Source organism: Culex pipiens, chromosome 3 (genome assembly GCF_016801865.2).
Source record: "Culex pipiens pallens isolate TS chromosome 3, TS_CPP_V2, whole genome shotgun sequence".
Lineage (NCBI taxonomy): Eukaryota > Metazoa > Arthropoda > Insecta > Diptera > Culicidae > Culex > Culex pipiens.
Genome location: NC_068939.1, coordinates 64,103,136 through 64,391,493, shown reverse-complemented (window position 1 = coordinate 64,391,493; position 288,358 = coordinate 64,103,136). Strand labels below are relative to the sequence as shown.

The 288,358-nt window shown below is 35.5% G+C and overlaps 4 protein-coding genes across 8 annotated transcripts; 3 read left to right on the top strand and 1 right to left on the bottom strand.

The window, feature by feature from the left end:
• Positions 1-4,023: 4,023 nt before the first annotated feature.
• LOC120418527 (GTPase-GDP dissociation stimulator vimar) lies at positions 4,024-13,446 on the top strand. Of its 3 annotated transcripts, none has more exons than XM_052709276.1 (5): positions 4,024-4,333; positions 9,718-10,632; positions 10,811-10,984; positions 11,043-11,255; positions 11,323-13,446. In XM_052709276.1, exons 1-5 carry the CDS (start codon positions 4,327-4,329, stop codon positions 11,853-11,855), a joined length of 1,842 nt encoding a protein of 613 aa, XP_052565236.1. In that variant the 5' UTR covers positions 4,024-4,326; the 3' UTR covers positions 11,856-13,446. The 3 variants fall into 3 exon arrangements, with proteins under 3 accessions (XP_052565236.1, XP_039436898.1, XP_039436897.1); XM_039580964.2 differs by having other exon boundaries at positions 4,025-4,333; positions 9,724-10,632; XM_039580963.2 differs by having other exon boundaries at positions 4,029-4,333; positions 9,721-10,632.
• Positions 13,447-19,096: 5,650 nt separating this feature from the next.
• On the top strand, positions 19,097-53,214 carry LOC120418522 (protein transport protein Sec24A). Its single transcript, XM_039580958.2, has 15 exons — positions 19,097-19,425; positions 37,851-39,203; positions 39,266-39,368; positions 39,428-39,554; positions 40,109-40,218; positions 40,280-40,511; positions 40,576-40,733; positions 40,801-40,874; positions 43,243-43,394; positions 43,455-43,708; positions 43,770-44,135; positions 44,197-44,408; positions 44,477-44,574; positions 51,686-51,824; positions 51,907-53,214. Exons 2-15 carry the CDS (start codon positions 37,867-37,869, stop codon positions 52,016-52,018), a joined length of 3,474 nt encoding a protein of 1,157 aa, XP_039436892.1. The 5' UTR covers positions 19,097-19,425; positions 37,851-37,866; the 3' UTR covers positions 52,019-53,214.
• Positions 53,215-107,503: 54,289 nt separating this feature from the next.
• Positions 107,504-285,917, top strand: LOC120418538 (protein qui-1). Of its 3 annotated transcripts, none has more exons than XR_008212356.1 (23): positions 107,504-108,470; positions 166,226-166,525; positions 166,812-167,101; positions 169,886-169,965; positions 170,126-170,260; positions 177,019-177,191; positions 183,416-183,627; positions 187,958-188,096; positions 192,838-192,997; positions 215,577-216,477; positions 216,830-217,030; positions 233,428-233,597; positions 233,745-233,891; positions 237,857-238,154; positions 250,859-250,976; positions 253,840-253,951; positions 266,056-266,238; positions 266,294-266,389; positions 275,948-277,022; positions 277,087-277,646; positions 277,701-277,779; positions 283,727-283,788; positions 283,979-285,917. XR_008212356.1 is itself a non-coding variant. In XM_052709388.1 (23 exons), the coding sequence occupies exons 3-23, from the start codon at positions 166,987-166,989 to the stop codon at positions 283,993-283,995; spliced, it is 5,028 nt and encodes a 1,675-aa protein (XP_052565348.1). In that variant the 5' UTR covers positions 107,504-108,470; positions 166,226-166,525; positions 166,812-166,986; the 3' UTR covers positions 283,996-285,917. The 3 variants fall into 3 exon arrangements, 2 of the variants coding, with proteins under 2 accessions (XP_052565348.1, XP_039436908.2); XM_052709388.1 differs by having other exon boundaries at positions 283,732-283,788; XM_039580974.2 differs by lacking the exon at positions 283,727-283,788.
• Positions 144,784-145,697, bottom strand: LOC120418562 (uncharacterized). Its single transcript, XM_039580993.2, has 2 exons — positions 145,554-145,697; positions 144,784-145,467 (listed from the first exon to the last, which is right to left on the bottom strand). The coding sequence occupies exons 1-2, from the start codon at positions 145,571-145,573 to the stop codon at positions 145,080-145,082; spliced, it is 408 nt and encodes a 135-aa protein (XP_039436927.1). The 5' UTR covers positions 145,574-145,697; the 3' UTR covers positions 144,784-145,079.
• Positions 285,918-288,358: the final 2,441 nt, after the last annotated feature.

Genomic DNA, 288,358 nt, shown 5'->3' with positions numbered 1-288,358 from the left:
GTTGCATTTTTTAAGCCCTTTCAGATGCATTTTGAATTTTGAAATTAAATTGAATTTTGCCAAAGTTATAGCCTTTTTAAGATTTTTGACGTTTTTGAACCTTCAAACTTTGTGTCCCGATTTGCCCCACTTCCCGTTGACCTAGAATGCTCATATTTTGGCCAGATGCTAGTTTTATATGTACAAACAACCGCTGAAAGTTTCAGGCAGATTGGTGAGGTCGATGCGGGATGGGTATGCTTTGCTCGTGGACTCGCTCTTAAATTTTCAATGCATTCACAAAGATTTTTTTTTGATAATGTAGTAAGTTTCAAATCATAAATATCATAATCACAAAATACCGTATTATTTCGAAAGTACTAAAGTTTTCATAATTAGCAACATAGGTTTCAATTTCGTTTGATACCCATATTGCAAATTATGAAAAATTTAGTACTTTAAAAAAATACGGTATTTTAGGAAATTTTTGTATTTCATTCAAAAAACCCTAAAACAGTGAAAATGCATGCACAATTTCAAATTGTTTGATACCCTTATTGACAATTATGAAAATTTTAGTACTTAAAAAAACGGTATTTTATGAAAATTTGAGTACAGTAGTGTTAACCGGGAGGGACATAAGGGGCGAATAGGGACCCACGGGACAATTATGCGTAGAAACACAAAAATCGATCAAAAAATTTCAATCGCGTTTTTCTCAGTTGCCCTTTTTTGAACATGGGACAATTATGCGTAGAACGGCAGTATAGTTGCCAAAATGCTTGGTATGAAATATCGAAAAAATGCATTTTACAGGGAGATTTTTGAGTGGCCACTCAAGTCGGGAAATCGGAAAAGTTGGGAATTCCACCAAATTCACAAAAAAACGGGAAAAAGTCGGGAATTTGTATTTCTTTGTCAAAATGTCGTGAAATTTCGGGAATCCCAGGCAAACTTGTTCGAAAATTGTTTTCTAAATCTTGAATAATTTGGTACAATTTTGAAATTAAATTAACCGAATTCTTCTATAGCAATTTACTATAAATTTAAGGTTCCTTTCAAAGGCTTTTAAGACATTAGAAATCCTAATAATTGTGGGATACATTTGACTTAGATTTTCATAATATTTTTTTGTGAATCAAAAGCTTTTTATTAAACAACAACAAAGTTAATGACAAAGTAATAACAAAACTAAATCCTAATTTCAATGATTTTGGCCAGCGTAAAGTTATGATTCTGTTTAATTTTGACACTTTGATATAATATTTGAAAAAAAAAAAAGATTCCAACTTGAATATGGCAATGTTTTTGTGGTATTTTTTTTTATTGTTTGAATAAATTCATTGAGTCATTTCATTTTTTTTCCCTTAAACTTTTTTTTGAGTATGGGTAAATTACTATTTATATTTAGCCTTGATTTTCAGTTATCGGAAAACTAAACATCGAACAAAATCCAATCGTTGTTCGTTCTTAGTGAAAAATTGTAAAACTTTTTACGTTTTGAAAACATGAAAAAAATCTTGAAGATAAAAACCCAATACATTTTGATTTAAGTTAGTGCAAATATGTTTAAAAAATTTGTCTCTTAAAGCATTTTGCTTAACAGAAGTGGTTAAACATGTTTTATTCATAAATATTTTTTATCAATGAAAAATTCAGTTTGTTGATTCCATCAAACTGAATTTTTTTAATGAAAAAATATTGCTGTTATGTTTCTGAAAATTTCAATAGTTTTTTTTTTAATTCATTTAGATTTTTTTTCGATGGTTTTGAACTATTTTGAAAATTGATGGTATTGACTTTTTTATAAAGATTTTTTTGTTTAAAATCGTTTTTTAGATAAAAAAAATGCCTATTATTTGAGTTTCTGGGCTAGTCGGGCAAAAGTCTGGAATTTCAAAATGGAATGGAATGGTGAAGTGGTGATTTTATTTTAATTTTGAGCAATCAACCATTCAAATTTGACTAAAATGGGGTCGCAGAATTCGATTTTGATGTTAAAAGAAAGAAATAAAAAAAACGTTTTTTTTCGAAAAATCGAATTTTGGATGATCGAAACTGGACTGTATTTAATTCAAAACACTCTTAATTAGTGAAAATGCAGGCAAAATTTTAAATCGTTTAATACCCGTGTTGCAAATTATAATAAATTAGATACTTTCACAAAAATAAGGTATTTTGCGATTTTTTAGGTAATTAAACTTTGAAACATCCCTGGGCCTTGTAAAGTCAAGGGGCATGATTTGATCCTAGTGCATTAGTTAAAACTTGGGTATACATTCTTTTTTATAAGCACTATGGACACCACTTCATGCTACGAGAACTCGCTTTGCCGCAGCCCCAGGGCTTAAGCGATGACCGATAAGCTGTCTCGTGAACTAGGTAGTTCTCCGATAGTTAAAAAATATCACAATTGCACAAGACACCGCTGCTTCTGTGACTTTTTCACTATCACAATGTGGGATTTAGGTGGGACTTCAGGATAGTACAATTGATTTGTTGCTTAGCATTAGCATTTAAAATAAATCTGTATCCTTTCCAAATCTATTTGATGATAAAGTTAGTTGCAATTGTTAAGTTAGAGTAATGCTGTCAATAAACTTTGATTGATGTAGAATACTAGGCATTCTTTTATGTCAAATTGTCCATAGAGTCTCGATCAATCAATAATGTAATGATATCGGACAAAATTCGTTGATCTGTTGAACTAACGGTTTTCGGATTATGGTTGTATCGACCATTGTTGCGAATCGAGAAACTACGGATCTTTTGACGTAAATGGTCATTTCTTTGTAAAATCGCGATTCTATCCTATTTGTATATCAGTTCATAAATTTTTATTGTTTTTGATAGAAGTAGTACTACAACAGTTAAAGGTATGTTTAGTTTTGAACATTAAGTTTAGAGAATTTTAGAAAGATTAAGCAAATGAATATTTGGACTTAAATGAATAATTGAATAAGTTGGACTTATGAATAACACACAACTGTGCATTTATTCTAGAGTCAGATCCATACAGCGTCAGTGTTTATTTGGTCGAAGTGTACTAATTCATTGGCAGATCTGATTCCAGTTGTAATGTACGACAAGACTACTGACGGACGTGACAGGACGAGGGCCCAGTTTAGAGGTTTCAACATCAACGATGTGCGGCTGGATCACCCTCCCAAAAAAAAATAATAAAATAAATAAACTTTGAAACATATCACGCATTAAAAAAAATCTGAGGGAAGCTTTGAAAATTCAACATATTTTAGTTGGATCTTTGCCTTCCTCACCTTACTGAGGAAAGGCTATCGAGAAATTAAAAAGAGATATGTGAGCTGGCATGGAAAACTTTACAAAAGCTTGACAGAAAGTTTAACTTCATGTTGCACTTTTAATTTTACTTCCAAAGTTATGCTAAACAAACGATTATGACTTCATTTCAGAAGAATTGTAAAAAAGGTAGTTTTTGTAATAAAAGTATTTAAAAGACCTTTCCAACGAGCCTAAAACATTGAGGATCCGACAACCCTAGCAAAAGGTATTAGCTCTCAACAAGTGTTATTTATGCACTTTTTGGAGGCCAGATCTCAGATATTTCAATGAAAATGATGTCCGGGTCCATCATGCGACCCGTCGTTGAATAGATAATTGAAAGACCTTTCAAGTGAGCCTAAAACATCGTGGATCTGACGAGCGCTGCGTTAACTTAAAATCGAAATCAAAGAGTGTTTTTTGCAAAAAAAAAAAAAAATGCAGTTCGTTGCAATTTTTTTCAACACCTGTCGTGTTTACCAAGCTCATTGGACTCGTGAAATAATCATCACTTATTGCTATTATTGCATAAACTCTTCCTAAAAATGTAAGCTTTTCTAAAAAGATTTTCATGATTTAACCTGTGAAAAAAACAAATTACTAAATCTTCATTCCAAGGCACCGCTCTCCCTAGATGTCACCGGTGCTGAATTCAGCCCACGACGATCCATTCTCCCAACCCGGCCTCTAGGTCGGCCCACCAGTTTGATGGGTGCGCAATGACATAAATAAAAACCAAAATAAATATGGCAGCGCGGCGGCGGCGGCATCGATTCCTTGGTGGTGTATGTGCGCGAGTGAACGAGAAGGAACCAGTCATCCAGTGGATACTCGACGACCGACCACGGAGAAAGGCGGACCAGCGGTGGACTCCGGAAGCGCAGCGAAAAGGAAGGATTTTGGCGAAAAAAGTTTGCACATTCGCGACAAGTGACCATCAGCAGCAGAAGGACTGAGGTAGTGTTTGAGCCAGTGGGATATTGACGTCCCATGAAGTCAACGGCAGCCGTCGTCGCACAAAGTTAAGCTAGAATATCCCGCAGTACGATGGAGGGTAAGTATCTCATTTTTTCGCGATAGCATCCAATCCACTGGGGGATTGTTTGGAATTTGGAAATGATGTCATGGTATTGTTCCGGCGGCAGAAAAGAAGCACCACATTATTCATTCATAACTTCGGGATAGAATAAATCATTGCGGGATAGGAAGGTAGCCCAAACAAATTCTACAGAGATCATTCACTTCTCGCGAATAGAGACGGATCGATACGATACCCATCAGAGAAGGATAGACCAAGCGTGTTTTGCGGTGTGGGGGTGGACGTTGGTGTAGGAAGGTAGTGCTGTAGGGTTGGGGGTGGTGCCAAGCATGTTCTATGGTTCGGACTTCATACTTCATACAATGTTGGTGTTGGGGCCCAAGTCGTCAGGTTAGGCTGCTGCTAGCTCGATGAACGATTTACTGTAGTAGTGTTGTGTTTACCTTTGGAGTCATGTTTAAAATAAATCTTCGGTTAGTGTGTTCTAAATTTAAGCCAAAGCAAAGTGAGGGTGCACGTTTTTATCACACGGCATCGCCAGCAGTTGGAGGAAAATGCGCCGGAGGATGGTCTGGTTTAGATGTTTGGCTAAGATGGGATAGCATCTGGTTCGGTTGGTTGGTAACTCATGCCGGTCGACCCGTGATGTAACTGTTACATGGTGAGAGAAATCGTTTCAATACCTTGAAAATTGAGATTTTAAATCGCTAATAACTCGTCAGGAATAACTCGGATCGTGTTTGAGGTCTTGGACAAAGTTGTTTGACATAAAATTTTACATAAGAATCTCACATTTGACAATAATCCGACACATTTAACGGCAACTTTTGGCAGAATATTGGAATTTTTGGCATACACCAAACATTTTTGCATTTTTTTCTATACAAGCTTCAACGATAAAAAGCGTTTCTTTACCCTTAACCGATTTGGCTCAAAATTGGCACCGTTTCTTATTTTTACATAAACCCTAGTGGGTCTGCTTCAGATTCGAAATTACGTGAATTCCATGTCAATAAATAAAAATCGGGCATGAAGCTCAAATTCAATGCTGTCGATTGTGGCGTGTTCAAGGAGCCCAAATCTATCATACCTTGACGAAACTGGTGCGTTTAATGACATCAACTTAAAAAGTTTCGAGTTGTGAAGAACTCGGTCTGCTACCGGATCACCTCGAGGAGGAGTAATGGAAGACGACGAAGATCTGATCATAGTAGACAAAACACAAAAAAAAACAAAGACAAAGTTTGCCGATATCGATCAGAAGTTCCGTTCCCAAGTTACAGTTTTTTTTTATTTATTTAGACAGCGTTGTTCTATTACTTTACCAAATTTCCAAACAAATTTAAAAATTGTGAATAAACCGTAACACGGCCTTCGACAATATTTATAAAGGTTAAAATTGGGTCCCTCCCCATTATTTTTCGTTTGCCGTGAAGCAATGCACAATTTAATATTCGCAATTCGCAATTTTCAGTGTAAGAACGGGCCTTGACCGATCTTATGCACCAGGTTCCCGACGAACACGCACTGCCCTTACACCTACATCTCACCCTTGCTCTGAGTCAGTACGAGCAACACGCTAGAACACGCTTTGAGTGTTCGTGCCAGGCATGCACACCTTCTTTTCCGGTTACGCATTTTAACTCGGCCGGGGGTGGTACATTACGTAGGGTTTGATGTAAGTATAAGCGCCTAACCATCTATAGTGTGCCTATCAACTTTCATTAAAGCAAAAACTGTTATATTTTTAGTTTGAATTCAAAAACTAATTGTTATTTACTGTGTATTGTTTTCTCCTGAAATCTTCCCTATTGTTGAGTCGTGTTTATCTGTTGCTATTTCTTTTGTCGCGGTGTTTTGTTACAATTTTTGGTCCTAAGCATGTTATAAAAGTTTACTAAAAGTACAATAGTAATATCTGTGTTAATCCATTAACCATTCCATAAATTGAGTAAGGGCTCAAACCTCACTTGTTTGAAAAAAAGGGTGAAGATTGAAAACAATAGACAGTTAAAGAGAATATATTTTATAAAAATCAAGAATCAATAGTAAGAGAATGTTGATTTTATTTTAAAGAATAAAAATGAGAAGCTGTATGTAGTAGATATAAAATTAGACAATAGTTAATATTTAAATAGAGATAAAAAACAATCGTAGATTATAGTAATGATAACTTATAGGACAGATAAAGAATTATTCAAATAAATAAATTCGCAATAAAATCAAAAGAGAAAAGACTAATGATAAATAGACTTGATATTACTAGTACATTGAGGAAAAGCATTTTTATTAAGGAAAAACACAAAGTTTGTTAAAGCAGTATCAATTGGTAAAAAAGAGTGGAAAAGCTGTGAGAGACAAGAGAATCAAAAGTAAGAAAAATCAAAATCAAATGATGGATATTAAATAGAAGAATCAATGAAGAAGTAAGAATCAGTAGAGCAAAATAAAAATAGGAGATAGGTGGTAGCTGAGAATGAAGAGAAGAGAAACCCCGTTCTGTGATGTTTCAGGTACATCCACAGCAGTTGACTCAACATACTGCGAATCGAAACAATACCGTCTACAATCACAAATTACTTCCCTTTCCCACATTGTCGCGCCCCTTTCTTTCAGCCGTCTCGACTCTGACCCGCGGTGGTCAAAGGTTTACAATCCGTTTCCACAGGCCACCAGCTAGGTTACACTTTGTCATCATGATGACTAAACCAAGCCAACGTGGAGGTAAGAAAATAAGACACTCGCAAGGAACCAGAGCTATACTGTTCTGATCAAGATAATTCGGATGATCTAACAGAACTACGGATGTAGTTAGTTACGCTCCTTCCAGGATGTTCCTTACGTGGACGTCAACCGAAGAGCACGCAACAAGGTCAGTGCCATTGCATGCTCTTAGGTATCAATCCTTGGCCTGCAATGCACAATTTAATATTATTCAAAAATTAATTCATGCAAATAACTTTGTTTAGCAACTTTGGAATTATGGGATAGTGAAAGTGATACAGTCCATACTCGATTATCCGCAGCCTCGATTATCCGAAGGTTTCGGATAACAAAACATGACAAAACATCTTTTTTTTTTGTATTTTTGTATTTTCTTACTTTTTACATCAAATTTGAGTTCTCGACCCCCTTTTTATCAAATTTAATTATTTAATTGCCTTTAAATTGAAAATTTATTTTTTTCAATATGTTATCACCGCCATCTAGGATTCAGGGTGGCCACTCTAGTCGGGAAATCGGAAAAGTCGGGATCGCCAAAATCCGCAAAAAATCGAGAAAATTCGGGAATTTATGATTTATGAACAGTCGGGAATCCCGAGCATGTTTGTTTGAAAATTATTTTCTGCCTTTCAAATATTTTGTGCAATTTAAAATTGATTTCACTCAATTCGTCTTTAGCACATGAATTTAAATGAAAGGTTTTTTTCATTTAAGTCTTTTTGAAAATGAAAAAGCTGTTTAAGAAATTAATAATCCTAATAAATATTTGATGATTTTGATGGCATGCATTTCACAACGATTTTTACAATATTTTTTTAAATCAAATGATTTTTAATTATTTTTTGACTAAGGTTATCAAATAAAAGTCAACAACCGGCTCCGTGGCTTAATGGTTACGGCTTCTGTCTCACAAGCAGAAGGTTCAGGGATCAAATCCCGGTCGGTACCTTTGAAATTTGGATTCAGGAATTTGAACTTTGAATATGAACAAAAACGAAAATGAATCAGGTGGGATTTGAACTCACACCTTCGGATTGGTTGTCTGGGACGCTAAGCAGTCGGCCATCACAAGGTCTACACTCTAGCAGTGAATTGATCCGTAGTGTTGAAACATGTTATCTTCTCATATTAAATACGCGCTGATCCCTGATTCGCCTGAGGGGATTGGAAGTCTAAATATAGATCGAGTTTCCTTCAGGTGCTTGCTTCTATGTTTAGGCGGGGCCGAACAATGCCCAGCGACCTCGGAATTGGACCGCAAGGAGCTCTGTCATTCTGAAACGGGTCGTTGGAAGCAGCGCGAGGGCTATCACCACCTAATACCCGGGACTGAGATAAGTTGTATCAGCATTTGGCATATACAAAGTCTGATACAAATTATACTTTCCCATAATTTCGCTACCGGTTAGCGGGTATTGGATTGGACCACACACACACACACACACACACACACACACACACAAGGTTATCAAATAAAAGTCAACATCTTACTTTAAATAACAACAAAGCTCATAAAAACACGATCTGAAAATAGAACCTTAATTCAACGTTTATGACCAGTGTGAAATTGCTTGAATATAACTAAAAAATTAATAAAAACCAGTACAAAACGATTTCAACATGTTGGCAGTTTATTTATTGGGTAAATATATTTTAATGTTAAACTAAATTTATAAGGTCATTTCAAATATGTTTTCCAAGTGCTTGATTTCTATTGTTATGTTTTTATTTTTACTTAGATTGTCAATATTTTGATTTTTTGAATTTAATTCGATTTTTTTTTCGGTAGTTGAAAAAAAAATGCCTTTTATATGAGGTTCACCCTGTCGGATTAAAAAATTAAAAATCAACTCAACCCCCGGTGGTTGGTCACTTTTTTAGTTTGTAGTTTATTGTTCATACTTAAGCTCGACAATCAAAAATCGATTATCCGAATTGAAATATTTCTGAGGCCGTCGGATAATCGAGTCTGGACTGTATTAAACTTCGTATATTTTCATTCTATTTAGTAAGTATTTTAGTCCTCCCCAAACGTGACTAATATTACAGCTTAGGTAATGTAGAAAAACCATTGATTTTTTTTTAAATTGTCTTAAATTTATTTAATCGTGCTTAAACTTTTTTTTTCATGTTTGGGTTCGTAAAATTGTTTGAAATAAATAAATATTACAGTTTGAATGAATGGAATGGAAATACTGCGGTTGGCCACATTTACTGAAAAAGAATGTAATTTCTGATGTTGAACTTATGCTTTATCGTTTTGACGTTCGATATTATTTGCTTCCGTAAGTTAACTGTTACACTTTAAAAAAGTGAAATCGAGTTTGTATTGCTTTTAACTAAAGTAAAAAGTATACGTTACATTGCATGACATGACATGACTGTACAGAATCTCTATAGATGACCTAATTAGTCACGTTCAAAAACTATAGATAGGTCAGAATTAGATCATTCACAACGTAGTAAAAGCTTAAGGCGGCCACAAGGTTGTGTCCGCCTTATCCCTGGATAGCGTACAGTTCTAGTTGACCGTTATCCACTCCGCCACCACTCAGAAAGAATTTTATTTTAAACGCTTCCCTGCTTCATTGGCGACCGTCCAAAATTCTCCGTTATAAATTGCTTCCACCCGTGCTGGTACTGATCCAATATTTTGCTATCCTCCCACCCCACAGCAGCAGCAGTAGCAGCTGAAATGGATGAGATCATCGCCGGGCTGAAGAACGCCACGCTGGAGAAGAGCCCGGAGCGGGCGCTGCCCCTGCTGAAGCAAATCTCCGACGCGGAAAACAACCTCTGTGATAAGTACGACATCAAGGGTGATTTGCTGGAGCTGCTCGGACTGGACGATCGAGCCGTGCAGGTGCAGGTCGCGCGATGTATTGCCGAGGTGGCCAAAACGGAAGCTCAGCGGGACAAGTTCACGAAGGAGGACGTCATTGGGAAGTTGGTGTCGTTGCTGTCGGTTGACGCGGGGAGCTTGGAGTTGACGATTCAGGTGTGCCGAGCGTTGGGCAACATTTGCTACGCGAATGACGACGCGCGGAGTATCATCAAGACGACGAAGGGGGATGAGCGGATCTTTGCGTTGCTTGATCTGGACGTGGACACCGACGAGGACGATCGGGACCAGTTTGTGCGGGTGCGGTGTGGACTGGTGTCGAACTATCTGCTTGGGAGCGATGACATTGCGGAACGGGCGGTTGAGCTGAAGATTGTCGGGAAGATCGAGAAGATTTTGGCGCGGTGCGTCTCGGACGTGGACAAGTACGAGGACCTGCTGCTGAACATCCTGCCTCCGTTGAGCATTTTGACCGAACAGATCAGCGAGCTGTACTTTGAGCCGTCGCTGAACAAGCTGATCGCACAAATTCTGGCCAAATGCACGAACCCGGACCTGGCCGAGTCTTGTCTGGCGTTGTTGCACTTTTCCGCGCAGAACGACGACGTGAAGCTGCTGCTGGCGGAGGAAGGACTCTGCGAGACGATCTACAAACTGCTCGAGAAGTACAAAACGTTCGCCAACACGGACGAAGCGCGCGTGCTGATGAAGCTTGCCTGTGATCTGATTGTACTTATTCTTACCGGAGGTAATTATGACGATCTGTTTGAGGAGTATTTGCGCTCGCTGGTGAGCAGCGAGTGGAGTTTGATTTGCTACGACTAGTCTATTGTGTACGCTTTTTAGTTCAGAATAAATGCTCAAGTATTGCGCGCTCTTTTTGGTTTGCCTTTCTCCTAACTCTCGATTTCCGCTTGGGTTTTTAGACAAATCGATGCATTACCTGTACACGACGCCCCTCCTCAAGTACATGGAGGATTGGCTCGACTCGTCGGACGTGGAGCTGCTCACGACGGGCGTACTCGCCCTAGGAAACTTTGCCCGTACCGATCGGCACTGCATTTACATGGTCGAGAACCGAATCATGCACAAGTTGCTCTGTAAGTGCTGCGTCTGTTGACCACCCTCTTGATCCTAACCGTCCTCCTCTGATTGCAGCAATTCTCGCCAAGAACAACGGCGTCGACCATCAGATGACGCTGCAGCACGCGTTGCTGAGCACGCTGAAGAACCTGGTGATACCGAAGCCGAACAAGGCGGCCGTCGTGGAGGCTGGGCTGGTGGACATTATACTGCCCATGCTGGAGATTCACCAGCCGCCGGTTGTGTTCAAGCTGCTCGGAACGCTGCGGATGACCGTGGACGGGCAGGGTGAGTTGGTTCAGAGTCGATGTTTTTTTTTTGGGTAAACCGCATTGCAATTTGTCCTTTTTTGCAGAGAAACTTGCCCAACAGCTGCTGCAGAACGAGAAGCTCATCAAGCAATTGGTTCACTGGAGTAAAACTTCCGAGTTTACCGGCGTGCTAGGGGAATCGCTGCGGCTGATGGCGTGGCTAATCAAGCACGCCTACCACGCTAGCAAGGACCTGGCCGCGGCCGACGACACGGGACTGCGAAAGTTCGTAGCCGTCGAGGGATCCGTCGAAAGTATGGTCGGCATGCTGACCTCGACCCACCTGGTGATGCAGAACGAAGCGTTGATTGCGTTGAGCATTTTGAGCACAACCTTCCAGAATAAAAACGCCGACGTAAAGCTGGACGAGTTGGTGATCAAGGCCGAGATTGGCGCCAAGTTGGCCGAACAGATTACGCTCAACGGCGAAACGATGACGAAGGAGATCGTGGACAACCTGCAAACGTTTATCAAGCTGCTGAAGACGTCCGAGGCGTGCGAGGAACACTTGAAGAAGCATAATATTGATGAACTGCTGAAGAGTATTCCCAGCCTTGTTGAGTATTGCACACTGTAAGGAGAAAGAGGTCACACCAGATTCTATTCTGAACTTCTAGCGATCCTCCCCCCAATTCTCTTGACATAACTCATTTCTAATCCTGTTCGGTTTGCTTCCTTAGCGCGCAGATATTCGTGTCACTTTGAAACGCGATGCATTTGCCAAAGTAGTACTGAAAAAACGTAGTGATTTTATTTTCCAAAATTTTAAAAAACTACAACAAACGCAATTATTAGTCATTAGCTATTCAAGGTACTTTTATTAAACACAAGAGCAAAACTCTTTACCAGCATTTTAGGGAATGTCCGTAGGAGTAACATTACGATATAATACTACCAACAACTTAAAACAATCATTGCATTTATTCAATATATGTGCTAAACGGTATTTCAAACAGTAGTTAAACAAAAGCAAAAACTTGTAGTGTCAGCATATCTTTTGATATCTACGAAATAAAAGTACTGTTTTTTTTAAATACGATATCTACGCAAAACCAAAATTTAAGACTTTAAAACCAACTCTCTCAACACCACAAACACACTCTTTCTACTCTAAGATGTGAAAACTCTGTTCGACAACACTTCTACTACTCTGGTTGCACAGAAGAGTCCCCATCCCCTTTTCTATCTAGAACAAAAAAAAACACAAAGATGATACTGTGAATCTTAAAAAATACCATGTTGAAAACATTTAAAAAACCAAATATAAGCAATGTTTTTTTCATATTTATTGAAAGCGAAAAAATGTTACACAGAAAAATCTATTGAAACATTCATCGTCTCGATCGAGGGCAAACGATCAAAGTCAAGATTGTTATTTACAAAAAATAAAAAATAAAACAAGAAAAAATCACGAATAAAAATTTGCTTTTAGTCGGATTATATAGTGAGCGCGCGCAATCTCTACGGTAAAACAAAAATGTAACACGATTAAATTAACCTGAAAAAAGACAAACAAAAAAACATTGAAGGATCGTTAATATTGGTGCAAGTTTCGATAGTCCTTGTGTTGAGAAAGCAAATGAATCAGATTATAAATTATACACAAACACACAAAAAAAAAAAACCAAAAGCACACCGACACACATGGTACGTTCGTTTGAACAGCCAGTGTGGCACTGAGTGCCGCACTCGTCGGTGCCAGTTTTGGTTCAAACGAACATTCTTTTTCAGTGTGCATGGAACTCGCATGAAACTGAAAAAATATCGAGTGCGGCACTAGAGTTTCAGTTCCAAGATGGCGGCAAAACTCGTGCGGAACTAGCGCGAGTTTCTTCAAAGAAACACTTTGACAGCTCTGAGTGCGGCACTCAGTGTGGAACTAGCCATCAAACGAACGTACCAACAGTCGCAGCAGCAAATCATCTCTAGAGAGCAAATGGCACATCGAAACCTTTTTAGCCACACCCGGATGTTAAAAGGCAGAATGCAGAATGAAGCAGTAAAGAAGCAGTTTAGATGTCGTATTCACTTACACCATAATTTCAAACAAACAAGCAAACTTAAACTCGTTCATGCATGCATTGAAAAAAAAAGAAGAAACAGAACGTATTACAATATTGATATAGGACAATTTTGCGATGAAATGAAATGCTCTTATTGATAGAATACCTCGGGCGGTTTGCTCATTTTTTTGTAGAACTGAAAAGAAATTGTTACAGTAGGGTGGAATCGAAATTGATTTTTTCAGCAACATATTTTTGGGTCCCTTTTAGGGTCCGAAACAGGGTTACCAGGTCTGAAGTAAAAGAAAATCTGGCAAAAACCTGCCAAGTTTTTGAGAAAAATTGTGTTCAAAAATGGTGTATTTTCACTTTTTATACATTATAGCTTCACAAAATAAACAACATACATCAATTTAACAAATTATGGAAGAATTATGGAATAAACCATATTTTCAGTTTTTGATTTTTGGGTGTTTTTTAATACCCCTGGATCAAGCCGGTTTCAAAAACACCCAAAAATCAAAAACTGGAAATTTGGTTTATTGGACCTATTTAAAAAAAATAAACTCCAGAAATTATTTTTTTCAAATTGTCACTCAAAAAGTCTGGCAATCCCAGATTTATCTGGCAACCTGGCATCCCTGGTCCGAATCCAAATTACTATGGAACAAGTTGCATTTTCACATTTTTATATTTACAAAAATCATGTTTTATTATTTAATGAAACTAACACCGTGGATATCCTCAACAAATCTCTCGAAGACAGTATGGTGCCAAATTAACTGGGTGCACGATAGCCTAGTTAAAATGCAGACAAACGTCAAAAAACAATAATAAAGTTAAATGAACGATGGAACAGTCTATGCAAAAATATTTATCAACAAATAAAATATTATTTTTATGTTTTCAATGTCATGTCATATTCAATGGATCTTGCCAGGTTATGCCTTGGATTTTTTTTGAGTCCCCCACGTCATTTTTCGATCATTCCAGTTAGCAAGCAGCATTCGGTAACTGGGCTACGTTTTCAGCCCAGTTACCGAACAAGTACTGTATTAACCCTCTACTGCCCAAATTTTTTTTTCGAAAGTTTTTATTTTTCCCGTTTTCAGGAGGTCATTTTGAGCAACTTTTGTTCTGCGAAAAATTTTACTTCTCTTGTTTTATGTTTTTGTTATTTCATTTTTAGTATTTTAATCTGCTTTTATCTTGCTTAGTTTATGTTTGTTTTTGGTAGTATCTGGCCTACTCTACCACCTCCTATATTTTTGTTATCTATTTTTTTCATGTTTTACAGTAACTTTTCCAATTTTTTGCATGTTTTTCACATTTTCTGCTATAAAATGGCACCATTATCATTTAAATTGTAAATAAATGTGTAGAGGCATAGTCTGGAGCACTAGAAAAACTGGATTTTTGGCGATTTTTTAAATCAAAGCCCGTATCTGGATTTATTTTTTGAAAAGGTCCAGTAAACCAAATTTCCAGTTTTTGCTTTTTGGGTGATTTTTTAATACCCCTGACTCAAGGCGGTTTCTAAAACACCCAAAAGGCAAAAACGGAAAATTTGGTTTATTGGACCTTTTCAAAAAAAAAAAAAAAAAAACTCCAGATATTTAAAAAAATGTCGAAAATGGGAATAGGGTTTTAAAGCCTTACGTACATTTTTATGTACAACGATAAAAACACGACTAAAAATTTTCTGATCACTTTTTTTTTCATTTTTATTCAAAAAAATAAATGTACAAGACAACATTTTTTCGATGGGTCAACTATGGTCTCTTGGAACGAGCTGTCAAGTAGGACCATTTCTGTCAAGAAGGGCCGCGAAGCTAATTTTTCAAAATTGATTTAAAAATCCATTGTAAACTCTTTGTGGTCGAACGAATGGTCATTTTGGTTTGAAAAATAATCTTTTTGCAATTCCGTCGTGAAACTACTTACTTTTCCTGTCATTCTTGAACGACGAAATAGCCTACTTTTCTGTACCAAAAATAACAGAATCGAATCCAGGTTTTTAAGCGAAGATGGCGTTCGAATGTTGAACGTCCGAAATGTCAAAATCGCGCAGTAGCACCAACATCAGAAAAAAAAATGCGGTTGTCATGCCATGGCACACTTTTTTCGTAATGTTGGTACCACTGCGTGATTTGACATTTGGGGCGTTCACCATTCGAACGCCATTTTCGCTTAAAAAGCTGGATAGCAAAACTTTTCAAAATAAATGCTGAAAAGTTCTACTTTTCAGCACTGAAATGGGTGCTGAAAAGATGAACTTTTCAGCACTTGTTTCAAAAAGTAACACTTTTCAATTTTTTTTTGATTTAAACGTTTTATTGACCAAATACATGAAAATTCGACTTTAAATTTCACTCAATGGGTGTTTTTCGAAATTGCAAAAAATGTTGTATGGAACTCGTTGCAAAACTTGATTTTTTCAGCACTCGTCGTATTTATCCAACTCGGTGAACCTCGTTGGATAAATGTACGACTCGTGCTGAAAAATCCTCTTTTTGCAACTTGTTGCATAAACTACTATTATCGTTGTGAACAATAATATCATAAAGTTAAACTGGAAGTAGCTACATCTTGAAAACGGTGCACTTTAACAAAACATCTGTAAAATGCTTTGGGACCATCCAGAAATCACGTGGAAAACATTTTACAAAATTACATATTTTTTCCAAAAATAAATTTAAAAAATCCATACTTCTTTATGGCTCAAAAGTTGCGTGTGTCCCCTAAATAATCAAAAAATTGCAACAACTTTATCTGTTTTATTAAAAAAAAGTTAATTTTAAAACCTGTAAAAAAATGCGTGCACAGTCCCCAGCCTCGATTATCCAAACCCAAAGCCTCGATTATTCAGGTTTGTATTGGACTTCGAATTATGGTATCCCGAACAAATTTTTTTTTTCGTTTTTCTTTGTCTTGTTTTGCGACCTTATTTTAGTCACATTTGAATAGTTAATTGCCTATTAAATAACAAAATACATTTTTTCAATATTTCGTCACCGCCATATTGGCCGCCGTACTGGATTTTTTTTAAAACTTTAGCGTAGTTTAGGGGTCATACTTTAGCTCGACAACCAAAAATTAAACAACGCAAAAAAAATTCGTGATTCGATTATCCGAAAAGAAATTTTTCCGAAGCCTTCGGATAATCTAGTCTAGGCTGTACCTATTTTTCAGAATAGTCTTCATCAATACCTAAAACTTTGCCGAAGATATCAAATCGATCAGAAAATTCCCTCAAAAGTTCAAAAACTTTTGTGAGTGAACTAATCAAAAGAGCTTCTTTTGGCAAAGTTTGAGCAAAATAAAAAAAAAAGGTCAATGTCGCACGATTTCGTGAAGAATTGCTCAAATGTTTTTAAATTCAAAAAATATCTGAAATAAAAAAAAAATAAAAGATAAAACTCATAAGTTTTTTACTTTATGATGTCAGAAATTCTTTATTTATTTTTTTAATTATTAAATTCTTAAATGTTAAATGTGAAAATTTGTTTAGCTCTTAAATTTTTATAAATTCAAAAATAATATCATTCTAATATTCTTATCTTAAATTATTGAATGCTTAAATTATTATATTATGAATTTCCTTAATTCTTAAATTCCACTTGTCCTAAATGCCTAAATTATAAAATTCCCTAAATTCCTAAAATCTAAATTTTTTGATTTACAGTTTTTTAAATCCCTAAAAAATCAACTAAAAACTTATACACTCAAACCCCGATGGTTTGACACCAACTGTTGTCAAACGAACGGGGCCACTTTTTAGTTTGACACCTCTTTTACGCGGAGTTCACACACACTACCAAACGTTTGTTTTGATAGTGTGCGTGAGCGCTGTGTAAAAAGTGACAGTTCGTCACTTTTTGGTTTGACTTTTTTTAAATCCCTAAAAAATCAACTAAAAACTTATACACTCAAACCCCGATGGTTTGACACCAACTGTTGTCAAACGAACGGGGCCACTTTTTAGTTTGACACCTCTTTTACGCGGAGTTCACACACACTACCAAACGTTTGTTTTGATAGTGTGCGTGAGCGCTGTGTAAAAAGTGACAGTTCGTCACTTTTTGGTTTGACTTTGACCAACCAACGGGGTACAAACTAAAAAAGTGCAAACGAAAAAGTGACCAACCACCGGGGGTTGAGTGTAAAAAGAAAAATATTAAAAATATCAAAACTCAAAACTGATGGATCCTCGATCCCAGTCACGACGTTCTAGCAGAGTTCTCATAGAGCTGGATATTCTTACAGCATTCCAGCAGAAATCTAGAGTTTTTTTGAAAAGGTTCTATAAACAAAATTTTCAATTTTTGCTTTTTGGGTGTTTTTTAGAACCGCCTTGAGTCAGGGGTATTCAAAAACACCCAAAAAGCAAAAAGTAAAAATTTTGTTTAAAGGGCCTTTTCAAAAAAAAAAACTCGAGAAATCGACGCCAACATTTCAAAAAGCATCATGTACAAACCATGCGTTTTGAGAAAAACGCATTTGAATGTTGAGCATCCTTTTTCAATTCCCATTTTAATATAAAAGCAAAATAAGATTTTAATATAAAAGCAAAATAAGATGTTCTAATAATAACAAACGATGAAAAACGTTGCTTTCATTGATACTTGATCATCCAAATTCAATAAAACATTATTTCCGTTGTTTTATTTAAGAAAAACAAACATAACTCCTTTTGAAATAACCAACGTCTATATCACCCTGCTGTCATTGAGGGGTACGCTTTGTTATGATTCATTTTTCTTCGCCGAATGTACATGGCGCTTTGTTCATGATGCTTTTTTTCGTCACGAGGTTTATGTAGTCTTTTGTTTGACAGGTTACTATCACAGATTGTCAAGGGAGACAGATTGGCCGATGCAAAATCAATTGGCACTGGCAACGTATGTTTTGCGCTTGCAACACAGAAAGTTTTGCAGGGCGTAAAGGGCGGTTGGTGTCCAGCGCGTTTGGATCTGTCAAACATTGGCCAATCTGTTTGCCTTGACAATCTGTAGTTGATAGGGCTATATAAACAGGGACTGCTGATGGCAGAGATTTTGTTTATGTTACTTTATTTAAATCATGATTAAATAGACTTTACTGAAGTAACTTTTGCTCATTTTTGGTGGAGAGGTAGCTTATTAGGAGAACTTTTAGAATATGCAATAACCCAGAAAGTGTCAAAATGTACATGATGCCTTTTGAAATGTTACCGTCGAAATGTTCTACAGTTCTAGCAGGATTTTGGCAGAACCAGCTCTCCTAGAATATTTCGTGACTGGGATAGGATCATTTTGGAGTATTTTTGGAGTCATTCGTTTCTGTTGGATTTTAAGCTTGGTTAAAGATAGACTTGCAAAATACGAGAAATACAAAAAAATCGTGATAGATTAACTGAGGTACCACTCCCACTTATACAAAATCTTTGAGTGACCTTTTTTTGCCATTTTACCCCGGGGCACCCATTGCCCGTGCGCATCAACTGCTCGTCTGCAGGGAAAAAAGGTAAAATATTCAAATGTCTGCCAAATTTGTTTGAGATTGTCTGTAAATCCTTTCGAGATGCTTGGTCCGACAACTCCTTTGAACCGGATAAACGCGGCAGTGAACCTTTCATCCAAAATCCCTAGCAAAATTCACGCAAATTGATGTTTAAAGATATCTGCAATGCAAAATTGTCTGCAACCACCGTTGAATATCTGTAAATTTGCAGGAAAAACCTGCGCAACTGGCCACCCGGGCCCGTCAGCACCAGCCAGCTGTCAGAGCGCGCGTACGGTGCTACCGTTGGCCACGTAATGCTAGCTGTCAGAAAGTTTGAGTCAGTTCGAGTTTTTCATCGGTCGTCGTCGTCGCGAGTTGGCGAGTTTCTGCGGATTTCCACGGGAAAATAGGCCTCCAGCAATCCTGGAAAATCGGTTCTGCGGTCCTCCGGAAGTGTGCGCGTGATTCGTCGGTCCGGAAAATGTCTCACAGTTGACTAGCCGTCTAGAAAGGAAAATTTCGAATTAAAAGTAAAGTGGTACCCCGTGCGTGTGATTGAGAGGAAAAGATCGAGCGTCGAAGGTTTTTTCTTTCGTTTTTGGTTTTTTTCGCTGGTGGAAAGTGGAATTTTCATTGAGTTGTGAAGAATTAATCGTAAAGGTGAGCCCGTGAGTTCTGGGGGGAATCAGTTTTCGTTTTGGAAAATCAGTATCAAGGGGAAATCCCGCAATCTCCGGAAGAATTTGGCTTACGTCAAAGAAGAGGCAATAATTCTCAAAGTAAACGTCATTGAAAGGAGAAGGAGAACCAGCAGCTTCCCCACAACCTCCCCTACCTTCCAGGACACCCGTCCTCCTCGGAACAACCCCCTGATGATACTGACGAGTTCGGGGGCAATAATTTGCCTTGAGTGTTGGTGGACAAAGAGCAAAGTGTTTTCGCCTTGAGACAAGGAAAGAAAAAAAAAGGTTCCGCGGAAGCAGGATCAGGGACCAGCCTGGTGTGGGTGTGTGTGCGTGGGGTTGGACCCAGTAGCGGGCTCATTGATTGCCAAAACTGGGTCACTATCAGTTGCGAAGGCCACCCTCCAAGTGGCGCAAAAGGTACAACGTATTTCGATGTTAAATGGCCAGGTCAGCAGCAGCAGCAGTGAAGAGAAGTGAGCTGGCAGATTGGGTAAAATCAAGCGGAATGCACTCCTCGTACCATTTTACACTGAACGGGGCTGCTAGTGGAACGTTGCGTGGCCACAGCAGTGGTGGTGGATCGAAGTGAGGAAGGTCGAATTACGTTCACCCAGAGACCTCGTTCGCTGTTAGCTGGCTGGTGGCGATGTTTAGCAAGTTTACCAGTAAGCCACTTGAATGGACTCTTCACTGCAAGGAGGAAGAAGGGAAAGAAGGAGAGAGGTGCTTGCCTCGCGATGGGTGCAATCACAAGCATGAATGGGTGGTAATTTGGAGGAATTCGAGGTAATCGTATTTTGAAGAGCGAAGCAGGACCAGATTAGTATGTATAAAATTCATATTTATCTCCATAGTCTCAATGCAAAATCTGGGTTGTCTTCATATCAAAGATAAATAAGTGTATCTTTCCCAGTTTCTGAGGGAAACACCTTTGAAAAATATCGGGCCCAGCGGATAAAATGACAGTTTATTACTTAACTAACGTTCACATGTTAATGTTGATGTTAACATTTCATAGGTCGCCTTACCAAAGGTTGCCAGCTAAGGTTCATCCTTTGATAGAACTCTGTCTTCCTTTTACTAAGCATCGAATCCAAAAGGGAAGTTATCAAAAGTTGTGTTGGTCCTACATTATAAACCACTGAATTGCTAAAGCTAGTTAAAATTTGGACTTTTTTTTATAAAGTCCTATAAAAAATGTTGACATTGAGTGTATGCCGCACAATTGGATGGACACTGACATAAGGTGTCAGGGAGATACAATTAATGATATTTTCAAATTAGAAAAGTCTAATAAACTAATTCGAAAAAAATATGTGCTATGGCTAGAAAAAAATCTTGAACTCAAGGTATTAAATTTTTTCTGTTCTGTTCCATTTTTGTCAAGTTCTAAAATTCGAAGAAGTTTCAAGTTGAGTTTTATTGATGAGCACTTCTTTTTCAAAAGTTTTAAATCTTTTTGCAATCTGTGCTCCCAAAATTTAGAATAAAAATAAAAAGTTCCAGATTGCTCGAAAATCAAAAATTAAATATGTTGAGCCCACTGAAACAAACACGTTTGTCAAACTCCTTCAAATATTTTCTTCATAAAATTTTAGACACTTCAATTGAAAATTTGTTAAGTTTTTTTATTTAAAAAAAGCAAAGCAATCCACTTTAACGACCCCCGGGTCTTTTGTGGGCTCTGTTGCAAGTTTCTGCTCATTTCTAGGCGTCCGAAGGTTATGTGTGGTGAGTCACTCAAAACCTCTTTTACGCTAATGGACCGACGTTTTACTTCCCCATCCGATAGAAGGCGTGATCAGGCAAATCTCGTCTCGAAAAATGCCACCGGTTCCGTCTGGGACTGAACCCAGGCCATACTGGGGTGAGAGGCTACCACGCTAACCACTGCGCCACCGGACCCGGTTTTTATTAATATGGTTTGATTATTTATTTAATTTTGAGTAAACAATCTCCAAACTATTTTTCAAAAATCAATTGAATTTAAGTGTTTTGAAAACTTCAAAATGTCTTAAATATTTATGAAACAGCTGTTCAAGTATCTTGCTACAGTAAAGGAGGTATTAGACTATGACAAACAAACTGGCACTTTTTTACAGTTTGGCAGTTTACCTTAATTTGTTTGCAGAAATGTCAGCCTGCATACATTTTTCTTTGTTTGCGAGTTTTGCAAACTGCCAAACACGCAAAAATGCGATTTTATTTGTTTGTTTGTTATAATGATACCTCTTTAAGATACTATAATCGTGTTATAGTATGAAGTAACGCAAATTTTTTTGGACTCCTACCCCCTCGTAACAAATTGTAACAATTTTTGCAATTTTTTATGAGTGCTTGTATAGAAATTTTGTATTACGTAACAGAATTTTTCATCACTCCCCCCCCCCTCCAGAAAAATGAATTTTTTGATCTTTTACATTAAAAAACTCGAAAATAAATTTATTTTAAATTGTAAATATTTACCGAGATAAAATAAAATTGAAAAAAATCTTCAAAATTTGGTATGCATCTTACAAAAATGATATTGTTAGTTGATGAACTATAGAGATAAATTGAGTTGAATTAAAAACAAATTGGGCTTTTTGAATTAACCCTCTACTGCCCAAATTGTTTTTTGATTTTTTATTTTTCCTGTGTTCAGGAGGTCATTTTGAGACAACTTCTTTAATACGAAAAACTTTACTTCTCATGTTTAATGTTTTTCTTGTTTCATTTAATATTTTAATTTACGTTAATCTTGTTTAGTTTGTGTTTGTTTCTGATAGCATTTGGCTTACTCTATCACCACCTATTATTACCTTTTGCCTATCTAGTTTTTTCATGTTTTTTAAACACTTTTTCAATTTTTTGCTTGTTTTAACATTTTCTGCTATAGAATGGCATCATTATCATTTAAATTGTAAAAAAAATCGAAGAGGCTTAGTCTGGGACACTACAAAAATTGCTGCATACTTATTTTCAAATAATACATAGGAAATGTCAGTAAGAAACACAGCCAAAGTTGGCCGCTGAAAAAATTACACTTTTAAAAACATTGGCAAAGCGACATAAAACAAGTCAAACTTCCAAACGTAAAATTTTCTTTAATTTTAAGAGTTCTTCTTTCCAATGCTTTTTATGGTTCAAAAATTGGTTGAAAAATTGATTTTTGGCGAATTTTTAGATCGAAGTTCGTTTAGAGGCAAGGTTGGGTTGTAGAGGGTTAATTGAATTAAAAATTATAAAGATTATCTAATCCAATCTTACACACGCGTAGCCAATCCAAAGAAAGCATACTGGTGGTTAGATTACGCCCCTAGTCCTTTATTATCAATTTTAAGATTGCAGTACATCCGAGTAACCCCGCACATGTATTGCGAAAATGAAAGTGGCTAGGCCTGGACTGCGTTGCCTGAACCGCAAAGACAGATTCTGTGAACGGAGCACATTTCACAGAATCAACAAGAGAGGAAGGATGCGTGGACATACCGTACCGAACCATCACCAAATGCCACTTGAATCATATACTTTATCTTAGACTTCTGGGCTTGATCAGCTGAACATTCGGCAGCAAACCGGATTATTGGATTGTTTTGATGAAATAACTTTGTGAATTTCTGTACTTTGATGGACAGGTATTTCATGGTGTCGATTTCTGGAAAAGTCAGGGAAAACCTGGAATTGTCAGGGAATTTTATTTGACCTGGAAAAGTCAGGGAAAGTCAGGGAATTTTAAGCTGGGTCAGGGAATTTCGATGATCTTAAAAATATTACTACAAAATTTTATTTCTTTTTGAAAATTCACCCTCGATGATGTATTTGAATGTCTTCCAGGCCAAACTTTGCAACATTAATACCTAATATTTAATTTTTTATATCGGTCAGTCCGAAAGGAACGCAAAACTCCATATCAAAAATGCTTAAGAAAAGGGTCACTAAGAAAAGGAACAGCAACGTAAAGTTGCATTTGGCATTTCTTCGCGCGTTGCTTGTTTACAATTAGAGGGTGACGAGAGGGAATTCCCGGGAAAAAATGTCCAAGGAAGTCGACTATTTTTGGACCTCTCGATTTCCGGGAAATTTCTAACTTATTATTATCGAAGCAAAATTATATAAACTAATCAGGAAAACATTTGAAAAATTCATAATTGTTTTGAACATTGAATGTTCAATGTTCAAGTTCGAATAAACTTATCTTCTTATTCAGAAAGTGTAAATTTTTGCATGCTAGAAATTCCAAAAACTATAATTGAGAGAAGCCAAAAAAAATTTGGACTTAAAAATTTACTTTAAACAATATTTAGCAGTTACATCCCAGAAATGAAATCAAATGTTTATTTTCAAATGATATTTTATTTATCATTTCTAAGAGAGAAATTTTTCAAGTTAAGTTCAATTCCCAAATCTTCTCTCGAGCATAGCAATTCTCATAATCAATTTTTTTTTTGGTGAACGTATGGATTTTCCTGATAACTGTACATATTGCTTCAATGAATATTTACAGTTGACCTTAGAATGGATTTAGACCAATTGTAAGGCAAGGGTCATATAGAGGACGTCAAATAACTTCACCATACCGAAAACGACGTTTGAATTCATTATATTTTTGGAATTATAAGCAAAAATGTAAATAATTTACAAAACCACGCAAATGTTGTTTATTTCGAGGTTTTTAAATAAGCTTTCTGAAAAGTTGGAACGTTACTAGATGTTACTACCAAGGTATACAAACAACAACGGAACCTTAAAATCATTTAGAGACTTGGTGGTGGAAGTGTTAAATTAAAATCCACTTGGGGGCAGAATGGACCACCCTTATCCTGCCTTATAAAAACAATCAAAAGTTATGAAATTTGGATTAAATGGATAATTTCACTCCTGGTAGCTTCACAAATCACGTTTAATGCAACATTAGTTGATTTTTTAGTTGTTTTGATGATTATTTGTAAAAATAGTGTCCTTTTTCAACATATTAACACTATTTTCGAAAATCTTTGTTTTGGTAAGTGACTATTTTTATTAAAGTGGTCTAACTTCATGGAAACTGTGTTAGAAAGGTTCCTTAAGTCATTTCTTATCTCCCTTCAACATTGTATTAGACAAAATGGCTTGTTTTCTAAGGTGGCCCATTCTGCCCCGCAGGGTGGTCTATTCTGCCCCGAACCCTGGAAAAAAGTCGAAAAAACTTTTTTTTTAAAGTGGCTCAAAAACAGTTTTAAACTAAAAAATTTCATCAACCAAGTATATAACATTGAAGGGAACATCCCAAAGCATCCCAGTCACGACGTTCTAGCAGGATTCTAGCAGAGTTCTCACAGAGCTGGATATTCTTACAGCATTCTAGCAACAATGTTCCACCGTTCTAGCAGGATTCTGGCAGAACCACCTGCTAGAATATTTCGTGACTGGGATAAGCCTACTACACTGAATTCATAAGTTTTCATGTTTTTCTATGGTTTTTGGCGCATTTTACTTAGGCGGGCCATTCTGCCCCCCCTGCCCCTATTGAAAAATTCCCGATACTGGAAAATTATATATTAGCTATATAAGTATTTTTTTTTTACAAAAATCTAATGACAAGTTTGTGCAACTTTTGAAAAACCACTCAGTGCGAATTAAGATTCGTAAATATTTTAAACTGCAATTTTGAGTCTTAAAAAGCTAAAGAAACAATTTTGTGTTTGCAGATTCAGAAAAAAATTAAAAGGTTTTATAAATATAGATTCTCAAAATAATGAGGCTACCTAAACAACGTTTCATAGAATTAGTATGAATTAATTGTAACTGAATTTATTAAAAAGAAACAAATGTATAACTTTTCATTTTTAAATTTTGTTAAGAAAAACTCCCGGTTCCCGGGAATTCCCTGGAAATGAAGAATCGTCACCCTTTATTTGCAATATGTTTAGGTTTAAAAATCAAATAATTTGGATTTGCTTTGGATTTGCGTTCATCTGAAAATAACAAATTACTGGCGAGATTAACAAATTTTGTTCTAAAATTGGTCTTGCTCAGCATATAGGGACCATAGAGAAAATCATACACTTTGTCAGAAAAATTGAATGATTAAAAAATTCAAAAATTCGAACATTTGAAAATTAAAAAAAAATCAAAATTTTGAAAATTCTGAAATTTTGATATTTTGGGATTGATGATTTCTTAATTTTTTAAATTCTTATTCTAAAATTCTAAAATAACTGTAAAGTTAGAAAATTTTCCAAAATTTCACTTCACTTCGTTATCTAAATTTTTATTTTTCTTAAAATTAAACTGAACTATGATTTAAAAATGATCCAAAGTAATCTAATTTTGTGTAATCTAAAATGGAAGCAAAAAGGTGATGGTGAAATGGAATTAAAAATAAAAGAATTAAATTCAAGAATTAAAGAAGTAAAACAAAAAAATATGGAATAAGCAGGATTGTTACGGACGGCGCAAATTTGGCGCGGTAGCAATTTTGATTAAAAAAATTATTGAGAGAGATAAAATTACTTTCAAATTATAAAGAAAAATATGATCAAGAATTAGGATAATTTGTTTTTTTTTCCGTTGAGTGCAAAAACTTCGATTTCTTATTAATTGATTTTTTTTTTGTATTTTCTCAATAAGAAACGTCGAAAGATGAAGATAAAGATTATGAAGAGATATTGTTTTTAAATGTGTGGTAGAGGATTTCTGAAATAAATTTATCACTACAATCAACTCATTTTTAAACATACTGATTCTGAATATTTAATTTCTTTTAAGTTTTGAGTAATGTTTTTACCCTTATTTAGTGTTCTTTTATACTGGATACATTCAATTTTAATCTTGTGAATCTAAATCATATTTTTAACTTTTCCTGAAGATACAGTCATTAGGATGTAACAAAAAATATTATTGGAGCATGTTCCAGCGGGTGTACTGTGCTTATATACCAAATATGAGCTTGATTGGACGTAACAGAAGCTGGCCTCCGCCTTTGAATTTTAGATGGGATTCAACCAGTAGAAGTATTTTTTTTAAATTTAAACATTCTTGAAGAAAAATAAAAAATAAATAAAACATTAAAAATTACAGCTCCAACTTTCATAGCTGAATTATTCAGAAATTAGAAAATAAAATTAGGAAAAATAGTATTAAAAAAATCGAAAAAAATAAATAAATTCATATTAAAAAAATATAAGATCGGAGATTGGATGTAGATAATGGAAGACCAGAACTACGTCACAAGGGGGAAATAGTTTATTAATTGTACAATTCTTAAGGATTGTCCAATTACTACATCTATTGAACTCTGTCAATTTCCAGCTGTCTGCCGCGCCCTTTTAGGCCCCCAACAGGGTGCGAGCCCTGTTTTTCAGCTTTGTCAGACTTTTTTCGGAGTTATTGGAGGTGACTGTCGGAAGGAGATTCTCTTCCCCTGAGGAGACCGTGAGTGATTTTGCTTGTTCGCGTCCAACCATCCCCTTTTGGCCCTTCATACGGCAGTAATTTGAAGATGCTTCTTTTAAGTCTGAGCCACTGTAATTCTAGGCAACCGCTACATAGGTCATCCTTGTGGTCCTGTTGGTTATCACATCAAATCAAATCAAATCAATCAAAAAAATATAATATCCGAAATTTTTAAATTAACAACCAAAAAAATCTAAAAAAAAAACTAAAATATCAAAATAAAAAAAAAATAAAAAAAACAATCAAGAGAACAAAAAATTTATTTTTTTAAATTCTTAAATTCTCTTTCTTCGGTTAGAGAAATTTTGAGAAGAAGATGTAGGAAAATTTGCTTCGATTTTTCTAAGTGACGCTTTCGTAAGATCATCGAGTATGAACTGTATCTTAAATTTAAAATCTCAAGATTGACGATTTATTACAACCTTTAAATTTTATTATTTTTCTTTATTTAGATTTAATTCAATTTTTAGATCTAAATTTCTAAATGTTGAAATTTTTGGTTTTTTGACTTTTAGAATCCTAGTAAAAATAAATTTTGAGCGTTTCAAGATTCTGCGTTCTAGGTTGACAAAATTGAATTTATTATGAAACTATTTTGTATGTTTGTCGCAAAATTATTTTTCTTAAAATGACGCGGATTTTGCGCGGATTGGGTTTTGGGAGGGCGCGGATTTTTTTTTTCGATTTCTCCGTAACAGCCCTGAATAAAGGAATTTGAGAGTTCAAGAATTTATAAAATATGGTCTCTCCGGAAAAGTTGTTTCAACTTTAATTAAGATCCAGCATCCGAGATCCCTATAGGGATTGTACAACTACATTTTACACATTTTCCCAAACAACATTCAAGGAGGAGTTCCCGTGGTCAGATCGAGCTTAAATTTGGAATCTATTCCAAAACAACCAAATATCTAAGTTTGATAAATAATGACTTTTTGAAAAGCTAGAGCAGGTTATATTTGTTTTTATTATTATAAAATGTATTGATCGTGTGATTGATCGTCTGTAGGCTCTGGTCAAGGTAGAAAACTTTTTTTTTAATTTTATAGCTAAATTATTAAAGAAGATTTTTGTCTTCAAATATCCAGAAAACCGTTTACTTTAAATACAAACATTGTTGAAAAAGACCTAGATCTTTTTTAAACCCGTATATATGTACTTGAAAAAATCACATTTAATTGTATATTTTTCTTAGTTTTTCAGTTTTTTAATCTTTCTTAAGGTTCTGCAAAAATACATATTTTTTCAAGTTTAGGTCTCCAAACCCGTAACATTTATAATGATATCACCAGATAAAAAAACATACGACATTTTTATGGTTGCTCATTTTGGATGTTCGATAAGAAAAAAATGATTGACAAAATAAAAAAAAAGTTTTTAAGTTTTTCCAGAATCCATCGTTAAAAAAATAAAATAAAAAAGTCATTGAAGTTTTCAATATCTTAAATTTCCAATATTCAAAAAGGAAAATGCATGAAACCATAAAAACGCTCCAAACAATATGTTAGTAAAAAATAGAAAATAAAAAAAAAATTGGTGGTCTGGAGAGGTCAGGGAAAAGTCAGGGAATTTTATTTTGGGATTTGGATCGACACCATGTATTTGAAAGATATGGCAAAACATTAAAAATAAAATAAAACCTCAAATTCCAAGGGTAAAAAATCAAAAATAGTCACGTTATCTGTAACGCGCCTACGAGATACACGGTTCATAAACCGAGAGCGGGCTGATTATGTTTACATGAGTATTTGTTCACCCACAAATAAATAAAAACTAACAGAAATTAAAAGTGGAGTTAAACTCATACATTTTAAGCTTGCTCAAACCAGACACATAAAAGTGCAATCCAACAAACGCACAGGTACATTATACTTCACACATCATAAACCCAGTATACAAGAGCTAAACCCCGTTCTAACGAGTGCTAACCAGATAAATTAATGTAAATATAGCTGTACGTGAGTCTGAGTATAAAGTGCCACGGGCAAGGCCGCCTCACCCAAAAAATTCTTATCTCTATTTTTAGACTTTGACTGCCACACTTTATTAAAAATGTTTAATTTGTTCGCCAGCATAAGGTTCGCCGTGGTGTAAATTGGGTGTGTAAAGACGCTGTATTCTTGATGTTGTTATATTTACGTTTGTGAAAGTGTTCTGTTGCGTTGCCAAAAACGCTAAACACAACACATGCATTTGATGTTTTTTGCTTCAACTTGACACTGAAAACGATCAGAAATAAAGAAAAGCGAACGAAGAGTTCACTTTCATTGTCTAGCTGCTGCTGCTGTATGATTTATGAGTCCGACTGAATGATTGAATGAACAAACATATAAACACGAGACTGAATGAAGGATGGGAAATTGAGGTGACTGGAGCGCACTTGCATTGGAACCGAGTGTCGAATGTTGTTGTGTACTTTAATATTTGTCTAGGTAAAGTAATGGTATTTGCATTCGGGGTTGAATGAAGCCCTGGAGGGGTTTTGCAATTTTATTTATTTAATCAGATTTATTTGCACTGGGTTTGCGTGGTAACTGGTAGATATACAATATTGCATTATCTGGCATTAAAGGTGTTATTTGTATGTGTTGCACGTGTCGTTCAGGTGTTGATGGTTCATGTGATAAGCTGTGATAAGAATTTTGATCTTGGCAATATGTGATCTTTGTTGTACAGTAGCGTGGTTCACGTTTCTATGAAAAAGACAAAAGTTGTTATTTTGTCTTGCATCAACCGGAATTTCGTTCTTTTATGTCCCCAGAAGCACTCCTGAAAATTTGAGCCCGTTTGGTAAGGTCTAGGAGCTCCAGTTTTAATTTGAAATTTATATGGGATTTTGATTTATTTTCCATGGTAAACTATCTTTTTTTACATTGTATTAGGATTTTTTTTTTATAAATCGATGAAATGACTTGATTCTTATAGTAGGAGATAGGTTTTGAACTGGGGAACAACTTTGTAGAACATACCAACATGCTAGGAAGTGACCCTTTAAAGATACAGATACTTTTAGATGGTGGCTGGCCCCTTCAAAAGCCACCATCTAAAAGTATCTGTATCTTTAAAGGGTCACTTCCTAGCATGTTCTACAAAGTTGTTCCCCAGTTCAAAACCTATCTCCTACTATAAGAATCAAGTCATTTCATCGATTTATAAAAAAAAATCCTAATACAATGTAAAAAAAGATAGTTTCCCATGGAAAATAAATCAAAATCCCATATAAATTTCAAATTAAAACTGGAGCTCCTAGACCTTACCAAATGGGCTCAAATTTTCAGGAGTGCTTCTGGGGACATAAAAGAACGAAATTCCGGTTGATGCAAGACAAAATAACAACTTTTGTCTTTTTCATAGAAACGTGAACCACGCTATTGTACAGTTTTAACCCACATTTGAAGCCAACACGTTTTAGGCATTGTATTATTGTAAGTATTTTTATTGGCGAAATTCACGGCAGATTCATGTATTCATGAATTTGTGCTCAGTGAAAAAGTTAATGTTCAAACGAACATTTCAATAAGTCATAAAGTTTCATGGTCTGAGAATCTTGAGAATTTCTAGAGTTTTTAGAAAAGGTCCAATAAGCTATTGTGTTTCATATGTTTTTAGGACCTAATCAAAAAAGTCTAGATTTTGCCCCTTAACCCTTTCAGACCTGAATTTTGTAAAAAAAATCGCAGCTTCCGAAAAGGGGTTATAATAAATTTCAAGCAATAAATAGCTTAATTAGACCAGCAAGTTTCTTAGTTTATTTCGAAACAATTTATTTAAATAGTGATAATTTGCAAATTTGACGTAATTATGACCGAGTCCTAAACCTGCCAAACATACGATTGCTGACTAATTAAAATTAGCATAGCATAGCATTGGTGTCTACCCGTAGTTGCTACTCTGTTATTGACCAGGACCTCCAAGAATTGCTCCGTGGACCACAGATGAAGAGTAGGAACCAATCATCACCACTTCGCAACTTTCAAATGTCCCTATCATGCTAGTCAATCACAGCGCCGGCCACGACCAGTGGTAAGACACGGGGGAAGTGGATAGGAATTTTAGTCCGATACTTGAGTGATGAAGACCGCTAAATCGGCTGCGTCTTCGACAAAGTATCACGTGAGGTTTGAGGGTGTTAGTAAGATGGGTATGAAGCCAGGATTCACCGTGGTAAGTGATGCGGCCGGTCAAATCTATTTATAGTCCTTAATTCTTCGTATGTTCTTGGATTCATTTTGGAAGCTTTCCAATTCGGTTCACCAAGCTTTTTGTGGTGAATTCTGTTCGTGTTGAAAGTTCAATATTCGCCTAACAATTATGCAACCAGTGTTCTTGAATTCAACTTGCATTCAATATTGCATTTTTTTCCTGTTCTTAGGTTCACACAGATTCCAATCAAGTTTCTTGGATTCTTATAGCATTCTTAATACTTCTAGACAACTAAGCCTCGATGGTCTGATGGTTAGCATTTTTGTCTGCTGACCCAAAGGACGGGGGATCGAACCCCGCCGCGATCTAATGAATTTTTCGTTCATATTCAAGTGTTCAGAATTCCTTCTTTCCATAATTTCTCGATAGGAGCAGATGGGAATCGAACCCAGAACCTTCCGCTTACAAAGCGAACAGCGTAACCATTCAGCCACGCCTACCCCTATACGATTGCTGACTAATTAAAATTTAAGTAAAAATTGCACTAAGACCTTTTTAAAAATAATGAGTATTTGAAAGATATAGCGAGCAATTCCAGCCCAAAACAGGAATTTTTTGGTACTTTTTTCTCGACCCTCTCCGATTTCAATGAAACTTTGTAGACATGTTATCCTAGACATATATAAGCCATTTTTGTGTATATGGATCCAGTAACACTCGATAATGACATTTGAGAAGGGCGTACGTGTTTTCAATATTTTTGTATTTCGTAATTTAAATATTGCTGTATCTCGAAGCCGTTGCATCGTATCAAAAAGTGGTCAAAGACAAACTTGTAGGAAATTTGACGGGCTTTCCGAAAAAAATACACTGAAAGAAAAAAACACTCCACTTTTATGAGATTTTTTGATTTTTAAGTTTAAAAGTTAAATTTGAAGGTGAGCCCACGATTTTTTTTCGCTCAAAATTTTTGTGAAAATAGCCTAAGATGTTACAAAAAGACTTACGAAAAATGCAGAATGGAGCAACTCACCTAAAAAAATACAAAAAATCATTTACTGAAACTGTTTTTTTTTAAAAGTGCTCTAAACGTCAAAATTTTCAAAAGCCGAATACGGGAACCGATTCTCCAGACAATTTTACATAAAAGTCTCCATATTGACCTTTGTCCTAAGTCCAATCCTTGTGAAGTTACAGCGGTTTTAAAAATAAAAAAGTTTGAAAAATAGGGTTTTTGATGGTTTTTGGCAATTTCTATATGACGGACTTGATTTTTCAGTTTCGAAAATATTTTTACCGAAAAGCTCGTCCAATTTCCCATAAGTTTGTCTTTGACCACATTTCAATTGGATGTATGGGCTTACAGATATAAGCTAATTTATTATCCAGGTTACTTTACTACACTGAAAAAATGTTATGTTTGAATTATGAGCAATGTAATTAGCTTATATCTGTAAGCCCATACATCCAATTGAAATGTGGTCAAAGACAAACTTATGGGAAATTGGACGAGCTTTTCGGTAAAAATATTTTCGAAACTGAAAAATCAAGTCCGTCATATAGAAATTGCCAAAAACCATCAAAAAAACAATTTTTTCAACATTTTTATTTTTAAAACCGCTGTAACTTAACAAGGATTGGACTTAGGACAATGGTCAATATGGAGACTTTTATGTAAAATTGTCTGGAGTATCGATGCCCGTATTCGGCTTTGGAAAATTTTGACGTTTAGAGCACTTTTAAAAAAAAAAGTTTCAGTAAATGATTTTTGTATTTTTTTAGGTGAGTTGCTCCAACCTGCATTTTTCGTGAGTCTTTTTGTAACATCTTAGGCTATTTTCACACAAAAAATTGAGTGAAAAAAAATCGTGGGCTCACCTTCAAATTTAACTTTTAAACTTAAAAATCAAAAAATCTCATAAAAGTGGAGTGTTTTTTTCTTTCAGTGTATTTTTTTTGGAAAGCCCGTCAAATTTCCTACAAGTTCGTCTTTGACCACTTTTTGATACGATGAAACGGCTTCGAGATACAGCAATATTTAAATTACGAAATACAAAAATATTGAAAACACGTACGCCCTTCTCAAATGTCATTATCGAGTGTTACTGGCTCCATATACACAAAAATGGTTTATATATGTCTAGGATAACATGTCTACAAAGTTCCATTGAAATCGGAGAGGGTCGGGTACAACCGATTCCCTATTTGACATGGAATTGCTCCAATATGAACAGTAGATCGAAATGAACAAAATCAAATCAGGTTCTCTAATTATTATTATTTGTATAATTTCAAAACACTGGTGCCAAAAAAGGTAGGAAAATGTATACTTCCGCTTATATTTCGGGAAATTCACAAATTTCCCGGGAAACGGGAAATATTTTTTTCCGGGAAATCCCGGGAATTCCCGGGACGGAAAATTGGACGCTCTAAATTCTACCGATGGATCAAGAAACCTTTTTAAAACATTTTGATAGTTTCAACTGCGGATAAAATTAGACAGTACATTTTGGCATAAAAAGTTTTTTTTCTTCCAAACGTGAGTTTGCAACATCCGGCCTTAAACCTGTTGTAGGATGTTGTATGTTTATTGCTGACCTTTCGATTCGGCCCGACTACGAATGCAACAGACATCCAATTTGGCTAATCTGGCAAACATCGACAACTTCTTCGTTGAAGACTATGTCATCGTTACATGTTGGATTTTATCATCTTGGGAAAGCTTTTTTTTGCAATTGTGACACTGCAAAATTGCTCATCTTTATTACGTGTTGAGATGCTGCCATCAGGCCAACCCAATTTCGACGCAAATCGTTTTCGTATAAAGCTGCTCTGGTCTGGGAAAAAAACTGAATTCGTTGCAGCCACCAACAATGATTGCCACTTTGTATTAAACGAGTGGAACAAGTGTCGATGATGGGGCAGCCTCGACAAAGAATGAGTTTGCTGATAAAACCATTTTTCGAGGGTATTGATTACGAGCCTGCGTTTCTACTTGAATTTCACGTGTACGTGTCTAAACTGCAAAGTACCAATCAAAGCGTTACGATGCGCTTACTTCCGAGTTGAATTCCACTACTATTCTCCGGCGCTCGAAGGCTAACTAAGTTCGTTGCCGTTCGGAAGTTTAGTGTTTTTTTTTGCTCCAAGCGGCGCAGTCTGCTGAACTGTTATTTCCCGACACTACACTCTACTAAAAGCTCATTGCGACGGTATTGGTACATTACACGTTGAGTCCGCTGAAATAAGCGCGATTCGACTTCACGGCCAAGTTCATTGAGAGTGTTGTACACAACAACACAGTCTGGTTCAGCGTGTGATGAATATGTGTGCTCGCGGGCACGTTTTTTCTCGATACTATTTGAGTGAGAAAATGTGTTCACCACACACAGGCATGACACGACGACGTATTGTGTGTGGCAGCGTGACGTGGTGGATTCTAGAGATATGCGTCAAATGGTGTAAACAATGATTGATGAAAGACGGCGATTGCAGGGATTCTCAGCTTGATTTTGTTGAGTTTGAGTTTCGTTTATTTGTAATAAAAAACATAAATAAATGGGATCCCGAGGTATCAATCATCACTAACTAAGATTTTGAAAAAAAATGTACTTTTTATATGAAATAAGTTTCATACTTGTCGTGCTATCTTTACACACCTTGGAAATTGCTGTAAGTGCGACTACTGACCAAAGGGATTTCAGGTCAGAACGCGTTTGACACACGTACATGCCCGATTACCGTAAACATTTGCAATCATAACTCGGAACTGCGGCAACCAAATTCAACAAAACTTCGGGACAATGCACAACAATGGTCAGCCAAATAAAACTTGTTTGTTATTGTTTACATTGCGAGTTTTTGTTTTTGTTTATTCAAGGTCAAACATTGAAAAGCTTTTTTCTTAGAACGTCAAAAAGCGACATGCGACAAGTTAGCACAACCACGTCGAATTGATACTTAAAAGTTATAAGCGATGCAAAAACAGTATAGCTGCAAAAATATTTGGTAAGTTGCTAAATGATGATTTTCGGCAGATTTTTACAGCGAGTTGCCTACAATCTTTTTTGCAATTACGAAAAATAGTTTAATAGTAGTTTATGCAACAAGTTGCAAAAAGAAGATTTTTTCAGCACGAGTCGTACATTTATCCAACGAGGTTCACCGAGTTGGATAAATACGAAGAGTGCTGAATAAATCAAGTTTTGCAACGAGTTCCACACAACATTTTTTGCAATTCCTAAAAACACCCATTGAGTGAAATTTTAAGTAAAATTTTCGTGTATTTTGTCAATAAATCGTTTAAATCAAAAAAGTGCTGAAAAGTGTTACTTTTCGAAACAAGTGCTGAAAAGTTCAACTTTTCAGCACCCATTTCAGTGCTGAAAAGTAGAACTTTTCAGCATTTATTTTGAAAAGTGTTGCTATTCGATTCTGTTATTTTTGGTACAGAAAAGTAGGCTATTTCGTCGTTCAAGAATGACAGGAAAAGTAAGTAGTTTCACGACGGAATTGCAAAAAATATGATTTTTCAGTTTAACTTTATTTTCCCCCCTTGAGTTTGGCGTTCGTTTATTTGGTCAACTCAAAATACAAAACAGTGTCAAAAAATACAACTTTTCGTATCGGGGTTGCCGGAAAGTTAAACTTTTCAGCACTCAAATGAGTGCTGTAATGAACTATTCAGCACTGTTATTTTTTGTGATGATAAGTAGAGATTAGTAGGATATAATATCGATATCGATATCGTCACCATAGAATGACAGGCAAAGTAAGTATTTTGAAAACGAAACTAAAAAAAAAATGCATGAAAATCATTTTAATCAGACTTGAAGTTTTTTTCTTAAAGTTCTTTCTGAAAGTTGTAAGATTTGGTACTGTACTTTAAACGTAATGCCCAAAAAACAATTTTTGTTTTTTTAAGAAGAAAATGTTTCAAAATCTGCCGACCCATTCAAAATTATGAGTACTGAAGTGAAATGTATAGAACATTTTGTATCTTTTGCTTACAAATTGCGAAAAACAAGCTTAAAATTTTAAACATAGTTTTTTTTTGTAACCAGAGCTGAGAAATAATAAAATTGAATAAAATTGATACAAGCCCAAGTACAAGCCTGATTAAAAGAGGCTTTCTGAAAAAAAAACTCACTAGAAGAAAAATATATGCTATTGCAATGATTTTTTTTAGTTTGAAATTTTGGTGTAGAAAAAAACTCATGAAAAATTAGTATGGTATGATGGTAAAAATCGTGCGATTTCGATCGAGACGATTTTTTCAAGTGAACGTAATTTTTACAAAGTTGAAATGATTGTCCAGATTTTTAAGGATGTAGCGGATTAAAAAATACTTATATTTAAAAAATACCACGTTACATGGTATTGATAAAAATTTTCGAGGTTCGATAGAGATTCGAATCCTGAGAGGCGCAATGCTAACATTTTCACAAAATACCATATTTCTCACTTACTTTTTCAAAAAGTTCTACACAGTAAAAAAAATCATGATTATATTACATCTGGGAATGGGCACATCATTTATGTCAGAAAAAATGTGTTATTTTACCTTTGAAAATGTGTAATTTTACAATATTTCTGGTGTAATGGCGTAATGGCACATTTTTCAGACTAAATTGAGGTAAAATTACATTATAAAAGCGGTAATATTCAACCTAACAAAATCACACCTTTAAAATTTACACAATTTTTTACTGTGTATGTACATAGGAAGTCCATTGCGCATTGAAGGTTTTGAAATTATCTCGGCCTCGGGAAAATTTCACTTCGGATAATCGAATCGTTTTTAAATCCAAGATGGCGGCCAAAATGGCGGGGTTGGAATACTGAATAAATGAATTTGGTATGCTAAAAGGCAATCAACAACTCAAATTTGACTAAATTGGGGTCACAGAACTCGAATTGAATGTTTAAAATTAAAAAAAAATACGTTTTTTTTGTTCATGATTCGATTCGCATACAAACCTTCGGATAATCGAACTTCGAACAAACGGTGCGGAATTATGTATGCACATTGCACTTTATATTAGTTGTGTTTGTGTATATTTTTGTATTGTACTATATAATATGGGTCTAGTTATTTTGGCCAAGGATCCTGGTTGCTCCAAAAAAACTCATTCACACGCGATCATAAATCGAACCCGACAAAAAACTGCTCTGATCGTTTCCTACCGTTTGTCACTTCCACAACAATCGCTACTGAGTACTCTCTCTTTGTTCTCGCTCTCCACTCGCTCCGCAGAGAGACCGATTGCGTTATGTCGCTCCAAAGCTGAGTCGAAATAGTTTGCGATCTGCTTTGTTTTGATCATTTATTAAACTGCTTAAAATCGAGGTTATTAAAAATGGTTGCAAGGTAGATAGACGATTTTTACTTTATTTAAAAGATAAAAATAATGTTTTTTTTATTCGTAATTATATAAATAAGTGCCGCTGGAACCACTGCCAATCGACAATAACATCAAACCGTAGGTACTCATCCCTGCTCAAGCCTCAAGTGTTGAAGCTAAAATTAGTTGAACGCACGGTGCATCTTGATTGGGCGCACATCCAACTAAATTGTCGTGATGAATGTGCCGTGTGCTGGAATGTGAAAATTTAAATATCACAGGTTAAAATGGGTGACCGAGCTATCTTATCACGGAACCTGTGTGTGTGTGTTTGTTCCAAGTGGGGTTGATAACGATATCCCAAGGCTGCCGGGTTTTTTTTAAAGCTCCAATAATTGTTTAATGATTGTGGCATTACCTTGATATTGATTTTCCCGGATACAAATGAGTTTAAGGGGGGTTTTGCATTGCATTCAACTAATTACTTGTTTGCTTTTAGATATATCGAATAGCGCATGATGTCGAATCCATCACAATATTATGGAATGGCGAACGGATACCCTCCGGTAGCGAACGGTCCAGCAATGCACCAGCCACAACAATATCCGCCCCCACAGCAGCAGCAGCAGCAACAGCAACAGCAACAATATCCAGTGAAGACCGCCCTAATGAATGGACCATCGTCACAGCAGCAATACGGTGCACCGCCAGTGGCCACCGTTGCTCCCCTCCAGAACGGACCACCACCGCAGATGTTGATGGGTCAGAAGGTGCCACCTCCGTTCAACAATACTCAGCAGCAAAACAACCGAGTGGCGAATCTGGTTTCGAATGGTAACAGTGCCACCTCGTCGAGGACATCGTCCCCAGCGCTAGTTAACAATAACATCCCGGCGTCGCAGTTGCCACCGCGCTCCGTTCCCCCGGGTGTTACGTATCAACCGCCTTCTAGTCAAAGTCAGACGACACCCGTTGTTAGCAGTAATTACCAGCTGAGCCCAAACAACAACTGGGCGAGTGGGATCAACACGAGTAACCAGGTCAACACACCGCCCCGAACCGCGTCCGGCCTCTCGACTCCACTGAATGCGTCCACGCCAACGGTGAATGGACCGAGCGCCGTCAACAACCTCACGGCCAGCATGCAAAATCTGGCCGTGAATCGACCCCACTCGGCGCAGCAGGTTAATCATCTCAACGGTTCCGGAACTCCACAACCTCCGCCGACGGTGCCCACCAGCAGTTACCAGAACCAACTGCCGCCGTCACAGCCGACGTCCATGAAGCCAAATGTCCAGCAAGTTCCCCAAATGCCACCCACGACTTACGGCCAGCCGCAGCCTCAACTAAACCAACAGGGACGACCCATCAACGGCAACTATGCGCAACCATCGCAACAACCTCCCGCAGGCCAACACTACCAGCCGGGAATGCCTCCAGTTTCTTCCGCTGCCCAAACTTCAACTCCACTCAACAAAAGGCCGCTCTATCCATCGCAACCAATGGCACCTACTCAGCAGCAGCAGCAGCAGACCAACAACTACTACCCGCAACAGCAGCAGCAGCAGCAGCAGCCGATGCCCAACAACAACAACAACCTAGCCCAGCAACAGCATCAGCAGCAACAACTTCATCAACACCAGCACCACCAGCAGCATCAGCAGCAGCAGCAGCAACAGTACCAGCAGCAAGACCCGCAGTACAACGTGGTCAAGAGTGGGTTCAACCGGCTCTGGGGCAACAATACGATGGATCTGCTCCAGAACCGGCACGTTCTGCCGCCGGGTAAGGTGCGGCCACCCGTCATCCACCTGAACCATCCGTTCCAGGAGGCGGTCAACTGCAATCCGGAGTGAGTTTCGGCTTCTATCTCTCAATGTTGAAGTCATTGACGAAACCCCTTTTTCTTCGTAGCATTTTCCGGTGCACGCTGACCAAGATTCCGGAAACGAATCAGCTGCTGCAAAAGTCGCGACTTCCGCTGGGCGTGCTGATACATCCGTTCCGGGATTTGAACGTAAGGGTCTGCCAAACTTGTGTATTGACTTGTTAATTACTGATTACGACTCGTTATAGAACCTGCCGGTGATCTCCTGCAACACGATCGTGCGCTGCCGGACCTGCCGGACGTACATCAACCCGTTCGTGTTCTTCGTGGACAGCAAAAAGTGGAAGTGCAATCTGTGCTACAGGGTTAACGAACGTGAGTATTGCCTTTGGGACAAGAGTTCAACTCAAGACTGCAAGACAAGACAGACAAGACAGACAAGACAGACAAGACAGACAAGACAGACAAGACAGACAAGACAGACAAGACAGACAAGACAGACAAGACAGACAAGACAGACAAGACAGACAAGACAGACAAGACAGACAAGACAGACAAGACAGACAAGACAGACAAGACAGACAAGACAGACAAGACAGACAAGACAGACAAGACAGACAAGACAGACAAGACAGACAAGACAGACAAGACAGACAAGACAGACAAGACAGACAAGACAGACAAGACAGACAAGACAGACAAGACAGACAAGACAGACAAGACAGACAAGACAGACAAGACAGACAAGACAGACAAGACAGACAAGACAGACAAGACAGACAAGACAGACAAGACAGACAAGACAGACAAGACAGACAAGACAGACAAGACAGACAAGACAGACAAGACAGACAAGACATCAAGTCAAAACAACAGCTTAAGATAAGGATGAGTCCGACTTTAAACTTACCTCTCTCTCCCTTTTCCAGTGCCGGAAGAGTTCCAGTACGATCCGGTGACGAAAACGTACGGTGACCCAACGAGGCGACCCGAGGTCAAATCCAGCACGATCGAGTTCATCGCTCCGTCGGAGTACATGGTGAGAGCTGATCTCCAACCGTCGTATAACTACAGATGCTCATTGAAATTTTTGCTTTCAGCTACGACCACCACAGCCAGCGATCTACCTGTTCCTGCTGGACGTTTCCTCGCTGGCCCAGCAGACCGGCTATCTGCACACGGTGTGCCGGACGCTGATCGAGCACCTGGACAGTCTGCCGGGCGATGCGCGCACCCAGGTGGGCTTCATCGCGTACAACAGTGCGATCCACTTTTACAACATCGCCGAGGGGTACAACCAGCCGCACGAGGTCACGGTGCTGGACGTCGACGGTGAGTTCCGCAATCTAGCCAAAATAGACTTCTTACTAACAGAGTTTTCTTCCGACCCGCGCAGACGTCTTTCTTCCCTACCCGGACAATCTGCTGATCAATCTGAAGGAGTGCAAGGAGCTGGTTAAGGATCTGCTGACGCAGCTGCCGAAGCGGTTCGAGCACGCCCACGATACGCACAGTGCGCTCGGGGCGGCACTGCAGGTGGCCTACAAGATGATGGTATGGTTTACAGTGGTTTTGTTTGGTTGTTGAATTGAACTGATCACAAGTGTCGTTCTACTTGCAGTGTCACACCGGAGGACGCGTTACGGTGTTCCAGACTTGTTTACCAAACCACGGACCAGGTGCTTTGCTATCAAGGTAAGTTCAAGACTTTTGTCATATTATCTATATGGAACACTTTTTGGAAAACAAAGCAACAAAAGACTAATTCATATGAGCAACTCTCTACGAAATCGGCCGATTTCGACCATTTTTATTTTTTGTATTTTTTGATTAGGCTCAAACTTTGTGGAAGCCTTCCCTATGACCAAATAAGCTATTTTGCGTCATTGGTTCACCCATACAAGTCTCCATACAATTTTGGCTGCTGTCCATACAAAAAATGGTATGTAAATATTCAATCAGCTGTAACTTTTGAGTGAATTTTCTGATCAATTTGGTGTCTTCGGCAAAGTTGTAGGTATTGTTGAGGACAATTGAGAAAAAAATATGTACACGGAAAAAAAAATTTGCAGATTTTTTTATCAACTTTTTTTTCACTTAAACTCAATTTCCCAAAATACGTATTTTTTGATTTTCGAGATTTTTTGATATGTTTTAGGGGACAAAAATCCGCAACTTTTGAGCTATAGAGAAACATGGTCAAAAAATCTGCCGCCAAGTTATGAATTTTTGAAAAAAGAGTGATTTTTGGAAAAAATCCAAATTTCATTCCAAAACAAATTTGAAATCAATTTTTAATGCAAAATTGAATTTGCAATCGAAAACTACTTTACAATTTTTTTGATAAAGGGCTTCGTTTTCAAGATATAGGCACCGAAAGTTTGATTTTAGCAAAATATTTGCAGTTTTTCGATTTTTAAAAATAGTGACCATGAGCGACCATTTCTAAAAATATTTTTTTGAAAAGTTCAGAAAATTTGCTATAAAATTGTCTAAGAGACATTGAAGATTGGACCTCGGGTTGCTGAGATACAGCCGCTTTAAGAAAAAGAAACACGAAAATTGAAGTTTTCTTAATCTCACCAAAACAACCCACCATTTTCTAATGTCGATATCTCAGCAACTAATGGTCCGATTTTCAATGTTAATGCATGAAACTTTCGTGAAATTTTCCGATCTTTTCGAAAAAAATATTTTGAAAAAAATTAAATCATGACTAACATTTTAAAAGGGCCAAACATTGAATATATTTTTAGAAATGGTCGCTCATGGTCACTATTTTTAAAAATCGAAAAACTGCAAATATTTTGCTAAAATCAAACTTTCGGTGCCTATATCTTGAAAACGAAGCCCTTTATCAAAAAAATTGTAAAGTAGCTTTCGATTGCAAATTCAATTTTGCATTAAAAAATAACTTCAAATTTGTTTTTGCATGAAATTTGGATTTTTTTCCAAAAATCACTATTTTTCAAAAAATCATAACTTGGCGGCAGATTTTTTGACCATGTTTCTCTATAGCTCAAAAGTTGCGGATTTTTGTCCCCTAAAACATATCAAAAAATCTCGAAAATCAAAAAATACGTATTTTGGGAAATTGAGTTTAAGTGAAAAAAAAGTTGATAAAAAAATCTGCAAATTTTTTTTTCCATGTACATATTTTTTTCTCAATTTTCCTCAACAATACCTACAACTTTGCCGAAGACACCAAATTGATCAGAAAATTCACTCAAAAGTTACAGCTGATTGAATATTTACATACCATTTTTTGTATGGACAGCAGCCAAAATTAAATGGAGACTTGTTTGGGTGAACCAATGACACAAAATAGCTTATTTGGTCATAGGGAAGGCCCCCACAAAGTTTGAGTCAAATAAAAAAATACAAAAAATAAAAATGGTCGAAATCGGCCGATTTCGTAGAGAGTTGCTCATTTAAAGAATTTAAAGAATTTAAAGAATTTAAAGAATTTAAAGAATTTAAAGAATTTAAAGAATTTAAAGAATTTAAAGAATTTAAAGAATTTAAAGAATTTAAAGAATTTAAAGAATTTAAAGAATTTAAAGAATTTAAAGAATTTAAAGAATTTAAAGAATTTAAAGAATTTAAAGAATTTAAAGAATTTAAAGAATTTAAAGAATTTAAAGAATTTAAAGAATTTAAAGAATTTAAAGAATTTAAAGAATTTAAAGAATTTAAAGAATTTAAAGAATTAAAGAATTTGAAGAATTTAAAGAATTTAAAGAATTTAAAGAATTTAAAGAATTTAAAGAATTTAAAGAATTGAAGGAATTCAAAGAGTTTTTAGAATTTTTTGCATTTTGAAAATTTTAAATTTTTGTAGAATTTTTAGAATTTAAAGAATTAAATAAAAAGATTAAAAAACATTTTGAAGTTGAAGATTTTTGCAGATTTCTAAGAATTTTAAAATGCTAACATTCTAAAAAAAATTAAGAATTTGAGGAATTAAGTCAAATTATTTTTAGAAAGATGAAGAAATGTCAATAATTAACAAGACGTCGATTTTCTATGAATTTGCCAAAAATTCTGCAACTTCTATTTCCAGGGAGGACCCAAACAACCGCTCCTCGAAGGACGTGGCCCACCTCGGTCCGGCGACAGATTTCTACAAGCGCCTTGCGCTCGACTGTTCTGCCCAGCAGATTGCGGTCGATTTGTTCTTGTTAAATAGTCAGTACTGTGATCTATCCACTATGTGTGAGTATTTTTTTCTACTGTGTTCATTAGCAAGTCGCTGAATATCTTCGTCTCTTCCAGCTGGAATCAGCAAGTTCAGCGGCGGCTGCATGCACCACATCCCGCTGTACTGCGAGTCCAAGCCGCAGCTGGTCAAGACGCTGCAAAAGTGCTTCGAGCGGTACCTCACGCGCAAGGTGGGCTTCGAGGCGGTCATGCGGGTTCGGTGCACGCGCGGACTCGCGATCCACACATTCCACGGCAACTTTTTCGTCCGGTCGACCGATCTGCTGTCGCTGCCCAACGTTAACCCGGACGCGGGCTTCGGAATGCAGGTGGGTTTCGGGGGAAGGGAAGATCTTTGTTTCTTGAAGACTAATGTCTTTTTTTGTACAGATCACGTACGAGGAAAGTTTAGCCGAGTGCAAAACGGTGTGCTTCCAGGCGGCCCTACTCTACACGAGCAGCAAAGCCGAGCGGCGGATCCGCGTACACACGCTGTGCATCCCCGTTACGGCCAGCCTGTCCGAGGTGATGTACTCCGCGGACTCGCAGTGCATCGTCGGGCTGCTCTCCAAAATGGCCGTCGATCGCTCGCTCACGTCCAGTCTGTCCGATGCCAGAGATGCCTTTATCAACGCGACCGTCGACATCTTCAGCGCGTTCAAGATCGCGCAGAACCTGCCCCAGAATTCCGGCTCGATCGTGGCCCCGGAGAATCTCTCGCTGCTGCCGCTGTACATACTGGCGCTGCTGAAGCACGTAAGTCACCCAAAAATCAACCTTATCTCAACCCCATAAACTAATCAAATCCAATTTTCAGACCGCCTTCCGGGTGGGAACGAGCACCCGGCTCGACGATCGCGTCTTTGCGATGAGCGAGATGAAGACGATGCCGCTGGACCAGCTCATCCGGTACATCTATCCGGACTTTTACGTGCTCGACAGTCTGTTCCACTCTGCGACGCAGGAGCACAGCGGCAACGGGGAGGCGCACCTGGTGGAACCGCCCCGGTTGCAGCTGTCGGCGGAAAAGTGAGTCGATCGAGCGAAATGTGTGGGAAGTGTAACTAATCTGAATTTTGGGGGTATCTTTGTTTCAGGTTCGACTCACGCTCCATGTTTCTGCTGGACTGCGGTCCCACAATGTACATCTACGTTGGATCGAATGTGGCGCCCGATATTTTAAACCAGGTCTTAGGTAAGTTGAGCAAAACTGAGTTAAACTCGTGGATCTATCGATTTTTAAAGTATTGATCTTTCCCTCTTCATTGATGAATAAGACCATTTTTTCTAAAAGCACAATCAATCCCACAATCCTAAATTAGGTAATTCTTCGTTTCACCTTACATGATGTAGAGAGAAACTACATAATTTACTTTAAATTTTATGAAAATTAATATGGGACTAGCTTGCTTTGGGCGAGCGGAGTTGTCGTGCAAACATCAGTTTTCATAAATCTATTCTGTAAAGATTTGTTTGTAAATAAACAACTTTTGATGGTACATAAAAATTAGATAAACTTTTAGAACCTTCTAAACAAGACAAACATGACAATCAACAAAGCAGTTTTTTTTGTATTTGAGCAATTCTCCACCAAAACCGAATATGGATTTTATTTACATTTTTTGAATTGGTTCAACCTTTTTTGGGGCCTTCTTTTTTTTATTGTAAACTTCACAAATTTTTTGATGAAGTAAAATTTTAGCTGAAAAATTTAGCTTTGCCCATTACTTATTTCAAAATGTTGAGAAAATTTTCAATAAAGTTACCTAAGAGACATTTACGATTGGTTTAATACAGAGAATAAAAAAAAGAAACAGAATAATTAAAGTTTTACAATTCTCACCCAGACAGCCTTTTTTCTATTGCCAATATTAAATGTTAATTAATGGAACATTTTTGAAATTTTCTGACCTTTTCAAAAAAACTATTTATAATTTTGGAACCAAGACTAACATTTCGAAAATTTTAAAAATATTTTATTCGAAAAGATCAGAAAATTTTACAAATGTTTAATTTTTTGAGAATACGACCATTACTTTCTGAAATATTGGTATGCAAAAGAAAATAAAAGACTGGTTGGATAAGACATAAAAAAAATCTATTTCCTTTTTACTTTTTACAGTTATCAATGGCTCTTATTGGAAATTTTGTCAAAAGTTCGAAAAAGAATATTCAGGAATGAATTTATTGTCCATGAACATTATTTCAAAAAATCGAAAAACTTAAATTTTTCAGCTAAAATTATTATAAAGTTGGCTAATCGGTTAATTTAATTTTACAGTAAAGACACAAGTAAAAAAACGGCTAAAATTTCTGATTTTCCAAAAAAAAACATTTTTTTTTTTCATAAAACCATAACACTGCAGTAAAATTACAGATTAACCCAGAGAGAACAGTTCGAAGGAAAATCATTTCAATGTTTGGCTCCATAAGATGTAGGTTCCTATCAAAAACCAAAAACCAAAAATCGAATGACAGTGGTGACTCTGGGTTATTCTGTGGCAAAATTGTTGTTCATACTTCCTTATAGCTCAAAAGTTGCTGTTTTTTGTCACCTAAAACCAGGGTTGCGAATGAGCGAGCGCTCACGGAAAGTGTGCTCGCTCCAGCTGGAGCGTGAGTTTTTATCAGGTAGCTCGTGCTCGCTCACGCTCTCCGGAGCGTTTTGCGCTCACGTGAGCTGGTGAGCCAAAGTAGGTAGTTGTTTTTCCCTGTTGAAGCATCTGCCTGTCTGAAAAGAAGTTTCTAGAACTATCTCAGCACAGGCAGCAAAAACAAACAAGAAAGTAGTCAAACAAACAAAAGTAAGCAATGAAATGGATTTATTCGGCGAACCGAAATATACGTTCTATTTTAAATTCAGAATAATCTAAGGATGTTCTAACAAAGAGCTAACTCATTCTTAATGTAAAAATTCATTGACGTGAAGAGATGCACTGATATGTACAAAAAAATGAATTAATTGACAAATGTTTATTTTAAGTTTTTAGAATCCAGAGTTTTGACTCAAGGCGGTTTTAAAAACATCAAAAAAATAAAATTTGTTTTATTGGACCATTAAAAAACCCAGCAGTAAGCTATATAAAAGTTATAATCATCCCTCATATTCGGAACATTTTATAGAATGTCCATATTCAAAAAATCATTTATTGAATTTGTAATTGAATATTTTCAGAGGCTTGGTAGCGGAAGTGCTAAATATAATTTACTTGACGGAAGATGAGCCACCCTTTATGTGCTAAAACATAACAATGACAATTTATATTATTTCATTCAAATGGGTTATTTCAAACACTAGCAATTTTGAGGCTTTTTTGTAAAGAGATAACTGTTTAAACAATTAAACCTTATTTTCTAGAAAAAGAATGAGAAAGATTAACTTTATAGAAATGATCAGCCATTTCCAAGCAATGAACAATGTATTAAACCAGGGTGGCCACCTCGGGAAAAAACCGGGAAAACCGGGAAAAAACCGGGATTTTTATCCACCGGGAGAAAACCGGAAAAAACTCGGGAATTCGACTGACAAACCGGGAAAATATTTTAAGTTTAGTTAAATTTGAGAAAAACCTCTTTAATGTATTAAATATGTTCTTTTCTCAATTAGAGTATTATTCCTGTTATTCTAAATGAAGAATTCGCGAAAACTATGTTTGAATTTGTGTAATAGACTCATGTTTCTTGGTTATGGATGTTTTTTTTTTCTGTTGTATCCTATTATGTTTTTATTTGTCGAATTTTTTTTTCACCTCGCTCCGCAAAAAAAAAAAAAAAAATAAGGCAAAATGTTTCCTCTACCAGCGATTTTTAACCTGGGGTACATGTAACCCTAGGGGTACCTCGAGCGGTCTCAGGGGGCCCGGATGACAAACCCCGCAATGGCGGACATTTGTCCCAAACAAAATATTTGAGAGAAAAAAAAGTAACAAATTGCTTTGAAGCAAAAAAATAACAACCATGCTTAAGTAAAAGTAAATCTTTCCCAGTTCCTGAGGGGAACACCCTTGAAGAGTATCGGGGCCGGCATTTACAAAGCGGATTCAGTGGCAGTTTCATTCTCAACTTAATGTTAACATGTTAAGGTTAATGTTAACATTCCATAGGTCGCCTCCCTAAGGTGTCGTGATAAGGTCCAGTTTGTGACGATACACTACCTTCCCTTTACTAAGCAATCGATTCCAGAAGGGAAAAGATCACCAGTTGTGTTGGTCCGAGCCGGGATTTGAACCCCGATCTACCGCTTACGAGGCATTTCCTTCAAATTGTCACACAAAATACACTATTTTAAAATATTTTACTTGGCCTGTATCTCAGCAACAAAAGAATGGATCAAAAATGTTCAAAAAAGAAAGCAGAAAAGAATTTTCTCAACCATTTAATAGAATCATTTTTCAATTGAAAATAGCTATAATTTCAAAAAAAGCATGAGCATCATGAGAGACCACCCATGGTTGTCCTTCTCCGTTGCTGAACAGGACCGTAATATCCTATCAATTCAACGATCATACGCTTCAACGATCTAATGGTGTTTCCCTTATCAACAGCATGTATGAATGCGCTGAAAAGATAAAACATCAAGATCATCAAAACTAGATCTGGAACAAATAGGTAACAGACATCGGCCACCAACGGCGCCCGCCATGTCAGTTTGTAGATCTCGGGGGGATTGGGACGGGAATGTTAGTTAGCACAGGCTGCTACCAAGGGTGGGTTCTATACGATATCCACACCCCCGCGTGTGCCGGAAAACTACTTCTACTTGGGATTTTGTTAGTGGGAAAGGGTAATGGCCAGGATTCATCATAGAAGATGATGATGTGACCAATAATCAATAAATTTCGTTTAATAGGGTGGTGTATTATTCTCAAGGCAAACAATCGGATGCTGCGGATGAGACTATTCCCGTTTATTTGCTGTTGAGTTTAGCATAAATGATTCAATCTTAGACAGCCGGCTGTGGAAAGATAGAATCAAAATTATGTGTAATTAAAAGGTGAAATATTATACTCAGCGTAACATATTTACGTAGAGTTGACCTGAGACTATTTATACTTTTAAATTATTATAAGATGAGCGACCAATTAGTTACTGATGAGTTATGAGTTATCTGAAGGACTTGAACAATCTCGTTGAAACAATATTTGTCACCGTGCTTTACGAGCTATAATGCTAAAAGGTATTTTCGCTGAAAACGAATGGTCGAATATAATTTATATTTTGCTAACGCAATTAAGAACGAATCTTCCCATGAAACAATCGCGAATCATAGAACAAAGAGCTACAATTTCAAAAAAAAATACTATTTACAAAATTTAAATTTACATAAAAATAAAATTTTAAAAAATATGGGAGATGTTTGTAGAAATGAAAAAGACAACGAAAATTTAATTTACAAAAGGAATTTCTCCAAATTTAAAGGCATTTTCAGTAGACAGTTTTAAAGAAAAACAGGGCACATCATTTTATTTTGAAGCTTTATTAAGAAAACTGATTTGAAGAAATGTACATGGACGTTGTTTGGCCAATCCAGTACATGTATTAAACAACACTAGAAACAAGATCTACGACATTTTTAATACTTCAAAATTCAGGTATCTTTCTTCGTGAAATCTCATGCAAACGAAAAATTTTATGTATGAACGCTAGGGGGTACCAGCAGCTTAAGTAACACGAAAAAGGGCATAGAAAAGGTTGAGAACCGTTGAATTATAATATATTTCAACCTAAAAATAATATTATCATGGAGTTTCTGTTTGTAAATATTATTTCATTTGATAATATTTGAGATTCTCAACAACAACTTGCAATGATTTTTTTTTTTGCAAAGTTTTTTTTAAATGCTACAAAAAAGTCACTTGGAATACAGGCAATCACTTTTAGTTGGTTACTACATCAACACAAAAATTGAGATCATGTTGAAAATAAGGCCGATGCTAATATTTTCTAAAGTTTTTGTCCCTCGGCTCTGGCCGGGGTCAAGTGAGGGAACAATCCATAGTCTCAACATTTGAATGCAAAAAGTGTTCAAAAATGCATTTTACACTAGTTTATTTGTTTTGCAGCCATTAGTCTTCAAAAAATGTAAGATTTGACGGTAACAAAAAATTAAAAAAAAACTAAAGGCGTAAAATTTTAAAAAAGTAAACAACCCAAACATGCTTAAAAATGATTCCAAACGCAAGGGAATGCATTTTATATTGATTTCAGCTGATTGCACTTAAATTTCAATTGAAATTTTGATGTTTTTTGAAAAATATTTTTTTGCCCCCTGATTTTTCGGGGCAACTAACGAATTAACGAGTTTTTACATAAATGTTGATAACAATTTATATTTGCAAATCTTTTCTGCAAAATTAATAAATTGTAGTAATAATTAATCTCATTCTAAAAAATAAAACGATTTTTTTATTTTGAGTTTATAAAATCTACATGTATGATGATGTAAAATCCCAATCATTATGGAAATTAGATGTTTGGATTGGAAACAAATAAAAACGGCTTCGTTTACAACTGACTTACTTTTTACTCAAGATTTGAAAGCTTTCTTGAGGAATTCAAACTTTGAACCAAATGTATGCGTTTAAAAAGTATGTTGGTACTAACGTTAGCCTAAAAAAACATTGTAATTTGGTTTAAAAACATTTCGGAAAATTCCTTCTGGGCTCGGGAGAAAACCGGGAAAAAACCGGGAAATTGTAAATTGAAATCTGGTGGCCACCCTGTATTAAACGGAATGACTTTTGTTTAATGGTTGCTCATTCTGATCCGCACGCTGGATCAGAATGTTGGTAGCCAACAAACTGTTTAGGTACATAAAACAGTTTAATGTTATATTTTAATTAACCAAGCACATAACACTGAATCGAACTTACCCCAGCATAAATCTTCTTTAATTATTTCATTGTTTTGTAAGTTTTCCCAAGGTGAAAACCTTGGGGAGTCCTTTTTGTTTACGCGCTTATACCCTTCCCCCAGCAATTGTCTCTACTTACCTTAACTATTATTAAGGTAAGGCCGATTAATTCGAAAATATTTATATTTTCAACTCTGACTGTAGGTCCCCAATATGATTTGACCCTTGTGAATCCAATTTATTATTCAAAAATATGGTTAATGAAAATAAGCTTTTCAATTATTATATAAAAAAATGTTCCTAAGTGATGTTTCCACTGACATGCTGCGCCTTAAGTAAAAAATCTAACTAGGATTGAAAAACAAAAAAACTGTCTCAAAAACGTAAAACGATTCGCGATACTTCCAAAGTGAGCGCTCCGTGAGCGAAAAATGAGCGCGAGCGCGAGCGTGGGGCAAACGCGAGCTGAAAAAATCGGAGCAAACGTGAGCGCGGGCAAACGTGAGCTAGCTCGCGCAGCGCTCCTCCTCACGAATGAGCGAAAAATGAGCGCTCACGAGCGCGTGAGCGCGTGAGGAACGCAACACTGCCTAAAACATATCAAAAAATTCAAAAAATATTTAAATAATAAGGATTTTGGGAAATTAAAGAATTAAATAATAAAATAATTAATGATAAATAATTAAATAATTAAATAATTAAATAATTAAATAATTAAATAATTAAATAATTAAATAATTAAATAATTAAATAATTAAATAATTAAATAATTAAATAATTAAATAATTAAATAATTAAATAATTAAATAATTAAATAATTAAATAATTAAATAATTAAATAATTAAATAATTAAATAATTAAATAATTAAATAATTAAATAATTAAATAATTAAATAATTAAATAATTAAATAATTAAATAATTAAATAATTAAATAATTAAATAATTAAATAATTAAATAATTAATTAATTAAATAATTAAATAATTAAATAATTAAATAATTAAATAATTAATTAATTAAATAATTAAATAATTAAATTATTAAATAATTAAATAATTAAATAATTAAATAATTAAATAATTAAATAATTAAATAATTAAATAATTAAATAATTAAATAATTAAATAATTAAATAATTAAATAATTAAATAATTAAATAATTAAATAATTAAATAATTAAATAATTAAATAATTAAATTATTAAATTATTAAATTATTAAATAATTAAATAATTAAATAATTAAATAATTAAATAATTAAATAATTAAATAATTAAATAATTAAATAATTAAATAATTAAATAATTCAATTATTAAATTATTAAATAATTAAATAATTGGCTGACCATTTTTCAAGATTTTTTTCATAAGCTAATAAATAATATATATAATTTGCATAAATATTGCTTTTCTAACATTTCAAAATTTGTTTTCTTTTCTAATTTTTCGCAGGAGTTAACACCACGGCGGAGATTCCGGACTTTTGCATCGAGCTGCCGTCGCGGGAAACGCCGGCGAGCGAGGCGCTATTTGCATTTATCGACACCCTCAACGAGGACAAACCGTACCCGGCGTACATACAGGTCATTAGGTATGCAGACGCACCTTCAACTTGTTTATCTCTGTAATAAACAATGTTTTCCTCTTTTTCTTGACTTCTTTGCAATTCACAGAGACACAAGCCAATTCCGGTCGCTGTTTGTGGAAAAGTTCGTCGACGATCGGAACCAGAGTTCACTGTCCTACTACGAGTTCCTGCAACATCTGAGGACGCAGGTGAAGTAAATGCTGCGCGCACGATGCGTTTAGCAGAGGTATAAAGTAACAACGTGAAGGGAACGCAATTGGGGGGACGCAAAGTTTATGGGTAAACAACAATTTATACAGTAGAGATGCATTATCAATGGGTCGAGAAGCGAGGGGGCGCCAGTTTTTATCCACATCTGCGGAAACAGGACATAACGCTGTAGTTAATTGTGTATATTTAATAAAGCGAGAGTAAATATAATCTAGCTAATCAACGGTTGAAAGTGTAAAGAGAAACAACAAAGATATATATTAAAGATAATAAAAGAAACTGAAACTGTCGTAGATAAATGCAAAAAGGCTAACACAACACAACACACACACACACTCATTCATTTCTTTGACGACGACTGCGAACATTTTCTTTCTATCGACAAATAAAATAATGCAAATAATGTTTGGAAAAAATAAATAGGGAAACAGATCCTAAGCCACGGGATGGTGGGCGAAAGAAAATGTAATCAATTATAAAATTGTAAGATTAACCCTTTATACCCCATGAAAGAAAGCATAGATTTAGAGTAGCAATTATCCCAATTATTTAATCTTACTACGATGTTGAGCGAGCGAGCGAGAGAGAGAATGAGAGAGTTGTGTTTTTCAAACCAAACCGTTGCGATCGATTTTTTAAATTATACGATATTCCTGATCAAGTTCCAAAAATTCTACAAGCAGCAAAGCTTAAACTCTAAAGTTGTCCTTAGAAGTTTAATAACATTGCATCTAAATTATTTAATTCTATCGCTTAAAAGCGATTCCAAAAGCATCCTAAAGGCAGACCATTTTGGGCAGAAGGAAGGGTTTGGTGGAGAGTGATTGGTATTAGTGTATGTTTTTTTTTGTTTTACGTAAGTTTTGTATAGTTACATGTTACACAGCTCATTTACAGTTCTTGGAACCGTGGTCGTAACTAGCTAAGAAAATGCTATTGTTTCCTTTTTTGTGCGTTGGTTTAGTCTAAGCCGGTATGTTTCACATAGCAAACAACAAATTTATAGATTGCAGGTTAGATAAGGGAAGAAGAGGAAGAATATGGATAAGTAGGAAGGAAAACCAGCAGTCAAAGAGTGGGAAGGTGTGAAAACGTGAAGTATTTGGTGTATGCATGATGTTAATTATAATCAAATCTTATGAAGATATAAGTTATCGAAAGTAATAAATGAATTATGACCTCACACTTGTTTTTTTTCGAAATTCTTTCAGCGATGATGACCTTTCCCAAAATATGCATTTTATCTCCCGAGAAAGAAATTGAAATTTTTCGACCGTTTTCTGAACCAGTCGGAACCTTTCACATGATGGGCACTGATGGGCATATCTCTGCTTATATTGAACCAAAACTGATACTTCTTTATGGAACTGGTTCAGGAAATTGTTTTCTACAATGTGATTGATTCTAAAATGTTTCAAAATGTAATGGTGTAACGTGGCAGAGGATTGAAAAAATAATTTTCGGAGCCTATTGGGTAATAAACAGCTTATTAAATAAATAATCTATGTTTTGCATTGTTTAATGCTCAAATTTGTATCCGGACAATGTGTTACTGTAATTTCATGACAATTTGTACAAAGAAAAGATTTACTTTCGGTCGTATCGGGGTTTCCAGCTTGGATTTTGGGGTAATTTCAAAGAATGCTAGAAATCTGATAAATTTGTTTAGAATTTTTTTTTTAGTGGAGGTCAAATACTGGTCAAATATAGTTGGTTATAGTCCCCAAGGCATATTCATAAGAAATTTGAGTGATGTCAACATGAATGCACCGATTTTCTGTATTTTTTTTTAACAAATATCCCATAAAATCGAAAAAAATAATCTTCAAAAAAAAAGTTGCTCTTATCCCCACGACGAAATATTTCGGTATACCCCGCAAAATGTCGGGAAAGAGCCCTTCTTTCACGGTGCCAAATATCAGACAAACCGAATTTGTTATCTTTGAGGTCTCGAAAAAAATACACCGTGGGCAAAGAAACTCCCATTTCAAATCGTTTATTTTTGCATTTTGAGAAACATTGGTGTACTATTCTAATATTAAGCATAGATTAATACAAGTAACATTTTAGGCTTTATCAAAGCTGTCACAACCGCTATAAAACCTATCAGCCAAAACCAACATTAAAACCATTTAGTCGTAACAGCCTCCCCAGAACCCCGATAAACCTCTGTTAAAACCCAAAAGGACCTCCGGGTGTCCCGGCCTATTTATAAAACCTACGTAGGAGTTTAAGGCTTTAAATTTGAATTTTAACAACCTCCTCAAAGCCTTAATAAAACCTTTGTTAAAACCTTGTTAGGAGTTAGAGAAAAATGACACTTCATACGTCTTCAAACGTCTTATGCTAGACAAATTTATTCTGGCAAAAAAAAAATAGTCTTTGTCTTGCCAAATGATATAATGGAGATGGTTTGCAAAAATGGCGATGATGAAATAATATATATTGGAGGTAATTATACTAATTTGTAAGATTATTTCTCGCAGTTGGTGACTTAATTTCAGCTGCGGTTGAAATTTTATCGATAAATGTGCGGATGATAGAGCCAAAAAAATCAACACGCGTCATCAAAAACAATTTGTAATTACAATTTTTAATTAAAAAAATATTGTTTGCACTTTTTAAAAAAATAGTTCAACACATTTTTGAACGTCGATGGTTATACTAGTTATTTCAGAAATTCATCATAAATGTGTGTTTTCATCAAATCCTAATCAAATTTATTGGTTTTTCAACTTTTTCTACCAAGATGGTGGTCAGTCACAATCAATCAAACCATGCGTTTAGCGCCATATTTATGCATTGCTTTTTGGCCGCGTTAAATGCTTTTTTAGGAACTTATGGTTTCAAGTAAGCTTTTGGCATGCCTAAAGGCAATTGACAGCTACAACACCCTTGGTTTTAAAGAATCATGAGATAGAACCATTAGGCATGACATTGCCAACGGGTTTTCAAAACTCTCTTAAAACTTTCATAAAACCATATTGAAAGCCATTTGGCTTTTGTTGCCATCAGGTTTTATGTCCGAGGCATAAAACCTTATAAGAACCTTTAAATCAGCTCATGCTTTTTGGTTGCTGTGAAAGCCAACATAAAACTTACAAGCAATCAAGATGCTAACATAAAACTTCAATAAAACTAGGTGGTGGCTAGTTGGTTTACAAATGTTACCTGGGATTCTTCAGTTCACGTATCGGAAAGAATTTTTCTACGTTCATTTGACAGCAAACATACATCCTCATCCTATTAATTTAAAGAAGAAATTTTGCATGATAAGTTCTTCCATACAATTTTTGCAGTGTCCATACAAAAAGGCTATTAAAATATTCAAAAAACTGTATCTTGAAAACGGATTTTTCTGATCGTTTTGGTGTCTTCGACATAGTTGGAGGTATTTAAGACTTCTCAAAAAATAGTTATACACTAGGGTGACAATAAAAAATGACATCAGGAATACCCCCTGGCTCGATTCTTTAGTCAAAAATAAGTAACTGTGCCAATGTTGAGTCAAATCGGTTAAGGTGGGGAAAATCGCAAAAATGTATGGGGGAAAACATTGTTACAGTATTTTTATGCCAGGTGGCGCAGGTCTCACCCATTCTTGTAGGAAATTCAATTTCCTACAACTTTGTCGAAGGGTGCAAGAGGATCAGAGTTGATCCTGATTTTTGGTGATTTTTTTTTAGTAAAAAGTATTTTCTGATATACTTTTTAATTTTCAAGTATATAAGCCGATTTCTGTTCATCACATTGCTAATAACTCATCAGGATCAAACCAGATCTTCTTGCACCCTTCGTCAAAGTTGTAGGAAATTAAATGTTCTAGAACAGCGATTCTCAACGGGGGTACCGGGCCTACTTGATTTACATGGTAGGGGGTACCAGCCTAGAAGAAGGTTGAGAATCGCTGTTCTAGAAGAATCCCACACTTGGGCAATTTTGGGCGAGACAAGCGCCACCTGCTGCCAAAATCCTAAAGCGATGTTTCTTTCCATACATTTTCGCGATTTTCCCCATATCTCGGATTAGTTTTCAAAAAGACGTAAGAGCCAATGGTAAACAAAGCCTTTTTTGCATCGGTATTCGACCTACTTGCGAAAAACCAATTTCAAAAATGCTTAAGATTGTTCATCTACACGTCCTTAAGTGCCCCAAACTAAAAATAAATTAAATTTTGTTACAATTTGGAGAAAAACGAATATTAGTGTCGGAGGTCACGGTGGCTCTTTCGGCTTTTTGAAAACTCACCCGTTAAACTTCAACGATAAAAAGTGACCCCTAAACCTTACCGATTTGGCTCAAAATTGGCACAGTTCCTTATTATTGCTAAAAGAATCGAGCCAAGGGGTATCTCTTGAGATTTTCCAAAATTTTCAATTTTTCTTGTCACACAATTGCAGATAGACCATTAATGTGCCATGCGCTCCCTTAAATAAATACGCGGTTTTCCCGCGCAATGATTTGTTTACATTCTTCGTGAAAGCTTCGTTCAGTTCAAACTTCCCCTCAAAAGCTCTCTCCGCAATGAGAGCCATTTTCTAGCGAGCGCCCATAGAGAACATAAAATCACTTTAGTGCGAGCGAATCGTGCGAGCTTTTCCTTACGTTGAATTTCGCATGCTGACGAGGTGAACAACACTCACAATTTGGGGTTTTCCCTCTGTGGAAAAGCTTTCGACACACGCACCCAACACCAACAGGCTGGCTAACCGACCAACAGGTGCTTTAAGCTACGACCAGCCACCCCCCAATTCGATAGGACCGACCGTTTGCGGTTTTGCTGTCCTGTTCTGGTTCTGCTGGTGCTTTTGCGGTGGAGGCAAATTTCGCTCCATCAGGCAGAGTCACACCGAATTGGTCATTAGGAGGACGACTTTCGGGCCCGTTGAGTTGGTATGCAAATATGGTGGTTTGTGGCCAAGGTTTTTCTTCCTATTTTTTCATTCAAAATTGAGCGCAAAAGCGAGCACGAAGAACTGGGTTTTTCACTTTGTCCAACGGAAATTGCGTGCGAGAGTCAGGTGAACAACCTGTGTGCGTGTGTGTGTGTGTTTGTTTATTTTGGGAGTGAATATTGAGGGTGGGAGAGGGAGTGTTTATGGCATTGAGGAGGTGGCAGTGGCCCGGATTTTGGGAAGACAGCAGCAGCAGCACCAGCCACACCGAGTCCTTTTGAGCTAGATCCAGGGCTCGCCGGGTCGGAAAGGTTGGTTCTGTTTGTGTGGTGGAAGGTTAGATAAGGGCTCGCAGGATTTATTCGTAATCAGGGAGTTGAGTAGATTTTTTGTATCAATTTGGTTGTAGAATTTTGTTTTACAATAATTATATTTAAATTATTATTTTTTGTGTTAAGGGTCCACAGCAACCAAGGAAGTTGTTGTCTTCTTATTTTAAAATTGTCAAACTTATGGACCCAATCCTGCAACAACTAAATTATTTTGTAGTCCATACTTTAGGGGATGAATTAAAAATCATATCTAGAGATCTGTAACAAAAATCATGGTTCAAAAGCTCTGGTTGATGTGTACCGTTAAATCACAGATTACTATTCAGAAATGTGAAACTGGTTCGATTCTTTAGGCAAAAATAAGTCAAAATCAAAATCAAATTATTCGCTCTACAACATTGCCTCGGTCCCGCCCGTGTGGATCAATCGGACCGCGCACTGGACTCACAATCCAGAGGTCGCCGGTTCGAATCCCGCGGCGGGCGCTCTAAAATTCTTTGTGTAAATATGGGTATTCGGCGCCGTCGCTCCGTGCCATACTTTCATACACTTAGGAGCCCAGGGCGGCGAAGTCCTTGTAGATAAAAAGGAAGACACTAGTGGTTGGTACTAGCAATGGTGGCCGATAGCTATAAAGTTAACTTCGTTTCGCATTGCCTTGGCGTTCTCGATTGCGAGATTCCTACTCGAAACTAGGTGTCCGAAGGCTTAATTGTTGAGGCAATTGCAAACCTCTTTTCACACCTTAGCTTCCATCCAACCCGGGATTCGAACTTTGGCCTTTGGATTGTTAGTCCAACTGCCTACCAGCGACTCTACCGAGACAGGACCCAGGGAGACGACTCCTACACCTGGACTGAGCTAACGACCTAACCTCTAGGTTAGACCGGGGCCAACATTTACTTCCCCATCCGACGGAAGGCGTGATCAGACAAATCTCGTCTCGAAAAATGCCACCGGGACCTTCTGGGATCGAACCCAGACCGACTGGATGAGAGGCACTACGCTTACCCCTACACCACGGTTCCCGGCAAAAATAAGAAACTGTGCCAATTTTGTGCCAAACCGGTTAAAGTTCACTTTTTATCGTTGAAGTTTATATATAGTTTATATATGCACTTAAAAAAAACAGATGGCAGCACGATGTAACGCCACGTCCATATGGGGAAAATCGCGAAAATATATGGGGAAAAACAACGCTTCAGAATTTTGGCAGCAGGTGGTGCAGGTCTCGCCCAACTTTGTTCAAGTGTGAGATTCTTGTAGGAAATTCAATTTCCAAAAAAAATCACCAAAAATCAGGATCAACTCGGATCGTTTTGCACCCTTCGACAAAGTTGTAGGGAATTGAATATCCTACAAAAATCTCACACTTGGACCTGCGCCACCCGGCAGAAATACTGAAACGATGTTTTTCTGCATACATTTTTGAGATTTTCCCCATATAAACTTCAACGATAAAAAGCGACCCCTTAACCTTAACCGATTTGCCTCAAAATTGGCAAAGTTACTTATTTTTGCCTATAGAATCAAGCCAGTAGGTATCTCTGATGTCGATTTTTTATTATTGTCACCCTAGTAAGCACTCATGTATTGGATTATACCTGTTTGGAAAACTGTTAAGGCAATTTAAGTGATTTCCCTTCCTCTTCAAAATGTCTCCAAAAAATCAAAATGCAAATGAAACAGTTGCTGAAAATTTAAATATTTATTGATTTTTTTTAAATCGATTGTAAACTATTTAATTGAAAATTATTTGCTTATTTTCATCCATTCACATTTATTGAAACTCAGGTTCGTTTCAAGATTTCTGAGCTTATTAGGCATTCAAACTTTGTGTTTCAATTTTCCCCACTTGTTATTGAGATAAATTAGTGATTTCCAAACAACGTACCTAACAAAGGGTTTGCCCAGTTCGTGGACTCGCTCTTAACTAAACTAAACAATGTTAAAAGGTGACTGAATCAAAATTTAACATCACAACATGCCAAAAATAAAAATTTAGACAGCATATGTATATCTGTGAACGTCTTTATCACAGAATTTAGTGACGATAGTTTAGCTTAAATGTATTTACTTAGCTTGAATATTTGTTTTCTATGTTAAGACTTAACTATGCTTTTTTTAAGATAACATTAAAAAAAATATATCTTAGTTAAAAAATAAGTATAGAAGATCAGTTTTGAAAAAAGTCAAAAATTATATGAAACAGAAAAAAATAACAAAAAAGTACAGTCATCCCACATATTCGGAACAACCACAAATTCGGTTTGCCCACAAATGCAGTTTTTCTGTCGACCCTACTTTTTTTAGGACCTCCATTTGAACATTCTCTTGCTATTTCACTAAGAATAGTAGCACTTTTTGAACAACAAACCTCAAGACTATTTTATCCTGAGCAGCAAAACATTGCCTCTAAATTGCCTGTTCCATGATTGTGGGATGTTATTGTGCCTCCCACAATTGCGGAACACCTGAATTTAACTGATATTTTCACAAAAAAAGTTAGCAGACCATGTATAAAACATCACTAAGCTTGAGTTTCATTGGTTTCAGTTTGTGAAGTCATTATTTTGTTAAAAATGTGTACTTTTGGAGAGAACCAAAGTTTGTTTACATCCGTAAGAAAAAAGTGTTCCGAATTTGTGGATTTCAAGGGTCAATGTTTTTCTTTAAAAACATGATATAAAACGTAAAAATTTACAATCGGTCGATACATCAATCGAAAGATCACAAGAAAAGCTTTCACATGAAGGTAAAAGCAAATCATTATGTGGGTAATTCTCCGCCAACTCACACAGCAGTTGCCCCGACCCCTCTTCGATTTGCGTGAAACTTTGTCCTAAGGGGTAACTTTTGTCCCTGATCACGAATCCGAGGTCCGTTTTTTGATATCTCGTGACGGAGGGGCGGTACGACCCCTTCCATTTTTGAACATGCGAAAAAAGAGGTGTTTTTCAATAATTTGCAGCCTGAAACGGTGATGAGATAGAAATTTGGTGTCAAAGGGACTTTTATGTAAAATTAGACGCCCGATTTGATGGTGTACTCAGAATTCCGAAAAAACGTATTTTTCATCGAAAAAAACACTAAAAAAGTTTTAAAAATTCTCTCATTTTCCGTTACTCGACTGTAAAAAATTTTGGAACATGTCATTTAATGGGAAATTTAATGTACTTTTCGAATCTACATTGACCCAGAAGGGTCATTTTTTCATTTAGAACAAAATTTTTCATTTTAAAATTTCGTGTTTTTTCTAACTTTGCAGGGTTATTTTTTAGAGTGTAACAATAATCTACAAAGTTGTAGAGCAGACAATTACAAAAATTTTGATATATAGACATAAGGGGTTTGAGCATGAGCATGAGCATGAGCATGGTTGACTGCCAATGAGCTGCTACTCCGTTATTGACGGATCAGCTGAAGTTACACAATGAACCAACAGATGATTAGTGGGAGCTAATCATCCTCACTGTATAACCCCTGAAGATCTCTGCTTCAAGTCAATACCGGCGCCCCCCCAAGGAGATGCAGTTCAACAAAGGTAGGAATGTTAGTCCGATAGTTGAAGTTGCAGACTCATCAGACACAGAGTTTGTCACTCTATACCTGTTGACACCGCATGAGACCGTTGAATCCACAGCATCTCCTTCAAGCATCACGGGAAGTGGGGGAATTGTGTTAGTAGGGGAAGGAAAGGGAAGGTCAGGATTCATCTTGGTAGATGATATGACCAGAAAGTGAAACATAATCGTTGCCTTCCGAGCTACGACGCTATAAGAAGGACTTTTCACATCTTACCGCCGGCGTGCCATCCGAGCAACGATGCTATGGGAAGGACTTTCAAAATTAAATGTTATTGCATTTATCGATTTATTCGGCGACGTGCAATTTTAAATAGATCAGGGAAACATAATCGTTGCCTTCCGAGCTACGACGCTATGAGAAGGACTTATCAATTCCTCAATCGCGATTTTTCACTTCTACCGCCGGCTTGCCATCTGAGCAACGATGCTATGGGAAGGACTTTCAAAATTAAATGTTATTGTATTTATCGATTTATTCGGCGACGTGCAATTTTAAATAGATCAGGGAAACATAATCGTTGCCTTCCGAGCTACGACGCTATGAGAAGGACTTATCAATTCCTCAATCGCGATTTTTCACTTCTACCGCCGGCGTGCCATCCGATCAACGATGCTATGGGAAGGACTTTCAAAATTAAATGTTATTGTATTTATCGATTTATTCGGCGACGTGCAATTTTAAATAGATCAGGGAAACATAATCGTTGCCTTCCGAGCTACGACGCTATGAGAAGGACTTATCAATTCCTCAATCGCGATTTTTCACTTCTACCGCCGTCGTGCCATCCGAGCAACGATGCTATGGGAAGGGCTTCCAAAACTAAATGAAAGTGAATATACACACGACGACGTGAATCCCTTTTTCAGTTAAATCCAGAAATCTCCACCACTTTCTCGTGGATTCTCGCGCGCGACGTCACACACCGATCCCCCCGACGAACACCACACGACTAATGGCCCAACTTCCAAGGCCTTGACCCGAACTTCTTTTCAATGATTCCAGAATCTTCCACAACTTTCTCGCGGATTCTCGCGCGCGACGTCACACACCGATCCCCCCGACGAACACCACACGACTGATGGCCCAACTTCCAAGGCCTCGACGCGAACTTCTTTTCAATGAATTCCAGAAATCTTCACAACTTTCTCGCGGATTCTCGCGCGTCGGGTCACACACTGATCCCCCCGACGAACACCACACGACTAATGGCCCAACTTCCAAGGCCTTGACCCGAACTTCTTTTCAATGATTCCAGAATCTTCCACAACTTTCTCGCGGATTCTCGCGCGCGACGTCACACACCGATCCCCCGACGAACACCACACGACTGATGGCCCAACTTCCAAGGCCTCGACGCGAACTTCTTTTCAATGAATTCCAGAAATCTTCACAACTTTCTCGCGGATTCTCGCGCGTCGGGTCACACACTGATCCCCCCGACGAACACCACACGACTAATGGCCCAACTTCCAAGGCCTTGACCCGAACTTCTTTTCAATGATTCCAGAATCTTCCACAACTTTCTCGCGGATTCTCGCGCGCGACGTCACACACCGATCCCCCCGACGAACACCACACGACTAATGGCCCAACTTCCAAGGCCTTGACCCGAACTTCTTTTCAATGATTCCAGAATCTTCCACAACTTTCTCGCGGATTCTCGCGCGCGACGTCACACACCGATCCCCCCGACGAACACCACACGACTAATGGCCCAACTTCCAATGCCTTGACCCGAACTTCTTTTCAATGATTCCAGAATCTTCCACAACTTTCTCGCGGATTCTCGCGCGCGACGTCACACACCGATCCCCCGACGAACACCACACGACTGATGGCCCAACTTCCAAGGCCTCGACGCGAACTTCTTTTCAATGAATTCCAGAAATCTTCACAACTTTCTCGCGGATTCTCGCGCGTCGGGTCACACACTGATCCCCCCGACGAACACCACACGACTAATGGCCCAACTTCCAAGGCCTTGACCCGAACTTCTTTTCAATGATTCCAGAATCTTCCACAACTTTCTCGCGGATTCTCGCGCGCGACGTCACACACCGATCCCCCGACGAACACCACACGACTGATGGCCCAACTTCCAAGGCCTCGACGCGAACTTCTTTTCAATGAATTCCAGAAATCTTCACAACTTTCTCGCGGATTCTCGCGCGTCGGGTCACACACTGATCCCCCCGACGAACACCACACGACTCTGATATATAGACATAAGGGGTTTGCTTATAAACATCACGAGTTATCGCGATTTTACGAAAAAAAGTTTTGAAAAAGTTACTTTTTGCGTTTCTCTTTGTTTCGTCGTCCGTGTCTGTCGCGGGTGACCAGGAACGGCCATGATCGATGACAAACAACTTTTTCAAAACTTTTTTTCGTAAAATCGCGATAACTCGTGATGTTTATAAGCAAACCCCTTATGTCTATATATAAAATTTTTTGTAATTGTCTGCTCTACAACTTTGTTGAACATTGTTACACTCTAAAAAATAACCCTGCAAAGTTAGAAAAAACACGAAATTTTAAAATGAAAAATTTTGTTCTAAATGAAAAAATGACCCTTCTGGGTCAATGTAGATTCGAAAAGTACATTAAATTTCCCATTAAATGAAATGTTCCAAAAATTTTTACAGTCGAGTAACGGAAAATGGGACAATTTTTAAAACTTTTTTAGTGTTTTTTTCGATGAAAAATACGTTTTTTCGGAATTCTGAGTACGCCATCAAATCGGGCGTCTAATTTTACATAAAAGTCCCTTTGACACCAAATTTCTATCTCATCACCGTTTCAGGCTGCAAATTATTGAAAAACACCTCTTTTTTCGCATGTTCAAAAATGGAAGGGGTCGTACCGCCCCTCCGTCACGATATATCAAAAAACGGACCTCGGATTCGTGATCAGGGACAAAAGTTACCCCTTAGGACAAAGTTTCACGCAAATCGAAGAGGGGTCGGGGCAACTTTTCCCGATTTCGTGTGAGTTGGTAGAGAATTACCCATGTTCAACTATTGATTTTCTATGAATTTTTGAACATTGGCTGATCTGGAATCCGTTCCGAATATGTGGGATGACTGTACATTCAACAAAACAAGTTTCCACTGTTTCCAAGAAGCACTCACCGTGTTCAATCAATTGCCGTCATTCGTTTGTTGTCACTCACGCGTACATTCCAACCGTTGCGTTTTTGGAGATGAAATAATTTAGAGGAAGCGCCACCACACACGCCAAACAGACGAAATGATGGATGTTGTTTCGTCAGGCAGCAACATTTCGCCACGCGCAGCGAGTTTAGTGTTTTGGTGTAGGTACGTTATATGAAATGGATGCTTTCTCTCGACATGTACGATATTTGTTGGTTTTCTACGGTTGAAAATGTTTACTAACATCACAGAACAAAAAGATCACCTTTAGATTTATTTTTGTTTTACAGTTATTTTATTATTTTTTAAATTTTAGTATTTTGTTAATTTCAAATGAAACTTTTCACAATCATATAATTATAGGTTCGCATTATTTAACGTTCTATTTTTGTAAAAATATATATTTTTAATATTGTTAAGTATTGAGTTAGCTTTTTATGGAAAAACTAAACAATTAAATACAGTTCATTTCCACAGATAATTTTTTTATATAAAGTAACAGACATGGAAAACTTGCATAAAAGTATAAAACTATTTTTAAACTAATCGATTAAACTCTTTATATATATTTATTTTACTGTGTAGCAAAACCATGTAACAGGTAACATACCGCAGTCATCGTCACTCGTCAGTGCCTCCAATATTGAATGTTGCTCAAAGCAAGCGTTCGTTGGCAGCGAATATTTCAAGCATATCTCACCATGTAGAAGCGCGAAAATGAAATGAAAAATGCGAGTTCATATTTTCTATGAAAGCAAACATCGCAGCGGCATGACAGGGAGGATTTAATGCGGATTATTGGGAGCTTCCTCTCTTTTTTTTTTGCATTTCACTTTTCGGTATCTTCTTGTGGGAAAGGAAGAGGGGGAGGGTGGCCCCGGAATTTTGGCCGGAGATATTTCCCGGGTAGGGCTTTAAGCTTGCTTAAGAGTCGTTGAGCGGCGTTAAGGTGACGGATAAAGTTGTGCATTTTCAGGTGAGTTTCGTGGTGTTGAATTATAAAATCATTCGTCAACAAATTTAAAATCGTTGAGCAAACTAAGTTGCAAGAAACATCAAACATAATTTTCTTGTTTTAAAATAAAGGGTAGTTAGTTTCGACTATTCGGAAAGAAATATATAAAAAAATAATTGTAGCAATACCATTTACTATAATGCAAATTTATTATATTTTTATGATAAAAGTATAACATTTTGTTACTTTAATATATTTCGCTGAGGAATAATTCACAACCGAGTCAATTATAACAATCATTTTTTAAAGTTTTAGCGTATCACATTTAGGTAGGTTATCAATTTCGTTCTTATTTTGAAATCACCAACAAATAAACTATATTAATATAATATTTTTAGTTGTCTAGCAGGTTAGAAAAATCATTTGCACGGATTTAAAATTATTACGAAATCGAAATTTTCTTTACATTTATGATATTTAATCATATTCACAAGCAAATGGATTGAACTTGGGGTATTACATTGACTTTTTTCATAGTTCCTTGAAGAGACCATCCGTAAACCACATGGACACATTTTTTTAGAAATCTCAGACTCTCTCTCCCCCCTCCTCCCCCTTGTGGACCATACAAAAAAAAATAAAAAAAACACTTGTTTGTTAGGAGCGTGGACAATTCTGATTTAGATTTTTTGGATTATAATTCTTTTCTGGAAAATTTCAAGTAGGTAGTAAAGTTTTGTGATCTGCCAAGTCTGTCATAAAATTTCAAGATGCCAGTGAAATTTATAAAAATAACGAGTAATCACTTATTACAATTCAGCGGGCCAAAATTCATAAATAAAAATAAACTTAATTAGACAAATATTTTTTGATTTATTTTGAAGTTGTATGCGCATGAGCTTTTCCCTTCAAAAATGAAAAAATGCTAAATTGATTTGAGTGTAAAGGAGTACATACTCATGAATTTCCTGCTCCATAAAAATATGTTTTGTGAAATACAGTCCAGACTCGATTATTCGAAGCCTCGATTATCCAAAGTTTCAATTATCGGAAGTTCAATTATCCGGATAATCAAATCGTGATAAATTTTTTTTTGTGTTTTTTTATTTTCTTGCTTTTCACATCAAATTTGAGTTTCGACCCAAATAGTTATTTGCCTATTAAATTACAATTTTTTTTGCAATTCCTTCGTGAAACTACTTACTTTTCCTGTCATTCTTGAACGACGAAATAGCCTACTTTTCTGTACCAAAAATAACAGAATCGAATAGCAACACTTTTCAAATTAAATGCTGAAAAGTTACACTTTTCAACTTTTTTTTTTATTTAAACGATTTATTGACAAAATACATGAAAATTTGACTTAAAATTTCACTCAATGGGTGTTTTTTCGGAATTACAAAAATGTTGTATGGAACTCGTTGCAAAACTTGATTTTTTCAGCACCCTTCGGTGAACCTCGTTGGATAAATGTACGACTCGTGCTGAAATCCTCTTTTTGCAACTAGTTGCATAAACTATTTTAAATTTCATAACCGCCATTTTGGGCGCCATCTTGGAAATTAAAATTCTATACCGCTTTAGCGTAGTTAAGGGGTCATACTTAAGCTCGACAATCACAAATCAGACAACGAATAAAAAAATGGCGATTTGATTATCCGAGGTGAAATTTTCCAAGGCCCTCGATAATCCCACATATTCGGAACACCCTTTTGCTATTTCACTTGTAAAAGAAGTACTTTTAAAACAAAAAACTGCATTTCAAGACTATTTTATTCAGAGCAGCAAAACACTGCATCCAAATTGCCTATTCCATAATTGTGGGATGTTATTGTGGAAAACCTGAATTTAACTGATATTTTCACAAAAAATGTTATCAGACCATTCATAAAACATAACTAAGCTTGAGTTTCGTTGGTTTCAGTGCGTGAAGTCATTATTTTGTAAAAATTATGTACTCATGGAGAGAACCAAAGTTTGTTTACATCCGTAAGAAAAAAGTGTTCCGAATTTGTAGATTTCAAGGGTCAAAGATTTTCTTCAAAAACTCGATATAAAAGTTAAAATTTGCAGTTGTTCGATACAGCATTCGAAAGATCGCAAGAAAAACTTTAAATTGAAGGTAAAAGCGAATCATTAAGTTCAATTATCGATTTGCTATGATTTTTTTTAACATTGGTAGATCTGTAAACTGTTCCGAATATGAGGGACGACTGTATTTAAATTTACAAAAAAAAAAAGAAATGGCAATCAATCGTGAAACCAAAAAAAGCAATTTTTGCTGAATTTGGACGCCAACTTAGACAACTTTTGTGCATCTTAATCAATCAATTTGGGAAAGAAAAATGCCTGAATTCTAAGATGTTTTCCATGTTGTTGACATTAGTATAACTGTAATCATTCCTTGATCATTTACTTTTTGATTATTTTTTTTAATTGTGATGAAAATCTAGTTTTTAATGTATTTAAAAAATACTCTATTTTATTTGTCTTAATCATTTGAACTTGTAAATATAAATTTCTATTTCAAACAAATTGTTTCTAAAATTGCATTCAACTCAAAACAGTGACTTTACTCAGCTCGAACGGTGCATCAGCTTCGAGGGAACACACAAATTGATTCTCATTAGTTATTCGAAGCAGCAGAATGTGGTGCATGAATCAGAATAATCTTGAGCGAAAAACACACATCTGGTGCAACGTTTTCTACCAGTCTGGGGTCTGGTATCTAGCAGAAGAGATTAGTTTTGTGCTCAATTTGAACAGAAATGTTATACCAATTAGGGAGAGAAATTCCATTTCTCACATGTTGTACCCCTCATGCATATTTAATTTCAACATAGGGCGAAAACAAACATTGATTTCAGCAAAAAAAGTTGTTGAATGAATTTAAATTTAAGAAGTTTTGCATTGAATAAATTTAACAAAACCAAATTGTCAAAATTTGTAGAATATTTCAATCCCCTATAGATCAACAAGACGTGAATTCCCAAAAGATTCTTCTAGGAAATTAGTGCTGTCAGCTTCAAAGAATGAAATGCACAAAAAGTAGGAAACTGCTATTCGATTGTTTCGTTTGGATTCCAGTGAAATGAAACGAACGAATGGGGAAAATTTCCACCAAATTAAAACTGATTTGCATGCAAAAAAGTGTTTACCTGGAAAAGAAGCACAAAAGATTGTTCGTGCTGCTGATGAATTATTACCTTCCTCGAATTTCCAACTGGTGAGTTTCATCGAATTCGCAATGTTTCCAGCCTCAGCATTGAACGATACAAATGCTCGTCATATTGACTGTAGCAAAAAAATGATTTTAATAATTAAGAGCTTCCGATAATTATGATGGTGCAGTAGAATTGATCAATTTGCATTTGTTTAAAAAGCTTATTAAAAGAAAAAGTTTATTTTTTTATTTGAAGATATTTCTATTGAATAAAAATTATACTAAAAAAAATAACAAATTTTCTCCACAAAATGCATCACCCTAACGGAGATGAAAATTAAGGACGAGCAGGAATCAATCGGCACGTGGATTCGGCGTGATGTGTGTTATGACGATTGTCAGCCCGTACAGTGAGCTCGGTGCTCGCAAAATGACCAGTAAATTATTCATGCCAGACGAGACAGACTAGCGACACACGATCGGGAAAATCCATTAACCTCGGAATGGAAATGAATTGATTTTTTTTGGTTCTGATTCAGCAAATGGTTTCATGTTGTTGGCAGTGAAAAAAAGTTTGATTTTTTCTGGGTACAATTTAACTGAAATGTGATGCTTTTTATTGAGATATTATGAAACTACCTTTCCGATTGTAACATGTGTGATTTCCATACGTACAAAATTGATAGTGTTAGCTGAAATAGATTACAGTTTTCCAACTACTTTCTAAAAACCTAACCAAAACGAAATGTTTTGAATATTCCGTTCAACCATATAGAGCACCCGTTGAGCCCTGGAAGCTGAGCTAAATTAGAGCTTTGTTTCCGCGTTTCAGGCGGCAACAGCAACCATGCAGTCAGTGTTACACGGTTTTGAAGGACCGTACGGAAGGTGGATTATATTTCCATCGCCGGACAGGGACAAAAACAAGGGGTTCGTGCATCCTCCCAGCGACTCCCATTAGAACGTGCCCAGCCCTTGTGTCCGTGTGTTCGAACGTGGCGAGGCTAGAAGCTAAGCCTTCATCTCGTGATGATGGGGAAATAGGGTGACACTGTTTTTGGGTAATTGATTTTATTAGTTATGAACTTTTGAAAAAAGGTAATTCATAAACAGTTAAGCATGATTTTTACACTTAAACCAAGATTAACCATAATTAGTTGATCACCCTAAGGTCACACGTGTTGCACGAGACCGTCTATCGTGAACCCGGGATCTAAGCCATTTGAGCTGGGGCCTTTTTTTCGGGGTGTTCCTGCCATTTGCAGCGTAGCATCAACAAATAGTAGTGGCAGTGGACGGGGTTCCCTGTTTTGGTCGGTGCAGGATACAGGATACCCATCCATGGGAATCGTGTACGCCGGAGGTAACTTTTTATGGCCGCTCCTAAATACCGGGTGGAAGGGCTGGATTACTTTTTACAGGACTTGTTCCGGGTGGAAAATTTATTTTTTGACTAGTGTTTGGTGGTGGAAGTGAACCGAGTGTTTTCCAGAATTTACAAACATATTTCAGTTAATGGTTGGTGGAACTTGTGAGCTACAGAATTCAAGAGCAGCATTTTTTGTCATGTTGGATTACTTAGTCCATTTAAAGTATAACTTCATGTTCTGCTAGTTCTAGTTGGTTCCCGTGGTCAGAATGAGCTCAAATTTGGAATTTAGCCTAATGATGGGTTAATCTTTAATTCAGGTCAATCAGATTTGGACCACCCTAATGTGCCCTCCCTTCTGTCAGAGCCTGGTCAAGCAACTGATTTAGATTTACATAGAAGTTGTTTACGTAACCTTCAAGTATCAAGGTTACGTTGTGTCATGTGAAATTACATATTTTTCGGTGTAGATTTTGCTTTTGGGTCAACTTTGAATCTCATGTTACATGAGCAATTATCTGTGATTTCAGCCTTCGGTTATTTTCTGCATTTTTTATCTGCGTGATACTTTGTAGGTACCATCCTTGTGACCAAAGAAGACATTGTTTTGTCTTCGGTTCGTCCATACAGTTTTCCATACAAGTTTGACAGCTGTCCATGACACCAATTTTTTTTCACTGAAATTCAATAAAGTTTTACTGAATTTTAATCTGCTGAAATTATAGTAAATTTTGTGTTGCCATTTCAGTAAAATAAATAACTGAATGTGATTCAGTAATCATCACATTTGCTGAAATTCGGTAATAAACAAAAACATTACTTAAAAATCAGTAACTACATATCTGTCAAACTGAAATGTCACTTCTGACTTATTGTTTGGATGCTGCCGAGAGAGAATCCTTTTTCAAATGAGTTGTTTTTACAATTTTGTATTGTGATCTTTTGAAATAAAGGTAAGCAAAATGTTAATAAAAATTGCCTCGATGCTAACCACATGTGTTTTAGGTTTGGACGATTGATGAAATAAATTAATTAATAACAGTATTTTTAATGACAAGCAAAATCAAAATTGGATAACTGAAATACCAGCAATGATTGCTGAATCATCTGCCACAAGAAAATAACTGAATTTTCAGCAAAATAATTTGACGTTTCTTTTGCTGAAATTTCAGTAGTTTTGACAACCATTTCACTGGAATGTCAATAAATCATCTGTCAAATTGACAAATATCAGTTAACTGAGAATTCAGTAAAATCCAAATTACTGAATCGTTTACTGAAATTTTTGTAGATGAAAATTCAGTTAAACTTTACTGAATTTCAGCAAAAAAAAATTTGGTGTGAACGATTCAGTAATTTAGATTTTACTGAATTCTCAGTTAACTGATATTTGTCACTTAGACAGATAGTTTACTGAAATTTCAGTAAAATGGTTGTAAAAAAACTGAAATTTCAGCAAAAGACGCGTCAAATTATTTTGCTGGAAATTCAGTAATTTTCTTGTGTCAGTTTGAAAGATCATTTGCTGAAGATTCAGCAAATGTTGCTGGCATTTCAGTTATCAAAATTTGATGTTGCATGCCATCAAGAATGTTTCCAGGACTGTTATTTATACGTTTATCTCATCAATCCTCTAATCCTAATAAAAATAGGTGGTTAGCATCGAGGCATTTGTTATTTACATTTTTTTTTACCTTTGTTTCTAAAGATCACAATACAAAATTTAAAAAACACAACACTTTTCAAAGAGGATTTTCTCTCGGCAGCATCCAATAAGTCAAAAGTGACATTTCAGTTTGACAGATATGCAGTCACTGATTTTTCAGCAATGTTTTTGTTTATTGCCGAATTTCAGCAAAAGTGATGATTACAGTATCGCATTCAGTTACTTATTTTACTGAAATGTTAATCCAAAATTTGCCGTGCATACAAAAATGGAATGTAATATTCAGAAATCTGTACCTTGCAAAGAAATTTTTACAATTGGTTTGGTGTCTTCGGTAAAATTGTATGTATTAGAAAGGACTTTGTAAAAATAGATACACGACAAAAAAAATCTGAATTTTAATTAACTTTTTGTTACGAAAAAGTGAAATTAAAAAAATTGGGTATGGCTCAGCAATAAAAAATCGACATTGTTACACTATTTTTTTATGACTATAATTTTAAATGTTAAAACGAATTTGCAATCGATTTTTTTTTTTAGAAAGAGCACCGTTTATGAGTTACAGCCGCTTTAAAGTTTTTTTTTAGGAAAGACTTAAATTTTCGGTCTCAAAAATAGAGGTTGCCATGTTTGCCAAGCAATTTTTTTTTTGAAAAAATAAAAAAAAATCATATAAAATTAGTTTTTGGGCAAGCTTAGGCCAACCCCAGTTTTTCACTGAAATTTGTTTAGTTAAAAATTAAAGAGACAAATCTATCTTTTTCAAAACGGAGCAACATATTTTAGTGTCAGGTTATAAGAAATTTATTTATTTTAGACAGAATTTATTTTATTGAATTTCCTGACAATAGCATAATTTTAAATGTCGGGTATAAATGGTATGGAATCATCTTGAGCAACCATGCGCACCCACGTTTATCTGTGGGGGTAGCAACTAAAAGGGTTGTGCATGGTTGTTTAAAATGAATCCATAGATTTATACCCGAAATTTGCAATTTTAATTATTGGCAGGCAATTATTTCTATTTGAATTCTGTCGATTGTAGCATGTTCAGGAAGCCCAAATCTATCATACCTTGAAACTGAAGCGTGTAATTTTTTCAAACAACCTAATTTTTCAAGAAATTGCTGAAAATTTGGTGTAACACTAAACAAGTGAATAAACCCACCAAGGTGTCCATTTAATTGGATCAGTAAAACTCAGAACTTTGCCCCTAATCAATTACATCAAACTCATAAACGTCAACCGGTTGTCCTTGTCAACTTTGGGGACCTTCGAGGAAGTCCGAAAACTTTTCCGAATTGTTTCTACTCTGCTCATCGATGAAGGACGTACTTTTGCAGAAATTATCTGAGGAGTTCAAAAAGAAAAACAGCTCCATACAGAGATATAAGAGAACGACGACGCAAAACTCGATTGACCTTTCCTCAGTCGGTTTCAGTTAGCCCCGTGAAGACAGAGTTCTCCTGACCGTGGTTCCTGTCTGCTGAACGTCGTGAAAATCTAGAAGAAAAAACAATCGGTAAGGAAAAAAACCCAAAGCAATAAAGCATAAGTGACCGTGCCCAGGCTGAGAGTGTTTGTCGTGCAGTTCGGGGGAAAAAAAGTTTTTTTCTTTTCTTCCGTTGAAACTTACTCAATTGCTGGCGAAACTTCTGGGAAGGGTTTATTTATTTTTGCTTGTAGGTAAGGGACGAAAGCCTTTTTTCGTAATACTATAGCTTAACGATGTGGGTGGGAAGGGTTAATGAGGGAAAACAATTTCGTAGAAGAGGTATAGGCAGCGGTGAAAACAAACAAAATTAACACCATATTAAAGTAAGGAGCTCGACCAGCACGCAATCTGATGTCTAGACCGGTTAGATTATTTTTTTGCTGGTTATTAAAAGGCGATTCAATCAATCAACCACCTTTTTCTGACTTGTTGGTTTGCTGCCGTAATAAAAAAAGATGATAAGAAATTATTCTCACATTTTGAAGAAATATTCACTGTTAATTTTATATTTATTTCAAAATAATGCATAACTTTTCAAAGTTAAAATCATATAAAGTAGTTTTAAATACATTTTGAAAAGTTTTAAATTATTTTCAATAAATTGCAACAATTTCCATGAATTTTTACTCGCTTATTCACTCACTTTCTATCTCATTGCACAGTGGTCCAGATTGCAATGTTAAGTGGAAAATGGATTTTCCGAAAAAATGTGAAGTTTTGGAGCTTTAGTGTTTCAGAAGAGTTGTTACAAATGGAAGAGGGCAACTTTTGGTTTGCGATTAGGGTTATTTTGAAAACCTAACTTTTCAGGAATATTTTAGGGATTTTTTCGTCTTCTAAAAAGATGTTGAGCTTGCCAATCCAAGCAACTTTGTCGAAGACACCATCATTTTATCTCGCAATCTACGCCTTCTACGACCAAATTTAGGGAAAGTATCTGAGCAAATCTTCAAAAATCTTCAAAAATGAGCTTTTTGAACGTAGCAATTCAGGGTTAAGTTTTAGAGAAGTGTTGCTCGGAGCACTTTTAGAACTCTTTAACGGTGCACATCAGTCAGAGCTTATGCACCCAGATTTTTGTTACAGACATTTAAGTATCTTCAAAACTACTGGTACTATCGACATATTTTTTTATTCATCCCCTAAAGTACTGTCCACAAAGTTATTTACAAAAAAGTTTGACTAATTTTGCAATCCCGTTGTTGCAGGATTGGGTCCGTAAGTTTGACAATTTTGGAATAAGAAGACAACAACTTCCTTCGTTGCTGTGCACCCTTAAAGCGAACATTTTTATTTTCTGACACGTCAATTTAGACCTAAGGGTCAAAAGCTACAGCCATTTTAAGGTAAAAAAAGATGCAAATTCAAAACTCAAATATCTCGAAAAGGCGCAGCCCAAATTTTAAGCACCACGTTGCATTCGAAAGAGGAAAATTATCATAAAAAAAACTCAAAATATGACCAACAAACGAATTTGGCCTAATTCTGAGAGCAGATTCAGATCTAGCTGGTAAAATTATACGAATAAACATATAGTTGGACAATTTTCGAATTTTGTACACTTTTCAAATGAAGATATCTCAATTTTAAAGAAAATTACCCCTGGGATTTTTTCAGCGTTTAAAGTGCGAACTCTCCTCTTTCAAATGCAACTTGGCGCTTAAAATTTGGCTTGCGCCTTTTCGAGATATTTGAGTTTTGTATTGCATCTTTTTTACCTTAAAATGGCTGTAACTTTTGACCCTTAAGTCCAAATTGACGTGTCAGAAAATAAAAATGTTCGTTTTTAAGAGCCCTAAATGTGCTCTGGACAACACTTTTCTCTAAAACTTATCCCTGAATTGCTGCATTCAAAAAACTGTCTTTAGAAGGTTTGCTCAGATGCTTTCTATAAATTTGGTCATAGAAGGCGTAGATTGTGAGATAAAATGTTGGTGTCTTTGCCAAAGTTGCTTTTTATAGAAGACGAAAAAAATCCAAAAAATATTCATTTAGATTTAGATATTTTTAGATTTTCAAAATCACCCTGATCGTGAACCACCCCAATTTCGAACCAAACCAAAAGTTGCCCTTTTTTATTTGCAAAAACTCTTCTGAAGACACTATTGCTCCAAAACTTCTCAATTTTTCGGAAAATCCATTTTCCACTTAACATTGCGATCTGGACCACTGTGCACTGACTTACTAAATCTCTGACTCATTTATTCGCTCACCCAATCACTCACTTTTGCTTGATAACTAACTGATTTAATCACTTATAACGATTCATTTTCATTCACTGATCTTGGTGCTCGGTCCAGCCCATAATGTCTATGAATATAAATGAACTTACTTAGATTTCTTTGTTTAGTAACAAATATAGAATTTTTACCTTAAAAGAGCAAATTATCTCGATGACTATTGGTTCGATTTTCAATGCCTAAACAATTTTTTTAAAATGGTATGCCTGTTTCTATAAAAATAATTATTTTTTTAACTTTCGAAAAGGGTCTAAAGGGTAAACACTTATTCTGTACGATTTCAATTTCGGGGATATTTTTTAAATTTTATGAATTTAAATTATAGAAAAGAACAGAAAATTTGAAAAAAAAAATCTTTTCTTACATTAAATAAGGGCTTATTAGATAACACTTAGAAAAACTTATTTTCAACACAATTTTAATCTTCTAGACGCTGTAGAATAAGAAAATTGTTGGTAGCTTTCCAAGTTCTTAAAAATTGTTTTTGTAGGGGTACTTTTCCTTCATAACGTGTTTTCAAAATAAAAAAGAAACTGATCATTTTTGTTTGGTAATATTTTAGATTTATACCGAAAATATTTTTTTTTCATAAATTCATATCTCCATATTTTGTACTATCCTAGCGCAAAAGATGCTATTATTAGTCTTCTTAAATGTATGAAAAAAAAACATCAAAAATTAAACAAGTTCGTATTTTAGATTTCAAGTTTTAGTGATAAAAGTAGAATTCAAAAATTAGGATTTTCCGAAGGGTCATACAACTTTACCAAAGATACCAAATCGATTCGAAAATCACTTCTAATGATTTAATTTTTGAACATTCACATGTCCATTTTGTATGGCTATCCTGCAAAATTCTTTGAAAAATTCTATAAACTTTGTGGGGGCCTTCCCTATGACCAAAGAAACCATTTTGTGCTATAGGTTAACCCATACAAGTTTGGCAGCTGTCCATTCAAAAAATGGTACGTGAATATTCGAAAATCTGTAACTTTTGAAGAAATTTTCTGAGCAATTTGGTGTTTTCGACAAAGTTAGAAAAAATCCTGCCGATTTTTCATTCAACTTTGTTTCTCCCAAAAACTCAATTTTCCAAAATTGGAGTCGTGGGTCGTTCGTTGGATCGATCGGAGTGTGAATCGGCGCGCGAGAATCCCCGAGAAAGTGGTAGAAAGTTCTCGAAATCATTGAAAAATGGGTCGCGGAGTAGCCAGAGAAGTTGGCCATCAGTCGTGTGGTGTTCGTTGGATCAATCGGAGTGTGAATCGGCGCGCGAGAATCCCCGAGAAAGTGGCAGAAAGTTCTCGAAATAATTGATAAAGGGGTCGCGGTGTGGCCAGAGAAGTTGGCCATCAGTCGTGTGGTGTTCGTTGGATCGATCGGAGTGTGAATCGGCGCGCGAGAGCCCGCGAGAAGTAGTGGAAGCTTTGGGAAATCATTGATAAAGAGATTTGCGTCGCCGCGTATTATATTTACATTTCATTCTGAAAGCCCATCCCATAGCATCGGTGCTCGGATGGCACGCCGGCGGTAAGAAGTAAAAAATACGCGATTGATAAGTCCTTCTCATAGCGTCGTAGCTCGGAAGGCAACGATTGTTTCACTTTCTGGTCATATCATCTACCAAGATGAATCCTGACCTTCCCTTTCCTTCCCCTACTAACACAATTCCCCCAATTCACGTGATGCCTGAAGGAGACGCTGTGGATTCAACGGTCTCATGCGGTGTCAACAGGTATAGAGTGACAAACTCTGTGTCTGATGAGTCTGCAACTTCAAATATCGGACTAACATTCCTACCTTTGTTGAACTGCATCTCCTTGGGGGGCGCCGAGATCTTCAGGGGTTATACAGTGAGGATGATTAGCTCCCACTATTCATCTGTTGGATCATTGTGTAACTTCAGCTGATCCGTCAATAACGGAGTAGCAGCTCATTGGCAGTCAACCATGCTCATGCTCATGCTCATAACTAACTGATTTAATCACTAATTGGATGACTGACTAACTAACTCACTAACTCACTCACTAACACACACACTCCCTCACTAACCCACACGCTTACTCATTCACGCGCTTACTCGCAGATTCACTCACTTTCTCGCTCACTGGCATTCTCACTCACTCATTCACCATCATTCATTACATGCTCACTAATTTTCACACTGACACTGACACACTCACTGAATAACTCACTTACTTACTTACTTACTAACTGTCTGATTCACAGAATCTCTCACTGACTCCACTTATTATTTCGCTCACTAACTCATTACTCGTTCAATCATTGCCTCTTTTTTTTTTAATTCAGCTTGTTCAGTTTCAAAACAATAATTTGACCTTCATTGGATTGCATTTTTTTTTTAAATCTTTTTCTCCTGCAGACGAAAATATCAACTGCTTATTTTCAAAGCAATTAATAACAATCCAAATTAAACCAGGATTTTTGCTTTTCCTCGCAAAATTTAGTTAGTCTTCCAATTCAAAATTCAGCTAAATTCAACTAACAAAAACATCATCCTTGCTCTCCCGAAACACTCACAATGTAAGCCAATTTGCTGAAATATTTGCCCTCCGAAAAAAAAACCTTAAATAAAATTCCTACACGAAAGCGGTGCCATAATTGAGTAACTTTGTTCGTCCCTCCCCATCGGATAGACATGTCTGAAGTGTGGCGGCCATCACTCTCCAGTACCAACCCAGGCAATCATCATCATTTTTGCACAGAGCGCACTGTTAAAAATAATGATTTTGGTGGTTAGATAAGAAAAATCCATTTTGATTCAAACAAATTGTTTTAGATTAATTCCAAGGTGCCTTTTTGTTGGTGTTGTGTAATTTAAAAATTTGAGTTAATAATTGATATTTATCTTGATTTTCACTTTAATTTAACTTAACAATTCAAAAAAATAACTAAGAATTAAAATAGTACCACTCACTCACTCCTTATCTCACTCACTCACCTACTTACATACTCACCTACTCACTCAATCACCTCCATACTCACTCACCGAATCAATGACTCACTTATTCACTCAGTGATTAATTGACTCACTGATATCTACTAACTTAACATAGTGTGAGTGTACACTCAATTTCCCACTCACTCACTGCGTTTTTTAAGTGTCGAAAATCCCGGACTAAGTTTAGTCATCACCCAAAATTCACAACATTTTTTTTCGCTGTGCATCCCAAGCTGAAGACAAGGCTCGTGACTTTGCACGATCCTGCCAACAATCAACTAGAGCTGGCTTTCCCCGAAAAAAAAAAAAATACAAGAAACTTTGAGGATTCAGCATACAGCTTGGCGTAATTGCATAATTTAATTTAAGGCTCCCATTTTTTTTATCTCGCCGAGCAATCCAAGTTGAGTGAAAGAAGTCGACAACAAATGATAATGATGATACTGCACATTAAATATTCTCGTTTTCCTCGTCGCTTCTTTTTTCTTGTTCTGTTGTTTGCTTTCGTTAAGTTAAAGCAGAAGTTCATTTGATATGGGTATCTAGAGCTTTGCCCAGGTAAGCATTCGAGTTTTATCAAGTGCTACGCATTTGCTTTGGTTGGCGAGGGCCTTTCAAAGAGTTTTATAAAACTTTCCACCAGGGAATCCTGAATCACGACAAATATGCCAAGAGACAAACAGATTTTTATCCACGCAATGGAACACTTGATGCTTCTCTTGGTGTTCTGGGAAGGCCTAGAATGTAAAGCAAACTGGTTCAAGTATTGTTTTCTTTTGTTGAATTAGTTGAAATGTTGAAATTGTAATTCAAAATAAATTTTTCAAATCATTTTTTCGAGGAACTTAATACATTTTTTTTACCTTATGGTTGAACCAACCTAACACATACCAAAACCAACTCAGTGTGTTGAATTTTGTCCAAAATTTCCAGAAGGAAGGCGTTCGCGTGTACCCAACTTTAAATTCTGTTTATTGCCGTACTTTTTGTCCTGTGAGCTTTGTCCCAGCGACGAGTCGATGGCTATATATTTCACTTGAACAACACGTCGGATGATGCATTTCAAGTAGATTCGCTTTCCTCTTCACATTTAGGGAGGACTGTACCGAAAAAACCGTACATCGCGTACACTCCAGGTCGTGTAATTCATGTGTATGAGGACCACGTACGGTGGGGGTGGAAAATTGTGGGAAAGCTTTTCCACCACAAGGTCATTTATCTCTAAAATGTATGATTTTATGTGTGTGTTTGTGAGAAGCGACGTGACCATTCGTTGGTTTTGGCTTAGGCAACGGCCATTTGGATGACGACAAAGCTTAAGAATTTAAAGATTTTTGTTAGTTAATTTATTTATGACAGTTTTAACCTTCTTGGTTATTCGCTGCCCTATTTAAAAAAAATAGTATTCTGATTTTTTGTTTTGAACTTTATGTCTGAAAAATAATTTATCTGTGGTATTTTGTCACTTTGGGCTGAAAATCCGAACTTTTTTTCAGCTCCCAGAGGGTTATTCATCATACGAAATATGAACAATGGATTTAACTTATATTTTTTTATTAGTCTCAAACTTTATCACCAAAGAAAGCCATTTTGTGTACACGCAAATTCCAGATAACACAGATCTGTGTAAAAAATTACACAGATTGTAGAACATGTTCTAGCTGTCAAAACTGTGTAGTTTTATAACACAGATCTGTGTAAAAAGTTACACAGATTTCCGATCAGCTTTCCTTTCAAATCTGGGTAAAAAAGGAAAAGCTAAGATGGCGTCGCTCTTGCAGCAAATTTTTGTAAGTTTTTCCTCGTGATTAAAATATTGGAAAATTATTAAAATACTTCAATGTTTTTAGACTTATCAACAAACTGATCATCATATGCACCGTAAACCCATGGGGAGCAGTGCTCGTATTTGGATTCAAGGTAATGTATCTCATAAATATTTGCTTGGTAATCCTAACCTAACTCAATTTTTATTCAAGTTGTCTCATACACACTGAATTCCTCCGACGTGGCGCTTTTGCGGAACCTCGGAAGTCCAGAGCCCCGGAACTCGAGCCCGCGCTAACCATTTTCCCAGTTCCGGTTCCGAGCGGAGAGTTCCATAGACAGCACTAGTAAACGGACACTGTCAGCTTTTCCGGGCCGGGGTAGTACGCTGAGTGGTCAAATATTTAGGTTATGTTGTCTTATGTATAAAACCCAAAACAAAGATTAATAAATGATATTATAATTTTTACTTGTATTGGCCTGAAAAATCAAAATTAGATTCTGAATTTTTTTTAAATTTTTACCCGGATTCTGTGCAAAATTTTACCCAGAATCTGTGTAATATTTTACCCCGAATCTGTGTAAAATTTTACACAGATTTGACAGACAACGGTTGTATACAGTTCTGTGTACAAGGCTTTTACACAGATTCTGTGTATTCCAGGTTTTGAGCGATCTGTGTCAAATTTTACACAGATCTGTGTTATTTGGATTTTCGGTGTAATTGGTTCACCCATACAAATCTCCATACAATTTTGGCAGCTGTTCATACAAAAATGGTACGTGAATATTCGAAAATCTGTATCTTTGCAAGGATTTTTTATTGATTTGGTGTCTTGGGCAAAATTGTAGGTACACTGAAAAAAAATGGTGATTTTTGAATTCACTTTTTTTCACAAAAATTCAATTTCCCAAAATCCGTATTTTTTAATTGTATAAGTTTACAAAATCCCGCATCTTTTAAGCCATTCATAAGTATGGACCAGAAGTAATGAATCTTTTTAAAAATATTGATTTGTACCCATTTTCGCTAACTAGAAATGGGTTGACACCCTGCAGATGTACCACCCTGTCTTCCAACTATGTCGTTTTTTCTTGAAATAAGTAGCTCAACAACTTTTCCTAAGACACCAACGCTTTAAAAGGTCACCAGTAGAAGCTAGGGCTTGGTTGACACCCTGTAGGTGTGTCACCCTGCATGTCAATAATTTTAAACAAAAGCCACATTTATATAGAACAACTTTTCCTATTTTACTAGTTTGCTTCCTTATTACGTTAAAAATTAAGATTTCGAAATATCTACCAAAATACTGCCAGTGTTGGCAAGAAATATAATCAGCACTTATTTTAAAATACCTCTATTAAAAATTCTTTATCTTTTTCCAGAAGCATGATAGGACCATACTTTCTTCGGAAAAGTTTTAGAGGACATTCAGAACTATACTTCTATGGTGTTAGTTTTTAAATTGAGTGAAAAATGAAAATTATAAAAATCAAAAAGTTAAAAAGAGGGTTTTCCCATACAAAAATGCCTGTTCTGATTGAATTGGTCCATTTTAAAATTTTCCCATCCAACTTCAAGCCACACTAACCTACATCTCACCCTTGCTCTAAGTCAGTGAGAGCATAACGCTAGAACACGCTTTGAGTGTTCGTGCCAATTAAATTATTAAAATAGATAAATAAATAAAGAAATCAACAAAGATTCGGCAAATGATAAACAGAATTGACATTGCTACCAAATTAAGAGAACTATATTTGTTAAGGTAACACATGGTTGCAACAGTATTAATTGGCCAAATAGAGTGGAAAAAAGAGTGAGGTGAAAGAGTTAAGTTAACCAAAGGTTAATAAAATCAAAATAAAATAAAATGGGATAATAAACATAAGCCATTTAATAAAAACAGTAAAATAAAATTAACAAAATAGAAGATAGAGGTAGATCAAAATGGAAAGAAGAGAAACCACGTTCTGTGAAGTTTCAGTTACATCCACAGCAGTTGACTCAACATACTACGAATCAAAACAATACCGTCTATAATGACAAATTACTTCCCTTTCCCACATTGAAGCGCCCCTTTCTTTCAGCTCGACTCTGACTCGCGGTGGTCAAAGAAGTGAGAGCCGTTTCCACAGGCCACCAGCTAGGTTACACCTTGTCATCGTGATGACTAAACCAAGCCAACGTGGAGGTAAGAAAATAAGACACTTGAGCAATTCTCTACGAAATCGGTCTTTTTTCTTCAATTTTAATTTTTGTATTTTTTAATCCGACTGAAACTTTTTTGGTGCCTTCGGTATGCCCAAAGAAGCCATTTTGCATCATTAGTTTGTCCATATAATTTTCCATACAAATTTGGCAGCTGTCCATACAAAAATGATATGTGAAAATTCAAAAATCTGTATCTTTTGAAGGAATTTTTTGATCGATTTGGTGTCTTGGGCAAAGTTGTAGGTATGGATTTGGACTACACTGGAAAAAAATAATACACGGTAAAAAAAATTTGGTGATTTTTTTATTTAACTTTTTATCACTAAAACTTGATTTACAAAAAAACACTATTTTTATTTTTTTTTATTTTTTGATATGTTTTAGAGGACATAAAATGCCAACTTTTCAGAAATTTCCAGGTTGTGCAAAAAATCATTGACCGAGTTATGAATTTTTTAATCAATACTGATTTTTTCAAGAAATAGAAATTTTGGTCGTAAAAAATTTTCAACTTCATTTTTCGATGTAAAATGAAATTTGCAATCAAAAAGTACTTTAGTGAAATTTTGATAAAGTGCACCGTTTTCAAGTTATAGTTATATTTAAGTGACTTTTTTGAAAAAAGTCGCAGTTTTTCATTTTTCAAAATTATAGCACATGTTTGCCCAGTTTTGAAAAAAATATTTTTGAAAAGCTGAGAAAATTCTCTATATTTTGCTTCTTCGGACTTTGTTGATACGACCTTTAGTTGCTGAGATATTGCAATGCAAAGGTTTAAAAACAGGAAAATTGATGTTTTCTAAGTCTCACTCAAACAACCCACCATTTTCTATCGTCAATATCTCAGCAACTAATGGTCTGATTTTCAATGTTAATATATGAAACATTTGTGAAATTTTTCGATCTTTTCGAAAAAAATATTTTCAAAATTTTCAAATCAAGACTTACATTTTAAAAGGGCGTAATATTAAATATTTGGCCTTTTTGAAATGTTAGTCTTGATTTGAAAATTTTGAAAATATTTTTTTTGAAAAGATCGGAAAATTTCACAAATGTTTTTTATTTTAACATTGAAAATCGGACCATTAGTTGCTGAGATATTGACGATAGAAAATGGTGGGTTATTTGAGTGAGACTTAGAAAACATCAATTTTCCTGTTTTTAAACCTTTGCATTGCAATATCTCAGCAACTAAAGGTCGTATCAACAAAGTCCGAAGAAGCAAAATATAGAGAATTTTCTCAGCTTTTCAAAAATATTTTTTTCAAAACTGGGCAAACATGTGCACTAATTTAAAAAAATGAAAAACTGCGACTATTTTCAAAAAAGTCACTTAAATATGGCTATAACTTGAAAACGGTGCACTTTATCGAAATTTCACTAAAGTACTTTTTGATTGCAAATTTCATTTTACATCGAAAAATGAAGTTGAAAAATTTTTACGACCAAAATTTCGATTTTTTGAAAAAATCAGTAATGATTAAAAAATTCATAACTCGGTCAATGATTTTTTGCACAACCTGGAAATTTCTGAAAAGTTGGCATTTTATGTCCTCTAAAACATATCAAAAAATAAAAATATTAAAAATAGTGTTTTTTTGTAAATCAAGTTTTAGTGATAAAAAGTTAAATCTAGATTAAATTTTCAAAACAACCTATCCCTCATGGGTTTCCTATGCAGATAGGACCTTTTGAAAATTTAATCGAGAAATAAAAAAATCACCAATTTTTTTTTACCGTGTATTATTTTTTTCCAGTGTAGTCCATATCCATACCTACAACTTTGCCCAAGACACCAAATCGATCAAAAAATTCCTTCAAAAGATACAGATTTTTGAATTTTCACATATCATTTTTGTATGGACAGCTGCCAAATTTGTATGGAAAATTATATGAACAAACTAATGATGCAAAATGGCTTCTTTGGGCATACCGAAGGCACCAAAAAAGTTTCAGTCGGATTAAAAAATACAAAAAAAAACGAATGACCGAAATCCTAGAGACCTGCTCACTTGCAAGGAACCAGAGCTGTACTGTTCTGTTCAAGATGATTCGAATGATCTAACAGAACTACGGATGTAGTTGGATGCGCTCCTTCCAGGATGTTTCTTACCTGGATGTCAACCGAAGAGCACGCAACAAGGCCAGTGCCATTGCCTGCTCTTAGGTATCAATCCTTGGCCTGCGAATTTTGTGAAAAAAAGTTGATTAAAAAATCACAAATTGTTTTTTCCGTGTACCTATTTTTTCTGAACAGTCCTCCAAGCAGAATCGATTGACGCAGTCTAATGTTTTATTTTTTTTTAGCGAGCTCATATTTTAAGGTTAATTTAAGAGTTGACCTTGTAATTGTGTTGCTGACAAAATTTTACCATGGTTTTCTAAATTAGCTAAATGTATTCCTTTTGGTTTACAAGATATTGTTTTTTTTAGGTTTTTAACAAACTACTACGTCCTTTTGGTCGAGAATTTCCAGCAGAACAAAAAAAAAAAAAAGTAAAATAAATCTCTCTTGAACGATCTACATAGGAATCCTAGCAAGCATTAAATAATCGCTGTCAACGTGCTCCCTAATTGCCGCCTTTTAAAGTATCCTACCATACATACTTCACTCCAACTTCAAAGCCATTTTAACTAAGTATTTCCCTAGCACACACACACACACCCACGTCGGAAAAGCAGTCACTTCACTCATCCGTAAGGCTTAATTTTGTGCGCGCCTTCCAAATATATATCGGCCTGCTGAGATGGGGTAGGTACATCAACGTCAGACATGCTACTTCCACCACCCAACCACCCACACCCTGAGAGAGCTGGGCTGGGAGCTCGAAAAAGCAGGAAGGAGTGCAAATCACTTTTCAGCGCCAATCTGCTTATCAAGTTTCCTGCAGTATAGGTAGTAGCAGAAGCAGACTTCCACCCCCCGATTGACTATAAAACATATGCGTGTGAGGGAAAAGCACCGGGATAGAAGGTTGAATTAGAAGATTTCTTTGTGAAATTACTTGACTTATTATTGTAAATGTATCTTTTTAATTCAATTTAAAATAAAAGAAAATGTTTAAATTTGTTGTAAAATGATCAAAAGTGAGTTAAACGTTGAAAAAAAATCTATTTTCTGGAGAACCGTTCAACTGATGCTTAGTGAAGGTTCAAACTTTCCTTCTCCCGTCACCGTAGCAGACACATGGTTGTTTATGAGTGGTGAACAGTCGACGTTTGGCTATATCGTCGCTGTCGTGCTAACTTGTCGTACGTGCATTTTGGGCCAAATTGAGTTAAGAACGCCATTTTGTGCAGCTCACAATGCCTCACCTTTTGACCTTCACAGATTCTCAAAATTCGATTTCAATCCTGAGATATTCAAGCAAATCCGAAAAAACTCCGTGCATTTTTGTCACTTTACATATGAAAGTAGTTTCAATCTTGTCGTGCTATCTTGTCACTCCCTGAAAATTTATGTAACTGTGACAATTGGCCAAAGGGATTTCAGGTCAGGACGCGTTTGACGCACGTACAAGTTAGACTACCGTAAACATTTGTAATTATAACTCGGGTCTCCAGCAACCAACTTCAACCAAACTTCGGGACATTGCACATAATGGTCAACCAAACAAAATGTGCTTGTTATTGTTTACATTGCATGCTCTTGTTTTTGTTTATTCAAGGTCAAACCTTAAAACGCGTTTTTCTCGGAACGTCGAAATGGCGGGTGCGACAAGATAGCACGACGACGTCGATATGGAACATGCTCCGACGACAGGACGAAAATGGTTAGTTCGAAAAGAGGACGAGTTCAAAAAACGTCCCCCGCTTGACGATGCGATGAAGATGATGACGATGATGAAAGTAAATGCCAGCCGACAATGTCAGCAGGCTGGAAAGTATAAAGCTTTGTGTCATGCAGCTCTTTTGGGGTTGACGTTGTGTGCTTTGTTGTGCAAGTTTGCTGTAGAGATTGAAACTGAACTTTGTGGCTCGAACAGGCTTTTAAAACACTGACGGATGTTTATAATTGCTAAACGACAGTCAATATTTGTCCGAAAAATAACAGGACGGGATTGCGTAGGAAAAGACATTAAATTTTCTCCGACCGGCTAAATAATGACATTATAAATGAGTATTTCTCTGCCAACTCACACGAAATCGGGAAAAGTTGCCCCGACCCCTCATCGATTTGCGTGAAACTTTGTTCTTAGGGGTAACTTTTGTTTCTGATCACGAATCCGAGGTCCGTTTTTTGATATCTCGTGACGGAGGGGCGGTACGACCCCTTCCATTTTTGATCTTGCGAAAAAAAGTGGTGTTTTTCAATAATTTGCAGCCTGAAACGGTGATGAGGTAGAAATTTGGTGTCAAAGGGACTTTTATGTAAAATTAGACGCCCGATTTGATGGCGTGCTCAGAATTTCGAAAAAACGTATTTTTCATCGAAAAAAAAAACACAAAAAATGTTTTAAAAATTGTCCCATTTTCCGTTACTCGACTGTAAAAAATGTTGGAACATGTCATTTTATGGGAAATTTAATGTACTTTTGGAATCTACATTGACTACATTGGGTCATTTTTTCATTTAGAACAATTTTTTTCATTTAAAAATTTCGTGTTCTTTCTAACTTTGCAGGGTTATTTTTTTAGAGTATCATAATGTTCTGCTTTTGACACGAATGCCAAATTATGGTAAAGTGTCAATAATAAACTATAATAATAATAATAATAATAATGTTCTACAAAGTCCAAAAAAATGTTCAGTCGAGTAACGGAAAATGGGAGAGCTTTTAAAACTTTTTTAGTGTTTTTTCGATGAAAAGTACGTTTTTTCGGAATTCTGAGTACGCCATCAAATCGGGCGTCTAATTACATAAAAGTCCCTTTGACACCAAATTTCTATCTCATCACCGTTTCAGGCTGCAAATTATTAAAAAAACGCCTCTTTTTTTATGTTCAAAAATGGAAGGGGTCGTACCACCCCTCCGTCACGAGATATCAAAAAACGGACTTCGGATTCGTTATCAGGGACAAAAGTTACCCCTTAGGACAAAGTTTCACGCGAATCGAAGAGGAGTCGGGGAACAGCTGTGTGAGTTGGCGGAGAATTGGGTCCTAAAATGAAGCTTAGATTGCTGATATTATTGTTTACAGCGATAAAGCTTATTTTTCTGAGTACAATGACCCTTTGTACGACCACAAAGAGTTTAAAATGGATTTTTAAATCAATTTGGAAAAATTAACTTCGCGGTCCTTCTTGACAGAAAAGTTCCTACTTGACAGCTCGTTCCAAGGGGACTATAGTTGATCCATCGAAAAAATGTTGTCTTGTCAAAGAAAAAAATTGCATTAAAATGAAAAAAGTGATAAGAAATGGTTTTTAATCATGTTTTTACCGTTGTACATAAAAATTGAAATAGGGCTTTAGTACCCAATTACCCCCTTTTTTTTATTTCTGTATGCTAATCTTTTTCATATTTTTGGTATTAATGAAAAACTTTATATTGATTCATATTTTGGTCTCCAATATACGGCACAAATATTTTGTCCAAAAAATGTCAAATTAAAATATTCATATGTATTTCTATGTGAGTTAGAATATAAAATTTCGTAAAAATTTACATCAAACATTTTGCTCTTTGTTGCGTTGGGTTCGTATAAGCCCAAGGAAGGTTTATACGCTAACTAATTGACACTTTGGCCACTCTGGAACCGATTCCTGAGCATCGGCAAATTGTATGGAGAAAGTTTCGTAAAATCATGTTTTGATCACAGAAGGCTGAATAAGCAAAAAAATAAATCAAAAAAACGTCAACAAACGAAAAAAAGGCAGAACGAAGTTTGTCAGGTAAGGCTTGTAATTTATAGAACATTCAAATTTGACTCAAGTTGGAAACTTTAATAATGGCAAGAATATAAGTATTGTTTATAAGTTTAAAAGTTGTAATGACTCTTTTATATGAACTGAGTCTAAAACTCACTCTGCACTTAGAAACCTTCTACCTCGGGAATTGAACTCAGGACAGTTGAATAACGAATCTTATTGACTACCATCTGGTTCAGGCAGATCATAATTTATTGAATTCGGAAGAATAATTGTTGGAAAATAATTTCGCAGCGTTTATCAGTTACACTTAATGATAAAATTACGCCAATCATAAACATTTCAGCGTTTATGTCACCTTTTTCAAAAATAAAAAAAACACTTTTAAATTTAAATGAAAACAAAAGTGCATTCAAGTAAGTACATGTTCTTTCAATAAACAATAAAATCAACAAAACTGTTGGAAAACTTTAGTTATTTGTTTTCTTTAATTTTTAAATTAGGTTGGTTTTATTTTAAAATGGTGCTATTAAAAACAGCTGAAATTTAATAAAACTTGAACTGATAGATGTATTTTTTAGTCTTATAAATTAAAACGACTTGATTTCATTTTTTTAATTACATTAAAACGGCTTGATTTCATTTTCTTGAATAAACAATTTTCTACATTTGGCCCTTCAGACTCATTTGAGCTTAAAATTTGGCCCTCCATCTAAAAACTTTGGGCACCCCTGATTAGAAGTCCATTTAAATTGAAAAAGGGACAAAACACTGGAATAGTGGTAAATTTACAAATTTTTCGATGTAAAATAACACGTTTGTGCAATAGGAAGGAGTCATTCAAATTTGTATTCAAAAACACGGTTCCAGGCATAGAAATGTGGGCAATTCTGCTGTAACGATCTTTTAGGAAATGGTTGTCAGATTCTCTATCCTCTCTTTTTAAGTTTTAAGTTCTGGTGTGTTTCAGAATTGAAAAAAAGAGATTTCCTCGTCCTTTTTTGGATATTTTTTTTTTAAATATATTTTATGATGGTGGCTTAGAATGATTTTGATGTTGACAAAATGTGATTCAATATCGATGAAGTTTTAGTTAAAAACAGTTTTTGAACGCTTCATCATCAAAAGCTGAAAATTGTCTTTCATATTCAAGATTTCTGCTGATAGAACAAAAACTGTAATAAAAATGCACAAACTCCTTAAAACAAAGAGACATCTCCATTATGCGGATTCATATTTTCCAAATGAAAACCCATTTTCTCATATTGCCACCGCCGTTGAGTTGACAGAACGGACAGTCAAGAGGGCGCCATTCCTGCGCAGCGCCACCCCGCCGTGGCAAAAACAAACAACCCGCGACGGTGTATCTGTTCTCGATATTGCATAACGTGCCGCCATCCGGGAGTTCTGTTTGGAATGGCCAGCTGCGATACGGGCACCGGTTGTTGACTCTGGAGGAGGAGGAGGGGATGGGGGAACTTGTATGTAAATTCATTCACTTTCAATTTGATTGCATTTAAATAAAATATTTGCTCGTGTCTATTCTGCAGTTGTTGTCATTCAGCGGAATTAATAAAGTGCTTTTTTGTTCGAAAGAAATTATTGGAGTGTTGAAAAAAATCAAACTGCTGTTAAAATGATTCACACTGGAACTCATATTTATAACTATCCTATTCAACCCTCTGATAAAGCTAATAGGATTAGCTATCATTAATGCCAATAGTTGAATGCGCGGGCTGTTGTTTCATTGAAAGGCTAACTAGCTTCAGTACAGTTGGCTGTAGTCTCTAGCCTATCGGACCGATATTATTCAATTTACTGATTTGATCAGTGAATAGAGCGGTTGTTGGTTAAGTAATTGGTTTATAGTTTGCAGTAAAAAGTGCAGTTGCAATTTGCGTATGTGGATCGATATAATTGGCAAAAAGCATGATAATGGCTCGTTACATTTTCATTTGTGTCATGATAAAAAATATAAATTTACTCTCGTTGGTTTTTCAATTCATGAGCATATACATTATGTTATATGGCGAGTATTTTGATTTTTTATCTTGTAAATATGTTTTGATGCTGATTTTTGTAATTTTATAACATTTAATTAACTTCTGGTCAAGTAAGAAAAATGTTAAAAGTTCCACATATTAAAGTAGACGAAATATTTCTTTTTAACTCTTTTGAAGACATAGAGAGTAAAAAAATAACTTGCAAAAACACACTTTATGTTCACAAAATGACTCAAAATCAATAAATGAACACAAGTCTGTGTGTCAGTATATTGCATTTCAAAGTCAGAGTAATTTTCAAAAGAACCAATCAATATTTAATTAAGCGCGGTATTTTAAAATTAATTTCAATGAGTAACAAATTAGACCACATCAGTGGAAAACTTTTAATCAATTTAAATCAGGAGTGCCCAACATTTTTGGATGGTGGGCCAAATTTGATGGTCAAATGAGTTTGAAGAACAAAATAGGGAAAATTGTTTATTTAAAAAATGAAATTAAGTCGTTTTAATTTAAAAGGCTAAAAAATTCATCTATCAGTTCAAGTTTTATTAAATTTCAGCTATTTTCAAAAAGATTTTCATTATTCCAAAATAAAACCAACCTAATTAAAAAATTTAAGAAAACAGATAACGACAGTTTTCCAACAGTTTTGTTGATTTTATTGTTTATTGAAAAAAAAACACATGTAATTAGTTGAATGTACTTTTGTTTTCATTAAAATTTAAAAGTGTTTTTTTTATATTTTGAAAAAGGTGACATAAACGCTAAAATTTTGATGTTTGGCGTAATTTTATCTTTAAATGAAGTGTAACTAATGATCGTTGCCGAATTATTTTCCAACAATTATTCTTCTGAATTCAATGAATTTTGGTCTGCCTGAATCAGATGGTAGTCAACAGTGTTGCAAATGAGTGATATAAAAGCTATCAATTGATTATCTCTGCACCAAAAACATCCGAGAGTATAGCGGCCGTCACTATAGCTTCTGAGATCTCTTTTTGTGTCTCGTGATTCCCAGCAATGTCATTCTCTCTCTATCATTTTCCCCTTTTCCTCGACTATGCGCTCTCACCGCTGAGTCTCTCAATCTCTCAGAAAACTGTAATGAGAGAACGCGAGATGGCGATTAGGAGCCGACCACGCAAGACGTCCCGTTAAACTGCCTGTTGTGAAATTGGTTTTGTGGCGGCTTTTGTGGTTAAACGCTGTTGCGGTAGGATGATCGTGGAAGCGGGAATGAGAGAGAAAAGAAAAATGTCAATCGCGAGTGTGTAAACACGGAAACGTGTTCGGCTGTGTTCGGCGCTGAGAGTTTCAATAAGGAGAGAAAAGCAGTTGTATTTGAGTCATGAATATTCAGGCGGGATAATTGTAGTTGCTGAGAGCTGATATTTTGATATTTTAACAACCCTGGTAGTCAATAAGATTCGTTATTCAACTGTCATGAGTTCGAATCCCGAGGAAGAAGGTTTCTGAATGCAAAGTAAGTTTTAGACTCAGTTCATAAAAAGAGTCATTACGACTTTTAAACTAATAAACAATACTTATATTTTTGCCATTATTAAAGTTTTCATTTTTAGTCAAATTTGAATGTTTTATAAATTATTACTGGAAATGTTTGATGAAAATTTTGACAAAAATATTATTTTAACTCACATATAAACACATGGAATAATTTTAATTGACAATTTTTTGGACAAAATATTTGTGCCGTATAACGAAGATCAAAATATGGAACAATATTTAGTTTATATATATAAAAAAAATCGATGGTTTTGTTCGAACGCGCATCAGTTGAACACGGAGCGTCGGATCGAGGTGCTCTTTGTTGCGTTGGATTCGTATAAGCCCAAGGAAGGTTTATACGCTAATTAATTGACACTTTGGCCACTCTGGAACTGATTCCGGAGCATCGGGAAATTGTATGGGGAAAGTTACGTAAAATCAAATTTTGATCACAGGAGGCTGAATAAGCAAAAAAGCAAAAAAACGTCAACAAACGAAGAAATGGCAGAACGAAGTTTGTCGGGTAAGGCTTGTTTTATATAAATATCAAAAAAATTAAAAAGATTAGCATACAAAAGTAAAAAAAAACTTTATTAAAAAAGAGCCATTTTACAAGATTATTCAAAATTGGTCCGCGAGCCATACTTTGGTCACCTTTGATTTTAATAGATGTCGATGCTATCAACTTTTGAGGTGTAGATGTGTTGTCTTTTTTCAATCAGCTTTTCATTTAAATTACCATAAATTTGTCCTAATTAGTTTATAGGAACTCGTTGATTAAAAAATTTAATATTTTGGATGTGCTCCGAAATGAATTTATTAAAATTAGAAATACATTCCAGACTCGATTATCCGAAGCCCCGATTATCCGAAGTTTCGATTATCTGAAGTTCGATTATCTGAAGGTTTGTATGGGACTTCGGATAATCGATCACGAACAAAAATTATTTGTTTTCGTTTAATCACCAAATTCGAACTCTGCGACCTAATTTTAGTCAAATTTGAATGGTCGATTGCCTATTACATAATAAAATTCATTTTTTCAATATTACCACCATATTGGCCGCCATCTTGAAATTAAAAATTCTAAATCACTTTAGCGTATACCCCTTAACTATAGTTAAGGGGCCATACTTAAACTCAGCAATCAAATAGAAGACAACAAAAAAAATATTTTTTCGTGATTCGATTGTCCGAAGTTTCGATTATCCGAAGTGAAATTTTTTCGAGGCCTTCGGATAATCGAGTCTGGACTGTATATATATTTTTTAGAAAACATCAAACTCATTAAAATCAATAAAACAAAATTATCAAGGAACAAAAAAAGTGCAATGCTTAAAACAATTTGAAATTGAAAGAATTGTTTTTCTAAGTAAATAAATGGTTCTGAAAATTTAATCTAGAAATATTTTATTCGGCGGGTTACAACTCAACTACTGCAAACATCATAATCAACTTATAAAGAACTATTACATTGATGGGTGACACTCCCAAAACAGTACATACAATTTAATGCACAACAGGACCTCCTCCGTCCTCTGGCTGACTGCGTGCCGCCAGACGATTAAGCGATTTTTTACGTTCCAGTTAACCGTAATTAAGCTTGATGAACGGGAAAATTGAGCATCAATTAGTGGCGCGTTCGCTGCATGAAAAGCCGATCTGCGCCTGCGGAGGCAGGACGATCCGCTTTGTCCGCGTGTTTGGATCAATTAGCTTCGTTAACGGGATTGATAGAGAGTGCTTTTTTCGGCGTTTTGTGAACTAACTTCTGTGGAATGAGGAAGTGCTTTCAATAACGTCATTTGAATTTCACAGGTTAAAGTCCCTAGTAATCAAAATTATTTTACCAATTTACGTGAACTAACTTTCTCAATATTTGATTCAGTCACGACTTCACTTCCGATAATGTAAAACTTGCTCATATTCAACGATAGTCAAGGACGAAAGTTCGCCGACGGTGCGAAGGTGTCTCTGCTTTTGGCGTTTTCTTCATCAAAGGTTCCATTACCAGACTAGAGCAGCAGCAGCCCAGGCCAGGTGTGGGACTGTGTGTGTGTGTGTCGGGAGGGAACGGAAATTGGACGGGAAATTGTATCATATTGAATCAATTAATTCTGACATCACCAAAATGGAACCGGTGCTGAAATGAAGGCGAACGGTTCCATTGAGTCGACGGTGAATCGCTTTGCCAAGTGAGAGCGATGTCTGATATCTGATACGTTGAATCGAAAAGGACAAGCTATTTGAGGGGGCGTAATCATTTTGTGCATTTTTGTGGAAGCCACATTAAAGTTAAGCTGTTAAAGCTTTAATGGTTGAAAAACAATACAATCTAAATATTTTAAAGATGAACAAAAAATTACATCTATACAGCAATTCCATTTGAAAAGAGCCTAAACCGAAAAAAAAGTTCTCCGATCGGGCTCAAAATTTTTCTGGGGGTTCCTTGGCCAAAATAATTAGACCCATATTTTTTTGTTTGACCATTAGGGTGACCTACGCCGTGTTAGGGTGGTCTGAAAAATTTCCATTTTCGTCATTTTTCGCAAAAACCTCTTTTTTTGAAAAATCATATCTCCGCGCCATTTAATCCGATTTTAGCTGTCTTAGACGCAAAAGAAAGGTGATGGTATCAAAATTTTTGTAATTGAAAGACGCAACTTTTGGTACCATAACATCTATAGGTCATCGCTGAAATTTTAAAGTTATCGCAGTTTTTGTGGAAAAAGTGGATTATTTGCAGATTTCGTCATTTTCCCGTTTTGCGCGTGGCGCGTCGAAAAAGTCAGTTTTTATTTTCAAAAAATCATATCTCCGAAACTTACGGTTCGACATCGCCAATTTTTTGATATGTTATGTGAAATTTTCCGAGGAATCCGATAAAAATATTTTCAGACATAGGCTCTTTTGTCCTGACACGGTCAAAACGCCATTTTAAGTTTTCATGCGACTTTTTCAAATGGTAAGCTAGATTCTTGAAACTTCTTACTATTTTTCCCAAATAGCCAAACTCATCACCTTTCTTTTGCGTCTAAGACAGCTAAAATCGGATGAAATGGCGCGGAGATATGATTTTTCGAAAAAAGAGGTTTTTGCGAAAAATTACGAAAATGGCAATTTTTCAGACCACCCTAACAAAGCGTAGGTCACCTTAATGGCCAAACAAAAAAATACGGGTCTAATTATTTTGGCCAAGGAACCCCCAGAAAAAATTTGAGCCCGATCGGAGAACTTTTTTTTCGGTTTAGACTCTTTTCAAATGGAATTGCTGTATAGTTGTTTTAAAAATACTTAATATTTGTAACAAAAACCTTGGCTCATCAGAACCTTGTTGATGACGAAAGATGAAAACAAATCTGAATTTTTTACTTTTTTTCGGACGTATAGACTATTCGCTTCTGGCAATGGATATCCTTATCAATCAATATCAAAACAATATCTAGAAAGGTGACTGATTCAAGGCCCCAAGCATTTCCAGAACACAATATTGGTTTTGATTTCTCGAAACAAGGTTTAAGCTCTGAAACCTTGTTTCGTGTTCCTAAAAATAATATTCCTAGTTTAACTAGGATTCATTGATTGCGTCACAATTCTGTTACCAGAAAATCACCTCAGGATCTCTCCAACATTTCCTTTTGTAATCATTTCTGACGAAAGGAGGGTAAAGGTTCCGAAAGTCTCAAAGTTGCAAAAAAAAGTGGACTGTTTCAACTGATTCAATTTTTAGCACCCTTACCCTCAAAAGAACAGAGATTCAACGCGTGTGCCAACAAAATTTCGTGCGACATTTTGCTTCACCAAACGAAGCGATGGTTCCGATAGAATTTCCTTCGCTGACAAGAATAATGGCGGGCGCTTGCTTCCGGGCGTTCACAGTCCGGATTTCCGATGGTGCGGTGTAACGTTTCAGAATGAAAATAGGAAGATTATAAATGTTTCATTATTTGTTATAGATTGTATGATCAATTGAATAAAATTTTAATAAAAAAAAATTGTTTCTGTCCAAATTTATTCTATCTTTCATGAAAAATTTAAATTTCAAATTTATTTTTTTTGTATTTTTCGAACGCTTACACAAAATACAAAAAGATTTCAGTGTTGTAGTGGTGTTTAATTTAAGTTTTTTTTTTAAATACTATACAGACTTAAATTTAACTATTTAACTTCTTTGCTAAATGCTCTTGCTGGCAGCATCTTTCACTAAACTGTCTGTTGAATTTCCACGTGAAACCAAGATGACATCACGTTCGTTACCCGAGGAAATAGTCAATCCAAAGTGCTCTCATCCTGTACCTCTACCCTGTGGATGTGGGCTGCAAATTGGCAATCAATGCTCGAGCACTGCTGCGGAACTTGTTTAAATTGGTTATGTGGATAGTTCATCCAGATGGTTCAACTTCAATCAAAAGTCCATCGTTGTGTTGAAGGATATTGGTTGCGCTCGAGTTAGCATTGTTGACTGAAAAGTTTCTTCCAGTGAGAAACGCCTAAGCCTTCCGAAACATGCCTCGTGGATGTGAAAATGCATCAATAAATGATCTCAGTAAAAATAGTTTTTCTCGCTTCTCTGCAGTGCTGCTGCTACACGTATGAAAGTTTATAAATAAACTCCTTGCGCCTTGAAGCTGGCCTACCCGAAGCGAAGATATTGCTGACGTAGAGTCAATCAATCCATTATTCACGGGAACGTTAGCCTTTCTTCGGTGAAGCCCTTTGAAAAAAGGCTCACAATTCCTTCGTATCGAAGGAGAAGCCGTCCGGGCAATGCAATATGCATGCTCCCTTGACTCAATATAGACTCAAAGTGTACTCCATTTAAACTGTTTCAATTTCCCAGAAACCTTGCCACGTTTCCCGCCTGTCCTTCGCTCAACAGCTGATGGCATCATCTGTGCAAGTCTGAGGAAATTTATCGGATTGAGGGGTTTATTCTTCTTCTTCTTCTTACAGCTCGTTATGAAAACCAATCCGATGATTGAGGCGTGCAAATCTCTGCCAAAGGGTTTCTTCTACGAATGAACAACGAGTTGAGATTCCTGCAAAGCACTAAATTGATTAACGAGTAAAATATCAGCTATCAGGGGAATTTGAACTTGATTGCTTTCTTTTGAATATAGAAACAAATGAAATGGCAAAGTTTGACTCGCTGCAGAGTTGATTGACCCTCAGCATTTGGAACGCGCAGAATATTCGAATGTTTTTCAAAAACTATTCATAGCAAAAAATCCGATGTTAAAATCGCATGCAAAAGCGTCAAAAAAGACACTTAATATTACACAATGCATGTACAATTTTTATAAACACATAAAAAATATGCAACCGACGGGATTCAAACCCAGCTCCAACAGTAAGGACTGGCGTCTTAGCCCGTTCGGCCATCAGACCGATGATAACTGAAAAGGATAAATGCATATATGAGTTTGCCATTTCGGTCAAGTAGGTTTCGCATACTGATTGGCTACATATTTCAGGGTGTAATATTACATAGAATTTCATAAAATAATGCAAAATTTATTTTACACCCAGGCCATTTACACGCAGCCGGATTACTACTGAGCAATTCTCTACGAAATCGGTCTTTTTTCTTCAATTTTATTTTTTGTATTTTTTAATCCGACTGAAACTTTTTTGGTGCCTTCGGTATGCCCAAAGAAGCCATTTTGCATCATTAGTTTGTCCATTTAATTTTACATACAAATTTGGCAGCTGTCCATACAAAAATGATGTATGAAAATTAAAAAATCTGTATCTTTTGAAGGAATATTTTAATCGATTTGGTGTCTTCGGCAAAGTTGTAGGTATGGATACGGACCACGGACACTGGAAAAAAATGATACACGGTAAAAAAAATTGGTGATTTTTTTATTTAACTATTTATCACTAAAACTTGATTTGCAAAAAAACACTATTTTAATTTTTTTTTAGTTTTTGATATGTTTTAGAGGACATAAAATGCCAACTTTTCAGAAATTTCCAGGTTGTGCAAAAAATCATTAAGCGAGTTATGAATTTTTGAATCAATACTGATGTTTTCAAAAAATCGAAACTTTGGTCGCAAAAATTTTTCAATTTCATTTTTCAATCAATCAAAAAGTACTTTACTGAAATTTAGATAAAGTGCACCGTTTTTAAGCTAAATCCATATTTAGGTGACTTTTTTGAAAAAAGTCGCAGTTTTTCATTTTTTTAAATTAGTGCACATGTTTGCCCACTTCTGAAAAAAATATTTTTGAAAAGCTGAGAAAATTCTCTGCTTCTTCGGACTTTGTTGATACGAACTTTGGTTGCTGAGATATTGCAATGCCAAGGTTTAAAAACAGGAAAATTGATGTTTTCTAAGTCTCACCCAAACAGCCCACCATTTTTCAATGTCGATATCTCAACAACTAATGATCCGATTTTCAATGTTAAAATATGAAACATTTGTAAAATTTTCCGATCTCTTCGAAAACAATAATTTCAAAATTTTCAAATCAAGACTAACATTTCAAAAGGGCCAAACATTCAATATAACGTCCTTTTAAAATGTTAGTCTTGATTTGAAAATTTTGAAAATATTGTTTTCGAAAAGATCGTAAAATTTCACAAATGTTTCATATATTAACATTGAAAATCGGACCATTAGTTGCTGAGATATCGACATTGAAAAATGGTGGGCTGTTTGGGTGAGACTTAGAAAACATCAATTTTCCTGTTTTTAAACTTTTGCATTGCAATATCTCAGCAAATAAAGGTCGTATCAACAAAGTCCGAAGAAGCAAAATATAAAGAATTTTCTCAGCTTTTCAAAAATATTTTTTTCAAAGTTGGGCAAACGTGTGCACTAATTTAAAAAAATGAAAAACTGTGACTATTTTCAAAAAAGTCACCTAAATATGGATTTAGCTTAAAAACGGTGCACTTTATCAAAATTTCAGTAAAGTACTTTTTGATTGCAAATTTGATTTAACATCGAAAAATAAAGTTGACAAATTTTTGCGACCAAAATTTCGATTTTTTGAAAAAATCAGTAATGATTTAAAAATTTATAACTCGCTCAATGATTTTTTGCACAACCTGGAAATTTCTGAAAAGTTGGCGTTTTATGTCCTCTAAAACATATCAAAAAATAAAAAAAATTAAAAATAGTGTTTTTTTGCAAATCATGTTTTAGTGATAAAAAGTTAAATAAAAAAATCAACAAATTTGTTTAACCGTGTATCATTTTTTTTCAGTGTAGTCCGTATCCATCCATACCTACAACTTTGCCGAAGACACCAAATCGATCAAAAAATTCCTTCAAAAGATACAGATTTTTTAATTTTCATACATCATTTTTGTATGGAAAGCTGCCAAATTTGTATAGAAAATTAAATGGACAAACTAATGATGCAAAATGGCTTCTTTGGGCATACCGAAGGCACCAAAAAAGTTTCAGTCGGATTTAAAAAATACAAAAAAAAAAAACGAATGACCGAAATCCTAGAGAACTGCTCTATTATTTTTGCTGTGTATACCTTTTGTTGAATGCTGTTTAGCCTAAGAACTTTTTTTCATCAAAACTTTTTGTTGAAAATGCTGAAAAAATCCAAAATTTTGTAAGTGAAAGACGCAACTTGTGGTACCCAAAAAAGTCATCGCTCAAATTTTAAAGTTAAAGTCTTAGTGAAAAAAGTGTTTTTTCCCCATTTTCGTCATTTTCCCTTTTTGGAAATGGTGACAGATATTGTGTCAAAAAATTGTAATATTACGTCAGAAATTTGTGAATTTTCATTAGTTTCTGATAAATATTCATCAGGTTCACATTTTTACACATTTTTTAGGTAAAATTACTTGAAAAAGAGGTAATATTCAACTAACCAAATTTTCAAGATTCCAAAATTCAACTTTTTTTTTGCTTTGTATCTAACATTTGCATTTAAGACAGCTAAAATTGGTTGAAAAGGCGCGGAGTTATGATTTTTTTTAAATATTCACAGAAAAAAATGATGGTAATATTTATCAGGAAATGGTGACAGATTTTGTGTAAAAAAAAGAAGTGTAATATTATATCAGAAAATGATGAATTTTCATCAGTTTCTGGTGAATATTCATCAGGTTCACATTTTTACACATTTTTTAGGTAATATTACTCAAAAAAGAGGTAATATTCAACCTACCAAATTTTCAACATTCCAAAATTCAACTTTTTTGCTGTGTTGTTTTTGCGAAAATCGACGAAAATGGCCATTTTGTGGAAAACCCTAACACGGCATAGGTCACCTTAATTGCCAAACAAAAAATACTAGAATTATGATTTCGGTCAAGAAACCCCCAAAAAAATTTAGCCCGATCGGAAAAGTTCTTTTTATGCAGATTAAATTTGACAAGGGACAGATTGTGGTTTTAGCACAGATTTCAGGCAAGAAAAATGCAGCTATATTTATCTTTTTCTCAATGTTCGGTCCTGCTGCAAGAATAAAAAATATAAAAGAAAAAAAAAACTGATGAGGATTAAATGACGAACTGGACAGGTGAGTCGAGAGATTGATGTCTGCCAAGATGACATCGCATTAAGCGAAATTTATTTGTCCGTGTCCGTTTTTCTCTCTCTCTCTGTCTCTTGGTTTTCCAGCCGTCAGTCAGTGGCTGGGAAATAAGTCACACGTTCAACAAGGTGAACTTGAGCGTGAAAGCGGCAAGGCTGTGGAAAACAGAGATGAAGTAAAAAAAAGCTCTGAAGAAAATCTCTGTGTCAGGATCATTGAGGATTGTCACGTCTCCTTGGAATGGACACACACACACACAATACAAGGGTGGGGAGGAAATTGAGTGTACGACGATAAGATAAAGATTTGTTTGAAAAGAAACAGACGAGTTTGGGTTTGGGACGTGTGTGGGTGGGTGTGGGAAAAAAAGTGTTTGTGTAAGTTTGTTCGAACAACTTGGCGGGACAGTTTAGTTTGTTTTGATTGCAAAGTTAGTGTAATTGAACGATTTTATTTTTCCTTGTCAAGTGCGGAAGTGGCTTGGATTGATGGTATCAATCAGTATCAGTAGTTAAAACATTTTCAACTTCTGTTCAAGCTTCAGCATCAACCTTTGAATTGCAAGTCCATGCGTAGATCATCTGAGCCATTGAGCTAGGCTTGTTATCTTCCTCCGATAATAAAATATGCTCTTGAGCTTTGTTGAAAATTGTTACTCTCTTAAACTTGTATCACAAAGATACAAAATAATAAAATTAAAAAAAACGCAAAAAGCTGAAAAATTGTAGAGATTGTTATGAAGGACTTAAGTAAAAAAGTCGGAAAATTCTTAATTAAAAAACAAAGAGAGATCGGGAAAAAAACAGTGTCTTATAACAGAGGTTTACCGAATTTTATTTTGAGTAAATTTGGTTAATATTCTTCGAGAAAAATAATTACAAAAAAATTACAGAGTAATGTCGGTAATGACATTATTTTTGCCTTCCTCACCTCACTGAGGCAAGGCTATAATATCACTCGAAAAATGAACTTCTTAAATACGACGCCTAGATATACCTTCACGTATACCTATCGACTCAGAATCAAATTCTGAACAAATGTCTGTGGGGATGTGTGTAGACATGATTTATTTTCCACGCGATTATCTCAGAACTGGCTGAACCGATTTTGGCCGGATCCGCCTTATTCTGTTCGTTTTGGGGTCCCCTAAGACCCTATTAAATTTTATTCTGTTTAGTGAAGTACTTTTAAAGTTATGCCAAGAAAAAGTATTTTTGTAGCTACAAAAGGGTGATTTTTGCATAACCTCAAAGGCCGGGTCTTTTTGCTTACGCGCGAGAGTCGCGCAGCATGCGTCGGGATTTTGGTCTGACCACGCGGGGGATTGGCAGCCACACCCCCTTGCATGCGTATCGCCCAGTTGCCACATTGCTTAAGCAGTGTCTGCGTCTCTTCTGGAAAAAATCTGTATTAATTATGTTGCTGAATACATCATTTTGTCTCGACAAAGATTTACACGAACTTTTTACTGAAATATATAACTCATGAGACTTTTCTCCTTTATTTTGGAGAGTTGGCTAAGAAAATGAATTGAAAATTGCTGTTCAAGTAAAATCAATAATTATAAAAAATAAATGAAAAAAAAAAATTAAAAAAAATAAAAATAACTCTTAAATTAATTTGTAAATACAACCTAAAATACAACATGAATGCGAGGAAGGCACCAACCACCTTAAGGTGGATTTAGTAACGTTTTTCTGCCTATAATTAAAAAACGTCTATTAGGCACTTTTTGAAAAAATATGAGATTTTAACTTCAGTTGGTAGAGAATGTCTATTGCATCTTTAGAAACTTTAATTTCGATGATGAATGTCGACTCAAAATACCAAAGGTAAAAATCCCAATATTACATTCTATATTGATTTTTTTTTTTCAAATAGACGAATTCCAATTTCAGTTAAGAACTGTCAGAACTGATTTTCTTGAATTTAACATGTGAAATTTACGATATGGATATAAACTAATTTGATCAATTTATGTTTAGAGATTTTGTCCTTAAAATTTTAATTGAAATTATTTTTTATAGCGGAAGTTTTAACTTGTTTACATCAATTTAAAAAAAGAAGCCTTGTTCCTTATTCGAGCAAATGTCTCAATATGAAAGCAAAGAACAGACCATCTAAAATTGAAAATCATTCCAGGAAAGTACTTGATGCTCTGTGATGCTTTCCAGAAGATAACCATAAATGGACCTGTCTTATATCATTTGATTTATTTTGTGAGCTAAAATACATGCAAAAATGTGTTTTATGGGTTAACATGAAGGGTTTTGTGGAGTTTTATTTAACTTTCAAAATACCAAACCTAGGACTATCATGGTTACAAATAATTGAGAATATTCAGGACAATATTTTCATTGTGTTTTGAACATTACAAAGCTTTTTTGTAATTTTAAAAGACAATGAATTATGCATAAGTTTGTTTTTATCTATTTTTTTATTTTAGACTCCAAAAAAATATGCTTATGCTTATCCCTTGACTTGTCCAAGTAGAGTAAGTACTTTCTGCCTAATGCAGCCTTTGTTATCGTTCCATCTTTTCCCCATTTTCGCGGTAATACGATTCCACGGAATATAATACTAACAATGCCGTCAGATCCAGGAACCTTGACGTCTTATCATCATCGTTCGGAAGTGTAGCCAAAGACGTTTTAAAAGAACATCCTGTTGGATGACCGAGCAAATTGAGTTTCCTTCAACGGCGCAAAGATGCACCACCGAACGTCAACCTTCTTCAGCTTGCGATAGAAAAGTGAGCCATTTTTACAAGCATTTTTATGACCTGTAGCACCGTAAAGTTGTACCTGGCGGAGGGAGTCGGAATTACCCACTTTTCCTAGACTTCGCGCCGTTTCAGCTTTATATCTACGGTTGAACACAAAAGGAAAGCCAGCAGACAAGAATATCGTGAAGCCATTAGACACCAGCCGCCAGTCGCTATCATTTATTCACGACGTTCCGAATGGAAAAGTAAACTTTTGCGGGGTGGAAAAGCACCGACAACATCCGGAACCGCGCTGGCCGCAGATTTCGCCCCGTGTAACGGAGGCTCTCGGTGGAATAGAGGGGAGCACGTTTCTGCGGGAATAGTTGATCGTTCTCGCTTAGAGCGTCCAATTTCCCGGGGTTACAAATTTCCCGGGAAACGGGAAATTTTCAGCCAATTTCCCGGGAAATCCCGGGAATTCCCGGGAAATTTTAAATTTATTGAAAATTGTTATGATCTTGGTTTTAATTAATATTATGCAACAAAATTTTATAGGACATCAACATTAATGGTTTAAATAAGTGTGAAGATCAATTAATAGCTTGACTGCATGTAAAAAATCATTCAACTACAAGAAAATGTATTTTGGTATTTTTTATGAGAAATTTTGAACTTGCCTCTGTGACCAGTATATTGAAATGAAAAAAAAAAAAAAAAACATGTAGAAATTATGTTTTTCATGACAAATACTGGTTTCAGCTCTTGAACAAATGGTAAATCTTTTTAGTGTTGGTTTACTCCAAACAACACAATGTTTACAAATATTTGAAGCAAGCTTTAAATATATTTTTTGCATTTTTTTAGAACAAACAATAGAAAGTAATTTTTCAATGATTTTTTTTCTATTATTATGCAACATGATTTAAATTATACGATAAATTAACATAATTCCACAAAAAGACTTCTATTTTTCCAAATTTAACCCTCTAACACCTGTAGTTGCACCAGTTCTCCATAATTCTTTTACTTCAAATTGTTATTTCTTAAGTACTAGGTATTCAACCAATTGAATTAATTCTTTTTGCACAAATTCGATTTTCATCTCATTTGATCATGGTAAACAAAAACGTAAAAAAATCTCAATTTCAATTTGGAGGTAAGGTTAATATTGTTTTGATGAAATAACATCAATCTGTTAATAACTTACCTAATTGTAATAATTCAATACTCATTAAGCAAGGTCTATTCCCAGTTGCTTCAAAAATTAATATTATCAGAAATAATTCTGATATCAGAATTTCTGATAATCTGATTAATTATATATAAACCAAACAATACATTTAATTGAACAAAATCATGTTGAGTTTGTTCATTTATTATTTTTCAGAGCATTTTCAAAAAAAAGGTTCCAAAAATTTAAGAAAATGTATACTTCTGCTTGAATTTCGGGAATTCCCGGGAAATTTACAAATTTCCCGGGAAACGGGAAATATTTTTTTTCGGGAAATCCCGGGAATTCCCGGGAATTTTTTTCCCGGGACGGGAAATTGGACGCTCTATTCTCGCTAGAAGCAATTTCCATTCCAGTTCTCAATGGGAAGCCTTTGGAAAGTTATTTCTGATACAGTTCTTCCCTTGAGTTAATGGATAAATTAGTTCAGAGCAGCAAATAAACGGATCATTTACTTACAGAGTGATTAGAAGATTTGAACCATTTTTGCCAATCAATTATTTTTGTTTCGTTTTGTCTATTACTTAAAAGTATTTTTTTTAGGTTTACACTCAACTGTAAATGCAATGAAATTGATGCAAATTTTCAAGCATTTGTTGGCTTTGCTGCGTGACACTTGTGTTCATTAGGGTGCCCTGCTCCTCAAGCGGAAAACGGTTTTTTGGATTATTAAAAGCATCTGTGCCAATTTTGAGCGAAATTGGATGAGATTAACCCATCGATACCCGAGCCTAAAGTTGGCGAAAAAAATATTTTTCATACAAAAATGACTTTTTTAAATCGCTAATAACTTTTCAGGATCGAGTTTTACAGCTTTGGTATGTTCTACAAAGTTGTTGGGCATTAAATTTTCAATACGAATCTCACTTTTGGGAATATTTGTATGGAAGTATCGCACCGTGTAGACCAAACTGTAAGAAACTTGGGTTTTCCATACATTTTTTCGATTTTTCTCATACAAACTTCACCTCCGAGTATCATTGGGTGAATGATGGCCGATTTTGCTCATATTTGGCCCAGAGCCCTAAAATAGGTCAAGTAACAATATTCAGCTTGTGGAGCGAGGTTTTGAAAAAAAGTTCCATATTCTGGGCACTCATGCATTGATGCATTGTAACCTATTTTCAGATTTTTCTGTTTTCCGAGGTTAGCGCCCTTGGATATTAGGTTAAAATTGGAAATTAAGTTATAATACTACTACAATGGACAATAAATCTGTAAATCAACCCAAAATTCATAAATGCATAAAATCCAAAATTTAATCTTCGAAAATTATCTAAATTCGTAGATTCGATGATTTGAAAATATGAAGGTTCGAAGATTTGAAATTCAAAGATTCAAAGATTTGAAGGTTTGAAGAAGTTTTTAGTTTTGAAGATTCGAAGTTTCGATGATTCATGATTCGAAGTTTTAAAATTATTCGAAGACATTTAAAGTTTCGAAGTTTTGAAGTTTCAATGATTGAAAGTTTTGTAGTTTCGAAAATGCGATGATTCGAAGTTTTGAAGTAGGGCGACCAAGTTTCCCGGATTTAGAATTTCCCATATTTTTTTTTTATCCCTGGAATTCTGGGGATCCCGGGGAATTTTTGAAACAGTATATTTTTTATTATATTTGTTATGTCTTTCAAGCTTAACCCTCTACTGCCCAAATTTTTTTTTCGGAAATTTTTATTTTTTCCGTTTTCAGGAGGTCATTTTGAGCAAATTTTGTTCTAAGAAAAACTTTACTTCTCATGTATTATGTTTTTTTTTTATTAGTATACTAATTTTCATTATCTTGTTTAGTTTATGTTTGTTTTTGGTATTATTTAGCCTATTCTACCACCTCCTTTCAATACATTTTGCCTATCTAATTTGTTCATGTCAAAACAGTGACTTTTTCAATTTTTTGCTTGTTTTCACATTTTCTGCTATAGAATGGCATCATTGTCATTTGAATTGTAAAAAAATGCTTAGAGGCATAGTCTGGGACACTAGAAAAATTACTGCATACTTCTTTTTGCTTAAAATAAAGGAAATGTTAGTAAAAAACACAGCCAAAGTTAACACCAGAAAAAATACATTTTTAAAACAATGGCAAAGTCAGATAAAACAACACTAAAAATTTCTAAAATTTTTAGAGTTCTTCTTTCCAATGCTTTTTAAAGATCAAAAATTTGTTGAAAAATGGATGTTTGGCGAATTTTTAGATCGAAGCCCGTCTAAAGGCGGGGTTGAGCTGTAGAGGGTTAAAGTCATAGAATTACTCAATAATCTATACTTCTACACTTCAATTGAAACAAGGACAGCAGTTTTGAAATAGCTTAAACGAAATTAAAAATAGAATTTTTTGTTCTTTGGTTTGACAACATATAAAATGATACTAGTCAATGTTAAATTTTAGATTAGTTTAGAATTTCATGTTTTACATAAAACATGTTTTACATATGTTTAAGTCACTACCGCCAACTGGTATGAATCGGGACCACAGTCTGAATAGGTACAGGTGATTTTAAAGCAATAAACTTGAAAAAAAATCGGGGTACTAATTTTGTTGTTCCTGTTTTAACCGAAATCAATGAAAAATAAATCAAAACATTATGCAAACAAGTTGGCTTGATTTGCCCAAGATGCTGGTGTTTGATTAAAAAATAATTATATATGAAATTTTTCAAATGTAATATCATACATTTACATAGATATACGTCTTTTTAAAAATATATAAAATTAAATAGAAAATATTTACAGCGCTAGGTATTTTGCGGACCTGTAAAATAAAATTTTAACAATTTTCCCTAATAGGCAAAATTAATACTGATATATACTGAATACATTTACATAATTCTTATCGATTGCTAAGGGACTTAAGGGGAGGGGGGGTTGAGATTTCCAAAAAAGTGTCCACGTGGTTTGTGAATGGTCCCTAAGTATTTAACTGTTTATTTACAATCAAAGCTGAATTCCCAGACCAAAATTTGATATTTTTTTTCAATTTCGTGAAGTACCGGGACAAAATATAAAAAATTTCCCTGATTTGGGAATTCCCGGTTATGGGAAAATCCCGGGAATTCGCACTATTTCGATGTTTGGAATATTCGACGATTCGAAGATTTTAATTTTCGATGACTCGACGATTCGAATTTCGAAGATTAACAGTTTCGATCATTTGAAATTTAAAAATTCGAAGTTTCGAAGAGAAGAAGATTCGCAGATTCGATGATTCGAAGATTTTTTTTTAAGATCCAAAGATTTATTTTACCGGGGTGAAATTTAGTAAACAATTTATCGATTTATAACGAGAAGATTACAAGTGCAGAAATCGGGTGCCATGATACATCTTTAGAGTCCATTCATGAACCACGTTGATACTTTTTTTTTCCAAAATCTACACTTTCGTAACGTCCCTTCATTACTAGATATCGAAAAATGGACCTCGGATTCTTGATCAGCGACCAAAAGCATTCACGGTAATTATTTGTCCACAAAATCTTTCCAAATTTATTACCTAATTGAAGTTTTGTAACAAAGTTCTGAGTAAACCAAATAAATATGACCGTTCTCCGCATTGCTAGGCTTTTTCCAAAAATATCATATCCTTTTCCCCTGAAATTCACTCATGTGTTTGGCCCTGATTCTAAAGAAAAACCACCTGTAAGCGGCCGTTTGCGTTCGTCAAGTTTGCCCTCTTATCAGCCAAACAGAGAGCGAGAAAAACTCAACGAAACTCTCTCACACTCCTCTCATTTTCCCGCAGAGCTTTCCTATCAGCAGTGTACCACCAGATTCCACAGCCGGATTCTTTCGGCGAGAGAGAAAATGATTACCAGGGAAAGCTCACTCCCTCGTGGTGCGAGCTTTTCTCGGGGGGTAATCTTGGTCCACGAATTTTGAGTTTCCCTCAATTCAGTCTGAGATGTACTTTGGTCGCGTTCGGTCGGAAAATCCTCGTCGCTCCGCGTTCCGTGGACCACCTGGCGCTAAGAGTTGGTAGAAGGGTGGTGGTTTGGGGGTGTTAGTAGACACACACATAAACATAGAGTCACCATCGCTGGAAGTGGGTCTTCAGGTTACCCCTGGGTTCTGGGATCGCAGCAGGACGCGCGGAAAACTCGGATGGAAATGCATCCCCCGATGGTCTGAGTGGATTGTGGCGGTCGGTGTGTGTATTACTCTCGTAGTGGATGTTGGGGTTCAACAGTTGTGTGTTGATGGAGATTTATAGGTTATGTATAACTGAGGAAGTACATAATCAAGTGAAGAACGGAGAAATGAAAAATTGTGGCAACTTTTCTCGGGCTTGTCGACTTTGAAGCTGCTGGTTTTGTGTGTGGCTGTATTTGCTCTTACAATAGAGCGGCGTGGAAAAAAGCGGGCAAAAAATAGAGTGCTAGTGAGACCGACTAAAGGCAGATTTAGTTACATAGTGTGGTGCACAACCGGAGGCTGAATGTCAGCGTGGGGGTACAAACAGAGAAACTAAAAGGAAAAACCAACGGGCGGAGAGTGAAAATTGAGGATAATTTCTTTGCATTACGGTTGGTAGTGGAAGCTGAAAAGAAATTTCCCAGCGTGGTACGATTTGTGTGGAGCAGCAGGTCGAATCGTGAATAGCGGAAGAAAGAGTTGTTTGTGAAGAATTCTAATTACGGTCCAGGTTACGGCGAGTGGCTGAGTGATACTTGGAGAAAACATATTGAGTTTGGAATTTGTTATTAGTGACACGTGCGGCGCGTAGCAGCCAACGAGTGGATGGAACAAGGGCGCGTGTTGGCGAAAAATAATCAAATTAGCTAAGCGAGCTAGCACCACGCTTGACCAAGTTTTGCCCGTTTTATGGTGGTTCGGATTCTTCATTAAAGCGCGGGCGAGCAGAACGTTAATACGGAATAGGTAAATAGTTTTATTTTATTGGTTTTTGGGGGGCGAGTAATTAGCTATGGAGGTGAAATGTGGGTTTAGCATTACACAGTAAAAACATCATGGTAATGTTCAATATGGGGAAAAATGTTAAATTTTATCTCAGGTAGTTTTAATATCCCCTCTTTTTAATCTAATTTGACACCTTTCATGTTTACAATATATCTCAAAGTATGTATTATGAGTGGTTAATGAAAATTTCGCTGATTTTTTTGTATTAAGGATTTAATTAAGATTAAATAAACTGGAGGTAAAATATCTTTAACCTTTCGTGTTTTTTTCGCATGATAATTATTTTGTTTATTTAGTTTAGTTTTGGATAAAAATTACAATTTAGAAAAAAAAAGATGTTTTCTCCATTTCCTAAGGGGAACACCTTTGATGATAATCGAGTTTGAGATACATTGAAAATATTTTACTTAACTTTCCATAGGTCGTCTCCTCAAAGGATTTCTCATAAGAAGATTTGTGATGGTAGACCTCCTTCTCTTATTATGTGAATTTTAATCAAACGAGAATCAATCACCTACATGGTTAAGATATTTAAATTCTCAATGTTTTTTTTTATAATCTAATTAATCTGTTTTTTTAAATGCTATTTGACTTAACGTGATTATATTGTTCATATAAATTATAAATGTTTTGAAAGTATTGGTACGAAGAATTGAAGATTTTTGTCAATTGACACAAAACTCCCTTTAATGCAAAATTTCTATCAAATTGCCATTTGGAATTGCTTGCCTTGTCTTTTTTTGAATGTTGATTAAGTTGAACAAACGTTGAAGAGGAGATTAGGCAACCGTGTGAGTTGGCGGTTTTCATTAGGACTGTAAACTTAATCAACAAATCACAAAAAAGTAAATAAGATTTTACGTCGACCAGGGACCTAACACAAATATTTTCACAAATTTTTTGTTCAAAAATTGTCTGTTTGAAAAAAATATTATGTACTCTTACTCTTGCGTTATAGAGTATGCAATCAACACAAAAAAAAGTTCGATTTAATTTATAAAAAAAGCTATTTTTAAAGTTTAAGTAATTGTCTCTTTTTTAATTTGTTCGGTGTGCAAAAATAATTCAAAAAAATATAGGGGATTTTTTGGTTTGTTTGGCATAGTCTAATACGTCCTTAACATAACATTGCATCGTCCATCTCATTCAACTACAAGGTATTTTTTGATGAGAAATTTTAAACTTGCCTCTGTGACCAGTTTATTGAAATGAAGAAAAAACATGCAGAAATTATGTTTTTCATGACAAATACTGGTTTCAGCTTTTGAACAAATGGTAAAGCTTTTTTAGAGTTGGTTTGGCGTTTTTTTAGTTGTTTTCAAATATTTGAAGCAAGCTTTGAATATATTTTTGATATTTTTTAGAACAAACAATAGAAATTAATTTTTCAATGTTTTTTTTTGTATTATTATGCAACATGATTTAAAATATACGATAAATTAACATCATTCCACAAAAAGTCTTCTATTTGTTCACATTAAACCCTCTAACGCCTGTAGTTGCACCAGTGCTCCTTAATTCTTTTACTTCAAATTGTAATTTCTTTAGTTCTAGGTATTCAACCAATTGAATTAATTCTTTTTGCACAAAATCCGATTTTCATCTCATTTGATCATGGTAAACAAACACGTAAACAAATCTCAATTTCAATTTGGAGGTAAAGCTTACCTAATTGTAATATTTTTTTACTCATTAAGTAAGATCCATTCCCAGTTGCTTCAAAAATTAATAGTATCAGAAATAATTCTGATATCATAATTTCTGATAATCTGATTAATTATATATAAACCAAACAATAACAAAATCGGCCCCGGCAAAATCAAATGGCGTCTTGGGCGTCGCGAGGTGCGACGCATATCTTTTTTGCCGGGGACGATTTTTCGAAAAAATGCCAAACTTTGAAGGTCTGTACCGAGCTCCAGGATGCTCCAAACTTTAATGTTATATATACCAAAAGATGCGCAAGGATCAGGCCTACACGCCAATGATGTTTTTGGTAAACGCATTGGTGGCCTAAGTGCCTCAAAAATAGACATCTTTGAAAAAAAAATTTTTTACGGGTTAAATCCCATTTATAATTGAAGGGCGGAGCGCCAGCTCCTGTTACGTCCAATCAAGCTCAATATTTGGGATTTGGGCTCAGTATGCCCACCGAAACAAACCCCTGAATGCCCACCAAAAAGTCATTTTTGTTACATTCTAATGCAGGGGTGCCCAACCTTTTGGCCCTGCGGGCCAGATCTGATTTTTCTGAAGCATTGGCGGGCTGGGACTAATATTTGATAAAAGTTGAAAAAGTAAACACATTTTTTTTTGTGATTGAATTCTAAAGTAAATAAATAATAGAACTAGTGTTGCAAATAAGATTTATAAATCTTGATTTTAAGAATTAACAAAAAATAACATTCAAAAATGTTTTTAATTGAATTATTTTAACTTGTATTTGTTTAAAATTGTATAGTTTTTGTTTTTGACGATTGCAAATTTTTATTAAAAAAAAAAACATTCAAATTTCAATAGTCGTTGCATTTTTTTAAGTTTATATTCTCAACGCTACGATATAAAAAATCAATAAGACATGATAAAATTTATTCAGACGAAATTTGGATACTAATATCCTTTACAAATAAAAAAAAAACTTTTTGCGTTGTTGTGCACCTTTATTCAAATATTTTAAAAAATATTTTAAAATGATTTTGAACACACCTAATTTGAAAGGTGCAAAAAAAATCATTTTCAATTCGTTATTCTTCGAAATTCAAAGTTTATTCAAAAATATATTATTGCTTCCTAATTTCTTGACTCATTTTGAGACATTTTTTAATATTTTTAAAATATTTCCAGCGTTCTATTCTCAGTATGAATAATTTGCCTTTTTAAGCTTTATTTAAAAAAAACTCTATCACTGAAAAGTTGTTCTGGCATAATACATTAGTTTTTGCTTACTTATTTATTTAAAAAATAGAAAATAGAAAAAAAAACTTCAATTTGAAGTAAACACAGTTAAAACTGAAAGAAATTTAAATTTAGTTTTTTCATAAATTTAACAATTTTACAAAATGGATAATTTTGTTTTCTTGCACCATTTTTCAGTTTAGAAGTATAGAAATTTAGGGTTTTTTTCACAAAATTTAATTTCCCTAAAAGAGCACTCAGCTAGCAAAATCTAAACTTAGAAACATGTACCCTCCCTATAAAGGCTTTTGAATTGATCTCAGTTGAAAGTTCTCCAAATCTCTGAATTGCAAATGTAACATCCTGGAGCAGAACTATTAAATTCTAATAAACACTAATTGAATTGAAAAAAATGATCCCACGATTATTTTTACAATAAATTTATTTATTTAATATTTCATGAACAGCCTTAAGGGCCGGTCATAGAACTATTTTTAAAAGCCGTCGCGGGTCGGATGAAACGGCTTCACGGGCCGGACGTTGGGCAGGCCTGTTCTAATGTATACTTCCGCTTGAATTTCGGGAATTCTCGGGAAATTTACAAATTTCCCGGGAAACGGGAAATATTTTTTTTCGGGAAATCCGGGAAATCGGGATTTTTTTCCCGGGACGGGAAATTGGACGCTCTACTTTCAATTACAGCTAATAAAAAGTGGTTTAATCTGAAATCAAGTGATAAATAGCTCAACCGGAAATGAGCATGCAAGTTTCTATCAAAAGTTTTACAAATTGGAGTTAGGAGCGAGTACTTAACCTGCCAAACATATGAGAATTTCCAAAAAATATATTTATTTATTTTAATTTGCATTCTTGTAGTAGTTCAATGCCTCCACAAACATTTTAATTTGGAATACAAAATGTTCTTGGAAATGCATTTTCAATCTTACAGAATTTGTGAAATTAATTTGAATAACTTTTGTTTTATTTTTTGAAAAAAACATTTTTGTTCAATTTGTAATATGAATTAGACTATGGCAAACAAACAAACAAACTTGCACTTATTTTTTTGTGTTCGACAGTTTGCCAAACTTGCAGACTTGTTTGCGGCAAATTCGCAAACAAAGACAAATGTGTGCAGGCTGACGTTTCTGCAAACGAATGCAGGAAAAAAAGCAGGCAAACTGTCAAAAAGTTGGTTTGTTTGCGAGTTTATTTGTTTGTTTGTCATAGTCTAATACGTCCTTAACATTACATCTGGGAATGTGGACATTGAAAAGGTAAACAGCCAGAAAAAATGTGTGATATTACCATTCAAAATGTGTAAATTTACATTGTGTCATTTTTGAATTGAGGCCAAATTTAAATTGAACATGATTACCATATTTATAAACAAATTTCTTCGTGGTTCTTAAATTCATGAGCACAATTCACGATTTAGAGATTTTTTTTTCTTTGCATAACTAAATTTATTTTTTTCCTCACATTATTGATAAAAACATAAATATTAGCTAATGTTTTGTAGAACATTCCAGTACCGTCGTCAGGGGTGACAGTAAGTCTGGGGGGTTGAGATTCGGTCATACAAAAATGCTAAAATTTGTATGACCAAATCTCACCCTCCTGACTCAATGTTATCCCTGACGACGGTACACTGTTATTTTTGAATAGGAGTAGTATGCTTCAATATGTATATATAATATATAATTTTCAATATGTTGGGAGTGCCAAACAGCTTTAGACTAAAAAAAGTGTGATCCAAAGCATGATGGCAAAAAGCTGATAACCCTACACCATAACGAGCAAATAAAGATGTATATTTCTGGTTTACGGTTTCATTTCTCTCGGTTGGTTTTCCTTTGAGAGCGATATTGGCAAGCAATTCGATTCGTAAACAATCATGCAGCCGCACCACAGCCAGGTCGGCAATGTTTAAATAATTACACAAAATGTATCTCTCTCTCTCAAATGTTTGCTTATTTTCCTTCACTGAGGCTGGGTCTCGACAGAATTGTGCTATACTCTTGCTTGGGTGGGGGAAAATACTACGTGTTTACTCAGTGATTGGTGTCTCAACTCAACATTGCGTCGTCGTTCAAGTGGATTGTTTGTTTGGATATTGTTAAACACGAAATTACGGGTAATGACATTGACACAAAGTCTCTGAAATGTATACGATTTATTTTGAAATGAATTTTAGAAATTTCAATTAGATTTTTTTAATTAAATACAGATATCATCAAATCTAATGTTTTCGCAGACTTTTAGGATTTCACGATGGAAATTCTTGCGGATCACCAACACATTTTCCTTAATTTCACTACGAGAAAGTTTCCCTTGATTGTCGTCATCTGTATGCAAAGTGCGGGCTGCTGTTCCGGTTTTCCACACCAGCAAAACAAATTTCTAATTGCTGTTTATTTTGCCTCTCCAAATACGAGCTGTGCTGCTGTTTCCCGGCTAACAAATGTTCGATGTGAAAATCTGTTCGTTCGGTTTTATTTGTCCTCATTCACCACTAACATGCAGACCCACACACACCTACATACAAAATCCTGGTACTTTTCATCATCGTTAAGCGAATGGCACCTCCCTGAAAATTCCACGAAAACCACCGACCGACTTTTCCAGTACATCTCATCGCCATTTCTAACCGCCTCAGGGATTATCGGAACAGATTTCAGCTCGGGGATCATTCATAAGGAGTGGAATTGGATTTTTTTTTTGTAAATTAGAGATATCAACATATTTTTTGCCAAAGTCACTAATTCATCTGTCAAATTAACTACTTATTTCTCTCTAAAAAAGAAAGTATCAGAAAAGGTTGCAATTATCTCACGATTACTGAATTTTGTTTGCCTTATCACTCTGTATAAAAATTCTTCATTTTATTTTGATTACTTTTTATGTTACGTCATTTGTGTATGCTCCCTTTCGGGTGCTCTTGCTTGTATTCACAACTTTGGATTTCCATACTGAACATGTTTGCTTGGTCACTTTGCGGCTAACGCTTTCCTCTCCAGTCGTGTTTCAGCTTTTCTTGTTTATCCGGATGAATGAAAGTTCTGTTTTTCGCATTGAATTCTGAAACAACATTGATTTCAGGTTGTTTCGTTTTGTTTTGATCGAATAGAACCGTTTGGTAGAATGAATCTGTTGCATAACATCTCTTTGGAGAAAAAGGCTTGATTAAATTTCGATTCATTGCTATCGAATGTTTACTCCAATTTCGTGTAAAGTTCTTTCCACAAATGACGTTACTTTTTTTTTTTTTTTTTTTTTTTTCAATTCAATTCAATTCGTTTATTTTTTGTTCTTATCAGTTTAGAAAAGTATAATTTGTTTACAATATGTAGTGATATGGGATTTCCTTGCATCTACGACTTTGTTCCTATTAATCAGTGGATGACATTATTTTCAGGGATAATAAACGGGAGGAGGAAAATCTTGCAAAAAACCTTCTGCTTTTACTAAGGAAAGGGGACAGGAAAAGGAAAGCTTAAAACTAAATCACAGCATACAGCATGTTAAAAGCTTACGGGGTACCGTAGCCAACATATTTCATCATCAGCTCTCCCAGAGCCAAAAATTGCTGCTCCTTGCTGCGGCAAGCTCGGAAACGGGTAAACATCTCCCTCGCCAACGCCAGAAACTCGGTGAGCGTGAAGAGATCACCTTCAGCGAAGTTGTTGTGTTCCGGTGTGGGCGAATCATCGCCGGTCGTAGCAGTAACGCTGGCATAAGTGCGCCTCCACCCAGGGGGGCGCGAGCCTGCAGGATTAGATCTTGGAGACGGCTGGGCTGTAGATTTTTGTTTCTGCTTCTCCAGTGTCTCGATGTATACCTTTCTTACACTGCATCCTCGAAAGTTCGCAGTGTGATTGCCTTGGCAGTTGGCACATTTAACTCGTGGTTTCGTCAGCTCGGCATTGTTGTCCATCTGCAGGGTTTCCTTCCGAGGCAGCGTACAGGCTTCAGTCAGATGCGCTTCTCCACATTTCACGCATTTGACTGGTAAATTACAATTTCGGGATCCGTGACCAAAGCGTTGGCAACGGTGGCATTGAGCTGCGTCGGTCGGCCGTTTAGTGAAAAATCTCCAGCTAACAACGAATCCGTCCAAGGATTTGATCCAGCGTAGGTCCTGGATTTTCACCGAACCACGGTCGAAATAGAGCAGGTAAAGCACGTGCACACCTGTTATTGTTTCCGTTTTCGACAACAGTTTGATGTCGCGTGGTTTGACGTCGTGTGCTGCAAGAGTCTCCTTTACTCCCTCGATGGTTTCCGGGATGAATCCGGTCAGCACAATCTTCACCGGCGCTTGTTCCGGCGAGTCGTAAGAGTAAAAGTTAATATTACCCTTTTTCAGGGTACTTTTAACTTTTTCAAACATCGGACGGTTAAGTGTGAAGACCTGTACCGATTTCTTCATTATCTTCACCACACGGAAAGAAGGTTTATCGTGAATCTTACTAATTTTCGGTTAAAAACCCTAAAAAAATTGGTTGTTTTTCCAACCACGATTTTTTTTAGCTGGAAATCCTAAAAAAAATTCCTGGATTTGACAGCTGGATCCAGGTCCTAAAAATGATAAATCTAGCTAAATTTTTAGTAAATTTTACTAATTTGCAAGCTGGAAAAATGCTGTCAGTCTCAAAAGCTGTATGTTTTGAGAAGGTCTGTTAGCTATTTTAGCTAGATTTTATGGTATTCTAGGAAGTTTTATAGTTAGCCCAGCAAGTTTTTAGGCTGTTTCAACTAGTTTTTTTGGAATCATTCTCAAAATTTTCCATTGATGGCTGCGAAGCCAGGTATTTTCACACATCTTTTTAGCTAGTTTAGCTAACTTTGCCACTATTCTTGGTAGGTGTTTTGGTTGGAATAGCTAATTTTTCCACTATTTCTACAAGTTTTCTTTCAAAAGCCTCCGTTGCTGCCTGCAAAGCACGCATTCTTCACCCAGCCTTTTGGCTGATTTAGCTCGTTTCTTTTTTGTTCTTGCTTCGTTTTTCGGTAGGTCCAGCTAATTTTTCGACTGTTTTAACTGGAAATTTCGAAATCATTTTAAAAATCCCTTGCTGCCTGTAAAGTTGTTTTTTATTTTCAAAAAGACTTTTTGCTGGTGTAGCATGATTTTCCGCTATTCTTGGTACGTTTTTTGGTAGTCCAGCAAAGTTTTTTGGATGTTTCAATAGTTTCCAGGCTTTTTAAACTATGTTCTAGTTGATCATCCTTATAGTACGGCTTTGTTATTCTATTGACAAATTAAAAAATAAAAATACAAAAATACAAAAATACAAAAATACAAAAATACAAAAATACAAAAATACAAAAATACAAAAATACAAAAATACAAAAATACAAAAATACAAAAATACAAAAATACAAAAATACAAAAATACAAAAATACAAAAATACAAAAATACAAAAATACAAAAATACAAAAATACAAAAATACAAAAATACAAAAATACAAAAATACAAAAATACAAAAATACAAAAAAAAATACAAAAATACAAAAATACAGAAATACAAAAATACAAAAATACAAAAATACAAAAATACAAAAATACAAAAATACAAAAATACAAAAATACAAAAATACAAAAATACAAAAATACAAAAATACAAAAATACAAAAATACAAAAATACAAAAATACAAAAATACAAAAATACAAAAATACAAAAATACAAAAATACAAAAATACAAAAATACAAAAATACAAAATACAAAAATACAAAAATACAAAAATACAAAAATACAAAAATACAAAAATACAAAAATACAAAAATACAAAAATACAAAAATACAAAAATACAAAAATACAAAAATACAAAAATACAAAAATACAAAAATACAAAAATACAAAAATACAAAAATACAAAAATACAAAAATACAAAAATACAAAAATACAAAAATACAAAAATACAAAAATACAAAAATACAAAAATACAAAATACAAAAATACAAAAATACAAAAATACAAAAATACAAAAATACAAAAATACAAAAATACAAAAATACAAAAATACAAAAATACAAAAATACAAAAATACAAAAATACAAAAATACAAAAATACAAAAATACAAAAATACAAAAATACAAAAATACAAAAATACAAAAATACAAAAATACAAAAATACAAAAATACAAAAATACAAAAATACAAAAATACAAAAATACAAAAATACAAAAATACAAAAATACAAAAATACAAAAATACAAAAATACAAAAATACAAAAATACAAAAATACAAAAATACAAAAATACAAAAATACAAAAATACAAAAATACAAATTAATTTTACTTAATTTAACTTAATTTTACTAAATTTTACTTAATTTTACTTAATTTTACTTAATTTTACCTAATTTTACTTAATTTCACTTAATTTTACTTAATTTTACTTAATTTTACTTAATTTTACTTAATTTTACTTAATTTTACTTAATTTTACTTAATTTTACTTAATTTTACTTAATTTTACTTAATTTTACTTAATTTTACTTAATTTTACTTAATTTTACCTAATTTTACTTAATTTTACTAAATTTCACTTAATTTTACTTAATTTTGCTTAATTAAAATTTAATTTATTAATTTTACTTAATTTTTTTTAATTTTACAAAATTTAACTTATCACAACTTAATTTTACTTAATTTTACTTAATTTTACTTAATTTTACTTAATTTTACTTAATTTTACTTAATTTTACTTGATTTTACTTAGTTTTACTTAATTTTACTTAATCTTACTTAATTTTACTTAAATTTACTTAATTTTACTTAATTTTACTTAATTTTACTTAATTTGACTTAATTTAATTAATTTTAGTTAATTTTACTTAATTTTACATAATTTTGCTTAAATTTACTTAATTTTGCTTAATTTTTCTTAATTTTGCTTAATTTTATTAATTTTACTAAATTTAACTTAACACAACTTAATTTAACTAAATTTTGGCAAATTCAACTAAATTACACTAAAAATAACTTTTTTCAACTGAATTTATCTGAATTAAACTAAATTTTGGCTTAATTCAACTTATTTTTATAAACTCTTCTTAATTTAACTAAAATTAACTAATTTAATAAAACTTAAATTGATTAAACTTAATTTCACTAAATTTAACTTAATTGAACTTCATTTAACTTCGTTTCTAACAATATTTAACACTATTTTTTGATGTGCTTTAAAGGCGTTAGGTGCCCTATTTGTTCGGATTTGTCAAACATCGGCCAATCTATGTCTAGACATTCTGTACCAGCCGCCCCTCCAAGTGGACAGATGTCCATACAAAAAAGTAGAGTGTGGACAATTGCCAGTCTCCCCTTTCCCCTGCCAATGTTTTCACGTGGTTTAGGGATGCCCCCACTTTATGTTAAGTACATTTTTTTACCTACGCATCGTCCAAACAGTAACGAGAGGCTCAACTTCTAACCACTTTCCCTCAACACAAAAAACTTCTCACCTTATCAACTGAAACATTCCTTCAGGTGCCGATCCGCAGAAAATCTTCCTGGCTTTTAATTTATTCACTCACACAACACATTCTATCACCTTTTGCACTTGCACTCAAACAACACACATAATCATCAAAAAAAAACTTCACGAACTGAGCGGCTCAAACAGGATCGAACACGACACAAGACGTTGCTTTGTTTTGTTCTCGAACTGATGATCTGTCAAAAATCCATGCTGCCGGTTCCAGCTAGTTTTTTTGGTAATTTTACGCAAAATTGTGCTGAAACACCATTATTTTTGGTAAAATCTCTCCTGTCATTTTGGTTTGGGCTGTCAGTTTTGGAAAGCAAATCAGCAATCAGGGTTAGCTATTTCACCAATCCCAGATTGGTAAATTTAGCTGAAATTTTAGCTGATTCAACCAAAAAAATCACTGTTTCACCAATTTGAAGCCAGCTAATTTGAATTGTTAAATTTTAGATGGAACTCCTTTCCGTGCATGTACTCACACTTCGCACGGAATAGCAGATTGTCAATCTCGGCTCCAGCACTATCGAGACAAACAATTTTTGGCTGTCTTTTGTTTTGGCATTTCTCCTTCTTCTCCTCACTTGTGGCTGACCCAAGGCCTTTGCCTTGCTGTTGCTCGTCATCGTCGTCATCATCATCATCGTCATCATCGCTGTCGTGGTCTTCCAAAACACCAAACGGATTGGAAATTGGAATTGCTGGCACCTTACCGGAGGACGATCCAGGTGCTCCTGCAGCTTGCTGGCTGGCCTTGGCGGACATTCCACGTGTACGGATGGGACTACGAGGTTGGTAGTGTGGATGTAGCATCGAGGAATCGACAACATCCGATGGAGTAGCCATTGCTGATGGCTTGGTTAGCACGATGGTCGAATTGGTTTTGGAAACCCGACCCGGAGACCGGCTCCGTGATGGATCCGGCGTCGGACTCAATTTACCTCGAACCGAAGTAGCCTTCGGCATTGCCGGGCGGCAAATTGGGACTAAGTTTAACTTTACGCGGCGAAAAAAATCGTTAAATTTGATAGAGCACCGAACTTTGAACTTGCTAGCTCCCGTGTTAGCAGGGGTGTTGACGTTACTTTTTATTTCAAAGAAATCGATTTTATGAAATTGTATGATATTGTAAGTATTGTTGTAAACGACAGAATAAAAATGAGAAACGACGATTCTGTATGCAAAAAACACTACGTCATTCAAGGACGGCTCCTTCAACATGTATCTAGTATCGATTATTTCCCACTTATCTATTACTCTAAGTAATCATTTTCCTTCCTCTATCCCCCCCCCTCCAACCATCGCGATTGATGCGTGACGAGAGGACGGAACGATATGGTGTGTGCCTTGGTGAGTCTCAAGTGGCATCAACCCAATTCCCAAATTGCCCGAAGATATTCTTCCACGCCATCGCGCCCGCTCATTCCAAGCTTTCAATAATTGTCGCCATCCCGTGGTTAGCGCTGGTGATGGCACACTTTCTGTTGGATAGGTGGGGCTGAGGAATGATAAAATGATTATCTTCAAATTGATTTAATTGATAAGACGATTGGGCAGCTCAGTGGGATGATGATAGGGCTTGAATTGAGGAGTGTAGTAAATTGGAAAGGTTGAAGTTGTAAGTTTCAATATATTTATTAGCTTACTTCAAAAATAATACATAGGTAATTCTTAAGATCCGTTTTGTAAAATATTAACGGAACTTTCTGAACATTTGGTGGTCGATTCTACATGCAAAAAAAGGCCGATTGTTGAAATTTGAGCCAAATCCAAACAGAAGAATCCATTGACCAAGAGCTTTTAAGTTTTGGACCTTGTATTTATGAAAATTGATAATTTTATGGGTATTCAATTTTCAATCAAAATAGGCGTCTTTGAGGGTAAAAACCAGGGGGCGACATCTAAATCTCACTACAGGCAGCTCGACTGTAGCCATCACCAGCTGTCAATTACGGCACCAGAACAAAACGGAACTGTCATTTACGGCACCAAAACAAAGCCAGAACAAAAGAACAGCTGTTAACCACGGAACCAAAACAAATCAACTGCGCACTGTAAAAAAGTACAAAAACTTCTGGCATAAAATGGAAAGAAACTGATTGGAAACTGATTTTTTATTTCATGTAAAATTATACCGCAATTCAAGTTTAAAAGGTAGTGTATGTTTTTGAGGTGATTTTTTCTCAATTTATGTGAAAAATAAACTACAAAAGTTGGGATCCTTAAGCACACATCTGGCCGATAACTTCATTTAAAGTTGTACTTTTATCACATGAAACATTTAATTGATGTACTGTGTATTTTGACTTTTACTACAGTAAATCAGAATTTATTATATGAAAAAATATATAAATAAAAAAATATTTTTGTTTTTACTGTGCGCAGTTTGCGCGTGATATTAATCTCAACCCCCAAGATGGCTGCCTTTAGCATCCCCCTAGTAAAAACATAGCCCTGTTGATAATTTCAGTAAAATCGATGCAGATTTGGCGATTTTTTTGAGAGTGCAAAATGGCACTCTCTTAATTCAAATAGTAATTTTATGCCGAAAACCATGTCAAATCGTCATTGTATTCTACGCAGTCTAAGCAATCTGATTATAAAGCAAGTACCTACCTACATTTCAAAAAACAGATGAAAAAATGTCAAAATCATCACTTTTCCAAATATCTTTCTCGTAAAATTTTGATAACTAGTATAGAAAACATTAAACCCCATATGTTTTAAACATCAAAAATGTTGCATTGTCTGCTCTACAAATGTGTGTGTAGTGTACTTGTATTCTTAAATGCAAACCTTCAAAGTTACAAAAATCATTTTATTTTAAATGAAAAAAAATGTTCTTCGATGAAAAATTACCTTTCTTGATTATTGTAGATTCGAAAAGTACATTAAATTTACTATAAAATTACATGTCTCTTAATTTTTGTCAGTTCATCAAATCAGGCGTCCAATTTTACACAACATTCCATTTTAGAAAAAAATATATTGAAAAACGTGTCTTAGTCAAAATTCAAAAAAAATTAAAGGAGTCGTAACGCCTTACCGTCACGAGATATAGAAAAATTGACCTTGGATTCGTGATCAGAGACCAAAATTATCCTTTGGTAGAAAAGTTTCATGGAAATCGAAGAGGGGTCGGGAATTGCTGTGTGAGTTGGTATGCTGATAAGCCGATAATAGAAATAGGTTGAGATATACCCTTTCTCAAGTTACTTACAAGTTACTTTTTGCGTTTCTCTTTGTTTCGTCGTCCGTGTCTGTCGCGGGTGACGATGAACGGCCATGATCGACGACGACCAACATTTTCAAATTTTTTTTTCGTAAAATCGCGATAACTCGTGATGTTTATAAGCAAACCCCTTATGTCTGTATATCAAATTTTTTGTAATTGTCTGCTCTACAACTTTGTAGAACATTGTTACACTCTAAAAAATAACCCTGCAAAGTTAGGAAAAACACAAAATCTTAAAATGAAAATGTTTGTTCTAAATGAAAAAATGACCCTTCTGGGTCAATGTAGATTCGAAAAGTACATTAAATTTCCCTTATAATGACATGTTACAAATTTTTTTACAGTCGAGTAACGGAAAATGGAAGAGTTTTGAAAACTTTTTAAGTGTTTTTTTCGATTAAAAATACGTTTTTTCGGAATTCTGAGTACGCCATCAAATCGGGCGTCTAATTTTACATAAAAGTCCCTTTGACACCAAATTTCTATCTCATCACTGTTTCAGGCTGCAAATTATTGAAAACACCTCTTTTTTCGCATGTTCAAATATGGAAGGGGTCGTACCGCCCCTCCGTCACGAGATATCAAAAAACGGACCTCGGATTCGTGATCAGGGACAAAAGTTACCCCTTAGGTCAAAGTTTCACGCAAATCGAAGAGGGGTCGGGGCAACTTTTCCCGATTTCGTGTGAGTTGGTAGGGAATTACCCTATAACAAAATTGAAACAAAAAATTAATTAATTAAATTTTTTTTAGAAAGAAAAACATAAGTTTTCAATTCACCCAAAATTTAAAAAAAAATTGTATTGCTGCCACAAATCAACACAACACACATTAGGAAAAAGCAAAGTTCAGTACAATCAAAAGTTTCTTTTACCTATATTTGAATGTTTTTAAACTTTGAAAACAAAAGGCCACAACGAATACAGGGCAATTTCTTCTTTCAGACAAAAAAAAAACTTTATCATTAAAAAACTCCCAACCACACAAAGTCGAACGGAAAGTTGAAATCCGGTATCCCCACGAGGGAACCGAGCGACCGTGCGAGTCTGTGTGGATCGGAGTGAATGTTTTCCCATTCTTGGAAAAACAATCCTGCGGCGAGGGGGTGAGGGGTCGACAGCATCCCAGTGCTGACAGAACGGCGCGTCAAAGTTTAACCACAATCGTACATTTACTTTCCCCGAACTCAAAAGTTGTGTGTGTGTATTTGCATTTCAACAACGTGAACCAACTTTTTCTTTTATTTCTTTTTCAAAAGCTCGCTATAGAGATCGACTGTTTGTCTTCACCTTTTGGCTAACTTTCGGCAAAGCCGTTTGAAACGTGATGTCTTCGATAAATATGTGCTTTTTGAGTGCAACGTTGTGAGAGCTTTTTCATCGGAAAGCAAACATACTCCAAATTTGCTGGAAAATAAATCACTCAGCGGATTTCCTTTTCGATTTTTCTCCGCCGGGGATAAGACATTTGGTTCGGTTCGTTGTTTTCACCAAGTTCCATGTTCCGGGAAAGCTACAAAGTGAAGCTTTTCATTGCGCTTATTCGATCTTTTTAGGGGGCTGCTTCCTTACTCTAGCAGAAATTTATGGCTGACTGATAATCTGTTCATCATTGAGATATATTTCTTGAAAAAATTTTTTATTCAAATTTTGATAATTAATAAACATAGCGATCAATTTGTTTTCATAATATATCGTAAATAAATCAAAACCCAAACATAATCTGATGAAAATAGGCGACTTTCCCCTTATACGTTCGGGCCGTCATTGAACGTTGAACAAACAAAAAGAACAGTTCTACATTCTCTCCAGCAAACCATGGTGCAAATAGTCATAAAATATGAATCTGCAATGGCGCATGGTGGAACCAAAAGAAGATATTTGCTCACGTTCAAACGGAAATCGCACGGACTCCAACGTTGTTGCCGGAAAGTCTCCTCCCTCGAGAGAAAGCACGTTAGTTAGGGATCATTTGCATGATTTAGTTTTGATAACTTTAAACACAGAGACGCAAAAGTTTTGCGAAAACTATGACCGAATGAATGGTTGAGTGTGTGTGTGTGTGTGTGTGTGTGTGTGTGTGTGTGTGTTTGTCCACTTTAAACTGACTTTCTACTGTTTAACGTGGCACTGTGGACATAGAACAAGCTTCAGATGCTAAATATAGAGTTTTAAGAGACTTTTTCCTACAAATTTGGCAATCTCTGGAAAAACATTCCAACATTTTAAAGAAATTTGATATTACAAATGCCAACAAATTTTAAGGGAAATGACATCGGAATAAACTAACATTATTCCTTCATAATAATATCTTGTCGTACTTCTGAACCATCCATAAACCACGTGGACACTTTTTTGGAAATCTCGACCCCCCCCCTCCCCCTCGTGAACAATTGTCCATACAAACCCCCCCCCCCCCTAAGTGTCCACCTGGTTTATGGATGGTCCCTTCCCTTTTTGACGTTCCGACGTAGTGAATATCTGGAGTTTTTTTGAAAAGGTCCAATAAACTAAATTTTCAGTTTTTTCTTTTTTGGTGTTTTTTAACACTTCTGACTCAAGGTAAAAAAAAACACTCAAAAAGCAAAACTGGAAATTTGGTTTATTGGATCTTTTTAAATAAAACTCCACATTTACAAAAAAAGAGCAAACAATGTAAACAATAACAAACACGTTTTGTTTGGCTGACCGTTCTGTGCAATGTACCGAAGTTTGGTTGAATTTGGTTGCCGCAGTCCCGAGTTATGATTACAAATCGTCGCCGTCGTGCTAACTTGTATACGTGCATTTTGGGCCAAATTGAGTTAAGAACGCCATTTTGTGCAGCTCACAATGCCTCACCTTTTGACCTTCACAGATCCCCAAAATTCGATTTCAATCCTGAGATATTCAATAAAAACCAAAAAAGCTCCGCGGATTTTTGTCACTTTCATATGAAAGAAGTTTCAATCTTGTCGTGCTATCTTGTCACTCCCTGAAAATTTAGGTAAGTGCGACAATTTGCCAAAGGGATTTCAGGTCAGGATGCGTTTGACGCACGTACAAGTGAGACTACCGTAAACATTTGTAATTATAACTCGGGACTCCGGCAACCAAATACAACCAAACTTCGGGGCAATGCACAGAATGGTCAACCAAACAAAACGTGTTTTTTATTGTTTACATTGCGTGCTCTCGTTTTTGTTTATTCAAGGTCAAACATTAAAACGCGTTTTTCTCGGAACGTCGAAATGGCGGGTGCGACATGATAGCACGACAGCGTCGAATTGTTTACGGTAATCGGGCATGTACGAGTGTCAAACGCGTTCTGAACTGAAATACCTTTGGTCAGTTGTCGCAATTACAGCTATTTTAAGGGTGTGTCAAGATAGCACGAAAAGATTGAAAATTCTTTCATATGAAAAGTGACAACAATGTGGGGAGCAGTGTTGCAAATGATTGATAGAAAAGCTATCAATTGATTATCTCTGCACCAAAAACATCCGAGAGTATAGATGCCGTCACTGTAGTTTGTGAGATCTCTTCTTGTGTCTCGTGATTCCCAGCGATGTCATTCTCTCTCTATCACTCTTCCCCTTTTCCTCGACTATGCTCTCTCACCGCTGAGTATCCCAATCTCTCCGAAAACTGCAATGAGAGAACGTGAGATGGCGATTAGCACCCGACCACGCATGACGTCCCGTTAACACTGGAACGCCCAACGCATGTCCAACTTACACGGACGCCCAAGCCTCCCAAAAAAGTTGGAACGGTAACTTCAACTCGCTGGTTCTCGGGCATAACTCAACCAATCGGGACGATTCTTGTTTCCAGTGATTTGTAAGAATGTCTAGATGATCCTAAATTTTTGCAGAACTTGATTTGAACAAATCTGTAATTTCTGTGACCGAAAACTTCGTTCCACCTTTTTTAAAACGACTGCCCCGCGGAATTTTTGGCGAATTATTTTTTACACTCGAAAAAAAAAGTTGGAACGATGTTTTTGATCGCAAAAATTACAAGTTTGATCAAATTAAGTTCTGCAAAGTTCTAGAATCATCTAGACATCCTAACAAATCACTGGAAAGAAGAATCATCTTGATTGGTTGAGTTATGCCCGAGAGCCATTGAGTTGAAGTTACCGTTCCAACTTTTTTGGAGCCTTGGGCGTTGGAGAGTTAAACTGCGTTAGCGAAATTGGGTTTGTGGCGGCTTTTGTGGTTAAACGCTGTTGCGGTAGTATGATCGTGGAAGCGAGAATGAGAGAGAAAAGGAAAATGACAATCGCGAGTGTGTAAACACGAAAGCGTGTTCGGCTATGTTCGGCGCTGAGGGTTTCAATAAGGAAAGAAGAGCAGGTGTATTTGAGGCATGAATATTCAGGCGGGATAATTGAAGTTGCTGAGACCTGATATTTTGATATTTTAACAACCCTGGTGGGGAGTTTTTTCGGTTTTAATTGAATTGAATAATATTGTGATAAAATTTCGGGGATCTGTGAAGATCAATAGGTGAGGCATCGTGAGCTGCACAAAATGGCATTCTTGACTCAATTTGGTTCAAAATGCACGTGCGACAAGATAACACGACAGCGACGAAATGCTTAATAATCAACCTGCCTTTTCTGCATTCGGTTTCATTCCATTTGTTCTGAAAGTACTATAGAATTTATAAATCGATTGTAAATTGAAAATATTAAAATTGTATTACATGTTCTTGATTTATGTTCTAAAGTTCTTAATTGTAGTGAGCTGATACACTTGTGCCTCTGTAATTCAGTTTCTCCCTGCTCTTCAAACTTCCAGCAGAACGATCATTACTACAAGACCATCAATTACGATTCAATTACAGCATGCTCCGTTCGACACAACATGCTCCAATCACCTCCACCCTTGAGCGAAAGCATTTTCGATCACCGGAAAGGTTCCCATTATTTCGAAAGTTATAACGAACCGCCCTTCGATGGCTCCCTCCTTCGGAACTTCCCTCTGGAGAGGGGAGCCACTACAGCAAAAGAGGAATACTAATTCCATTTCCGTGCTTCGAGCACACAGCTGGCGAACTTTGCCCCGGCAAAAAGTCACAAATTTTGGGTGTGCAACTGCCACTGCACACAGCTTTTTTGGGGGAAAGAAGTGCCTGCAGGTTCTTGTAGTATCTTTAGAGTGGCATTACAAGGGGTTTTGACTGTGGGAACATGCGGGCTGGTGCAAAACTTACGTTTAAAGAGTACGACACACGGTCGATCATATTTGAAATAGTTTTATGACTCTTCAAATTGCACAGATGAAAACATTTAGAAGCATCTATAATTTTCAATAATTTTGTTTGATCATTTGGATTGCTCAATTTGGTCAAAACATAATCATGTTGAAATTTCAATTTCAATTATTCATCAAGAGTCCAATTTTTAGGTCTGATGAGCACCGCTCACTTATTTGTTTCTGATCAAATCATCGAAATCGTTGCCCTGAAGCAGATCGTGAGTGATTGTGATCAAAAATTCAAAATTCAAACAGAATATCAATCAAAACCCGTAATCACAAAAAATAACGGTGATCGAAAATAATCACAAATTCAAACAGATTAAAAAGATTTAAAAAGGCTGAATTTGATCAGGGCTGTTTATTGGTATTTGCCTTCAATTTAATTTTTGAGACAACAAAGCAGTGTTTGTCACTCCTTCACTAATTTCATCGAGCCTGAATAATAAGTCCGTGAAAATTTGCCCTTTTCCGTCGAAACTTGAATTGCTTTGATATTTCTTTGACGAGCTCTGAAGATTTCTTCAAGGTCCTTGCTACCAAATACCGGAACTTCATTAGGTGGTCGACAAGATCCAATTTTGGAACGGCTGCTGCTGCTGGAAAACTTTTCCCTCCATCACTCTCGCAGAGACTTTTTTCAGACTGAGAAGCTTCGAGGATTGCGCAAAACTTTGGCTGGCAATTTGTCTTGTGATTATTTTAATCATTACTTCAGACTTTTTCGAAATTTCCATACCACTTGCACGCCATTAGGTCGAGAGTGAGACAGAGCTGCCATCATCTTCATTATACGCAAACGACCATCTTGGCAGTGTGACCAAAGAGGGTGAGATCGTAAAACTTTGGCTGCTCCACCTGGTGGCCACTCCCCTTGCCACGTGAGGGGTTGGGAGGGAGATGTATTCCCTTCGGATTTTCACTCACTTTGTTTACCGTAAGGTCCTTTATTTTTTGTTGACTTCAGCGAAATTGAAATCTTGGCACCACTGTTGAAAGATCGTTAATTGTTTTTGGGAGCTTTCAATGCCTGTCCGTTAGTACACATTGATTCCAATCTATTTTTAACTTTAAACATGAAAAACCTTTCTTTTTGCCTTTGAGCTGGCCATCATAACCGAAGCGTTTTAAAGTAATTACATTAATGTCATTATTTAAAACGTTCACTTCGTCGACAGGCTTGTCACTTTTGCTCTTTTCAACAGTTTTTTTTTCCAATACAAACATCGCACCATCGGCAACAGAAGAGGAGAAAATCTCATTTGGGTAATGACGCTAGAAAGCTGCACTTAAAAGCATTAAAAGGTGGCAATATTGAAGCACGTCATTTTATGCTGACGGGTGCGGGAAATTTGCCGAAGCACTTTGATCAGCACAAAATTTACACCTGGTAAATCTGAGTAGGCGACTCTCAAAGAGTTTATATTTTCAATATTAATTTAGTATATCTCAATCAAGTAATTCAGTTCTAAACATAAGTTTTCCCCTAATTCACGATGCCTGGCGAAATAAAACCGTTGTTTACAAACGCCACGCATCCCGACTCCGAACAATATAGCTACGTCAACCGTATGGTTTTGACAAGGCCTCGAAACCCCGACCGCAAAACGAGGTCATTATTATAATTTCAGCATGACTTTTCCCTCGCTCGATCTCTGAACGGGGGTCCCGGAAAACGCAGGAAAAACAGCTTTCGCAAGACCCCCCCCTTCCCACTTGAGTAGTATAGCGGAACCCCAAAGGTCTTGCGGTGCTTTCACCAACTCGTCAAGCCTGGCCGCCGAGAGAGTTCTTCATTGTAAGGAAAATTAATTGCTCCAACAGCCCCTTGGTGGGTGATATTTCGCACGGTTCATGACTTTTCCCGCCTCTTCAAACCCTCTCTGCCCTGTTGAATAAAAGGCTTCTGGTTTCTTTTTTTTTGTGAGGGCGTATATATTTCTGCACGCAAACAAACACTTATACGCAAAACATAAGAAACATAAAACATTGGAGGAAAAATAAATATTAATGACACTTGAACCTTTTCACTCGGCTTAGTTAGTAGCAATCGTCATTGTAGGCAAAAAGTGCCGAGGGTTGCGGAGTTGCGAAATAAAACATGAGTCGACGGTGAAGGATTCGAGGAAATCCGAGACTTCCCCGTAAGTCCAGGGATGTATGGTACCAACACAACTTTGAGTTTTTATGGAATCAGATTTGGACAAGGTCGACAAGTTCGCCAACATTATATTTAATCAGAGGCTCTGCTTGTGAATGTAAGAAAACAATGTTAATACCTCCCATGTGACCTTGGTCCCACCAAATTTGAGGTCCATCTATTTGTTAAGTAAATTTTACCCACGACCCATGAAGAGTATCGAGGCCGCATTTACAAAGCGGATTTATATTTTCATTTTTGATTTGGATGAAAATTTGTCCATTAGGGTGCCCAGAAAAAATGACCCCCTGCCCCACAAGCGGAAAACGGTTTTTTGGGTTATTTTAAGCATCTGTGCAAATTTTGAGCGAAATTGATTGAGATTAACCCATTGATACCCGAGCCTGAATTTGGTGAAACAAATGTTTTTCATACAAAAATGACATTTTTAAATCGCTAATAACTTTTTAGGATCGAATATTACAGCTTTGGTATGTTCTACAAAGTTGCAGAGCATTAAATTTCCAATGAATATCTCACTTTTGAGAATATTTGAATGGAAATAGCATGGAAACCAAACCGTAAGAAAAATGAGTTTTCCATAATTTTTTTCGATTTTTCCGATACAAACTTCACCTTCGAGTTTCAATGGGTAAATGTTGACCGATTTTGCTCATATTTGGCTAGTCCTAAAATAGCTCAAGGAACAATATTCAGCTTGTGGAGCGAGGTTTTGAAAAAAGTCCCATATTCTGAGTACCCTATTGTCCATGCATTCCCTATGTAAAAAAAGTCATTTTGCATCATTAGTTTTTCCATACAAGCCTCCATACAATTTTGGGGGCTGGTCATAAAAAATGGGTATGTAAATGTATGAAATTCTGTATCAGTAGAAGGGATTTTCTGATCTTAGGTATGCTTAGGACTTTTTGGGAATAAATAGGTACACGCAAAAATAAATTTTATATTGAACTTTTTATCACTAAAAGTTTAATTACCAAAATACGTATTTTTTTATTATAGAACTTTTTTTTATATGTTGAGGAGACTAAAAAAGACATCTTCTGAACCATAGTGCAAAATGGTGCAAAATCTGGTTTAGGAAATATAAATTTAAAAAAAATCATGATTTTTTTTAATTACCAAAAACCTGAACAAGACAAATTTAAGGGTGCACAGCAACCAAGGAAGTTGTTGTCTTCTTATTCCAAAATTAAAGCAAAATTACATTTGCAATCGAGAAGTTTTTTCTAGTTTTTTTTCTAGTTACAGCTACTTTTGGGCACACATTTTGGATTTCTTCTAATTTTTTTGCATTTTAAAAATACTTCTTGAAAGAAAGGCACTCCTGAAAAACTATTTTTGAAAAGCTGAGAAATCGGGCAACCTGAGATACATCCTCACAAAGAATTCGAAGCGATGAAAATGATTTTTTTCTAAGAGTCACCTATCAGCATGTAATTTTCAACCGACGATATCTCGGAAACTGTCGGTTCGATTATGATTGTTTTAAAAATTTATCCTTTGTGAAATTGTCTAATCTTTCCAATTACCTTTTCAAATGTAGATTTTAAAATCAGAATTTTCAAAAATTTCACAAAAATTTATATTTTTAACATTGAAATTCGGACCAATAGTTTCTGAGAAATCGTCAGCTGAAAATAACAGGCTGATTAGGTGAGACTTAGAAAAAACCATTTTCGTCGATTTGAATTCTGTGTGAGGCTCTTTATCTCTGTGCATGGTACTGGGACTGATTGTTAATTTAACCAATTGTTTCTCACTGCTAATATAAAATTATTTTTTGGTTTGACGGTTTGATCGGTGATTGAAAAATAACTAGTTAGAAGAAAGTTATGAAAATTACAGGTGGACAGGTGACTAGCGTCATAGAATAAGGGTGAAAAGGACGGAAAACTAAGTCGGTGAAAGGGCCATATCTTTATCTCTGTATTTTACCCAGTTTTTAAACATATTTTTTCAGGAAACTTTTCCTTCAAGAAGTATTTTGAAATGCTAAGGCCGTTGCAAATATTTTTCAAAGTTTATGATAGCCTCCCCCTTCAAAGTCGGCTTGAATAATCAGGAGGCAAAAATAATATTTTAATGAAAATTAAAGTTTAATCAACTGAAAACCAGTTAAAATGCATTTTCCTGCGTTTATAATCATATTGAGCATGTTTGAACTCCTTTGAAAACATTATAAATTTTCATGAAATTGTAATGTACAGTCCGACGAAATTTTTTTTCTTCGAGAAAAAAAAATTCTCTCGATACCTCGATGTTTTGAAAACTAATAATTGAAAAGCAACTGGGCGCGTGTAAAATGCATTTAAAAACACTTTTTGGTTCCAACCTGGGCTTGTAACTTCAATTTTTATATTTTTTTTGTCCCCCCCTCGACTTTGGTCATAGCCGAGAGACATAAACTTCAAAAAATATTTGCAACGGCCTAAAAAAACGAAAATAAATCGAGAATTTATACCTTAAAGTAGCTTAACTTAAAAACAATACATTAATAAAAAAAGTTCTTTTCGATCGCAAATTTGATTTTGCTTTAAAAATCACGATTAATAATTTGTTGTCCAAGTTTTTAGTATTTTCCAAAAAAACACGGTTATTTGCACTATGCCCCAAAAGATGTCTTTTTAAGTCCCCTAATACATATTAAATATATGCTTTTTGGGAATTTAACTCTTACTGATAAAAAGTTAAACAACAAATTGGATTTTTTTCCGTGTACATGTTTTTCCGAAAAGTCCTCATCATAACCTATAAAAGTACTGTATTAAATTCAATGACATTCAAAAACACTTATGGGACCTCAAGACGGATCTAAAAACACAGATCTAGACAAAATCGCTCGAATAAAGAGAGTGAGAGAAAAAATTCTACGTACATCCACACACACATACATTTGCTCAGAAATGGATTTTGCGCCGATGTGAATACGTAATGGTATATCTTTGAGGCAAATTTAAAAACTTCATTTTGAGTGATATTATAGACTTTCCTCAGTTAGGAAGAAAAAAACATACCATAGCATATAGCTACACATATGAACAATTCTTCCAAGAATTAATATGTACATAAGTCGAAAATTTGACTTTGATGTAAGTTTATAACAAATATTCTGATCTTATCGAACACTAATATTTTTAGGGGTTTAAATCTTCTATAACATGCTATAACATGAAAACGGTGCACGATATAAAACATTCATAAAATGAAGCTAAATCCAAAGAAAAATTGGCAACACTGCAAAGCCTAGCATATAGCATTTTTGGCAATCAAAACATATCCAAAAATGATAATTTTGTGGTGTGATAGACGAATGAAAAAATATTTAATGTTTTAAAGATTGTTACTAGTTTTTCTGAGAAGTCCTAAGTCCTAAATTGATCAGAATATCCGATAAGCTCGCTCTCCCTGCCTTTAGCTATATCGAGGGGGTATGAATGATTTTTTTTTGTAAAGAAATCTGTTTTATAGACAAGAAGGATAAAAAATTTCCACCATAGCCGATCCCACGGGAGACTTTCCCAGACCCAAAGTCAACGCAGTCAGTCACAAAAGTCCAAGAGCAACTTTGTAAGCTTTTATCATTCTCGTAGGGAAGTGAGGGTGCAAAATAAATATGATTCTGGTGCTCACTCGTGCACTGAGCTCGTAATTAAAGGATTCGCGCCTCAAAAGGGGTGGTGGTGGAATGTTTACCCAGTGTTTGTACGTATACGAATGTTTGTGTGTGCTCATTTACGGGTGAACCGTAGAACTCCCGGCGGTGGTACAGGGTCGGTGGATGGTGTCAGGATACGTTCTACATGACCCGTTTAGAAGACTTCCGAGCGCGAGTTTGTGTGGCAAGTGGGTGAGTGAATGTTTGTATGTGTGTGTAATTAAAAGCGAAATGAAGGGTGTGTAAATAAAGTTTTACTGTTGGTGCTCTTCGCGGTGGCACGTTGTGACACATTGTTCGTCCGAAATGAGATCCCACGAGGGGGGACCAACATGTGGGGTTATGGGGTTTTTCACCTTTTAGACACCTTCTTAATTACGGGTCAACAAAGAAGTTGATTGCAGTGTTGGAGGATTCATTTGGAAGCCCACTGGTGACTGGTGGCTAAGGTCCTGTCTGATCAAGAACAATCGTAAACCTATACCACTACCTTTCTATTCTGCAAAGTCACTAATCATTCGGAAAAGAAAGTCCAATTCAGTACCCAAATTGCTGCTCTTTGGCATTGAAACCACAAAACTCAATATACCTCTACACCAAGAGCCCGTATCATTCGATCCGTCACGCATTTCGTTCTGCTAGAAGAGCGGTGTACCCGACTCATTGCGGAGTTCATCCGTTATTCAAGCTGGCATGTTGATCTTCGTTATCCACAGAAACCAGCCGGCAGCCAATAGTGGTACCAAACTGATGGTTCTACGAAATCAATTGCGCCACTACCGAAAAGGAATGCTGACAGAAGGTTCTGTCGATGATACACGCTAATTTGTAGTTGAGCTTTTCCTGAAAAAAATAGGCAATTATTTCTTTTTAGGTTTGAATAATTTATAAATTTTCAATTAAATTTTTGTTTTGCAATCATTTTTTTTCCAAAAATAATTTGAGTGTACTTCGATTGAAGGCTCCACAAAATTGTTCCCTTGGGGAATGAATTGAGGCTGTTGAACCAACACGTTGCCACTATTGAAATGAGAGCCGAACTTTGATTGCATCCGTCCTTCTGATGCAGGGCGGCTATCTGTTCTCGCTTGTGGTTAGTTAGGGTTGCCATTTTTTCCACATAATAAAATACTACGGATATTTATTGATTTTTACTATATCAATTCTTTCAATTTTCGATGCAAAAACTTCATAGCAATACCCACTTTACAGCTTTTCTTATTTAAAATTTAGATTTTTTTTTTTAACTGTTAGAAAGCCCTTTTATCCACATTTTCGAGCAGTACTACTGTGATTTTTGGTTTGTGGCGGTGCCTGAAATCCAATTTCAGTCCAATGCAGCTGACCACAGAGAATCCTCCCTTCATTTCGGCCACGCTGCAATGTCCCTATTCTTCCTCGGCAAAGGGTCAGTCCCTCATGCTAATTTTATTGATTGGATCTATTTGTCGGTTAACTGCTATTGAGGGTTCAAAGCCGAAGGCAAAAAAATGGAAATTGGTTGTGGTTGAATGGAGTGCTTGTTGTTTCAATTGAATTGATGCATTTTAATAGATTGTGATGGTGAAAAAAGATTTAAAAAAATCATTTATTGTGAATCGTTTTATATTATGAGGCAAGTGTTTGATGTGTACCATTTATGCTTAACCCTTTCAGGTCTGATATAAGGGGGTCTCGTGGCGCAGGGGTAGCGGCTTCGGCTGCCGATCCCGATGATGCTATGAGACGCGGGTTCGATTCCCGCCTTATCCACTGAGCTTCTATCGGATGGTGAAGTAAAACGTCGGTCCCGGTTTCTCCTGTCTCGTCAGAGGCGCTGGAGCAGAAATCCCACGTTAGAGGAAGGCCATGCCCCGGGGGGCGTAGTGCCAATAGTTTCGTTTTTTTCGTTTCGTTTTTCATAAGACCCAAAAATCAAAATTTTCAGGACTAGCCTTTTTTTTCGTATAGTCAAAAGAATCATTTCCCTATCATTAACTTAACTTTTTTTTTAATTTGGTACTGAAAGCTGCATGCTGTTTCAATTATACATGCTATTCACTACTAATTGGTAAAAACATACCCTTTGTAAAATATCTGTGAAATCCTTTGTTAAACGTGAAAAACACATTTTAGTGCAGTCATTCTTTATTAAATGTGAAAGTTTTAATAAATTATTAAAATGATAAGCCTTAAGAGCTAACCGAGAACGTTTTGCTTTTTTTTTTCTTATTCATGATTGACAATAAAAGATTCCACGGAATATTAAAAGTTTATTTAAAAAAAAAGAAAACAATTTAATTTAAAAATCAACTAAAACCTTTTATCTTTTTAGAAAAAATTTCATTCGCATGGCAATTAAAAAAATGACTCACCACACATAACCTTCGGACGCCTAGAAATGAGCAGAAACTTGCAACAGAGACCACATAAGACCCGGGGGTCGTTAAAGTGGATTACTTTGCTTTTTTTTTTTTTAAAAAAATCATGTATATTGTAATTTGTCAAATTTTTTCGACGTGGTTTTGATGTTAATCCAGGTTCGAATCGTTATGCGAAAAGCATAATAAAACTGGCAAAAGGATGAAATGAATGAATATGAATTAAGTTGAAAATAATTCAAATTACCTACAATTGGAAAATGAATTGTAATCCAGAAATTTAATTTCATAAGTGAGCAACTCTCTACGAAATCGGCCGATTTCGACCAATCTTTCTTTATCTTCAATTTCTCTTAGACAATTTTATAGCAAATTTTCTAAACTTTTCAAAAAAAAATATTTTTAGAAATGGTCACTCATGGTCACTACTTTTAAAAATTGAAAAACTGTAAATATTTCGCTTAAATCAAACTTTCGGCGACTATTTCTTGAAAACGGAGCCCTTTATCAAAAAATCTGTAAAGTAGTTTTCGATTGCAAATTCAATTTTGCATTAAAAAAAATGTCAAGCTTGTTTTTGCATGAACCTCGATTTTTCCAAAAATCACTATTTTTTCAAAAATTCATAACTCGGCGGCAGATTTTTTGACCACGATTCTCTATGGCTCAAAAGTTGCGGATTTTTGGTCCCTAAAACATATAAAAAAATCTCGAAAATCAAAAAATACGTATTTTGGGAAATTGAGTGTTAGTAAAAAAAAAATTGATTAAAAAATCTGCAAATTTTTTTTTCCGTGTACCTATTTTTTTCTCAATAGTCCTCAACAATACCTACAACTTTGCCGAAGACACCAAATTAATCAGAAAATTATCTCAAAAGTTACAGCTGTTTGAATATTTACATACCATTTTTGTATTGACAGCAGCCAAAATTGTATGGAGACTTGTATGGATGAACCAATCACACAAAATAGCTTATTTGGTCATAGGGAAGGCCCCCACAAAGTTTAAGTCAAATCAAAAAATACAAATCCATTTCCGGTTTTGGTAGAGAATTGCTCAAGTTTGCTTCTTAAAAAAGTTTAAATAAAAAGTAAAAAAGATATAATGAATGAATGCATCGCACTGTTTTTTTGTTATCTTTCACACATTTTCTATTTTTCAAGGTCTCATGTTTAATTCGATGGGAAATCTCACCGATTTTTTTTTCTATTTTGAAGATTTTTTTTTATCAAAAAATGGAAAGGAACTTTATTATAAATACTGAAAAAGTATTCTTTTTTGGAAGATTTTGAATAACAATACATTCTAAACTCCTAAATACATATCCACTAGAAATGTCTATAAAACAATAAAAACATATTTTAGAAATAAAGTTGTTCTTATTCAATTCTTGGTGATTTTTTAACATCAAAGATAGTACACGATATCAATGAACTTATTACTAGCAAATGTTCTAAAATAGTTTGCTCAAATTTCCAAAATATTTTCAGCATCAATTAAGTTGCATTCAATCTACAAATCAAAGGGAAATATAGTTGATGCTCATTTTGACCCGAAATCACCTTCACTGATAAAAAAACTATTTAATAAAACACTCAAAGGCAGTTTTCCTGCACGTATTCAAGCTGCATTGCCCCAAGCTTTGCCCTAAACTGTCCCGAACCAAAAGCCACTCAATGTCATGGTATTCGCGCACAACCACACCTGGGTCGCTCGTTTTTCAAGCTTTCTAATACCACTTTGCACCAGAAGACGAAAACTTTATCTACAGCTCGCACGGTGTCAGTGCAGCGCAGCAGCAACTTCTTTCATCATATCTTCACACACACCACCACCACCACCGCGGTTACGTGGCTTTCTTTCTCAAAAATTGGAAAACTTTAGCGCGATTAAAGGAAACCAGAGAGCAAATTTTCCCCCCGCGATGCAACACAGACGCCGTTGGGTGGCGTCCTTAAACTACGTTTGAGTTTTAAAATTAATTTTAATTTTCAACTTTTGGGTTTTCCGGAAAAGATTTTTCACATTCATTAAAATGCCACAATTACGAAATATGAACAGAGCTTGCAAACAATTTATCTGCGAGCAAAATTATAATTTAAATAAATGAAAGTAATTAATGTTTGTCGTGATAGTTACTCAAAAACTTTTCGATCTCGCGCTTCCAAAGCTCTTCAAATTGGATCCCATTTGGGGAGAATAAATCCACTACACCACCTCCCCCCAGCCCCCCTGACTGACTGACTAACTCGGGGAAAAGCTTCGAAAGTTTGTCGCCAACTGGGAAACGATTTATAATCATTATGCTGCACACTTTTCCCAGGACCACACTATTTATGACGGCACTAACGACGAATTCTATGGCGGTTGGAAACGGGTCGGAAGGAAGGCGTCGATGTCCACCCAAGGGTGGAGGGGGGGGGACCTGGATTTGATTATGCGAAAAGTTTTCAACACAGATTAACGTGGGATTAGCACCAGTGAGTAATAAGTCCGACCAACATTGGACGGATTGTGACACTGGAGAAATGTACGATTTTTGGCTATGTTTTAGTCAGAGTTGAAATAAGTTACAAATCTGAAACAGTATCCCTTCAACGGAAAGCGCAATCCTTCTCAGTTTAATGTCATTATTGCTCAATTTATGAGCCGATAGTACTAAGGAACAAAAGCAACAGGTCCCAATTACCCTGCCTATTTTTTGCCACACAGGAAAACCGTCCAATCACCGGTGGAAGTGGCGATCGGGATTTTTTCGCCCCTATTTCATAGAGCTGGTATACAGCTTTTACCTGAATGACCAACCTATCAGAAAAGGAGGGAGAAAAAAAATGCTCGTGATGGCTGAATTTAGGCGCAAAAAACACTCCAACGGAACTGAAGCAATGATTGGATGGAAACTTCAACTTCCTGGACTGAAGTATCGATCGGTGCTTGTTATACAAAATATGTAGGGTTTTTTCACTTTGCAATATTTCTTTTCGAGTAATTTAAAAATCTTTTCAACTAATCTGGTATCCCAATGTAGATCAGATGTGCTAGCTTATTGAAGTCATTTTTGGCTTAGAAACATAAAAATAAGTCCAGCGCCGTACCTAGGGGTTGGCGCAGTTGGCGACCGCCAAGGGCGCTAGCCCTTGGGGGCGCCGAAATCGATGATTGTACAAAATTTGCATGTCAGTTATAACATTCCCATTAGGTATTCGAAACAGAAGGGGCGCCAAATTATAAAGTAGAACTACAAATAACTAGATTATTTGGCTTAAAAAAAATTCAGGGGCGTCAAAATCAATTCTATGAATATTTCAATCAAAGTGTTTTTGCAAATTAAAACCTAATGCTAAATTTATTTTTTCATCAAAGAAAGGGCGCTTAAATGGCAGAAAGTTGAAGGAGTTCTAGAAGAATTTCTCAAAATAAAAATAGCATTAATGTTTGGACCGTTGCCTAATGAAGTTTGAGTAATACCTTCCAGACTAAAAAATTGTCCAACTATATGATATTTTCACGTTAATTTTTCTGTGAACTACAATCAGCCAAATTGTGAAAAAATATGGTAATATTTCGAGCTTCTTTGAAATAGGAATTATTTTAACATTTAAACATATACCTTTCTTTTGAAATTTGAACATTCTTCAGTTTTTTAAAAATGGCTTATGAAATATTTCCAGCACGATTTCCCCTTTAAGCAACTCCGTGCATTATAATTTACATGCGCTTTTCCAGAATACTAGAGTTTTAAAATAGGAAAACTGCTGTAAATTATCACCAATACCCGGGCAGACGGTAATAACATAATTCATGCCATTTCAATAACAAGTACTGTTAAAATAACAGGAAATAGAAAAACTGTAACAGGAAATGACAAGAATAGAATATTCTTGCAAAATCCATTTCATCCATCATCCAAATCCATCATCGAAATCCATCATCCGAATCCATTTAAAAATCACAACGACGAATAACAAATCTTGTTATCAATAACATAAAATGTTATTGGCCTACTATTTTCAAATATCAAAAAATGTTATTCCCAAGTTATTTCCGTCTGCTCGGGTAAGACCAATATTATTAGAGCACACAAGCTGTTCTGAACATCACTTTTTTAGTTATAGCTTAACCGGTGTTGTTATTTTTTTTAAATTTAAACAAAAAAATATATTTTATATTAATATTTTAGGTTGAAAACATGTTTGCTTTGTGCAAAAAATAATTTACTTGAATATTAAATTTGATTTAACGAATTAAAAATAAATAAAAAAAAACCGACAAAAAATAATGCAAAACATTAATCATTTAAAAAAAATAAAATTATGAAAAATATTCTCAAGCATCGTATGGGCAAATCCATAAAAAATAATAGAAATTTCTTATCTTCATATTTATTTAGCAAATATAATGCTATTATTACTATCATTAAAATAAGTTTCATCATGAATTGCGTTGAATTTTGAATGATCTTTAATTGATTTTAACGAAATGTGGCTCTGCCGCTGCATATTGAAAAATTATGCTTCGATGCCGGGGTACTCTTTTGTACTAAGCATGCTGGGATTCTTATCTAGAGAGCACACGGGCATTGACTTATATTTTTTTTTAATTTTGAAGAAGGATTTTTTTTATTTTTTGCCTTTCTTACTAAAGAAAGGTATAGGTTTTACTTTAAGGCAGGACGTCATTTCCATCTTCGTAAATATGTCGATTCAGCATGAATTTTAATCGGAAAAATCGTCAAAAAATCACACTGCATCGATTTTCGACGCTCTATCGATTCACCTTGACAGAACTCGTCTATCTCCAACCCTCGAATTTTGAGAAAATAAATTCCGTGGAGGTCGAGTGATGTTCGTATGTGGTAAAATTTTGCAAAATTTTGTGTCGCGCCGTTCTCAGCTCCCATATATCCGATTTCGATTCTTCTAAATGCAGATGAAAGCTAGTGTGCTGAACCTGTGCGAGTTGCCGCGCAAATTTCGAAATATCCATCTGTTTTCGGATGCGGCCAGACTTTTCAACAAAATACACAGTTTTCAAATGAAAATATGGTCAATTTTTTTTTATATCTTTTATTTATCTCAAAAATTGCTTTTTTCGAGCCCTACAACCTCCCAAATTTTCATCCAGATTCATAATATGGTTCTGGAGTTAGAGGCGTTTGATTGACCTACCATAAGAAAAAAAATCCCTAAAAAAAGGTAAAAGCCCACCTGGTGACCTTCGCCAACATTTTTCATTTCTGATTTTATTCGAAATTTCTTGCTACATTCATAGTACATACCATGAGTGAGCATCTGAAACAAATTCGACATCGATCGGCAATCCCGATCAATTTATAGAACGATTTACTTTTTGCCTATCTTACTAAAGAAAGGTATAGGTTTTACTTTAAGGCAGGACGTCATTTGCATCTTCGTAAATATGTCGATTCAGCATGAATTTTAATCGGAAAAATCGTCAAAAAATCACACTGCATCGATTTTCGACGCTTCGGCGCCAAGTCAACAAGTTGTCAAGTTGAGCTTCGAATACTGGTGCGAGAATGCTGGCGCATATATTTTGGCTCGACTTATACTCATTTTGTAGTAGCTTGTCTACCGATGTTTCCTTCAATATGTAAGATATCGTAGCTTTTCGGTTTCTTTTGCCCTGTCCGTTTTTGCATAACTGTCCAATGTTTATGCAAAAACCTTTGTGACATAGGTCATTCATCCGGCTACAATCATTTTGTTTCCCGTGCGCTCCTAAAATCGCCTAAATGTAGACTTCATTTTTTCGGGATTTCGTAAGTTTATTTAACAGGGTTCATTGGATTCCAATAGGAGCTTTCTAAGCTTTTCATCGTTTATATCGTTTTCAAAGTGTTCAATGCTGGCGACTCCAATGGCTTTCTTCCTAAGGTTCTCGCGATTGAGTGTGTAGTGGTGTGGTTGTTAAAAATAGCTATCTCTGACTCTGTCACTTTCGTAGAAGCTGAATGGCTAGCTTCCCTGCACCGTGCGGCACACACGGTTCACTTGTACCTCGGTTTTGCTTGTCTTGGTGCGCTGGTACGATGAACCAAAACACCAACACAGTCACACAAAGGACTCGTACCGAAACTAGAAAACCAAAACCGTGGTGTGCGTTGTTGGGAAGCTTGCTATGAAACGTACGAACATATTGTACGATTAAAAATGTTCTTTTGGTGAAAATTGCGTTTTTTATTTCTTTTGGAAATCATATCATTCATAATACTCATAATATCATCATAATACTTTGCTTTCATCATAAGACTTTCTTTTGTGCTGACGTTATAAATAAACAAAGTCGATGTTATTAATTGAAAGAAGTTCTACCATTGTTATATTCTTTAGTAAGAAAGGCTCTTTCTCACCCCAGGTGGGATTAAATCGGGTTTTTCTAATTACACCGAAATGAAATCCAAAGCCAAATCAGCTAATTATTTTACAATTCTGGGAAAGTACTTTGTTTATACAATTAAATTAATACTAGATCAGATCAAATTAAGCAGGCATAGAAAATATCAAATTTGTTAACAAGTTATAACAAAAATTATGATGATTGAGCATTCTGTGCATTTATCTGAAAAATAAATTTAAAAAACAAAACTATGATGTAATAATCGATTTTATGATATCTTAGGAAATATTTTGCCAACTTAATTCCTACAATAATTTTCAAATCAACCGATCTCATATTATTTTAAAAATAAAACATAAAATAACTGTGTTTCTGAATTTAACCATAAGGTCTCCAAATGCAATTATAAAATCAAAACTAATTGAAGCAATTATTGAAAATTAACATCAATTTATCAAAATGCTTGTAAATTTGGGAGGGGCGCCAAATTGATGCTTCGCCAAGGGCGCCGTGGACCCAAAGTACGGCTCTGATAAGTCCTTCATGAACCAAATCACAGTTATTCAAAAGTTTTTTTTTTCAAATCTTTGAGATTTGTAGATGTCAGTGTCTGTGTGTTAGATGTGAACTAAGTAGAATTTAGAATATATATTTTTGTGGCATTTTCTTCTTAAAAACAAATAAACAAAAAATACAAATTATTATTGATATGTATGATTTGAAGACACAACATCTTGGTTGGTAATCCAACGTAACGTAACGTGACACTATTGAAGGCAGGACAATCACTTCTTTTATATTTCCAATAAATTTTATTTGATGTTGGATGCATTCTTCTCCTATATAGGGGAAAATGTTACTGGATTATTTCAGCACAGGCTAACCCTTCTTTAGTCAAGCTGAGTCATGATTGAAAATATTGTGACCTCAGCCAAAATAACAACATATAGTCATGCGAAAAATGTGTGAAGTAGTTTGAAAATATTTAAATTTCTCGTAAAGAAAAAGAAAATCGTATTAAATATTGAAAACATAAATCAACTTCCCTAAAGTCACTTCCATTCAACCATGTTTCGTCCTCACAAGCTATTGAATATCCTCCATGTTGCATGTGAGCAGTTCTCTCAGATTTCGGTCATTCAATTTTTGCCTTCCTCACTTTACTGAGGAAAGGCTATAAAATCACTCGAAAAACGAACTTCTTAATTTGACCTCCTAGACCCACCTTCACGTATACATATCGACTCAGAATCAAATTCTGAGCAAATGTCTGTGTGTGTGTGTGTGTGTAGGGATGTGGGTCTGTGCACCAAAAAATATGCACTCGATTATCTCAGCACTGGCTAAACCGATTTGGACCGTTTTGGTCTCATTCGATTTGTCTTGGGGTCCCATAAGTCCCTATTGAAAATTATGAAGTTTAGTAAAGTACTTCAAAAGTTATGCTAAAAAAACAATTTTGACTAAAGTCCGGAAGATTGTAAAAAGGGTGGTTTTTGTAAGAAAACATGGCATATTATACATTTTCTGAAAGGTGTTTAAAAGACCTTTCTAACGAGTCCAAAACATTGAAGATCTGATAACCCTATCAAAAGTTATTAGCACTTAAGTGTTTTTCATGCCATTTCTTGAGGCCGGATCTCAGATATTTTGATGAAAATGATGTCCGGGTCAATCATGTGACCCGTCATTGGATGCGTAGTCAAAAGACCTTTCCAACGCGCCCAAAACATTGAAAATCTGACAACCCTATCAAGAGTTATAAGCACTTAAGTGTTAGTCAAACCATTTCTTGAGGCCGGATCTCAGATATTTTGATGAAAATGATGTCCGGGTCAATCATGTGACCAGTCGTTGGATGCGTAGTCAAAAGACCTTTCCAACGCGTCCAAAACATTGAAAATCTGACAACCCTATCAAAAGTTATTAGCACTTAAGTGTTTTTCATGCCATTTCTTGAGGCCGGATCTCAGATATTTTGATGAAAATGATGTCCGGGTCAATCATGTGACCCATCGTTGGATGCGTAGTCAAAAGACCTTTCCAACGCGCCCAAAACATTGAAAATCTGACAACCCTATCAAGAGTTATAAGCACTTAAGTGTTAGTCATACCATTTCTTGAGGCCGGATCTCAGATATTTTGATGAAAATGATGTCCGGGTCAATCATGTGACCCGTCGTTGGATGCGTAGTCAAAAGACCTTCCCAACGCGCCCAAAACATTGAAAATCTGACAACCCTATCAAAAGTTATAAGCACTTAAGTGTTTGTCATACTATTTCTTGAGGCCGGATCTCAGATATTTTTATGAAAATGATGTCTGGGTCAATCATGTGACCCGTCGTTGGATGCGTAGTCAAAAGACCTTTCCAACGCGCCCAAAACGTTGAAAATCTGACAACCCAATCAACAGTTAAAAGCACTTATAGAATTTAGAAATTACTATACTTTTAGAAATTTCTTGTTTGTTGTATACTGGAAGAAACCTAGATTCTTGAGCTACGTGGGCGTGAGTCGGTTAAGGAATGCTTGTACAGATGCCTTTTGATTTCTCGTAGAGGCGAGATTGCCATTCAATCGATCACACTATTATTAGGCCATCGGCCACGGTCAGCAGAAGGATTTATATTTTTTTCAATTCAATTCGGGTTTATTGGTGAATAATCAAGATACAATAAGTTCTTTTGGGGTACATAACAGAGTTTTGGAGTTCCTTTCAGCTGTGTGTTACATCAAATCCATTTTGGAGCAATTATTACTTGTAAATAAAGGTGTTACCAAGAGTAAGAAAAAATAAGAAAAAACTTACTAAAATTGCAAGGGAAAAGGGATAGAAATAGAGAAAGCTTAAAACTAGATCACAGTTTTAGGATTTATATTTTAAGCAAATATATTGATAGTTCACGCAATTACATTTAGAAGATTACATTTACACAAAGCGAATGGTGAACGTGGATCGTGTGGAGGCCGCTGCTTTCGTCCTCACTGACGCCACCGCGAAGCTGTCGATTTTGTCGTCTTTGTCTTGGCGTGACCTGTTGGAACAGGTCTTGCTCGTCAACCGCTTCCGAGGTTGTGGCGGTCTTCGTAATGACCGGCTTGCTCGACGATCGGGTTAACTGGTTCGATGGCGCCGACGGTCACTCCGGTGGTGCTTCAGCCGTTTGATTTAGGGAAGATGTCCAGATGAGGGATTCGCGAGAGGCGTTTGCTGGGCGGCGGGAAGACCGTGTTGCGCAGCGTTTGGCCGCCGATGACCTCGACGCTGTTTGGAGATCGACGATGGACCGCTGGATAGCCGACATGGTGCTGCAGCAGGTACATCTTGATCGTCGTCTCCCCTGGAAAGTTCTCTGTGTTGTGGTGATCGTCCGAACTTAGATGTCGATGCAGTCCCTGCGTCCCCGAAGGACTTCTTTCGTCCGCAAACACGATCCTCATACAAATCTCCATCCCGCTAGTTTGGACAGCTTCTGCAAGATGTTGCCTTCTTGCGCTGTCGTTTGGCTGGATTTGGGGGACGGTTTGGCCAAGGATGCTGCATCTGGAAGGAGAAAAAAGAAAACGTGTAATGATGATGGCTGATCGAAGTTCACTCGCTGCTTGGATTAAAAGAAATCTTCAACTCACCGATACCGCCGCGGCTCCATTGGTATTTTGTTGTGCTGCTGCTTTGACACTGACAGCGTCCGCCGGACCGGGTGAAATTGACAGTTGGTAAAACTGTTATATAACTTTTTCCTGTCAGTTAATGGCTGCGTACTGAATATGAGCGTCGACCAAAGTGACCCAGTCAACTCAATCGGAGTTCTTAAACGGAATTCAATTCGAACCGTTTACGTTTTCCGTTTCAAACGCAACAACCGAACATACACGAAATCGGTTGTTGCGTTTAAAACGAAATACCTACGTAAACGATTCGAATTGAATTTTATTTCAGAATTCCGATTGAGTTGACTAAGGAAATAAGACAAGGTGGTGAAAATAGATCACATACTCAAAATCAGAAGTACCTCTCAAAATGGCTAAATGAAATTTTTTGAAAATTTTCCAATGGTCCAAACAATTGTTCGACAATAGGGTCCTAAAGCCCTATGTATTTTTTTATGTACAACGATTAAAAACACGCTTAAAAACCATTTCTGATCACTTTTTTTTATTTTAATGCAAAAAAAAAGTTGACGAGACAACATTTTTTCGATGGATCAACTATGGTCCCCTTGGAAAGAGCTGTCAAGTAGGACCTTTTCTGTCAAGAAGGACCGCAAGGTTAATTTTTCAAAATTGATTTAAAAATCCATTTTAAACTCTTTGTGGTCGTACAATGGGTCATTGTACGCAGAAAAATAAGATTTATCGCTGGAAACAATAATATCAGCAATATAAGCTTCATTTTAGGACCCAATTCAGGTTAGATCTATTTGGAACAGCTTTTGCTTAAAGATAAGGGAGCGTTCTTTTATTACGTAACGCAGATGGGGGAGGGGGGGTCTGAGGCCGTGTTACGCTCCATACATTTTTTTTTAAATTTGTATGGAAATTTTGTTACGAGGGGGAGGGGGAGGGGGTCTAAAAATCCTATTGTTTGTGTTACGTAATAAAAGAACGCTCCCTAAGTGTACTGTAGCCAGTATTGTAAATGTAACAATTCCCGGTATGATTGAGCTAAATGAAATTTTGTGAAAATTTGTCCTAATGGTTCAAACAATTTCTTAACAATTCATGGAACAATTACTGTTCGTCATATGGTTAGGATTATTCGAAAGTCGTTAGAACAAGAAGCAAAAATACCTGGAATGGATGTTGTGGTTTATTGAATTAAGGTTACTTTAAACAAAATCAATTCTGAAATGGAATTTAATTGGAATCGATACGTACACGGAATCAGTTGTTGCGTTTGAAACGGAATACTTAAACGATTTGAATTGAATTCCGTTTCAGAATTCCGATTTTTGCCTTCCTCACCTTACTGAGGAAAGGCTATAAAATCACTCGAAAAATGAACTTCTTAATTCGACCTCGTAGACCCACTTTCACGTATACCTATCGACTCAGAATCATGTTCTGAGCAAATGTCTGTGTGGATGTGTGTAGGTGGGTGGACAAAAAAATTGTCACTCGATTATCTCCGGACTGGATGAACGGATTTTGACCGTATCAGTCTCATTCGATCCGTCTTGGAGTCCCATAGGTCTCTATTTAAAACCAGCATGTTTAGTTAAGTACTTCAAAAGTTATGCTAAAAAACGATTTTGGCGTATGTCAGGAAGATTGTAAAAAGGGTGGTTTTTGCAAGAAACCCTATCATGTTATACATTTTGAGAAAGGTATTAAAAAGACCTTTCAAATGAGCCTGAAACATCAAGGATCTGACAACCCTATCAAAAGATATTGGTACTTAAGTGTTATTTATACACTTTTTGGAGGCCGGATCTCAGATATTTTAGTAAAAATGATGTCCGGGTCCATCATGCGACCCATCCTTAGTTAGATAATCGAAAGACCTTTCAAATGAGCCTAAAACATCAAGGATCTGACAACCCTATCAAAAGTTATAAGTGTTATTTATATACTTTTTGGAGGCCGGATCTCAGATATTGTGATAAAAATATTGTCTGAATCTTCCATGTGAACTATCGTTGGATAGGTTTTTTTATCAGACCTTGCCGATGAGCCAGAAAAATTGAAGGTCTGCGAACCCTATCAAATGAAATGAGTAATAAAGCTGATTTGTTAAACATGTTAAGGGAATGTTGCTGTTTTTACTGAATGTATTGACTTTATGAATGTGAGGAAGGCACCAACCACCTAAAGGTGGATTAAGTAACGTTTTTTATATTTTTTGATCCGACTGAAACTTTTTTGATGCCTTCGGTATGCCCAAAGAAGCAATTTTGCATCATTAGTTTGTCCATATAATTTTCCATACAAATTTGGCAGCTGTCCATACAAAAATGATGTATGAAAATTCAAAAATCTGTATCTTTTGAAGGAATTTTTTGATCGATTTGGTGTCTTCGACAAAGTCGTAGGTACCGTCATCAGGGGTGACATTGGGTCTGGGGGGTGAGATTGGGTCATACAAAAATGCTGAAATTTGTATGACCCAATCTCACCCCCCAGACCCAATGTCACCCCTGTTGACGGTATGGATACGGACTAAACTGGAAAAAATGATATACCGTAAACCGGGGTGACTTTGATAGGATTTCAATTTGTTTTTGGAATATTTTTCAACAGGTAAGGTTTTCCTCAAGATTATTATTTTTAAAACATGTACTGGGGTAGGCCACACAAAGTCCATGCACTATTTTGGAAAAAAGTTTTTTCAATAATGTTTAGAAAAATAGTTACGTTAAAAATTCTTAGTTTGAATTCCGGGGTGACTTTGATAGTCATAGTTTTTCTTGTTATAATCATATTTAAGATGTTCAAACTTAATTTGTACGTTAAATGTACCATCACTAAAGTAGCTGATATAGTATTTAAGAAAAAAAATCAATGTTTATATTTAGTTAACTAAGTGTATAAGCTTTTAAGCAAAATACATATAAATTTTAGGTAAAATTGTTAAAAAGTCAGAATTTTGCCTGAAATTTTTTAAAACTAGTTTTGTGTATAAAATTATCGATTAATATTGCATTTTATACTGAATTCGAAGCACGAATCACAAGTTTTTACATTTTACAAGAAATTTGTTCAACTGAAATTGCCTATAAATTTGAAGATTTTTTTTAATTGTGTTTCAAAAACACATATTATTTATTATTTACAAACTTTTTTAACCATCTCCTAGTGGAAAATTGTCCAAAGAATCCGAAAATTCATTCTGTTTTCCGATTAAAAATCACGTTCATTGAGAAAATCATGACAATTTGAGAAGTTTAAAATACTGACTTTCATCAACATTTTCTTAACTATAGTTAACTAACTTTTTAAACTTGTCAAAATTTTATGAAAAGTTCTTCTTGAGGTACTTTGAACACTTCTCTACCACGGTCAGTATGTTTCTAAACCATTCCTTACGTATTTTAATTATACTCTTCATTTTGCGGAAAAATCGCAAACTTATCAAAGTCACCCCGGCTATCAAAGTCACCCCGTTTAACGGTACGGTAAAAATTTTTTTGGTGTTTTTTTATTTAAATTTTTGTCACTAAAACTTAATTTGCAAAAAAAACACTATTTTTAATTTTTTTCATTTTTTGATATGTTTTAGGGGACATCAAATGCCAACTTTTCAGAAATTTCCAGGTTGTGCAAAAAATCATTGACCGAGTTATGATTTTTTTTATTAATACGATTTTTTTCAAAAACATCGAAATATTAGTCCCAAAAATTTTCAACTTCATTTTTCGATGTATAATCAAATTTACGAGCGTTTGAAAAACCTATCAAAGTCACCCCGGGCTATCAAAGTCACCCCACTTTACGGTACTTTAGTGAAATTTTTATAAAGTGCACCGTTTTCAAGTTATAGCCATTTTTAGGTAACTTTTTTGAAAGTAGTCGAAGTTTTTCTTTTTTTAAATTAGTGCGCATGTTTGTCTCCTTTTGAAAATAATATTTTTGAAAAGCTGAGAAAATTTTCTATATTTTGCTGTTTTGAACTTTGTTGATACGACCCTTAGTTGCTGAGATATTGCCATGCAAGGTTTAAAAACATGAAAATTGATGTTTTCCAAGTCTCACCTTAACAACCCACCATTTTCTTTCGTCGATATCTCAGCAACTAATGGTTCGGTTTACAATGTTGAAATATGAAACATTCGTGAAATTTTGCGATCTTTTCGAAAACATTATTTTTCAAATTTTTTAATCAAGACTAACATTTCAAAAGGGCCAAACATTCAATATTACAGCCTTTTAAAATGTGAGTCTAGGTTTGAAAATTTTAAAAATATTTTTTTCGAAAAGATCGAAAAATCTCACGAATGTTTCATATTTCAACATTGTAAATCGGACCATTAGTTGCTGAAATATCGACATTAAAAAATGTAGGGTTGTTTGGGTGAGACTTAGAAAACATCAATTTTCCTGTTTTTAAACATTTGCATGGCAATATCTCAGCAACTAAGGGTCGTATCAACAATGTTCAAAATAGCAAAATATAGAGAATTTTCTCAGCTTTTCAAAAATATTTTTTTCAAAGGTGGGCAAACATGTGCACTTATTCAAAAAAATGAAAATCTGCGACTATGTTCAAAAAAGTTACCTAAAAAGGATTTAACTTGAAAACGGTGCACTTTATTGAAATTTCACTTAAGTACTTTTTTATTGCAAATTTGATTTTACATAGAAAAATGAAGTTGAAAAATTTTACGACCTATATTTCGATTTTTTGAAAAAATCAGTATTGATAAAATCGTAGCTCGGTCAAAGATTTTTTGTACAACCTGGAAATTTCTGAAAAGTTGGCATTTGATGTCCTCTAAAACATCTAAAAAATGTGTTTTTTTTTGCAAATCAAGTTTTAGTGACAAAAAGTAAATTAAAAATCACCAGATTTTTTTACCATGTATAATTTTTTTCAGTGTAGTCCGTATCCATAGTAGTATGGATTCCATACCTACAACTTTGTCGAAGACACCAAATCGATCAAAAATTCCTTCAACAAATTTGTATGGAAAATTATATGGACAAACTAATGATGCAAAATGGCATCTTTGAGCATAACAAAGGCACCGAAAATGTTTCAGCCAAATTTAAAAAAAAAAATACAAAAATTAAAATTCCAAAACAAAACGGTTTCGTAGAGAATTGCTCATGTGTTATCTTTAGAACAGAGGCCTCCCACAGCTGGGTAGGTTTGCGCCGCAATGAAAGGAATAATTCTCATTCTCCACACAATTTAGACATGTATGGTTTTGTGAAAACATCCTATTCATCCCGGTGAATGGGACGACACACAGCGCGCAGCAGCTTTCCCGATGAACGTAAACTTAATTTTTCATTCTGAAAGGCAGCAACACAAACACAAACACAAGAGCAGAGGAGCAGCAGCTTTGAAATCAAATCAGACTTGTTGTGGTTTTGTGGTGTTTCATGCTACCGGGAAATGACATGTGGTTAAAACTTGTGGAGTTATCTCACATATTGGCTGAAGGTTTGGAAGGTTTGCCGACAGTTTCAACTGTTGTAAATCGTCTTAAGATGCAACAAATTTTCAAATTAATTTTGCACCAGACGCTTACCATCAATCTTCGGTTAAGGTTCCCATGTTGTGTGGTTTTCCTTGGGTGGGGTAATCCAGATCCTTATCGATCTACTGCGTTCCCCGGGTATAATTAATTACAAATATTTTCTTGGTCACACCCCGGACTGGGGGTGGCAAATAATAATAATAAAAAGAGGAAGAGAAAACCCACGACGATGGTGTCGGACGTTTATCGCACACCAAGTTGATATCGTCATTTTTCCAGACTGAGCTGGTTTAGTGTCGGAAGGGTGGAAGAAAATTATTAATCTTCTTCAATTGTTCATCCATCATGGTAGTAACTTGTACTTGTAGAGTGCTTTGAGCAGAGTTGTAAAGAGTGTTATATCGCAGTAGAAGTTGCTATCTTTTAAAACCTTGTTTTTAATTCGTTTAGTTTCGTGAATCATTTTTAACACTATTATTCGGTATTTTTTTCATGCAGTCGATTATCCGAATCTCTTTTTGTGTAATTGTGAGGTCAGAGATTTAAATTATAATAAAAAATAGGTGATTCGATTATCAGAAGTGAAATTTTAGCGAGGATTTCGGATAATCGAGGACGGACTGTATTAGATTGACAAAAAAATCAAGATAGCAGCTTAGAAAGACCTTCGACATCTAATATTCACGCTTACAAACCAACGCAGAGGATCTTTAAGAGCGAGTCCACGAACAGGGCATACCCCTTTGTATGGGACGTCGTTTGGACCTCACCAATCTGCCTGAAATTTTCAGGGGTTGTTTGTACATATAAAACTAGCATCTGGCCAAAATATGAGCACTCTAGGTCAACGGGAAGTGGGGCAAATCGGGACACTAAGTTTGAAGGTTTAAAAACGTCAAAAATCTTAAAAAGGCTATAACTTAGGCAAAATTTAATTTAATTTCAAAATTCAAAATGCATCTGAAAGGGCTTCGAAAATGCAACAAAATGCAGGGTAGAGCATCCAAATTGGTCAAACCTAAAGGGAGTTATTGGCATTTTAGTGAAAAAATAGCATAATTTTCAAACTCAAATAAAAAAATGTTCCATCCAGATATCAACTCGGTTCGACCTGCAGCTTGTAGGGGACATCTGGGACTACCATTTGAAACTAAGAACGCTTTGGGTAAGGCAGTTTAACATATTAAATAGACACTTTTACTTTTAGTGAATTTTTTGGTCGTAAATTTTTGCTCCGGGGACCCCTTAGATCAAATTTTCCGGTGATAATTTATCCATTTTAACCCTTTAAAAAATTAAAGTTAAAAAAAATCTTTGAATCACATTTATTGAAAATCAAGTTCGTTTCCAAGGATACTAGATGACACCAGAAAAAAAGCAGCTTCTTAATTTTTTTCAACTTTAATTTTTTAAAGGGTTAAAATGGATGAAAATAATCATTTTTATGCATGTTTCTATTGTAAAATTGTCTCAGAAACACGAATATGATGAAATTATCACCGAAAATGTCGATTTAAGGGGTCCTCCGAGCAAAAATTTACAACCAAAAAAATCACTAAAAGTATAAGTGTCTTTTTAATATGTTAAACTGCCTTACCCAAAGCGTTCTTAGTTTCAAATGATAGTCCCAGATGTCCCCTACAAGCTGCAGGTCGAACCGAGTTGATATCTGGATGGAACATTTTTTTATTTGAGTTTGAAAATTATGCTATTTTTTCACTAAAATGCCAATAACTCCCTTTAGGTTTGACCAATTTGGATGCTCTACCCTGCATTTTGCTGCATTTTTTAAGCCCTTTCAGATGCATTTTGAATTTTGAAATTAAATTGAATTTTGTCAAAGTTATAGCCTTTTTAAGATTTTTGACGTTTTTAAACCTTCAAACTTAGTGTCCCGATTTGCTCCACTTCCCGTTGACCTAGAGTGCTCAAATTTTGGCCAGATGCTAGTTTTATATGTACAAACAACCCCTGAAAATTTCAGGCAGATTGGTGAGGTCGATGCGAGATGGGTATGCTTTGCTCGTGGACTCGCTCTTAAAGCTTAAATGTGTGAAAAAGAAAATTCTGCTAAGTTGGCGTTGGCGCTGACGCCGTGATAAACATTTGCTGGTTGCTTCTTCCAAGACTTAAAAAGGACCATCGAAATGTGTCCATAAGCGGAACGGGAAGCCACAAAAAATAACGTCTTTATTGTATACTTGAACACTGTGAGAGCTTTTCAGCTTTAAGTGAGAAAATTCAGGTTTAAAATGAGCTTATTAACACTGTTCTTGTTATTCTGTATGGGTCGTTCCATGTCAACTGGGTACACTTTTCGACTCGACCTTCACCGATTTGGACCAAACTTGGAGAGAACATTCATCTATCGATAGCTAACAGAAATCTAAAGTTTGGAGCCAGTTGGACCATCCCTCTTTCTTTTGAACCAAAATCCAGATTGTAAGTGTTCAAATTTCTCGTTTAGGGTGGTCTTATCCGAAATAGGGTGGTAAAAAAAACGTTTTGAAAACGATTTTCGCAAAACCAGGCTGAGCTTTAGGGGGTCGAGGTTAGTCGCTGACTTACAAGTTTATAAAAATTTAATACTTAAATAATGTTGGAGCCCTCACCAGGGCGCAGGAGAAACTTTGAATTTTGCAAAATAGCCAAGTTGCCGATATGTACTGCGCCTCATGAAAAAGATATAGTGCCCAAATAAAAATAAACTTATATCTGGAAGAGCTGACCCTGAGGATCTAAGCAAACTGTGCGCGTGTTTGGACGTTTTAAATTTTTCGCGCTGTCATTTTGTGAAAAATTCAAGAATCTGAAAAAAGTACGATGTAGTGTAATTTGAAGATAGATTACGGGATGGACATGGATACCAGCAACAGTGCCATTGAAAATACGGTTTCCGCAATTCGTCGGGGTGATTGCTATCCCAGAAGGTGCCCGGAACTGCAAGCTCTCATCAATACCAGTGAGCTGTTGGATTTGGACCAAGGACCGATTGCTAAAGACGGGTTATTTTTGAAAGTGTAACAAGTCCGAGGATCGAAGTAGCCATGGGCGAGTTTGGACGTATTTTTTTTTCGGTGCCGTAAATTTGACGTTTTTTTCCGTTTTTTTTAAAGTTATTTCTCGTTGGCATCTTTTGGCCAATTTTTACAAAATTCCACGACGGTTTCGGATTTGTTCTTCGGATGAATTTATTATGTATTATGCAAGAGAATCTTTATGTGGCTGAAGACAAAAGTGAAGCTCTCCGTGAACTTTTTTGAACGGTGAAGATTCCCTTCCGGCAAAGCCAGAAGCTGTTTGCAACCTGCAGAGCCTGTCCCTTCACTTAAACAGCCCCTAAATGTAAGCATATTCTATTCGATTTGGTTCGTCAACCGAAAACTATCAAGAGCCAAGAGGAGGTGACGATCGTCACGCCGTCAGGCTGTGTCCAATTCCGGTTGCAGGAAAATGAAGATTGAAGCTGCTTATTGAAGATATCCAGATTTTGCTGAGATCTTTCCATTATTTTTTCGGTTTTTTTTTTACATGCATACCATACCAAAATAAATTATAGTCTATTGATTAAATGAAATATCCTTCCTACCCCTTCTCCATCTTTCATTTTCCCAATCCTCATTTCTCCATTTCCACGAACCCCCCTATAATTATTTGCCAAATTTACACTTACACACCCAACCACAACTGATTCGGAGCGTTTGGTACGGTATGTCCACGCATCCTTCCTCCCCTCTAGATTCTGTGAAATGTGATCCGTTCACAGAATCCTCTCTGCGGTAAACACAACGCAGTAGGGCTGGCTAATTTTTACAATTCATTTTCGGATGTTCTCGGAAGAACTGCAATTATTAATATTGACAAGAAAAGTGCTTGGGCGTAATCTAATCATAAGATTTTCCAGCATGCTTTCATCGGACTGGCTGCGTTTGTGTTAGATTAGATTAGATTAGATTAGATATCTGGAAGAGCTGACCCAATTTCGCCACATTTCAAAAGATAGGTGATTAGTTGGGCTTTTAATCAAAAATACTTAGACTTTTGAAAACATAACTGAGTAGCTGAGTACACTTAAAGATCAAATGAAAACGTGTTTTGCTCTTTTGAAGGTCTCAATTAGTATGCATGATTGTAAATTTATAATTTTATTTATGGACAGGGAATTCACTTATACTCAAATATGTCAATAGGAGCGTGTTCAGGTAGCCCGAATCTGAATATTTCAATTCACCCTGCAAAATGTCAGGAAATAGCCCTTCTGTCATGACCAAATTCTCGAGGATGTCCTTTAAATGATTGCTTCATACATTTTTAAGCCAAATTCACGATCCTGCAACAATGTATGCCGACTGTAACTCATGTGTCATGTTTCCGAGATTAAATAACACTGAGCGAGGCGGGCTTCCGCACTGCTTCCGGTGACACGTACATCGTACATTACGTGCAAATGATGAGTCCTGCGAGATAGGCACTACTTACTCACCCATCACCGGATGCTGTGTATGGTATTTACATTTAAATTAAAATGTAAATGCAGCAAATTATCACCAGCGCCAAAAGCCGCGCGATATTCCATGACGGATGGGCTTTAGGCGGAGGATCCGCGGCAAATGTCACGCCCATCAACACTGATAAGCGAAAATGTATGACTGTGTTGTGGGGTTGAACATAATTACCCCACGATTTGCCACGATTCGCCACGACTGGCGCTGATTAATCACTGTAAATGTGTAATGTGGGACAGAGTAGCCCGCTTTTCGGTCCGGGGAAGTTCGTATAATTTCCACCTCAGGTTTCCACCCTGAACCCTTTTCCCGACCTCCTCTTTGAATGTGACACATGGGAAAACAAACGAAAAAGTGCCAACCCAGTGTCAGTGTCATCAGCTATCATCCATGTGTGTGTGTGTTTTTGTGGATTGTGGCGAAAATAACGAATTAATTATTTGGTGCCAAAGCCGAACCTCCAGCTGAAATGGGTTTTTCTGGGGAAGGCGAAAAGTTGGTTAAGTTGGGGGGAGAGTGGGGATGGTTTGCCGCAAGCTGGGAAAAGTGCGAGCTAGGTGCTGTGCTGACGTCGGTATTATGACGACAGCGAACGATGACAGTGCTAATGTCACAACCGCCGCCAGTCGGTTTGGATTAGGGTAAAGCAATCGGTTAAATAACAACGCTGATGAGCACGGTGGGGTTTAAGCAATAGTCAAGCTTAATAAATCATATATTTACTATTTTGAAAATGTAAAAAGTTATTGCGTCATTATACTTTGACTTTAACGTTGAATTCAAAATCCAACTTGGACTTGGACTTGGACTTGGACTTGGACTTGGACTTGGACTTGGACTTGGACTTGGACTTGGACTTGGACTTGGACTTGGACTTGGACTTGGACTTGGACTTGGACTTGGACTTGGACTTGGACTTGGACTTGGACTTGGACTTGGACTTGGACTTGGACTTGGACTTGGACTTGGACTTGGACTTGGACTTGGACTTGGACTTGGACTTGGACTTGGACTTGGACTTGGACTTGGACTTGGACTTGGACTTGGACTTGGACTTGGACTTGGACTTGGACTTGGACTTGGACTTGGACTTGGACTTGGACTTGGACTTGGACTTGGACTTGGACTTGGACTTGGACTTGGACTTGGACTTGGACTTGGACTTGGACTTGGACTTGGACTTGGACTTGGACTTGGACTTGGACTTGGACTTGGACTTGGACTTGGACTTGGACTTGGACTTGGACTTGGACTTGGACTTGGACTTGGACTTGGACTTGGACTTGGACTTGGACTTGGACTTGGACTTGGACTTGGACTTGGACTTGGACTTGGACTTGGACTTGGACTTGGACTTGGACTTGGACTTGGACTTGGACTTGGACTTGGACTTGGACTTGGACTTGGACTTGGACTTGGACTTGGACTTGGACTTGGACTTGGACTTGGACTTGGACTTGGACTTGGACTTGGACTGACTGGACTTGGACTTGGACTTGGACTTGGACTTGGACTTGGACTTGGACTTGGACTTGGACTTGGACTTGGACTTGGACTTGGACTTGGACTTGGACTTGGACTTGGACTTGGACTTGGACTTGGACTTGGACTTGGACTTGGACTTGGACTTGGACTTGGACTTGGACTTGGACTTGGACTTGGACTTGGACTTGGACTTGGACTTGGACTTGGACTTGGACTTGGACTTGGACTTGGACTTGGACTTGGACTTGGACTTGGACTTGGACTTGGACTTGGACTTGGACTTGGACTTGGACTTGGACTTGGACTTGGACTTGGACTTGGACTTGGACTTGGACTTGGACTTGGACTTGGACTTGGACTTGGACTTGGAATTGGACTTCAATTTTTTTTTAAAGCATCAATATGGGTTCAAGCCTTTCGACGCCTAGTACCGATTAAAAATCCTTCCATTTAAATAATATGACTTTTTTTAAACTTTTCCTGCAAAATAGCTTCACCGTGTTCTTCCCCAAAAAAATACAAAAAATTGGATTTCGCTAATGCGATTTGGTTATATTATCTCATCCAAAATATCATCTAATCCAAGATCTAATCCCATGGGAACTCTCCAACAAACCAAAGTTAATGAACGTCGACAAATACACAATACCTAGAAAACAAAAAAAAATGAGTTTTTCTCTTCCTGCTCAATTCCAACTGTCACCCAACTGTGTTCATCAATGCCTTGGTGTCCCACCGACCGCAACATTGACCATGGATAAAGTGAGATAAATGCCCGGCAATAATCAACGCTAGCAAACTTAGGATCTGGAGAATTATTGTTTGCCTTAATTGGTGTTAATTAAACATCGAGCTCAATAACAGATCTGCCTCCGGAATTGTCCACTTCCTCCGCCGGCTAAACTCCGGCTTTTCGGAGTGGTTTCGAGAGGACTCGGAGTCGGACAAAAGTAATTTAATCGACTGGAAATTTCTCACCACAATGCCACTCACAGAGTCCACAGCAGTGTGGGAGGAGGTCCTTCGTAATGCCAGGAATAGCAATCCCAAGAATCCCACTTTCATTCTTGGCCCTGGCTCTGCTACTGACTGGTGGTGGCTCGCTCTCAACTCAACAATATCCGGCCTGTTTAGTGCGTTGAGTGTATTCATTCAATGAGGATTTTGATAGGAACTGAGTGGAATGTCGAGGGAGGGAGCTTTGAAGCCTTAAGAAGCCACCATCATCTCCGCCACAAAGGAGCTCTTCTCCGATGGATTAAGTTTATTGTGTGTATCCGAGGAACGTGTCAAGTAACGGAGCGGCTGCTGCCTGCCACCAGAAAGTTCCTAAAATGCTTGTCATAATTTGATTTGGTGTTCTTTACGATACCGGCCGGAGGTGTTGAAAATTTTGGGAAACTATTTTGTTGCAAGGACGGGTTGGAGAGAATGAGACCTGTATCTCAAACGTTGATTAAAACCTCATTCAATCAAGTTTGATGTAGCACTTCATCTATCACATTTTTATAACGATAAAAACACGCCTTTGACCTTGGGTTTAGGCAGTCCTTGGTAAAGTGTAAATATATTTCAACAGTATGTCATTGTCACTTCCCTTATTTTTTTGTAGGGGAAAAGTCACTTTTTCAGCTAATGTTAGCAATTTTTGTAAATTCATGTCAACATCATTGGCGTATATCTTGTTTAGGTTAAGCCACAAGTCTTGACTTTGTTTTGGTTTGACTTAATAATTTTAAAATTCTCCTATACTGAATCAGTCTTCTATTAATATTTATGCTTCGTTCGAAAATTTGCAAAATGCCTAAGAATTAAAAAAAAAACTAACGTAAACTATAATCTTACCCATGATCTTACCAGTATTTAAAAAAACAAATCGAAAGATAATTTAAGAAAATAGATAGATATTTTTATTTGATTTCTTCAACAAGCTACACGCCCTGGTGGAAGGTGATTATTATTGCAAATCAATGAACCGAAAAAATTTCTTCGTCGAAAGGTCGCTTAAGGGGTCCTTTTCAAATATTCGTGACCAAGAAAATATTAAAAAAATATCTAAAATATTTAAGTCTTTTCATATATTTTGATGGAGGCGCACGATCATTCACAAAGCTTGGTTTTAGGTAAAGATTCAAGAAGTATCGCGCGCCTCCTTAGAAATACATATAGATATAATATTTTCCAGGTCATGAATATTTGAAAAGGCCCTCCTATGCGTCCATTCCACGAAGAAAATTTGTAGGTACGTTGCTTGCAGTAATAACCTCCTTCAGTCATGGCGTGAGCTAGTGAATAAATGATATCAAATTTAATTTACATTGCATTGAAATCATATTGTTTCAATTTTGCAGCGATTCCATTTGAAAAGAGCATAAACCCTCCCTACACCGTGCTAGGGTAGTCCCAAAAATAATCATTTTCGTATTATTTTTTGCAAAATCCCGATTTTTATCGATTTTAGCTGTCTTAGACGCAAATGGAAGTTGATAAGTTGGCCTTTCAAAGGAAAATAGTTTGCAGACCGAAAAATCCTGCCTAACCTAACACACGACCAACCTAACACGGTTCAGGTCACCCTATTGGCCAAAGAAAAAAAATAAGTTTTATTATTTTTGCAGATACATTTCGAGCAAGGATGCCACACGGAAAGAAGGTTTATCGTGAATCTTACTAAATTTCGGTTAAAAACCCTAAAAAAATTGGTTGTTTTTTCAACCACCATTTTTTTTAGCTGGAAATCCTAAAAAAAAGTCCTGGATTTGACAGCTGGATCCAGGTCCTAAAAATGATAAATCTAGCTAAATTTTTAGTAAATTTTACTAATTTACAAGCTGGAAAAATGCTGCCAGTCTCAAAAGCTGTATGGTTTGAGAAGGTCTGTTAGCTATTTTAGCTAGATTTTATGGTATTCTAGGAAGTTTTATAGTTAGCCCAGCGAGTTTTTAGGCTGTTTCAACCAGTTTTTTTGGAATCATTCTCAAAATTTTCCATTGATGGCTGCGAAGCCAGGTATTTTCACACATCTTTTTAGCTAGTTTAGCTAACTTTGCCACTATTCTTGGTAGGTGTTTTGGTTGGAATAGCTAATTTTTCCACTATTTCTACAAGTTTTCTTTCAAAAGCCTCCGTTGCTGCCTGCAAAACACGCATTATTCACCCAGCCTTTTGGCTGATTTAGCTCGTTTCTTTTTTGTTCTTGCTTCGTTTTTCGGTAAGTCCAGCTAATTTTTCGACTGTTTTAACTGGTAATTTCAAAATCATTTTTAAAAATCCCTTGCTGCCTGTAAAGTTGTTTTTTATTTTCAAAAAGACTTTTGCTGGTGTAGCATGATTTTCCGCTATTCTTGGTACGTTTTTTGGTAGTCCAGCAAGTTTTTTGGATGTTTCAATAGTTTCTAGGCTTTTAAACTATGTTATAGTTGATCATCCTAATTGTACGGCTTTGCAACGGCTTTGTTGCGATATTCTATTGACAAATAAAAAAAAGAAATACAAAAATACATAAATACAAAAATACAAAAATACAAAAATACAAAAATACAAAAATACAAAAATACAAAAATACAAAAATACAAAAATACAAAAATACAAAAATACAAAAACACAAAAATACAAAAATACAAAAATACAAAAATACAAAAATACAAAAATACAAAAATACAAAAATACAAAAATACAAAAATACAAAAATACAAAAATACAAAAATACAAAAATACAAAAATACAAAAATACAAAAATACAAAAATACAAAAATACAAAAATACAAAAATACAAAAATACAAAAATACAAAATACAAAAATACAAAAATACAAAAATACAAAAATACAAAAATACAAAAATACAAAAATACAAAAATACAAAAATACAAAAATACAAAAATACAAAAATACAAAAATACAAAAATACAAAAATACAAAAATACAAAAATACAAAAATACAAAAATACAAAAATACAAAAATACAAAAATACAAAAATACAAAAATACAAAAATACAAAAATACAAAAATACAAAAATACAAAAATACAAAAATACAAAAATACAAAAATACAAAAATACAAAAATACAAAAATACAAAAATACAAAAATACAAAAATACAAAAATACAAAAATACAAAAATACAAAAATACAAAAATACAAAAATACAAAAATACAAAAATACAAAAATACAAAAATACAAAAATACAAAAATACAAAAATACAAAAATACAAAAATACAAAAATACAAAAATACAAAAATACAAAAATACAAAAATACAAAAAAAACTTACAAAAAGTTATTTTGGTTAAATTATAGTAAATTCATGATAAATTTAAACTATGTTTTGCAATTAACAAAGTTTAAATATAACATCAAATTACTTTCACTTAAACAAAATAACTTTACTTTATCCAACTTAATTTAACTTAATTTAACAAAATTTAACTTAATTTAGCATACTTTAACATAATTAAACTTAATTTAACTTAACTTAACTTAATTTAACTTAATTTAACTTAATTCAACTTCATTTAACTTCATTTAACATAATTTAACTTAATTAAACTTAACTTAACTTAATTTAACTTGCTTCAACTTTATTTAACTTAATTTAACTTTATTTAACTTTATTTGACTTTATTTAACTTAATTTAACTTAATTTAACTTAATTTTACTTAATTTAGCTTAATTTAACTAAATTTAACTTAATTCAACATAATTTTACTTAATTTAACTCAATTTTACTAAATTTAACTTAATTTAACTCAATTTAACTCAATTTAGTTCAATATAACATAATGAAACTAAATTTAACTTAATTTAATTTAACTTAATCAAACTTATTTTAGCTTAATTAAAGTTAACTTAATTTAATTAAACTTAATTTAACTCAATTTAACTTAATTAAATTTAACTTAACTTAATTAAATTCAATTTAACTGAATTTTACCAAATAACTATAAATTTAACTAAATTCTACCAAATTACATTAAATTCAACTGAATTCAACCAAATGTAATAACATTTGAATAAATGTACTTACATTTACCTATATTCTACTACATTTACCTAAATTCAACTACATTTTTCTAAATATAACCATTTTCAACTAAATTAAGCTCAATTTAACTGATTTAATTTAATTTTACTTAATTAATCTTGATTGAAATTAATTTGACATATATTAACTGAATTTAACATAATTTCAACTCAATTTAACTTTATTTTACTTAATTTTACATAAATTTACTATATTTTAATTAATTTTACTTAATTTTACATAATTTTACTTAATTATGCTTAATTTTATTTAATTTTGCTTAATTTTACTTAATTTTACTTAATTTTGCTTAATTTTACTTAATTTTGCTTAGTTTTACTTAATTTTGCTTATTTTTTTTAATTTTACTAAATTTAACTTAACACAACTTAATTTAACCAAATTTGGGCAAATTCAACTAAATCACTCAAAAAATAACTAATTTCAACTGAATGTATCTGAATTTAACTAAATTTTGCTTAATTTAACTATTTTTTTAATTCATCTTAATTCAACAAAATTTATTTAAACTTATCTAAATTTTACTTTATTTTACTTATTTAAACTAAATTTAATCAATTTTAACGAAATTTTACTAATTTCAACTAAATTTAACTAATTTTAAATAAATTTTATCAATTTAACTGAATTCTACATTTTTATTTAAATTTTACCAAATGTAACTTAATTTAACTAAACTTAAATTGATTAAACTAAATTTCACTTAATTTCACTTAATTTAACTTAATTGAACTTAATTTAACTTCATTTCTAACAATATTTAACAATATTTATGGATGTGCTTAAAAAGCATTAGGTACCCTATTTGTTCGGAGCTGTCAAACATTGGCCAATCTATGTCTAGACATTCTGTACCCGCCGCCCCTCCAGGTGGACAGATGTCCATACAAAAAAGTATACTGTGGACAATCGCCAGCCTCCCCTTTCCCCTGCCAAAGTGTTCACGTGGTTTAGGGATGCTCCCACTTTATGTTAAGTACATGTTTTTACCTACGCATCATCCAAACAATAACGAGAGGCTCAACTTCTAACCACTTTCCCTCAACACAAAAAACTTCTCACCTTATCTACTGAAACTTACCTTCAGGTGTCGATCCGCAGAAAACCTTCCAGGCTTTTGATTTATTCACTCACACAACACATTCTATCACCGTTTGCACTTGCACTTGCACTCAAACAGCACACATAACCATCAAAAAAACTTCGCGAACTAAGCGGCTCAAACAGGATCGAACACGATACAAGACGATGCTTTGGTTTGGTCTCAAACTGATGACCTGTCAAAAAATCCATGCTGCCGGTTCCAGCTAATTTTTCGGTAAAATTACGCAAAATTGTGCTGAAACACCATTATTTTTGGTAAAATCTCTCCTGTCATTTTGATTTGGGCTGTCAGTTTTGGAAAGCAAATCAGCAATCAGGGTTAGCTATTTCACCAATCCCAGGTTGGTAAATTTAGCTGTAATTTTAGCTGATTCAACCAAAAAAATCACTGTTTCACCAATTTGAAGCCAGCTAATTTGAATTGTTAAATTTTGGATAGAACTCTTTTCCGTGCAGATGCACAGATTTGTCTGTGTTTTACAGACATTTGAGTGTCAGACGTCAGAAATTTTTTTATTGACTTTTAAAAAACTTCATAAAATTAATATTTTGAGAAAATATCAACCGAAACTCATTTCGTTGGTCTTGAAATGCTAAAAACGCAATTTTTGATGAATTTTTATGGCTGTAAACTGATATAATTGAATTGTAGACAAATGCATAGACATACACAGACATTTTAAATAAGCATGTACATCCCTGATTTCGAGCCCGATCACAGGAATGTCACATGTGTTTTTTTGAAATGCCTGTAAAAAAGTCTGTGTATGTCTGTCATAGAAATCCATCAGAAATTGCGTGTTTAAGCATTTGAAGACTAACGAAATAAGTTTCTATTGATATTTTTACAAAATATTAATTTTATGAAGTTTTTTCAAAGTCTCTGCACCTCAAAAAATTTCTGACACAAATAAAATAAAACATAAAATGTCTGTGAAACACAAACAAATCTGTGCATCTGGCATTCTTGCCCGATTGGATGATTTTTTTTGGTTCATGCTCTTTCCAACTGGAATTGCTGTTTGTTTAATATCTGAATTATTTTTTTATTTTTTTTTGCATGTCTAGGAGTGAGAAAGGCATTAACTACGTAGGTGGTTTTAGTATGTTTTTCCATGGTATATTAAACTTTTAAAATTAACCATTTAAAGCATTAAGCTCGATTTGATTTTTTATATAATATTTCGGGTAATTTTTCAATCTTTTTTTTATCACCTTATCTAGAAGATGTGAGTGAACCCACTATAACTTAATTGAATCTTTTGACATTGTCAGGGGCGCTTCTGGAGTCATAGTAGGGGAAAGTGGGGCAAATGTAACAAGCTAAGGAAATACTCATTAAAACGCATTAAACACGTAAAAAATCTGTCGGATTTTTTCATAATCATCTTATCCCAGATCTTGACTAAGACTTTGGTAGAACAGGTTTCTGTAAAAAAACCCTGTTTTTCACGTTAAAAAATAGATTTTAAAATTATCGATTTTCAGTACGTTCTACTCAACAAGTGGGGAAGACGAACAACCCGTAGGGGCAAGAGGAGCAATGCATGAAATAGCATGTTCATTTGCTATCAATTTAACTGTTCTCAATTTGAGATGTCAGATTACGATGTATTTGAGGCGTTGCTTTCATTTTTAGATGAAATTATAATATTTTACTAATAATTTGATCTTTTTCTAGAAAATATAATAATATCGCTATATTTTGTATGAACATTTTTTTTTAACAATTTATTATTAGGTTTTAAGAAGTTTTATGCATTAGTATCCCAATAAAATTTGTTTTTGCAACAATTCGTAATTTTTCCAAGAATTTTTCCCATACTTAACCATGTGGTTCACTTGCCCCACTTAAAAAAGGTTTTTAAAAAGCTTTCAACAAAAACAACGAAATGATAAAACATACTTTATAATAGGTGAAAATTATTGGTACGGACACTACTGATCTAGGAAAAATTTCATTTTGATAAAATGAGCCTTAAAACAAACCCTTAGCCTTATTTTGTACTTTCCAAATATTACAAGAAAATGAAGGTTTAGAAATAAAAATTCATTCAATCTTATGCCCGGGGCGTTTACGCCGTGTTGGCGGTTATGTGGTAGTAGAATCAACTAATTGCTTTGCTAGCAACAATTTCTCATGCTGGAAATATCAAAATTGTAAAAAATTACGGCCGTACGAGCGATTGTTCCTCTTGCCCTATATGGTCGTCTTGTCCCACCTTCCCCTACTTAAAAGTTTTCGTTTGATGCGATAGAAAATGGCAACATTGGTCTTTACCATGTATAAATGGCTAAAGCTAATCGTCAGTCGATTATTTTAAATTTATTATGTTTATTTTAAATTATTTTTAGTCAACACACATTGAACTGCTAGGTGATTGTTTTTTGGTACAATTTACAATTTAAATCTGTTTCACAAATTTAAGAAAAATGATTAAGTGAAAACTTCTCCACTCACTCTTTACCAAACTTTTTCTCGTGTCCTCATGAATATGAATGTAAAAAGATTGAATCTGCCGTGCTACGACAACAGCACCACGAACACCTTGTTAGTCCTTGCCATGCTTTCCGGAAGTGGGTGGGTGGCCAACCACCCCCTCATTTGCATCGCACAAATGATCCCACTTTCGTATTCTTCGACAGCAACGCGACAAATTGCGTTTAATGCAATTGTTACACATTCCTGCACTTGAACTCACTTTTTCTTTTTCCTCAACTGTTTCATCTTTTTTTTTTGCTTTGACCCAATGGTGCTCAATGCCATCACTTTCAGGTACAGTGGGAACTCGGTAATCCGAAAATAGGCTTGCCGCTAGTTGAAAACCTTTGAAGAATCCAATTGAAATGTCAAACCTTTGATTGTTGAAATTCGGATTAGACTCAATTTAGTTGAGTGATGTTCAAATTATCGAATCCACTCTGTAGAAGCATTACGCCCAGTAAAATAAAGCAAAATATCGCTAAAGAACACCTTACTCAACCTGGATTTTCTCCTCTCTTCTTTTCCCCTTTTTAAGGTGCGATGCAATTCCCCTCAGCATGACCATCGTGGGTGAAAAACTTGCAAGAAAGTATTCACAGCCGTCGTAGTTGGGGGCGCTGCTGGTGATCGCAGCGGTACAACTGCGAACAGAACGCAATCAGTACCTTGGAGCATTTCTTATCACGAGTCCCATACCACCTACACCTCGGTGGGGGAAGCGTACTGAAGGTGTGTAGCAGCATCATGCTGGGCAGCATGGAATCGAAGCACAAAGCCTGTTGAGCTGGGTAAAAGTGCAAGCTGTTCTAGGAGAGAAATAAACTCTGTGGAATCGGTAATTATTTTAGTTATAAAATTTTGGAATACTTTTTGTGATAAAAATATTGTTTTTTGCTGCTGAATCTTCAAAAAGCTTTTTTTAAACATGCATATTTCTTCAATTTTTGGACATTTTTATCACATTATCATAACAAAAATTGCGAATAATAAAATGAGTAGAACTACTTTTTATGTGTTTTCTAAACCTTGCCTTATTTCAAAAATGATTACAAAAAGTTATCTTTTGTCAATAGAATATCATATAAATTGATACTTGATAAACTTAAATTCGAATTCCACAGAGAACCCCGCCTGCGTTGCCAAGAAAGGGGCGAGTGCAAAGTGCAAGAGCGAAAGCCGCAACCGACGTTCCCGAGACATACCAAGCTACCACCCCTTCCTCCCCAATGTGGACACCGCCGGCGTAGAACCCAGAACCCAACCAGAGCAAGAATAGAGTCGCGCCGCACTTCCGCCATGGCCGCCGCAGTCGAGGAAGCGGTCTTCAACGCGCTCCGGGGCCACCACAACGAGAAGACGAAGCTGCCGACGCCCCGCATTATCAAGATTTATGTTGCAAGTTTGAAGGAAGGTAAGTGATTACTCACACATCGAAACTTGTGGGAAAGCAGGAGGGAGGAGGGACTTGAGGTGAGTGGGTGTGTACTTCACATGGCTGTTCTGAGCTGTTCTCCAGTAAAAGGTTGCCTTCCGGTGCGGAAATGCGATTTCCATTATGAGTTAGCAGCAGTTGCCGGTATAAATAGTACGGAAACATGCTGTGACCGAATCGCGTTGGAAATGAATGAAATCTAGTTCTAGAATGTTTGTAAATTTTTGATTTGTTTGCATTTTTTTACCTAGTGGACAAGAATAAAGATATTGGTAAATGTAGTTTAATCCACGTCATATTTAGTTAAATGATTGCATAAAAAAAAATGCTCGGGCTTAATAAAAGAAAATTGTAATGAAACACACATTTTTATAACAAATTACACGTCTGAAGTCGAAATTATTTCGAAATTTAATTGCAATTGAATGAATGATTTAAAATTATGCCAAATCTTTAAAAACTATGCCATTTTTGACAACATCAAATTTGCATGTTCATCCTATTGCCAAACTAATATAAATACAAGTCTAATTATTCAGGCAAATTATCGCCTGTGTTTCAATATATTTATTTTTTTCAAAAACATACTTTTTTTTTAAATTATAATTTCTTTTAGATTTTTTTAGAAAAAAAAATATTTTAGAAATAATCTAATGGAAAAATGCAAAATCAACGAATAAAGCCAATAAAAACCGTTACGATGAGAGGTCGAAAGCTAAATACGTTACTGATAAAAAAGTCTTAGCGCATTTCTCCAATTTTATTTTTTTCGAATATTTTTAAAAGGCTAAATAAACAAAATTTTCATTTTAAATAACATCAAAAAGCAAAAAAAAAAAAAATGTTATTGGACCTTGTAAAAAAAAAACTCCATACTTGTTCCATAATATCAATGTATTCAGACATTTCACTTTTATTTTTGATTACAGATTATTTGACAGTTTCTAGTCTAGACAGTTTTGGCATATTTTCCAACTGTTAAGGTTTGTCTCAAGATTATTATTTTAAAAGCATGTACTGGATTAGGCCACACAAGGTTCATGTGATACTCTTGAAAAAAAAAGTTTTTTCAACAGTGTTTTAAAAAATAGTTGCTTTGAAAATTCATATTTTGGTATTCATCAACATTTTCTGAATTTAAGTCAACAACTTTTTATTTTTTTAAACTTCTTTTTGTACGTGTACGGTAAACATTTAAGAAACAATTCTGTACGTTTTCGCAAAACGATTTCGTATTTTTGAATAAGCAAATTGCAAAACGGATAATTTAAAATAAAAGAAGGTTGTTAAAAAATTCTGACAACCTTCTTTTTTCATTTCATTGCATTTATTGGATTGTTTTGGCAAAAACTTTATTGCAGTAATCAACCTAAGCTGAGATATGGGGTGCCTTTCAACAGCTGACTAATTCAAACGGGGTAAAAGTTTACTGGTACATGGGAGAACAAATTAAGCAGGGGAAGGAAACAATTCCAAAAATAATCTTCCCACTTTTTAGATGTGGGATAGTTAGAGGAAAGGAGTTTTATTTTAAGTTATCAGTTTTGAAAAACTTTCTTGCTTTTGATTTTATTCATTTTTAGATTTGTATTAGTTCTTATTACCAAAAAAATATGTTGCCAATCAAGTTATGATTTCTGATTCGCTCAACATGCTTTGCAACAAAATTAATTTGGTAAACAATTATTTGCAAATGAAAAATTATTTTGCACCATTTTGAAGTTAATTTTTTTTCCATGATAGTTTTTTCGTGTTTCTGCTGTCTGCTGTAAAAACATATAGGGCGTAACAAGATAGCACACAAGTGGCAAAATAAGAACAAAAATGAAAAATCACCAATAAATATTTTGGAATCATTTAAAATGTTAAAGATAAGACGATAATAACTTTTGAAGCAAATTAAAAAAAACATTTTGATAGTTTTGGAAAAGGCATGGTCAAATTCACTCAAAAAGGCCACGTTGTTTATGCACGATCCCTTCGCTCAAAAATTGTCGTTTTTGGCCCATATCAACACATAAAAAATATAAAAATATGGTTTAAGTTTTATTTCAGAATGTTTTTTTAATGCTTAGCGACAGTCATAAGATGATTATGGGAGTTCAGGTTATTTAATTGCATTGAGCTAAACAAAAATGTTGGTTGAAATTATAGCTTGCCGCGGACTGTAAGACACCTTCAACAGGTCACAGTAGAGAAGCGCCTAAAACTGAATAGAAAATGAGAACCAGAAAAATAAGCCCAAAGATTCTAAATCCGAAAAGTGTATTGATGTAAATTGATGTCTCCATTTGATACTGAAAATTCCTCTTATATAAAACATAATTTACTTTCAAAAGCTTCGCCTGTTGATCCAAATCAATAAAACGTAAATCAAACCAAATTCCCATTCCGAGCTGTACCGGCATCGGCCAGCATCACCAGCAATAAATCGTGCAATGTGTTTATCTACGTCTATTTATGTCCAGACGGTCATGTGCAGTCACAACTCATTCCGGTAGACCAACTCACCTGTTGTCCACCACTTGAACCACCTCGTCCGGTCAACCCGGTTTACCCTTTTTTGCAGCTCCCCCCTTTCCCAGATTTCCGATCCAGACCATTAAACAAGAATAAATACGAAGTCGTACGTCGAGCTCACTCTATTGTCGCATGTTGAACACTAAAGTTTTTCCGTTGTTTTTCCCTTTTTTCTCTCCTTTCTCGACTAACTAAACACACGTGCCGTACACCTGCTGTTCGTATTGGTTTCGCTGGGTAAAGACTTCAAAGAGGAGCGCCGCCAGCTGCTGGAAGTGATTGGACCCGATTTGCAGTCGGTTTACGACGATCGACAAATTGAGGTAATTGAGAGGCAACTCTATGGAAATTTTTGGCACACGATTGGTTTTCAATTTTCCCACTCCTCCTGGAACACTCGAGTCGATTGACCCACTTGATAACGCCACGTTCTTCTCTATCGTTTTGTATTGCACTGAACCTTTCCACTGTTTGCAAATGTAGGTGGAGTTTGTGGACATCCACTTTGGCACCGGTAGCAACGAACATGGCCTGGTGGACCTGGATCCGTACGTTCTGGATGATCACCTGCACGAAATTGAGACCTGCCATCGGGTGTCCAAAAGTGTTTTCCTAATCGTAAGTATTGCGCCTGTTGAACTTGAGCGGGAACCATGATTGTTTTACGAAAGAAAAAACTTAAAAAGTGTGTATTTGAAATATGTTGAAATTATTATTTGTCACGATACTTTGAGCTAGACCTACAAATTTTATTATTATGCCAAAATTTTACCAAAACTTTAGACGCAAGATGATTCAGCTTTTCCAGCCTGGAAATTGTCCACTCACTTCTCCAGAACCCTCCAAGGTCCAGCAAAAATAATGACGTAATTATGGGCATAGTAATGATATCTTCATCGCAATTTAACTGCCCGAGGGGCAAAATCACACTGCTCAAAGCAAACAGTTGTCAGTCCTTTTGTGCCGAAAATAACCCTATTATCCGGTTGATTACGACGTGACCTCATTCCTGCGGAAGGTTATTTTTTTCTCCGTCCAGCCTCGGGGACACCGTAATCATCTTCAATCTAATGAAAAGAGGTTGGGTCAGATTCGGTTCCTTTCCCGTTAACCCCTTCTCTAGAACAAGACAGGCCCCAAATTTGCACCAAGTTTAATATTAGACTTTAACACCGAACCTTACCTCGGCGGCCGCCTTTCATCCCTGGAGCAGAGATAAACATGTCCTGGGTGCTGACAGGCAACATAACGAGACCCACACCCTTTCTCTTCCTCAGTTGTTTACCAGATTTGAATTCCGATTACGACGTGGATTGGCGGTGGCGTAATGTTTGGTTTGGGTATGTCAAAACAATAAACCGAACCGTCCCTTCGAAATTTGAGTGGCAGAGAGATGTGTTTGTTTACTTCTTTTGAGCGATCACAAAATTGTGGAGACATGAAAAAAACTGAACTAGCTTATCACTGCCATAAAGCATAAATCCATATTCATCGTGACAGCAGCATTGGTGTGGAGGTGGAGAGTGCTTCTTTGGCAATCATGACGGGATGAAAATGATGATCTGTTTATTCTGTGCGATTTTCTCGCCCCAAATTTTGGCGAGAGGAAGTTGAGCGGTGTACATTTTTGCAGTTATTTTTTATATTTTGAAATAATTGTCATTTCTACAATTTCACAAAACTTCGAAATAAAAATCTAATGATCGTAACATAAAACTTAAAACAATGAATATTGATTGTGGGTTTAGAGAGCTTATTCCTTACTCCTTACTCCTTACTCCTTACTCCTTATTCCTTATTCCTTACTCCTTACTCCTTACTCCTTACTCCTTACTCCCTACTCCTTACTCCTTACTCCTTATTCTTTACTCCTTACTCCTTACTCCTTACTCCTTACTCCTTACTCCTTACTCCTTACTCCTTACTCCTTACTCCTTACTCCTTACTCCTTACTCCTTACTCCTTACTCCTTACTCCTTACTCCTTACTCCTTACTCCTTACTCCTTATTCCCGATTAGATGACGTGCCGTAAACCGGGGTGACATTGGTCGGATTACAATTTATTTTTGGATTATTTTCCAATTAGTAAGGATTGTATGAAGCTTATTAATTTAAAAACATGTATTAGGGTAGGCCATACAAGGTCCAAGCACTATTTTTCTAAAAAAATTCAATAGTGTTTAAAAAAAATAGTGGCGTTGAAAATTCTTATTTCGAATTCCGGGGTGACTTTGATAGTCATAGTTTTTCTTGACAAAATCAGATTTAAAGTGTTCAAATTTTTACGTCAAATATAACATCACTAAAAACTAACTTAATCCACCTATGTGGTTGAAGCCTTCCTCACTCATTACTAATAATGGGTGATGTGATGGGGTTGGACACAAATTTCATCTATTTTTAAGATCTGGAATAAAAATGTACATAAATATCACTTAAGTGGCCATATCTGGAGACAGGGTTGCCAGATCTTCAAAATTTTGGACTCGTTGGAAAGGTTTTTTGATAACCTAACCAACGATGGGTAGGATGATGGGTCCGGACATAGTTTAAATACATTTAAGTGAGATCCGGCTTCGAAATAGTACATAAATATCACTTAAGCGGACATATCTCAAGACAGGGTTGCCAGATCTTCAATGTTTTGGTCTCGTTGGAAAGGTCTTTTGATAACCTAACCAACGATGGGTCGGATGGTGGATCCGAACATAGTTTACATACATTTAAGAGCGAGTCCACGAACAGGGCATACCCCTTTGTATGGGACGTCGTATTTTCATCCATTGTAACCCTTTAAAAAATAAAAGTTAAAAAAAATTGAGAAGCTGCTTTTTTCTGGTGTCATCTAGTATCCTTGGAAACGAACTTGATTTTCAATAAATGTGAATCGAAGATTTTTTTTAACTTTTATTTTTTAAAGGGTTAAAATGGATGAAAATGAACATTTTTATACATGTTTCTATTGTAAAATTGTCTCAGGAACACGAATATGATAAAATTATCACCAAAAAATGGGATCTAAGGGGTCCCCCGAGCAAAAAATTTACAACCAAAAAAATCACTAAAAGTAAAAGTGTCCATTTAATATGTTGAACTGCCTAACCCAAAGCGTTCTCAGTCTCAGATGGTAGTCCCAGATGTCCCCTACAAGCTGCAGGTCGAACCGAGTTGATATCTGGATGGAACACTTTTTTATTTGAGTTTGAAAATTATGCTATTTTTTCACTAAAATGCCAATAACTCCCTTTAGAAATAACCAATTGAGATGCTCTACCCTGCATTTTGTTGCATTTTTTAAGCCCTTTTAGATGCATTTTGAATCTTGAAATTAAATTGAATTTTGCCTAAGTTATAGCCATTTTAAGATTTTTGACGTTTTTGAACCATCAAACTTTGTGTCCCGATTTGCCCCACTTCCCGTTGACCTAGAGTGCTCATATTTTTACCAGATGCTAGTTATATATGTACAAACAACCCCTGAAAATTTCAGGCAGATTGGTGAGGTCGATGCGAGATGGGTATGCTTTGCTCGTGGACTCGCTCTTAAGTGAGATCCGACTACCAAATAGTACCGTAAATTGGGGTGACTTTGATAGCCCGGGGTGACTTTGATAGGTTTTTCAAATGTCCGTCAAATTAATATTTAAACATTTTTGAGAATTTTAAGTATGTAAGCATTGAGGGATAGCTTATTATCGAACGTATATGCGAAAATGTGACTGTTACATTGGATGTAACAAAATTAGTGGCCTAATCAAATTTCTACCAATGTCACCCCGGGCTATCAAAGTCACCCCAGTTTACGGTACATAAATATTACTTAAGTGACCATATCTCGAGACAGGGTTGCCAGATCTTCAATGTTTTGGACTCGTTGGAAAGGTCTTTTGATAACCTAACCAAAGATGGGTTGGATGGTGGATCCGGACATAGTTTACATACATTTAAGTGAGATCCGGCTACATCAATGTTTATTTTTGGTTAACTATTTTTATAAGCTGAATAATAAAATTCATATAAATTTTAGTTAAGAATTTCACTCAAAATTTGTCAAAACTTGTTTTGTTCGTAAAATTTTCGATTTATATTGCATTTCAAACCGAATTCGAAGCACGATTCAAAAGTTTTTACATGTTATATGAAATATGTTCTGCTGAAAATTCTAATTACATTGCTCATAACTGAAAACATAATATTTTTTCAGTGTAGTATAGTAACCTGGATAATAAATTAGCCTATATCTGTAAGCCCTTAAATCCAATTGAAATGTGGTCAACGACAAACTTATAAGAAATTGGACGAGCTTTTCGGTAAAAATATTTTCGAAACTGAAAAATCAAGTCCGTCGCATAGAATTTGCCAAAAACCATCAAAAAACCTATTTTTTCAAAAAAAATATTTTTAAAACCGCTGTAACTTCACAAGGATTGGACTTAGGGCAATGGTCAATATGGAAACTTTAATGTAAAATTGTCTGGAGAATCGATTCCCGTATTCGGCTTTTGAAAATTTTGACGTTTAGAGCACTTTTCAAAAAAACAGTTTCAGTAAATGATTTTTGTATTTTTTTTAGGTCAGTTGCTCCATCCTGCATTTTTCGTGAGTCTTTTTGTGACATCTTTGGCTATTTTCACAAAAATTTTGAGCGAAAAAAAAATCGTGGGCTCACTTTCAAATTTAACTTTTAAACTTAAAAATCAAAAAATCTCATAAAAGTGGAGTGTTTTTTTCTTTCAGTGTATTTTTTTCGGAAAGCCCGCCAAATTTCCTACAAGTTTGTCTTTGACCACTTTTTGATACGATGCAACGGCTTCGAGATACAGCAATATTTAAATTACGAAATACAAAAATATTGAAAACACGTACGCCCTTCGCAAATGTCATTATCGAGTGTTACTGGCTCCATATACACAAAACTGGCTTATATATGCCTAGGATAACATGTCTACAAAGTTTCATTGAAATCGGAGAGGGTCGAGAAAAAAGTACCTAAAAAAATCCTGTTTTGGGCTGGAATTGCTCATAATATTTATTACCGAAAACTCGTTTTACCTTCTCTTATTGTAAAATTGTCCGAAGAATCCGATTATGCATTCCATTTTCCAATTTGAAATCAGGTTCATTGAGAAAATTAAGACATTTGGAAGATATTAAAATAATGCAATTCATCAACATTTTCTGAATTGAACTTTTAAAACTTTTCAAAATTTTATGAAAACTTTTTCTTGAAATACTAAAACGGTCATCATGATTCCATACCATTTCGTACGTATTTAATTTGTACTCTTCATTTTGCGGAAAAATCTTGAACCTATCAAAGTCATCTCGGCTATAAAAGTCACCCCATTTTACAGTACGACAAATTCTGAAAATATTTAATTTTCATCGAAAAAAGTACAAAACCCGTTTTTCATTTTTCAAACCTGTAAAAAATAGTGGGAATTGAAATTATGTGGGATATTTTATGCTCATTTCAAATCTGCAATATCCTAGACGGATGTTTTTTTCATTTGGAATAATTTCTCCATTTTTAAATGTACTGTTTGTTTTCTTTTTACTTTGCAGGTTCATTTTAAGAGTGTTTCTTCAGTAGTTTTATGAAAAATACTTTTTCCGTTTAAAACACATAAAAAAATAGGTTTCGGATGGACATAAACTTTTTTAAAGTCATGAGATGATTTCTTGATAATGTGATTCAAAATATTAATATTAAATTTAAAATTACATTACCTGGAGCATGACGGAAAATCAACAGAAACTTTCTGCAAAATCTGCCAATTTCATGAAAAATTGCTTTTTTTTTGTTATTTGGCTAATAGTTTCTAAGATGTAATTTTTTGGTAAAAATAAGTAAATTTTGGATTTTTGTGAAAAATTTGAAGTTTTTTTTAGGTTGCTGAGAAATTTCTCCAAAATTTTTGATTTATTTTGACAGACTCAATTTTGAAATTTCTTAATAATTGTATTTGTTATCACTGAAAATCGGAACAATATTTGACGAGGTATCGTAAGTTAAAAATGGAGCCTATTAAAAAAACTCTTAGCAAATATCATTTTTACTAATTTCAATTCTTTGAAATGTTGTGTCTCAGGAGATATGTGTCCGATTCTTTGGTAATTTTGCTTAGAGTACAACTTTGCTTCTCATGATCACCTGAAATGTTGCTGTAGTTACCTAATCGATGTAGAAATCCTTACTCAAGATTTAGATTTTCGAATATTTACTTTACTTTTTTTTGTATGGACAGCTGTCATAATTTTTGAAAAAAAAAAAAAAAAACAAAGACGCAAAGTTCCAGTTTTGTTCATAAGTAATCCCACCAAAGAATTTAGCCTAACAAAAAATGAAATTAACATTCATTTGCATTTTTCACGGAAAACTTCTCTAAAGTGTGTGAAGTGTATGAAAGAAATAAATTAAAGCATGTTAAAGAGTTAACAAAATTTAATGAGAGTAAAATATTTGTCAGTTTAGCAGGTTTAACTTTCTCACTATTTAAACAAATTATTTTTGCAAAAAATCGCTTGCTTGCTTGCTACTTTGCTTATAATTACTCGACTTCTGTTGGAAATGCCTTTCAGAAGCTGTTTTTGAACTGATAAGCCAAAACTGATGCTCGATAGAATAACATGCTGCTCCTGTGACAGTTCAAAAAAGGAGATATTTTAGTTATATTTTATTCACATTATTTTTCAAAAACCCTCAAACATAACCACCGTTCAACGCTTTCGGCACTCTGCTGGATATGATCCATTCCCAGCGCTCAATGGCCAAACTTGCCATGATTTATGCTCCACGCAGATGAGCACGCGTCTTTTGCACCTCCCACCTCCACCAAACTCCATCACTCATGTTCTCCTCCCCACATTATTTTTTTGCCTCCCCCTTCAATTTACGTCGGCTACATTAGATTGTATTGATATTTGGCCATGAAAAATTATTGCCTATTTGGGGGGCCGTTTCTTCTTGCCTCTGCCACTCAACTGTTGAAGATGGCACGGAAAACGTGTAGTTATTCAGAAAAATGATTTTGTTGGTATTTAAAAAAAGTGCAAAATGTGACAATTAGCATAATAGCAACTCGTATATCTCTAGATATCTCCTCTTTGCCCTTGTAGAATGAACCATGAAATTGACGAAAATGAAATGAGATTTGTTCTTTTGCTCACTGCCTTGTACCTAGTTATCACGATATCACAATCTCACGAGCTAATGATTTTTCTCCGTGTACAAGCAATCTGGTTCCCGCCCCACGGTATCTCAGATCTTGGAAACATATTTTATTGACGCTTTTCTCTTTATTATTTTCCGATTTCTATTTCCCAACCCGTGCTTGGAATTCGCACCCCTCCACTCATCTTCTTCTTCTTAAAGGTATTGTTGGGATCACGTTTGGGCAACTTTTTGCTCCCGACCCGGCTGGATGCGGAAGTTTTCACGGCAATCAGCAAGCGTGCCACGGCGGGCGAGTGCGACCGGCTCCGGAAGTGGTACCACCAGGAGGAGAAGGAACCGTCCGGCGGATTCGTGCTGCAAACGCAATACCGGTGAGTAACGAACGAACGTGACGACGGGAAGTGTGTGGGCCACATGTGTGCGGAAGGAACGGAACGGAACGGGGAATGTTTAGCTCGTTGATTTTTCCGAGGAAAATATGGTAGTCGCTTAGCTGATTGATGAGTTTCCGCGAACGTGGTAAATTTGCTTTTTGCGTAACTGGAATTTATCTTATTTTTATTTTGGAGTGGTTGTGACAACTGGTAAGACTTATGTCGATGTTTTCAATTCATTTGTATCAAAAACGTTGAGACAAATCAGATTTAATGTGTTATTCGCAATATTTTATAGAGTTAAAAATTTACAATATTTTTATTATTTTTATGTCTAAATAACACAATTTGTCACACCCTCTATTTCGAAGGAAATTTAGTTGATAAGTTCATCGTTTTCTATTTTACCGACATTTGTTCAAAAACTAAAAACTAAAAACTAAAAACTAAAAACTAAAAACTAAAAACTAAAAACTAAAAACTAAAAACTAAAAACTAAAAACTAAAAACTAAAAACTAAAAACTAAAAACTAAAAACTAAAAACTAAAAACTAAAAACTAAAAACTAAAAACTAAAAACTAAAAACTAAAAACTAAAAACTAAAAACTAAAAACTAAAAACTAAAAACTAAAAACTAAAAACTAAAAACTAAAAACTAAAACTAAAAACTAAAAACTAAAAACTAAAAACTAAAAACTAAAAACTAAAAACTAAAAACTAAAAACTAAAAACTAAAAACTAAAAACTAAAAACTAAAAACTAAAAACTAAAAACTAAAAACTAAAAACTAAAAACTAAAAACTAAAAACTAAAAACTAAAACTAAAAACTAAAAACTAAAAACTAAAAACTAAAAACTAAAAACTAAAAACTAAAAACTAAAAACTAAAAACTAAAAACTAAAAACTAAAAACTAAAAACTAAAACTAAAAACTAAAAACTAAAAACTAAAAACTAAAAACTAAAAACTAAAAACTAAAAACTAAAAACTAAAAACTAAAAACTAAAAACTAAAAACTAAAAACTAAAAACTAAAAACTAAAAACTAAAAACTAAAAACTAAAAACTAAAAACTAAAAACTAAAAACTAAAAACTAAAAACTAAAAACTAAAAACTAAAAACTAAAAACTAAAAACTAAAAACTAAAACTAAAAACTAAAAACTAAAAACTAAAAACTAAAAACTAAAAACTAAAACTAAAAACTAAAAACTAAAAACTAAAAACTAAAAACTAAAAACTAAAAACTAAAAACTAAAAACTAAAAAACTAAAAACTAAAAACTAAAAACTAAAAACTAAAAACTAAAAACTAAAAACTAAAAACTAAAAACTAAAAACTAAAAACTAAAAACTAAAAACTAAAAACTAAAAACTAAAAACTAAAAACTAAAAACTAAAAACTAAAAACTAAAAACTAAAAACTAAAAACTAAAAACTAAAACTAAAAACTAAAAACTAAAAACTAAAAACTAAAAACTAAAAACTAAAAACTAAAAACTAAAAACTAAAAACTAAAAACTAAAAACTAAAAACTAAAAACTAAAAACTAAAAACTAAAAACTAAAAACTAAAAACTAAAAACTAAAAACTAAAAACTAAAAAACTAAAAACTAAAAACTAAAAAACTAAAAACTAAAAACTAAAAACTAAAAACTAAAAACTAAAAACTAAAACTAAAAACTAAAAACTAAAAACTAAAAACTAAAAACTAAAAACTAAAAACTAAAAACTAAAAACTAAAAACTATAAAACTAAAAACTAAAAACTAAAAACTAAAAACTAAAAACTAAAAAACTAAAAACTAAAAACTAAAAACTAAAAACTAAAAACTAAAAACTAAAAACTAAAAACTAAAAACTAAAAACTAAAAACTAAAAACTAAAACTAAAAACTAAAAACTAAAAACTAAAAACTAAAAACTAAAAACTAAAACTAAAACTAAAAACTAAAAACTAAAAACTAAAAACTAAAAACTAAAAACTAAAAACTAAAAACTAAAAACTAAAAACTAAAAACTAAAAACTAAAAACTAAAAACTAAAAACTAAAAACTAAAACTAAAAACTAAAAACTAAAAACTAAAAACTAAAAACTAAAAACTAAAAACTAAAAACTAAAAACTAAAAACTAAAAACTAAAAACTAAAAACTAAAAACTAAAAACTAAAAACTAAAAACTAAAAACTAAAAACTAAAACTAAAAACTAAAAACTAAAAACTAAAAACTAAAAACTAAAAACTAAAAACTAAAAACTAAAAACTAAAAACTAAAAACTAAAAACTAAAAACTAAAAACTAAAAACTAAAAACTAAAAACTAAAACTAAAAACTAAAAACTAAAAACTAAAAACTAAAAACTAAAAACTAAAAACTAAAAACTAAAAACTAAAAACTAAAAACTAAAAACTAAAAACTAAAAACTAAAAACTAAAAACTAAAAACTAAAAACTAAAAACTAAAAACTAAAAACTAAAAACTAAAAACTAAAAACTAAAAACTAAAAACTAAAACTAAAACTAAAAACTAAAAACTAAAAACTAAAAACTAAAAACTAAAAACTAAAAACTAAAAACTAAAAACTAAAAACTAAAAACTAAAAACTAAAAACAAAACACTAAAAACTAAAAACTAAAAACTAAAAACTAAAAAATAAAAACTAAAAACTAAAAACTAAAAACTAAAAACTAAAAACTAAAAACTAAAAACTAAAAACTAAAAACTAAAAACTAAAAACTAAAAACTAAAAACTAAAAACTAAAAACTAAAAACTAAAAACTAAAAACTAAAAACTAAAAACTAAAAACTAAAACTAAAAACTAAAAACTAAAAACTAAAAACTAAAAACTAAAAACTAAAAACTAAAAACTAAAAACTAAAAACTAAAACTAAAAACTAAAAACTAAAAACTAAAAACTAAAAACTAAAAACTAAAAACTAAACTAAAAACTAAAAACTAAAAACTAAAAACTAAAAACCAAAAACTAAATACTAAAAACTAAAAACTAAAAACTAAAAACTAAAAACTAAAAACTAAAAACTAAAAACTAAAAACTAAAAACTAAAAACTAAAAACTAAAAACTAAAAACTAAAAACTAAAAACTAAAAACTAAAAACTAAAAACTAAAAACTAAAAACTAAAAACTAAAAACTAAAAACTAAAAACTAAAAAACTAAAAACTAAAAACTAAAAACTAAAAACTAAAAACTAAAAACTAAAAACTAAAAACTAAAAACTAAAAACTAAAAACTAAAAACTAAAAACTAAAAACTAAAAACTAAAAACTAAAAACTAAAAACTAAAAACTAAAAACTAAAAACTAAAAACTAAAAACTAAAACTAAAAACTAAAAACTAAAAACTAAAACTAAAAACTAAAAACTAAAAACTAAAAACTAAAAACTAAAAACTAAAAACTAAAAACTAAAAACTAAAAACTAAAAACTAAAAACTAAAAACTAAAAACTAAAAACTAAAAACTAAAAACTAAAAACTAAAAACTAAAAACTAAAAACTAAAAACTAAAAACTAAAAACTAAAAACTAAAAACTAAAACTAAAAACTAAAAACTAAAAACTAAAAACTAAAAACTAAAAACTAAAAACTAAAAACTAAAACTAAAAACTAAAAACTAAAAACTAAAAACTAAAAACTAAAAACTAAAAACTAAAAACTAAAAACTAAAAACTAAAAACTAAAAACTAAAAACTAAAAACTAAAAAAACTAAAAACTAAAAACTAAAAACTAAAAACTAAAAACTAAAAACTAAAAACTAAAAAACTAAAAACTAAAAACTAAAAACTAAAAACTAAAAACTAAAAACTAAAAACTAAAAACTAAAAACTAAAACTAAAAACTAAAACTAAAAACTAAAAACTAAAAACTAAAAACTAAAAACTAAAAACTAAAAACTAAAAACTAAAAACTAAAAACTAAAAACTAAAAACTAAAAACTAAAAACTAAAACTAAAAACTAAAAACTAAAAACTAAAACTAAAAACTAAAAACTAAAAACTAAAAACTAAAAACTAAAAACTAAAAACTAAAAACTAAAAAACTAAAAACTAAAAACTAAAAACTAAAAACTAAAAACTAAAAACTAAAAACTAAAAAACTAAAAACTAAAAACTAAAAACTAAAAACTAAAAACTAAAAACTAAAAACTAAAAACTAAAAACTAAAAACTAAAAACTAAAAACTAAAACTAAAAACTAAAAACTAAAAACTAAAAACTAAAAACTAAAAACTAAAAACTAAAAACTAAAAACTAAAAACTAAAAACTAAAAACTAAAAACTAAAAACTAAAAACTAAAAACTAAAAACTAAAAACTAAAAACTAAAAACTAAAAACTAAAAACTAAAAACTAAAAACTAAAAACTAAAAACTAAAAACTAAAAAACTAAAAACTAAAAACTAAAAACTAAAAACTAAAAACTAAAAACTAAAACTAAAAACTAAAAACTAAAAACTAAAAACTAAAAACTAAAAACTAAAAACTAAAAACTAAAAACTAAAAACTAAAAACTAAAACTAAAAACTAAAAACTAAAAACTAAAAAACTAAAAACTAAAAACTAAAAACTAAAAACTAAAAACTAAAACTAAAAACTAAAAACTAAAAACTAAAAACTAAAAACTAAAAACTAAAAACTAAAAACTAAAAACTAAAAACTAAAAACTAAAAACTAAAACTAAAAACTAAAACTAAAAACTAAAAAACTAAAAACTAAAAACTAAAAACTAAAAACTAAAAACTAAAAACTAAAAACTAAAAACTAAAAACTAAAAACTAAAAACTAAAAACTAAAAACTAAAAACTAAAACTAAAAACTAAAAACTAAAAACTAAAAACTAAAAACTAAAAACTAAAAACTAAAAACTAAAACTAAAAACTAAAAACTAAAAACTAAAAACTAAAAACTAAAAACTAAAAACTAAAAACTAAAAACTAAAAACTAAAAACTAAAAACTAAAAACTAAAAACTAAAAACTAAAAACTAAAAACTAAAAACTAAAAACTAAAAACTAAAAACTAAAAACTAAAAAACTAAAAACTAAAAACTAAAAACTAAAAACTAAAAACTAAAAACTAAAAACTAAAAACTAAAAACTAAAAACTAAAAACTAAAAACTAAAAACTAAAAACTAAAAACTAAAAACTAAAAACTAAAAACTAAAAACTAAAAACTAAAAACTAAAAACTAAAAACTAAAAACTAAAAACTAAAAACTAAAAACTAAAAACTAAAAACTAAAAACTAAAAACTAAAAACTAAAAACTAAAAACTAAAAACAAAGAATTAAAAACTAAAAAAAGTTTCCCAGACCCCTGTCGGATGTGTTTTATTTTTTAATAATGTGCAGCATGATGAATGATTTGAAAATTTGGTGTCAAAAGGATTTTTTACGCCTGACTTAATGGCAGACTCAGAATCATAAAAAAGAAATTATTTTTATCGAAAACAATACAAAACTATTTTTAAAATCTCTGCCATTCATCGTTGTTCAACCGAAAGTTGTTGAAACATGCCATTTTATGGGTAATTCAATGTACCGTAAACTGGGGTCAATCGGGACACATGGGGTGAACTGGGACAGCCGTTTTAACCAAATTCGAGCACAATATTTTGATTTTTGTGGTTGGTTTCGGTTAGAACAGACTCAAACCAACGAAATGTGTACATCCATTTCCAAATTAAAAAGCTTTAAGTGTTCTTAAAACTGCTGTCCCTATTCAGACTGTAGTCCTGATTCGCCCCAGATTACGGTATTTTTCAAATCTGCATTTTTTAAATGGTGCATTTCATTCGAGCAGCTTTACTTTTTCCTGTTGTGCATGATTAAAACATTAAATTTTGCTGTTTGATCCCCCAACCTAAACCGACGGTAAATGCAACCTATTACCTTGTAAATTTAAGCACCTGTTATCACTCAGACCGTAAAAATAAAAATAAAACCACAAACACACACACACACACACATCATAAAGAACCGAGAGTGGCTCGGAGATGATCCAGCTTATTTCAGTAGCTAAGCTACGAGAGCCAACAAATCGTGCTCACTGAGTTGCCCTGTAAACAATGCTCTTATAGCCGTATAGACACATGTATGGTCGGTGTTTGGACCCCGAGATGTAAACATCCTTTAACGTCCTCTGCTCTCAGGGGCTGATAAAAATCTCATTTAATCGCTATTATTCTCCCCCTCTCTTCACTTCAAACAGGTCGCTGGATCGCCAGGAATGGATTGCGGAAAGTCGGCAGCTGAGTGAGATTCTCGAGTGCAAAATCGATGAGATTCTCGAGGCATTCCAGGACGATGGCGGAGGAGGAGGAGGGCTGGACGGACTCACCATAATCGATAGCGAACGGTTCTGTGATAATCTTAAGCGACTGAAAACCAGAGCCCTCGAGTGGGAAATTCAGAAGGGATTAGGTGAGTGCGCTGGGAGGGCAGGCTTTTGGGGGTTTTTGTTGGGGGGGAAAACAGGTTGGTGGTTTGGATGCTGGTGACGGACAACAAGTGCCTAGATATCTGCTGGTTGAGTGCTGGGAGTACAACGTTCTTTGGCTTTCGGTTGGCAGCTGTAAATGTTAGATGGGACAATCAATTGCACTTGACTCTGTCAAGATCAAGCTTGATGTTGAGATATACTGTTCGATACAGACAACTTGGAATTCAACAAGAAGTCTTTGTCTTCAAAAAATGGATCGATTTTGTTTGAATACACGGAGGACCGGCCAGGGCAAATCTAAGAAAATCTTGGTTAATTTAACTAAAAGTATGGGTTATTTTTTTACACAGCTTTTTTTCTATAATCGATTGTTGATTTTGTTAACTCGAAATTGCTGACCACCAGTAGCTAAAAGTAACTAAAAAAATAGTTAGAATTGCCATATTTGTTCGTTAAATGACCGAAAACAAATTCTAGTAGTCGACTGCTAGAATATTTTTTTCAGAAAATTAACTATTTTTTTTTGTTTTCAGCTGAAATATTGTGGAATATTCTGTAAAAAAAACAGGCTGGACCATATTTTTCAACTATTCTTTAACATTTTTTTTCGTTATATTAACTGAAATATTTTTGCATGCAGCAAAATATTAGTGGTTTATAACAAAACATTTTTTAATTAAACATGATTTATGTTAGTGTCTATTTATATTTTCTTTAATTATTTAACGATACAGTCTGGGCCGAATTTTTATCTATATTTTTAACGAATGTCTTACTTGAATACAGAAAAATATTCGTACATGTAGTCGATAATTAGCTATTGTTAGAAATATTTTTAAAAATGCCTCACAAATTAATTTGTTGTGCTTGTACTTATTTGTATTTTTTTAAATTATTATAATAAAAAAAGTAAAGTTTAATTAATGTTTAAAAAAATTATAATAAAAAAAGCATTTTACAAATTTTGTTAAACATATTTGAAAAAGATGTTTAATTTTTCGTGAATTCCTTGAAAGTAGAAACCGAGCAAATTTTCACCAAGTTTTAAGCTTATATTTTTATTATGTTGTATACAATTCAGTGTTGTATTCACTTACCATCACTGTGAAATCATCCGATAAGTCGTCATCATCTACAACGGTCTCATGTTTAGTTATTTTCTTGTGGCTGGACACAGAATTTACACCAAAACGAACCTTTTGCTGCAAACAGACATATGAAGTTTATTATTAATTCAATAAAAAAAATGTCGGCTCTAAACTGATAAAAGGAACGTAAATAAATGTAATTATTAACAAGAAATGTCAATAATGCCTGTGTGGATCAATCGGACCGCGCACTGGACTCACAATCCAGAGGTCGAATCCCGAGGCGGACGCAAAAAATTCTAAGTGTAAATATAGGTATTCGGTGCCCTCTCCCCGTGCCATACCTTCACACTTATGAGAACCGGGAGGCGGAGTCTTGACGCAAAAAGAACGATACACACCTGTGGAACCGTTGACGAAACCGCAAGGGTTAAGAGGGCCACATTATAAGGTGTTACGTCGATTCCGTTTTTCAATATCAATAATGCTATTTACCAAGCTTGCATTAAATTAACAACTACTTTTGGCAACACACTTTCATTGCATTTGATTCAATTTATTCAACGTACTCCGATTCCTGAAAACAATATTTTGAGTTTTACTTACCAGTTTATTGAGCAGTCTTTTTCAACAGCATTTTCAAAATATTAATATCTTCTTTTGTATATCTTTAATAAATTTTTTTTTTAGAAATTTCCCATTATCGAATTTTTATTTTTATATTATGGAGCAATTCCAGCTCAAATCAGGAATTTTTCTGGTACTTTTGTACCCGACCCTCTCCGATTTCAATGAAACTTTGTAGACATGTTATCCTAGACCTATATAAGTCATTTTTGTGTACATGGAGCCAATAGTACTCGAGAATAACATTTGAGAAGGGTGTAAGGTATTTAAATATTTTAGTATTTTGCAATTTAAAAATTACTGTATCTCGAAGCCGTTGCATCGTATCAAAAAGTGGTCAAAGACAAACTTGTAGGAAATTGGACGGGCTTTCTGAAAAAAATACACTGAAACAAAAATACACGCCACTTTTATGTCATTTTTCAATTTTTAAGTTTAAAGTTAAATTTGAAGGTGATGTCACGATTTTTTTTCGCTCAAAATTTTTGAGGAAATACCCTAAGATCACCCTAAGATACCCTAAGATCACATCTTAGGCTATTTCCTCAAAAATTTTGAACGAAACAAAATCGTGACATGACCTTCAAATTTAAGTTTTAGACTTAAAAATCAAAAAATCTCATAGATGTGGCGTGTATTTTTGTTTCAGTGTATTTTTTTCAGAAAGCCCTCCAATTTCCTACAAGTTTGTCTTTGACCACTTTTTGATACGACACAACGGCTTCTAGATACAGTAATTTTTAAAATACAAAAATATTTAAATACCTTACGCCCTTCTCAAATGTTATTCTCGCGTACTATTTGTTCCATATGCACAAAAATAGCTTTTATAGGCCTAGTATAACATGTCTACAAAGTTTCATTGAAATCGGAGAGGGTCGGGTACAAAAGTATCAGAAAAATTCCTGATTTGAGCTGGAATTGCTCTATGTGTACGCATTTCCATGTGTTTTATGGTTGATGATTCTGAAAAAATAATAGTTCACTAAAATTGTATCCATCGTAAGCACGAAGGTTTGTGATGATTCAGTTTTCTAATTAAAATCACAATAGATAAATTGTTGTGTAAAATTAAACCCATACTTACTTAGATTAACCAACATTTTGTTAAATTTGCCCGTGCAAGTATTGTCGTGCAAGAGTTGGCCCGCCTCTTCCTTCCACTGCCTCTCTCTTTCCTCCAAACATTATCATAAAGTCCCCTCGCATCAGAGGTCCCCATTGCGAATGTCCTCGTCTTGCTCTTCATAGTTTATCACCTGCAAAGAAATCATCAACAAACTTATTCACCAATTGCACCTCCACAGTTGCAGCAGTGTGCACTTCGATTTGCCACTTCAACTTAGCCAAATAGTGTGATTTTCACCTTTCACATCCTCTTACTTCACAATTAACAATACAAACTCAACAAATCGACCGCTCTCGTTCGAATCCTGACTTCAAATGACAGACGTAAACAAACCCAAGTTCATCTTTTAAATATTTAACCAATTGTTAATTATATTCAACCAACAAAATTTTTGAATTTCCCAAAACCAAAGCTAATAGTCGAGCCCGTGCATTCGAGTTCGGGAAATCTGTTAGCTTTTTGCCTTTAGCATTTTCAACATACAGGTTATTAAATTAATACTGAATTTTAGTTATTTTAACGATATAATAGCAGTAACAAGTACGTTTTTGTTAAAATTTACGAAAGTAAAATCAACAATTTTAATTGTTAAAATTTCTGGGCACAGTCTCTCTTAAGTTACTTTAACTACATTTTAGAATTTGTAGTGTTTGATTCCCTTCAACATTTTACTTAATATAATCTTTATAATCTATGTTGACATTGAAATATTCATAGACTCCAAACTTCCTCCAATCAACAGTCGCCGAAGCGCTCGTTCTGATAAGTTTGTCAAAAGCGACAACTGAAGAGGCACTTTGCCCGCCGATGATTCGCAAAAATATGTCATCATCAGAGTTGTCTGTGTGCGGTTGGCACCACTGACAGAGGCAACATGATAAGCACTGATAAAACCCGGCCCGGCACAACAACATCGTGGTCCCATCGAAAACTGAGCGTTATGCACATTCGAGACCTGAAGTGGCAACACAGCCTCCCCTCAAATGATGATGAGTGGTTGTGAACGATTTTCGGATCAGATTATGGCTCATTTCCCAGGGTTTCCCAGGGTGGTCTAGGTGGGTGGGATTGAAAATGGGGGTTTACCTTCATCCGATACGTTCCGAAACGGAAATTCGGCCTCCGCTGTCGAGGCGGAAGAGTACTCATTTGCGATCCAATTACCCTCAGAGGATCGGTATAATCAGTGCCGACAGTTTGGAATTAAACTGCGAATCGTGTTTTAACCTGGATTGTTGAATGTTCCTGGAAGGAAGTTCAATTATTTCAAGAACTTAAATTGAATGTTGGAAAATTATAACATTTCAGAATTTGCACATCTAACTACCAGTGACAAGTGTCAGTAATCGTTCACCCAATTCCGTCCACAAATTCCATTCAAACCGCAAACCGATCCCATTTGGGAAAACCACCATCGTAACTATCAATTTTATCGTCTTCACTTCTTTTTATTTCTTCCTCTTTCAGCCTGCTCGAAGGAGAACGTTTTGGCAATTTTTCGCCACTGGGAGACGGAAACCGCCGGAACCACCGAGTCCGGTCGAGTGGAGCAAATAAAAGCCACCCTGACGGAGGCCCTGCCTGATGACAATCGAGAAACGCTAACGTAAGTTGCTTCCCTACTCCCCTCATTCTGTTCGGGTCTCCGTAATGGATTTCCACGTTCTGGGTTGTATTCCACCTGGCCAATAACAATCGATTACAGTTTACGGCTTTCAATTACCATCATCCGACCGTGTAATTGGGGGCACGGTGTTTCAATTAATGTTTTCACTGCTAAAAAAACGGTTAGACTATTTTTAGTTAAATTTTGTAGTTTAGTTTAATTTGCAAGATCTGTGCTTTTATGTTTTCGATTTCCTTGAAAATCTCGTTTTTATACATGTTCAGAAATTTCGAAAAATAATGAACTGAGTTGCTTAAATTTCAAAGCATTTTGTGATAAATACTCAAAAATTTAACTAATAATCATCACAATATGCTTGAAACATTTACATACATGTTAATCGGCAAAAATGACAGAGGTTGGTTTGAGCACAATTTTTTTTTAAATTTGTTTTCAGGACATTTCAATATACACTTTTTAATGTTTTAACAAAACAAATTTGAATCAAATTGGTTGTATAATTGCCGAGATATAGCTATTTGAAGTTAGCAGTTTCAAAAAGCGGGTGCCACGATATCTCAACACTGCTGACCAAATCGGCTCAAATTTTGGTGGAGCCTCGTTAAACCGGTCCCGTGTGCATGACGAAGCCCGATTTTCAAAAAGATTATTTAAAAAAAGGTAAGAAGTATTTTTTAGTTTTTCATATAAACAATCGTCTTTTTATGATTTTTGTATTTTTTTAAAATGCAAAATTAGCAACATACGTCTTGGGAGTTTTCACCCAAAATTTGGTTTGGTCCATCCCATCTCGAGATATCGTGGCACCCGTAAATTAACTTGGTGTTCATAGAAAAACATTCACAAAGTTTGACAGTTCAATTTACGCATGGCAAAATTTAGAGCTTAATTCGTTTTATACTCAATTAAATCATGAAATATCTTCATGAAACTTTAAGGAGTGATTGAAAATCATCTTTTAAGTAGATTTTATAAATTTCTGTAATATGCTTTTTTTTTATTTTCTACATGTATGAAAGTTTTTTTTGCAGTTCCTTCGCGAACAATTTACTTGAACGACGAAATATTTGACAACTTGTTGCATAAACTACTACTTTTAAATTTCATATGGGGAATTATCTACCAACTCACACGAAATCGGAAAAAAAGTTGCCCCGACCCCTCTCCGATTTGCGTGAAACTTTGTCCTAAGGGGTAACTTTTGTCCCTGATCACGAATCCGAGGTCCGTTTTTTGATTTCTCGTGACGGAGGGGCGGTACGACCCCTTCCATTTTTGAACACACGAAAAAAGACATGTACACTCAGAATTCGAAAAAACGTAATTTTCATCAAAATAAAAATGCACTAAAAAAGTTTAACAAACTCTGCCATTTTCCGTTTCTCAACTGTACAAAATTTTGGAACATGTCATTTTAAGGGAAATTTAATGTATTTTTCGAATCTACATTTACCCAGAAGAATCATTTTTTCATTCAGAGCAATTTTTTTTTTAATTTAAAGCTTCGTGTTTTTTTCTGACTTTGCAGGGTTATTTTTTTGAGTGAGACAATGTTCTACAAAGTTGTAGAGCCGACGATTACAAACATTTTGATACACAAACATAAGGGGTTTGCTTGTAACCATCACGAGTTATCGCGATTTTACGAAAAAAAAGTTTTGAAAAAGTTACTTTTTGCGTTTTTCTTTGTTTCGTCGTCCGTGTCTGTCGCGGTTGACGATGAACGGCCATAATCAATAACTACCTACTTTATCAAAAAAAAAAATCGTAATATTGCGATAACTCGTTATGTTTATACAACTTTGTAGAACATTCACTCTAAAAAGTAACCCTGCAAAGTTAGAAAAAACACGAAATTTTAAAATGAAAAATGTTGTTCTAAATGAAAAAATACCCTTCTGCATTATTGTAGATTTGAAAAGTACATTAAATTTCCCTTAAAATGACATGTTCCAAATAATTTTACAGTAGAGTAGCGGGAAATGGCAGAGTTTTTAAAACTTTTTTTGCGTTTTTTTTTCGATGAAAAAAACTTTATTTTGGAATTTTGAGTACGCCATCAAATCGGGCGTCCAATTTTACATAAAAGTCCCAGTGACACCAAATTTCTATCTCATCAGTGTCCACGTGGTTTATGGATTGTCCCAACACATTCTTTTATATTATCGATAAAATCACATTGCCCAACACATAATGTTTGATTTATACTTTCAAATGAAGATAATATCTGTTTGTATGTGATGTTTTCGCAAATCTACTTTTCTTTGTATTTTTTCGAAAGAAACTTTGTCTGTGCATTCCCTTAATCAGAAGAAGACACAAGGCTCCATACAATATGAATATTCGAAATTTCTGTTTCTTTTGAAGAGATCTTCTGATCGATTTGGTGTCTTCGTCAAAGTTGTAGATTATTAGTGAGATTTTTCACGAAAAAAGGTTTTATCACTGAAAGTTGTTTTTTTTTGCGATTTGAAAAGGCTTCACGAAGAAAAAGTATCCTAGCAAAAAATATTTTCGAAGAACTACGAAAATTACCAATAATTTTAATTTTTGACTTGTTGATCGGACTGCTGGTTGCTGAGATACAGTTTCTTAAAGCTAAAATGTGGTTAAAAATGAGTTTTCTCAGTGTCAGATTCTAATTAGCCCTCATTTTTCAACTTATGATATCTTGTAAACTATTGATTCCAGCCCAACAATTGAAAATATCAAAAAAAAAAAAATGATTTAAGCCCTTTCAAAAAGTTATTCTTAATTAATAAATTTCGAAATTGAAATTTCTCATTTTTATTGAAAAGAGCAGACAATGTCACAAAATATTCCAAGTTGAAATATTAGGGCTAGTTGACATTGAAAAAAACTATTTTTGTACACAAAGTTTTACTGAGGCTGAATCTAAATAACGAGCAGTCCGATCAATATAGGGGTAATTCTCTACCAACTCACACGAAATCGGGAAAATTGCCCCGACCCCTCTTTGATTTGCGTGAAACTTTGTCCTAAGGGGTAACTTTTGTCCCTGATCACGAATCGAAGGTCCGTTTTTTGATATCTCGTGACGGAGGGGCGGTACGACCCCTTCCATTTTTGAACATGCGAAAAAAGAGGTGTTTTTCAATAATTTGCAGCCTGAAACGGTGATGAGATACAAATTTGGTGTCAAAGGGACTTTTATGTAAAATTAGACGCCCGATTTGATGGCGTACTCAGAATTCCGAAAAAACATATTTTTCATCGAAAAAAACACTTAAAAAGTTTCAAAAATTCTCCCATTTTCCGTTACTCGACTGTAAAAATTTTTGGAACATGTAATTTTATGGGAAATTTATTGTACTTTTCGAATCTATATTGACCCAGAAGGGTCATTTTTTCATTTAGAACAAAATTTTTCATTTTAAAATTTCGTGTTTTTCTAACTTTGCAGGGTTATTTTTTAGAGTGTAACAATGTTGTACAAAGTTGTAGAGCAGACAATTACAAAAAATTTGATATATAGACATAAGGGGTTTGCTTATAAACATCACGAGTTATCGCGATTTTACGAAAAAAAGTTTTGAAAAAGTTACTTTTTGCGTTTCTCTTTGTTTCGTCGTCCGTGTCTGTCGCGGGTGACCATGAACGGCCATGATCGATGACGACCAACTTTTTCAAAACTTTTTTTTTCGTAAAATCGCGATAACTCGTGATGTTTATAAGCAAACCCCTTATGTCCATATATCAAAATTTTTGTCATTGTCTGCTCTACAACTTTGTAGAACATTGTTACACTCTTAAAAATAACCCTGCAAAGTTAGAAAAAACACGAAATTTTAAAATGAAAAATTTTGTTCTAAATGAAAAAATTACCCTTCTGGGTCAATATAGATTCGAAAAGTACAATAAATTTCCCATAAAATTACATGTTCCAAAAATTTTTACAGTCGAGTAACGGAAAATGGGAGAATTTTTGAAACTTTTTAAGTGTTTTTTTCGATGAAAAATATGTTTTTTCGGAATTCTGAGTACGCCATCAAATCGGGCGTCTAATTTTACATAAAAGTCCCTTTTTTTTCAGTTCCCTAAAACATATTTAAAATGAATTTTTGTTTTTTTTTTTTTGCGAAATTCAACTTTTGTGATGAAAAGTCGAATAGAAAAATGGGATTTTTTAAGTGAACCTATTTGCTTTGAATGGTTCCAACCATTACCTACACCTTGGTCAAAAACGACAAATCGGTCAGAAAATCCTTTCTTCTTTTGTTAACCACCAGTCCTCAAAACTGTATGGAACCTTGTATGGAAAAATTAATGATACAAAATGGCTATTTTTAATTAGGGACAAAATTGCATTCAAATTATAATAATAAAATTGAAAATTTCGAAAAAAACGAAATTCTACAGAATTACTCAGTAGTTAAAATTTGAGATTTTGTTTGTTTTTGAAATTCCGAAGCCCTAAATAGAAAAAAAAATGCTGCAAAATTACCATTTTCATTGCAATGTACCTACTCTGAAACGCCGTGTTGTAGTGCTAATGGAAACTGCGAGTACATTTTGCATAAAACATGCTCGACATGGCTTACCATGGCCCTTCACCATTTCTGTGCCCGAAAAATAACGTTGCTGTGCCACTAATCACCCATAAATTCTCATCTTCCATCTTCATTATTGGTACTGTGTGTGTTTGCTTTTACTGAGGGAAAATTGACCAACCACTCCTCCTCTTTCATTTTTCCGACAGGGTCCCCTGGGCGAAGGGTGGCATCGACCCGGAGCTGGACAGCCACGAGCGTTACCTGGGCCGGTTCAAATCGAGGGTCTACGAAAAGCTACAGCGTGCCATCGATCAAAGTCTGTCCAAGGAGCCGAACGGGGGCAAGGGTCGGAAAAAGACTGTGCAGGTGAGTTTTGGGTTCTTTTTTGGGTGAGAAAGCATATTTTTCTGCTGGAATGAGTTGGCAAGATAAGGGTATTTTTGAAATGTAGAATATGTTTAGTATTTTTCACGAGCTGAATTTGATTGCAAGTCAGTGCTAATGTTATTTAAATGATTATAGATTTTTCACATTTGGGGCTGCTTATTATTGAACGTGTTTTATCTTATTTAAACATTTCACTTTGAAGGTAGAACGTAACTTTTGATAGAATCAAGCGTGTTTTCCTCTGACAAACAGATTTGGCGGAACGAATTCTTCTTCCACAAACTGTGATAAAGGATAATGCTGCAAGACCCAACAAAAAGCGAAATTTTCCAAATTTCGCATTCTTTTTTCGGTACCACACGCAGCTTTTTTTTTGCTCGGCTCGCTCAACGCACACGTGTATTCCATCATCATTACCGAGATTTTGGCAGTGTTTACTTTCATCTTTGCGCTTCCATTTGCGGGACTTCCCAACCCAGAGATCTTCCACGGAAAAACCGGGCCAAATTTTGGGATGAACCACGAGCGCCGTCATCCCACACGCCACAGGCCGTCGAGACTGGGAAAAGTGCCAGCGGACTTTTCAGCACCAGCTCCAATTGGGGGATAGAAGAAGAGGGGGCTGCTGGGTGACTGAGAAAAACTTGTTAACCGAGGGATGATGAATAACAACCCCGTGTGCCGTGCGGCGGCGGTTGCTCTATGCGGTGCGATTTTTTCCCTTTTCCGCCACGCAAACGAAATATGTATTGGAAACCTGACTGCCTGCCTTCCGGGTTGGACTAGGGTGTTTTGAGCTAAATTTAATGTTAAACTTTATGAATTTCTGCATAGGAGTAATTCCTTGTTTTTCTTTTTATTATTTGAATGAAAAAATGTCCATTAGGGTGGCTCAGCCAATTCTTTCACAAAAAGGCCTCAAAACAACCTCTTAATATTTGGGAGCGATCTGAGCGGATCCACCTTTCTGCAATTTCAATTTCCATTTTTCTGCCAATTTAAAAACTAACAAAAGAGCGTTTGAATTGAGATATCTTGCTACTGGCAAAAGATACAGGGCGCTTAAATTTTTTACCAGTTTTAAGAAAGCTGTTTCTTTTGCCAGGAGTAAGATAGCACCATAATTTCTGCGAGAAGGTTTTATTGTTTTTTTACGCTATTAAATTAGTTTTTCAATTGGCAGAAAAATGAAAATTACAAAAATAAAAAAAACAAAAAAAAATCCAATGCATTATAGAAATCCTTTGGGTATGCACCGATTGCTCCCAAATTTGAGAGGGTTGTGGGCCTTATTGCGATCAGAAAAAAGCTGTTCTGATTGATTTGGAAATTTTTTGAACAATTTCCATACAAACGTCAAGCCATTTTATTGTCCATGCCCTCCCCATGCCAAAAGAAAACATTTTGCAGTATTGCATTATTATTATTAGTCTCCATTAGAGTGTAACATAAATGACTTTTTGGCGGGCATTCAAGGGTTTTGTCCGGTGGGCGTACTAAGCCCAAATCCAAAATATGAGTTTGATTGGACGTAACAGGAGCTGGCGCTTTGCATTTGAATTTGAAATGAGATTCAACCGGTAAAAAAAAGATTTTTTCAAAAATGTCATTTTTTGAGGACGTCGCGAGGCGCGACGCATATCTTTTTTGCCGGTGCCGATTTTTCGAAAAAAAAAAATTCCAAACATTGAAGGTCTGTACCGAGCTCCAGGGTGCTCCAAATTTCAATGTTATATATATCAAAAGATGCGCAAGGATCTGGCTTACACGCCAGTCATGTTGAAAATAAACGCTTCAGTGGCCAAAATGCCTCAAAAAGTGTCATTTTTGAAAAATTCTTTTTTTACGGGTTAGATCCCATTTAAAATTCAAATGCAAAGCGCCAGCTCCTGTTACGTCCAATCAAGCTCATATTTTGGATTTGGGCTTAGTGTGCCCACCAGAACAAACTCTTGGATGCCCGCCAAAAAGTCATTCTTGTTACATCCTAGTCTCCATACAAATTAGCGGGCTGGTCAAACAAAATGGGTATGGTAATATTTGAATATCTTTGTCTTGAGATCAGCGATGGAATAATCATCATCAAAAGAAAATCATTGTACGTTCATCAAGAGAAAAAATCCGAAGGGAGCATGGCTCTCCTCTCTCAAGCACGAAAGATCGGTATAAGATATTTAAAAATATCATCATCTTGATTATTCGGCGGAACATCTTATTCAATACTATACACTTGCAATTGTAACGTCACACGTCGAAAAACGACCTGTCACATTTTGTAGATGGGCAACGTGTGTAAAAAAAGTGAAATAAATATTTTCAAGTGGTGCTGACAAGGAAATTCACAAAAAATCATCAGCAGATTGATTTTCTTGAAGAATTTTGAGAGCAATTTTCTTTTGCGTGATTTGGTCCCTGCTTGAGATAGAGTTTTGATTGCTTTGGTGACTGCGGCATAGTTATAGGTTCTTAAAGACTCATAAGACTTAACAGAAAAGGTGCAGTGGTAATGCTACAGGCATAACCATCATGACGAAGAACTTCGGACACAAAAGTAAATGAAATTTTTATAGTTGATAATACTTGCGTTTCTTGGCCACGGGACCATCCACAAACCACGTGGACACTTTTTTGGAAATCTTAAACCCCTCCCCCTCCCCATCGTGGACAATTTCCATACAAATAAAGTATTTTTTGTATGGAGCGTGGACAATCGCCAAACCACCCCTCCCCCCCCCCACCCTAAGGTGTCCACGTGGTTTATGGATGGTCCCCACACAATCAATCACGAAAGAGTAATTTCGTAAGATCCATTTATTTTTGCTCAAAGATGGTCTCCCATATTGGATACCCATATTGCCCCAACTCCCCATATCGGAACATCCCCGGGGCCTCCGGCCACTCCAGGTGGTGGCCACTACTGCCAAAATGTCAAATTTCATGTCCAGTGTCAAAATCCCTATAGTTTGATACCCATATTCCCCAACTCTTATGGTTCTGTAAATGTCCCCTTATCGGAACATCCCCGGGGACTCCGGCCACTCCAGGTGGTGGCCACTACTGCCAAAATGCCAAGTTTCATGTCCAGTATCAAAATCCCTAAAGTTTGATACCCATATTGCCCCAACTCTTATGGTTCCGCAAATGTCCCCTTATCGGAACATCCCCGGGGCCTCCGGCCACTCCAGGTGGTTTCCACTACTGCCAAAATGTCAAATTTCATGTCCAGTATCAAAATCCCTAAAGTTTGATACCCATATTCCCCAACTCTTATGGTTCTGTAAATGTCCCCTTATCGGAACATCCCCGGGGCCTCCGGCCACTCCAGGTGGTGGCCACTACTGCCAAAATGCCAAGTTTCATGTCCAGTATCAAAATCCCTGAAGTTTGATACCCATATTGCCCTAACTCTTATGGTTCCGCAAATGTCCCCTTATCGGAACATCCCCGGGGCCTCCGGCCACTCCAGGTGGTGGCCACTACTGCCAAAATGTCAAATTTCATGTCCAGTATCAAAATCCCTAAAGTTTAATACCCATATTCCTCAACTCTTATGGTTCTGTAAATGTCCCCTTATCGGAACATCCACGGGGCCTCCGGCCACTCCAGGTGGTTTCCACTACTGCCAAAATGTCAAATTTCATGTACAGTATCAAAAACCCTAAAGTTTGATACCCATATTCCCCCAACTCTTATGGTTCCGCAAATGTCCCCCTATCGGAACACCCCCGGGACCTCCGGCCACTCCAAATGGTGGCCACTACTGCCAAAATGTCAAGTTTCATGTCCAGTATCAAAATCCCTAAAGTTTGATACCCATATTGCCCCAACTCTTATGGTTCCGCAAATGTCCCCTTATCGGAACATCCCCGGGGCCTCCGGCCACTCCAGGTGGTGGCCACTACTGCCAAAATGTCAAGTTTCATGTCCAGTATCAAAATCCCTAAAGTTTGATACCCATATTGCCCCAACTCTTATGGTTCCGCAAATGTCCCCTTATCGGAACATCCCCGGGGCCTCCGGCCACTCCAGGTGGTGGCCACTGCTGACAAAATGTCAAATTTCATGACCAGTATCAAAAACCCTAAAGTTTGATACCCATATTCCCCCAACTCTTATGGTTCCGCAAATGTCCCCCTATCGGAACACCCCCGGGACCTCCGGCCACTCCAAATGGTGGCCACTACTGCCGAAATGTCAAATTTGTCAAAGAGAGAGCGAAGGGGTGAGAGCAGCTTTCTGTGTAGCTGTGGATTCCGTCACCCCTCGCGTCCTTCCTTGGTTCCGTGCCTCCATGGCAACACGATGCACGAAATCCGGCCGCTTCCTCAACCCGGATGGGAAGGACAGGTTTGATAAAGGATCACGAGCTGCAGCTACCTCGAGCTGTGAAATCCGTCACCGGTTTGGGGGAGCGGGGTGAAGGCAGCTCGCCGAGCTGTGAAATCCGTCACCCCGCGCGTCCTTCCTTGGTTCCGTCCCGCAAAATCTCCATGGCAACGTCGTCCGATCGTGGATTCCTCGTGGCTGGTTTCCTCCTCGGTCCCGCATCAGCAACAGCAGGAGCTCCTTCCAGGTCGGCGTCCAGATTGATTTGCCTTGATTTTGGATCGGCACCTCCTTTTATTTCAAATCGTGATGGCGTTTAGCTACTCTTACGAAGCAGCAGCACAAAAGGAATAAATCGCCAAATTGTGTCAAGGCCAAACGCAGGCAAGGCTTTGGGGGCGGAGTCAAGAGAGAGAGTGTGCGCGTGTGTGTGTTGTGTGCGTGCTTGCTTGCTGTGTGGAAGCAGTTTTATTAATTTAAACTAAGTTTTTAAGTGCTTCAACTAAATTTCATGGCCATTAATTAGGTATAGTAAGAATGCGTGAAATCTCCCCTTTCGTTTGGTGGGTACCACTTTTACGTGTGTTGAACAGGAGCTGAGATATTAATGTTACAAATCTTGCAGTCGCGTTTAATTTTTCGTTACATTTCGCTCCGCGAAATTTTGGATTGCTACCCTGTATAGAGCCCTAAGACGAAGTTCTTCGTCAAAAAAAAATGACACACGGAAAAAACTAATTCCTTGTTCATTAATTGGCTTTATATCACTTGCTATAAGTTGAGGTCCCAAAATTAGTATTTATTCAGCAACTCCTCACGAAACCAGCATTGAAAAAAAAAAACAAAAGTGCTCCGATTGGGCTCTAAATTTTTCTAGGAGTTCCCTAGCCGAAATAATTAGACCCGTATTTTTTTTGTTTGGCCATAAGGGTGACCTACGCCGTGTTAGGGTGGTCCGCAAAATTTCTTTTTTGTCAATTTTCTCAAAAACCACTTTTTCCAAAAAATCATGACTCCCCGCCATTTAAAACGATTTTAGCTGTCTTATACGCAAATGAAAGGTAGCCTTTTATAACAGAATAGTAAAAAGTTTCAAAAATCTAGCCTACACACAAAAAAATATTTCCGAATGTTACATCATCTATGATGTAACACTTTTGCACGTCATTAAACATTTAAATTTAAATGCAATTTGATGTAAATTTGCAACAAATTATACGTAAAAACATGATTTTACGTGTGATTCAACCGTTTACGTCGAATCTCATGTTTACATCAACTGAGTTTACATGTGATTCATTTTTTCCGTGTCGAGTAAATTTACATTTTTTTTTCTGTGTAGCATAATAATAGGTCGTATGAAACTTTAAAAGACCTTTTCGATGGTTTCTGAACCAAAGAGCCTTTGACTGGAAATATTTTTATCAGATTTCTCAGACAATTTTACTTAACATACTAAAAAAATCGAAGGAGTTCATTAACAGGATTCTGAGATATGATTTCTTGAAAATAAAATCCGGGGTTATCGACACACCGCGACAGGCTCGTAGCCAGGGGGTGGGCTTCGGGCTGAAGCCTCCCCCCCGAAATTTTTGGAAGACATATGGGAGAGAGGGAAGAAGAACAAAAGAAGAAGAAAATTTCTTCTTCCAGCCCCCCCCCCCACAAAAACTGCGAGAGCTTCGAAATTTAAGCGAAGGATTCCAACATTTTCGTAATTGAAAGACGCAACTTTTGGTACCCAAATATGTATATGTTATCGATAACATTTTGAAGTTATTGCAGTTTTAGTGCAAAAAGTTGTTTTTTTTTTGTTAAAACTATGGGGACTGTCAATATAATTTTGAATTCATCACCTAAATTTTTGTGTACAGAAATATTTATAACATATTTCGACTATTTTCACTATCAGATTGTTACAGGATTGGGTCCGTAAATTTGTCAATTTTGGAATATATTTGTTACTTTGCACCCATTGAGTTACAATTTTTTGAAAAATTGGTTTTTCTCAGTGTCACCCTCACTATCCAACTCGTGATAACTCGGAAACAATTATTTAGATCGGTTTTAAATATTTAATAAATAAAACTTTTGTGAAAATTTCTGCTCGTTTCATTAAAAACGATTTCGAAATTTTAGAATCAAGAGCAACCTTTAAAAAATTGCAAAAAATATTTATTTTGAACATTTAAAAATGCTATTTTAAATTATTTTATCAAAAAGAGCAGACAATTTCACAAAATTTTATTTTTTTTTTCATTGAAAATTGAACCAATAATTCCAACATTCCATAATTCTAAAGTTTAACAATGTTAATTAAAATTATTTTAATAAAAAAAGCAGACAATTTCACAAAATTTAATTTTTTTTAGCATTGAAAATTGGGTACTAAAGCCCTATGTCAATTTTTATGTAAAACGGTTAAAAAACACGATTAAAAACCATTTCTGATCACTTTTTTTCATTTTAATGCAAATTTTTTTTTGACAAGATAACATTTTTTCGATGGATCAACTATGGTCCCCTTGGAACGAGCTGTCAAGTAGGAGCTTTTCTGTCAAGAAGGACCGCGATGTTAATTTTTCAAAATTGATTTAAAAATCCATTTTAAACCCTTTCTGGTCGTACAAAGGGTCATTGTACTCAGAAAAATAAGCTTTATCGCTGTAAACAATAATATCAGCAATCTAAGCTTCATTTTAGGACCCAATTGAACCAAATAATTCCTCACAAAATATAAACTTTTTTCAGCTTTCCTGAAATATGTTTGGTTGGGTGTTTTTCCTTCACTATACACGGAAAAAAAAGGTTTCCGAAAATCATGCAAATCGTACCATGAAATCGTGAATATCGCGATTTTTGCTTTACGAATTTTTGAACTATGCATAATGGGCACGAATTATCCAGGAATCGTGAATAAATATGCATGACTTTCCATGACCGATTTCACTCGTAAACGTGAATAATATTCATGATTTCATGAAATGGATGCATGAAGTCGTGAAAAATATTCACGATTTTATGAATAAAAATTCATGATTACGATCAAAAAAATATACCTCGTGAATTAAAATTCATGATTTCATGCATAAAATTCATGAAATCATGAATTTTTATGCATGACTTCGTGCACAAAATTCATGAAATCTCGAATTATTTTTACGATTTGTAAATGAAGGCGTAAAAATATTCGCGATTTCATGCTCACAATTCATGAAAAAATGTAAATAAATCATAAAATCGTGAATTTTATTCATGAATTCGTGCACAAAATTCATGATTTCTGGAATATTTTTTATGATTTATTTTTGAAGGCGTAAAAAAAATCGTGAAATCATGTATAAACTTCATGAAATCATGCATATATTTCATGAATTCGTGATTTTTTTTTATGAAATCATGAATTTAATTCACGTTTACGAGTGTATTCGGGCATGTCTAATCATGCATATTTATTCACGGCTCCTGGCTTATTCGTGCCCAATATGCATAGTTCAAAAATTCGTAAAGTAAAACTCGTAATATTCACGATTTCATGGTACGATTTTCACAATTTCCGGATTACTTTTTCTGTACATTTACCATATCGTGCCACTGGGGGCACATACCGGAATTGACAAGGAATCCTGTTTTGTGAAAAAAAAAAAAAAAAAAAAAAACGGGGCACATTTTATGTGATTCCAATGTACTATGGCCCCACCTGGCCACTATGGAACCGGTCACCGGTTACTGGTGGTCACTGGGGACATTTCGGAATGTGCAAGGAACCCTGTCTTGTGACATATCAAAATTCATGAAATTCAAATCTTTGGCCATTTTATGTGATGCCAATGTAATCTGGCCCCACCTAGCCACTTTGGAACCGGTCACCGGTTACCGGTGGTCACTGGGGACATTTCGGAATGTGCAAGGAACCCTGTCTTGTGACATATCAAAATTCATGAAATTCAAATCTTTGGCCATTTTATGTGATGCCAATGAAATCTGGCCCCACCTGGCCACTTTGGAACCGGTCACCGATTACCGGTGGTCACTGGGGACATTTCGGAATGTGCAAGGAACCCTGCCTTGTGACATATCAAAATTCATGAAATTCAAATCTTTGGCCATTTTATGTGATGCCAATGAAATCTGGCCCCACCTGGCCACTTTGGAACCGGTCACCGATTACCGGTGGTCACTGGGGACATATCGGAATGTGCAAGGAACCCTGTCTTGTGACATATCAAAATTCATTAAATTTAAAACTGTGGCCATTGTATGTGATGCCAATGCACTCTAGCCCCACTTGGCCACATTGGAACCGGTCACCGGTTACCGGTGGTCACTGGGGACATTTCGGAATGTGCAAGGAACCCTGCCTTGTGACATATCAAAATTCATGAAATTCAAATCTTTGGCCATTTTATGTGATGCCAATGAAATCTGGCCCCACCTGGCCACTTTGGAACCGGTCACCGATTACCGGTGGTCACTGGGGACATTTCGGAATGTGCAAGGAACCCTGTCATGTGACATATCAAAATTCATGAAATTCAAATCTTTGGCCATTTTATGTGATGCCAATGAAATCTGGCCCCACCTGGCCACTTTGGAATCGGTCACTGGTTACCGGTGGTCACTGGGGACATTTCGGAATGTGCAAGGAACCCTGTCTTGTGACATATCAAAATTCATTAAATTTAAAACTGTGGCCATTTAATGTGATGCCAATGTAATCTGGCCCCACCTGGCCACTTTGGAACCGGTCACCGATTACCGGTGGTCACTGGGGACATTTCGGAATGTGCAAGGAACCCTGTCATGTGACATATCAAAATTCATGAAATTCAAATCTTTGGCCATTTTATGTGATGCCAATGTAATCTGGCCCCACCTGGCCACTTTGGAACCGGTCACCGATTACCGGTGGTCACTGGGGACATATCGGAATGTGCAAGGAACCCTGTCTTGTGACATATCAAAATTCATTAAATTTAAAACTGTGGCCATTGTATGTGATGCCAATGCACTCTAGCCCCATTGGAACCGGTCACCGGTTACCGGTGGACACTGGGGACATTTCGGAATGTGCAAGGAACCCTGCCTTGTGACATATCAAAATTCATGAAATTCAAATCTTTGGCCATTTTATGTGATGCCAATGAAATCTGGCCCCACCTGGCCACTTTGGAATCGGTCACCGGTTACCGGTGGTCACTGGGGACATTTCGGAATGTGCAAGGAACCCTGTTATGTGACATATCAAAATTCATGAAATTTAAAACTGTAGCCATTGTATGTGATGCCAATGTACTCTGGCTCCATCTGGCCACCTTGGAACCGATTACCGGTCACTGCGGAAGAATTCTGAATTTACAAAGGTCCCAGTTATGTGATGTTCAAAAATGCTTTAAATAAATTAAAAATACAATCATAAATTTAGTAAAACCAACATTCAAAAACTTGACATGAGCATTTCGGAAACGTTAATTGGGTACCGATCGTTACTATACAAAAATACAACGAAAACTTAAATTAAATACAAAAAGACCTAAGGGATTTCTTGTACAGTCCAGACTCGATTGTCTGATGAACTAATAATAGAATAATCGATAATTCGTATAATAAAGCCATAATTGTTTTGTCTCATTAATAACTCCAATTACAATAAAGTGATTACTTACAATAAAAGGATTTATTTTTGTAAATGCAGATGATCAAACACTTTAATTTGACGCAAAAAGAGTCATAGAGAGTTGAATTGAAAATTTAAAAAAACACCGAAATTCTTAAAATACTCAACAAAATAAAATCTTTAAAAACTTCAAAAACTCAAACCATTTAAAATACGCAAAATAAATTAATTACTTCACAAACTCAAAATAATTGAAATACGCAAAATACATAAAATAAATGAAATGCTCATAAAACTTAAAATACTTGAAATACCTAAAATACTTTTTTTGTATACTTTATTTTAGAGTTTTAAACTCTTTAATTAAAGAAAATAAAATTCTTAGAATACTTAAAATACTTCAAATACTTCAAATACTTCCAATACTTCCAATACTTCAAATACTTTAAATACTTTAAATACTTTAAATACTTTAAATACTTTAAATACTTTAAATACTTTAAATACTTTAAATACTTTAAATACTTTAAATACTTTAAATACTTTAAATACTTAAAATACTTTAAATACTTTAAAAATTTTAAATTTTTCAAATTCTTTATATACTTTAAATACTTTGAATACTTTAAATAATTTAAATACTTTAAAAACTTTAAATACTTTAAATACTTTAAATACTTTAAATACTTGAAATACTTTAAATACTTTAAATACTTTAAATACTTTAAATACTTAAAATACTTTAAATACTTTAAATACTTTAAATACTTTAAATACTTTAAATACTTTAAATACTTTAAATACTTTAAATACTTTAAATACTTTAAATACTTTAAATACTTTAAATACTTTAAATACTTTAAATACTTTAAATACTTTAAATACTTTAAATACTTTAAATACTTTAAATACTTTAAATACTTTAAATACTTTAAATACTTTAAATACTTTAAATACTTTAAATACTTTAAATACTTTAAATACTTTAAATACTTTAAATACTTTAAATACTTTAAATACTTGAAATACTTTAAATACTTTAAATACTTTAAATACTTTAAATACTTTAAATACTTTAAATACTTTGAATACTTTAAATACTTTAAATACATTAAATACTTTAAATACTTGAAATACTTTAAATACATTAAATACTTTAAATACTTTAAATACTTTAAATACTTTAAATACTTTAAATACTTTAAATACTTTAAATACTTTAAATACTTTAAATACTTTAAATACTTTAATTTTTTTTAAATTCTTTATATCCTTTAAATACTTTAAATACTTTAAATACTTTAAGTACTTTAAATACTTTAAATACTTTAAATACTTTAAATACTTTAAATACTTTAAATAATTTTAATACTTTAAATACTTTAAATACTTTAAATACTTTAAATACTTTAAATACTTTAAATACTTTAAATACTTTAAATACTTTAAATACTTTAAATACTTTAAATACTTTAAATACTTTTAATACTTTAAATACTTTAAATACTTTAAATACTTTGAATACTTTAAATACTTTAAATACTTTCAGTACTTTAAATACTTTAAATACTTTAAAAACTTTAAATACTTTAAAAATTTTAAATTTTTCAAATTCTTTATATACTTTAAATACTTTGAATACTTTAAATACTTTAAATAATTTAAATACTTTAAAAACTTTAAATACTTTAAATACTTTAAATACTTTAAATACTTTAAATACTTTAAATACTTTAAATACTTTAAATACTTAAAATACTTTAAATACTTAAAATACTTTAAATACTTTAAATACTTTAAATACTTTAAATACTTTAAATACTTTAAATACTTTAAATACTTTAAATACTTTAAATACTTTAAATACTTTAAATACTTTAAATACTTTAAATACTTTAAATACTTTAAATACTTTAAATACTTTAAATACTTTAAATACTTTAAATACTTTAAATACTTTAAATACTTTAAATACTTTAAATACTTTAAATACTTTAAATACTTTAAATACTTTAAATACTTTAAATACTTTAAATACTTTAAATACTTTAAATACTTTAAATACTTTAAATACTTTAAATACTTTAAATACTTGAAATACTTTAAATACTTTAAATACTTTAAATACTTTAAATACTTTAAATACTTTAAATACTTTGAATACTTTAAATACTTTAAATACTTTAAATACTTTAAATACTTGAAATACTTTAAATACATTAAATACTTTAAATACTTTAAATACTTTAAATACTTTAAATACTTTAAATACTTTAAATACTTTAAATACTTTAAATACTTTAAATACTTTAAATACTTTAATTTTTTTTAAATTCTTTATATACTTTAAATACTTTAAATACTTTAAATACTTTAAGTACTTTAAATACTTTAAATACTTTAAATACTTTAAATACTTTAAATACTTTAAATAATTTTAATACTTTAAATACTTTAAATACTTTAAATACTTTAAATACTTTAAATACTTTAAATACTTTAAATACTTTAAATACTTTAAATACTTTAAATACTTTAAATACTTTAAATACTTTAAATACTTTAAATACTTTTAATACTTTAAATACTTTAAATACTTTAAATACTTTGAATACTTTAAATACTTTAAATACTTTAAATACTTTAAATACTTTAAATACTTTAAAAACTTTAAATACTTTAAATACTTTAAATACTTAAAATACTTTAAATACTTTAAATACTTTAAATACTTTAAATACTTTAAATACTTTAAATACTTTAAATACTTTAAATACTTTAAATACTTTAAATACTTTAAATACTTTAAATACTTTAAATACTTTAAATACTTTAAATACTTTAAATACTTTAAATACTTTAAATACTTTAAATACTTTAAATACTTTAAATACTTGAAATACTTGAAATACTTGAAATACTTGAAATACTTAAAATACTTAAAATACTTAAAATACCTAAAATACTTAAAATACTTAAAATACTTAAAATACTGAAAATACTTAAAATACTGAAAATACTTAAAATTATTAAAATTCTTTAAATACTTTAAATATGTTAAAAACTTAAAAATACTTAAAATATTTCAAGTTCTTGAAATATTAAAAAACCTATAAAAAATTAATTGCTTAAAATTATTTAAAAGCTTAACAAACTTTAAACACTTCAATTATTTCAAATACTTGAAATACTTGAAAACTTTAAAAACATTTAATATTAAAATACCTGAACAAATGAATATACTTAAAAAATAAATATTTCAAATACTTAAAATATTTTTAATACTTACAATATTAAAATACCTGGAAAAAATTAAATGCTTAAAATTATTTCAACACTCAACAAACTCTAAACACTTGAAATATTTAAAATACTTGAAATACTTAGATACTTTTAAAAGTCACAATATTAACATACCTGTAAAAATAAAAATTTCTAAATTCATTAGCATACTTAACATACCTAAAAATAATAATATTTCAAAAAACTTAAAAGTCTTTACAAAATTAAAGTACCTAAGAAAATTGAAATGCTGATAATTATTAAAATACGTTATTAACTTCAAATACTTTAAATATGTTAAATACTTTAAAATAATATTCTTACAATATTAAAATCATTAAAATTATTAACTTACTTTACCTATGTCCCCATTTCTAGCTCAAAACAAAGCACCGAAATGTCACTTAGCGCATCCACGAGAACCGATAAAAAAACGGGATTTTTTCGTTTCCAAAACCAAAACAAACCTCACTGTCTGTCACACGCGTAGAATGCTCCGGCAATTGACAGAAAACCGAGATCCCTACGAGTCCACGACCAAGAAACTGTCACACGCGGAGATAAAACACGGGAACTGTCTTATGGACCATGTTCCCCTTGATTCGACAATCGAAACAAACCGGGAACTGTTCTGTCTCTTACCTTGTTACTCCTCCTGCCGCTCGGCACTCCTTCTGCCGCCTGGTCCTCCTCCCGCGCTCGTTCCTCTTCCTGCCACTCGGTCCTACTCTTGCTGCTCGGTCCTCCTCCTGCCATTCGGGCCTCCTCTTGCCACTCGGTCCTCCTCCTGCAGCTCGGTCCTCTTCCTGCTAGCCCTTGGCTCCGTTGCCATTTCCAACGGAACGGCCGCAGATCTTTTCCCGGTTCCGGTGGACAGCACCTCCAAATCCCGGGTCCGCAAATCACGGTCACTTTTACCGGCAAACACAACAGGACGCGACAAGTCACAACGCGATTGACTTCGTGGCAAATAAACACGCGGCTGAACTGGCAAGCGAAAAACAAACTTGACAGTTCGAACGAAACTGTTCTTGATTGATCAAGATCACTCGTCATAAACATGGATACAAATTCATAAACCCATGAATGTTATGCACGTATTCATGCATTTTATTCATGAAAACATGTAAACTTTCATGAAATCATAAAAAACATGATTCATAAATTCGCGAATAAAATTTTACGACGTAAAATTTACGCATGCATAAATAATCGTAAAATCATGAATATTTTTCATGAATTCATGAAGTTTAGTCATGACTTCATGAAAATCAGTCATGAAATCATGAATAGTGATATGCATGATTTCATGAAGAAAAATTCATGAATATTCGTAAAAATATTTTAGCCATGAATAAAATTCATAAATTCGTGCATTTTTATGCACGATTTCATGAATAAAATTCATGAAATCATGAAAGGTATCACGAAATCATGCACAAAATTATTCACGAATTCATGAATCGAAATTCACGATTTCTCGCACACTTTTTTTTCCGTGTATTATTACATTGAAAAAAAAAATTATCATAATTCAAGAAAAAAAACCAAAACGTGTCCATAAACTCAAGTCATTTCTGTTTTGATTCCCTAAAAATGTATTTTTTTTTCATAAATTTATTTTTATAAGGTCCTATCCTTTAAAATGTAGTGCAACCGTCTTACCAATATATGCTCAGCAAGCAGCTCTGGGCTTTTGCAGGTTGAAGATTTTGTGTATTTTCCATAAACTGATAAGAGTTTAAACACATTATGAACCACAAAATGTTTATTTTTATTTTAACTTATTTGTTTTCGCCTTAGCATACATTTGAAATAGCTTGAAGCATAAAAAACTTCTCAGTCAAACCACTCAGTCAATCAACCCAGTCACCCTAACTTCATCTAAACTTTCAACCGGTGCGCCACTCCTTTCTCTCTGCGGGGGGCGCGCCCGGATATGGTGTGTGAAAATTTGCTTTTTCCACGGCTGAACGGGCCCCAATATCTTTCCCAAGGTTCGGTTGATTAATTCCAACCGAGCGAGCCCCTCTTTGGCAGCCAACCGTCGTCAACCACCTCCCTGGCATTTCAGGAGCGTTTGACACGGGGGCTTTTCCTCGAAACTGCTGGCACGAGCAGCAGCCGGAATTGTTTTCAGATTATCGTTTATTGGTAAACTTGTGGAATGCCAGCGCTACCAGGGATTTGCGGACGAGCCAAGTGAAAAACATCATCAAGCTGGCTGGTTGGCTGGCTGGCTGTTGTTTTTTCTCGTTAAGGGTCGGGAAAAACAGGAAACAGTGAGAGAGAGAGGGGGGCTAAAAAGCGTAGCCGTGTTTGCGGAAAACTCAGCGGTTTATCGGGTTTTTACCCGGGATGGCTCTGGGTAGGAAGTTTTAGGGCAAATATTCATCAATAATTCGTTGATGGCACACTTTTCACGGGTGACGTAAAACTCAGCAGTTCTTATTGAATTTTCTATTGTAAACTTTTAGGAATATATTTCTATATGGATCGATTAATTATAATTGTTTGACCTAGTAACAGAATCAATATGCAAAGTTTTTACTTATTCAAAGATCAACATGATCTCTAGATTATAAAATCTGACAGAGTACAACTAAGTTACAATCACGGATGATTAAGCTTCGTCTCGTGGAAGCCCTCGCAATAAATATTCAAAACACGTCCTAAGTCCGTAAAACGTCGCACCCAAACAAATCTGAGTGCGGAGCGTAAATTTTGCTAGGAATATCACGTTTTATTGCTATTATGTCATCTTTTACCTTGTTTTCCACCTTACCTCCCTTGCAAATCGTACCTTTAGTCCCTCTCTGCATATGCTTTGGGATACCTTTTTCGTGATAATATCTTCACGTATCAGCTTCGCCATCAGCTAGAACTCGAGATGTACGGGGCACATAAAAGTTCGTAGAGTACACATCTTAGGTGTGCTCAAGACAGCTGCAAGCCCTTTTTACGATTTTCAGAGCAAATTCCTCACCTGAAATTGGTATTTTTAGATTTGATGTTACGCTACGCTGCTGGTGTCTGAATAACTTCAAACATTTCAGGAAATTTCACTAGCTTTGGTTGGGCTCAATTATGAAATGGTGTCATGTCAGAATTTCCCCTATAATTAATTTGAATGAATCAATACAAATGCATTGCAATAATTAGGAACTCCCTTAAAACACACATCACATCATAACTGAACGTTTTGTACGGTATGTCCACGCATCCTTCCTCCCCTGATGCAAATGTGTTAGACTGTAAAATTTGAAACCATAATCTCACGAACATAAACCAAGTTCTGAAACAAAAGCGACGTAATCCTATCTACAGTTTTATTCCTGAAAGGGCAGCAGTCTCAACCGTTAAATATCAAAAAGCTTTCCAATGAGTTCGTATCTCGCAAGCCCCATCGCCCGGATCGTTGCACAAAAGTGGCAGCCGTCGAAACCGTCATTGAAACAGCAGGGATTAAAGCGCTGGCGCAATTCTTCTTCGACGACTGTTTGTGGGGAAATCCAGCAGCAATGTGGAGCTGGAAAGGATTTTGCCTGTCCTTTAGGGGTTGAACTGGCGCTCATCCTTTTGCGGTTTCGCTCTAGGTGAGCGCGCTTTCAGCGGGATATCCTTTCTCTATACATTTGAAAAGTTCATCTTCCGGCTATTTTACGGCTGCATTGCATTGCTTCACTTTGCAGCCCAGGGTAGCACCAGTTGAACCCCTTTTGGGATAAGTGAGAGACAAATGGAGGTGCATTGGAGGTGGAGGTGAGCGATGTGCACGGTAATTGGAAACTGTAGTAAATAACATTTTACTCAGTTTATTTTGTTGAGTAGTCAAGCGCTAGTGAGGGTACCCCATTTGGCGGATTACGAATGGTTTCGGAAATTTTTTAAAGCTCATCCCTCTGCCCAGAGTATGGGACTTTTGTTCAAAACCTTGCTCCACAAGCTGATATTGTTCCCGCGGAACAACATTCGAAAACTACCTTCTCCGATCGTGCTCAAATTTGGCAGAGCTGTTGATACTATCAAAACATGCAAGAATCCCGAATTTCATCCAAATCGGACCACTCCCTCCATTTTTGTACCTTCCCAAAAAATCGACTTTTTGGCGATTTTTGAGCGAACCTCCTAGTTTTAAACTGCGATAGCTCAGGAAACACAAATCTTAGAAGGTCAGTCTTAGACTTAATTTTGAAGAAAATTGGACGTAGACTCCATTTCCGAGAAAATGTTGATTAAATATTTATCTCTACCTGTATTGCGCAATTGAAAACTTTAAATGGCCGTATCTCAAAAAGCCACAAATTTTTTTTTTAATTTTTTTTTATTTTTTCATCCGGCTGAAACTTTTTTGGTGCATTCGGTATGCCCAAAGAAGCCATTTTCCGTCATTAGTTTGTCCATATAATTTTCCATAAAAATTTGGCAGCTGTCCATACAAAAATGATTTATGAAAATTCGAAAATCTGTATCTTTTGAAGGAATTTTTTGATCGATTTGGTGTTCTCGACAAAGTTGTAGGTATGGATAAGAACTACACTGAAAAAATATGATACGCGGTAAAAACAATTTGGGTGATTTTTAATTTCACTTTTTGTCACAAAAACTTGATTTGCAAAAAACCCTATTTTTATTTTTTTTCATTTTCTGATATGTTTTAGGGGAGCCAACTTTTCAGAAATTTCTAGAATGGGCAAAACATCTTTGACCGAGTTATGATTTTTTTAATCAATACTGATTTTTTCAAAATATCCAAATATTGGTCGCAGAAAATTTTCAACTTCATTTTTCGATGTAAAATCAAATTTACAACCAAAAAGTACATCAATGAAATTTTGATAAAGTGCACAGTTTTCAAGTTATAGCCATTTTTTAATAACTTTTTTGAAAGTAGTAGCAGTTATTCATTTTTTTTAAATTAGTGCCCGTGTTTGCCCATTCTAGAAAAATATATTTTTGAAGGGCTGAGAATATTCTCTATATTTTGCTTTTTTGAATTTTGTTTTAGTCGATATCTCAGCAACTTATGGTCCGATTTTCAATGTTAAAATATGAAACATTCGTGAATTTTATGATCCTTTCGAAAAAAAAATATTTTTTTTATTTTTTAAAGCAAGGCTAACATTTTAAAAGGGCCAAACGTTCAATATTACGCCCTTTTGAAATATTAGTCACGATTAAAAAAAGAAAATATTTTTTTCGAAAAGATCGGAAAATTTCACGAATTCAATTTCAATTCGGTTTTATTTGTGAATAATCAAGATACAATCGGTTCTTTTGCAATTCATAACAGAGTTTTGGAGTTCCTTTCAGCTGTGTGTTGCATCATAATCCATTTTGGAACAATTATTTCTATAACTAAGGCACTAACAAGAGCAAGAAAAATTTAAAAAAAAAACTTGCTAAAATTGCAAAGGAAAGGGGAAAAAGCTTATAACTAAATCACAGTATTTAATCATTTGTAGATGTGCTTGATCATCAGCTCCCCAAGGGCCAGGAATTGCTCCGCCTTGTTACGGCAGGTCTGGAACCGCGTCATCATCTCCCCCGCGAGAGCAAAGAACTCCGGCAGGGTAAAGAGATCTTCCCCGGTGACTTCTTGCTGGGCCGCATTGCCGCTACCGGCAGCGACCACGCTAGCGAACGAACGCCCCCATCCAGGAGGGAACGCTGAGCTGTCCGCTGGAACCGTACGATGACCAGCTGCCGGCACGGTTACGCTCGTACTTCGCTGAGGAGGGTGGGACGCTGCTGCTTTCTTCTTCCTCTTTTCCTGCTCCTCGAGGTAGTTTTTCCGTGCGCTGCATCCACGGTAGTTGCTGGTATGGTTACCTCCACAGTTGGCGCACTTGATGCGCGCCTTCGTTTGCTCTGCCTTGTCCCCCAAGTCCGCCTTGCACGGCAGTGTGCACGCCTCCGAGAGGTGTGTTTCACCGCACTTCACGCAGCGGGGCGGGAGGTTGCAGTTCCGCGAGCCGTGGCCAAATTTCTGGCAACGGTGGCATTGCGCTGCGTCCGTCGGGTTTTTTGAGTAAAACCGCCAGTTTACCCAAAAACCGTCCAACGCCTTAGTCCGCCGCAGGTCTTGAATTTTGATGGTGCCGCGGTCGAAGTACAACAGGTACAGCGTGTGTGTACCTGTGACCGTTGTCTTCCGCGAGAGGACTTTTATGTCACGCGGCGTTATTCCAGCACCCGAGAGGTCCTTCTTGAGGTCGGAGATCGGGCGGTCTTGGTACCCCTGCAAGACGACCTTAACGGCTGTCTTCTGCACGGGGTCGAATGTGTAGAACTTGAAGTTTTTATTCTTCAATTTCTCCACAACCAGGTCGAAGTTCTTGCTGTCAAATGTGTAGACTTGCACTGACGACTTACCGATTTTCAGACAATATCCGAGGCCTTCCAGCAACTCGTCAATATCGTCCACCAGCGTGTCCAAAACATAGATTGGAGGTGGTCTACGTTCTTTTGGAGATTTGTTCGTTTTTGACGTCGACACTTTCTTCCGTGCACGTCCATCGTATTCGTCGTCGTCGGTAGTGCTGCTACCGTCGGTGTTGTTGTTGTTGTTTTCTTCGTCGTCGCTCAGCATCTGGAACTCGTTCCTGATGGGAATGTTGGCGGATGTTGACGTGTTGGTCGTGGCACCGGAAGTACCGGAACGGGTTCGCACCGGTGATCTCGGAACATATCCGGGATGTAGTAACTTTTTGTCGATGCCTTCTGCGCTCACGCTCCCCTGCGCGATGGCGGTCGACACGGCGTTGTTTTGTTTACCTTTTTGCACACGGCCGGTAGAGGAACTTCGCGGGTTTTTCGAGGCCGCACTCGAACTGCCACGGCCACGGCCGGCCTTTGGCATGCTGCAGGAGCAAACTCGCGGGTAATCACGGTAGACTACGGCGGAAAATTTCGAAAAAACGATAGAGCACTGAGCACTTGACTGCTGCTTGCTTACGTGCGTACACGGAGGTGAAAAATTTCACGAATGTTTCATATTTTAACATTGAAAATCGGACCATTAGTTGCTGAGATATCGACATTAGAAAATGGTGGGTTGTTCAGGTAAGACTAAGAAAACTTCAGTTTTCCAGTTTTTAAATCTTTGCAATATCTCAGCAACTAAGGGTCGTATCAACAAAAATCACGACTACCTACTGGACATTACCCTTCTGCATGTTGGTACTTATTTTATAGTACCGAGGGATACTACAGATCTGTAGTCAAAACCGGTCTACATCTTGCTTGTTACGGTAGTAGACCCACAGATCTTAACTCCAGACTCAGATTATCCCAATAAGTTGTTAGAACATTGCACTGTAGCCTTACATACTCACTGATGCAATCTGGGAAGGATTAGGTTTCTAAATCTTGAAATTTCGACTTGTTACTTTGGTATGCCTCTTGCACAAACGGTTTAAACGGATAGAAACAAGAGAAGTCATGTTTCAATCATGCTAAGACATATCAGAACTCATAGTTTTTGCTGATACGCGTCGAATGAAATCAAGATGATCGAAATCCATAAAAAAATAGAGATTTTATGAATGATTTTAGAAATAGCAAAAAATCGATTTTTTGTACCGTTTTACCCAAAATGCTCAAACTTCAACAGCTTGTAACTTTTGAACCCCGAGGTTTAGAGAGTTGGTCCAGAAGACTTTTTTTCATGTTTCGGCGAGAAAGGTTTGTCCCGTTTGTGTACACCCTTGGACCAAATTCGACCATTCTCCTTTGATTTTACATCGAAAAATGAAATTGAAAAATTTGTACGACTAATATTTCGATTTTTTGACAAAATCAGTATTGATGAAAAAATTCATAACTCGGTCAAAGATTTTTTGCCCATTCTGGAAATTTCTGCAAAGTTGGCTTTTGATGTCCCCTAAAACATATAATAAAATGAAAAAAAAAATTAAAAACAGTGTTTTTTGCAAATCAAGTTTTTGTGACAATACTATTGATGCAAAATGGCTTCTTTGGGCATACCGTAGGCACCAAAAAAGTTTCAGCCGGATTAAAAAATACAAAATTTAGAATTAAAGAAAAAAGATTGATTTCGTAGAGAATTTCTCAATTTGTTTCGTTCCAGAGATATCGAATTTTAAAGTTTTGGGTTTTTGAGATTACCTACATTAGCTTCATTCGCCGCATCTGCAAGAAGCACTCAAGCGCGCTTACGTCTCATTGTGAGAAAATTTCATGTTGTTTAAGGGAAATGTTATGAAAAATATCGTTTTTGAGCGAGCAAAATAAAACATCAAAAATATATGCCTTTCCGTTTGTAATCATAGTAGCCAATGTTTTACGCTAAAAGCGCTTATATACTAAGAATTTAGAAAATTCATCGCTTTTTGCCCACTAAAATGCAAATATCTCGGCTTTGCGTGGACCTTAATTAAATGTTAAAAAAGGAAGATGTTTTCCGTGAAATTTCCTACAAGCTGCATGCATTTGTTTTGGTAGATTGGTTGGTTTATTTGGCTCGTTTTGCGGAGTGATTTATGAAATTTGTTCACTAAAAAATACATTTTTTTCTACCTAAAACGCCCTGCCATGCCCAAACACAAGCTTTTATGGGTTATGTATGTACAGGAATTTATTCAGGGGACATTAAACTATAACTTGAAGCCAAAAGCGATCAAATTTGAATGACTTTAGTACGTTTGATACGCGCATTTCTGAAAAATACTCGAAAAAGGCACTTTTTCATTCAAGTTCCGCGCGCGAGTTGTAAACTATTTTTGGGATTTTTTTGTTGTATGTAAACGTTGTTTCTGACATCCTAATCTATCATTCTAGGGGTGAGCACCAAAGTTTTGACAACTTTTCATTTTTTTGGGACGGCCCACTCCCCAGTTTTCCAACATTATTTGTAAAAAAAACCAATTTCTCTGTTGATATTTTTTAAGCCGTTACAAATAATTTGAACGTTTTTACGTCCCCTTTTATTATTTTCTCAAAAAAGAAGAGGCAAAACTATTTTTCCAATTACTTTAACATTTTAAATGAATTTCAATTGAAAATAATTCGCATTTGCGTTGAAAATCATTTGAAGCATAATTGAATCAGTTTTAAAATATTTTGTATTCAAGTTTTTATTAAACAATAATTAGTTTCTGGAACTTCACACAATCGGTTGAAGCGAATCTGCCAGTGTCACTTAAATTAATTTAATTTTCTTTTCGCTTTCTTTGCGAACCCCAGCTGAAAGACGAGACTGATTGCAATTATAATCGCCGTGAAAGCTCAACCAATTAATCAAGCCCCGTTGTCGTGTGAGCTCAACCGGTAATACAAACCTTCTTCCTTTCGCTTGTTATCTGCTTGCAGGAAATCTTTCACGAGCACTCAACCCACCTAATCTACTTGAACGAGCACTTGAGCGCCAACAAATACATATCATCTAAAATCCCGGACCGGATACGGCAAAATGTGCAGCAGAACTTCAGAGGTGGTAGCCGGCATCCGCCGTACTTCCTGCACGGTAGCCACGGCAGCGGCAAGAGCACACTGTTGTCACACATCTACAGCCAGGTCAGCGACTGGTTCGAGCACGTGAAGGTGCACCGTTTGATCCGATACGCGGCGGCCACACCCCGCTCAGCCTACAATCTGGAACTGTTGCGGGTCATCTGTCAACAGCTGGCAATTATCCTCAACATCCCGGAGGGCTACCTCCCAAAGGATGCGTCCTTTGATCCGCTGTACATTAATAATTGGTTCCAGAATCTGTTGAAACACTGCGAGGACTTGCACAACGAGATACTGTTCCTGTTCATCGACGACCTGCACAAGCTGAACCCCCTGGACTGTGACATCGTGGCCGCCCTGTCCTGGCTGCCCATCAGCCTGCCGTGGAACGTGTTTCTCGTCGTGTCCACCACCGTCCCCATCGAATCACTCAAACTGACGCCCATCCAGAAGGAACGCTTCAAATACTCGGACTACTTCTACGACCTGGCCCTGGAGCAGAACGAAACCCTCGTTCGAAAGGTGAACGAGTCCGAGTCGTTTGAGGAGTACGTGAACGGCATCTTCGACGTGATGGAGCACCGCTTCGGGGTCAAGGGCTTCAGCCGGCTGGCCATCTACATCACCTGCTCCGAGTACGGACTGACGGAGACGGAGTTTCTCGAGCTGCTGATGCCCACCCAGGACTCGGAGGCGTTCATCGATTCGCGGAACGGTGGCTTCAACTTTTCCACCTTCCTCACCGCCCGGAATGTGATGAGTAAGTGCGGGTGTAATTCAATTAATTTTAGAGGGGAGGTACAAAATAAGCTTGAAGTTTTTCGAATGATTCAAACATTTTGATAGGAGATTGATTTTTTTTTATTTTTATTAATGACATAAAATCAATAAACTTTTTTTTTGTTCTATGTAAACATTAAAGATATCATTTTGAAAATATTAACCAAAAACTCGCCTAGTAGCTTCCCCTTTAAAACGCACCGAGCTCTAATCAACTTTTCCCTCCTCCGGAAAATGTTCCACCTCCCCCTCCACCATTTCACCCAGTGTGAATCGTCACTCGCAGTGAAACTTTAATCCATACATATATATTTCTCGTGGCTGCTTTGCAGGGCCGCTGCTGCGGGAAAAGCTAATGTCCGGAAAGCTGCTGATCGTGTGGCGGCACGGGCTCTGCTCGGACATCACCAAAGTGCGCTACATGACACCGGAAATTTCCCGGGCCGTCCATTCGGAAATTGTGAATTTGTTTTTCCCACCGGACAGCGACGAAAGCGACGAGATCTCGAGCGAGCAGCACAGCAGAAAGTCCAGTAAGTATACTCGTACTTGTACGATAGTTAATGGTAGTAGTAGTAGTTTGTAGTAGCCCCTCGTACTAGTAAACTAGTACATTTATTAGTGATGCAATGTTGCAGACGAACTATTTGGGCGGACCTTTTTGGATGTTGGCTGGCTGGCAAACTGAAATAGTAATGAGCAATAAATGGGGACAAATTCGTCCCGAGGAAAATTGGGCAAAAGTTTCCACAGAGCTGTAATTACTTCATCTCGGGAGTGTATGTGTGTGTGTAAAAGTGTGCGTGTGAAACGTGTAATTCTAAATTGGATTTGAGGTTAACTTTTTCAAACGAGTTTGGCAGTTTGGTGTTGAGCTCAACGGGGAAAGTTTAAATTATTTCTCATCGAATCAACTTGTTCAGTGTGACTTCGAAGCTTTTGATATGGCGTTGAAATCATTTGCAGCTAGGATCACCACGAACCCAAAAAAAATATATAAAAAATTTGTGATCCAGATAAAAAGTTTATTCATTTGAAAATTATCTCCTTGAAATGTTATTTTATGTTGAATTTGAAGAGCTTTCAAAGTAGACCGATTCTTCAGCTTCTTTAAAAAAATCGAAGAGATCGACGGACAATAAAAACTAAATTTCAAGCCTGCTCATCATAACATTTTTCTTCTGTCGGAAATTTGCAAAACATCAACGAATTCATGTTTTTTCAAGAACTTCTACCTTTTGGATTTTTTTTTATGAAAACTTGAAATAGAATAGCAATGCCTTTATTTAAAATGATAAGCATGGTTTCTTACCAAGAAAGAATACAATTTGAAGTTTAACAAATATTTGCCTTTCATTACGGTGTTATAACGTTTCGTCGTCTTATTTATTTATTTTTTAGATTCAAAAAACATATGTAACAACCTTTGCAAACACAGCAAAATAATCATGGTAATATTACATCTGGGAATGAATACATTTTTTATGTCAGAAAAAATGTGAAATTTTTCATCTAAAAATGTGTAAATTTACCACTTGTTCGTTGTAATGCCACTTTTTCAGTCAAATTGCAGGTAATAAAAGAGGTAATATTAAACCTTCCAATTTTACATCTTCCTAATTTACACATTTTTTTACTGAGAAGACATCAGATTTTGAGCAAATCACATTATCTTTGTATACTGCACAGCAAATAAAGTAGTAATCCAGCTGCGTTTAAAAGGCCTGGATGTAAAATAAATTATCCCTTATTTTATGAAATTCTGTGTAATATTACACCCCAAAATATGTAGCCCATCAGTATGGGAAACCTACTTGGCCGAAATGTCAAGCTCACATATACGTTTATCTTTCCATTTTTCATCAGTCTGATGGCCGAGCGGGCTAAGGCGCCAGTCCTTACTGTAGGTGCTTGGTTTGAGTCCCATCGGTTGCAACTTTTTTTTGTGTTTACGAAAATTGTACATGCAGCGTATAATATAAAGTGTCTTTTTTGACGAAGGTGATGTGCATGCTTTTGCATGCGATTTTACCATCGGATTTTTGCTGTGTAACAAAATGCAATAAATGTTTACCAAATACTGCAAAATTTTCACGAAGGTCATTGGGTATTTTTTCCTAATATTGCGCGTGGGATGGCAGAGAAGGACCCTGTTAATCCCCGGTTCCTTAAAAAATAATAGAAATTGATATGGAAAAAACATAATTTTAACAAATAAAAATGCGTTGTTACTATGAATTGTACTGAAACACTTGTTTGAAAAGTGGGGAAAATATAACTAAGAAAATTGTTTTTATTTAGTGTGTTTGCTTAAATTTTGACAATATTTTGACAATTTCACTTCTGAACAAAAATTAAATTTGTAATAGAATTATTAAAAAAAAACAAGTAACAAAATTGGTTGGATGTTAAGTCCAAACAATTACTTTAATTTTTCAAAACTTATTTTTAAAAATGTTGATGCAAAAATGATTGTTAAATGCATCATATATGATGACGAAGCCTTAATTTTTTAGATATAGTTTATGATTTATTTAATCCCAAAAAAAATCCGATTTGATTTGAAATAATACAGTGGAATTGATAAGAAAGAATTTAATGTAAAATTGTAAAATTCCATTCACACGGTTTTTTTTAATTTTGGCGTTTAGCCACTTTTCAAAAACATGATTATTGTCATGACATACCCTACATTTTTTTTTCGTGAGGCTTTTTTCAACATGTTTGGTTATCTCCAAAAAATTGAACTTAGCAAAGTTTTAAACTCTAAAATCAAGGAATCTTATAGAAACGGCGTGTAATTTTCTCTTAGTGTATTTTTTTTTTCAGAAAACCTGACAAATTTTCCTAAAAGCTTTTTCCTTTTTTTATTGATGCAACGTCTTCGAGATACAGCAATATCTACATTATGAGATATGTACAAGTTCATCAATATTTAAATATCATACACCCTTCTTAAATGTTGTAGTCGAGTGCAACTGGCTCTATTAACAGAAAAATTGATTATGGGTTATTTCACCCCAACTGTACACAAAAAAGAACAAATCAACTTTCTCTGATCAAGCTCATTTTTTTTTCTTTTTTCAAATGGCCATAACTTTGAAACAATGGTATCATCAATTTAATTATTGAAATCAACTGCAAGCTGATGCTGATGTAATAGAAAAGATGACTCTTATGTAAAATCATCTAGGGAACACGATGGCGAAGGTAAATTTAAAATTAAAACGCATGTATGTTGAGAAAATTGTATGTAATGTTTTCAATTGCACAAAATGCATCAAAGTTTGATTCCAATCGAAAATTTGATGACGCCATACAATTCAGCATCCAATTTCCTTGAGGTCATTATTTGTTTCAGTTATGGATATTTGAGAAAAGAGGTTTTTTGAAAAATTGGCGAAAATAGCAAAACTTCGGGCCGGTGCCAAAAAATAGGGGTGGCCCAATTTGCATCAAAATTGGAATTCTTACATGTTTTCATAGTATCAATAGCTCCACCAAATTTGAGCTTGATCAGAAAAATTTCGAGTGGTGTGTTACTTGGCGCTAAATAACACATCTGCAAAGTTTTATTGAAATCTGAAAAGGTTTGGAGCTGAAACTGTTGTATATTTTTGAAAGTAATACCCCGCAAATACTTTCAATATAGCGAAACCTTGCATGGTTTTGCCCAAGGTTACGCCCTTTTGAATAGTTACGGATTCTTTAGTTGTGTTTTTATTTTTCTGGAACAAGCAACACTGTTAATTATTTCCACTATTTTCCTCATAAAAAAACATAACATGCAAACGAAAGGTGCCAAACCCCCAACTCTACTTCACACTTGTGCCAAAAAGTCCGCGTGCCTCTTTTTCCTTCTCGCGCGCGCCAACAACAAAAGGGCAAACATAAGGATTTATGCTCATTTTAGTGCTTGGTTCTTGCTCAAGTGAAAGCTCCAGAGCACACCCAGCCAAGAAATACGAAAAGCGCCAGCTGTTATTTGGGCACAGTGTGAAGTAACTGTGTATGTGGGTGAGTGTTGCAAGTCTTCATGGGGGGAGAGCTCTGAAATGTTTTAATACCATGAACATTCAGAAGTCTTGAAAAACTCATTTTGTTCAAATGTGCTGACATATTACGTACAACATAAAAACCCACGAAGAAAAAAACGTAGCGGGTTCCTCGTGGGAATTGTATAATTTTGAGGAAGTCTTTGCGAGAAATTAAGTTAAAGTGTCCCTTGAAATTAATTTTTGTGACGAAGCAAGTGACACATTAAGAACTTTATCAACTTTTAGTGTAGAAAAAACTAATTTCGAAAAGCAAAAAGAAAATCATATAAAAACTTTCTATCTTTTTATCTTTAAAAATTTTCGTTTCTTAAAAATACATTTCAAACCTTAATCTATTTACACAGTACAAAGCAGCCCCTTAACAACCCCCTTTTTAAACATCGAGATGTTCTTTTTTGTCCCTTTTTCTTTGGTAGTTGGTGTTCCGTGCAAATTTGCCACCACCCTAAAACTTTTTTTTGTTGGCGTGAAAATTCCCATTACAATCAATTAACATTCGATGGTAATCAGGTGACTCAAGGATACCTTAAGGGGCTTGTTACCTTCTTTTTTGATGACATCTTTTTAAATATTAAATTCGGCGAATTTTCTGGTGATTTGAAACAAAGAGTATATAACAATTTTGCAATGAAACTTTTATGGAGAAATTATTACATTTCATTTCTATTTACTCTAAATAAATTTTAACTGAATTCATCCTTCAGTGTTGAAATTGTATTTTTCAATAACTGGTAATTGAATAAAATGTACAGAAACGCGCACACCGATGAAAGAAAATTTAAACTTCTCATATTTCCGTTCTGTAAAAGGTTCGTTAATGGTGCTGACTGGAAACTGCAGGAGAGCGAGCTGCGACAAAAAAAAGCCTTTGATATGTATGATAAAAAGAGCTGAAGCGCTGATCAGGTAGAACGTGCAGCGTTAGCTTGACATTTTAATTTAATGTCACTCATTCTTATGGATGGCACAGAAAGAAAATTATTAAAATAAGGTAATTCTGCACCAACTCACACAGCAGTTGCGCCGACCCCTCTTCGATTTTCGTGAAAGTTTTTTCAAGGGGTAATTTTGTACCACGAAGAAATATTTTCATGTTTATAATGCAAATGCACCATACTCATGAATAAATTCTTTCGTGAATCTCATATCATGAACATAATTCACTATTTCGGGAATTGATTTTTTCTGTGAACACTGTAAAAAAACATTGAAACAACTTTTTAAAAAGCACAATATTTTAAATTGAAACTCTATGTAAAAATATCCTTCTGGGTTGTTACACATGCGAAAAGTACATACATTTCCATTCTAGTGACCCCACGATTTCCATAGTTGTGTAACGAAAAGTGGTAAATGTTTACTATTTTTGTTGTATTTTTTTATGGAAAGTACGTTTTTTCACAAATGGGTCCTAAAATTAAGCTTAAATTTGAGATATTATTGTTCAAATTTATAAAGCTTATTGTTCTGAGTAAAATGACCCTTTTTAGGACCGCAATGGATTTAAAAATTGATTTTAAATCAATTAAAAAAAATAACTTTTTTTTTTGACAGAAAAGGTCCTACTTGACAGCCTGTTCCAAGGGAACCATAGTTGATCCATCGAAAAGGTGTTATCTTGCCAATTTATTTATTTTTGCATGAAAATGAAAAAAAGTGATCAGAAATGGTTTTTTTTAATCGTGATTCTTACCGTTGTTCATAAAAATGTGCATAGGGATTTATTGCCCCTGATCGTATAAATGTCCCATATGCATTTTCATCACTTTTGAGTTATTGATGCAGTTTAGTTCAAAATCGTGTCTCCTTTCAAAAGAGCCTACAAGAAAATCAGAAGGAAATCCAGTTTATTTCGCCAAAATTTAGCACGTAGCCATGTGTGTGGGACAAACTTTAAATGAGTTTTTCTCAGCTTGTTGTTTTTGCATATGGGGCATTTATGCGAACATGAGCAGTTTAGGACCCTATTATTGAAAACCCAGCATTTTTCGAATGTTTAAAAATGAGACCTCAGATACGAATCATGTCCAGGGACACGTTTTAGACAAAGTTTTACAAGTAATCGTAGGTTTGCTTATTACTTCTGTAAAAAAATTGAAAGTCACAAAAAAAAATTATGATTACGGTGTTTTGTCTTTTTCAGATCCAATCGATTACAATTTTTTTAATTTAATCAAATCCTAGCGCAGTCAATCTTGTTCTCTTTGTCAATTATTATCATTTGTAATGCGCCATTACATTAGAATGCATTGAAACATTACAAACGCTGAAGTGGCCAGGCCTACTGCGTAAATTGTACCGCAGAGAGAATTCGTTGAAGTTCACAACTCACCTAAATTTTTTTTTAAACTGCAACAAATCTTAGAAATAACATTCCACGGAATGTCGCACAGTAAAATTTTGCAATTGTTAATTTAATCTAATCGGTCTTTATCGGTGAAATCTGACGCAAATTTTAGAAGAAAGATAATGAAATTTTAGGTGGATAGGTCGACTAAGAGTCATAGAAGAAGATATAAAGGACGGAAAACTAAGTCAGCGAAGGGCCATTTGAGGAAGTATGTGTGTGTGATCAAGTCTTTTAGCCTTCTAATTTGGCTCTGTACAAGTACTGAGCGAAACACACAGTAAATGTACAGAGACAACTTATTCCTGCAGCGTCATCCATATGACTCCCGGACGGCCAAAAGAAATGATCGCACACCGCCTATACATACAACCGGCACGTTACTTTGGTTCTACCGATGACATTTATTGCGTTCGGATATTTCTGGGATGTGTCTTGAGCCTTGCTCTGGTAGCTTGGTATTCAAGACAAAGCCGTACTGCATTACCCTTGCGCTCCATAAATAGAACAGTTCTAATTTACTTTTCTTTTATCCGAAAACTTTTTTATTCCCATATTGTTTTGGTCACCGAGAACTGATGTTAATTTAATCTAATCGGTCTTTATCGGTGAAATCTGACGCAAATTTTAGAAGAAAGATAATGAAATTTTAGGTGGATAGGTCGACTAAGAGTCATAGACCAAAACAATATGGGAATAAAAAAGTTTTCGGATAAAAGAAAAGTAAATTAGAACTGTTCTATTTATGGAGCGCAAGGGTAATGCAGTACGGCTTTGTCTTGAATACCAAGCTACCAGAGCAAGGCTCAAGACACATTCCAGAAATATCCGAACGCAATAAATGTCATCGGTAGAACCAAAGTAACGTGCCGGTTGTATGTATAGGCGGTGTGCGATCATTTCTTTTGGCCGTCCGGGAGTCATATGGATGACGCTGCAGGAATAAGTTGTCTCTGTACATTTACTGTGTGTTTCGCTCAGTACTTGTACAGAGCCAAATTAGAAGGCTAAAAGACTTGATCACACACACATACTTCCTCAAATGGCCCTTCGCTGACTTAGTTTTCCGTCCTTTATATCTTCTTCTATGACTCTTAGTCGACCTATCCACCTAAAATTTCATTATCTTTCTTCTAAAATTTGCGTCAGATTTCACCGATAAAGACCGATTAGATTAAATTAACATCAGTTCTCGGAGACCAAAACAATATGGGAATTTTGCAATTGAAAAGGTTTAAACGCAAAAACATTATTCATCGCACCTTCTCCTCCGGTGAACCGTGAAATTAATTCTGAATTATTCCAGCCATAACAAACCTCGCCAGATTCTCCAATATATTTTTTTCAAACTCAATGAGCATTCCGCTTTCAGCGAAACCAGACTACTGACTGCGGTAGAGTAGGTGTTAACATAAAGAAATAAGTTTAGTCAGGTTAAAGATTGACGATTAATCACAATCAAAATATTGATTTCTACTGTTTTAAGAAATAACACGTAATGTGTCAGACTAGATTTGCGATTAGTTTTATTCCAAATAGAAATGAGTGGATCTGTAAAAAAACACTAAGGCGTCATCCATAAAGTATGTCACGCTAAAATCGGCCAAAATTAACCCCCCCTCCCCCCTATGTCACACTTTGTCACGCTGGCTCTGACCCCCCCTCAGAAAGTACGTCACGTTTTGTCGGACCCCCCCCCCTCCCTCCGCACTATCTTGTTTTTTGTACAATTTTACACAGTAAAAAAATCATGGTAATATTACATCTGGGAAGGAATCTTTTATGTAGGAAAAAATGTGTAATTTTACCACTTTTCTGGTGTAATGACACTTTTTGAGTCTAAATTGAGGTAAATTTACATCAATAAATCTGTAAAATTCAACCTTCAGAAATCACAGCTTCGAAATTTACAAATTTTTTTACTATGTGGCATGATTTATAAAAAGGATGATTTTGAAATTCGGAATTCATTTGAGAATGTTTTTAATTTTTACAGGTTGGGTTTGGATTTTTTAAATTTTGTTCAATGTTGTAGTGATAAAAATCACCGTCAAAGTTTTTTGAAGCATATTAAATCTATCATCAAAAACTCTGTTTCATAAAGCCTTGAATCGTGTTTGATTTATGAGTAAAAGTTATCAAACATTACATTTTTAAAGCTATATTTAAAAAAAAAAGTTCAATATTAAATAAATAGTCTAGCGTGACGTCACAGTCTCACGTACCCCCCTTCTCCCCTTTGTCACACTTGCGACAACCCCCCCTCCCCCCCTAGAGCGTGACGTACTTTATGGATGACGCCTAAACGTTGTTTCTGATTGACTACAATTACCTTATCCTGGATCAAACTGGCCGCCAAAATTAATAGATCCTTCCGTTTCCAACGGGCACCACCATGCCGAAATGATTTCGCACGAACGGTGGTAAAATGTAATAAAGTTAGTCCTTAATTTTGGCATCCCCCAGCTCGCAATCGCTGATTAATCGACTAAGCCTGTCTGGGTGCTGCCACAAAAAGTGAGGTTTTTTGTGGGATCGTTAAAAAGGATACTTTTAAGGGGTTCATCGGCGTCATCCGAAAGGGATTTCAAAGGATTCACGTGGAGGAGAGATGGAAGGGCATTTACAAACACTTTGACGATAATCTATTTGTGATTTAAGCAGCCTTACTTTTTGTGTAGGTTTTTATTCAAATTGGCAAAATTCACTGGAATTCATCTGGTTTTCGTTTTCAAGCGAATTCCCTCGAAATAAGCGGACACAAATATTTAGCAAACAAGTTTATTTGCTTCGAAACACGTAGAAAAACATTCCCCAGATTCCAGCGATACTGTCAGCGAAGATAACGTCTGGATCAACGTTGTGGGAGTGAGTTGTGGAAATCACAATCGCAAAAAAGGATACATTTCCCCCCCAGAACCAAACTACACACCGTACATTCTTGGTACCAAATCAGGGACACAGGCAACAATGCGGAAAGGAAATGTCGGAAAAGTCAACCTTCCGTGGAAGAAAAAAAAAAGTTCAAGGATCTCGGAAGGATCAGGGTGGGAGAGGGGGGTTGGCGACGGTATACAACAGTAAAATTGAAAAACGGGATCAACCCCCCAAGCTATTGTTTTGTGCTATCTCTCTTTTGAAGTTATTTTTCTCGAGCCAACCCTCCCGGTCGCATTACTCGTGTGATATCGAGAAACTTTTTTTTGTTCATGTCTTTTCTTTGTGATTGTCACTTGGGTTTTCTTTTTAATCAAGAGTGTTGGGTTTTCATGATGGTTCGAAATTTTACTACCGGAGATTATGCAAAAAAGTAACACAAAATCAAAGGGATTATACTGTTTGTGGTGTTTTCTGGTTGACAGGACTTGGGAATTTTGTTTCGAATGTTCTTTAGATATACAAACAATTTATAAGCAGATATATTCCAGAGTTTAGTTTTCGCGTTATTTTAATTGGATGAAATTTTACACAGTCCGACATAATTTTTTTTTTTGTGGTTCAACATCAAATTACATTAGGCATTCCAAATATATATGTATCAAGATTTTTTGAAGTGACTGTTTGAAGCAGATCTTTGACAACGATTGGGATTTTAAAAGATTAATTTCCACAAAAGTCAGATATTTTAAATTTTGAGAAAAAAAGAGATTGAAACCCCACAATTTTTAAACTATGTTGTCCATAAGGAATAGAGGGAAGAATCCATTTAAGAAAAATCATTAGGGATTCTGTAGACGGAGAATGCTTTTTGAATCGAATCTTTCTGAAAAAGATAATGCTTATCAAATCTATTGAGCCTAGAGCGTCAAATTTCCTAGGGTTACAAATTTCTCGGGAAACGGGAAATTTTCAACAAATTTTTCGGGAAATCCCGGGGATTCCCGGGAAATTTGAAATTTATTGAAAATTATCCTGATTCAGTTTCAGATTGATATTTTGTATCAAAATTGTATAGGAGCTGTCCTTTAACTGTCAAAATGAGTGTGAGGGATAACTGATAGCTTAAAAAAAATATTTTCTGTCTTTCAAATCGTGTGATGAATCAAAACTTCAACGATTTTTTTTGTTGAAAAGTTATATTTCTTTGATCAAAGTGTTTAAAAAGTAAGTTAAATAAGTCGATGTTCCACAACTTCCTTTTCTTTTGTCTCTGTGACCAGTTTGAGAAAATATGATTAAGTTTAACATATAGTTGAAATGAAAAAAAAATCATGCAGAAATTATGTTTTTTTTATGACTAGTATCTTCCACTGGTTTCATTTATGGTATGGTTTTAAATGTGTCAAATACTATTAAACAAATTGTACTAATTCTTCATGTAAAATCTTCTTTGGTTTATTTAATGATATCAACTTAATTTTTATTCAATTTGGTCTTGTTAAACAAAAACGTAAAAACAAACTTAGTATTGATCTTGGCGGGAAGAGGTTAATAACTTATTTTCAAATGACACAACATCAATTGTCTATAAAATGTTTACCAAAATTCTAAAAGTTTTTTTTATCTTACAATTTCGTAAATATTGTTGCCCAACAAATATGCAATATCTATTTCAAGTTTCAAATGATTCACAAATTTCCCGGGAAACGGGAAATATATTTTTTCGGGAAATCCCTGGAATTCTCGGGACGGGAAATTGGACGCTCTAATTGAACCGTTGCAAATATGTTTTAATTTTCATATCGATACATTTTTATTCTTATTCTAAAAATAAGATAAAAATTCAATTGTCAACTAATTTTTGGTATCCAATAAGCATAAGAATGGGAAACTCTGTATTGTTTCAAAAATATTGTTAATTTTAGTGTTTAACATTCTCAAGTTGATTTCACTATAATTTGAAACGTTTTAAAAATCTTCAGTAAATTTAACATATTATGTTCATAATTGGGGGTAGTTCTATAAAAGGAATAATATTTAATGACATTTAATGAAATAACACCGCCTAGGTTCAAGCTTCTTTTATGTGGAGGAAAAGGCAGTCTCAATAATTTTAAAAATAACATATTCTTTATTATCTTGATCTATTGGTCCAATTTTCGATGAACGAAACTTTTATTAAATCTTCGAATCTTTCAATGTAAATCCCAATTTTTAAATCAGTTCCAATATTTTGAAAGGCTTAAAATGCACATTTGAATACCAATTGATCAACTTAAACGTGTTGAATATGTCAGTTTTAACAAATTTGTCAAATTTGTATGTTACCTAAATAACCTGAATAAATTCACTTATTATGTGGAAAGATACGTCTTAACAACAATTGTGGGCTCGTATATCGATCATTCTACAAAGTGTTATGCAATACACACCACAATGAAACAACGGTTCCTGATAGTATTCCTTTGTTTCAAAACTTGTCATTATTTCCAACAATCCCACACCTCTACATACGTTTCCACCTCGGAAGAAGTTTGAACTTGATACAATTCAGCGCCGGTAAAAACAAAGACCGGTGCTCAAGAATGCGCTAGTTTCAAACAAAAACTTGCATTGTAAGAAAAATTAGCACTGCCAGCAGGAGGAAAAAATACCGTCCATTCAGTCATCCTGAATGCTAGCTCGCTCCTAACCGGCATCAACGCTCTCAATGTTCCCTCGAGGAAAGACGACCGGTTCCGCTTCCCCAGCGAGGATCAGTTATAACCTATTGCAAGAAGATAAAGCAGAAGAAAAGAGTCGACTTTTTCTGTTGTCAGTCAGCTTGCGTTCGACTCTCGAAATGCACTCACACTCACTCACACACATATACAATGCAGTGCCAAAGTCTTCTTGGATTGTGTTGCATTTTATGGTATGCGGGCATGACAAAACATTGAACGCAAAAAAATAGTTTCAGAGCAAAGAATCAGGTCGCTTCAATGGGGAAAGAGTCATTTTTCCTCTCGCAGATCCAGACACTGGGCAACTCTTCGTCTAGGGGAGAGTGAAGAATATAATTCAAAAAAGTACCTAATTTCGTAGACTTTAAATCTCATTCTTTTTTATTGAAGCAACCTATCAATTTTCTAAAAAATCGCAATTTCAAAAGATCCTATAGAAAATTTTGTAAATGTCCTTAACCGGGATGACATTGATAGGATTTCAATTTATTTTTGGAATATTTTCGAACTGTTAATGTTTTTTCTCAAGATTATTATTCTTAAAACATGTACTGGGGATGCCACACAAGGTCCATGCACTATCTTTGAGAAAAAAATTTTCAATGGTGCTTTAAAAATAGTTGCGTCATTTGAATTCTGGGGTGACTTTGGTAGTTATAGTTTTTCTTGTTAAAATTAGATTTAAGGTGTTCAAATTTTATTTCTACGTCAAATTTACCATCGCTAAGATTGATAATGTTAATATTTAGTTAACTAATTTATAAGATTCTCAATAAAACACATTGAAATTTTTGGTAGAATTGTTAAAAAGTCACAATTTTTCCTGAAATTTGTTCAAACTAGTTATGTTATCGATTCATATTGCATTTTAAACTGATACGAAGCACGAATCAAAAGTTTTCACATTTTATATTAAATTTATTATATACACATAATAAATATTTTAAATACACATAATATTTATTATTTACAAATTTATTTTACCTTCTCCTTATTGTCAAAAGAATCCAAAAATTTCCGAATTCATTTTTCCGATTCGAAATCATAATTCGGGCTATCAAAGTCACCCCGTTTTAGGGTACCCCTGACTCAAGGCGGTCTCAAAAAAACCAAAAAACTGTCGATTTCGTTTATTGGACCTTTTAAAAAAAATCCGGATGGGCCATTTTCCGAAAACTCACAGATCAGTTGCCCCGACCCCTCTTCGATTTCCGTGAAACTTTGCTTTAAATGGTAATTTTGGTCCCTGATCACGAATCCAAGGGCTTTTTTTGATATCTCGTGACGGTGGGGCGGTACGACCTCATCATTTTTCTGGATTTTTACTAAAACATGTTTTTCACTGAATTGTAGCTCGACCCCGAGAAGAGATAAAAATTTGGTTTTAAGTGACTCAATAAAAAAGTTTTAAAATAGTTTTGAATAGGCTGCCATTTTCCGTAACACAACTGTTAAAAAAAGTGAGAATGTCATTTTATGGAAACTTTTTTAATCTGCAATAATCCAGAGAAGTCCTTTTTCGTTAAAACAAACATTTTCATTTTAAAATTATGTATTTTTTGTAACATGGCAGGGATACTTTTTAGAGTGTATAAATGGTCTAAAAAGATGTAGAGCAGACAAAAACAAAAATGTTGGTGTATACAAACATAAAGGTTTTCATGTATTCTTTATGAGTTATAGAAAAAGTTTTTATTTTTTGAAAAAGCGATAATTTTGATTATTTTTGATCGGTTTTTCGCTTACTCACTCAACTTCTGGCCTTTGCGGAATTTTTGGCGATTTTTTTTGAACGCGAAAAAAAAGTTGGAACGATGTTTTTGATCGCAAAATTTACAGATTTGATCAAATTGAGTTCTGCAAAATTCTAGGATCACCTAGACATCCTAACAAATCACTGGAAAAAAGAATCGTCTTGATTGGGTGAGTTATGCCCGAGAACCAGCGAGTTGAAGTTACCGTACCAACTTTTTTGGAGCCTTGTTAAAAGATGTTGAAAAAGACCTTTCGAATTCATCTAAGAGAGTTGGAATTGATCATCTTCCCTTTGTCATAGAGTGCTCATATTAGGCATGACTTTATCTCATGTATAGACAAACAAACGCTGAAAGTTTCATCCAAATCGGAGCACCTCGAGACAACCTGTTACACACTTATGAAAAACTCGCACTTAATCTCCTTTGACTATAAGGCCATTACACATATTTTTAAAAGTTCATGTTGCCCTCCTTTTCCTTTTCGAATTATTAACAAAAGCAAAGGGCAAAAGTTATAAAAAGAAGATTAGTTAGTTTTAATTGAAATAGAAGTGAAATCAACTGCAAACAATTTTTAAAATTCTGCATTCATTGTACAAAATTGAATGCAAACATTATATCAAACATTTTATGAAATAAAAAGTTGTCATTTGTGAATTGTGGGTTTAGAAATTTTAGAAGCACTTTTTATTAACATGATAATAATCGATAAATGGCTCATTTGTCAACATCGAATTATGCTATTGAATTATACATCCATGCTTTATAAATAAAAACGCCTTTCAGTTAGTTCTAATTGAAACTTTTTTAAAACGATTTCTTTGAAAAAAAAATTGAAATTATTTCGAAATTAGTAACTGACTTCAGTTTCACAAATCGACCTATCTTTATATATTTTTTACTTTTCATTCATTCCCCAGGTCAAAAGAAGCCATTTGATATCATTGGTGTTCATACACGGCTTTATACAATTCTGCAAGCTGGTCATACAAAATAACATGCATGCAAAATATATTTTTGAAAAGCGAAAAGGGAAAAATTCTCATAGTTTTCCTCTTTAGACTCTGTTTATAGGACTGGTTGGTATAATATAGCTTCTCAAAGGTTCAAGTCTGTGAAAAAATATTTTTCTTGGTATCACCTATTTAGCACTCATTTTTCAAATTTTTAAGGTAAGCGTGGTTGCCTCTCACCCAGTCTGCCTGTGTTCGATTCCAGATGGTCCCGGTGGCATTTTTCGAGACGAGATTTGTCTGATCACGCCAACCGTCGAAAAAAAAAACGCCAACCGTCGAACGGGGAAGTAAATGTTGGCCCGGTCTAACCTAGAGGTAAGGTCGTTAGCTCAGTCCAGGTATAGGAGTCGTCTCCCTGGGTCCTGTCTCGGTGGAGTCGCTGGTAGGCAGTTGGACTCCAATCCAAAGGTCGTCAGTTCGAATCCCGGGTTGGATTGAAGCTTAGGTGTAAAAAAAGGTTTGCAATTGCCTCAACAATCAAGCCTTCGGACACTTAGTTTCGAGTAGGAATCTCGCAATCGAGAACGCTAAACCAATGCTGTAGAGCGAAGAATTTGTTTTTTTATCTCTCATTTCGTTCACTTGATCTTTTAAACTCTCATTCTGAAGGTTTCCCCCTCTCAGATGTACTGTGCTGTTTAAGGAGCAAGACACTTTTTCTAAAATAACTATTCAAAAATTTCTGAAATTGTGGTGAAACCACTTTCAAGATGACCCAAACTCCCTTTAAAAAGCATAGTGATGAACACATAGAATGTCACAGAGTGAGAGAATAACAAAAAAAAAGTGTACGCAAAGTGAAGCGAAAAGTTTTCACTCGCTGAACAATTGGTTTATTGTCTGAATGAAAAAAGAGGAAAACGAAGAACTACCATTGTTATGACTAGCATACATACCTTTCTGACGCGCTCACTTTTTTCGCTTCAGTCAACTCGCGTCACATAGAAATGCCACGCTCTTCTGTTCCTTGCGCTGCTTAGCAGGGGGTTGGCACGCCATTGCACGTCAACTTTTCACGAGAGCAATAAAAAATCAATCACTTTGTTGAATGTTGTGCTTTCCCATTATTATAATCTTTGGAAGAGAAAATATGACCATTGTAAACCGAGCGCGCTTTCACCGAGTGGAGTTTGGGCGAATTTGACGCCACCTCACTGTGGAGGGGTTGTGATTTTCCTTTAAAGCCCCCTGTACACACTGAATAGCGTCCCACAACCCTCCCATCAACCATTCATGTTTAATGGCGTAATTCAAGCTCTGTTGGCCAACGGGGCCTTGTGCCAGGAAGAGGACGACGAACATAAGGCGTCATCCATAAAGTACGTACGCTCTTTTACCGTAGGTGTGACAAGATGTGACGAAGGGGGGAGGGGGGGTTTGCGAGACTGTGACGTCACGCTAGGTTTTTTTTTTATGATTGCATAATATTAATTCGAAATGTACACAATTAAATTAAATCCTCTTTTCTAAAATTGTTTGCTTACTATTATTTAGAAGTACCGTCATCAGGGGTGACATTGGATCTGGGGGGTGAGATTGGGTCATACAAATTTCTGCATTTTTGTATGACCCAAACTCACCCCCAGACCCAATGTCACCCCTGATGACGGTATCACATTATAATTTATTATATAGTCACATTTTTTTCAGCTGGAACTTCAATATTTTGCAAATTCATAAGAAAACTGCTATAAATGGTTTGAACTTATTAGATACAAAGCTGTGAAAAACAGTTTTCAAGATTTTGTAATACTTGAATGTTATACCAGGTCTTCTAATTTTTAAAAGATACAAAACTGTTTTTTTTATATCGCAATGTTTATTCTAAAAAATGAATAATTAGACAACTTTTTTTTCATATTAAAATTGACAAAAATACCAAAATTATGAGAGTTTAAAGATATAAAAAATCCCATCGAAAACAAGGGGGGAGGGGTCTGGCAAAATGTGACGTACTTTTTGAGGGGGGGTTCAACCTTGTGTGACAAAGTGTGACATAGGGGGGAGGGGGGGTTAATTTTGGCTGATTTTTGCGTGACATACTTTATGGATGACGCCTAAATAATATTGCATCAATTTGCGGCGCGTTTCCGAGCTTAATTGGCATTATTTTCTTACCCGATTTTTTACCGTCCGTTTTTTTCCACAGGCATCCAGACCCAGCAGGACGACAACGTGACGCAGATCATCACACTGGGGCCGGACATTTCCTACAGCATACGCCACGTGGAGGAGTCCTGGCATCATTTAATTAAATCCGACGACACAAAAAAGCTCAAAGAGATTGCGGTGTGCAATTTCGACTTTCTACTGGCGGCCGTAAGCATGTTCTCCTTTTAATTAACTCCTGCTCCTTCTGCTTCTACGAAACAATTTTCATTTTCCAAAAACCATCTTTGAAATGGCCACCACCACATCTGTTGGTTAACTTTAAATTTTGTCTCCCCTGTCTGGTTCTGTCAACAGGTGCAAACGGTGTCAATAAGCTACCTCAGGTGCTTAATTGAGCACGTGCGGTGCTACATTCTGGACCGGGACATCGAACTCGTGTACTACACCATCCGGAAGTCGAGCGACGTGCTCACGCGGGACCCGATGCAGCTGGGGGCGCAGGTAAGGGATCCTGGGGAGTGGCCAATTTCGGGTAATCATCTTGTTTGGTTTAATTATCTGCAATGCTGCTTCAATCACTAGTGGGATATTGCTGAAATCTTTACACATTCTCCTCGGAAAAATTCTCTGTTTTTGCACAATTAAAATTTATTCCAGCGATTCTCCTAGAAATCTTTCTCTTTTTTCTAATTTTTTTATTGTATTTTTTATTTGTCTCAAACTTTGAAAAGTTTCGATTGATACAAGTTTCACTGCAAAAACTAAACAGTCGTCCATAAAATGGCATCTAAATATTCTTCAATCTGAATCTAGAGAATGGATTGTGTAATGAATCAGAACATCAAGTTTTCGGAAATATTAAAGGACAATTCGGGAAAAAACACTCTAGCTCTGCTAATTTCTTTATTTTGATTTTTAACAAAAATCAAAAACACAATTTTATTTTTTATATGTTTTACAGGATCAGTCAAGTAGTAGTAGTGACCAACCTAGGGCAAAACATATTTGGCAGTAATACCAATTTAAAAATATAATTATATATTTTGGCACAGATTGAATAAAGGTTAAAAACATTTCATTGTTCAATGCAAAATCATATTTGAATTCAAACATTAGCTTACAGAAATTTTGATAGAGTGCACAGTTTACAACATAAATCCAATCCATGATTTGGAAAAAAAAAATCATTACTATTTTTCCAACATTGATGCAATATTCATGGTTGTTCAAGTCTGAACATATTTTTTTAATAATTCAGAAAAGTTTCTGAGTTACAACCATTAAATGAAACAAGAAAATTAGGGTTTTTTCGGTCATGACCCAAATAACACCATGCAATTTTTTTAAATCAAGACCAACATTTGAAAAGGGACTAATTTTTTATCTTATTTATTTTGAGTTAAACTACTATATCAAAAAACTATGTTTAAGAAACTATGATAACAAATAAAAAATCGCTCTAACAAGATTCTATTAACACTTAAAAAGTAAATTAATTTAAAAAAATAGTTCGTTATAATTCAGCCATTTCATATAAAAGTTATGATTCAGCCATTTCATATAAAAGTGATGGCTTTAGTCATTTGTGTTCGTATTATTCAATATTTTTAATGTTATAATTTTATTTTTTCCCAAATCAAAAAAACCGATGAAAAAGAATTTAAAAACATTTTTTTGTTTTTAAAGCTTCGTGTTCGGCTTCATTTGTAAGGAGAATCCCTTTTTTCAAAATCTATTTTTCTGGCAATAAATGCTCTTAATCTGGAAAATGAAACACAGCTCCATACGGATAAATCTCCCATGGGTCATATTGATTCATAAAATTTGGCATACGCCACTGTGAGCCATGTAAGGAAAGTCCAAAGGGTGGTCATTTTCGACTATTTTCGCAAAAAAAATCTAAAAGAAAATTTCAAAGTCGTTTTGAATAATGTTAGCTTCCTGGAATGCAAAAGAAGAGTGATTTCATATTGGAAAAAAAAACGCCATTAGTTTGAAAATCTAGTTTAACATTTGATAAAGTATTATCAAAACATAAAATCCGGTTTAGACGGTGTTTGGACCAATGATATCATTATCCGGTTCCTCGTGAATTAATTCATTTATTGCTGGCAGCTTTAACCTTCTTGGTAATTCGCTGTCCAAGCAGTAGTTGCAAAATAAGTATTTCGATTTGACCTAAATATTGGAGTGGGGGTTCTTTGTCCCAAATAATTGGTATTTTTTTGTTTGGTCATTATGGTGACCTACCCTGTGTAAAAGAGGTCCAAAAATGACAATTTTCGTCAATTTTCTAAAAAAAAACAATTTTTCCAAAAAATATAATTTTACGTAATTTCAACTGATTTTAGCTTTCTTGGACGCAAATTATAGGTGATAAGCTGGACTTTCGAAGATAAATAGTTTGGAGTTTCAAAAAACTTGTATAACATTTTAAAAAGTCATATGAAAACTTCAAATGCTGTTTAGACGGTGTCCGGACAAAATAGGCTATTTCTGGAAATATTTTTATCGGATTCCTTGGGAAATTTTAAGTAACATACTCAAAAATGGAAGAATTTCATTTACAGGATTCCGAAATATGATTTTTTGAAAATAAAAACCTGGGTTTTCCGACACACCGCGTGCAAAAACGGGAAAATTTCGAAAAAAAGAGAAAGAACTACCTTTTTTCAGTAAAACTGCGACGTCACTAACGTTAATGACCAATTTTGAGAATGTTACGTAAAATTTTCCAAGTAATCCGATAAAAAATATTTTCAGGAATAGGCTCTTTGGTCTGGACACCGTCAAAACATCATTTGAAGTTTTCATATGATTTTTCAAATGTTGGGCTAGATTTTGATGCTCAAAACTATTTTTCCTTGAAAGTCCCACTAATCACATTTGCTTCCAAGACAGCAAAAATTGGTTCAAATGACATGAAGTTAAGATATTTTGATAAATGTTTGCTAAAATTAACAAAAATTGTCATTTTTCGGACCACCCTAACACGGCGTAGGTCACCCTAATGGCAAAACAAAAAAAGGGTCTTATTATTTGGGACAAAGACTCCCATCCAAATTTTGAGCCAAATCCAAGTCTTTTTTTTGTATAACTTTCATATGGAACTGCTGTAGAAAAAACTCTGTGCATTATAACGATGCATTTTGTACAAACTTTAAGACTATCATTAAATGAATAAAGACATTCCTGACATGGATTTAAAAAATCATGTCGGCTTATCATTTTTTCTTTGGAATAAGCCATAAAAATGGTTGTTTAAATATTGAAATCTTCAATTTGAATTTTTCCATGAGGACCAACAGTAATTGAAATCCAACTACTTTAGTTCTGTTTCACTTATCTTTCAAGTCTCCTCTACTCAATTTGCCAGTTTTAACTGCTATGTGTTTTCCCTAACAAAAACTGATCTCCTTAATATGCATTCGAGGTTAATTCTCGGGTTAATTCCTGTTCACATTTGATGTATTCTTTATTCATTGTCTAATTTATTTATTAATTAAAATATTATTTTAATCGGCTCCTAAAGTTGTCATTAATGCTATCTAAGCTTATATGATATTATTTATCCTTTATCACAAAGCTTTTTTCATAAATTATTGCCTATATTTTTAATCTACTTCATACAGCTTTTACTCTTCTTTCCTTCAACATACAATTATTCTTTCAGTAGCGAACTTTATGTAGTATGCTTTTTCCTTTATTGTCTATTGTTTTAATCTACGCCCTTTTCTTCAAACAAGTAAGGTTTGAGTCCTTACTCAATATATTGAATGATCAAAGTCACACACATAACATTATTGTACTTTTGATAATTTTTTGAATAACATGCTTAGGTTCAAAACATTATAACAAAACACCGCGACAGAAGAAATAGCAACAGATTAACACGACTCAACATTAGGCAAGATTTCAGGAGAAAACAATACACTGTAAATAACAATTAGTTTTTGAATTCAAACTAAAAATTAAACAGTTTTTTGCTTTACTGAAAATTGATAGGCACACTATAAATGGTTAGGCGCTTATACTTACATCAAACCCTACGTAATGTACCACCCCCGGCCGAGTTAAAATGCGTAACCGGAAAAGAAGGTGTGCATGCCTGGCACGAACACTCAAAGCGTGTTCTAGCGTGTTGCTCGTACTGACTCAGAGCAAGGGTAAGATGTAGGTGTAAGGGCAGTGCGTGTTCGTCGGGAACCTGGTGCATAAGATCGGTCAAGGCCCGTTCTTACACTGAAAATTGCGAATTGCGAATTGCGAATTGCGAGGACCAACAGTAATTGAAATCACTCAAGTTGATAAAAAACCCCCTTTCATGGAACTCCTCTTCCAAAGATAAATAAACACAAAAATATAAACACCTCAACAACTCACCTAACCCGAAGCTCTGCACCCGAAAGGACTAAATTGATTAACTTTTTCCCGCCGTCCCTCCTCCATTTCTCCTCCAATTTCAGCTGATATCCTGGCTCAAGTCGGTGGCAGCGCACGAGGGTCCCCAGGCGCTGCTCAGCGTAACGGTTCAATCAGCGACGGCCTGGTGCGACGGGTACACGGTACCGCTGCTGGTGCCCCTCACGGGATGGCTTCCGGTGCCGCTGCCGTCGCAGATCCGCTGCATGACCGTACCGGGCCCGGGACCGGTTCGGTGTATCGAGGTTTCGCCCTCCAAGCAGCACCTAATCCTCTCGCCCAAAGTGGGCGACCCGCAGCTGTGGCACATCATGAGCAACAGTTTGGTTCACACGTTCAAGGGTAAGTTCTCGTGGGGTCGGGATTTAATTACAAGATAATAACCGTCAAAAAGGGGAGGCGGGGTGGGCTGGTACAAACTTTCTATGGCTATAAACATAACTTCCGGCGCTGGAATGGGATAGGCCTTTAATTGCAGCTCATTCGCACGAATGATACGGTAGACTGTGTGAAAATTGCTGAATGCTCATCAGTAGAGTTAATCTTCGTGCACAGATATAGCACGCTGTACTGGGTAACCTAACGAAGCTGACAAGAAAATAATCACTGCGAAATGAGCAAACACAAGATCAAACGAGCTTGCTTGTCGTTGGCGATGGCCCTACAGGCAGACAGTCAAGAGCAGGCCAACCTGGTCTGTTGAGATGAACTCCTCTAGTCTAGAGGTTCTAGACTGGTGGTACAGCTTCGTCTACCTTTCTATAAGAATGTTTACAGTTTTATATAATGCACCTCTTGTTAGCATTGAATGCGTTTGATGTCACTGGTCACAAGGATTTAAATTATTTGTTCTGTTTAATATTTTGTTATGGGCTGTAATTTAACAATGCTACCAATCAATTTGATTATGGATCCTAGATAAATTTGAGATTATCAATCATAATCAATTAAAAAAAATCTGTGTACCTTAAATGTGTGGAAAGATGACAAATAAATTGATTTATCCATAAATTAACCAAAACTAACCAAACTTTTCATTTCAGTTCAACTTGGTAGTGTTTTACACTGCGGTTATCATAAATAAAAAAAATAATAAAGAAATTGCATGAAAAGTTTTCAATTGTGCAAAATGAATCAATATTGGATTCCGTTGATGATGGGATTTGATGACATTTTTTAAGTGGTCGGGTTTTAATCTATAATTTTATGCTTCCATGAGTCACTTTATGTTTTTAAGGCTTTTATGAAGTAACTTTTTTTAAACTTTTTTAAAAATAAAAAAAATTGTTGGCTGATTTTTTTAAATAAAATTATCAACAATTTGTTCGAATTTTTTTTAAGTGTCCATACGCGAATTTGTTAATATTTTTCATTTTGCTAAATATGGAAATTTTTAGTTCAATTTTGTCAAGTACATTATTTTGGCCATGAAATGTGATCTTTCCACAAAAAAAAAGTTAGGTGAAAAATTTGAAAGTCGATTCTTTTGATTATTGGTTTTTCAATAATTAAGGGGTTACATACATGTAAATCGGTAAAAATGTCAAGGGTTGGTACGAGCACACACTCAAACTTTTTTAAAATTTGTTTTCAGGGTATTAAAATATACAATTTGAGCTATTACCAACATAGTTTTCAAGATATTTGGTTGCATCATTGTCGAGATATAGCTATTTGAAGTAAGCAGTTTCAAAAAACGGGTGCCACGATATCTCAACACTGCGTTGACCAAATTGACTCATAATTTTGGTGAAGACTCATTAAACCGGTCCCGTGTGCATGACGAAGGCCGAGGCCGTAAGCTGACAGCCAATTTTTACTGATTTTTTCTTACAAATCTATGTTATTATTATAACAGCTAATCTGGGTGTTATCAAAACAAGTTCTGATTTCCTGACTCTAACAGAACTTGAACTTTTCCAGTTGTTTCCACCTGCTCGGGTATTTTCCGAAAATTTGGGATTCTTAAATTTTTTGATAGTACAGAACAGCTCCACCAAATCAGACAAAGTCGATTTCGAGTGTCGTTCTTCAAATTAAATTGTTTTTTAGTCATTGTCTTGTTTGTGTTTTATAACTTTTGAGAACAATGTTACACTCTTTGGATTAGGTAACCTTTTGTTGGAATTTGCAATTTTAAATGATTTTTAGGAAGGGCTGTTATCAATAGTACGAAACGAAATTAAATGCTAATGAAATTAATTTAATCGAGTTGAAAAATAATGTAGAAGTTATTAGATGTTTGTGTCGTAATCAAATTTAAATAGATTTAATCTAATAAAAAAAAATAAAAAATCCACTTCAAAACTCCAGTTATAAAGCAGTGTAACAATCATCCATTTAACCTTGACAACCGGTCCCCCAACGCATCTGCCAGCAAGTCTCAGTCACTTAACCCGCAATGAAAAAAGTATTTTATTGCCTTAAAGATGACATCGCCTGAGTACGTCCTTAAACACCAGCAACTTAAATCCTACAATATTGCGCCACCCCCATCGCCGCAACCACAACCAGCCACGTTTATGGCCATTTTCACAGTCGAGTGCGTTAGTTCAAGACCTCCCTCCCTCCCTACTTTGGCGTTTTCAGAATACGCACCTGTTACACACGGCTTCTAGGTGGGGGCGGTTGGCTCGGGAAGCCAAATTGCATATATTTTGCCATAGAAAGTTGTAATAAATATGCCCGAAAATCCCCCTTTTGCAAGTTTGGCATTTCTATCCCTGCCACACTGGTTGGGGAATATTGAGGATATGTTTGAACGTATTTTTGGGGGGGTCGGACTCCAAACCTTAAGCCCAGTAGTTTTTTTTAGAAGAAATATGAAAGAGTTTTCGATGCTGCTATTTATGTATTTCTCTCTAGCGACCTTTTTAGCCCCAGGGGGAACCAAAAAAGCTGCCTTTTTTTTGCTCATTTTAGTCGTTTAGCTGTAGAATTTCAGCAAAGCTAAACTGTATGCTGTATCGTGCTTTAACAGTACAGTAATTTTATTACAATAAAGGTTCAACGGAAATTCTAGCACTGTTTTTTTTAGCACAATCTGGTTGTCAATATCCAAGGGACCGTCGAGGAAGAGAATCATCAGTTTAGAGAACGATGCAAAATGAAGACTCGATTGAAAATATGTTTTTCTTGATACACAGCTATGGAAGAGAATCATGGCAACGTCCAGCAAACAAAAACAAGCTAATGTCAAACACCATTCAAAACTTCGTTTCGCAAAGAAAAATGTCTATGCAAGCCATGAGATAGTGAGATATTGACAACCGGAACAGATTTTTAAAGCAAACAGAATCCAAGGGACCGTCGAGGAAGAGATCCTTCAAGCAAGAGAAAATATCGAGGAATAAAGAAAATCGAAGTATGCAGTTTGAAGGGACTGAAGAATTCATCGATAGTTGGAGCAATATTGATATCGAGAAGATCGACAGCCAGAGAGTCGACTGTAATTATTTTCTGACGTTCCGAGAAAACGCGTTTAAATGTTTGACCTTGAATGAACAAAAACTAGAGCACGCAATGTAAACAATAACAAACACGTTTTGTTTGGTTGACCATTCTGTGCATTGTTCCAAAGTTTGGTTGAATTTGGTTGTCGGAGTCCAGAGTTATAATTACACATCTTTACGGTAGTCAGGCATGTACGTGTGTCAAAATATATATGTTTTACGACTCACAATATCAGTCTATTCTTCTACAAGAACATGCAAAATGTTTTACAATTTTCAGATGATTCAAAAGCCCATAATTTGATCTTAAATCATCCACTGTCCAGAACACACAAATGCTCACTCTCCACACACGTGCCAGCAAATGGTAGTGCAAGCTAATAACGCTCGAAATGATGAAGCAAATGACCATAAAAGTCCCCCGAGTTCCTTTTCTGCCATCTGCTCCGAGAAAGTAAGCCTCCGGCCTACGAGAAGAAAAAAGCCCATCCCGTTTATGTCCGCATTGGCCGCAGAGAAGAATCGGTTCAAGCACACTTCCCTCTCCGTGATGCCATGAAACGAAATTGGCCGTAGATCAACAGGTTCTTTTGCACATTTTTCTTCCTTCCCCCTTTTATGGGCCCCGGACTAATAAGTATTCATTTCCCTCGTCTGTTGCGTACGAGTTGCTGCAGCCCCAGGCCAGGCAGAATGGCGTTTACTGGAAACTCATTCGGAAGTACAAGTTTGCCCCACCCCCATCAAATGGGGGTGGAAAAAAAAGTTCAACAGGCTTCCAAATGGCTCCCAGCACAATGAACGTGTTCGTCCGGCAGCAACACGTGTCAACTCTGAGCTGTAACTTTTACCCCAGGAGTACTTTGCCAGGCTCAATTATTTCAATTTTTGGAAGTTGAAATGAATCCTTTCCATTGTTGAAGTAACGCGAAAGATTTTCAACTCATTTAAACTTTCTTATGCAGGAAAAGTTCGAGCTGGCTGTGTTCACCTGCTGTTGAAAAGCCAATTTAATCAGCTATCTCAAATTCTCAATCTTGGCTAATTCGATAAATTTAAATTTTCAATGAGAAAGTGGATCACGTTAAAAGGTTGATCAGCTTAGGTGCGTGGTTGAAAATTTCACTCTGCTGCTTAAATATTCATACACGGGGAAGATTGCTTTCGCTCGCGTTGCTTTTACACAGAATACGTTAAACTGCGACGCGCAGATCAATGACGGGAGGCTTGCGATGCGAACTTGGAAAATGTAGGTTGTCCATATCGACGCTATTTATATTATATCGTTCCTAGTCCCTACAATGTGGGTCCTAACCTTATCTGACGAAATTTTGAATTTAATCGAAAAAAAATCAGGATCTGCCTATTGGGAATGAACCATTCTTCTTTCTATAAAAGTAGTGTTGTTGTTTTCTATAAAACCCTCCCTTTAAACACCAAGATTTCGTGTTTGAAACCTGCCAAAAATGTTATAAAATAAATAGAAATTAGTTATTTATCTTCGAAAATTTTTTGGTGTTTAAACTTACTTTTTACTCAAGTGTTTAAAAACGTGGGGTTTTCTTATATCATAGATGTTTAGGGATCAAAAGATCGAAAATTGTATGCCCTTTCCGATGGTGTATAAAGTAGCTTGCGAAACATGGACCAGTTTGGATGCCGGAGGATTTTCCAACGACGTAATTCCGGATTGGTACGATATTTCACGAAAAATCTATTCTATCGTTCCGTATGCCCCATAAACGCTGTTATATTCACTCCAAAATATTTATTTAGCTATTCTATGATAATATATTGACATTTAACCTTTTAAGCTTTTAACCCGGGTGACATAAGAGCATCATGAAAGTTATCGTTACTTTTGACCTTTGGCACTTACAGCCAAAAATGGACGTCCGGTGGTGACCACTACTTTCGAAGGAAAAACCCGCATAAAAAAGTACCATATAAAAACTTTTTTTCATATGGTAATTGAACTTTAAACTATATTGTTACTACCATTTCCAAAAATGTTTGACTACTAATTTAAAAATGGTATTTATATGGTTGGCATGAATTTTTACTATCTCACAAATGGTTTAACCATCTGGCATAAGGGTGGTTAGCAATGGTAACCTTAAAAAACTCAGTACTATTTTCGTCAAAAAACTATTTGTTGTATGGTAAATAAATGGTTTAAGTACTATTTGGCAAAAAGTAACCTTAAATCAAACAGTTCACAAATAGTTTAATACAGTTAAATTTTAATTTTGGGAAATTGAAAAACGATTTCACAAATAGTTACCATTTCTCAAAGTGTCATTGTATGATCCAATATGGTAATCAAATGGTAATTTTTTATCCGGGAAGTTACAAAATTGGTGTTTTATTTTCCCCCTGACATTTAATAAATAAATCAAAAAACTAACTTAATCCACTTATGTGGTTGATGCCTTCCTCACTCTTTACCAATAATGGGTGATATGATGGGTTTGGACAAAAATTTAATCTATTTTTTAAGATCCGGAATAAAAAAGTACACAATCACTACATGTAATGTAAATCAACAAAAAATTCCGAGGTTGGTATGAGCACACACTTAATTTTATTTAAATTCTGTTTTCAGGGCGTTAAAATATACATTTTCATCTGTTATCAAAACAAATTTGAAGACATTTGGTTGTGTCATTGCCGAGATATAGCTATTTGTAGTTAGCTGTTTCAAAAAACGGGTGCCACGATATCTTAACACTGCCTTGACCAAATCGGCTCAAAATTTTGGTGAAGACACGGTAAACTGGCCCTGTGTGCATGACGAAGGCCGATTTTCAAAAAACTTATTTTAAAAAAGATAAAAATATTTTTGTGTTTTTCATATAAAGAATTGCCATTTTTTGATTTTTGTATTTTTTTAACAAGCAAAATTTCAAAATCGGGCTTCGTCATGCACACGGGATATGTCTTGAGAGTCTTCACCCCGAATTTCAGGTAACTTGGTCTATCCCATCTAGAGATATCGTGGCACCCGTAACTTTTTATTAAAAGCTCGTAGACCCACCTTAATCTATAAATAGTACAATTCCAGCTTAAATTAGGAATTTTTCTTGTATGAGATTATTTAATTTTCAAGTTTAAAAGTTAATTTTTTTTCGTTTAATTTTTTTTAGGAAATAGCGTGAGATGTTACAAAAAGACTCACGAAAAATGCAGGATGATATGTCTCTCCTAAAAAATACAAAAATGATTTACTAAAATTGTGGTTTTGAAAAGTGGTCTAAATGTCAAAATTTTCAAAAACCGATAAAAGGAATTGATTCTTCAGACAATTTTACATAAAGGTTTCCATATTGACCATTGTTCTTTGTCCAATCCTCGCCAAGGTACAGCGGTTTTAAAAATAAAAATGTTGAAAAAATAGGTTTTTTGGTGATTTTGGTAATTTTTATATGACATACTTGATTTTTCAGTCTCGTAAATATTTTTACCGGAAAGTTCATCCGATTTTCCATTTGCCTTTGACAGCTTTTCAATTTGACTCGTTTTAGAATTTATTAATCTTCTCATTGAAAGATGCCGGCGACAAAATTGGGCGAAATGTTCATCGCCCGGAGATCGCGAGTTGGCGCGAGCGAATGAACACCGCGAAAAAAGATTCGGGGGTGCATTGGGGTTAAATGATCACTGCGTCATTCGGTTTAATTGAAAAATAATTATTTTTTCGTTAATATCGCTACTTTGATGATGCGTAATTCATTTTTACAGTAAATTAGGCATTGTTACATCAAATTTAACCATTCAAACGCACTAGAATGGCCAAATTTTAAAACAACAATGTTTGCCAATTTGACCGTTTTACCCCCAATTCCCCTTGTAGAACAAAAGAAAAGTTCATCCGCGGTCTGTCAGCAGCGCGCTGTTTTGTTTGCTGGATCAACATTTGGAAATGTCGAACGTTGAAGGAAATCGCTCAAAAAATGGAAATTAGCCGATTTCAAATGTTTTGGCCGCAAATGAAAGGTAAGGGTGGCTAATTTTTGATTCCGATCTGTAAAACTAGTTCTGGCGAGGGTTCTGGGCACTGCGGCAATCGAATGTACCGGCGGGTTGCTTCCGGTTGCATTTGATTTGAGAGAAAGGTTTTTCAATCCACCAGGGGCTTATTCGGGGGCAACAGTGCAGTGTTTTCAAACCAGTTTTTTTAATGTAACTGAGTACAATAAATCTCAAAAGTGCGCTCTTTTTGGGGGTCGCAATCGAGTATGAACGCAATTCGGAGTGTTATTTCGAGGTTTTAGCGCAAATCGAGGGAGTGTTATTGCGGGGATTTGGCGTAAAACGGGGTTTTCTTTTTTAATTTAATTTACAAATAAACGAAACATTTATATAAGAGGTCATCCACAAAACACTGATAAGGGGCCATCCTCAAATCTGGGTATCCAAGGAACGGAAGTCATGGCCTATATAGCTACCTGATCAACGGAGGTCTATATGGGTGAATTAACCATCGGTATAGCTTCAGATAGCTTTAGTGAACCAAGATGGATACTCTGAGGAACGTTGGATTGTTAAGTCTTCTAAGAACTCCTTGAAGTCATAACCTGGATATCTACCAAATCAACGACGGTTTATATGGCTGAACTAACCATCGGTATAGCTTCAGATAGCTTCAGTGAACCACGATGGATACCCTTCGCCATGTTGGATTATTATGGGTCCTCCAGGAAATCCCTGATGATCTACCTGACCAACGGGGGTCTATATGGGTTTATTAATCATCGGTATAGCTTCAAGTAGCTTCAGTAAACCACGACCCATAACAATCTAACACGGCGAAGGGTATCCATCGTGGCTCACTGAAGCTATACCGATGGTTAGTTCAGCCATATAAACCGTCGTTGATCTGGTAAATATCCAGGTTATGACTTCAAGGAGTTCTTGGAAGACATATACCAATCCAACGAACCCTAGAGTATCCAGCGTGGTTCAGTGAAGCTACCTGAAGCTACACCGATGGTTAATTCACCCAGGTAGCAGGTAGATATTCAGGCCATGACTTCCAGGAGTTATTGGATACCCAGATTTGAGGATGGCCCCTTATCAGTGTTTTGTGGATGACCCCTTATATAAATGTTTCGTTTATTTGTAAATTAGCATAAGCATAGGTGCCCACCCGCAGTTGCTACTCCGTTATTGACCAGGACCTCCAGAAGTTACATCCACGAGCCGTGGAAGATAAGTGGGTGCTATCTTTCCTCGCTTCGCAACTTCTCAAAGGCCCCTATCATGCTGATCAATACCGGCGCCGGCCACGACCAGTGGTAGAGTCACGGGGAAGTGGATGGGAATGTTAGTCCGATACTTGAGTGATAGAGACCGCCCAATCGACTGCTTCTCCGACAAAGTATCACATGAGTTTTGAGGGGGTTAGTAGAGGGGTATGAGGTCAGGATTCACGAGTGGCAGTGATGTGACCATGAGCATTTTGTTTATCGGTTGAAAATTTTAAATCTTAGGCAGCCGGCTACGGAAAGATAAATAATTGATTATTTAAAAAGTTTTTTAATCGTACGCGTGCCAACCGAGCAGTAGTGCTATGGGCTGGACTTATTAGTATATTTTTACTGTTTGTACAATTTAGATAACGCGAGCAAATTTCAAAAAATTGTAATAAATGACGCTACTCTTCATCAAATCGATAGAAAAGAAAACAGGACACCACGTAACCGATTGTAATGAAATTAAAACAATAACTTAAACGAACTAAAAAGGCGGCGTGCCTTCAAATCAACGATGATAAAAGAAGGACTTTTGACAAAAAATCAAAAAACAAAAGCTCCGAAAAAACACGTTGCAGAGTAACCGCGAGGTAATCGAATCAAAAAAATTCAAAAACGCGCGCTAAAGGTGTATCCTAAATGTCAGCATGAACATTCGGGATTCTTCCTCTCCCGCAATTATCCCATTTCACCTCCAAAAACGCGCCCGAAACGAAGCCGACAAAAAAAACTTTTCAATCGCGCGACTCTTTTCCAACTCAAATTATTACGATCAACGAATTTGAACAAAAAGAAAACAGGACACCGCGTAAACGATTGTGATGAAATTAAAACAATAACTTAAACGAACTAAACCGGCGGCGTGCCTTCCGATCAACGATGATAAAAGAAGGACTGAAAATAAAATATCAAATAAAAGGCTCCGAAAAACACGATGCAAAGTAACCACGAGGTCCCACTTCTCACAATCGAATCCAAACAGCGATACAACGAAAATGAAATGAAAAATTACAAAAAGACAAAAGCATGAAACGAACTCACCAAATTGCAGCGATGAAGATGACAGCGACGTCGACTTTCGTGGGGCACTTCAACCCTGTGTCGGTGCTTTAAAAGCAGAAAACCGCCCTCCCCCTATGAACTTAACTTTTCTTCAAACAAACTCAGCCGCCTTCGAAAATCCACACGCGCAATCCACTTGTTTTCCACTCAAATCACATGAACAAACCAAACCAGCCCGTAAATTGTACAATATTCAATATATCGAGACCAAAACTACTTCCGATTGTCTGTGTCATCTCAATCACACTTAACCCCATGCTGAATGACTGGCTTTCAACTTGCCCCCTTGCCAACCTTGCCAACCATTCCAAATACGCTCTCGATTTCTCTTTTGCTCTCCGTTTTTTGTTCCTCTTCGCCAAAGTTTTCTCAGCCTCTCTCACCTTTTTCGCTTCTCTTATTTTCTCTTCTGCGAGCATTTTACACTCTCACACCACTCAACCTACAGATCGAACCCCGAGTCACCAAAACTCACCCTCTCTTTTAGTGCTTTCCCGCTCTTTTTTCTCAAGCCTCACAAAATACTTGCGTCTTCAACGCTCTCCCGCTCTTTTTAATTTCTCGCCCACATTAATACGGATCTCCCTCTCTTTGAATGCTCTTGCTCTCACGCACTTCGTTTCTTCTAGCCGTTCGACTTTTTTCCTATCAAGGCTGCCATCTTGGATTTTTGAATGAATTTCACAAAATTACAAAATCTAGCATCCATTCTACGTTATCACCACTAAGCACATTAATTTCCCCACACTTCACAGCCCCTTCCTTCCAGCCAGATCTGAAACAGCTCAGGAAACACCGCTAAAATCCGGCTACGGCCGAATAATTGTCGTGGACCTGTGCTCTACGACGCCTCCACCTTTTCCCGAAAAAAAACGGCAAATTCACGCACAAATGACACTTTCACTACAAAACCCAACTTTTTCGTCGAAGCACAAGTTATTTCTTCCAACAGCCACAGCAAAGTCGAATGAAACCCGAAAAAACATTTAAAAAAAACACGCAGCCCCGAGACCGATTCTGTAAAGACGTCTTCTCTCGCCCGTGGCTCAACTCGCTCTCTCAAATGTTTCGTTTATTTGTAAATTAAATTAAAAAAAAAACCCCGTTTTACGCCAAATCCCCCTCGAAAAAAAATCAAATTATTCGCTCTACAGCATTGCCTTGGCGTTCTCGATTGCGAGATTCCTACTCGAAACTAGGTGTCCGAAGGCTGTTGAGGTTGTTGAGGCAATTGCAAACCTCTTTTTACACCTTAGCTTCCATCCACCTTGGGATTCGAACTGACGACCTTTGGATTGTTAGTCCAACTGCCTACCAGCGACTCCACCGAGGCAGGACCCAGGGAGACGACTCCTACACCTGGAGTGAGCTAACGACCTAACCTTTTTAGGTTAGTCCGGGGCCAACATTTACTTCCCGTCCGACGGAAGGCGTGATCAGACAAATCTCGTCTCGAAAAATGCCACCGGGACCGTCTGGGATCGAACCCAGGCCGACTGGGTGAGAGGGAATCACGCTTACCCCTACACCACGCTCCCTCGATTTGCGCTAAAACCTCGAAATAACACTCCGAATTGCGTTCATACTCGGATTGCGACCCCCAAAAAGAGAGCACTTTTGAGATTTATTGAACTCAGTTACATAAAAAAAACTGGTTTGAAAACACTGCAATTATGAAACTTTCTGGAAGTTCCGGATTACCGAAACTGTTGCCCCCGAATAAGCCCCTGGTGGATTGAAAAACCTTCTTCTCAAATCAAATGCAACCGGAAGCAACCCGCCGGTACATTCGATTGCCGCAGTGCCCAGAACCCTCGCCAGAACTAGTTTTACAGATCGGAATCAAAAATTAGCCACCCTTACCTTTCATTTGCGGCCAAAACATTTGAAATCGGCTAATTTCCATTTTTTGAGCGATTTCCTTCAACGTTCGACATTTCCAAATGTTGATCCAGCAAACAAAACAGCGCGCTGCTGACAGACCGCGGATGAACTTTTCTTTTGTTCTACAAGGGGAATTGGGGGTAAAACGGTCAAATTGGCAAACATTGATGTTTTAAAATTTGGCCATTCTAGTTCGTTTGAAAGGTCAAATTTGATGTAACAATGCCTAATTTACTGTACAAATTAATTACATCGCACTAAAGTAGCGATATTTACGAAAAAATAATTATTTTTAATTAAACCGAATGACGAAATGATCATTTAACCCCAATGCACCCCCGAATCTTTTTTCGCGGTGTTCATTCGCTCGCGCCAACTCGCGATCTCCGGGCGGTGAACTTTTCGCCCAATTTTGTCGCCGGCACTTTTCAATGAGAAGATTAATACGTAAGCTTATTTACCATCCAGGTTTTTACCACACTGACAAAAATATTCTATTTCAAGTTATGAGCAATCTAATTAAGCTTATATCTGTACATCCAAGAAGAAGAAGAAAAAAAAATATCCAGCCATACATTTGAAAAGGTCGAATGAAAACTTAAAATGCTGTTTTAAAGGTCTCGGGACCAAAAAATATATATTTTTTTGATTCCTTGGAAAACTTTACATAACATATAAAAAAATAGTGAAGATATGTTTTCAATATTCCAAAGTACGCTGTTTGAAAAAAAAAATGGGTTTTTCGACGCGCCACGCGCAAAATGGAAAAGTGAAGAAAACGTGAAAAAATATGCTTTTTTCACTAAAACTGCGATAACTTTAACATTTAAGCCGTAATTACTGCTCTATTTCTGTCAATTGTTGAATGTATCTGTAGTTTTCAAAATACCTAATATTCGCAGGTTGACTCCGAATCGTAAGGAAACACAACATGTTGACACTAGTCAGCGAAAACCAACATTAACTGGAACTACAAAATGTATTTAAACCAACACTTAGCTTTGCTTCTTTGGCCATAAGTAGCACACTAGTTCGGGCAGAAACATAATCCTTACTTGAACCCAGTAGAGAAGCCATCTCGATTGACCACAACCTAGCTGCTACTAAAACACCCTTTGCAAACTGTGAGCAGCCTTAAGCCGTTGTTGTTTGCCGTATTGCAGCCCGAGCCCCGCTGCACAACACAACAACTCTTGGTGGCTCGTTCAACTAAGTCCCGTACGGTTTAGTGCATTTTCGAGTATAATTATACACAGTGTTGCCAGAGGCGGGGGGTGGTTTCGGGCGGGATTACCTGATTGCTGGAAAACAGCCGTACACAGTTCCAGTTATACTAAAACCCATTTTCTCCTCTCTTCTCTTCTCTTCCCTTCCCACCTTCTCCGAAACACAGGACACAGCGGCCCGGTGACGTACATGAAGGTCCAGTCGCAGTACCTTCTCACAGCATCCGAGGATACATCTGTTATCGTTTGGGACATGCAAACACTGGCGATGAAATTGAGATTATGGTAATACTGATGCTGGCTCGTTGGCTCTTGTGTGTCTTGTACAAAAGTTATTCTGCCAATGTGTTTGTGTGATTGTATGTGTGAGTGCTCCTGTATGTGTGAGACAGTTATAATTCCATCTAACAAGCACAACTTTACCTGGAACATGCGTTCGAATAACATGATTGTGTTACAATTGCAACTGCAAGGAAGGTGGTGCTGCAGTATCCAGGCCGTTGAGGTCGGGCACAATCTTGTGTGCAATTCTTTTTGCTCCGAATGTCAAGTTGCACTGTCACTGGTTATTTATGTTAATTTGTCAAAACTACGAATGTAGCACACTGCCTGGCTGACTGTTAGCTCTTCCTATGGTTGGTGATGGTAATGCAAAAGGAAAATACAGAGAAAAACTACTGACACTCAAACGGAATGACTGGTGTACTCTGCAAAATTCATGATAGCAAGTATTTTTTTTAATTTTGAGTAGACCAGAGTACGTGTGTTGTTTTGAATTTTTTATCATGAAAAAAGAGCAATCCAACACCCATTCAAATTAAAAATAGAGATTTTGATGTCGTTTTGACATTGAGAAATAACTACCAAATTTGTAGAAAGAATAACTTCTAAAAATAACTACCCAATTTGTAGAAAGAATAAAGATTTTCAGAATAAAAGCTTAAATATTTGAAGGAAATATTCATTAGATCGTTGATTTTTTTTACTTCTATTATTACTGCCCACAATTGAAAAAACGGCTAATATCCACTTTTGGCAAAAACGAGATATTAGCACCAGGTGGTAGAGGATGTTCCAACGCATCTCCTGGAACTTGAAATTCACTGAAATAGTGTTTAGACTTAGCTGCCGATGCGAAAAACCAAACGGCTAATATGCCACTCTTATGGGAAATTGCCTTGACGGAGATTTTGTCACAAACACTAAAACGCGTTTTTCTCGGAATACTTGTTTTGGCATAATAGCCGAATTTTCAATTATGGGCAGATTAGCCCACCCTCTTCGTCCCTCATTTAAAAGTTGCCATAAAAATAAATGGCAAAAAATATAGCTTCAAAAAAATTCAAAACTGCTTTTAAGATTGCATTATAATTCTCGGGAACCGTGGTGTAGGGGTAAGCGTGATTGCCTCTCACCCAGTCGGCCTGGGTTCGATCCCAGACGGTCCCGGTGGCATTTTTCGAGACGAGATTTGTCTGACCACGCCTTCCGTCGGACGGGAAGTAAATGTTGGCCCCGGACTAACCTAAAAAAGGTTAGGTCGTTAGCTCAGTCTAGATGTAGGAGTCGTCTCCCTGGGTCCTGTCTCGGTGGAGTCGCTGGTAGGCAGTTGGACTAACAATCCAAAGGTCGTCAGTTTGAATCCCGGGGTGGATGGAAGCTAAGGTGTAAAAAGAGGTTTGCAATTGCCTCTACAATCAAGCCTTCGAACACCTAGTTTCGAGTAGGAATCTCGCAATCGAGAACGCCAAGGCAAAGCTGTAGAGCGAATAATTTGATTTGATTTTTTTTTTATAATTCTCAAAACAAAAAAAGATTTTTAATAAAAAGTCTGAAAATAGATTGATTAAAATAGTTTTAATAAGATAGAAGATAATTATTGATTAAATAATGGCGATAACACATAATTATTAGTTGATATGGGATAAGTTACTCAAAACCATGATCGTTTGAAGTTATTTTGATTAAAGATTCTGTTCCAACGAGCAACATTATCTTTCAAACAAGCTGCTTTCCTTCCAGGATCTACTTCGATCGCTTTGAAATCTTCGATAAAGTGGTTCAGCATAATATTTCAAGTATGAATCTCACAACATGACAAAGTATTGACATGTTAGGCACCACCACTTCTGTAACAAAATCCAAAACTTCACTTTTCTATATTTATTAAAAAAAAAAATGTCCATCAACCAAACCGTGTCAATGGGCAAACATCACGACAGAGCTAGTGCTGGTGGTGCTACCTCGAAGCTTGATTCGTGATTCGTTTATTCCGTTTGCATTCATTTGCATACGAAAATAGAGCTCTTTCCCCTCATCCTCCTCCTCCTGCAGCACAATGAAATGGTTTCCCGCTCTTGAAATATTGCCCATCACAACGACACCCGCCCCCTTGAAAGTCTCTCTAGGCATCACAGTTTATTCGTACAGTCGTCGTTTTCCGGAAGAAGGAAAACTGTGCTTCCAACATATTGCTTCCGATTGTGCATCTTCCACTGGTGATGTTCCTTCCTGCAGTGGACATTGCATGTCTATTCGAATGCGGCACTGACTGGTTGTAAGTACACCTGGGCAACATGTTGGCAGCAGAATATACAGAAAATAAAAATCAATTGCCATGTTATTTCAAATTGAGTTTTGTTACATGTCAACGTACGTCACTATGGCGTGTAACGATTGAAACTTATAACTTGAAACATGAATTTAGTTTGTTTTACAAAATATTGAATATTGTTAATTGTCTCCCATAATACTTGGAGAACTTTCTACGAAGCAAAAAAAAACTCCAATTAAATAGCAATTACACTTCGTTTTTACCTGAGTGAGTTTCCTTTTCCTGTAATTTAAAGTTTTGTCTGCAAGTATGCGGCACTAATCTCTTTGTTAAAAAATCACCAGTGAAACTTTTATTGCACTCGTTTCGTAACTAGAAGAATCTCGTGTTGTGAATAGGTCATTGAATGTAGACCAATTATTCAAGAACTTGAATTTGCTAATTTCAAAAGAGTGTTTTTAAACATTAAAAGAAGTTCATCCAAATACAACATATTCACATTTTTATGCGAGAGAGTGTATGTAAAAAAAATCCCCATCGTATACGGTGACATTTTTCTCACACTTGTTTTTCTTTATTTCTAACAATTTACAGCGAACACATAGCGCCAGCGGCCTGTGTCACATTAGCGCTGGATAACAAATACATCATCAGCTGCAGTGACGACTCCAGCATCATCATCGCGCTGTTCGAGAGTGGAAAGGTGGTAAGTGACAACATTCCACTGTGTTAGATATTGTGATATCATGGCTTTGCTACCACTTCACACTGCCGTTTTACGGCGATATGATGTATACGCCATTTTGGACATTTTCAATTTTATTGTACAGTCTGATAAAGAATCATAAAAGCTACCTCCTGACGAAAGAATTTTTCAAAAAACTGCTCTGGGGCCCATTTTATTAAGCAAACAAACAATGATGTATACGCCAATTTTACTCATCATGATGTATGTATACATTGAGAATTGACAGAAGTAAAATTCAATACTGTTTGAATGTTAATTTGAGGTGTTGGGAACAAATCAAGACTGGGAAATATTTTATTACATTATTTCGATTTAATTCTTAAGGGGACGTCCATTAGGCGTCATCCATAAAGTACGTCACGTTCTGTGGGAAGAGGGGGGTTTTGAGCAAGCGTGACATTGCGTGTTAATGGGTGGAGTAAATGTTGGCTGATTTTAATGTGACGTACTTAATGGATGACACCTTATCCACATCCACGTAAACACCTTTTTGAAAATTCTAGTCCCACCCACCTCCCCTGGGGACAATTGTTCATGCCAAAAATGTGTTTATGGAGCGTAGACAATCGCAAATGGAGCGTTCTTTTATTACGTCTCGCACTAAATAGGATTTTTAGACCCCCTCCCCCCCCTCGTAACAAAATTTTCATACAAAATTTTAAAAAAAATGTATGGAGCGTAACACGGCCTCCGACCCCCCCTCCCCCCAACTGCGTTACGCAATAAAAGAACGCTCCCTAATACCCCCCCCTTGCTCCCCCCCTTAAAGTATCCACGTGGACAATCCATTAAGGTATCCGCTCAGCTGTCAAAATAGCTGGCACAAAAAATATAGGCTGCTTTGATCGAGCAATGTATACATACATCATTGGGAAGGAAAAGTAGTGATTTTTTATTGCTATTTTTTCGGCCAAATGATGTTTGTGGTTTAAAATCATGGAGAATAGGAAAGAAACAAGAAATTTTGTAGGGGCCACATTTTTATTGTACTTTTTAACAGTTTCTACAGAGCAGACCTTAAATTAGTTATTTTAAATTGAAAAAATGAACAAAAACAGAAAATCGTGTCTACAGCAAAATCACCTCAATGGCGTATACATCATATCGCCGTAAAACGGCAGACAGTGGTGCAGAGTGCAAAATTAGGTGGAAAATGAATTTTGCGAAAAAATGTGAAATTTTGGAGCTTTGGTGTCTTCAGAAGAGTTGTTGCAAATGAGAAGGGGCAACTTTTGGTTTGGTTGAAAATTAGGATGGTTTACGATTAGGGTGATTTTTAAAATCTACCTTTTAAGCAATATTTTTGGGAATTTTTTAGTCTTCTAGAAAGTTATTGAACTTGCCATTCCAAGCAACTTTGTCGAAGACACCAACATTTTATTAATCTTCTCATTGAAAAGTGCCGGCGACAAAATTGGGCGAAAAGTTCACCGCCCGGAGATCGCGAGTTGGCGCGAGCGAATGAACACCGCGAAAAAAGATTCGGGGGTGCATTGGGGTTTAATGATCATTTCGTCATTTGGTTTAATAAAAAAATATTTTTTTTTTCGTAAATATCGCTACTGTGATGCGATGTAATTCATTTTTACAGTAAATTAGGCATTGTTACATCAAATTTGACCTTTCAAACGCACTAGAATGGCCAAATTTTAAAACATCAATGTTTGCCAATTTGACCGTTTTACCCCCAATTCCCCTTGTAGAACAAAAGAAAAGTTCATCCGCGGTCTGTCAGCAGCGCGCTGTTTTGTTTGCTGGATCAACATTTGGAAATGTCGAACGTTGAAGGAAATCGCTCAAAAAATGGAAATTAGCCGATTTCAAATGTTATGGCCGCAAATGAAAGGTAAGGGTGGCTAATTTTTGATTCCGATCTGTAAAACTAGTTCTGGCGAGGGTTCTGGGCACTGCGGCAATCGATTTTACCAGCGGGTTGCTTCCGGTTGCATTTGATTTGAGGAGAAGGTTTTTCAATCCACCAGGGGCTTATTCGGGGGCAACAGTTTCGGTAATCCGGAACTTCCGGTAAGTTTCATATTTGCAGTGTTTAGCATGAAAAACATACTGAGACCAATCTTTCAAGTGTGCGCTCTTTTTGAGGAGGGGGCGCAAACCGAAGAAGAGCGCAACTCGGGGGAGCGTTATTTCGGGGTTTGAGCGCAAATCGAAGGAGCGTTATTGCGGGGTTTTGGCGTAAAATGGGATTTTCTTTTTTAATTTTATTTGGGTAATTCTCTACCAACTCACACGAAATCGGGAAAAGTTGCCCCGACCCCTCTTCGATTTGCGTGAAACTTTGTCCTATGGGGTAACTTTTGTCCCTGATCACGAATCCGAGGTCCGTTTTTTGATATCTCGTGACGGAGGGGCGGTACGACCCCTTCCATTTTTGAACATGCGAAAAAAGAGGTGTTTTTCAATAATTTGCAGCCTGAAACGGTGATGAGATAGAAATTTGGTGTCAAAGGGACTTTTATGTAAAATTAGACGCCCGATTTGATGGCGTACTCAGAATTCCGAAAAAACGTATTTTTCATCGAAAAAAACACTAAAAAAGTTTTAAAAATTCTCCCATTTTCCGTTACTCGACTGTAAAAAATTTTGGAACATGTCATTTTATGGGAAATTTAATGTACTTTTTGAATCTACATTGTCCCAGAAGGGTCATTTTTTCATTTAGAACAAAATTTTTCATTTTAAAATTTCGAATTTTTTCTAACTTTGCCGGGTTATTTTTTAGAGTGTAACAATGTTCTACAAAGTTGTAGAGCAGACAATTACAAAAAATTTGATATATAGACATAAGGGGTTTGCTTATAAACATCACAAGTTATCGCGATTTTACGAAAAAAAGTTTTGAAAAAGTTACTTTTTGCGTTTCTCTTTGTTTCGCCGTCCGTGTCTGTCGCGGGTGACCATGAACGGCCATGATCGATGACGACCAACTTTTTCAAAACTTTTTTTCGTAAAATCGCGATAACTCGTGATGTTTATAAGCAAACCCCTTATGTCTATATATCAAAATTTTTGTAATTGTCTGCTCTACTACTTTGTAGAACATTGTTACACTCTAAAAAATAACCCTGCAAAGTTAGAAAAAACACGAAATTTTAAAATGAAAAATTTTGTTCTAAATGAAAAAATGACCCTTCTGGGACAATGTAGATTCGAAAAGTACATTAAATTTCCCATAAAATGACATGTCTTAAAAATTTTTACATTCAAGTAACGGAAAATGGGAGAATTTTTAAAACTTTTTTAGTGTTTTTTTCGATGAAAAATACGTTTTTTCGGAATTCTGAGTACGCCATCAAATCGGGCGTCTAATTTTACATAAAAGTCCCTTTGACACCAAATTTCTATCTCATCACCGTTTCAGGCTGCAAATTATTGAAAAACACCTCTTTTTTCGCATGTTCAAAAATGGAAGGGGTCGTACCGCCCCTCCGTCACGAGATATCAAAAAACGGACCTCGGATTCGTGATCAGGGACAAAAGTTACCCCTTAGGACAAAGTTTCACGCAAATCGAAGAGGGGTCGGGGCAACTGCTGTGTGAGTTGGCGGAGAATTACCCATTTACAATTAAACGAAACATTTATATAAGGGGTCATCCACAAAACACTGATAATGGGCCATCCTCAAATTTGGGTATCCAAGAACTCCCGGATGTCATGGCCTAGATAGCTACCTGATCAACGGAGGTCTATATGGGTGAATTAACCATCGGTATACACTCAACCCCCGATGGTTGGTCACTTTTTCGTTTGACACTTTTTTAGTTTGTACCCCGTTGGTTGGTCAAAGTCAAACTAAAAAGTGACGAACTGTCACTTTTTACACGGCGCTCACGCACACTATCAAAACACACGTTTGGTAGTGTGCGTGAACTCCGTGTAAAAGGGGTGTCAAACTAAAAAGTGACCCCGTTCGTCTGACAACAGTTGGTGTCAAACCATCGGGGTTTGAGTGTAGCTTCAGTGAACAACGATGGACACACTGGGGTACGTTGGATTGTTATAAGTCTTCTAAGAACTCCTTGAAGTTATGACCTGGATATCAACCAGATCAACGGAGGTCTATATGGGTGAATTAACCATCGGTATAGCTTCAGGTTGCTTCAGTGAACCACGATGGATACCCTTCACCATGTTGGATTATTATGGGTCCTCCAGGAACTCTCGGGAGTTATGACCTGAAGGCTGTATATCATAGGTACTCACGATCTTGCTTTGCATTAGTGCGAGTGCATGACTCCGTGCCACTAAAACCAAAACAATAACAAACGAACAATGGACCGTGCCAGGAAAAGCAAAACATAAACAATGTCAGTGACAGTGGAGTGAGAGAGTCAGAGATAACGATTTTGACAACCGCACTACTACACACTCGCGAGTACGTTAGGAAAGCCATGCTGATGATCTACCTAATCAACGGGGGTCTATATGGGTGTATTAACCATTGTAACTATAATCTTTTTTAGACTAAAAAAAGTGTTTAATTCAAACCTGGTCATAACTTAAAACTTTGCCAATGGTTGGTATTCAGAAAATCTTATCTCAAGATACAGATTTGCGAAAACATTAACAGCACTTGTGTATAGACAGACACCATTTTGTATGAAGAATATGAGGCAATAGTGCACAATAACTATGAAACTATTGGCACTACGCCCCCCGGGGCATGGCCTTCCTCTAACGTGGGATTTCTGCTCCAGCGCCTCTGACGAGACAGGAGAAACCGGGACCGACGTTTTACTTCACCATCCGATAGAAGCTCAGTGGATAAGGCGGGAATCGAACCCGCGTCTCATAGCATCATCGGGATCGGCAGCCGAAGCCGCTACCCCTGCGCCACGAGACCCACCAATAACTATGTTGGTCTTAAAAAAAAACATCAATGGACAAGGTTTCATACAAATCTGAAAATGCAATCAAAAGTCGATTTGCAATAACGAAAGGAATTAAATACTTTGTTGAATCCAAATTAACGCCTCATTTTTCTGTTTATTTGTTGTTGTGCAGGTTTGGTTTCAAATATTTCGTTTGATATGTTTCACACTAGCGTGCCCAGCTCTTTGAGGAAGGTGGGGCAATAATATGGACGTTTTGAAAAATACGTCATTTGTGGACACCCCCTGACCAAATTTAGAACAAATTTCTGAGGATGGTGGGGCAGTTGCCCCATGTTGCCCCACCCTGTGCACGCTAGTGATGTTTCAATTGGGCCCAAAGGTGAAGCTTACATTTGTGATATTATTGTTCACAACGATGACAATGACACTTTGTGCGACCGAGAAGGATTTAAAATCGATTTTAAATCAATTTAAAAAAAATCACAGCTCGTTCTAAGCGGACCTTAGTTGATTCATCAAAAAAATGTTGTTCTGTCCTATTTAAATGAAAAAAAAAATGATCAAAAATGGGTTTTAATCTGTTTTTTTACCGTTGAACATGACAATTGACTCAGGGCTTTAGGACCCTATTGTCTATATGGGTGAATTGATCATCGGTGTGGCTTCAGGTAGCTTCAGTGAACAACGATAGATACTCTGGGGTACGTTTTTTTAAACATGCCGTTTAAACATGCCTTTTACACGGAGTTCACGCACACTACCAAACGTGTGTTTTGATAGTGTGCGTGAGCGCCGTGTAAAAAGTGACAGTTCGTCACTTTTTAGTTTGACTTTGACCAACCAACGGGGTACAAACTAAAAAAGTGTCAAACGAAAAAGTGACCAACCATCGGGGGTTGAGTGTATACCGATGGTTAATTCACCCATATAGACCTCCGTTGATCAGGTAGCTATCTAGGCCATGACATCCGGGAGTTCTTGGATACCCAAATTTGAGGATGGCCCATTATCAGTGTTTTGTGGATGACCCCTTATATAAATGTTTCGTTTAATTGTAAATAAAATTAAAAAAGAAAATCCCATTTTACGCCAAAACCCCGCAATAACGCTCCTTCGATTTGCGCTCAAACCCCGAAATAACGCTCCCCGAGTTGCGCTCTTCTTCGGTTTGCGCCCCCTCCTCAAAAAGAGCGCACACTTGAAAGATTGGTCTCAGTTTGTTTTTCATGCTAAACACTGCAAATATGAAACTTTCCGGAAGTTCCGGATTACCGAAACTGTTGCCCCCGAATAAGCCCCTGGTGGATTGAAAAACCTTCTCCTCAAATCAAATGCAACCGGAAGCAACCCGCTGGTAAAATCGATTCCGCAGTGCCCAGAACCCTCGCCAGAACTAGTTTTACAGATCGGAATCAAAAATTAGCCACCCTTACCTTTCATTTGCGGCCATAACATTTGAAATCGGTTAATTTCCATTTTTTGAGCGATTTCCTTCAACGTTCGACATTTCCAAATGTTGATGCAGCAAACAAAACAGCGCGCTGCTGACAGACCGCGGATGAACTTTTCTTTTGTTCTACAAGGGGAATTGGGGGTAAAACGGTCAAATTGGCAAACATTGATGTTTTAACATTTGGCCATTCTAGTGCGTTTGAAAGGTCAAATTTGATGTAACAATGCCTAATTACTGTAAAAATGAATTACATCGCATCACAGTAGCGATATTTACGAAAAAAAAAATATTTTTTTATTAAACCAAATGACGAAATGATCATTAAACCCCAATGCACCCCCGAATCTTTTTTCGCGGTGTTCATTCGCTCGCGCCAACTCGCGATCTCCGGGCGGTGAACTTTTCGCCCAATTTTGTCGCCGGCACTTTTCAATGAGAAGATTAATATATCGAAATCAACCAAATTTAGAGAAAGCATCTGAGCAAACCTTAAAAAAAAGATTTTTTATTGTAGCAATTCAGGGTCAAATTTCACAAAAAAGTGATGTTCGGGGCATTTTAGAGCTCTAAAAACATTTCAATTCCGTCCGTGTCAATTTGGATCAATTTGGGTCAAATGGAATAGTCATGGAATCGTGGAAGGTGGTTTACCTTAATTTCAATCAATCAAGTCAAATCTTTGCTTGTGTGCTATTTTGTGACACGTCTGCTGTTAAAAGATAGGACGTGTCACAAGATAGCTCACAAGCGACGAAATGTTGTCCAAAACTTTAACATTTTTCGGTAAATCCATTTTCCACCTAAGTTTGCAATCTGGACCACTGTGTATTGGGATAAACTTATTCTGAGTTTGAATCATATAAAAATGCTGAAATTTGTATGACACAATCTCATACCCAGACAAAATGTCACCTCTAATGACGGTACATTAAACGTTCTGCAGTTTCGTTTTGAAAACACTCACTTTTTACGCCACTGATCGTCATCATAACAGTGCCGCAAACTTCAGTATAGAACTTCAACATGTCAGCATTTGTTTCGAAAATTACTTTGTTTCGACACTGTTTTGGTTTCCGTGTTGACCAAACATATGTGCACGGACGTCAAACTGAAGCAACAATTCTATTCAATAGTGTTTTTTGTTAACAAAAAAAATAGACCCTTGACTCGTGCTGAGATAATCATCATTTTGCAACTTGTTGAATAAACTTCACATTAACAAATCTTTACAAGTTTGGACTATTTTAGACCATAACTAAGGCGTCATCCATAAAGTACGTCACGCTCTAGGGGGGGGGGGAGGGTGGTTGTTGCAAGCGTGACAAAGTGTGAAAAGGCTAGACTGACTGACTGACGTCACCCTAGACTATTTCTTGAATACTAAAAATTCAGTCTTAAAATATATTTAAAAAAAGTTTAATGTTTGATAAACTACTCATAAATGAAAAACGATACAAGGTTTTAAGAAACAGACTTTTTGATAATTGATTTAAATGAAAAAAAACCAAACACAACCTGCAAAAATAAAAATAAAACTTCCTCGATTGAACTACGCATATAAAAATAATCCTTTATTTATAAATCATGCAACAATTGCTATAGTAAATTTTCAAAACAACCTATGAGTCATGGGTTTTCTATACAGATAGGACCTTTTGAAAATTTAATCTAGATTGTACAAGAAATCAAGATGGGAGGGGGAGGGGGTCCGATAAAGCGTGACTTACATTTCGAGGGGGGGTTGGAGCCAGCGTGACAAAGTGTGACATAGGGGGGAGGGGGAAGGTTAATTTTGGCTGATTTTAGCGTGACATACTTTATGGATGACGCAGAAATATTAATGTGTGCCAAAATAGTAGCAATTCAAATGGTGGGTTTTTGAAGAGTGTTACTGGGTTTTTATAAAAAAAAATTTCTGTCGAGAGCAGAATTAATTTTTTAAATGTTTTTTTTTCTGAATTCTTTTTTCTCCATAGCTGGAATGATTCAAAATTTGAATAACGCAATAAAGTTTTATAAAATCATATATATTTTTTTTGTAATCTTTAGTCGAGATAGCTACCATTCAACAGACGTTTTTCAAATTCAACAAGATATTCTGAAGATTATAAAAAAATTGAAAGTTTATTCCCGGGCAGGTGGAAATAACAGGGATAATACAATTTCAATAACAAATCGGCAATTATCTCAAATCCTGTTATTGATCTTTCTTATTGAATCGATCCATGAAAAATAACAAGTATATTATAGAGCAATTCCAGCCTAAAACAGGATTTTTTAGGTACCGTAAAACGGGGTGACTTTGATAGCCGGGGTGACTTTGATAGGTTTGCAATTTTTCCGCAAAATGAAGAGTACAATTAAAATACGTACGGAATGGTTTAGAAACATACTGACCGTGGTAGAGAAGTGTTCAAAGTACCTCAAAAAGAACTTATCATAAAATTTTGAAAAGTTTAAAAAGTTAGTTTACTATAGTTAAGAAAATGTTGATGAAAGTCATTATTATAAACTTCTCAAAGTGTCATAATTTTCTCAATGAACATGATTTTGAATCGGAAAGCGGAATGCATTCTCGGATTCTTTGGAAAATTTTCCACTAGGAGAAGGTTAAATAAGTTTGTAAATAACAAATAAAATGTGTTTTTGAAAAACAATTTAAAAAAATCTTCTGATTTATAGGCATTTTCAGTAGAACAAATTTTATACAAAATGTGAAAACTTGTTATTCGTGCTTCGAATTCAGTATAAAATGCAATATAAATCGATAATTTTATAAACAAAACTAGTTTTGACAAATTTCTGACGAAATTCCAACTTTTTAGCAATTTTACCTAAAATTAATGTGTATTTTGTTAACACTGGAACGCCCAACGCATGTCTAACTTACACGGACGCCCAAGCTTCCCAAAAAAGTTGGAACGGTAACTTCAACTCGCTGGTTCTCGGGCATAACTCAACCAATCGGGACGATTCTTGTTTCCAGTGATTTGTAAGAATGTCTAGATGATCCTAAAATTTTGCAGAACTTGATTTGAACAAATCTGTAATTTCTGCGACCAAAAACATCGTTCCAACTTTTTCAAAAAAGGCTGCCTCTGCGGAATTTTCGGCGATTTTTTTTTACACGCGAAAAAAAAAGTTGGAACGATGTTTTTGATCGCAAAAATTACAGATTTGATCAAATTGAGTTCTGCAAAGTTCTAGGATCATCTAGACATCTTAACAAATCACTGGAAAAAAGAATCGTCTTGATTGGGTGAGTTATGCCCGAGAACCAGCGAGTTAAAGTTACCGTTCCAACTTTTTTGGAGCCTTGGGCGTTGGAATGTTAAAAAGCTTATAAACTTAGTTAACTAATTATAAACATTGATTTTTTTTCTTAAAAACTATATCAGCTACTTTAGTGATGGTACATTTAACGTACAAATAAAGTTTGAACATCTTAAATATGATTTTAACAAGAAAAACTATGACTATCAAAGTCACCCCGGAATTTAAACTAAGAATTTTTAACTCAACTCTTTTTCTAAACACTATTGAAACAACTTTTTTTCCAAAATAGTGCATGGACTTTGTGTGGCTTACCCCAGTACATGTTTTAAAAATAATAATCTTGAGAAAAACCTTACCTGTTGGAAAATATTCAAAAAACAAATTGAAATCCTATCAAAGTCACCCCGGTTTACGGTACTTTTTTTTCGACCCTCTCCGATTTCAATGATCTAGGCTTATGTAAGCCATTTTTGTGTATACGGAGACGATTGTACTCGAAAGTAACATTTGAGAAGAGCGTAAGTGTTTTAAATATTTTTATAATTCGTAATTTAAATATTTCTGTATCTCGAAGCCGTTGCATCGTATCAAAAAGTGGTCAAAGACAAACTTGTAGGAAATTTGATGGGCTTTTCGAAAAAAATACACTGAAAGAAAAAACACGGCACTTTAAGAGATTTTCCGATTTTTAAGTTTTCGAGTCAAATTTGAAGGTAAGCCCACGATTTTTTTTCGTTCAAAATTTTTGTGAAAATAGCCTAAGATGTTACAAAAAGCCTCACGAAAAATGCAGGATGGAGCAACTCACCTAAAAAAAATACAAAAATCATTTCCTGAAACTGTTTTTTTTAGTGCTCTTAACGTTTTTAAAAACCGAATACGGGAATCGATTCGACTCTACAGACAACTTTACGTAAATGTCTCCATATTGACCATTGTCCTAAGTCCAGTCCTTGTGAAGTTACAGTGGTTTTAAAAATAAAATGTTGAAAAAATAGGGTTTTTGGTGGTTTTTAACAATTTCTATATGACAGACTTGATTTTTCAGTCTCGTAAATATTTTTACCGGAAGCTCGTCCAATTTCCCATAAGATTGTCTTTTTCGAGTACAATCGGCTCCATATACACAAAAATGGCTTATATAAGCCTAGGATAACATGTCTACAAAGTTGCATTGAAATCGGAGAGGGTCCGGTACAACCGATTCCTTATTTGACATGGAATTGCTCTATCATAACAAAGTTTGTTATGAAATCTAAATCGACGCGACACGATTTAGTAATAACAAACTTTTTTTTTACTTTCAAACCTTTTTTTTATGTAATGGTGAATGATCATGAAGCTCGAAATAGAAATAAATCATGACTTTTGATTCAACTAAGTGTTAATAGAACGTTGTATTTATTACGAATTTATTTGTACGGAGAACTTGATATGAATTATTATTTTTATGAAAACAGCTCTATGATCTAAATCGTACTCAAAAAGATATAAAATAGAAATCTCATTTTCCTGATCTTGTTTATCTGATGATAGGTGCAATGCAAATAATCATGATTCCAGATTTCCATGAATGTTCCAGACGACAAAATGTTTTCTTCAAAATGTGTGAATGTCTTTTGTAGCATTCAGCTTTCATAAGCCATAATGTTTACAATGGAATCAAACAATTAGCAGATAAATTCAATTTTCACAACAGCTTATAATCCGATGAAATTTTAAATTGATTGCTGTCCAAAACACAATTGATATCGTTGACACAAATCACCGTGTGTTAATCTGTAGTAAAAAATAGTTTCATTGTTAAACCAGAAAATTAGGTTTACGTACACAGCAAATAAAGTAGTAATCCAGCTGCGGGAAAAAAGCCTTGGTGTAAAATAAATTTTGCATAATTTAATGGAATTCAATGTAATATTACACCCTGAAATATGTAGCCCATCAGTATGGGAAACCTACTTGACCGAAATGTCAAGCTCATATATGCGTTTATCCTTACCTTTCTTCATCGGTCTGATGGCCGAGCGGGCTAAGGCGCCGGTCCTTACTGTTGTTGCTGTGTTTGAATCCCGTCGGTTGCAGTTTTTTTTTTGTGTTTACAAAAATTGTACATGCAGTGTGTAACATTAAATGTCTTTTTTGACGAAGGTGATGTGCATGCTTTTGCATGCGATTTTACCATCAGATTTTTTGCTGTGTATAATGACACGTGAAACAGCGTGAACGCGTGGATATAAATAAATTTACGGCCCTCTCAATCGATTAAATTTAATGCCCCATTGACACAGCTTCTGCCCCGCCCTGTCCTGTGTTCGCTTATTGAATCACTCAATTATCGCATTTAAAATACTCATTGTATCGCGTCTACTGCCGCTGGAATTTTAATCATAATTAGCACACTGAAACCATTCGAATGAGTGTGTATACAAATTAATTCAGCAAACAAACAACCCATCTCATCCTATCCCATCTCCCGCAGGTAACCAAATTCGATCACCACCGGGGTCCGGTTACGGCCGTGCACGTGGCCATGCCCAGCGAGGTGCTGGTTTCGTCCAGCCACGACGGGACCGTGTGCCTGTGGTCACTGGAGAACTTTTCGCTGCTGAACTGCATCCAGTTGCCACATCCGGTGCACAACATCCAAATATCCTGTGATTCGGTGAGTGCAGCCAAAACGCCCCCTGTCATCCCTTAAGTAATCTTCTTTCCGGCAGATCTTCCTGGTGGCGTACTGTTCGGACAACGGGCTCTACCTGCGGGCACTCGCGACTGGAACTGAGCTGCACGCCCTCAAAGGACACAAAACGAAGGTAAGCTTCTTACGGGAGCAGGAAATCTCCTAAACGGGAATTACGAGGGAAAAATCCCACGGCAACAGGAGAAGGAGCGATGACAATGAAGTTGGTGGTGGGGTGCTGGGGGAAATTGATTGGGAAGTCCTGGGACCAACTCGGCGAAAACGGGGCGATGTTAAATCATCAATCAATTTTGTGTATTTGATCCTTTTTGCTCTTTTCTGAATCCGGATGGAATGGTGATTGAAGTGATCTTAATTTGCTCAAACTCCTTTCGCTAGAAAAAAAAAAACTTGTGTCAAATTCATTGACATTATGCTTTGAAGATGTCTTCAATTATTTAATTATTATGTTTCAGCCTCTGTTTGAACTGCCTTGAATGTTCAATTTTATGATTTGTATTCTTTTAGTTGAAAAATTCATATTCAGGGACTTTTCAAACATTAGCTAGAATCTGAAAATACAACGAGCTTCCAATAAACTCCACTGGAAACCATCCTCTTGTCGAACAAGACTCAAATTGCCCAAACCAGACTTCCTCGAATTTTTATCAAAAAACATTCCGGTGGCTGACTGCCCGTCACACAAACAACCCTTTGACCACCGACCGGCTTGAAACTTGAGCATTGTCGTCGCCGTCGTCTGTCATTTGAAATTTGAAACTCTTTTTCACCTTTTCTCTGCTGCTGCTGCTGGAGCGACATCAGATATTGCTTTTTTGAGCAAGTTTAATTGGCAAATGTTTGCCGGCCAAATATTGTGCCCGAACGAATAGTTTCGAATTTTTGGCCCAAAGCGACCTCACCTCAACATTCGCCGGAAGCACAGTGCCCGGACCTAATTCAGCGGAGGATATATACAATAACCGGTGTTCTGACGAGGGTTCGGGCTTCCATTATTCCGGCTTGACAGTTTGTGCCATTCCCCCAGCGGGGACAAAAATCGAAATGGATGTGTTAGCTCAATTGAAAAATCCTTCCTTGTATCAGAACGGAATGAAAGGGTAGATTCCTCTTACGGATGACAGGGTTTTACCTCGTCCCTACAGGTGGATCCCTACAGAATGTTGACAAATAAATAATTTTAGGTATCATTCAGAGATGGGGGGAGACGAGCGGCAGGAAACGTGAGGAAAATGTTTATCAAAATTCGATCGGCCAGAACCATTAAATTGATTGATTTTCTTTTCGTTTATTGTGTGTTTTGGACAGTTATTTTTAGGTACTATTGAAAGAAATTCCAAATAACTGATTCTGAATGCTTCGAAATCATAGATTTTAACTTGTTTTTTTTAAAGAAAGCAAAATATCAATTTACGTGTGACTTCTCCATTGAGAGGAGCTCCATTTACATTCACACCTGGAGGTATTTGTTCCACATGATGGCGTTTTGTTTTTTTTTTGTCATCAATGCATTGCGAACACGTTCATGTCTCATGCAGTTGCATTAAAATGCTGTTTTGTTAACATCACAACATTTCACCTAAGCGGCAGCACTAATGTGCACAGCAGAAAATAATGCATGAAAAATTTATGAAAAATTATTCATATTCAGACTTAACCCTTTCGAGCCTGAATTTAGAAAAAAATATTTTTTGAGTTTATTATGGGAAAATGATTCTTATGACCATACAAAAATTATAGGCTACTTTTGAAAATTTTCATTTTTGGGTCATATAGGACCCATCAGGCCTGAAAGGGTTTTAAATGATAAGACTTTTTTCTATTTTGCCTTTTGAGTTTCAGGTAAGTAAAACTATAGTCACCGATAGGTTTTTTACAAACCTGAATCCAATATCAAATAGTACCCCAAGTAACCGCGGAACTCTAAAACTTAACATTAAATCCACTCTATATCAAAATATAAAGTAAGCTATTTACAGTCACATAACTCTATATTCCCTTGTAAAGTGAGTTTAAAGCCAAAAGTGGCGACTGCAACAGTGGATATAGAGTTTACGTGCATTGGAAAAGCACCTTAAAAATGTCAAAAGAAGAAAAAGCTTTTTGCAACGCGCCCTTTTTCAAGTTCAGATGGCGCGCTACCAAAGCTTAAGTGTTTTTTGTGATTTCTTCCAATTTGCTGCTCCGGGTCCGGGTCGGTCGGTGATGATGTAGTGATGAACTCCAAGATTATGATGCCGTGCACTAACCAACTGCTCTGTAAAGTAAAACGCTTTTTAACGAAGAAAGTTGTCGATGTTGTCTTCCCCAGAGATCGTTCCAAAAGTGCACCTGAGTAATCAATTTAGAAACTCCTTTCTCTGATCGCTATTTATTTATTATTTTAAACATTTTCAATACACAATCACTTTTAACTTGAATACAAATCACCATTTATTGGATTTTAAGCAGCAGCTGGTTTTTTCTTGTCTGAGATGGTTCTCGTCCCGTCACACGTAGACTAGTCTTGTAGTCTTGTACTTTCACCTAGGATAAGTCGATGGGAAAGCCCGGAATTCTGGGAGTATGCTGAAAATTTTCAATAATGTTTTAGTAACAAGTAATTTCCACTGCAGTTTATCACCAGCTTACCCATCATTATCACAGTTTAGGCGAAAAATTCAACACCAAAATGAACACTTTGAATATTTCAATGTCGCTTTTGTTTACAATTTAATGAAGCACTCGAACAGTTGATATAAAGTTATTTTAGAGTAACATGAATTGTCAAAGTTTTGAAACTTTAACCAAAGCTTATATAGAGTTAGAACTCTAAAGTAACATTATAATTTGCATTTTAGGGGCTCAAAACATGGAAATAATGATTTAGTGTTGATTTACAGTTCCGATTTAGTGCTTGTGGTTACTTGGGACATATATTCAAAGATTTTCATTAAAAGTAACGTGTAAAAAAAGGCAAAAATTCAAACCATCGGGGTAAAAACTACAAAGTGTGAATGTTTTAAAGCATTGTAAACGAACCAATGCGGATATGTAAACAAACAATGCATTTCTTTCACGTCAATGGATGTTTACCTTTCGGAAGACGCGTTTTTCGGCTTCACCCTGAAATGCAGAAAAAAAAATATTATAGGACCACGAAGGAATTTATTCATGAATATTTTTGAACTCAGTTCACGATTTTGAGAATTGACTTTTTTCCGTGTATCAAACTTTGCACAAAGTAGACTAGCGTGACTGCCGCAAGGTTAAGAATGAGCAGGATTCTCTCTTTGTTTACAAATCTACATTGGCTCATTCACAATGTTTTGCTTGTTTTTTTTTCTCTTTCTCTCTGGATCGTAATACGCTGCCACATTCAACTCAATGTTTAGAGAAAAACGCTCAGAAAGTTTGACAGTTCGCTCTGCGCATGGAAATATTTTGAGCTTAAATCGTCTCTTACTCAGTTTAATCATGAAATATCTTCATGAAACTTTCAGGAGTGATTGAAAATCATCTTTTTTGTGGATTTCATAAATTTTATGTAATATTAAATATTGTGATTTGCCACGTGTATGTAACCCCTTCAAGTACCTGCTAATTTTACAAAAAATAACATACAATTCATTAAATCATTACAATCCTTGGATGTCAATGGTTCCAAGGCTTGAAGCTAGAATTAAAATTAAAATTATAATATGTTTACATTTGTAAGAAAACAGGGTTTCGTATTAGTGGATTTCAAGGGTCAGTATTTTTTTTTCTTCAAAAACATTAATTTAAGCGTTAAAATTTGGAGTCGGTCGATCCATTCGAAAGACCACAAGAAAAGCTATCAAATGAAGGTTAAAGTTAACCATCTACCCTTAAATTCACCAAACATCATTTTTTCATGAAAATAAATTGATCTTTGAATAGCATTGGAAAGAAGAGCTCTTTCAATTTAAGATAAATTTAGGGTTGGAAGTCTGACAATGTTTTAAAAATGTCTTTGTCAGGGTCATCTTTGGCTGTGTTTTTCACAAAAAATCCTATAGTTTATAAAGCAATTTGTATGCAGTAATTTTTGTAATATCCCAGGCAATGCCTCTCAGCATTTTTTCACAATTTAAATGGAAATTGTATCATTCTATAGTAGAAAATATGAAAAACAAGCAAATAATTGAAAAAGTGACATAATGATAGGAGGTGGTAGAACAAGGCCAAATACTATCAGAAACAAACATGAATTAATGAAGATAAATTTAAATAGACGTACTAAAAATTAAACATTAAAACATAAAACGACTGAAGTTAAGTTATTCGTCAAACAGAAGTTGCTCAAAATAACCTTCTGAACTTTTCAATTGGAAGTATTGGCTCACAGATAAAAGCTAATTGCTTTACTCATAACGAAAAACTGATTATTAGTAACCTAGATAGTAAATTAGCTTAAATCATCAAAACAAGGAGTTATTTTGAAAAGTGATCAAAGACAATCTTATGGGAAATTGGACGAGCTTTCCGGTAAAAATATTTACGAGACAGAAAAATCAAATCAGTCATATAAAAATTGTGAAAAACCATCGAAAAACCAATTTTTTCAACATTTTTATTTTTAAACCGCTGTAAATTCACAAGGATTGGACTTAAGACAGTGGTCAATAAGGAGACTTTTATGTAAAATTGTCTGCAGAATCAAATCCCGTATTCGGTTTTTGAAAATTTTGACGTTTAGAGCACTTTAAAAAAAACAGTTTCAGTAAATGATTTTTATTTTTTTAAGGTAAGTTGCTCCTTCCTGCATTTTTCGTGAGTCTTTTTGTAACATCTTAGGCTGTTTTCACAAAAAATTTGAACGAAAAAAAATCGTGGGCTCACCTTCAAATTTGACTATTAAACTTAAAAATCATGAAATTGGCCTGTTTTTTCTTTTAGTGTATTTTTTTTAAAGTCCGTCAAATTTCCTACATGTTTGTCTTTGACCACTTTTTGATACGATGCGACGGCTTCGAGATACAGAAATATTTAAATTACGAACTACAAAAATATTTAAAACGCTTACGCCCTTCTCAATTGTCATTATCGAGTGAAACTGGCTCCATATACACAAAAATGGTTTAAATAAGCGTACGATATGTCTACAAAGGTATCATTGAAATCATCGAAACCTATTTGGCATGGAATTGCTCCATAATAACATTTCAATTTCGAATTTAAAAACTTATTTTACCTACTCAAGAGACAAATTTCCGACAATGCTGTCCGTCCCAGTCACGAAATATTCTAGCAGAGCTGGTTCTGCCAGAATCCTGCTAGAACGGTTGAACATTTTTGCTAGAATGCTGTAAGAATATCCAGCTCTGTGAGAACTCTGCTAGAATCCTGCTAGAACGTCGTGACTGGGGTTAGTTGATTCAAATTCAATTTCCTTTTTAAAATCTTGAGACTTAAGGCGTTTAAAATAATTCTGTTTTGCAACATTTTTTTTAGATAATAGTAGGCCATTCAGTATTTAGTTTTTTTTTGTAACATTTTGTTTAAAAAAACACAAAATCCTTAACTGATCATTGATGTTGCGTTTTTGAGATAAAAAAAAACAAAACTCTGGAAAATACTTCTATATTTTTTCTCATTCTACCCAATAACTATACTTAAAAAAAAAAAAAAAAAACAGAAGAAAACTGTTATTGAAAAGTTCCTTTCTGAATCTTCCTTCAACTGTGCCAACTGGAGTAAATTCTCCACAGCACAAACCGATCATCGTTAAAAGGGTTGGAGCACTGCTCCGTAAATGTACCTGCAACTCCGTACACACTTTGCACTCCGCCAAACACACTCTTGTTCGGTACAGCTCGCACTGTCAGAGCATGTTTTCGACCCCGTGAGAATTCAATCGGGCGTGATGTGTTATCAACCCCCCTTTCACCCAGGTGTGCGCGTTCACCCACCCACCCAGGTTGGAATCATTAAAGACTTGAGCACGTGCTGAATTTACAACGCTTCCTCACCCCCAAGCGAGAAAGTGAGCAGAGAACGGAAGAACCTGTTGATGAAATTGCTTTCCCAACTCTTGGGTGATTTCTCAATTTAATTTTTCTTTATTGACTTTCGAAGCTTTGCTCGACTCGAGCGGCTAACACGCGTGCAAAAGCGGGACGATTATTCGATTTGGAGTGTGCGATTTTCGACGGGGGAAATCGCGAAGGGTAGGTACTTGAATATTCATTAAGCAATGAATTTGTGCCGGCTTAATGGAACTCAAATCGGGCATGCGGGAACATGAATTGCGATGGGTATTTTGGCGGGCGGATCAGCGCCCCTGATTCTCCGGAGACATACTAATTATGCTTAATGCTACTGCATCGCCGAGCAATCGATTATGCAGTGTAATCTTGTCGCCGGAGAGCGGATACGGATCAATTAGTCAAAAGTGCTGCAATGCGTAATAGTCGGTCGCATTCATGAGTCGGTCGCTTTGTCGTTTCATCGTCGTGGTTGCGCTTGGTTGACGCAAACGCATTTTAGTGTTTGACTTTGGATTAGAGCGTCCAATTTTCGGGGTTAAATTCCCGGGAAACGGAAAATTTTCAACAAATTTCCCGGGAAATTCCGGGCATTCCCGGGAAATTTGAAATCCTGCTTTTGATTAATATTTTGCAACAAAATTGTACAGAAAAGTAACTTAAATGGTCAAAATGAGTGTGAGGATCAATTAAGGGCTTGCCTAACTGTAAAAACTCCTACAACTTTAAGAATATATATAAAACTTCTAATTTTATAAGATAACCTTCAAATAATACCAAATCAAGTTGAGAATCAAAGAGAATCAAGTTGAGAATCAATGAGAATTTAATCAAAGTGTTTAGGCAGTGAGTAAAATGAATCCATGCTCCGATTTATAAAATTCCCGGGAAACGGGAAATTTTCAACAAATTTCCCGGGAAAACCCCGAAAATTCCCGAGAAATTTGAAACCCTGCTCCTGATTAATATTTTACAACAAAATTGTACAGAATAGGAACATAAATGGTCAAAATGAGTGTTAGGATCAATTAAGGGCTTGCCTGATTGTAAAAATTCCTACAACTTTAAGCAAATATATAAATATTTCAGTTTCATAAGTTGTTTTTAAATAGTTCCCAATCAAATAGTGATCATCAGTATTTTTTTTGATGAGAAGTTTTTTTATCAAAATATTTAGGCAGTGAGTAAAATGAATCCATGCTCCACAACCATAATGTTGCGTTTGTCTCTGGGAATTTGTTCAAGAATAACATTAACACATAAAATTCAAATGAAGAAAAAACAAAAAATATTATCATTGGATTCATCTTAAGAATCTAATTTCTGGCGTTTTTTTTACTTGGAAAACTATTTCACGAAGTCACAACTCAAGTTTTCAAAAATACTATTAAACTATCTTCTTGGGATAGATTAGATTAGAATACAGTTTAGACTCGATTATCCGAAGTTTGATTATCCGAGAGTTTGTATGGGACTTCGGATAATCGAATCACGAAACAATAAACATCAAATACGAGTTTTGCGACCCCATTTTAGTCTAGTTTGAATGGTTGATTGCCTGTAAAATTAAAAAAATGCATTTTTTCAATATTTCCAGGGTAAATTTTCAATACAACCTATGAGTCATGGGTTTCCTATGCAGATAGCACCTTTTGAACATTTAATCTAGTTCATCATCGCCATGTTGGTCACCATCTTGGATTTAAACATTCTAAATCACTTTAGAGAGTAGTTTTAGGGTCATACAACAATCTAAAATAAGACAACGAAAAAAACTTTATTTTTCGTGATTCGCTTATCCGAAGTGAAATTCTGCCAAGACCTTCGGATAATCGAGTCTGGACTGTACTATTAAACAAATTCTTCTTGCACGACCCTCTTTGAAACATTTAGTGATACCAATTCAATGTTTATTTAATTTGGTCACGGTAAACAAAAACTTTTAAAAATCTCACTTTGAGGAAGGAGTTGATATCTTATTTTCAAATGTTGTTGTTGTTCATTTTATTAACGTGACTTCAACCTAGAGAGGTCATTCGTCACTTTTTTTCAAATGATATTATTACAATTTTCGTTTAAGGGTTACCAAAATCATTTTTTTCTCCATTCCCTAATAAACTAATATTTGTTGCTCAACAAATATGCAAGATTTTCCCAGTTATCAATGCTTCAGAAATAAATATTATCTAAAACAAATCTCGGATTAGTTTTCAAAAAGCCGTAAGAGCCATTGGTAAGCAAAGTCCTTTTTGCATCGGTATTCGACCTACTTACGAAAAACCAATATCATAAATGCTCGAGATTGTTCATCTACACGTCTTTCAAGTGCCCCAAACTTAAAATAAATGAAATTTTGTATAATTTTTGAGAAAAACGAAAATTAGTGTCAAAGGTCACGGTGGCTCTTACGGCTTTTTGAAAACTCGCCCGAGAAATCTTGAAGTGAAATTTTAGTACAATTTCAGTACAATATAATCAGTAGATTGAAATGATTAAAATCAATAAGTTCTCACATTTTTTTATATATTTTCAAAGCTTTTGTGCCAGAAAATGTATACCTCCACATGAATTTCGGTAATTCCAGGAATTCTTTTCCTGGGACGGGAAATTAGACGCTCTACCACAGACAACAGACGTAACAGCTAGAACAAAATAAGTTGAAAATCGTGTGCAAAAACATGGTAGGTGATACACTAACGCCATCTTGTAGTCTATTGCTACTTGCAAGAATAAGCCTGAATGTAGACTGAAGTGCACCACAGTCTCCGCAGGAGCCGTATTCTTATTCTCACCAACTTGATTTTGATGATGCATAGTTTTTTTTTTAATGAATTTAATTGCATGCTCTGAAATTAACTAACACTTATCTGAAGCGATACTCAAAATGATTACTTTCGACATTTCAAAACGATTTTTGATCAACTTCTCAATTTTCTCGACGAAAAGAGGCATCAAACTTTTGATGAAAATGAGAAAACGGCCAACCACGTGCTTTTCAATGTTGGTGTTTACCCTTGAGAGCAGGGCGGGAGAGTTGTCAAATCTCCTCTGCGACGACAGCGCCACAAACTGCTTGCAATTCTCAATCAAACCGTTGCATGTTTTTACACAAGGTGGATATCGAGCAGTGCGTGGCCGAATGGTTACACTGTCCGCTTTGTAAGCGGTTGATTCTGGGTTCGATTCCCATCTGCTCCAACCTTCCATCGGATGAGGAAGTAAAATGTCGGTCCCGGCCTTGGCTGTTAGGCCGTTAAGTCATTCCAGGTGTAGGAGTCGTCTCCATGCCATAAGTACAAACAACACACCAAACCAAGCCTACTCCGGTGGAATCGCTGGCGGTGGTTGGACTCGCAATCCAAAGGTCGTCAGTTCAAACACTGGGGTGGACGATTCCTTGGAGTAAAAAGAGGTTTGGGTGCTCTCCCCATTCAAGCCTTCGGACTCCTAGGTTCGAGCAGAAACTTGCAAAAGAGACCACAAAAGACCAGGGGGTCGTTAATGTGGATGGTTTGTTTGATTTTTGGTTATCGAGCCAAAACGTCTGTTGTCTGTGGCTCTATTTTATACAAACAACAAACAATACCGTGCGTTTCCATCACTGAGTTAATCCCAAGTAAAATATGGAGACGCTTGGTAATCTACAGTTATTTCACACATTCCTTGAACCTTTCTCCCCGAAGGTTCGCGCCATGTGCATCGCCATGGACAGCCAGCGGGCCATCGTGGGCTGCGAAGATCTGCGGGCCCACATCTACGACATGCACTCGGGGCGTATCATCCGGTCGTTACCGCCTAACCCGGGCCCCGTAACGGCGGCGTACGTGATGGCCAAGGACGACTACCTGATCACGGCCGGGGGCAACAAGATCACGTTCTACTCGTTCCGCAACGAGGACTCCATTGTCAATTTCTACCCGAAGAAGAAGAAAACGATGAAGAAGATATCGAAGAGCCGCGCCGCACTGGCGGCCACTTCGAGTGCCGTAATTTGCTTCGACATTTCGCGGGACTCGACGATGGCGGCCGTGGCCTCGAGTCGGTGCATCCAGATATGGCAGCTTAACGGGCCGGAGTTGACTGCAATTCTGGAGGGGCACAGCGGAACGGTGACTTGCGTGAGCTTTGCGCCAAACTGCGAGTTTGTCGTTTCTGGGTCGGAGGACAAGACTGTCAACGTGTGGAATTTGGCTTTGGGGTCGGTGACGGCCACCTTCAAGGGTCACAACACGTTCGTTACGTCGGTTACGTTTATGATGGACTCGAGGCGGATCATCTCGGCCGACAGGGATAGCTGCCTGTTTGTTTGGATGAGCGATTCCGGAACGATACTGCAGAGCGTGCAGGGTCCGTTCAAGTGTCTGGCCGTAACGAACAACATGAAGTTCGCGGTTTGCACGAATGGGGATACCAGCTTGCGGATATGGTCCCTTACGAGGGAGGACGAGAAGTTTACAGTTTCACACTCTGGAGAAATAACGAGCTTCATCATCACGGCTGATTCGCTGTATTTGATTTCCGGCTCGAAGGACATGTCGCTGAAGGTGTGGCAGGTGTCCGGTGGAAAGCTAGCCCAGGTTCTGGTGGGACACTCGGACGCGGTCACCTGCGTGGCTGTTTCCGTCACCAACAAGAACCAGGTCATCTCTGGATCGAAGGACACAAATCTCATCATTTGGGACATTCACACGGGTGAGGAGATCCACACGCTGGCGGGCCATCTGGGACCGGTGACGTGCGTGAAGGTTTCAGCCGATGGTAAGTATTCTCTTGAGCACAAGTCATTCAGTATTGTAACAATATATTCCCTTCCCCTCTCCAGGAACCACGGCCGTGTCCGGCAGCGACGACAAGACGCTCATTGTTTGGGAAATGAAGCGAGGTCTTGCGCTGACTTCGCTCCAGCTGCACGTCCAGTTCACCCGGTTCGACATCAGCCTCGAATGCTCCCGAATAGTGGTCCAGCTGGTGGACAGTTCGTGTCTTCCGGTCATCTGCTTGCACAACTCACCTGCCTCGTACATAAAGCTCCCAACCTACTCGGCACCGGCCCGGGACGTCGAAGATCTGCGACCCGCCGGCCCGAAGCGACCTGCTCGGCGACTCCTCAAGAAGGAAGTCTCGCTCGACACCTACACCTGGCAGAAGAAGTACGCCCATCTGACGTCGTCCGTCATGATGGCCCAGGTGGACGAAAGACTGAAACGACGCTTCTCGGTGTCCGCCAGCATGGAGGAGATCTCCAAGCTGGCCGAAGCCAAGAGCACGGAATCCCAAGCAAACATTGGCCCCGAGCAGGCAGCGCTCGCCCAGTCGCAGCACTTTGACCAGCTGGAGGCGCTGTGGAACAAGCGGTCGCCGCCGCGGAGACGGATGAATCCGGTAAGCAATCAAATTCAGAGTTCATTTGTCATACTAAGTTATCCCCTTTCGCAGTCCCTCTCGCGCCAGTCATCCCTCGTCGAGGACCGCATCGACTCGTCGGACGAGGACGAGTTCCTGGAGGAGCGCGCAGGTACGTCCAAGAGGCATCCCTTCTTCTCACTGCGTCCAAACTCGCTTCCAGTAGATGCATGGCACTATTCTAGTCTTTTCCATTCATCCTTCACCAACCACCACCAACACCACCAAAATCTCCACCACCACCACAACCAAAACAAAACCCATCAGCCGGACCTGCTTCGGGAGGTTCTGGTGCTGAAGAAGCAAACTTCCGCCCCGGCGGCACCGACCAAATTTCTACGGGGCGGCTCGTACGACGAAAGTGACCACGCTGGCGGCGCCAGTGTCGGTGAAAAGCTCAAACTGTCCTCTACCGAAACCGACCTGCAGGCCCTGTTTGGGAACTGCACCAACCTGGGCAGTCTGTACTGTAACGCACGCCGCAAGCCACCGTTGAGTCCGGAGTGCGAGAGTCGGGCGTACGTCCGGCGGCGTCAGTCCCGGTCCATTGAGAACCTACGGTTCGAGGATGAGGCCCGTCTGCGGCAGCGGCACCGGTCGTGTTTGATGCAATAAAGTGGAAAGCTGTCGGTCGATGGTTGCAGAATTATATTACTAAAAAATATCATGAAATACTGCTAGAATAATTTTAAATAATTGAACTTTTTTTAAAAAAATACGCAAATGAGTACAAATTACAAATCAACTCTCTCATCATATGAATTTGAAATTAAATTAAATTTCGAAATGAACACATTTTGAATTTATATTGCCAACTTTGCAGAATTACAACTGCTTCAATTTTTAACAACATTAAGTTTGATTGGTCAGTGCAAAAAGATACATATTTTTTTAGAGAAGAAATAAGCGTTTTATAGCATGATTCATACAATTTCCAAATTTACTAAGAAACTTGTTCTGCCTGTGTATCTGAAGAAAATTTTGAATTCTGTTTCAATAACACTTAAAACTAATAATATAAAAACTAATTTAAACTGGTCTTAATGAAAAATTGTGCATAGAACCCAATATTGCAGTTCGTTTACCGATTTGAATTCATTTACATTGAAAAAAACATAGTACTTTAACATTATTTTAATAAAATTATTCAGCAGTTCCATATGAAAGTTAAAGAAAAAAATTAAAGTGCTTTGATTTGGCTCAATTTTTTTCTGGGGGTTCCTGTGCCGAAATAATTAGACCCGTATTTTTTTGTTTGGCCATTAGGGTGACCTACGGTCCAAAAAATGACAATTTTCGTCAATTTTCACAAAAACACATTTTTCTAAAAAATCATAACTCCTCGCCAATTGACCCTATTTTAGCTGTTTTGGACCCAAATGAAAGATGATAGTTTTGACTTTCAAGAAAAAATAGTTTGGAGTTTCAAAAATCTAGCCTAACATTTGAAAAAGTCTTATGAAAACTTCAAATGCCATTTTGACGGCCAAATCAAAGCTCTTTTATTTTTTCTTTAACTTTCATATGGAACTGCTGTTTTTATATATGTTTTCATAATTATACTCAACTAATTTTTAAACTTTTTCAAAATTACTTGAAACCCATTTCTTGAGCTGATTCAAAGCAATATCAAGCGAGACAAATTTTTGAACATTTTTCAGATGGGACAACAGACTTGTCGTTGATTTTTAAATTTCTGGAACAAAGTGGTAAATATTATTAGAGTAGCTTAGATTAACATAAAATGAAGACCTATTCCAGGATTGTGTCACGTTCCCCAGAAAACCATTCCCCAGAATGTACCATTTCCCAGAAAACCATTCCCCGAAAAGTTTCTTTCTCGAAAATATTAGGAATTGATGCAGTAATTTCAAAGATTAGATTTTTTGGGATTTCTTAGAAAAAATAAAAATTTAACAATGTTATGTGAAATTTTCCGAGGAATCCGATAAAAATATTTTCAGACATAGGCTCTTTGGTCCCGAGACCTTCAAAACAGCATTTTTGAGTTTTCATATGACCTTTTCATATGTTAAGCTAGATTTTTGAAACTTCTTACTATTTTTCCCAAATTGCCAAACTAATCACCTTTCTTTTGCGTCTAGGACAGCTAAAATCGGATAAAATGGCGCGGAGATATGATTTTTTGAAAAAAGTGTTTTTTTGCGAAAATCGACGAAAATTGCCATTTTTTGGATCACCCTAACACGGCGTAGGTCACCCTAATGGCCAAACAAAAAAATATGGGTCTAATTATTTCGGCCAAAGAACCTCCAGAAAAAATTTGAGCCCGATCGGAGAACTTTGTTTTCGAATCATGATGTTTTCGTGGGGAATTGCTTTATGGGTCATTCCATCTGAAGCGAAACAGCATTTGAAAATTACCATCTCCGATTCTGCTCAAATTTGGCAGAGCTGTTGAGACTATCAAAACATGCAAAAATCCCGAATTTCATCCAAATCGGACCTCCCCCTCCAGTTTTGTACCCTCCCAAAAAATCGACTTTTTGACGATTTTTGAGCGAAACCCCTATCTTCAAACGACGATAACTCAGGAACCACAAATCTTAGAGAGTCGGTCTTAGACTCAATTTTGAAGGAAATTGGACGTAGAATCTATTTCCGTGATCAAAATTTGGATTGAAATATTTTTTCTACCTGTATTGCGCAATTGAAAACTTTAAATTGCCGTATCTCAAAACAGCCCTATTTATTTTTTAAATTTGACCTCACCATCGTGTTCCCCGTCCAATTTTACATAAGAATCACTTATCGACAGAAAGGAATATGTTTCGTTCCAGAGATATCGAATTTTAAAGTTTTGAGTATTTGAAATTACCTAAATTAGCTACACTCGCCGCATATGCTAAAGGCACTCAATCGTGCTGATCAATAATTACTACCTGGTGTTCTGTAAGATGAATTATTTTTATAATTTCATACGATTTTGAGATAATCAATACCTTGAACAATCTATTATTTTTTTAAGGAATATTTGTTGGGTAATTTTGAATGCACTGTTTTTCCTGATCTCAGTGTCATTGAACCATATTAGGTAAAATTTTAACTTTTAATATTTATTTGCAAATGCTACAACCTTCGGACTTGTTGTGCCTTCGGAGCACAACAAGTTCATCGGACTGAAGAAAATCATCGCAGGTATCCACAAAGACATCGCTACAACGTTTTTACAACACAATTAAAAAAAACTAAAAATTTTCTATTGTTTTCATATTTTTCCTAATTCCTCATTTCTTCCCACTTTATCAAATTATTTCTTTTATTTGAAGCACGAACAAATGTAGAGCTTGAATGTAGAAGATGAAATAATTCTCATGGGTTCTAGAGCTTTTGCCATGTGCGGTAGCAAAATAGTGCCATTCTGCAATAAACCCCAAAATCTGCCTTACGGTTTGAAAGATTGAGCATGATCATTTTAAACCGATTTTTATATTGTGAGCCAGTTTCATCTATTGATGATTTTCCAGTTTCATGATAATTGATGTTTTTTTTTTCAATTCTGGTACATTTAATTTAAAAAAACGAAACCATATACTTCTGATACATGTGGACAGCAGCTGTATTGTCTTCCAAGATTTCGAAATGATTGACAAAAAAAATATAATTGTTCGAACGGTGTTGAAATCCGATTAATCTTTGTGATTTTCTTACATTTTTCAGTTTTCTACCTTCCAGAAATCCTCTTGCTTAATCATGCTTCACGAGAGTTTTATTCATGTTAATTCATAATTTTTAACACGATAATGTATCGTACACTTTTTCTTAAGTGTTACTTACAAGATCAATTTCAATTTCCTGCTAGCTCAGCGGGGGTTCCATTCTGCCCTGTATTGCGTGTCATTCTTGCTCTGTCCTGTGGGCTAGCACATAAATTCACCGCATACTTTTTTTTTTAATTTAAGATTAATACAGCAGTTTCCTAAAATTTTTGCCTAATTTGCTAATGATTAATTGGGATGAAATCGTATATCAATATATAACCAGGTAGCAGTTATTGATAAGCGCGCCCGAGTCCTTCTAGCATATGCGGCGAGTGTAGCTAATTTAGGTAATCTCAAATACTTAAAACTTTAAAATTCGATATCTCTGGAACGAAACATATTCCTTTCTGTCGATAAGTGATTCTTATGTAAAATTGGCCGGGGAATATGATGGTGAGGTCAAATTTAAAAAATAAATAGGGCTGTTTTGAGATACGGCCATTTAAAGTTTTCAATTGCACAACACAGGTAAAAAATATATTTCAATCCAAATTTTGGTCACTGAAATGGATTCTACGTCCAATTTCCTTCAAAATTGAGTCTAATACCGACCCTCTAAGATTTGTGGTTCCTGAGTTATCGTCGTTTGAAGATAGGGGTTTCGCTCAAAAATAGCCAAAAAGTCGATTATTTGGGAGGGTACAAAAATGGAGGGGGTGGTCCGATTTGGATGAAATTCGGGATTTTTACATGTTTTGATAGTCTCAACAGCTCTACCAAATTTGAGCAGAATCGGAGATGGTAATTTTCAAATTTGCATTTTTTCTTGCACACTTCAGGTGGAATGACCCGTATACAAATGCCGAATAAATTGTTAAAATGAAAATTGGATTACATGTGTCATTTGGTTTAATTCCATTTGACATATTGAACCTTTGGCATATTGCTCATTTTGCATGATGATTTAAATTTTCAACAGAAAATATTATTAGAATCGCTTTAAAGAAGACTTTCTAAATTTGTTTAAATTTCGTAATTTGTCATTGGTAAGTCAAAAAACCAAAGCTTCAAAAATGTCATAAATTAAAACCTTTTTTTTTGTATTTTGAAAATTTTGGAAATTTTGGAAATTTTGGAAATTTTGGAAATTTTTGAAAATTTGGAAATTTTGGAAATTTTGGAAATTTTTGAAATTTTGGAAATTTTGGAAATTTTGGAAATTTTGGAAATTTTGGAAATTTTGGAAATTTTGGAAATTTTGGAAATAATAATAATCACTACGATAATTATTTCTGGGGAACGGTACATTCGGAACGGTTTTCTTGGAAATGGTATTCGGGGAAATGGTTTTCTGGGGAACGTGACACAATCAGTTTTCCCTGCTATTTCAAAATGTTTTGAACTGGACACAAAAAAAAAACAATTATCCGAATTTGTTACAAAAAATTTCCTCCGGATGATAGACGTTACTGATAATCCAATCACAATTTATTTATTATTATTATCAAATTTTATGTCGATGAGCTCAAATATGACCCCAAAAATGCTCTAATGCGATCTGATTATGTATAATCCAACATACCGAATGAAAAATATAGAGAATTGATAAGTTGCAATTAATATAGAAAATTGATAATAAGCAACTAACCATTCAAATCTAATTTAGTTGAGGTTGCTTATCCCGATTTCGATATCAATAACCAAAAAACGGAAGGCAGAAAAAAATATAATCGAGAGCGTACTTTTTGTTGAATAACTTTTGTGATGTTCAGAACATTCAACGTATAGAGTTCCCGAAAAGTATAAAAGAATGAATTGACTGTGAAATTCACATATAAGACTTTCTAACCTTTTCTAACCAATTAAAACTCAACGCTTCAACCCCCATATCAGCCATTTACCATTCGAACGCATGGTCCACATAATTGAAGCCTCTTACCAAACATAAAGTTGCCTCTTTACTCTCTACCAAGTAGTTCTAGCGTCAATCCAACTCTTACTCCGCTTCAAACTGCTTGCTTCTAGCACTTATTTTTCCAAACTCTACCAATTGGCTAAACAAATTCTCTTACCCTTAACCGTATACATATCTCCAATTGACTAAAAAAACTAAATCTGCAAGCTAATTTGCTCCTGACTGCTGTTAGTATCTACTACTCGATCTGCTGCCACTGTCGTCTCTGTAGTACAAGTGACTCCACTGTGTTGAAAACCGTAACTATAGTTCGTTCCATTAAATCTCTTACTTCCAACGAGTATTTTCGAGTAATATAGCACACACGTTGATTAAATAGTTTTTCTTTCCGCATGTTTTATCTTATTAACACGTTTTTATAGCTTAGATCTTACCGACCAAGTTGTAGTTAGTAGAAAGAGGTGTTGTAAGCGCTTGTGGTCACGTAAGTAGAGATTTCAATAGTTTAAGTACAGTGCATTTTTTCCCCGATTCGAGCTTTTGTCTAAAACAAATTTTTGCTAGTTTTTGCCTTTACGATTAAGTAGCTTAGTTTGAAATATTTTCAATTGAGACAAATCGCTGAAACTTGCTTGATCAATCGACTTATTTAGTTCTTTGAATTTTATTTACAGACGTACTAGCGGATTAAGCAAATGTTGAAATAAAGTAAAAGTTACCATAATAAAGCATTTTTAAACTAGTTTTATAGGTCAACTAGGAACATCTCGCGCAAAACATACATTCCAGCTAAGTTTTCCGTTCTCCCAAGCGACTGCAGCGCCGCACAGTGGCAAACACTGCGAAGCTTTTGGAAAAACTTCCACGCGAAAGCTCCAACATTATCAAAGATGGCCATGCGCAAGCATCACCCAAATCACACACACACACGCAGATACAATCACCTCCCCCTCCGTAGTCAGGAAAAGAGCTTTCCTGATGGATAAAACGTTCCCACCAAGCAGAAAAAAAACGAAAAAATCTGAGTTAAACTTTCATGCGAAACCAAACCGATGGAAAAATGAGAACAGCAAAAAATCATGCGGAAGGATAGTTTAAAACCAATGATCACAAAATCGAACACAACAAAAAAAAATCGTGAAAGCTCACAAGAAAGGCCGTGAAATTATGTACTATTGGAAACTTACTCTGTAAGCAGATCACATGCGGACACACAACCAGGTGTGTTGTGTTGTGTGTATGGTAAGCAGGGCACGGATTTAAGTCAGAATTTTCTAAGCAAAAAAGTAAAACGGTGAACGTGATGAAAATTAAGTATAACGTTGTATCGAGGCAAAATATCTTCAGCACTGAAATAAAAACTCCGGACAATTACGGTAATTGCTAAGTCTTAATTGGGTTATATTTAATATTTTTAAATTTCGAGGACTGTACTAGCATGGCCCCCAAAACTTCTGTCAACAATTCCTCACAAACAAATACAATCTTCTTATAATTTCGTGAGCCTTCCATTACCTTCCTAAATAACCAAAAAATGTAAATGATTTCCTGATCCGCTTGATTCTTCAGGTTAAGATGTCATTCCTATTTAATTTGCAACACCAGGCATTGAAAAGTTTGACAAAACCCTCTTAACTGGCGATATCTCATGGCAGGGTTGGTTTCAGGTTTTCTGAATTCTTATCCAACAATGATCAGTTACAAATTTATAAAATTGACTTTTTTAAACCAAAATCTATAATTTGTATTCTCTACACTCGATCTTGAAAACAACGATAAAACATTAAATTTGTTGATTCTCAAGTTTATGACTTTTTGAAAGGTTTTCAAAACATCTATCGATATTGATTTAATTTCTCTGTTCCTCAATTACCTCCATAAAACTGCATAAATAGAGACAAACCAAATAGTCGATCCAATGAAAGAGCTTTTTTTTATTTATATAATTAATTTTGGAAGCATTATCTAAAAATTAATTCGATTTTAATGGCCAAAATGTAGTAGCCAAAAACAAAAAGTTTTCAAGAAAGAAGATTGACCTATTTTGAAATAATTTCAAAAATTCCGAATAAAAAACAAAAATATTTGTTTGAAATTAATTCTAAAAGCAAATATATCCCAGCAAATGCAGCTTAACAATGACCCAAAGAAAATTAACGTAACCTGTAAGGCATGATATAACTAGCAATAAATGTGGCAATTTAGAAACGTAATGGTTAATTCAACACAACTAGATAAATAATATTAGAATACCTAAGACATTAGTGAAAAGTAAAATCCATGTGTAAAAATATAAAAAACAACTCTTTGTAAACTGTCTCCAGCTAAAAATCCACAAAATTCTTCCCCTGCAAAGAGACTTTTAAACACAGCCACACAACAAGTGGAGCAACGGAGCAGATTTAAACAACAAAATACGTTGAAGAAAAAAACTAGCAATAGTGTAGACACAACCAAAAAAATACAAACCTAAGACACATGTTACCGTGTAGTGAACCTTTTTCTAACACCGACAATCACTCTGTCTCTGTGTTGATCCTTTTTAGAGCCAGAACAGAAGCTAAGCAAACCAAAAGTGTACTATTTGTATAATCCCACCCTTGTTACTTCCTACAACAGCAACAAATAATACTGTTAGTGGATACTTTAGAAATAGGCTGTAACTGTTGTTAATTATCGGCAAGTAGATTTTAAATGCATCAATGAGGTCGTCATTCACCGTAAAAGCTACTTAATTGAACGTTTTAGCTCGTTTCCTTAAATTCACCAAGCGCCTCCTTCGAAATTCATTCGTTAATGTTTTCTCAAGACTCGCTTTTCAGGACAGAATTCAAATTAACCCTGATTGTGTTTGCTTCAGTTTCCAAATTTAAAGGCATTTTAAAACAATTCAAGGTGTAGTTACTCAGCTGTGTTTATTTGCATGGAAGCGCGCCCAGCAAGACGACATAATCCACACGATAACACGCAAAAGAACTGTTCAATGTGCAATTTGCAACTATTTAGTGTAGTAGTGAAGTTACAAGTGCAACAAAATTAAAAAGAAAAAAAAGCAGCAAACACAATAGTGTCACTCAAATAAAGGAACTCATTGGAGCATGATGAACGTGACAGTTTTTGTGAGGTTTTGATTTTCACTAGAACTTGAAAGAAATCCAACCGTTACATTGAATTTTCTGTCCTATTCCATATACACTTAACGAATTTTAAATATGGAATTAGGGACCGTGGTCGACGGGGTAAGGACAAAGCATCAAAACGCCAAAGTTGTCATGCAATCGTATATTACCAAAAACAGAAAAAAGATATCTTAATTATAAATTCAACTAACAGATTACCTATCTATAATATTTTCTGACAAAATATTGCAACATGTATGGTTTGACATTTGAGGAGGGTGCCGTAAAATGTCAACGAATCACTTGGTGCATTGAACAATTCGCGAATTTCCTCCCAGGGGGAAATTCCTAACCGGTTTAGGAACACTCAACTAATTGCACGTTTTCTAATCGAACATTTCGACCAGATTAAGATAAAAAAAATGTTATTTTAGTAAATTTACCAAACGAATATAAATCACCATGCGTCTACATGAAAGTGAAAGAAAATTGAAACTTCCATGGAGACGCATGATACTTCAAGGTAATTAGCCCGAATAAAAAAATCAAAGTTGCTCAGATTAAAATTATATGAGATTGCTCAAAAGAGTGTTGCAATCGGGGGCTCTAGCTCAAAAATCAGTCCTTCGTTACAATTTAGAAAAAATATCATTATTTTGATAGAGAATGGCCAGTAATATTAAATTTTGAAAAAGGCAATTTTCCAAAACTAATAAGAAAAAATATAAAAACTTAGAAACTGTGCAGGTGCACTTAATCAAAAGACAAATGCACATTCCGATTGCAAATTAAATTTTACATCCAAACATGATCTGTGGAAATATAGCGTTTTTTTTTTTCAAACATATCCAAAACCATTAATTGAGGCCATTGGAAGGTTTTAAAATAAGGATGAAAAAAGTTTCCAAGGAATTTATTTTTGCGAAATAAAAAACTTTTCCTGATTTTCACCAAAAATCAAAATATATATTTAAAGATCCCATACATGGTAAAAAAACTATCTTACGAAGGAAAATGTATTTCGAACTGTTTTCAATTGATAAGACTACTATTTCCATTAAAATTATAGAGTTTTTTTTTAGATTTTGAAGAGAGGCCTTATAAACTTTGAAAAATATTTGCTACAGCTATAATTAGCCGAAATAATGAAGACAGTCAGGATCAACAATTGGAACTTCCAAGAAAACGGAAATCGATTGTTGTAATATAATGCTAAATTTGAAAAATAGGATGTTTAGTTTCCAGGTATATTTATTTTTCTTAAAGGTCCATACACAATACACACTCAGATTTGTTTACCAATTTCGGTAGTTGAAAAATCGGTGAAGTTTAGATCGGTTAACTGTCTGTCAAAATGAACAAAATTTTACCGAATTTAGGTTGTACAATGAACAAAAATGAACTTTATTACCGAATTTTGGTAAATTTTATCAAATCCGGTAATTTTAAGTTTACCGAACTGTACAGCAGTTGAAATTTTTACGGTAAACTTTACCGAATTCTGTAAAAAAGCTAAGTATGAATCTAATTTAACCTTCAACTTTGCCGAAGATACCAAGTCGATCAGAGAATTATTATTCAAGTAACGGGGTTTTGAACGTTTAGGACATTTCCAAACCACATTTCTAAATCCATCTTCCTCTCCTCTTTTGAATGTTCATTATGGTGATTTTTTTTTTTTTAATTTTGGAAAATTCTAGGTGACATCCCCTGGATATCCTCAGTCAAAATAAAGTATCTGTGCCAAATTTGAGCTGTTGAGAGTTTAAGTTTGAATGGCCATTTTTGAAACTATGCATGGGGAAATCAAAATATTGGATTTTTTTCCCGGATGGTGGTGTCAAGTGTGTTAAATTTGTGAGATTTGTAAGTGAATTTCATCGCTCTAAAATTTTCTTCAGGAGCGTAAACGTAAATGTAAGTAATTTAAAATTA

Excerpts from the sequence above, each read along its gene's own strand:
- LOC120418527 (XM_052709276.1), top strand. Across the intron at positions 10,985-11,042 it reads AATCATGCACAAGTTGCTCT|CAATTCTCGCCAAGAACAAC; the intron begins GTAAGTGCTGCG and ends CTCTGATTGCAG. Across the intron at positions 11,256-11,322 it reads GATGACCGTGGACGGGCAGG|AGAAACTTGCCCAACAGCTG; the intron begins GTGAGTTGGTTC and ends CCTTTTTTGCAG.
- LOC120418522 (XM_039580958.2), top strand. The coding sequence starts at position 37,867 with ATGATGTCGAATCCATCACAATATTATGGAATGGCGAACGGATACCCT. Across the intron at positions 40,875-43,242 it reads CCAGGTGCTTTGCTATCAAG|GGAGGACCCAAACAACCGCT; the intron begins GTAAGTTCAAGA and ends TTCTATTTCCAG. Across the intron at positions 43,395-43,454 it reads CTGTGATCTATCCACTATGT|CTGGAATCAGCAAGTTCAGC; the intron begins GTGAGTATTTTT and ends CGTCTCTTCCAG.
- LOC120418562 (XM_039580993.2), bottom strand. The coding sequence starts at position 145,573 with ATGGAGCCGCGGCGGTATCG. Across the intron at positions 145,468-145,553 it reads ATGGAGCCGCGGCGGTATCG|ATGCAGCATCCTTGGCCAAA; the intron begins GTGAGTTGAAGA and ends TTCTCCTTCCAG.
- LOC120418538 (XM_052709388.1), top strand. The coding sequence starts at position 166,987 with ATGGCCGCCGCAGTCGAGGAAGCGGTCTTCAACGCGCTCCGGGGCCAC. Across the intron at positions 170,261-177,018 it reads CCAAAAGTGTTTTCCTAATC|GTATTGTTGGGATCACGTTT; the intron begins GTAAGTATTGCG and ends TTCTTCTTAAAG. Across the intron at positions 183,628-187,957 it reads GGAAATTCAGAAGGGATTAG|CCTGCTCGAAGGAGAACGTT; the intron begins GTGAGTGCGCTG and ends TTCCTCTTTCAG.